Source organism: Triturus cristatus, chromosome 1_1, assembly GCF_964204655.1.
Source record: "Triturus cristatus chromosome 1_1, aTriCri1.1, whole genome shotgun sequence".
NCBI classification, from domain to species: domain Eukaryota; kingdom Metazoa; phylum Chordata; class Amphibia; order Caudata; family Salamandridae; genus Triturus; species Triturus cristatus.
In genome coordinates, this window is record NC_140579.1 from 53645966 (window position 1) to 53892200 (window position 246235).

At 46.4% G+C, this 246235-nt stretch overlaps 4 protein-coding genes across 9 annotated transcripts; 2 read left to right on the forward strand and 2 right to left on the reverse strand.

The window, feature by feature from the left end:
• Positions 1-43366: 43366 nt before the first annotated feature.
• On the forward strand, positions 43367-229978 carry LOC146869362 (keratin, type I cytoskeletal 14-like). Of its 6 annotated transcripts, none has more exons than XM_085652762.1 (6): positions 43367-43805; positions 46218-46480; positions 221697-222077; positions 223257-223477; positions 225353-225387; positions 226593-229978. In XM_085652762.1, exons 4-6 carry the CDS (start codon positions 223374-223376, stop codon positions 226712-226714), a joined length of 261 nt encoding a protein of 86 aa, XP_085508888.1. In that variant the 5' UTR covers positions 43367-43805; positions 46218-46480; positions 221697-222077; positions 223257-223373; the 3' UTR covers positions 226715-229978. The 6 variants fall into 6 exon arrangements, with proteins under 6 accessions (XP_085508888.1, XP_085508791.1, XP_085508698.1 ...); XM_085652665.1 differs by having other exon boundaries at positions 221697-222059; XM_085652572.1 differs by having other exon boundaries at positions 221697-221845; positions 223261-223477.
• On the forward strand, positions 48162-79790 carry LOC146869363 (uncharacterized). The gene is made up of 5 exons (XM_085652355.1): positions 48162-48180; positions 48273-48345; positions 74579-74638; positions 74895-75103; positions 75193-79790. Exons 2-5 carry the CDS (start codon positions 48341-48343, stop codon positions 75648-75650), a joined length of 732 nt encoding a protein of 243 aa, XP_085508481.1. The 5' UTR covers positions 48162-48180; positions 48273-48340; the 3' UTR covers positions 75651-79790.
• LOC146869364 (leukotriene B4 receptor 1-like) lies at positions 86737-104698 on the reverse strand. Its single transcript, XM_085653761.1, has 2 exons — positions 104598-104698; positions 86737-91151 (listed from the first exon to the last, which is right to left on the reverse strand). Exon 2 carries the CDS (start codon positions 91124-91126, stop codon positions 90044-90046), a length of 1083 nt encoding a protein of 360 aa, XP_085509887.1. The 5' UTR covers positions 91127-91151; positions 104598-104698; the 3' UTR covers positions 86737-90043.
• LOC146869365 (E3 ubiquitin-protein ligase TRIM39-like) lies at positions 152510-202049 on the reverse strand. The gene is made up of 6 exons (XM_085652096.1): positions 201573-202049; positions 195553-195648; positions 187060-187290; positions 176505-176527; positions 162952-163004; positions 152510-153605 (listed from the first exon to the last, which is right to left on the reverse strand). The coding sequence occupies exons 1-6, from the start codon at positions 201984-201986 to the stop codon at positions 153091-153093; spliced, it is 1332 nt and encodes a 443-aa protein (XP_085508222.1). The 5' UTR covers positions 201987-202049; the 3' UTR covers positions 152510-153090.
• Positions 229979-246235: the final 16257 nt, after the last annotated feature.

Genomic DNA, 246235 nt, shown 5'->3' on the forward strand with positions numbered 1-246235 from the left:
CTGTGCTACTTTAGCATGAGTGGAAACAGCCACTAGATAAAACATCCGATCTCTGTCCCGCAGACACATTATTTGCTAAGTTTAACTTTACATTTTTATTGGCGCCTGAAAACCTCTGAACACACAAGGAAATGTTCTTTCCAAGAGGCATCTTAATCCTCTGCGAAACTTTAGCTTGAGTGGAAAAGGCCACTGGATAAAACTCCGATCTGTCTCCTGCTGGAACATTAATTTACAAAGTTAACTTTGCATTTTTATTCTTGCCTCAAAATCTCAGGACACACAAGAACGTGTTCTTTACAGCAGGCATCTTAATCCTCTGCGAAACTTTAGCTTGAGTGGAAACATCCACTGGATAAAACTTTGATCTCTCTTCAGCAGGAATATTAATCGCCAACGTTACCTTTACATTTTTATTATTGCCTGAAAACCTACAGACACACAAGGACATGTTCTTTGCACTAGGCATCTGAATCCTCTGTGATCCTTTAGCATCAGTGGAAACAACCACGAGATAAAACTTCCATTTCCGTCCTTCAGGAAACTTAATCGCCAATGTTACCTTTACATTTTTACTGTTGCCTGAAAGCCTCTGAACAGACAAGAGTATGTTCTTTGCAGCAGGCATCTTAATCGTCTGCGCTACTTCAGCATGAGTGGAAACAGCCACTAGATAAAACTTCCATCTCTCTCCAACAGGAACATTAATCGCCAAAGTTACCTTTACATTTTTATTGTTGCCTGAAAACCTCTGAACACACAAGGACATGTTCTTTGCAGCAGGCATGCATCTTAATCCTCTGCGCTACTTTGTCATCACTGGAAACAGCCACTAAATTTAACTCCTATCTCTCTCTAGCAGGAACATTAATCGCCAAAGTTCCCTTTACATTTTTATTGTCGCCTGAAAACGTATGAACACACAAGGACATGTTCTTTGCAGAAGGCATCTTAATCCTCTGCGCTACTTTACCGTGAGTGTAAACAGCCACTAGCTAAAACTTCCATCTCTCTCCAGCAGGAACATTAATCGCCAAAGTTACCTTTACATTTTTATGGTTGTCTAAAAACTTACAGTCAGACAAGGACATGTTCTTTGCAGCAGGCACCTTAATCCTCTGCTCTACTTTAACATGAGTTGAAACAGCTACTAGATAAAACTCCCATCACTCTCCAGCAGGAACATTAATCGCCAAAGTTACCTTTACATTTTTATTGTTGCCAGAAACCCTCTGAACACACAAGGACATGTTCTTTGCAGCAGGCATCTTAATCCTCTGCGCTACTTTAGCATGAGTGGAAACAGCCACTAAATTAAACTCCTATCTCTCTCTAGCAGGAACATTGATCGCCAAAGTTCCCTTTACATTTTTATTGTCGCCTGAAAACGTATGAACACACAAGGACATGTTCTTTGGAGCAGGCATCTTAATCCTCTGCACTACCTTAGCATCAGTGGAAACAGCCACTAGATAAAACTCCCATCTCTCTCCTGCAGGAACTTTAATCGCCAAAGTTACCTTTACATTTTTATTTTTGCCTGGAATCCTCTGAACACTCAAGGACTTGTTCTTTGCAGCAGGCATCTTAATCTACTGCGCTACTTTAGCATCAATGGAAACAGCCACTGGATGAAACTCCCATCTCTCTCCAGCATAAACATTAATCGCTAAAGTAACATTAAACATTTTTATTGTTGCTTCAAAACCTCTGAACACACAGAAATATGTTCCTTGCTGCAGGCATCTTAATCCTCTGCGCTACTTTAGCATGAGTGGAAACAGCCACTAGATAAAACTTCCATCTCTCTCCGGCAGGACCATTAATCGCCAAAATTGCCTTCACATATTTATTGTTGCACAAAACTCCCATCTCTCTCCAGCATAAACATTAATCTCTAAAGTTACCGTCACATTTTTATTGTTGCCTGATAACCTCTGAATTCACAAAGACATGTTTCTTTGCAGCAGGCATCTTAATCCTCTGCGCTACTTTAATATGAGAGGAAACAGCCCCTAGATAAAATTCCCAAGTCTCTCCAGCAGGAACATTAATCGCTAAAGTTACCTTTACATTTTTATTGTTGCCTAAAAACTTAGACACGCAAGGACATGTTCTTTGCAGCAGGCCCCTTAATTCTCTGCGCTACTTTAACATGAGTAGAAACAGCCACTAGATAAAACTCCCATCACTCTCTAGCAGGAACATTAATCGCCAAAGTTATCTTTACATTTTTATTGTTGCCTGAAAACCTCTGAACACACAAGGACATGTTCTTTGCAGCAGCCATCTTAATCCTCTGCGCTACTTTAGCATGAGTGGAAACAGCCACTAGATAATAATTCCATCTCTTTCACTCAGGAACTTTCATCGCCAAAGTTACCTTTACATTTTTATTGTTACCTGAAAACCTCTGAACGCACAAGGACATGTTCTTTGCAGCAGGTATCTTAATCCTCTGTGCTACTTTAGAATGAATCGAAACAGCCACTAGATAAAACGTCCGATCTCTCTCCCACTGAAACATTAATTGCTGAGGTTACCTTTACATTTTTAGTGTCGCCTGAAAACAGCCCGATACACAAGGACATCTTCTTTGAAGTAGGCATCTGAATCCGCTGTGATCCTTTAGCATCAGTGGAAACAGCCACTAGATAAAACTTCAATTTCCGTCCTTTGGACACCAATCTCACCATGAATTCCCAGGCCATTGCTGTCACCTCTTCATGCTTCCACATCCTCCGCATGTTACGTAAAATCTCAACTGGGCACCAGACCTACCGTAATGTAGGCCCTAATTACAAGCAGATTGGACTATGGCATTGTACCCTACACCAGCATCCCAACCCATCTTTTTCACAGACCTCAAACCATCCAACACGCCAGACTCGTCCTCCACCTCCCACACCAATCCCACACCACACCCTCCTCAGATATCCCCACTGGCTCCCCATCCAAAAGCACTACCAGTTCAAACTTCTCACACATGCATTCAAGTCACTACACAACAGGGGACCCGCATTCCTCAATCACCAGCTTCACTTCCATCAACCCACCAGACACCTTCGCTCAGCATTACTCTCACACACACACAGCATCCACAGAAGCAGGACAGGAGGTCAATCATTCTCCTACCAATCCTCCAAATCCTGAAACAACCTCCCCCAGCACATCAGAACCCCCTCCTCACTGATTGAATTCTGCAAGAAGCTGAAGACCTGGCTTTTCAATTAGTCTTCTAGCAGGACCATCTAGAATACCTGTAATTATGCCCAGCCTCACCAGTTGCCTACTCTTACCTACCCACAGCCTGGATTCCCTCACAGGTGACAAGCAGTGCTCTACAAATCCACCTCACATTACATTTACATGACATCATGCCCATAGAGCATACCAAAGCAAACTGTGTTCATATACATCTCATAAAGACCAGACCCTGGTTCATAAGCATAATCAGGACAAATTATATATTTTACAAGCATACATTTGAACAAATCTTTGACACCCAAATGTAGTATGTACATAAGCAAGGATGATGGTAGCCTGTTGTTATATCATGGCCTATGGCCGCCGTTGCAAATTACCTTGTCTCAGTTCCTTTTCTGGCAGATATCATGGTGCCTTGAACTTGGCTGACCCTCCAGGGAGTAGACTCCAAAGGGAGCTAGAATTTGTTACCAGGGTTTCTGTCTTTTATGAGAACAAGTTCTCCCGCTTGCAGTTTTCTATTTCAAGCTGTTCCTCATTTACTGGCTCTTGCATTTTTAGTTTGTTGATGCTGGAGCGACACCTCCTTTTTGGGGGTCATCGCCACCCAGTCCTGATGTTGGGGAAGCTTCCGAAATCTGCACTAGCTCGATGCCACGGTGTTGGACTAGGCCCTCTCTGCAGGGTCACACCTTTTTGCTTTAACCCCTCCTGTTTTCTGAAACCATTTTTGTTGGCTTTAGGACTCAGTGCACTTTACCACTGCTAATCACTGCCAAAGTGTTTGCGCTCGCCCCCTAAAACATGGTACAATTGGCGTACACAGGATTGGTACATAATACCATGGGTACTCAGGGCCTGTAAATTAAATGCTACTAGTGGGCAGCAGCACACATTGTGCTGTCCACTACAAGTAGCCTTTTAAAACATGTCTCAGGCCTGTGTCCTTTTTTGAACCACCAATTCAACCTGACAAAATAAATCTTGTGAATAATAAATGGGTTGCGGTCGCACTCCCTCTTTTGAACTGAGATACTTGAGGTGTAACTTTACACCTTTCTTGGGTGCTGATGAGTATCACCTCCTGATCCGTGAGCTGTGATGATACAACTTTTGCAAAGCGACCGCAACCCATTTATTATTCAAATCATTCTGTTCCTGATCAAATCGGTCTGCACCCCACTGGATTAAAAAATGTCATATGAAGAGATTGCTAATTTAACTGGAAATAGAGCTGACACATTTGGTTTTTCGTTGGTGGAAACAAACAGAATGTATTCTTTAATCCAAGAACCTGAATGCATTACCTCAAGCACCGCATCAGTTCAGTCTAACAGTAGGCAACTATTATTCTGAGCGAAACGAGAAATAAACCAACGACTCCATGCCAGCACGCTAATACGATACCACAAAGTACAACGGATACCAAGGGGTTTACGACCATTAAAGTCCACGCTATGCAAAAACAACGCACGATTCACCGAACGTTGGTACGCCATTTTAAATAAGTGCTCACTCAATCTAATTCTTCTAATTGTGGGGGAATTGTCTAAATTATTGGAAGAACTCAATAAAGAGGTGACACAACTCAAACAATAATTAAGTGAAAAAATGACTAGCGATAAATGGACAAAAACACTAGAGGACATAAATTCTCAGTTGGACAAATACACGAAAGAAATTAATGAAAGAAAATTACGAACATTCAAGAGAGATACTGTGGACTACAAGTTGGGAGAAGTTTACAGTTGGGCTGAGGTTTATGCTTCTCGGAGACAACAAAGGCCATTCACCAATAAATCTACAGAGGGAGAGACATCCTCATCAGACGGGTCACAACAGAGAGGAGTACCACCCAGAAACACCAATACGCAGTTCAATAAAGAAAGCAGACCAACCACCTCAAGCGCAGCAAATGCACAATCCATACCTTTTTTAGGAAGAGATCAGAAAATACTTGCCGAACCAGGAGGGCAAAGCACAAATGAAAAAGATATAGAGAAATCCACCAGGAGTCAGACAACTTAGTAACTAATATTTCCAAGAGGGTTATCTCCTTTACAAATTCAAACCCTACAAAAAGGCATGTCTTTCGTCCCCACTTATAATTCAAACGAATTGGAAACTCAAGTTTGTTTGTTTAAATTCATGAGAACACTACGGTTGAAACATTTTTTCAGAAACATCATTGAATCCAAACAAAGTGTAGAGAAAGGAACCTTACTTGACCTTAAACCCAAAAGCACGTTCATGGCACCCTTACGCCACAAAGTTTTGGATTCATTTGAAATAGCCGTAGAAAGAGAGTTACACGACCTATTCAAAGTAAAGGAATGGAGGCGATCAAATTCGACCGCAAAGGAGTGTAACACTATCGCACAACCAGCTTCTAACGAAGATATCATCTGCTGCAAGGTGGACAAAGGTGGCGCTTTAGTCATTTTAGACACAGAATTTTACCTTCGAAATGTGGAAGCACACGTGACGCACAACAACATTTCTATGAAACTCATTTCAAATCCAACTAGAGAATTTAGTAAAGTGTTGACCACTATTATTGACACAGCATTGAACATGGGAACCATAAATCAACAGGATAAAAGATTTCTGACAAAAGACAACCCAAGTACACCTTATCTATACATGATTCCCAAAATTCACAAATGCTTGGAGAACCCACCATTCAGACCCATTGTAAGAACCAGGAATTCTATACACGAACCTTTAGGAAAATAAATTGATCGACATTTACAACCTTGTGTTCAGAACAGGTCAACATATTTGCGAGACACCACTGATTTTCTAATTAAGATCAATAATATTAAGATCGAAGAAGACATTCAACCAATATTGTGCATGATAGATGTGAAGTCGTTGTACACCTCTATCCCTCATGATTTCATGGTTACAGGCAATGGAATCTTTTCTCATTGAAAGTGATAAGGAAGAAGATCTTAAACTATTCCTGTGGGAACTAATGCATTTTACGCTGTATCACAGCTATTTTACATGGAATGAAGGTTACTACACCCAACTATCAAGGCCGTCCATGGGAAACTGCGCAGCTCCTGCGTATGTGAATCTTTTTATGCATCCGTTTGAGCTTCACCATATCTTATCTCAGAAGACTTGGCAGGATAATTTGATTACCTTTTATAGGTACATAGACAACATCTTTTTAATTTGGAAAGGACTACAATCTGATCTAGTACAAGCCATAACCCATATGAATACCATTGATGAAAGAATCCAATTTACACACAACGTCAGCACAGAAAGAATCTCATTCTTGGATGCTGACATCATGCTACAGGATAAGAAATTGATTACCTCTGTGATTACCAAGCCTACAGGTCACAAGCATTTTTTGCATTTTTCCACTTTCCATCAAAAGTCTCTCAATAAACATCTTCCGTATTCGCAATTGCTTCGGGTAAAACACATCTCTTCTTCTGAGGAAATATACAGTAACAACATGTGAGAATTGGCCTGGCATATGCTGGTCACTAGTTATAGTGGCCACCTTGCACCAGTCCAATTCGACTCTTATGGTAGATAGGTTTAAGACAACCTTTTAAAGAAAGCTATCCTAATGGTAGCTGTGGAGAGCAGCCTTCAGGCTAAGTCTCTGAGGAATGTAAAGCAGCTTGTTTTACCTTATAATCTCTTGAATTACCAAATGAAAGGACACCACACAGGTATATATATCAAATATATATGTATTTATTTCTAGACACACTCTACTAATCTCTTTATGAGATTAGAAACCAGGAACACATTCAAATATCAACGTTTCACAATAAGTTAAGCACAAATATGGCTGGGGCCCTAGGGGCGTACCAGACTATATACTAAAAAAGAGGTTTAGGAAAGTCAACTTGCAGAATGACAAGGACTAGGGCCTGTAGAATCGCTGGGGCTTCACTACTGCAGTGAAAGCAGGTAAGTAAACGACCCACGGGAGACGCATGCAGTGTGTGAACACAGCCGCAGGTTCCCTATTGATTACAATGGAGCAAGTCGCGGTTTGGTTTTTAAAGTTTTAGGGTACTTCGAGGAGGTCTACAAGCAAACCACTTACAAGGTAAGTACTTCGAGGGCCAACACACACTAGGGCACCCAGGGAAGCCGGGTGCATAGGTGTCTTTTGGTGTCGGGTCGCGTCGCTGTTTTCTATGGAGACCAAAGAAGACTGGCTGCTTGCGGCGACTGAAGAAGTGTCCGGTGGAATCCAAGGCTGGATTCTAGATGCAGATGACCTGAAAATTGAAGGGACAGTGTTCACAGTCACTTGCCAATGACCCGGGCCAGGAAGATGGATGCCCACGGATGTCGGGTGATTTCATGTGATCAAGGGTGTTTTGACTCGTCGCTCACGAGGTCCAGGAGAGATCGGCGATGACCAGCAGCTGGATTCGTAGTGTACCACGACGTCTGCAGCTGATGGCGTTGTCGGCAACCGGATTGGAGCCAACAAGCCTTAGCAACAGCAAGTCTCATGTAGAGTGAAGTAAGTCGATGGTGCAGACCAGCAAGGTCTGAGGGACTCACCCAGTGAGGGTGAGGGAGGGCAGGCCTGGAGCAACCAGGGGAGCCCTTTGAGTTGATAAGAAAGTCTTCGGGGTACCCACAAGGCAACGGGCAAGGGATCGCGAAGACGCCTCTTGAGGAAATGCTTCACAGGAGCCCACGGTCACTCGGGACGGGGTAGGCCTCTGATTTTCCCTGCAAAACCTGCTGGAAGCTTGAGCCACAAGTGGTCCACAGCACAAGTTCGTAGAGCGTCGTGAAGGGGTTGCACTCGACAATAGTGCACGGTACCCGGGTATTGCTGTTCCTCGTCACTCGTGGGGTCCACTTGCCACAGCTCTGCTGGGGACTCACAATGGCCGTCGAGAAGTCAGGAAATCTACTTCCGGGGCTGCAGGGACTTTGGACTCGAGCGGGAAAGTTTGCGACCGTTGATTCAAGTTTTTGGTGCCTGCCAAGCAGGGGGAGTCACTCCTTGACTCTAAGGGAGATTCTTCTGCCTTCCAAAGGTAGTGGAACGTCAAAGGGCCAGGATTCTTCTTTGCAGAACGTCGTCCAGGGTTATCTACTTTGCAATGGCAAGGTTGGCTATCTTATACTGAAGATAGGGGAGGGACCAGCTCTATGACCATTCCTCTGGGAGGGTCAGGGTAGGGCAGAGCTTTCCAAAGTATGTGTCGCGACACGGTACTGTGTCGCCTGACATGTGTGGGTGTGTCGCGCGACGGTGCTCTCTAATCAAGCATGTACGTCTGTCGACGTACATTCTCGTGCATCAGGACGTCTGCGCATGTCAGTGACGCAGTACAGTACGCGGAGGCAGTAGAGGAGCATGTGCGTGCGGCGGATTCCTTTGTCGCGCGTTGATTATTGATCGTTTAATGCGCAGTGAGTATTTTATTAGAATTTTATTAGGTACAGGTCCCCTTTTGACCCTATGCCCACTGTGTTTAGCTGGGCAAGCGCCTTAGGCTCCGATATCGCTGGGTGATGTTTTATTGGTAAAGTCTGTACATATAAAGGGGAGCTTATTAGCGCAGGTGGAAAGTTTTTTTTTTTTTTTGCATATTTATATAGCGCGAACTAGACCCGATGGTATTGGAGCGCTTTACATAGCACCGTATTTACATTCAGGCACAGGGAGATGAATGCCGCTGCCCGCGTCCCACGCAGGGGGACATCAGCAGGGCAGCCTTCTAGTGGCCGCCCGTCGGAACATCCCCCCCCCCCCCTGCTCCGCCTCTCTAGCGAGGCCGCGCCTCGGGGAGGGGAGGCCCCAATGGGTTTGTCCTGGGGAGGCGTGCCACGAGGGTGGGCGAGGCTAGACCCCCCTTTTAGGCGCCTCACCCCCCTCAGATCTTCCTCTGCTTCCTGAGCCGCTCCTCCTGGCCACGCGAATTTGCCCTCGTCGTGTCTTCGGACGCGGTTTGGACTCATCGTCTCCGACCTTGCCGCGCGCCGGGCCCTTCGTGAATTTTGAGACTGCGAGCAGCGGTGAGTCTTGCACAACCCCTCCCACCCCGGCCCTGTTCCTGGGCAGTACCAGGTTGACGGGGCCCTGTGGCTCGATGGCCACGGGTGGGGGGGGCGCGAGTGGGCTCCTGCGCGTCGGTGGAGCGCTGCGGTCGGGGTTTTGTGGCGGGAGGATGGAGCGGGGCAGGCTTGTAGGAGAGGCGCGGGGTCGTTCGTGTGGCGGGAAAGGGGGATGTTTGTGTGGTGGGGGCATCGCCCGCCGCGTGGGCTCGGACGATGTAATTGCCAGGAATCGCGCGCATGGTGGTGAGCGTCGGTGTCGGTGGCCCCTCTCTTGCCAGCCATGAGTTGGGGCATGTCCTCCGTTTCCAATGGCTGCAACCGCAGGGCTGTTGCGGCGTGAGCTGGTGGGTTTTTGAGCCCGGAGCCTCCCCGTGTCTTTGTTTCCGGTTGCTTCGGAGTGTTGTAGCTCTGGGTGGGTTTTTCCCCCGTGTGTGAGCACAGTGGGGCATGCCTGCCGGGGGTCCCGCCACGGAGCGAGGGCAGCATTGGTGCGCGGTGAGCCCCTTTGGCTCGTGCGTGGGAAGGCACTACCCCCCACCCCGGTCTCTGGTGCCACATTGACCGTTGGTGGTGCTGTGTGCTCCAGTTCCTTCGGATCGATTTCCCGCCAGATAGAGCTTGTAGGCATGGTGGGCAGGTCATGTGCGGGGACCGGGGCTGGGGTCCTCAATCGCAATCTGGTCGGCGTGTTTGTAGTCTCGGGGCCGCGTCCGCATTGTGGGTTTCGGAGCAAATCACTTAATCTCCCCGTGCCAGCATATGTTTGTAAATACGGTGCTGCGCGCTCCAATACCTTCGGGTCGAGTTCCCGCTAGATGAAGCATATAGGCATAGAGAGGAAATCGTATGCAAGGACCAAGGCTCAGGTCCTCAATCGCAATCTGGTTGGTGTTTGCGAGTCTCGGGGCCGCGTCCGCATTATGTGTTTCGGGGCAATCCACTTAATCACCCCGTGCCTAAATATGGTTGTAAATACGGTGCTGCGCGCCCCAATGCCTTCGGGCGGGTTCCCGATAGATGGAGCATTTGGGCATGAAGAGGTGTTTTCGGGTCTCGGTGCCGCGGCCGCATGCTGTGATTCGGGGCAAGTCACTTGATCTTCCCGCACCTAAATATGTATGTGGATGTGGTGCTACGCGCTCCGGGATCTTCCGGTCCAGTTCCCGCTACATGGGGAGTGGAGGCATAAAGAGCAGAACGTGTGGGGGGGCCGAGGCTCAGGTCCTCAATCTCAATCCGGGTGCGGGCTTTTGGAGTCTCGGGACCGCGTCCGCGACGATAGGCCGCCCGCTTGTTCTACTCGTGGGGAGCGATTGGGGTCTGACGGCCAGATTTCCGGCCGTGGTGCGGGAGACCAGGGTTCGAGCCTCGGGGTCGACTCGGCGTCATGTGATTCGGGGCGAGTCACTTAGTCTCCCCGTGCCTGGGTGTGATCGGTGCTCGGGTGGAGCGCTCTTAGTGCCCGCGCTGGATGCCCACTGCAGGCGGGGGGTTTGGGTCGCGACCGGGTGGCGTCGTGCATCCCTGGGCACACCCGCGATCGTGCAGCGCACCCCCCCCCCTGCATCCTCGCTCCTACGAACTGCAGCGTCCTCCCCACCCCCCCCCCCCACATGCACCACAGTTAGAACGGTTGCCCCACGGTGCGCGAGAGGTGGCAGTCACTGGGCACCGTGATGTTATGTGGCTTGATTGTACCAGGATAACCAACGGAGGGAAGCGGTCTCGTGGGTCGAGACCGCGCTGTATAAATGTGCTGAACATTTGTGGTCTGGCTGATCCCGCGCTGGAGCCTTCGGACGCACGGACATGCCACCCTGAATGCACCTGATCTCGTCCGATCTTTGAAGCTAAGCAGGGCGGGCCTGGTCAGCTCTTGGATGGGAGACCGCCTGGGAATACCAGGTGTGGTGGGCATTTCCAATACCTGCGATTCGAGTCACGATATATCAGTATGCAGCATTATATTTAAAAGCCAAGTTCGCATATTTAGTTTAACATGCTGTCCTGCTGCCTGCACGCATTGTCTTTGACGTGATAACATACGTTTTAGTTTTATCGTTGGATTCAGACCGTCGGGGATCTAAGGTTGCACCATCTGTAAGTGTAATGTTTTGGGCTTATGTTGCTTACCTTTACTTGAGCTGGGGCATGTTCAGTGTATCTCAATCTATTCTTGCAGTTCCCGGTGCCGGGGCAGCAATTCTGCAACTCTAACAGCACTTTTGCTTGCGCCCAACCCAGCCCTGCTTTTATTTACTGGGTTACACCCAGACACTTCTGTTTCTGGGGATGGGGTATGTGTGTGCACCCAAACCACACTAAATTGTGGTACATCTTGGGGCATGCTAAAATGCACCCAGACGTTAATTACTTTTGCTGGTGTTGGGCCTTTACACTTCAGTCCGAACCATCCTTGCATTGACATATTACGGGGCATATTTCTTGCACCCTAATGTTGTTTGGTATTGAGATTTGTTTCTTGCTTAAATCGGTGCACTGGTTTGTGTGCAGTCATTTAGATGTCCGTAACAAGAGATTGCCAGAGGAATTCATGCCTTCATGGACACTGGGCACCAGTCCGCATGTAGGAGAGTAGGTTTTGCACTTATGTATACACTGGTTCTGGCCATAGTCTGATCAGGGCCCCAGTCTCTCGGTTCTCTCTAAACGACTTGGTGGGCATATTAGATGCACTAATGATTTGCTCGCTGCTCCCACAGCCTGCCCCTTAAGGACAACAGCCTCGGTAGGAGGCTGTAGTTTTATTTCTGTCTTTATCTTGCAGGAATCAGCATGGAGCCATGGGCGGATCGGTGTCCGTAAAGAGGTCTTGGAAGACGGTGTCCTCGCGTAGGAGGTTTTTAAATTGTTCTTTGTTTTACAGGCTGTGATCGGCACGGCAAGAGAGGCGCTAGTAATGCGCAACGGAACGGTATCCAGGCTCGAAATGGACGCCTGCACCTGCTATGTGTGTTTTTCGGCGGATTACATTCGGAGTCTCCGCTGGTAGGCAGCTTGATCCACGTTGGGTCTGCGTTCGTCCCAACGGCCTACTGGGGGCATCAGCGCGTTACTTGCGGGAAGCTTCGTTCACTGGCTGCACCCGATAGCAAGCGGAGTGTAAGTATTCCCGCCGCAGTATGGGGAAGATGCTGCACGTATTTGTTGGGCATTGTATTGCAGCGGGGCGCAGGGACGGCAGATAGTTATTTTAGTACATGGGCATGTTACGTTTGGTCTGCTTTAGTTGTGGTAGCGGTCGGTGGGCGAATTACTGACCTTGTTTCCCGTTTTTTCAGACAGCGTCACGATTTATTTTCCGTTTTCTTTTATACTATTCTAGACGACCCGCTCACTAGTGCTGAATTTCTTTCACTACCATTCATTATGGTTTGCGGCCTTGGGTTTGGAATCCGATGTTTCATATACAGACTTTCATCCTTCAGCTTTTGATGCTAGGAATGCCACTGAACGGATTTGTTTTGTTAAAACGGGCGGGTAGTGAAAAGGACGTGCGCGTTGGGGGGGCTGTCTTGAGTGACTAGGCGGTGATGTGCAGCGCCTGCATCCAGCGGCCCCCGGTGGGGTCAAGGCATGTTCTTTGGCGTCTAGGTACACAGGTGGGCAGAGATGCTGACGAGGCCTGAAGGGGTGGGTGTGTGCTTTACTATTGTCTGCCTCCCAATGCATATGCGTACTAACAGCACAGCTGCTTTTAACAAAAATCTAAACTCACGCAGACACCATCATGCAACCCTCTATACCTAATTAAGTCCTGTTAAAGGACTACGTTATTGCTTGCTTACTGCGTTTTGGAAGTGGCGCTTTTGTACACAGGATGTTGAGGGATATGCAGGCTTTGTTTGTTTTCAGTTCTCATGAGCCTTCGATAGCTCAGTGGATAGAGCGGAGGACTGTAGTGGGGGAGCTGACACCCTTAAGAACCAGGAAAGGAAAGAAAAAAAAAAAAAAAAAAAATCTGAAGTCGGTGTAGAGCACCCACCACTTTATGTGAGGGGCAGGATAAAAATGCAAGTCATGTAGCTACCAATTTTGCATCATGAAGACGTAAAACATTTCTAGTAAATGTGTTGTGGCTAGAAGTTGGGAACATAAAGTCGTTTCCGGAAAATGTCATAGCAGTCCGTTATTATAGTTGTAGTCACCTGCCGCATCATTTGGACGATCAGAAAGAAATGGGCTGTTTATGAACTTTCTGCCCTTTGTAAGGAGCGGTGTAGTTGGGAAATAGTATTAATGTATTATGTGCACCTCATGAATAGTCAAGTTGCCATAAGGAATGCTAAGGTATTGAGTGCAGCTTGTCATACAGCTCATCTAGGTACATTGAAATGTTAGTGTATCGCTTGGGGGGGGTTGGATCCCAGATACGTGTAGACGCCTGCATTGCTGAAGAGAGTATTTCCACGTGGGGGTTACCGCGTAGGAAAAAAGAGGATTTCACCTGGTTTGTCACAAGAATTTTTCTCTAGGGTTCATGGTTCCTCCAGTAGTTAGACGGGCTCTATGCTAAGCGCTCCCACTTTCAATACTGATTTCATTTGTGCAACGTGTACAGCAAAGGGTGCCAGAAGTGTGCTAAATTGTAGAGTCGGGCCTGGTGGCCTAGGGGATTATAATGGCCTGGGTTTGGCCACAGTTCTGATCCCTATGGGTCTTTCCAGCCTGGTATCATTCGGAGATGGATAAAATGAGTACCATTGAGTTGGAGAGCAATAACCATCTGTTATTCAGCACCAAGAGTACTTGGCCCCCCCTTTTTTGCTAATACATGTTACAATTTATTGGTAATAACTGTGCGTGAAGGGTACATATTACACAGGCATAAATTTTTATGGTTGATCAAGCGTTTGATCAAACACCAGCCATCAGCACACTGAGCCGGGCACCAAAGCCAAGGGTTAGGCCTGCAGGAGTATCAGCTGAAGGCAACATATAGAAACAGGTCCAGATATACACTGGGGGGGCAAGCCCCTGCAGCCAAAAGCAGGCCGGGTTGTCTCAATAAGACCTATCCCCCGCGCTTTAGCCAGGGCGGTTGTGGGTATCGTTTTCAGGTGATAAACTTTAATTATAGGTAAATTGAAAAGTAGGAATGAACCGAAATATTTCAATAATATTTATCTTGGTTTGAGTTTATATGAACCATCGAACAACAAGGCTAGAACTGACTTCATCACCTATTCACTGTAACTTAATTTGCAAATATATTCATTAAGCCTGCATTACCTGGTTAGTTACGATAGATCCCAAGAATGCTAGGTCATTATTGGCAGTAGAAAGGCTAAAACAAGGAGATGTTGATGAGATATTGGTCAATTTGCAGTAAACAATAGGATAGTAATACAATGTGAAGGGAAGCAAAAGTAGGGAGTCAATGGCCGAAAAGGCAAATACGGCAGAGTTAGCAGTTTTTATCGATCTTTCATTCAATTGTCTTGGCATGCTGTAGGAAGGTGAGATTGTCCCAACGAATGATTTGCCAATAATGCTGTCACCAGCTAAGGTTGTGGCATTAACAATTCAGAGACGGTGACATGCCGCGGCCGGGGACAGTGAGCATATGTTTTCCGTGTGCTGGGTGAGAGTACAAAGACAGAGGCTGTTGCCCACAAACTGTCTGTTGTTCATATTCATAATATTTATCGTAGTTTGATTTTATATGAACGATTGAAGAACAAGGCTGGAATAAGACTCCACCATCCAATCAATGTAACTTATTTTGCAAGAATATGCAATTGAACTTGTATTATCTGGTTAGTTAAGGTAGATCCCGAGAATGCCAGGTCATTATTGGCAGTAGGGAGGCCAAAACCGGGAGATGTTGCTGAGATATTGATCTTTGGAAGTAAACAATAGGATAATAATGAAATGTGTTAGGAAACAAACATAGGGAGCGTTGGCCGAAAAGGTGAATACGGCAGAGTTAGCAGTTTTATCTATTTTATTGCGGGCTGTAGGAAGGTGAGATTGTCTCAACGAATCACTTGCCATGAATACTGTCACTAGCCAAGGGTGGCATTATCTATTGTGGAGAAGTGTAGCTCACTGGTTAGAGGAGGCATACCCTGAAGCAGAGGTCAGACCCGGGACCAGGGTTCGATTCCCGATGCGGCAGGGTCTGGAGCCCAATTGTCTACGGACTCGATAATTCTCGCTTCGGTGCCTACTCTAAGCACGAGTTCACACTGTGCAGCTCTGGGCAACAAGCTTGCTTAATCTCCACAACGGCCCCCCGCGGCGGGATGCCTGGCTTTCACCTTGGGGATGCCCAGTACGGGTTATCTCACAGGGAAAAACCAGGACGGGTTCCCAATGCAAGCGCCGAGATGCCCAAGGATAATTTGAGTGCTATATAAGACCGCACATACATACATATTCAGAGTCAGTGTCATGAAGCAGCCTGGGACAGTGAGCATATATTGCCCGTGTGCTGGGTGAGCGTACAAAGACAGAAGCTGTTGCCCCCCTACTGTCTGATGTTCAGTTTGTAAGCACCCATCCCATCATTAGATACCTGTGATGTCAGCTTGTGTTGATAAACGTAGGGAAGGCAGTAACTCACACGTTACCTTCATCTTGCTTTCTTGTGCTGTAGCTGTTGGAAACACACTTCTAAGCGACAAAGGACCCTAATTAGATCGTCACACAATACGTTAGGATGAACTGCAGTTGCATCGCAAAGAAGTTAGCAACAGCTGTCACGTATAAGCTGAACAGCAGTGGGGCCAAGAGACATCCTTGCGCCAATTTGCTTTTGGTGGAAATCCCCGTTGTTAGTCTGCGCTGGTGTTCTGAGTAAAGTTGCAAATTATTGATGTTATTTGCGGGTAACAGAACAGGTTCCATAATATAGCCCACTAAAGCCAGCTCGCAGGGGCAGGGCACCCATAACAGCGAAGGGAGGAAGGGGGGGCTCTGGCAGCGACGGGAGCCTCCCCAGAGCTGTGGCGGAGTTACAGGGCGATCTGGAGGCAGAAGGGTACAGTAAGGGTACCTCTGCGACAGGCGGTACAGTAAGGGTACCCCTGTCCGGCACAGTAAGGGTGCCCGAGCCAAGGTCCGAGAGCCGAAGGACGTTCTGGGAAAACCGCGACGGCGCCGTTAGTCCTTCGGGCGGTTGGGGGGCCTGACAAACCGGGGGTGTGCCATAACACGCTCCGCCCCCGTTAAAAGGGGGCGGGAGTATTAGACAGATCACGTGATCCAAAGGAGGATCTGAAAATATGTGCCGCACTGCAGGGCATCAACCCACCGTGCGTGCTGGCTCGCAAGGCGGGCGGAGCAGCGAGTGGCTGCTTGCCCTAGATCACCCGTAAGATAACCCACTTATCGTCATACTTATGTTGTATGAAATAAACCTGCAGCAGTTCTTCACCCACAACGAAAGTGTCAGTGTAATCTTTGGGTGACGTCTGTGCATGCGTGTTGAGTGGAGCGGATGACGGTGTGGTCACTAGTGATTTGCCCAGAATCACAGGATGTGGACGCGGCCCCGAGGCTCGAACCCTGGTTTCCAGCACCAGAGACGGCAGCTCTGGCCGACGGACCACATCCTCTCCCAGTGCATCCCAAGCATGTGTGGGGCCGCGAATAGTGTTTATTTCTGTGATAGAACTACCCGCGCGTGCAGCTTTGAAGCTTTGTGTGGGATGGGCGTCGTCACTTTCGACTGCAACATGCAGAGTAGCTCTTGGGGGTGATACCAATAGTGCGCATAAGTAATAAAGATAACGATCAGGGGCTCCAAACCCTCCTCGCCTGTATGGAAGCGTGAGTGACTGCCAGCGGAGCCGGGGTTATTTGCCCACCCAGGCAAGGGTTATATCAGAGAGGATTGGAGCGTTTTGAAAAAGCTTTAGTCCATGCACCAAGGGACAGTGGCATATAAACATTGTACCAGACAATGGCCCTCCTCTGGAGTGGGCGTTCTCTGTCTAACTTAGAATACTGGCGATAGTGGATGTTCTCTCTTAAAAATCACATTATCTCACAGTACATGTCTTGGAACAATGGCAGATCCCAGACACTCCACCGATCCTAGATGGAAAGTCGGGAAATTCTGAGAATTGCTTTGTCTCATATAGTGCTAAGTGGGACAGTGATATGACTTTCAGATGATGGACTCCTGCAACTTTCTTGAATGGGGACCCAAATTGTGTCCCCTGAGCAGATGCACGCAAGTCCTGCACTGGAAACTCTTGCGGCCTTCAGATCCAATTGCAGATGTTCTCCAACAGATTCGCACATGTTGGCCTTCCTTTCACTTCTGACCCTGGAGCAGTGCTGACCGTACATAAGACTTTTAATGGCCGGAGTCATCAGTGAATGTGTCCTACCCGTGCATAAGATTTTGGATGACAGGAATCATGAGTGAATGACTGATTTTGCTTTATCAGACACCGGTTTGATATGGATTAGCGCTAACCTGTTAAACCCACTGCTTGAATGTATGTATGGAGACTGAAATGGTAGTAGGGCCCCAGCCCCTCTGGGTGGGGGGCTGTGCTCTTTGTTTGTTAAGGATGAATGATCACTATCTCTCCCCCGAGAGATGAAGGCACTTAGGCTGATACATGAGGCTGCGAGACGGGCGAAAGGGGGGGCTTTAGAGAAGATAGAGCAGTGGCCTGGGAAAACCACAGCTGGGGGCCCAGTAAGGAGAGCGCACGACGGGCGGAAGATGGGGACATGAAAGGGAGTGCATAGAGCATGAGTAGCATTGCAAATGGCAGGGAATGGAGGAGATCAGGAGAGTGAAAGGAAACACATGGAAGGAGATGGTCCACAGATTGGAGACGAAGGGGATGAATTAGAGAGCGGCGAAGAGTGCAAATGAAGGGAGAGGAAGATATGGGGAGACGGGGTACATAGGAAGAGCAGCGACGAGAAGGCATAGAAGGGTTGGAGATTACAAGAGGAGTTTGCAGGGAGAGAAGACAAGCAAATAGAGGAGACGTGGAAGCTATAGGAGCAACTAGAAAAGGCTTTCACCAGCGAGCAACAGAATGACATTTTTTACAGGTCGTCCGGCACCTGACTTTCGCGATACAGAGGTCTACGTGCAGCCTAGAGACTTCAAGCACAAGTGCGCACGGCAGCAGGGGGAGGGGAGAGAGGAGCGAGCCTGCGTGATTCACTTGCGGGAGCAAGGGGCTGGTGCCGCGATAATTGATGACATATGGCGCCAGCCGCTCACTCCCGCAAGTGAATCGCCAGACGTGCACGCGTTGCCATTGGAAGCAATGCAACGCGTGAACGTTTTTGACGGGAAAGCTGTGCCCATTGCTAAAGGTCTCTTTCCTATGGGCGAGACCTAAAAATAACCGATCTTTATTTGAACCAAACAAGACCAAAATGACAATAATCCAACATACAGAAATCAAGATATCTCTTTTAAAAGGTTCAAAACAGTTCAGCCCATAGGAAACTATGGATGCGTCACTTTCCGTAAAAAGTACTTGGGATGCATCAAAGGCGAAAACGGGCACAGGGGAGGTGAGGACCCAAAAAAGCAAGCAATCCATTGGTTCCTTGTTCACAGGGAAGGTCATACGTCGGTTCCTTCCTCCCAGGAGAAGTGATGTGTCAGTTCCTTACTGTGAGAGGAGGTGATGCGTTGATTTCGTACTGCGAGGGGAGGTGATGCATCGCTTCTCAGGACACGCAACCTCAGTTCCTTACTGAAGCCAAGCATCTATGTAGATTTGGCGCACAGGTGTTGTGCGTGGAAAATCCAGATATGCTGGATCGATATCCCTTCCTGTACATAAACCTTTAAAAAAAATCAATTTTGTCACTTTTTCATGTGTGCTGCATGAAGCATCACACATGAAAGTGACAGAATGGCATTTTAGGATTGTTTATGTGCAGGAAGGGACACCTGTGAGAAAGTGCCATCTTTCTTGCATTGTATGCCCCCACTTTTTGCTGAATTGCTGAATGTACTTTGACTGAGTGTGCCCTGGACTCCTGCCAATCAGGTGCCCAGGGCCTATGTTCCCTCCCTAAACAAAAACCTCAAAACCAAATTGGCAAACCCTGGCCACATGTCAGCCCCTGGTAAGTGGTACCCTAGGTAACCAGGGCCTTGTGACCAGGGAAGGCCTCTAAGGGCTGCAGCACTCATTGTGCCACCCTTAGAGGCCCTGTACCCTAACACCCACACACTGCCCTGGCAGGCTGAGTGTCTGGGTACAAGACAAAACAGAGAGTCGACATGGCACACATCCCTGTTTGCCATGCCCACAACCTACACTGCCCTGGCATACATCAGCCACCCCTCTAGCTGGGTGCCCTATGCCAGTCGTGTGGGCACAGAGGCAGGAGCCCTGTGCCCCTACAGTACCCAGGTCCATTCCTGGGCTCTGTAAGTGCAGTGCTGCCATTTAAGAGTACATGGTGCTGGGAGCTTGTCAAACACGAACTCCACAGCGCCATAATAGCAGCACTGAAGCCTGAGACGTTTGGTATCAAACTGCTCAGCACATTAAATCCACACTGATGCCAGTGTGGGATTTAATGTACCAAGCAACACAGAGGCCATCTTAGAGAGGCCCCCTGAAACCTAACCCACAATCCACGTCTGTTCTGAGGCTGCCTAGGCTGCCACACAGCAGACATGCTGCTGGACCCTTGGGTAGGAGAGCCCCTGCTCTCCTGGGCCTGCAACAATGTACATCCTGGGCGAGGTGCTAAATCTCCTCCCCCAGGATGGGCAGGGGGAAGCTTCAAAGGCATGCCGCCTCTGTGAGCTTCCCCAGGCCACTGCAACCCCCCACTCTGGCAGGCAGCTTGGCCGGAAACCCCAAATAAGGACAGGGGATGTGCTAGACTGCCAACCGCACCCCTCAGGTGGGGGAGGTGAGGTGAAGCACATCCCCGGGCTCTCGCCATCTTGAAGATGGGAAGCCCTACCCAATCAGGACTAGGCTACTGCACCCCTCCCACAGGAGAGAGGCAGGATATGGGTGTACCCCCCCCAGGACAGGGACCCATTGGTCCCTGCCCTTCACCTACCTGTAACGCCCCTAAATCTAGAATTTAGGGGCACCTTAAACCTTCCTTCCCCAGATTCCAGATTCCAAAATCCGAAGAAGAGCTAAAAGAAAGAAGACCTGCCCTGCAGCTGCTAAGAAGAGGAAGACACAACCTGCTTTGGCCCCAGCCCTTCCGGCCTGTCGACCCTCGAACCTGCTCCTGCTCCAACCCGGCATCTCTTGTGGCCAGCAACCTCACAAACCCCGGAGGACCTGGCTACCTTTTGACTCTAAGCCCCTGGGACTCCCATGAGTAGAGGCTCTACTCAAAATCTACTTCTAATCCCTGGCAGCATCCCGGAACCGCGAACCCAGCACACTCTGCACCAGTCAAGCCTGGCCGGTGCCGGAGTGAACAAAGACCACGAGGACGACCCCACGGCGACTGTGACCCCAAGTCCGGCCCCCAAGGACCTCCCTCGACACTCCTGAAGAAGCCTGCAGCCTCAGAACAAGGTGCCCCCCCAACCGCAATCAACAGAGTGTAAGATTTCCCGACACCAAAAGGCACCTCTGCACCCGGCGCCCCGCGGCCCCCTGTGCCCAATCCCGGGGTACCTACCTATCCTCCAACTACCCAACTTTCCTCTCAAAGTGGTGGTGGAACCTGAAGAATCCTCGTCCCTGAGCTTGCAGTCTTTTTCTAAACCGGAGATTTCCCATTGAAATCAATTGAGCGCCCGAAGGCTCAAAAGCACCCTGCACCCAGCCGCCCGAGTGGCCCTGGCAGTGCAACCTCTACACCTACCTACTTCCCCACTTGCCTTGAGTAAGTGACCAGGAGCCCAGCTCCCACAGCCGCGTGGCTTGCTAGTCAGCAGCCACCAACCAAGGCCCCCCTATCCCTCATAGGATAACATTGGGCCTAACTCTCTCTGCACCCGGCCGCCCTAGTGCCGCTGAGGGTGAACCAACTGTACCTACCTGACCCTGGGGGACCCCTGAGTCTATGCCCAGAACCTCAACTCTGCCAGTCGAGTACTTACCTTTAAACCGATAACTCTATTTTCTTCATAGGGTAACATTGACTGGCTTTTTCCTGAATTTTCTTCTAAGTGTGGACTTTTCAAATCTTAAAATATTCACCAAAAATCATCCGAGTAACGAAAACGAAAATACTCACCTGCTATTAGGTGAGCTCCCAGTGCTGGTTCTTGGTACCCAGCACTGACTCTGAAAAATACTCACAACCATACTTACCAGTAACCCAATTTTCTTCCATAGGAAACCATTGACTGTTTTTCTGTGAAATTTCTTCTGTCGATTTCTGCAAACTTTAAATATTCTTTAAAAATCGTATCAATTGTGAAAACTTAATTACTTACCTGTTTTGGATAAAGGTCCCAGTACTGAGTCTAGGCACCCAGCACTGTATTACAAAAGTAACGAGAACAAACTATACCTGCAACTTGAATTTTCTTCCGTAGGGAATCATTGACTGTTTTCTATGAAATATTTTCAAAGTGTCAACTTTTAAAATAGCAAAATATTGTCTAAAAATCATCACAGTAATTAAGTCGACTTTTATCACTTGATTCTAAGTACTGACCCAGGACTGAATCTAGGATCCAGTCCTGGAATTTCAAAAGTAATCCTAAAAGTAATCTGTTGCAAATAACTTGAAACTTCCATTGAACTCAATACATTATTGTGTTTAAAATTGTGTTGCCTATTGCAACCACTTGTAACTGTTTACAAAAGTCAATTGCATATTGCAAAAGTATTTATATAAAGCATCTCATTCTGAGAAAGTATATTTTAAATCCAAGTGTTGGTTCTAAAATAAAACAAGCATATATTTTTTATATATAAACCATTGGCCTAGAGTTCAGTTACTGAGTGTGTGAGACCATTTGCTGACTGAGTGTGTACAACAAATGCTTTACACTGTCCTCTGATACTGCCTTATTGCTCGACCAAGCTACCACTTTAGAGAGTAAGGTTATATCTAACTTTAGCCTCTGCCAAACCTCTGGGGTCTGTGGACTCTGTACACCCTGTACCTATTTGGGAACAGTATATACAGAGCCACTTTCTCACATCTTTGAGGCGGTGTGCCTTTGAATTGTGTGCTTTTCGGGGGCTGAAATGTTTGTGACTTGGGTCATATGTGCTCTTGGACAGATTTTGTGGCCTTGTGCATTGTTCGTCTGCTGCGTGTATTGGACGGCATGGGTTGTGGGTGCACGTGGATATGCCAGAGTGTGACCTGCTCCTTTACTGATGTGATCCGCACTGGGCCACCTCCATGTCGAATCGTGCACCATGTCATGTATTTTGGCTGCTGCCATGCTATCGGCCATGCGGTGTCATTTGCATAGTCAGTGTGGCTCACACAGCCGCTGCTTTTCTGGATTCATCACATGCGCGTGGCTCAGTTGTGTCATTGGTGATTTGGAGGGGACCCATATGTGCACATGGTGGAAGGGGGCCTATTTGGTGTTTGTATGTGTGCTGCAGTGTTGCAACTGTATCAGGGACATGTTCCACAGTCATTATGCATGTGCAGTGTGCTACACATGATTGTGCATGTGTGCCATTGTGCCCATCTCCCCCAGTCCCTGGTGGATACTCACCCTGTTGCTGTTTGGTCGGGTCATTTGCTGTGTCCATGCCCCCAACTCCTGCAACCGTCTCCACACTGATGACTGTGGCCACCATTTGGTCCAGCTCATCCAGCTCCTCCTGTGGCACAGGACTCCCACCTCCAGTCGCCGTTGCTGCCTTCCTGTTGGTGGCGAGCTTCTCCTTGGTTTGGCTGTGCACTTCATGCTAGCACGTCTTGACCTCCCCGACACTTCATTGACGTTGGTGACGATGGACTGCCATATTTCCGTTTGTGTTGCCAGTGCCGCAGTGGAGGTGACGAACATTTGTTGATGGTGTTCTATCACCTCCGTTAAGATGATCCGGTCTTCCTGAGGACTGAACCCCGTCTTCCTCTTCTCCTTGCCCTTCCCCGAACACGAGGTTCCTGGCTGTTCCTCCGTGGGGCTTGTGGAGTTCAGCGTGCCCTCTGCACTCGGTCCAGGTGCATCCATTCATGGTTCTACGCAGTTTGAATTGGTTTTGGTGTTTATTTTCTTTTGCTTTTATAGTGCATTTTTCCGCATGACGCGTGGGAATTGCAGGCCTGTCGCTGGTTTTTGCTGATTTTGGTATCGTGCTTTGGGGCATCGCAGATTTTTTCGCGTTCGTGTTTCACATTTTTGCGGCGTGGAGTTGATTTGGTGACTATCGCATGGTACCGCCGTGTTGTGAATACTTGGTTAACATGACGTAAATTTCCCAGCGATGGACTGCGATGTTGAAGGTTGCGTTAAGTAACTTTTGCGATGGTTACCACACGTTCTTGAGACTATCCCCCATAGATTGAACAGTGAAGCAGAGGCAGGCTGCAAAATATCTCGCTGGGAGATTTAATGGGGCAAGCCATGAAAGCGAATTAGATGTCGAGCTCTTTCACCTGACACTGTCTAAAATGTGAATTGCTTCCTACGGTGGAAGACAAGCGATTAGGAGACAACGGCAGAGTAGGCATCTGTGCGAGCTTTTTTTGGTGAAATGACAAAGTTGCATCCTTGATGCTTGCCTGGGCATTCAGGAGTCCTTTCTGCTATCTCTCATGCCACTGTGGCTCATTTGCGTTTGTTTCTCGCCACCTTTCTCCTTGGCAATTTGTGACCGTGATATTTGCCACTCCTATCAGCCAAGCGATCTGACCACTGCTATGTAGAGTGGTTAGTTTAAAAGGCAGCATTTTGTTTTACAAAAGAACTGTCGATTTCACGCGCTAGGTGCGCACTCCATTTCGGAAGCAGTAATTCACCTTAGCAGGCGAGCACAGATTGCTGCCCGCAGAGCGGGCCTGCCATTTAATGGAGGCACGGGGTGAGTGGTTGATTACAACTAGATTTTGACCTATGCTTTCTAAGAAAAACCAGGCACTAAATGAGGGACGAACTCGAATCTGTGCATGGGTGCTTTGGTTTTGCTTGGAGATAAAAAGAGCTTGCTAACAATTTTTTTTGTTAAATATCGCAGATGGAGTCCAGTGGCGTAATGAAACTTGAGGGGGCCCCCTGCAAGATACGCAGAGCCCTCATGCAGTGGTGGCTGGTGACATTTGAAAGTGGTGGGCGTAAAATTTGTTTTTTAATGCATGACGTCGAGTGAGAGCGAAACGAGCGAGCCCGAACAACCTAAGGCGGGTCCAGAGGGTTTCTTCCCCTAAGAAAATTTTGAAAAAAGAGTGGGGAAATGGTGCACTTTCAAGGAAATTTGAGAAAGCAAGAAGGTTAATAAAGCAATTGTGAAAGTGCAGTTATTACATTAATAAAGAGATATCATACAATAACATATTCAGTATAACAACAGCGCTTCATAACAGACTTCGAAATACAATGCTGAGTACCTCACAGATTTTTTTTATTTAACAAACAGCCAACTAAACAGGTCACAAACTAGCAGCATTCAAGAAGAAATTTTAGGATTAACGTATTGCCTGCCTGGTGATGATAGTGATATGATATTCTACCTGGCAAATCCCATGCCATGTGGGGGGGGGGGGTGGAATAAGAGAAGATATGCATATTGTGGACTCATTTAGTTCACCATTCAAAAGACCACAGCAGGAGTCACACATCCAGACCAGAAATATAAAAGTGTACAAAACTGATGCAACGACTTGAACATCTAAGCATTGAAAGCATTGTTGTGGACTTTTGGAGTCTGGGTATTGTAATGATTGTGACAGCAGGACATGCACAGGTTAACGTACCATCGGTCTTCACCTTTACTTCACTTTGAAATACATAACGCCTTAGCAGTCGCCTTAGCCTACACTACAACTACAGTGTACACACTACACACAGCAGTATAAAACGGAATTGCATGAGAGAAGGGCTATGGAGAGATAAGGGGCAATGTTGGAGTGTCAGTGTGGTAGTGGGGGGGGGGAATCTGTGGAGAAGGGTTTTTTGGGGGCGGACCATGGGAAGGGACGGTGCCAACAAACAATATTGCCCCAGGTGCCATCAGAGCTAAAGCAGGCACTCTCTCTCTGATCTTGTCTCGTCACTCGTGCCCAATGCCCAGTTGATTCATACCAGAAAAATCTAAACTCCCTTCAGAAAGCACCAAGCCGACTTGAAATTTTACTGTAACTTTACAGGTAGAAAAATGTGTATCTAACATTTTCCATTGACCTAATGTTACAATTGGATTCCATAACTTCTGCTTTGCTTGCTTCACATGTGGATTTGTGAAAGCTGCAGTTAAAATCAAGAAGCATTTGCAATGCAATAGGTCTTGCATTTGCGAGAGTTAGAGCTATTGGCGTTGTAAATTACAATGTCTTTTACCTATGTGTTTTGGCATCGAGCGTGATGGGTGCATGTAAGGTTGTGACTAAGTCAGTTACCTATAAAATAATTTACTTCTAAACAACCAGTTAGGGTGAAGCAGCCAGTGTTAAAGGCCATAAGTCACTGTGTCTGCAAGAACAGTTAACCGTGTGTTAGATGTTAATGGTAGACTGATAGATGATAGGCTTGGTTTGGGGAGATAATCATACCTGCGACTGCAGCGTAAGTGCCTTATTTGTGTTAATAGACTTAGTGAAAAACCAGTGTTGAGAGCAACAGAAATTACACAAATTCACGTATGCGCACTGGGATTACCTGACAGCAATTTCATTATTGGTAAATCCAATCAACAAGTACTGTATTTCCCAATAAATGCAAATATGAAAAAATGGAGTTTAAAATAGGTGGAGGACAAAAAGCAATGAGGGTTGACAGTTCAAGGATGCTAGTGGAGAGTCGAGGAGGTCATGAGAGATATGAAGACAAAAACATGGAAGGAAAATAGTTGAATAGAGGATGGAGGGGATATTTAACAAATACATTGGATGCTGGATGGGAAGTAGAAATGGGATTCAGAGTGGGCAAAAAAGCAGATGTGTGGATGTAGGATCAAAGACAAAGGGGCATATTACCAAGGGCCTTATCGCCGCTTTAGCGGCATATTTTTGCCGCCAAAGCGTCGATTTTTTTATAATCGCCCTATCAGCAAGCTGTCGCTAACGGCAGTTAGCGACAGCTTTCTGACGAAAGCGACCGGTTTGGGTGCCGCTTTGCATGTCAGCAATATTTATTGCTAATGACATGCAAAGTAGGCGTTCCCGACCAACAGACCTGAGAAACAGCCGCTAACAGGCCTATCGCCTATTAGTAAGGAGGCCCTGGCCCCGGTTAGCGACATAAAAAGTCGCGCTAACCGGGGTCATCGCCGGTTTTTTAACACCTGCTAATTTCATGACTTAGCAATACTACCCAACATGGGGGGGTGGATTATGCGGATACGACCACAGGGTCGTATCAGCAAGGTTTTCCCCCTTCCCCATGCAACATCGCTGGTTTTGTCGCGATGTTGGCCCTTCCCTCCCACTATCGCTGGAATATATATCACCATAGCGGTAATTGTGGCTAATACAGCGTTAGCGTGGCAATATATTCCAGTGATAGCTGGTGATGAAAATGTTCGCGCTGAGCTCTGCGATATTTTTCGCAGTTTCTTGCTAATATGGCCCAAAACATTTTGAGAATATTCAAGGAGGACTGGTTTTTAGATTAAACAAAAGGCATGCATATAGTCAAACGTTGAGGGTGGCTGGAGAAGAAAGTAGGTGGAATTCAAAGATGAAAGAGTGTAGGGTGGTTGGCATGTAGAAGCATGAACAATGGTCAAGATCTTACATGGCTGTTAATTTATTCTTAATAAAGGGAGCATAAAAACAAAAAGGTCCACAATGTGCCTTGCCTTTAAAATGTGCCTTTCCAGTTTTGGTCATGTTTGGATGAGACATTACCAGTAGAGGTTTGCCTCAGCTTCACCTCATCCATTTATTTAACTAAGCTATATGAAACAGTGAAGGGCAGTTGCCTGCCATGTACACAGGTCTTGTCTAGTGTCCTGGTCCTGGCTTTGCCACATGTCGTAGTTGGTTTCATAGCTGTAAAGAAAGCAGACAGCAGGAAGCTTTGGATGCAAACCTCACATGTGCTGCACATGGAGCACCATGGAGGAGGAGTCCACTCCCAAAGACCATTGTGTGACATGTAGCTCTTTATGCCAAATGCTATTGGACTGCAAGATTTGTTACCTTCCCACACATAGTACACTAATTTTATCACTCTTGGGAGGATGGAGGTCTAAGTCTGTCCTGAAGGTATTCAGACCATAGCCTGTGGGTTTAATGCAGTGTTCTGCTGATACTTTAACCCACTAAGTTACCCTACAAGAAAAGCAAGGGACACCTGGAGTTCTGGTGACACCTAATTCAAAATGGAGCCAATGTGTCTGTAGCGTTAAAGAAGCATGTCCCTGGAAGGAATTCATTAAGTGTTACATGACACCACCTAAAACACAAGCACAAGTATCAGCACTAGAAAGAATGCGCCATTGCAGGGATTTTCAGCTCCAGTGTGAAATGTTTTACGGAGCACTGCCTCCCAAATCACTTCAGTCCAGGAGCGATTTTTAACACAGTGAGTGGTTTGGCAGATGGGAGGAGGAGGTTTGCCATGGCAGAGATTGAGGGTGAAAGGCAATGCAAAATGGGACAGGAGGAATACCTGTGAGGCTGTGACTCCCGAATTTTCACGTCTGAAGTCCAGGCAATTTCTTTTTGAAATGCACAGGCGTTGCACACTGAGCATATGTGCCTAGGTGAGAGTTTAGGAACGGCCCGAGTGTAGCAGCAGCATGTATTTAAAACACTCTGGTCCTTCACAGATTTTTTTAAAATTTACAATCTCCACAAAACTATGAGACTTTAATTGTGAACCTTCGATGCGCCTTACAGTTCCATATTCGAGCTCCAAAGCCCCATACAGTGCGGAGGCCCTTTCTGAATCAGGCCCAGAGTTCTAATACGGACTTCACCCTGCCACCCTTTCTGCACCCAGAATGTCATGTTACTGCCAGGGCTGCCTATTTAGGAACTAGGGACCCAGGTTTAATTAATTCTTACTTGAATTGTCTGCATTTCTGGTCATATCAGTTTATTTCACATGTGTCTATAAAAAATACATGTGACCTTGTGTAATGTAACTGGTGCTCATAAAGCGTTCTATTACTTCGGGTCGAGTTTGTGGTATATAAAAACTGCAAAAAGAGGTTGAAAACAAAGCCTTAACATAATGAATGACAAATAGATACTCATTTAGTGGCCGATTTGTGCAAAGCAAAACCAGAAAATATTGATAAATCACAGCTACCCCACTTAAATGGTGTGATCTTAGGCAAATATTTTATTTTACCAAAACTCAGTTTTCTTCATTATCACGTATGCATGCACTTTTAAATACAGGAGTTCAGAATATCAGTTGTACAAAAGGTGTGGCTAAAAAAGCCAAAATATTATGAAAGCTTTACTGACAGGTAGCTATACATAAAATAACTTGCTACTTAAATGTTTTTATTTTTTAAATGATAGTGGCAAGTGCACAGTAGTACATTATGAAAGCCTATTAGTTAATACACTGCCGAGGTCTGTGTGTAACCAGAGAGCCACTGAATTACATCTTAGTGCTGTGGAGAATAGTGACTTGTGTATTTCTAGTGCCACAAGGTCAGTCTGAGACAGAGAGAACAGACATTATGTAATTCACTTTTTTAAACTTGCAGTACACACAGTAGAAGATATACTGCTACAAAATGCTTAAAAGGTTAGGATAAAATGGTGTTTCCAAAATATATATTTTAATAATACTGAGACTGTACATAATTATTTTTTTTTACATTACTATCCCTTGAACACAATGCCAATTTAAAATACTCACTGCACAACTCACTTGTTAACTCTTGGCACTACCACTCAAAAAGAATGTATTTTGCCATTACAAACATTTGATCCATTAAAGCCAGTACACGTACTAACTCCCAAGCATCCTTTACATTTGCATATTAACTAGTAGGCCCCATTTACATTTCTTTCAGGCAGAAGGCACACTGTCTGCCAGGCTTTGGGGTTACAGCACAGGAGACGCGCTCAATGACACTTCAGTTAAAGCACTTAATTCAAACTAGTTGAATGAATCGTCCCCACTGCTGCTACTCGAGAGGGAAGAGAGGTTAAAGGAGAGAGCGACAGGCCAAGGGCAGTGGGGAAAGGAAGAGAGGAAGGGGTTTATCAAATCAGGAGAGTTTATATCGCGCACATATCACTCAGCGTGAGTCTCATGGCACTTGCAGACTGCTCAAGTGGACAAAGACCAGGCTAATTGACATAGAGCCAGGTTTTCAGCTCTTTACGAAATTTACCATGTTCTTTTATGGTACGCAGATGGAAAGGCAGTTTGTTCCAGAATGACGGTGCCAGAAAAGAAAAGGTGCAACCTCCTTGTCTGACGGTGTTGATTCTTAGCGGAGTTAGCAATGACGCATCACTAGAACGCAACCTTCTAGACGGGTAGTACCATTGCAACTTTTTACGCCAGTATTTTGGACCAATTCCATAAATGGACTTATGTGTAAGACATAATACTTTAAAGCGGATTCGTTTTTTGATCGGGAGCCAATGGAGGGTATTCAGACAGGCGGCCGAAGGAGATCTAGATGGGCGGTCCAGAACCAGTCTTGCAGCAGTGTTCTGTAGAACCTGGAGTTTGTCGGCGAGGTCTTCATTTATAGATAGCAATAGCGCGTTACCATAGTCCATTCTGTTTGTTATCAGTCCTTGTGTCAGGGGTTTGCGCGCCTCCATAGGGAGCCATCTAAAAACCTTTCTGAGACTGCGCATGACACCAAAATAGGTACCTATAATGTGCTTAACATGGCTGAGCAAGGATAGGCAATCATCCATATGAAACCCCAAATTTTGGACTGTATTCTTTGGAATAGAACAGAGTCCAAGCTCAGAAGGCCACCAGTCCTGTGACCAATGGTTGCTGGCCTTTCCAAAAAGCATAATCTCTAACTTGGCCCCATTTAGCTGAAGGTGGTTTGATCTCATCCATTCGTCAACACAGATAAGACAGTCCTTAAAATGCTTTTTTGTATCACTTGGGTCGGGACCAAAAGTGACCAGAATCTGCGTGTCATCCGCATAGGATATGACATCAAACCCGTGTGATCTGATCACCTCAGCTAAAGGGGTCATATAAAGGTTAAAAAGAGTGGGACTTAAAATGGAGCCCTGAGGAACTCCCATTTTTACTGGTTTTGCACAGGAAACGAAGTGTCCCAGCTGGACAGTAGTGGAGCGTTTGGATAGGTAGCTGTTGAACCACTTCAGAGCATTTCTCCTGACACCAACCTCCCATAATCTTTGCTCAAGAATCTTATGGGAGATGGTGTCAAAAGCAGCAGACAGGTCGAGCAGGACCAGAATAGCAGATTGGTGTTTGTCTGATGTTGTCAGTAACTTCGACCAATGCCGTTTCTGTACTATGTGCTGCTTGAAAACCGGATTGAGAGGGGTCTAGGAGTTCATACCTCTCCAGATGGCCTACCAGTTGCTGATTTATGATGGATTCCAATATTTTTCCAAAGTATGGAAGCAATGAAATTGGACGATAGTTCAGAAGCACCTTAAGGTCAGCTGTTAGTTTCTTTAGAATCGGTCTAACACTAGCTACCTTCCAAACAGAAGGGAAAACCGCGTCAGCCAGAGATTGATTAAAAAGTGCAATCAGACTGTCAAGGACAGTGGGCGCCATTATGGAGAAATATTTAGAGGGGAAAGTGTCGGCCGGAGAGACGGATTTTATTTTCTGCATGGCTGAGGTGACGGATTTTTGGTCACATTCGATAAATTTATCTAAGAGACCCAACGGGTTTGATAAAAAACAGGGTCGTTCTATTAGGTGACTATCATTGGGTATAGGGGGAAAAGTCTTATGAATAGTCATAATTTTTTCCTCGAAACAATTTGACAATAAGTCGGCCCAGTCTTGGGATATGGGTATAGTTGGTAGATTTGTAGAAGTGGTGAAATCTATTAAAATATGAAAGAGTTCTCTTGAAGAGTTCTCTGCCCTAGTTATCCGGTTCAGCAGATAGGATTTTTTTTCCTGTTTTATTTTATTCATATACAAATGATGCAGTTTTTTATAGCCTTCCTCATTTGCAGGGCTTCTGTTTTTCCGCCATAGTCTTTCGGCCCTTCTGCACAAGCTTTTAGTAGTTTTTAATTGATCAGTAAACCAAGGGGACGATTCTGGTCTTAGGGTTGGCCTTTTTCAAAGGGGCAATTTTATCAAGAGTAGTCAGAATATCTTTATTCAAATTTAACGCCCTTTGATTAGTGCTAATTTCTAAAACTTTTTGATCTGAGCAAAAAAGTTCTTGAAAAAGATGGGGGGGGGGTGACCTTACGCCAGGATCTGAGCAGAACAGTTTCATTTTCCGGATTATTTTTCCCTATTAAGGCCGAGGAGATAGCAAATTTCAGTAAGAAGTGATCAGTCCATATCAGTGCTTCTAGGGGTTCCATAACAATGTCAGGAATATTTGTGAACAGGAGGTCTAGCGTGTGCCCAGCCTGGTGAGTGGAACCATCGACCAGCTGTGCAAGACCTAGCGAATTCATATTAGTAATTAGTTTATCCGTATCAGAGTTTAGTAGCGCCTCTGCATGGTGGTTAAAATCGCCAATCAGAAGGAAGTTATCCGAGGGTAATACGGGAGGTGCAATGAATTCTAATAATTGATTAGAAAAGTTACCTTTAACACCGGGGGGGTCGATAAACCAAAGCCGCTCTCCAAATACCATTTGAAAGGCCAGTAATCTTGACAGCGCACATTTCCATTTGGGCATTCATTATATTATCCAGGATTGTAATCGCTAAGGTGTCTTTGTGAGCAATTAATATACCACCCCCTCTTTTTCCTTTCCTGTCAACTCGAATAATTTTATATTTTGACGGAAAGGCGACATATATATCTGGGCCGGCATCTGCGTGAAGCCAGGTTTCAGTAATGAAACATATGTCTGGGTTATTTAAATCTAATATATCCCATACCTCAGTTGAGTGTTTGGGAATGGAGCGGGCATTTAAGTAAATCGCTCTAAGGGGCGTGTTTTGTTTGCTGAGCTTATGAGGAAATTTTGGGGTCTTGCGACCAAAGGGTGCAGAAGAACGCCATATGTCCTGGACCTTAGACGGATCTGTTTCCCATGTACCTGTGTAACTGCCTGCATAGGAATGTAAATCTTGTATTTCTTGGCTCGTATATTGAATAAGACCCATATCTCTGACAGCGCGCTAGGACTCACCCGTCACTAGTAGTCATGTTGCCAAGGAGCGACAGGCCAAGGGCAGTGGGGTAAAGGAAGAGAGGAAGGGGTTTAGGGAGGGAAAGTGAAGCAGACACTCCGACACCCAAAGAGGACTAACAGCCCTCACCCGTCACTAGTAGTCATGTTGCCAAGGAGCGACAGGCCAAGGGCAGTGGGTAAAGGAAGAGGAAGGGGTTTAGGGAGGGAAAGTGAAGCAGACACTCCGACACCCAAGGAGGACTAACAGCCCTCACCCGTCACTAGTAGTCATGTTACCAGGTGTCGGTGTCTCATCAGAACAGTCCACGGTGCTTCCTTTCAATGAAGCCCAGCTGCAAGTCCTGAAATCGCCTCCGAATTACAGCTCTAAACAAAATACACGAGGCAGAGAAGCATGCGCCGTGTAACTGTTACGAGCACATGACCGCTCTGACGTCAGGCCATTTTCCAAATGCTGCAACCCCTCCCTTTCCAAGACGCCACGCTGTGACGACTTAGCCTGACGTCTATCGATGCTTTTGATTTAATTTAAAATAGGTTGGTAATTGCTTTTATAATTACCATCCACATCCATAAAGCGCATCATAGCTGCCAAGGTTTCAGATTGCTATGTGTGACATTTTCATAATTTCAGCGGAATTATGAGTGACATTTCAACAACTATGAGTGACACTTTCCCATGTGAAAAGTCAAGCAATTAGGACAAGTGAAACATATTAATTAAACCAATTTGAGCAATGAGGAACGATGAGTCACTATGAGTTATATGAGGAATGGTGAAAGAGGAACAATGTTATATGAGGAACGATGAGTCACTATGAGTTATATGAGGAATGATGAAAGAGGAACTATGTTATATGAGGAACGATGAGTTACTATGAGTTATATGAGGAATGATGAAAGAGGAGCGATGTTATATGAGGAACGATGAGTCACTATGAGTTATATGAGGAATGGTGAAAGAGGAACTATGTTATATGAGGAACGATGAGTCACTATGAGTTATATGAGGAATGATGAAAGAGGAGCGATGTTATATGAGGAACGATGAGTCACTATGAGTTATATGAGGAATGATGAAAGAGGAACGATGTTATATGAGGAACGATGAGTTACTATGAGTTATATGAGGAATGATGAAAGAGGAACGATGTTATATGAGGAACGATGAGTCTCTATGAGTTATATGAGGAATGATGAAAGAGGAGCGATGTTATATGAGGAACGATGAGTCACTATGAGTTATAACGATGAGTTATATGAACAACTGCTGGCATTAGCATTACTATTAGCTGAAGAACAGGTATCTTGTTGTGGGGTAGAGGGGGATCTCCCAATGGCTAGACTCTACGGTCTATTGTATTGAAGTGTTGGAATTCACATAGAAATAATGCCTCCTGCATCTATAACCAGAGATGTATGGTCCCCTTAGGTGCCATAAGTGCATATCTCCTTCCAGGGGAGGACCCCCATCAGATACTGGTTGCCTGCACGGAAATGATCTGTGATGCTGTTCGTGACATACTGCTGATATACTGTACTTAGCTGTGATGCTGTCTGTAACATATTTTCGATTTACTGTTTTCGTCATGTGAGTATAGTTGCTACTTTTGTGTAAAAATACTTCCTGCCAGGATTCTATATCCAATGAAGTATACAAGTCTTGCAGGGAATCAAGTCCTCGCATAAATGTTTCCACTTAGTAGAGCAGAGATTGCTCTATAGAACAAGGCCATTATCTATGAATATCCGACAACTACTGTTACTGTGTAACTTGCTGTCAAAATATTCAATTTAAAAAAGAACGTTGTCCATTATCTATCTATCTATGCTTTAATTCAATATTACCTTAGCTTTGACAAACTTTGTGAATTTCTTCCGTAATCTATCTCGCTACCGAAGAAGGGGTCTTTTCTGTAGGGGAGAGTTTAACACTGAGCTGCCATAGTTAAGCAGTGGTGGGAGGAGGCTGGGACATCTTTCCATCAGTGTGCATGCAGTGAGTTTGTGTCCGCACCTTTATGGATAAGTGCATTAAATTGTAAGACTCAATACCATGGGTGGCTAGTCTGTACCCCCACAGGGACTGTCTGTGCCTCAGAGACGTTTAATGCAGGTTAGGGCTGTGTTTGGCTTTTACATTGGGGTACCCTCTGCTTCTGTTTGATAAGCTATGCCTAAAATGGGTAGTCTGGCCTAAGAGGGTTTGTCTGGCCCAAGAGGGATAGTCAAGCCTGAGAGGGGGGTGGGGGGGGTCTAGTAGTCTAGTCTAGACAGGTAATCTGACATTAGAGCTGTCCTCAGAGGAATATTCTGCCTCAAAGAGAGGAGAGGATGTAGCCTTACGGCTAGAGCAGTTGACCTCGAAGCTGGGGAACCGGGTTCGAGGCCCCGGCAATGGTGCACAACATCCTGTGATTCTGGGCAAATCACTTAATCTCCCCGTGCCTAACAAAAAACAAATTGAAACTGGTGCTCATTCAAAGCTCTCTGATACCAGATTCCTCGGGTCTAGTTCGCGCTATATAAAACTGCACACAAAATAAAAAATAAAAAACAAGTTTTGTGACCTAAGAGGTGAACTCTGGCCTATGAGGGGTACTCTGGATGAAGACAGGTGGCCTAACCTAAGCTGGGTAGCCTGGCCTTAGGGACGGAGCCTCGCCGCAGCAGTGTGTTGCTCTCAGGGGTCGTGCCTGTGTGTAAGTGGGATGTATTTCATCGGACGTCCTCGAAGGCCTGACAGAAGCACCCCCATTGTACTTGGGGTTGGTGAAGATTAGAGAAGAGATCAGGGGTAGGAGCGCGACACCGGTGCAAAGCAAGGAGGGCGCTTCCAACGGAGCAGAGAGCAGTAAACAGCGACCGCTCTGCTGCGCTCACCTCCAGTCCTCCTGGTGCGTGTCCTATATTGGAAGCATCCTGCGGACAACATTTCATAGAATTGCACTGGTTGGGGGGTTACTGGAGAGCAAACATGCACACTTTAAACCAGAGAGTGGGAGGCTTTAATCCCCCCAAAATACACTGATACTAGAAATATTTGCGCACAGACATTTTTTCAAAAGGCCACGTGGGGGGGGGGATCGTATGTGAGAGCGAAGTCACGAGCGTTCTGTGTTTCTTGCTAATGCACCTTTGTTTCTCTCCTTTGTTATTGCTCTGTCTCAAAGTACATTTCTCCACTTTGCATAACAATTTTCTACAAGTGATACAAGTTCCACGCTGTGCTGTGTGACTCCTACATCAGTGTCAGTCATTGCCAGGCGCAGCCAAGACAACCGCTTACCCCTTTTGGTAATGAATGGAAATAGACTCTGTCCAGCTGCTACTGCTCCCGCTACGTTGGGCTTTCCCTCCTCTGCCATTCCGCCACATCGCCCCTGGTTGCCTGAAGCTGTGTGTCTCCCCTGCAGCCGCTGAACGACATCGCGCGGACGTCGCAGGGGGAGACTACAGCTCCCAGAGGGCTTAGCGTGTCACCAGCTGCAAGCAATCTGCGCGCCCGGAGGCGCTTAACTGAAGGCTCACTCCTCGGTGGAGCGGGTCTCTGTCCAGCTGCTACTGCTCCCGCTACGTTGGGCTTTCCCTCCTCTGCCATTCCGCCACATCGCCCCTGGTTGCCTGAAGCTGTGTGTCTCCCCTGCAGCCGCTGAACGACATCGCGCGGACGTCGCAGGGGGAGACTACAGCTCCCAGAGGGCTTAGCGTGTCACCAGCTGCAAGCAATCTGCGCGCCCGGAGGCGCTTAACTGAAGGCTCACTCCTCGGTGGAGCGGGTCTCTGTCCAGCTGCTACTGCGCCCGCTACGTTGGGCTTTCCCTCCTCTGCCATTCCGCCACATCGCCCCTGGTTGCCTGAAGCTGTGTGTCTCCCCTGCAGCCGCTGAACGACATCGCGCGGACGTCGCAGGGGGAGACTACAGCTCCCAGAGGGCTTAGCGTGTCACCAGCTGCAAGCAATCTGCGCGCCCGGAGGCGCTTAACTGAAGGCTCACTCCTCGGTGGAGCGGGTCTCTGTCCAGCTGCTACTGCTCCCGCTACGTTGGGCTTTCCCTCCTCTGCCATTCCGCCACATCGCCCCTGGTTGCCTGAAGCTGTGTGTCTCCCCTGCAGCCGCTGAACGACATCGCGCGGACGTCGCAGGGGGAGACTACAGCTCCCAGAGGGCTTAGCGTGTCACCAGCTGCAAGCAATCTGCGCGCCCGGAGGCGCTTAACTGAAGGCTCACTCCTCGGTGGAGCGGGTCTCTGTCCAGCTGCTACTGCTCCCGCTACGTTGGGCTTTCCCTCCTCTGCCATTCCGCCACATCGCCCCTGGTTGCCTGAAGCTGTGTGTCTCCCCTGCAGCCGCTGAACGACATCGCGCGGACGTCGCAGGGGGAGACTACAGCTCCCAGAGGGCTTAGCGTGTCACCAGCTGCAAGCAATCTGCGCGCCCGGAGGCGCTTAACTGAAGGCTCACTCCTCGGTGGAGCGGGTCTCTGTCCAGCTGCTACTGCTCCCGCTACGTTGGGCTTTCCCTCCTCTGCCATTCCGCCACATCGCCCCTGGTTGCCTGAAGCTGTGTGTCTCCCCTGCAGCCGCTGAACGACATCGCGCGGACGTCGCAGGGGGAGACTACAGCTCCCAGAGGGCTTAGCGTGTCACCAGCTGCAAGCAATCTGCGCGCCCGGAGGCGCTTAACTGAAGGCTCACTCCTCCGCGTCGCGGGACGCGCGCGGGTGTCGCCGGGCTGAGCCCGGGCAGAGGGCGGGCCGTCTGTGGCCGTCAGGGGCCAAAGGAGGCCGGGCCGGGCCACCCCCCTAACTCTGGGCCTGAAATTACCAGCGAACAGACCCTTCGTGGAGATCGTTACCAACTGGGGTTGCAACTCTGAAGGTAATTGGGAGCACTGCTACGTGCATTTTTGCTTATAAGGATTGTGACGATATCGTCAGCAGTATTTGTGTGTACTACTGCTTAAATTAGTTGTTTCTGTTCCTTGGTCCGCCTAGTTTGCCTTTATGGCTAAAAATATTAACAAAGCTGTGGCCAAGGGGGGCGCGGGGACTTTGGACGCCTTTTTGAAGAAAGCTGAAACTGTGGTTGCCAGAGAAATTGCAAGTGTCGAGAGGAGGCTTTCCCTGGAACCAGGACTATCGTCTAACCATGGATCGCAATTGAATGCCCCTATTAATGACATTGATGTGAGCTTGCCTAGCTGTCCATCTATTGTAGAGTCTGCACTAGAAGTGAGAGACATTGTTGTTCCTTCTGTACTAGATTGTACTGACGATCTTCATCTCTCTCCTCGAACTACTCGCTCTGGTCAATCTCGAGTATCAATGTCTGCCACTACTAACTTAAAAATTGGTAAAAGAAAAGCGACCAAGGGTCCAAATGGAACGCGTCAAAAAGTAAAACAATCTAGGACTGTAAAGTCTGCTATTGAGTTAGCTCCACAGGATTCCACATTGGCCCCTTTGGCACAGGGGAATAAGTCGATTGGGGCAGGTGCCAATGTTGCTCAGGTTCCTGTTGTTTCTGCTGGTTTTAATTTGATTGATTTTTTAAAGCTTATGGATGAGCAATTGAAGGTTTCTTTGACTCCGGTTTTGAATAGACTTGATAAAATTGAGAATAGACTTACTTCGATTGAGCGCCATATAGCTGGTCAGGAAACAATCTTAAACACTCGTAATCCACTGGAGAAACCCACCCTAGCAGGAGTTATTTCCAGAGTATCCGACCTAGCTGATTCCATGATATTTACCACTGTAGGTGTTACTAACCAACCTGCAGTGGCTGCTGCACCACCTGTTGAACCACCTGGGGGTGTTAACGTGAGCTCTCGGGATGTCCCTAGGAGAGTAAGCTCGCCCCCCTCACAGGGAATCAAAGAATATCCTTTGCATTTGCCACCAGAGGCTTGTCCATATACTGTCATTCTGGCAAATGTCCCTCCATCTACTGATGGGAAGGAAGAAAATTGGTCTTCTTTGAGGAACAAAGCCCTACATTTTTTAGCTGAAAAGACAGTTTTGGGGAGCCACCTTTTTAAGTGTTTTAAAATGGTAAGAAGGGTTCCCTGGGTGGGGAAGTTAAATAAGACACTTAAGGGCGACTGTGTAGTCGTGAGTTTTAGCTCTCCGGATTTGGTAGCTAACATCTTTAGGCAGGCAGGAACGTCTAGATTACACGATGATTATGTGAACATCCTCCCATTGGGGTTCTTCTATCCACCTCACTTACAGAGACGGGGCGGGAATAGTGGCTACAATGCCCAACCTGTCCCTGCGATTAGACCACTGGCCTTGAGTAACAGATATGAGGTCCTTAGTTCTCTGGACACAAATGACTGACTTCATGTAGCGCACAGCCAGACTTTGGATATTGAAGTCAGTGGAGTGTGTATGGAAAACGATGGAAGTGTGATGCCTGCAAATGATAATACCGGTTCTTATGGTTTGGGTGTTAGTTCCGTTACCCGATTGACTGATCGGGATAAGGGTATTAATCGGCTAAAAATTAAGTTCACTCCAGATAACAAGGTTAACGCTTTCGCTGGCACACTTAATTATCCGCCTGTAAGGGCTCTGGCTAGGGAGGTGGTTATGGACTCCTCCCACCAACCTTTGGCTATGGGTAATAGTGTGGCCAATGTATTAGCAAATAGGGTTACTGCTTTGTCATGGAATATAGCGGGGTTGAGAACAAAAAGAGAGGATACAGTTTGGAAGTCATTTCTCTCTTCCTACCATATAATTGCTTTACAAGAGACGTGGGAAGCCAGAGATCCCTTTTACCTGGATGGGTTCCAGTCTTTTATTAAATACGCTGCCCCTTCTTCCTCGGGGAGACCCAGTGGTGGTCTCTTGTTATTATTTAGTCTTAAGCTATTGTATAGCACAGAACTTGTTAAGACTAGTTCACCCAATATATTGGCGGTTAAGGTTGTAGGTGTCAACCTCCCATCAATGTTAGTTGTGAACTTTTATAATTCATTTACGAGGACGGACGAATTGGAGCATTTAAAGGCTTTATTTACCTTTTTAGAGGATTTCGATGCAAATAATGTTACCCCTTATTATTTGTTATTGTTTGGCGATTTTAATATTCATTTAAGACAATCCAATTGTTTTGGAAATTTTGAGCAGGCTTATTGCCCGCAGGAGGAAGCCCTTTTTGATTTTTCAAAAGGTGGGATGTTTCTAGACAGTATTGTATCTGCTTTTAATTTATTTATGCCATTGCAGAATTTAGTATCTCCTGTGCCTACATTCACTGGTCAGGGTAACAACAGTATTATTGATCATATATTAATTTCCTGTACTATGAAGGGACTGATAGGACCTTTTTGTGTCACGGCTAATGTTCTTAGTGACCACAACCCACTATCTTTGGATTTAAATATTAATGATATCTTTAGGCCTATTCATATGTCTACAATTTCTAATTCAAACATAGTCCCCACTAAACAGGGAACTCGTTTGAGATGGGAGGTTATTACTCCTAGTGATTTTCTTGAGAAATTGTATCACAGTAATCTGGAGGATTTTAATATTTGCCTAGCGATAGAATCTAAACCAGGGGATATTCTTGGTGCCTTTGAGCGAATAACCAGCCAGGTTATGGACAATTTAACTCTCGTTGGGAAACCAAGACCTAAGAAGCATAAAAACTGGTTTGATCAGGCATGTAGTAGTGCGCACTCTACTCTCTTACTGGCCTTAAAAGATGGCGCTAAAGATACCAGTAGGATTGTGGAGGCAAGAAGATCCTTCAAGAAAGCACTAAAGGCAAGGAAATCTTGCCTGAAAAAATTGGCGTGGGAAGAATTGTCAGACGCTAGTGTCTTAAAAAGTAGTTCCCAATTTTGGAAAGTAATTAACAGCCCACTTTTTAATGAAATGGAAAATATTAATAATGATTGTCTTATTGCCCCAGATAAATGGGTGTCTCATTTCAGTGGGCTTTATTCTGAGATTCCTGACCAGAATCCTGTAAATTTTGGGGATACAAATCTGTCATCGAAAATTAATTTTACTGAGACTGAAGTTCAGGACGCCATTGAATCAATGGCAAAGGGCAAAGCACCCGGCCCCGATGGTGTCCCGGCGGATTTGTACAAGGCAGATTCCATTTACTGGGCGAAACTTCTAACCTTAGTTTTTAATGCGGCAGCAAAGGAGGGTGTCCCCCGTTCTTGGGGTAAGGCCGTGATAGTACCAATATTTAAAAAAGGTGCAAGAGAGGATCCGGCATGTTATCGGCCTATTTCTCTTCTTGACTCCGCAATAAAAATAATGGGTAAAGTTGTCCTAGCACGGTTAACATCATGGCTGGAGGATAACTCCATTATTTCGGACCTACAGTATGGTTTCAGAAAGGGAATGAGCACGGTTGGCCAATGCCTTAATTTGCATCTCATCATTGGGAAGTATACGATTGCGAAGCAGGGGGTCTTACATTTAGCATTCATGGACCTATCGACTGCTTTTGATTTGGTTAACCGCCAAAAACTATGGGCTTCCCTGGCAACTATGGGTCTTGACCCTGTGCTGATTTCCTTTTTGGCACTTATACATGAAGATACTACTGCGGCGGTCCGTTATAATAAGGACGGGAATCTAACTGATGCCTGGCAGGTGAAGCGTGGGGTGAGACAGGGGTGCATTCTTGCCCCCCTGCTTTTCTCACTCTATATTAATAACCTGGGGGATGTTTTGTCTTCATCTTGTAAAGACATCCCAAGAGTAGGTACTAAGTTGATTCCCGCGTTGTTGTATGCGGATGACACGGTCTTATTGGCTAGAACTGCAAGAGGCCTTCAAGCCCTTTTAAATGGTTTTAACGATTTTATGGTCTCTTTGGACTTAGTAATAAATTTTAAGAAATCCCATTCTATGACAATAGGAGATGGAGCTGCAAAAAAGGTTAAATTCTTCTGCAATAAGCAGGTGCTAACAAAAGTCCAGACCTTTCCATATTTGGGGGTCACTTTTGATGACCGAGGATCATGGGTCGCGCAACGCGCGCTGAAACAGAATATCCTCGCCAGGGCAACTGGAGCGTTGTTGGGTTTTGCAAAACGGCTGGGATGCAAGCCCTTGCCCGCGATTCTGAAAATATACAACGCTAAGTGTGTGCCTATGGCCCTGTACGGTAGTGAGGTCTGGGGCTATGCATCCGCAGTGGAGATTCAACTAATTGAGAATGCCTTTTTCCGGAAACTTTTGTCATTGCCTGTTTCTACTTCAATTTTTAATATCCATGAAGATTTGGGGGCCGAGTATCTAGTGGACCAGATTGCCGTTGCCCCTTTAATGGGTTGGCTAAGGGTTTGGGCGCAGCACCCACCAACCCTAAACCAGCTCATTATACAAGATTGTCTGGTCCTTGACAAAGCCATGTGCATTCCCTGGCTACGATATATTAAATCTGAGATGGAGACTCTTGGCTGCCTAGAATTATTTGAGAGACCATGTGAGCTGTCCAAATTGAAAATAAAAGACTTAAAGTCTCAGTTCATGTGCAGGGCAAAGTTGCAGAGAGAAGGCGTGGAAGTGTGTAAACCGTCTGTTAGGAGATTTGTCATGTTAAGTATGGGCAATGAGATTCAGCCATACTTGACTTATATAAATAACCCTTTTCATTTGTTTTTACTGATTAGGTTTAAACATGACATGTTACCCTGGCTCCTAGCACACCCGAAGGGCTTTTTTAAAGAGGGCACTTTGGGCCCTTGTCCATGTGATAACGCCTCCGAACAAAATACGCTGCATATGATTTTTTGCTGCAAATTTTACACTCGGTTACGTAAGAAATTTATTTGCCCAATTTTTAAGAACTGTCACTTTGACCAAGTAAGGCCCGCCTTGGTATTTCTGCAAATGCTGGGCTCTCCTTTTGTCTGTTTTGGAGTTGCCAGTTATCTTTCAGGGGCTATTAGAAGTAGAAATCGAACGTAGTTTAATATATTTTAGCTCTATTCTTTTTATAACGTTTGAGAGTCCGAGACCAGGCCTTTTTTATCTTCTTTCTTTTGAAATCATGAAATAGTCTTTTAAATTTTGGCCTGTTTTATATCTTTTAACGTTCACTTTCGCCAATTATCTGTTTAAACATATTTTTATGTATATTTGTGTATTTTGCACTGTTTGAATTTTCTTTGTTAATTATCCTTATTTGTAACTATTTGCAAATGAAATTTTCTGTATGCTTTGATGGTTTTAATTATTAACCGAATAAAGCTATTGTTGACTGACTGACTATGCAAACTTTAAACACAAAAGCACTCCACCATTTTCCCCAAACTATGGTAGCTCTATGTTGGATGACCCTGTCTAACGTTTGGAAGCAAACATACGCAGATGCCTGACGGAGGCTGCTATGTGGATAGGTAGACTGAAATAAGCAGAAACCGCAAACAAGCATTTGCAATGCGATAGGTCTCGCTTTACTGAAAGTTTGAGCTATTAGCGTTGTATTATGATTTGCATCACCAATAGGTCAAACTTTCAGTAATGTGATACCTATTGGATTGCAAATACTTGTTTAATCTTGATCTTACCTATAGGATCCCATGACGTTCTTCAGGAGGCCAGTTGCCTGTAGTAAAGGGCCTTAATGTTCCCCCTCCTCCTGATAACGGCATGGTAATCTGGTATTGTTTAATTATTTTCCGGTACACGCTGAAGTATTTTCAATGCAGGGAGTTGACTTCAGAAAAAGACCTAAATGTTCCCCCTTTTTACAAACAACGATGTGGATAATTCTATGCCTCCTGCTGACTCAATTAGGAGCTCTCCGGCTCAACGCCCGATCACTGTGCTGAGGGGGCCCCCTGGAGCTTGGGGGCCCCGCACCAACGCCCCTGTGCAGTCCACTTCCTCGCTGTCACCTGCCCCATTCCTCCTCCCCCAGGCTCGTGCAGCCCCTCTCTGCTTGATGCGCGTGTCCCCTCCCTTCTTCTCCTGCGTCCTCTGCATCCTCCTCCCACCGCCTCCCGGGTGCTCTCCGCTCATCCGTCACCGTGTCTGCTCTCCGTGCCTTTTCTCTCGCTTCCGAGATGGTGGACATTTTTATCTTGATGTTTTTCGCCATCATCGGGCTGGTGCTGCTGTCTTACATCATCTACATGCTGTGACCGGCGATGAGTGGCTCGGGGCCCTGGGCACACAGGGCCACGAAGGGCTCCTTGGTGAGTGCAGCCACTGGGGCTGGCTCGCTGGCTTCCTGGTCAGGAGGAGGCAGCCGCGCAGCGATCTTTTGTTTTATTCTCCGTATTTGGAGCGACGCCGGTTAGGCCTTATGTTTACTACTGTATGTTTTGTGTGACGTCACTAGCTCGGATGGGCTACATAGAGTCGGGGTTGGCGCAGATCTGTTCGGGATGTGAAAGGAGATATATGTTTGGGGCGTGAGAGGAGCTGGGTGATGGATCCGCTACATGGGTGTGGCGAATGCGGGCGCATATTGTGTTTCGAGGAATCGCAGGCGTGACTCGCGCGGGACTTCAAGTGAATGCCCACACCTGGGTGTTGCAGCTGATGATATCCTGGTGGTGGAGGTGAGTATTATGGGACGCGATGGACTCGTGGGTGTTGTTTAGGTGTCGGATGGAATGAATGGCTGCGTGGGTCAGGCCTAGCAATGAATGGCTGTATGTGGTGGGTGCGCATGCTGGGCGTGCCTGGTTTTATTTGCCTAGCTGATAAAAGCCCTGGGTGTGCTAATGAATCTTGTTGGGGGTCACACACGCAGGGACTAGAGGTGCCTGTTTGTATTTGTGGTTGATATACCGCTGGGCATTAAGGGAGGCGGGTCCTGCCGGCGCTCAGACCTGCAGCATTAATGGCTGATATTGAAACGGGTTTGTACGGGGGGAGCAGTGCACATTTTGGGATGACTTGACTGCTCGGAATAAGCTGTAATACATGCCTGGAAGTGGGTGTGAATGGCTGCAGCTGGCGATGAAGGCCGGGAACAGGGATTTGAATGCTGCCAGCCTATGAGGGAAGTGAATAGCTGTATTTGTGGGTAATTCAGGCCTACAAAACATGTCAATTACAGTCGCTGGGAGTGAAGCATGCCTGGCAGGGTTGGGAATGGCTGACTTTGGGGACGGTAAAAGACTAGGAAGGACGTACATAGTTCTTTTGTGGGGGGATGCGCGCCAGGATTAGATGCTGTATTTAATAGCTGTATTTGCTAGCGCTGTAGACTAGGTCTGGGCAGGATGTGAATGGTTATATTTAGGCTGAAGTTTATCTAGGATATGGTGGACATCTGCATTTTGAGATGTAGGGTTTAAAACTAGAACAATTATTGGACCTTCAAACCCCATGTGATATGGTACAACATATTTTATGTAAAGAAGTATTGAGTCCTAAATAGAATTTGTAAAAAATATTGCCTCATTGGAATTCGTGAAATAGCATTATACTACAGTTGGAGCCGTAGACGAGGGCTTATAACCAAAGAGAGGGCCTTTATCAACAGGTGGAGCCCAAGGCAAAAAGGATATAGAGCTATCATAACATTTCTCACACTGTGGGCAGAAAGATCTAAATTAACAAGCATTGGCAAGTCTTGACTCTAACATTTTGACTCTAACATACCTTGCTCTTGGATTTGCCAGTGCTTTTTCCTTGAGCACGTGTGAACACATGCATGAAGACACGTGCACGTATGACTGTTTTTATAGCAATGGGATTTCTAAAGAATGGCAGCCGTTTTTAAATTTCCTGAACAGTCTAGTTAGAGCCTTGGTTAGTCCTGTGAGTGTGAAGTGGCCAAAAAAGATGTGAGTGACCCAACAGTACTTTGAAGCTGCCAAGCCCTTGTAAATAAAAAGAAAACAAAAACAATTTTAAAAAAAAAACAAGCATGAGGAGTGGGAAGCATCAGGAAACAGAGGAGAGGGTAAGCAAATGAAAGTGTGTGGCAGAAGAAAAAACAGCGAAAGTGCAAGGAAAAAATACATACCATGGGCAGTGCAGCAGGTAGCATCAGAGACCAAAAGAAGAGTCCTCTCAAGTATGCAGGGGAAGGATACAAATCACCCAATCAGAACATTGTGAGAGACATAAATGCTCGTGGGTGGGACAAACCCAAGAATAGGGAAGACACCCATCAAATTAGGAGTAAGAAAATATGATTTACAACAAAAAGATCCAATTATGACCAAGTGCCTGACCAAAACATCCCTCTATGTAAATGTAATGAATTGGAAACAAGAGGTTTGTCAACAAACAGCTAAAGCTGTCAGTAGCCGAGACCTAAAAAGGGAGAAACAATAAGACCAACATTGGCATGTTGGAGCAGAAGATCTATACCAGTCATTATCACACTATAGCACTCAACTGGTTTTCATGGAGCTCCGAACATTCCACTGTTCTAATAGAAAATCTACATCCAAGGTGGCAATATTTTTGTAGATGGTATTTTGGACACAATATTTCTGTGAGACAATGTATTTGCTAATTCTAACAAAGAACCATTTAGCTGAGCCTCCCTGGTCAGGTCGTTTTGGCCATAATTTTCGTTTGTCTAAAGCAAAAAGATCTCATGGGAGGAAGGTCCATCGTTTTTTTCATGTGTTTCTGTACAGTTCTGTCCTTGAGCGCTATCGTTTGGAGAAGAGCAGTACGTGAAGGATGTGCCATTTCTGGACCCCAGTGACTGTTACAGATCAGACCCTGATACTGAGCCTTCCAGCAGAGTGCAACACCCTTTAAGACAATGGAGGGAGCCGCAGAAGGAGAAGCGGGGAGAGCCAAGGCCATTGTGAAATGTTAACACCCTGGAAGTGACATAGGATAGAAGTCTGATGAAAGCATCCCATTATTGAGAAGCAACTGCTGAATTACTGAGGTAAGGAGAATCCAGTGCCCAACATACCTCTTAAAGATTACAATTATCTCCTAAGCTGATCAATGCTCAATACTGACTAGTCCCTCCTACTATTTCTGTTGTCAAAAAAGGATAAAACAGAAGGTATTTGATCTAGTCATAAAACAACTTGTATCTTTGCTGTGCATGGGCTGCATCACTTTTACTGCCTACTGTGTGTACAGTCGCATATGCCTCCAGTCATGTGGGTTGTTAATAGGAAATACCTGAGGGATAACCGCTAAGCAAGATGGCATATACTTTGTAAAACTTTCTTAATAGTACAGTGAAAAAAAACCGGTGTTTAAAACGAAGGGGACAATTTACGAGAATGTCACACAGTGCAACACAGCAAAGTCCCCTTGCTGTGTTCCACTGAGTGACAGGGGAGGGCAGGAATGCAGAGTATTTAAGGCAATACAGCACATTCCTGTCTTTTCCGCTGTGTTGGCGCCCTTTTGACAGCCTCGTACCAATGCCGGCACCCTTGCACCATGGTGCAAGGGGGCCGGCGTTTCATACAGGATTGTGTTTGTGAAGGAAGGGGCACCTTCCTGCACAAAAACAGTCCAGAGGCATATTCCTCTTTCTGTGTGTGCTGCAGAATGCAGCACACGTAGAAAGGGGAGGTATTTCTCCTTGTTACGCCACACCTGAGAAGGCGTATCTTTTTGGCACAGTCCCAGGTCTGGTAAATCTGGCAATGCATCAAAAACCATGGGAATTGCGTGGGAAAACCCACGCAACACCTGTGGAACGCCTTCACAGGACAGAGTAAGGCAACGCCGTGATTTGCGCTGCGTTGGCTTACTCTAGATTTCTGGAGCCACTCAGGGCCACGCAAAGTGGCCCTGCGAGGGCTTCTTGGAATCAATATACTTTTAGAAGCTGTGTCTCGGCTCCGCCCGTCATTTCTATAGGTGTTCGTCATTTTGTGTCACTGATTATGCTAAACGCTGTGTTCTGAGTGTAACAGAGGCTTTTTAGTCCCTTCTGGTTACCACCCTGTCCTCTTTTGTCCCCGCCCACCTGAACTGGATCGTTTACTGGCGACGTGACACGGTGGGTTTTATTATTACTGTCAGCACTTTTTGTTTTACCATTACTTGCGTGTAGGCTGTGCGTTTATTCTTGTTTACTTTAACACTGAGCGCAGCGCCCGCTTAAAGGACACCGTGCTCGGTTTCTTTATTTTTTTTTAACTTTAACACTGAGCGCGGCGGCCGTGTTAAGGACACCGCGCTCAGTGTTAAAGTTAAAAAAAAAATAAAAAAAAAGCAGCCAAGCGCGTTGTACTTCAAGCGGCACCACGCTCAGTTTTAAACTGCTCGGTGGGTGTTCATCTCCGACATCGTTTTTTTTTCATTGTACTTTGCGTATTTGAAACAAGGTCATTAAATTTGAGTAAAGCATGCCCATCGGCCGAGGCCACGCTCAGTAAGGACACATTGTTATTATTGAGTTTCGTTCCTTCACAGTTGTTTATTTCTTCAGCTTTCCGCGCACTCTCCACATCATAATTCACAGCCTTATACACGAAGCACCCTTTAAACATGGCGCACGTTTCGGGTATTCATTTTTAGTCCCTTTTCCATTTCCAGGGCGTTTTAACCTGGCGTACCTGTTCTGTTAACTCGGTTTTCCTAGGAGTGAGTTCGGCACGGCAGTCTTGGTGTGTTGCGGTAGGAAGAATGCCAGTACTTTGGATCAAGAGTTAATATAGTTACTTTGCGCACGTCTATGCTAATATTGAGACTCTACTAATTCTTTCCAGCAACCTTTGAGACCATTTCACCGGGTGACAGTGCGGTCACCGATCAAGTTTCACTGGCATTCGGTCATATGAGGTAATTACTTGACGCTTTCAAGCTTACACGTTTTATGGACGTAAGTTAGCAGAGTTTACCTGTGCCCTCTACCATTTCTTAACGACAGGTTAAGGAAGAATTTCAGTGTTACTGCACGCAGCAATTTAAATTTGGGGTTCAACTCCACGCTTTTGAACATTGTTCACGGGTAAGGGATACTGATCAGCTGCTGTTGACATTCTTAGCCCGTGTGGCTTTAACAAGCTCAAACACGAGGTTCAGATACATTATGATACTTTTTGTCTTTAGATCACTCCAGAGGAAGTGCTGTGGTCGCTATAAGTCGTTCTATATTGTTGCAGAGCCATTCTGTACGTGTTGGTCTTTCTTGAGCAATGGTAGTGACGGTTTTTACTTTTTCTGAGATACTGTTGTATTATGAAAAAGACTTCTACCCTGTCTGCATGGATCGCCGTCTCATCACGTCCCTCCGCTGGGCATGAGTCTTCAGCTTTCCACCTCTTGGCTTCTTCTGCTTCAGTCTTCTACCCTGTCTGCATGGATCGCCGTCTCATCACGTCCCTTCACTGAGCATGAGTTTTCAGCTTTTCACCTCTTGGCTTCTTCTGCTTCAGTCTCCTCTACCCTGTCTGCATGGATCGCCGTCTCATCACCTCCCTTCACTGGGCATGAGTTTTCAGCTTTTCACCTCTTGGCTTCTTCGGCTTCAGTCTACTCTACCCTGTCTGCATGGATCGCCGTCTCATCACGTCCCTTCGCTGCGCATGAGTTTTCAGCTTTTCACCTCTCGGCTTCTTCTGCTTCAGTCTTCTCTACCCTGTCTGCATGGATCGCCGTCTCATCACGTCCCTTCGCTGGGCATGAGTTTTCAGCTTTTCACCTCTTGGCTTCTTCTGCTTCAGTCTTCTCTACCCTGTCTGCATGGGTCGCCGTCTCATCACGTCCCTTCACTGGGCATGAGTTTTCAGCTTTTCACCTCTTGGCTTCTTCTGCTTCAGTCTTCTCTACCCTGTCTGCATGGATCGCCGTCTCATCACGTCCCTTCACTGCGCATGAGTTTTCAGCTTTTCACCTCTTGGCTTCTTCTGCTTCAGTCTTCTCTACCCTGTCTGCATGGATCGCCGTCTCATCACGTCCCTTCACTGAGCATGAGTTTTCAGCTTTTCACCTCTTGGCTTCTTCTGCTTCAGTCTTCTTTACCCTGTCTGCATGGATCGCCGTCTCATCACGTCCCATCACTGAGCATGAGTTTTCAGCTTTTCACCTCTTGGCTTCTTCTGCTTCAGTCTTCTCTACCCTGTCTGCATGGATCGCCGTCTCATCACGTCCCTTCGCTGGGCATGAGTTTTCAGCTTTTCACCTCTTGGCTTCTTCTGCTTCAGTCTTCTTTACCCTGTCTGCATGGATCGCCGTCTCATCACGTCCCTTCGCTGGGCATGAGTTTTCAGCTTTCCACCTCTTGGCTTCTTCTGCTTCAGTCTTCTCCACCCTGTCTGCATGGATCGCCGTCTCATCACGTCCCTTCGCTGGGCATGAGTTTTCAGCTTTTCACCTCTTGGCTGCTTTTGCTTCAGTCTTCTACCCTGTCTGCATGGATCGCCGTCTCATCACGTCCCTACGCTGAGCATGAGTTTTCAGCTTTTCACCTCTTGGCTTCTTCTGCTTCAGTCTTCTCTACCCTGTCTGCATGGATCGCCGTCTCATCACGTCCCTTCACTGGGCATGAGTTTTCAGCTTTTCACCTCTTGGCTTCTTCTGCTTCAGTCTGCTCTACCCTGTCTGCATGGATCGCCGTCTCATCACGTCCATTCGCTGCGCATGAGTTTTCAGCTTTTCACCTCTTGGCTTCTCCTGCTTCAGTCTTCTCTACCCTGTCTGCATGGATCGCCGTCTCATCACGTCCCTTCACTGGGCATGAGTTTTCAGCTTTTCACTTCTTGACTTCTTCTGCTTCAGTCTTCTCTACCCTGTCTGCATGGATTGCCGTCTCATCACGTCCCTTCACTGGGCATGAGTTTTCAGCTTTTCACCTCTTGGCTTCTTCTGCTTCAGTCTTCTCTACCCTGTCTGCATGGATCGCCGTCTCATCACGTCCCTTCGCTGCGCATGAGTTTTCAGCTTTCCACCTCTTGGCTTCTTCTGCTTCAGTCTTCTACTCTGTCTGCATGGATCGCCATCTCAGCACGTCCCTTCACTGAGCATGAGTTTTCAGCTTTTCGCCTCTAGGCTTCTTCTGCTTCAGTCTTCTCTACCCTGTCTGCATGGATCGCCGTCTCATCACGTCCCTTCACTGGGCATGAGTTTTCACCTTTTCACCTCTTGGCTTCTTCGGCTTCAGTCTTCTCTACCCTGTCTGCATGGATCGCCGTCTCATCACGTCCCTTCGCTGCGCATGAGTTTTCAGCTTTTCACCTCTTGGCTTCTTCTGCTTCAGTCTTCTCTACCCTGTCTGCATGGATCGCCGTCTCATCACGTCCCTTCACTGGGCATGAGTTTTCAGCTTTTCACTTCTTGACTTCTTCTGCTTCAGTCTTCTCTACCCTGTCTGCATGGATTGCCGTCTCATCACGTCCCTTCACTGGGCATGAGTTTTCAGCTTTTCACCTCTTGGCTTCTTCTGCTTCAGTCTTCTCTACCCTGTCTGCATGGATCGCCGTCTCATCACGTCCCTTCGCTGCGCATGAGTTTTCAGCTTTCCACCTCTTGGCTTCTTCTGCTTCAGTCTTCTACTCTGTCTGCATGGATCGCCATCTCAGCACGTCCCTTCACTGAGCATGAGTTTTCAGCTTTTCGCCTCTTGGCTTCTTCTGCTTTAGTCTTCTCTACCCTGTCTGCATGGATCGCCGTCTCATCACGTCCCTTCGCTGGGCATGAGTTTTCATCTTTTCACCTTTTGGCTTCTTCTGCTTCAGTCTTCTCTACCCTGTCTGCATGGATCGCCGTCTCATCACGTCCCATCACTGAGCATGAGTTTTCAGCTTTTCACCTCTTGGCTTCTTCTGCTTCAGTCTTCTCTACCCTGTCTGCATGGATCGCCGTCTCATCACGTCCCTTCACTGAGCATGAGTTTTCAGCTTTTCACCTCTTGACTTCTTCTGCTTCAGTCTTCTCTACCCTGTCTGCATGGATCGCCGTCTTTTCACGTCTTTTCACTGAGCATGAGTTTTCAGCTTTTCACCTCTTGGCTTCTTCTACTTCATTCTTCTCTACCCTGTCTGCATGGATCGCCGTCTCATCACGTCCCTTCGCTGGGCATGAGTTTTCAGCTTTTCACCTCTTGGCTTCTTCTGCTTCAGTCTTCTACCCTGTCTGCATGGATCGCCGTCTCATCACTTCCCTTCGCTGAGCATGAGTTTTCAGCTTTTCACCTCTTGGCTTCTTCTGCTTCAGTCTTCTACTCTGTCTGCATGGATCGCCGTCTCGTCACGTCCCTTCACTGAGCATGAGTTTTCAGCTTTTCACCTCTTGGCTTCTTCTGCTTCAGTCTTCTCTACCCTGTCTGCATGGATCGCCGTCTCATCACGTCCCTTCACTGGGCATGAGTTTTCAGCTTTTCACCTCTTGGCTTCTTCTGCTTCAGTCTTCTCTACCCTGTCTGCATGGATCGCCGTCTCATCGCGTCCCTTCACTGCGCATGAGTGTTCAGCTTTTCACCTCTTGGCTTCTTCTGCTTCAGTCTTCTCTACCGTGTCTGCATGGATCGCCGTCTCATCACGTCCCTTCACTGGGCATGAGTTTTCAGCTTTTCACCTCTGGGCTTCTTCTGCTTCAGTCTTCTCTACCCTGTCTGCATGGATCGCCGTCTCATCACGTCCCTTCGCCGGGCATGAGTTTTCAGCTTTTTACCTCTTGGCTTCTTCTGCTTCAGTCTTCTCTACCCTGTCTGCATGGATCGCCGTCTCATCACGTCCCTTCACTGCGCATGAGTTTTCAGCTTTTCACCTCTTGGCTTCTTCTGCTTCAGTCTTCTCTACCCTGTCTGCATGGATCGCCGTCTCATCACGTCCCTTCACTGCGCATGAGTTTTCAGCTTTTCACCTCTTGGCTTCTTCTGCTTCAGTCTTCTCTACCCTGTCTGCATGGATCGCCGTCTCATCACGTCCCTTCACTGGGCATGAGTTTTCAGCTTTTCACCTCTTGGCTTCTTTTGCTTCAGACTTCTACCCTGTCTGCATGGATCGCCGTCTCGTCACATCCCTTCACTGAGCATGAGTTTTCAGCTTTTCACCTCCTTGGCTTCTTCTACTTCATTCTTCTCTACCCTGTCTGCATGGATCGCCGTCTCATCACGTCCCTTCGCTGCGCATGAGTTTTCAGCTTTTCACCTCTTGGCTTCTTTTGCTTCAGTCTTCTTTACCCTTCACTTTTGCACATCCTGATATCCATTGGCAGTACTACTGCCATGTCTATGTGTTCGCTTGGGTGCTACAGGCGACACCCCTGTATGTTTGATTGTTCCATCATTTCACTGAAGGTAATTGAATAACAGCACAAATATATAATGGCATGGTGCAGTGCATTGCTGACATGGAAAAAAAGCATTTGCAATGTAATAGGTCTGACATTTGCAAGATTTTAAGCTGTTGGCATTGTAAATGACAATGCCTTTTATTTATGTTCGAAATAACTGCAATAATCAAAGGCATTGTCATTTACAATACCAATAGGACAAAGTTTCGAAAATGCGAGACCTATTGCATTGCAAATCCTTGTTATTGCTTGTTGTGTCCCTGTGGACATAACATGAGGCCAGCCAACTGACCCTTGGAGTCTACTTTTTTGTCCAGGTTGCAAGAGGGAGCAAATTCAGGCCTGCAGGGCTCCTCCAAAGTCACAGACAGTAGGCCCAGGCATCTTCTAATCTTCTGTTGATTTAGAAAGTGTTCTGACACGAGTGTCTTGGAGCATCACATTTATAGTTGGCACTAGTTAGTAGGTGGGGTGACTCTCAGGCACTCTCTAACAAATGAAGTAAAAGTTCTCAGGCCCTAGTCTACCCAGCAGTTCCTGTTGCCTTACTGCAAACTGTCATAAAATGCAGTGGGTCAAGGCAATTCTAATATGGCCTAAGTGTTTAGCCACACTAAACTTGGTCTCTGAACTGGGGGTATGTAGCGGAGTGTAGTTTAAAAATTATCAGTGTCCTCACACATTTAACTCTAAAATCTAGTTTGAAACGGGCTCAGGACCCACAACAAAAAATGAGACCGATATCTGGTAAGAGAAAGCAGGGCCATTCAGTAGCTAGACATGGGGACACACAATAATTGTGATCTGGTCCTGTTTGATTCCTTTCAAGAGCACAAACGTTTTAAATGTACCTCAGACAGGCCTTTCAGGCAGGAGTTTATATTGTTGTGCCAACAGGAGAGGCAGCAGCCCCCACCCTGGACTCCAGAAATAATCCCTGCACATTTAGGTTGACCTGTCAATCTAAGTGTTCTGTTGTGTGACTCCTGGAAGGAATTTTACACCTTATCAAAAGCTACCCGCAGACTAAGTAGCTGCTGGAAAGTGTAGTGAGGTTATGGATTCACTGCGTACATTGCTAAGTTATCATAAGTTACTATAAGCTTGGCTGCCATGTTGCCGCTTTTTGCACACATTTCTACATCCATTTGTTTTGCACAACTCCTCTGCTTGTGCTCGCTCACATGAGAACCGTCTACCTTTCACTTCTCTTGCTGTACTCTGAGGCTCTATCTGCACCGCGTGTTCAAGGTCAAAAAACAATGTGCTCCGTTAATCTACTGTTGGTCAGTCCCACGCATTTTAGACACAACACTGGCACAGCTGCACTACTGAAAATCGAGTGCTTTTAATATGGCATGACATGCATGTTAGGCACTTGGAGAAAATCATTCCAACGAAGAAGAGCTGTGCTTGTCCGGAGATGTAACCTTTACATCTAAACACTGAGGTATGGGGTCCCCCTGACAAAGCCCAGAGGTCTTCTATAATTATTAGAAACTAGTTCCTAGTAAGGGGAGGGTGGCAAGGCACAGTAGGCCTTTTTTACCACTAGCTTTATATAATGCTATCCCTGTTCATATTTTATGCAATTGTAACAATGCTCACTATATTGAGTTTATGCATATTGCTGCTCGTTTTGGCTCGTGTACTGCATTATAGAGCACGTTAGCTAAAGTAAACATTTTAAACTATACTGTGTCTCTGATTACTCATGTTGTGGACAAGTATGGGTGAGTTGGCGAAAGAGTGTTCTTGCTCCCGCGATGACTGAGAGAGTCTGAGTTACATGTTCTAGGATGTCTAATCATTGGTAGCTTCGCTGTAGTACGGAGAACAAACGAGACACGATAGCTAGTTGGATAGGGGTTCCGGGCACTAAGGTGGGTTGTTGGTACACCACTATACATCGAGGTCCTGGTTTCCTGCGTGTGGTTCTGTATATGTGCAGAATCCCTGCAACAAAAGCTAATACAAATTATGCTCATTGAGCATCTGGCGGGATAATGGTAAATTTCAATAGTTACTTTTCCTTCATTTGATTAAAACGTGGCTTTACCATTGAATTGGACTTTCAATAAATATTAAAAATACAGGTTTCATTATTTTCCTGGCTGGCCCTAAACTTGGGATAGCAATATTTATATTTTACTCTGTGCTCTATGTTTCTATTGTAGGACAGACAGGCCTCCCACAGTAAAAATAGCTTCTGTGGCCTTGCCACTGTAAGGACATGTTCCACTTTTAAATACCACGTGGGCTATGGCTATAAAACCTACAAAGGGGGTGATTTAGAAATATTTTTGCCTGTCGAAAAGGGTTATTTTGATAGCTTGCACTGCAGAGTCTACACTGCAGCAGCCAGGCTACAATGGTAGGTCTGAAGGCATGTTTTGTATGGATGGCATAACAGGTGCTGCAGTCTACATGTGCTGTTTAACTTCCAGGCGCTGTGTACTTTTCTACACCATACACCGGGGACTTATAGGCAAGATACATGTCTTAATTAGGAATAAGCAAATTTAACCATGTTTAAAGGAGGAGCACAGGCACTTTGTTCCTGTTTAGCAGAAAATAGGGTCCAGAAAAAGGCAACAAATCTGGGGTGACCTCACAGAAAAGGCAGGTTTCCTACAGTCCCACTCCACCATGGGTACAACAAAACCCAGGGACCTGCAAAAATAGCATAGCACCTTTTCTGATGGGTAATTATAATTGCAGATTCCTCACCAAAGAATACTCTCCAATCCCCCGACAGGACCTCAAACATTTCTTCATAGCTGTGCTCCCACACACCACTAGGTGGCGCCATGCAGCTACACACTGACTCCTCACTGCCCCAGCAGAGTCGTACGTAAGGGCCACCTCTGTGCACTGATGTCAGTTACTTTCTTTCTGCTCCTTCCGATGTGGATCCAGAGCTCTGCTCCCAACTTTCAGTTTTTTTCCAATAACTACTAAACAGTTCATGCCTGTGCTTGAGAACCATGTCCCCACCCAAAATGACAGAGTTCAAGCCATGCCATAACTAAAGGAAGCAGATGTTGGTCACAGACCTGCACAAGGTGTGTCTTTGGTGTGTGTTAAGTGCATCCTCATGCACTCAAAGGCAATCCGTAACCAGGATTCAAAGCTTTGTCGCTGAACACAAGAAGAAGCCATTCACATGGGTCTCACTCCCACGTAAGCTCAACAGCATGGACGCAGTGCTGGCCCTGAGTCTGTTCTCATGACCCCTCAACTTCATGCTGAAAGTCCTTTGGTTAGTCCAAGCACACTATAAGAAAGTGAAGCGAGACTCAACTCTATCCTACCACTCAAGACTCCAGAGCCAAGGCACAAGGATACCGCAATGTCGGTTGCACCTCTTCAAGGTCTTTGGCCACAGAACCGATTCCTCAGCTGATCTCGATGTACCACGAGTTTCCCAGGTCATCATGAACCCATAGCAGATAGGTATTCAATAAAGACTTGCTGAAACTTTTTGGTGTACTTCCATCTCTCTCTGATGCACCTAACAGCCGGGGCCAGCTACATCTGTGTCTTTGCTTTTCTTTAACAATGCTTTTACTGATAGTTTGATGGCTACTTAGTTGAAGCCTTATTCTTGCCCACATGTGAATAGGCAGGTGGCCGGACATCATAGACACGGTACCTAGTGACCCAGATTTCCTCGCCAAGTATCCCACTCCAGAGAGCCCTTATTATGCATCTCAAACAGTAATGTGAATCGCAACTCATTTCCAACCACTCCTCCAAACAGAGAATTGAGGCTTTGCAAAGGGCATGTTTTCTTCTGCCAGCCTACCATTATGATCTTGACAGGATTCACGGGTGACATGGAATGGCGAAATATGTTATCTGCTCGGTCTGGATCCCATGGATTGCCTAGGAAGGGCAGTAGGTACTAGTGTTGTACTTCATCAACATGCGTGGATGCATTCCATAGGATTCTCCAGTGACATACATGCCTCCCTTATAGATATGTCCTTTGATGGGTCTCGCCTTTTCGGTGAAAAGCGCTTCAAGGACAGTAGAGCTGTGGCATGCTCTTAGGTGCGTTTGACGCATGCTAAACAGGGACCGTATCAGTTCAGAAAGTTTATACGCTATTCCAGAGTACTGGTGAATAGACAAAACATCCTTCACAAACAGAGTAGTAAGCACTCCACTCCACTCAGCAGCAAGCCAGCAAAGGTATCGGTCCTACAATTCCTGTTCCCTTGCTACAATGGTCACTAAACCACTTTAGTTTGCCCTTGGTGGGTAAAGTCAAACCGCTGGGGGACAGAATTAGAATTTTTCCCCCCCGAATCCATCGCATCAGACTAATTGGTATTAGAAATAGTTTGAAATGACTATGTGCTACTTTTTCTTTCTGCCATGCCCCCTAACACCAGAGCTCATTTCCTACAAGTTCTTGTCCATCCTGTTACAAGAGAAGCAGCATTTACACCATAAAGATTCTATTGAGAGGGTTCCTGACGTGAAAAGAGGAGGGAGTTGTTACATTCCCTATTTCCTAATTTTGAAGAAGCATGGCTGCCCGAGTGTATTTTAGACCACTGGCCTTTGAATGCCTTCCTGGAGTAGGACGCATTTAAAATGTGCATGCTGGCTCAGATCCTGTCTGTCTACAACTAAATGATGTCCTTGGACACGTATTTTTAGAAACCTGTCCTGTGGTCCCATGGACACTATCTGTGGTACAAGATTAACCAGGAGTGTTTTCAGTTTGCTGTGCTCAGTTTTGGCCACAGCAGCATCCCTCGGGTTTTCACAAAAGTGATGGCAATTGTCCGGGCCCAACTTTGGAGGTCAGGAACACCAGTATTCCAGTAATTCATTTAATGGCTGTTGAAGGCAGGTTCAGCACAGTTAATTGTGGGCCATCTCTGGACTACGGTGAACCTCTGGACATTGTTGGGGTTCACTAGCAACAAGCTGAAATCCCATCTGGCTTTTTTTGCAGAGGCTTCCATTCATTGGAGCAGTCTTGTATACAGTGGAGTTCAGGGATTTCTCTCCATCGCAACACGTGTAGGACATTCGGTTTGGATCTATGATCAAAGAGAGGGCAGCTCTGAATGGAAATTCAAGTTGCAATGGGATGAGCATCAAGGCAGTCTGACCGATTCCATCTGAGTTTCAGAGGAGACGATTTGAGATCTGTAGTGGTAGCTGCTCAATCGCAATTGGTCCAGTGGCAGGCCCCTCTCTCTTCCACACCCAGAGCTGATGGTGGTGACCGACATGCCCCTGCTGGACTGGGGAGGTCACCCAAGAAACGTGGGGATCAGGAGACTCTGGTTTCCGGTGGTGAGTCGGCTCCATATCCATCTGCTAGAGCTGTAGACTGTTCATCTGGCTTTGTAGGCCTGCCTGCCATCCATCAAGGAGAGACTGATACATGTTCTCAAAGATAACACCACTGCCATATGCTACTGCAACAAGCAGGGCAGACAGCGGTCCTGAGTTCTGTGTCAGGAGGCTCTGTGTCTCTGACGGTGAATTTCAGGGCGGACGTGCTGAGGAGACAGTGTATGGCGGATTACGAGTAGCAGCTACATCCCTAGGTGGAGCAGAGCATTTTTCAACAGCGAGTAGAACCCTGACAATTTTCTTTTGCCAAGGTTGATTATGTGCAGTGTTTAACTTTTAACACATTTGAGTTTCTCAAGAATCTCATTAGGAGATCCTTTTAGGCTGAAATGGAACACAGGGTGTCTGTATGTTTTCCAGCCTCTGCCTCTCCTGCCGAGAGTTCTGAAAAAGATCAGGAATGCCCGAGTACTGGTCATATGAGTTGCTTCAGATTGGGCTTGGAGAGTGTAGTACCTGGGACATCTGGGCTTGAGCATCTGCCCTCCGATCACGTTAACCCATCATGAGGACCTCCTGTCTCAGTATCATGGCAGGGTCCTCAATCTAAATCTGCACAATCTACACCTACGTGAGTGGAGATTGAGCGACAGCAACTGGCACCGGGACAAACTTATGGCGTGGTGTTGCATTCACAAGACTAAACAAGCATTTGCAATGCAAAAGGTCTCACATTTACGCGCGTTTGAGCTATTGGCATTGTAAATGACAATGCATTTTATTTATGTTTTGGTTTTTAAAACATAAATAAAAGGCATTGTCATTTATAATGCTAATAGCTTAAACTCGCGTAAATGCGAGACCTATTGCATTGCAAATGCGTGTTTAAAGATACAGTCCTGGCTGTACATAGAGACTATTGAGTGTAATTATTTTTGTCACACCATATCAGAGTTCCAAATACTTTACAATCCCCAGAGTACAAGTCCTGACTACAGCACACAGAACATAACCTGGATTGAAATAGTACCCAAGCCTCAGACCACGAGTGGTGACAGTACTACCCGAAGATGCTGTCCAGTAAGGACTAACTACGCTACAAACCAGAGATAAGGCTTCACACTTGACGCCTGCCAAGCTACAATGGCGTCTTTCCAAGAATGTTGTCTATGTGCTAGATGAGAACATGCTCAGCTCAGCTGGTGTGGTTTTCTGTTTTACCAATATAAAATCAAATATCACGCACAAAATGCCTAGTCCTACCTTGCCCAGTTTAAGAAGAGTGAATTGGCAGTTTGTTGCCTTTTGCCTGTGCCCAGAACCCATTTTGTCCTAAACATTCAAGCGCGCACTGGGGCTTGATGAACTAGGATGCAGTCTGCATGTGAGATATACATTGGAGGAGTATGAATGAGACTCCATTGCTTACAGTGAGTGAGTGATACGAATGAGGTCTCGAGGAAAATTCAAGTGGCATGCGCAGGATTAATGTGTCCGATCACCCCCGGGGTGACCAATTATCTACTGGATGAAAAGGGTTAATCTGTTGTAATGATGAAGGAATGCCAGAATAATCTTAATAGAATAAAGGTTTATTGGCAGAAACAGGTGAGCGCCAGGCAGTACAACCTTCAGCTCAGAACTCCAGTAGCAACTGACTCCCTGGTTGGAATGTAAGATATAAACAATGCACATTCCACCCCACGCTCCAGGTAAAAGACATAAAGGAAGTACACATACATACCAGCGAACACCACACATCCCCCTCCCTTGAAAAGGAAAACATCAAAACAAAAAACAGCAACCAAAATCAAAAATAGCAATCCACAAAACCTAAACCCCATTCTAACCAAGGTACAACTACTCCCTAACATACTCACTCAGAACCTCGCCTGCGTTCCAGCCTCGCACCCGGCAGGTCGAAAAATGCCGCTGTTGGTCTCCAAGGTAACCGGTAACTTGCTTACTTTGCTCCTTGATCTTGATTCCTTTCGAAATTCACTCCGCATACATCACCGACATCACCAAAGATCCCGCGACAACGCGATCCTCGCCTCCTGTGTGTAATTCAGTTACACAAAGTGCTGCACACGAATAATTCCGGCAATTAAATTTGTGCCTCTTAAATCGTTCCACGCTGTCCAAGTTCACAGCCTTTTCTTTATCCCAGCTCGTCGCCAATTGTAATGATGAAGGAATGCCAGAATAATCTTAATAGAATAAAGGTTTATTGGCAGAAACAGGTGAGCGCCAGGCAGTACAACCTTCAGCTCAGGACTCCAGTAGCAACTGACTCCCTGGCTGGAATGTAAGATATAAACAATGCACATTCCACCCCACGCTCCAGGTAAAAGACATAAAGGAAGTACACATACATACCAGCGAACACCACATCTGTCACTAACAAAAGCCTCGAGAATCTGGTCAAACCTGAGCAGAGCTCCTGCAGCGGCCCGTACGCTCCTCTCTCCTGAGATGGCTTTACTCGTGTGGGACACAAATATTGTCCAGTGTATGATATAACCAAACATAACATAATCAGAAGCATTGCCCCATGGCAGGGTAGACTCATTCTACTGTTGTTCTCCAGGGATGGGGAGCTGAAAGTCTGGAAATAAACAGAGCAGGAGAGATTGAGAAACGCACTTTTATTCTCAAACACGTGAGAGGCTCAGAAGGCTCGGCCTGTGATAGGGCGGTTTCCGGATGTAATGCTGCAAACACCGTTGTTATACTTGTAATAGCGCGCACCCGCCCGCCCGCCAATAACTTGGTCTCGTAGCGCTTTAACTGGCAGATGTATCACAGCGAGTCAACAAGATAAACACTGCTTGCTGCCTCTCTGGAATACAATGTTTCAGGTACGTTTTAATAGCCACTTCTAAGAAACTTACTGGTTTGCTATGCTTGAATTCCTGAGACTGGAGCCCTGAATCTGAGCTGCCTGCTACAGTCCGTCCCACACCAAGCTGCGGCGCACTGTGCAGCCAGAGCCCCCCGCACTGCCTCGCGAGGCATCTGCGCGCGCCTGAGAGAAGTGGGCAGGGTATGTGGGCTGGTCCCGAGTAAATGGTTTGTCCGGCGTCGTGTGTCACGCGAAGAGAGTTCAAGAATGGCAAACTTTACATCAACTTTAACCTGGTCATCAAACCAAGGTGATAACCTACTTAAGTCAATCACCTGATAAGTTGCATGGGACTAAAAGGTAGCTACGTGGTTGTACTGTAACTGGCGGGTGCTGCGATTTGTTGAAAAAGTAAATAAATAGATGTTTTTCTATTTCTTTACTTTTGCAGCAGTCGCGGCACCTGCGCTTTACTTTTAAGCATGTTAAAATAAAGCGCGGGTGCCGCGATTGTAGCAAAATTAAAGTAATAGATTTTTTTTCTATTTGTTTATTTTTTCAACAATCGCAGCACCTGTAAATAAATGAATAAAAGAAGAATTACACAATTAGAAAAACACAAGTGCTGTGCTATAGCACGGTACATAGCGGCCTGTGAAGCGGGAGCAGCCTTGCTAAAGCAGAATGAGCACAAAAGAGTGCTTACCCACTAATAAAGGAGACAGTGTAACGCCGCAAGTGAAAAATCCAGTCCGGATGGGCAAGCCCAAAAGGAGACAGGGCGGTAACAAAGAAGCCTCGTTTTCAATGGCGAGCGTTTAGCATAAACGATGACACCAGCCAATAGGAATGATGGGCGGGTCTTCAAGTCCCCTTCTGAAAATCTACCCTATTACAAAAAGCCTCGCAGAGCGAGCAGAGCATGCGCACTGCAACGCAGGTCTGCGAGACCTAAAAAGGAAACAAGCATTTACAATGCAATGGTCTCGGCATTGGTAAAGTTAGAGCTATTGGCGTTGCTCATGACATTATTTTTGTTTATGTTTTTGTTTTTAAAACATTTAACCCCTTCGGTGCTCATGACGGAATGGTTCCGTCATGACCCACGGTTGAGCTGTGCTCATGACGGAACCATTCCGTCATGACCACGCCCGCGCAAGATTCCGTCAGCACAGCGGCGGAATCTGCGCAGCATCGAAGGGGTTAAAGAAACGGCATTGTTATTTACAATGTCAATAGCTTAATCACTCTCAAATGCGAGACCTATTGCATTTGCACCCACACACAGAGCCACCTACACACACACTGATTAAGCTATTGACATTGTAAATAACAATGCCGTTTCTTTACATGTTTTAAAAATAAAAACATAAACAAAAATGTCATGAGCAATGCCAATAGCTCTAACTTTAACAATGCCGAGACCGTTGCATTGTAAATGCTTGTTCAGATAACCCCTCGATTTAATTAGCTGACTGTGTTTATACCCCTTCACTTCTGAAAGCTCTCAGTTGTCCCCTTTTTCACCCGCCAGCTGCTATGCTATCCTCTCCGTCTTTTTCGCACAGAAGAACGGGAAAGCCAGAGCAAATTGGGATTTTTAAAGAGCTTCCCTTTCTTCCCGCGGCATAGCTTCCTGGCTGGCAAGACGTCTCAGTCAGTTGAACGCTCCTTGCTGACATCTGGTGTGAGCTGAAGGTCACACACTGGGAAGGACTGTTCAGCATTTCATTCTTCTGAGGTTTATAACTAAATTGCTATTAAATCACTTAACATTAATATAGCTCTGAAATGGTAAAAATCGGTGGCTTTTAAAAGTTTTTTATTACACATGCAGGTAATTCAGTGATATCTGCATTGTGAAGGTGTAAGTGTATTTTTTACCTTTATGGGTGTTATTTCACTTATTTAAGTATATTTCACCATTTTAAAAAGGAAATACATTATCTTGAGTGATTTTCAAATGCATGCAAGGAACTCGTAAATTCATAAGTTTATAATGTTTCCACTGTATGTGTAAAACAAGGCGTTGACTTGAAGAAAGGCGAAGGCGTCGCTTGTCAATTGTTCATTATAGACAGTGGGCGTGGATTAGTCTCTGGCTGTCACTAGATGTGAGTGTCATTCTCATGTTAATCACTAGAGGGGGGTCGCAGTTGATAAGGCTGTCGTCGAGTTCGCACCTTGAGGTGTCGTAGATAAGTGAAAATACATCCATGTGTGACGCCGAACCTCTTGAGCAGGGCCACTGAGCAGCTACTTGGTGGAAGGAGGAGAGACCTGGAGGGAGGATGTGGTCTGAAACTAGACTGCCGACTTTGATGCTGGAAACCAGGGTTCGAGCCTCGGGGTCGCGTCCACATCCTGTGATTCTGGGCAAATCACTTCATCTCCCCGTGCATGAATATGTAATGTAAATACGGTGCACTGCTCATGTACAGCGCTCCAATACCTTCGGGTCGAACTCGCGCTATATAAAAGATGCCAAAAAAAAAAACCTTACTTTAGGCAACCCCCCCATAGGTGGTAGGCGCTATACTGATATCAATAACACAAAGCGCTCCGTCTCAGCACACACCGGAGGATCTGCTAGGCGCTATGCAGACGAGACCTCGCTATACCTATGTGTATAACAGAAGGCGCTCCGTCTCAGCACACACCGGATGATCTAGTAGGCGCTATACAGACGAGGAGGCGCTGTACCTATGTAATTAGATATCACACATACGCCATGCTTTGGTGGTGGCAGTGCCACGTCAGGAGAGAGGGCCCGAGTGCTGGCTCACTGCCACCGAAGCCGGTCCGCGGTACTCACACCCTTCCCCCATGGTGTCCCGTTTCCTTCCACACTCCTGTGCACACCACATGCATGGAAAGGCTGCTGTCCTGCTCGCCGGTCTCTGGTTTTAGGGACCCTGGTGCTGCTGTGCGCGTTGTAACCAGAGGGGGATAGAGTGAGTCAATCATCTCAATCACTTCATCTCCCCGTGCATGAATATGTAATGTAAATACGGTGCACTGCTCATGTACAGCGCTCCAATACCTTCGGGTCGAACTCGCGCTATATAAAAGATGCAAAAAAAAAAAAACTTACTTTAGGCACCCCCCCCCATAGGTGGTAGGCGCTATACTGATATGAATAACACAAAGCGCTCCGTCTCAGCACACACCGGAGGATCTGCTAGGCGCTATGCAGACGAGACCTCGCTATACCTATGTGTATAACAGAAGGCGCTCCGTCTCAGCACACACCGGATGATCTACTAGGCGCTATGCAGACGAGGAGGCGCTGTACCTATGTAATTAGATATCACACATACGCCATGCATTGGTGGTGGCAGTGCCACGTCAGGAGAGAGGGCCCGAGTGCTGGCTCACTGCCACCGAAGCCGGTCCGCGGTACTCACACCCTTCCCCCATGGTGTGCCGTTTCCTTCCACACTCCTGTGCACACCACGTGCATGGAAAGGCTGCTGTCCTGCTCGCTGGTTTTAGGGACCCTGGTGCTGCTGTAAATGTAAATGTAAATCTATTGTAAATGCTTGTTTTTTTTCTAAAGGTTTTCTAAAGGAGACAAGCACACCACTGCCTTTCTCCGAGGCGAAGCAGAAATGCCTCGGAGAAAGGCAGCGGCGTGTTCTCCTCTTGCCATTGGCTGGAGGAGACAATCAGAAAAGTTGAAAAAAACACGCCCCCGAATCCGAAAAGGACGAGGCCTGTTCGGAGTGACGAAGCTCTTCTCCAATGGCTGGCCAGCATTCAAGAGGCCAGCCAATGGAGAAGAGGGGAGAAGAGGGGTGGGTGCAAGCCCCTCTTCTCCAAAACATTAAATCTCCGACTTCCGGTTCTGCCTTCGGCAGACCGGACGGTCCTCGACCTAAAAAGGTGAGTGAGCCTGTTGAGCTTCTCTCATGCATCACCAGTGATGCCTCTCGGATTTAGTGTGCATCACTAGTGATGCATGAAAAAGTAACTCTATTATTAAATGATTTAAAACTAAATGGAGATATACATTTTGTTTAGGATGTTATTAAGCACCTGTTCCATGCTTTGTTTTCCATTTTCCACAATTTTGAGCATTTTATGGCACTTTGAAGCACTGGTGATGAGTTGGGAAATTGATTATTTTTGTGATGAGGGATTATTCAAAAGTGCTGAAAATACATTTGGGAACTATTCAGAACACTGCAATCACACCTATATAGTTTTAAAATGATTTTGAAGTATTACAATTTTGAACCTCCATAAGGGAGGCAAGCTGAAATTTTATCCCACTCGGAGTTCCATGACCTCGTACACAAAAGTGACCTTGTCCCCCTGAAATTGAAAATGCTAATTTTCATCTTTATTTGTAAAGCTATTCATTCTGTTTCATTCAGTGTGTGTTTATAATGCTCTAAGGCCACTTTAACACTCATTTATTTTCATTTCAATCCATTTTTGACCGTTTTAGAACACTTTGATGAACCAATGATGTATTTGGACTTTGTCATTTTTCGCTTCAGGGGTCTTCAAAAGTGTTAGAAATTCATTTTGGAGGTACACAGAACAGTGCAAATGCAGTTATATAGCATTCTGGACACTGCCATTACACCTATATAGTTTTTAAATGATTTTGATGTATTACATTTTTGACCTCCATAAGGGGGGAAAGCTGAAATTTTACCCCGCTCGGAGTTCCATGACTTCCGTGACCTTGTCCCCCTGAAATTTAAAATAACAATTTTCAATGTTTTTGTTAAACTATTCATTCTATATCACTCATTATATGTTTAGCATGCTATTGGGCAACTGTAGCACTTTGTTTTTTTCATTTTAACCCAATTTTTACCTTTTTTGGACACTATGATGCACCAATGATGTATTTGGACTTAGTCATTTTTCGCTTTCATGGAAACTTCAAAAGTGTTAGAAATTCATTTTGGAAATACACAGAACAGTGCAAATGCACTTATATACCATTCAGAAAGCTGCAATTACACCTATATAGTTTTTAAATGATTTTGATGTATTAACATTTTCGACCTCCATGGGGAAGGCCCTTAACCCCTTCGCTGCCAGGCCTTTTCCCCCTCGTGTGCCACGCCCTTTTTTTGGCTATTTGGGGTAGTGCGCGCTGAGGCCCCTGTAACTTTTTGACCACATAAGGTATCCATGCCAAATTTGCGTCCTTTTCTTCCAACATCATGGGGATTCTGAAGGTACTCAGGGTTTGTGGATTCCCCTGGAGGGCTCATAGAAATGAGCCAAAATACAGCAAAATGTAGTTTTTTTGGGGGGGAATGGGAAAATGGGCTGCAAATGAAAGCATCTGGGGTTTTCCCTGCAAATGTTATCAAAAAAGGGTTTGTGGGGCTGAAACCACCATTTTCCCAGCTTTTAGGGGATACCAGACTTTTGTCAGAAACCCAACATTTTTTACACAGTTTTGGCATTTTTCTGGGACATAGCCTATTTTTGCTATTTTTTGTGCTTTCACCCTCCTTCCAGTTAATGGTAGAAATGGGTACAAAAGCAATAATGGATCCTGGAAAGCTATACATTTTAGAGAAGTAGATAAAATTCTGAATTCAGCAAGGGGTCATTTATGTAGATCCATCAAGGTTTCTTTATAGAAACTAACAGTTAAATATAGGATAAATTGAAAATTTGTTGAAAAAAAGCGCCTTTTGTGTCAACGTTTTCACCTGTAACTTCTTCTAATTTTGACAGCCCTTTGAAAGCAATATACCGTTACATCCGTTGGACATTACTGGATGTGGGGATATATAGGACTTGTAGGTTCACCAAGAACCCGACGAACCCAGAGCCAAAAACTGAGCAGCAACTTGCAATGGTTTTTTATTATGTACCGGGTATATAGTAATTATTCTGTAAAAATGTGTACATGGAAAAATCGGTATGAGACACCTATGTATTTCTGAAATGGGAACAAAATATAGAGTTTAGAAACAGTAGATATTTGCACATTTCCGAAATTGGGATACTCATACTAGCATGAGAATTATCAGTCATTTTTTAGAATGACTTCTTTTTTACACAATGTCTTTCATTTGGAAGGCAGAAATGCATCGAAAGTCAATAGGTAATAACAGTTCCTTTACAAATCTGAATTACCCTAAGTCTCCCGATAAAAATGGTACCTCACTTGTAGGGGTAGGCATAGTGCCCACGACAGGAAATAGCTCAAAACCCAACGTGAACACACCACATTTTCACAATGCAAAATTACCCTTTTTTTAGCAAAGTGCCCAGCTGTAGTTTTTTAACCCTAGCTCTGCTGGCACCTAGGGAAACCTCGCAAACCTATACATTTTTGAAAACTAGACACCCAGGGGAATCCAGGATGGGGTGACTTGACTGCTTCCCACCAGGTTCTGTTACCCAGAATCCCTTGCAAACCTAAAAAATTGCCCAAAAAACGTATTTTCCCCACATTTCTCTGGTGGAAAGTTCTGGAATCTGCGTGGATCCACAAATTTCCACCCACCCCGCGTTCCCCAAAGTCTTCCGAGAAAAATGGTACCTCACTTGTGTGGGTTGGCCTAGTGCCCGCGACAGGAAACGGCGCAAAACGTAACATAGACACACCTCAATTTCACAGCGAAAAATTACCCATTTTTGGCAATGTGCCTAGCTGTAGTTTTTGAACCATAGCTCTGCCGTCACCTAGGGAAACCTAGCAAACCTATACATTTCTGAAAACTAGACACGCAGGGGAATCCAGGATGGGGTGACTTGACTGCCTCCCACCAGGTTCTGTTACCCAGAATCCCTTGCAAACCTAAAAAATTACCAAAAAAAACACCTTTTCCCCACATTTCTCTGGTGGAAAGTTCTGGACTCTGCGTGGATCCACAAATTTCCACCCACCCCACGTTCCCCAAAGTCTTCTGAGAAAAATGGTAGCTCACTTGTGTGGGTCAGCCTAGTGCCCGCAACAGGAAACGGCGCAAATCATAAGGTGGACACACCTCAATTTCGCTGTGAAAAATGACCCTTTTTTGGCAAAGTGCCTAGCTGTAGTTTTTGGACCATAGCTCTGCCGGCACCTAGGGAAACCTAGCAAACCTATACATTTCTGAAAACTAGACACCCAGGGGAATCCAGGATGGGGTGACTTGACTGCCTCCCACCAGGTTCTGTTACCCAGAATCCCTTGCAAACCTAAAAAATTACCAAAAAAAACACCTTTTCCCCACATTTCTCTGGTGGAAAGTTCTGGACTCTGCGTGGATCCACAAATTTCCACCCACCCCACGTTCCCCAAAGTCTTCTGAGAAAAATGGTAGCTCACTTGTGTGGGTCAGCCTAGTGCCCGCAACAGGAAACGGCGCAAATCATAAGGTGGACACACCTCAATTTCGCTGTGAAAAATGACCCTTTTTTGGCAAAGTGCCTAGCTGTAGTTTTTGGACCATAGCTCTGCCGGCACCTAGGGAAACCTAGCAAACCTATACATTTCTGAAAACTAGACACCCAGGGGAATCCAGGATGGGGTGACTTGACTGCCTCCCACCAGGTTCTGTTACCCAGAATCCCTTGCAAACCTAAAAAATTGCCAAAAAAAACACATTTTCTCCACATTTCTCTGGTGAAAAGTTCTGGAATCTGCGTGGATCCACAAATTTCCACCCACCCCACGTTCCCCAAAGTCTTCTGAGAAAAATGGTAGCTCACTTGTGTGGGTCAGCCTAGTGCCCGCAACAGGAAACGGCGCAAATCATAAGGTGGACACACCTCAATTTCGCTGTGAAAAATGACCCTTTTTTGGCAAAGTGCCTAGCTGTAGTTTTTGGACCATAGCTCTGCCGGCACCTAGGGAAACCTAGCAAACCTATACATTTCTGAAAACTAGACACCCAGGGGAATCCAGGATGGGGTGACTTGACTGCCTCCCACCAGGTTCTGTTACCCAGAATCCCTTGCAAACCTAAAAAATTGCCAAAAAAACCACATTTTCTCCACATTTCTCTGGTGAAAAGTTCTGGAATCTGCGTGGATCCACAAATTTCCACCCACCCCGCGTTCCCCAAAGTCTTCCGAGAAAAATGGTACCTCACTTGTGTGGGCCGGCCTAGTGCCCGCGACAGGAAACAGTGCAAAACGCAACGTGGACACACCTCAATTTCGCTGTGAAAAATGACCCTTTTTTGGCAAAGTGCCTAGCTGTAGTTTTTTAACCATAGCTCTGCCGGCACCCAGGCAAACCTAGCAAACCTATACATTTTTGAAAACTAGACAACCAGGGGAATCCAGGATGGGGTGACTTGTGTGGCCCCCCAATGTTTCCTTACCCAGAATGCCCTGCAAACCTCAAATTTAGCTGAAAAAATCACCTTTTTCACACATTTTTGTGTGGGAAAGTTGTGGCATCACTGGGCTGACACAAATTTCCTACCACCCAGCGTTCCCCCAATAAAAACGGTGCCTCACTCGTGTGCGAGGCCCAAGTACCCGCGACAGGCAAGGGCCCAAAACGTATTGAGGCGACATGAAAATTGCCTACCTCAAAACGACCTGGTTTTGCAAGGGGGGGGTCACCTGGGTTTTTGGCCCGGTGCTCGGCGGCCACCTAGGGGAACCTACCAAACCCATACATTTCTGAAAACTAGACACCCGGGGGATTCCAGGGAGGTATGGCTTGCGTGGATCCCCTAACGTTTCCTTACCCAGAATGCCCCGCAAACCTCAAATTTAGTTGAAAAATTCACCTTTTTCACACATTTTTGTGTGGGAAAGTTGTGGCATCACCGGGCTGACACAAATTTCCTACCACCCAGCGTTCCCCCGGGTCTCCTGATAAAAACGGTGCCTCTGGGTAACAGAACCTGGTGAGAGCCAGTGAAGTCACCCCATCCAGGATTCCCCTCGGTGTCTAGTTTAAAAAAATGTACAGGTTTGCTAGGTTTGCCTACGTGCCAACTGCGCTAGGGGGGAATCTGGGAAGGGGGTTTCATCCTGATATGCCCCTAAAGGGGCAGAAAGACTGTGGCTATTTTTTGTGGGGGCATTGGTATGACCATTTTGGGCAGCCCCCACCCCGCGCATAAAATAAGCCTGCGTACTCGCTGGTGCCTACTGGGTTTTCTGCCCCCCCAGGGGGCAGATCAGGGGCCACTGCCACCATCTGCCCTCCCGGGGGGGGGCAGAAAGACTGGAATTTCTCTGGGGGTGGGGTATTGTCATGCCCATTTTGGGGAGCCCCTACCACTACACTAATAAAACAAAAAAATCCATGGTTTCTAGTGGGCATTCTGCGCCCCCAGGGGGGGCCAGATTGGGGGCTACAGCTCCCATCTGCCTCCTGGGGGGCAGAAAGACTGTCATTTTTGTGGGGGGGAGGGTAGGGGCATTGGCGTGCCCGTTTCGGGCAGCCCACATCCTAAAAACAATTGCGCAAAAAAAATCCCTGGTGTTTAGTGGGCTTTCTGCCCCCCCCCCGAAGGGGCAGATTAGGGGCCAATGCCCCATCTGCCCCCCGGGGGCAGAAAGACTGTAATAATTGTGGGGTGGGGGCAGGGCCTGCCCGTTTTGGGCAGCCCCCACCCCTATTTTTATTTTTTGTAAAATTCCCTGGTGTCTAGTGGTCTTTTTGCCCCCCCCCGGGGGGGCAGATTGGGAGCCAATGCCCCATCTGCCCCCCAGGGGGGGGCAGAAAGGCTGTAATGGTGGCGGGTGGGTGGGGGCATTGGCATGCCCGTTTCGGGCAGCCCCCAGCCTAAAACAAACTGAAAACAAATCCCTGGTGTATAGTGGGCTTTCTGCCCCCCCGAAGGGGCAGATTAGGGGCCAATGCCCCATCTGCCACCCGGGGGGGGGGGGGGGGCAGAAAGACTGTAATAATTGGGGGGTGGGGTGGGGGCATGGGCCTTCCAGTTTTGGGCAGCCCCACCCCTATTTTTTTTTGTTTTTTAATTCCCTGGTGTCTAGTGGGCTTTTTGCCCCCCGGGGGGGGGGGCAGATTTGGGGGTAAGCAAAGGCCCTTGCCCAAGGGGCAGCTCCCCCATTCCTGGTGTCTAGTGGGTGGATCCCTGCTTGGGGATCGCCCTACCCCTCCACTGGGGAGGGGTACCATTGGAAAGGGGAGATTCTCCCCTTTCCAACGATACCTCTCCCGTCTTTCTACGTGCTCAGGGGGCTGAGATAGCCCCCTGAGCACGTAGAAAGTGAAACTGAAATGAGCCTCTTGGCTCATTTCAGTTTCACTTTCACTGTAATGACGTCGGTGCGACGTGCGCGCCGATCGTCATTACAGTGAAAGGGGGGGGGGCCTCGGGAGCTGGGGAAGCTCTTTCCCAGCTCCCGAGGCTATTTTGAATGAAAGGGAATCCCTCTGGTGCCCGCACCAGAGGGATTCCCCAGGGAATGCCTCATGACGAGCTGGACTCGTCATGGGCACAGCGCGACTGTGCTCCATGACGAGTCCAGCTCGTCATGGGCACACAAGGGGTTAAGTTGAACTTTTACCCAGCTCAGAGTTCCACGACCTCGGACACAACTGTGACCTTGTCCCCCCGAACTTATTTTTTAAACTAGTCATTCTGTTTCATTCATTGTGTGTTTATAATGTATTTAGGCCACTGTAATACTCAATTATTTTCATTTTAATCCATTGTTGAGCATTTTTTAACACTTTGATGCATCAATGATGTTTTGGGACTTAGCCATTCTTTGCCTCAGGTGTGGAAAATAAAAATCTATGAGGCCTATATGTCCCCATGTGCCCCCCAACGCCTATGTGCGCATGCATGTAACCTATGCATTTCCCCTCCATGGCCTTTCCTGTCATGTTACTTATGCTATAACGTGGCCTGCCATCATCCAGTCTCCCATGAGAGAAACGACAAATCTGTATTGAGGCCTACACGTTTTTCATCATGTTTTCCTGCATTTTCATGAAGCCCATGTTTATGGCTCAGCCAGAGCCGAAAAGAGGTTTCATGCCTCAGAACGCTCTGAAAGCTGCAGCTACGTCTCCTTGGCCTTGCACACTTGGGCCTCAGCCAAAGGGGCCCCGACCGAGGTGCCGAGACAGTATTGAGCACGGTTATCTGCTTACTCTTACTGAAACCACATTCTTGCCTGGTGAAGGAGGAATGAACGCGACCCATCTGCAAGGAGGGAGCCCAGCCTTACTGTCTCTCTTTGTGAGATTGCAAAGCTCACGTCAGTAAAAAGCCCATAGCCCCCATGTAAGGCCTCTGCAGTAAATGAAGTAAATGAAGAAATATATGCCACATCGGCTCTTGGTGATGAGCAACCTATGTCACAAATCAGTCCCTGCTCCAGACATCGGATATCAGATAATACAAGATGTGCTGGTCGTCCTGACACTGAAGGCCTCACTTCCAGACTTCCAGGTTGCATAGCAACCCACGTCAGTTACATGTCATGCTCGAGTTGAGCACAAGTAAGGCAAAGTTCCAGTACAATTCCAGCAGATCACGCAACCCCCTCCAGGTATCCACCCACACTATGACAAACTACCCATTATCATCAAGTGGACGCCCACATGGACGCCCACCTTCACACCCTCTTACACGCCCACATGCTCTTATCTCACTCTCTTTTGCTCTTTTCGTTTCCGATGTATATATACTGTACTCTGTGAATAATGTTTTGAGAATATTGAGAATACTTTTGAGTCCCTTTCCAGATCCTTTTTGGTGATGGTAATATTCTCCCTTTGACTCGAGTTATTGGAATAAAGCCATTTATGAACCTGATACCACAGACTCAGCCTCTTGCTTTATGCATGATCTTATTTATAATTTAAAATTCTGAGAGCGTAATATTTTATTTACCACACAGGTACACTTCAAAAGTGTTAGAAATTCATTTTGGAGGTACACAGGACACTGTAAGTGCACCTGTATAGCATTCCAGACACTGCAATTGTACCTATATACTTTTGAAATGATTTTGTATTAAATATTTTTTTGACCTCTTGGAGCACATGGAGCAGCACCATAGCCTTCTGTAGAAGAAGTGACTCTGTTCCCTGAACACCTAAAAATATGACGAATATCACTAAAACAGGTGGCTGGATGCTAGAATTGGGTCTCAGACATTGCTGGTATATCACCTGAGGTATTATGTGGGTTCCTGATGTCCACAAGGACCCACAAACTGTCACGAGAGTTGATTCCAAAAATTAGCAAAAATTGTCAAGATTTGCTAATTTTCCAAATAGCTCAGAATGGATATCACGGTCACTTTGTGAGTACCCAGGACCTAAATAAACTTGTTAGAAAGCTCAGATCTGATGTTTTCATGTGATATATGTACCTTTGGTATTATCTGAAGTTTTTCTTCAGCTTCCAGCCAAGGGAAAAACCTGATATCGTACTGGGTGGAAGTGACTTTGCCCCCTTTACCCCCAAAACTTCAAAAAGTCATCCCTGGAGGCCAGAAATGGGTCTTAGACACTCCTGGTATGTCATCTGAGGTATACTATGGGGTCCTTGGGTCTAGAACTAGAAATGTGATGTGACTCTGAGCTCTATGGCCTATAATGGTTTGACACAAAACAACTCGAAATGTCAGAAATAGGAGTCAGACATGTATCTTGAGGCTGGAAATTAGCCCTAGCCACTCTTGCTATATCACCTGAGACATATTATGGGGTCCTGGTGGCCACAGGGACCCACAAACAGTCATGAGGGTTGATACTGAAAATTAGCTAAACTCGCTAATAGTGAGCACTCCTATCGAGTTTTGCTAATTTATCAAATAGCTCAGACTGGATATCAGAGACACCGTTTGAGTGCACAAGACATAAATACACTTGTTGGAAAGGTCAGATCTGATGCTTTCAATTGATCTATCTACCTTTGGGTATTATCTGAAGTTTTTTTTTAGCTTCCAGCCAAGGGAAAAACCTGATATCGTACCCGATTTTGAGCACCTTGGGCTGGGTGAAAGAAGTGACTTTGCCCCCTTAAACCCAAAAACTTCAAAAAGTCATCCCTGGATGCCAGAAATGGGTCTTAGACACTCCTGGTATGTCATCTGAGTTATACTATGGGGTCCTTGGGTCCAGACTAGAAATGTGATGTTACTCTGAGCTCTATGGCCTATAATGGAAAAATTGAGTTTGACACCAAACACCTTGAAATGTCACAAATAGGAGTCAGACATGTACCTTGAGGCTGGAAATGAGCCCTAGCCACTCTTGCTATATCACCTGAGATATATTATGGGGTCCTGGTGGCTACAGGGACCCACAAACAGTCATGATGGTTGATACTGAAAATTAGCAAAAATTGACAAAAAATGTTTTTTTGGACAAAATGTGCTAATTTTCCAAATAGCTCAGAATGGATATCAGTGTCACTTTGTGAGTACCCAGGACCTAAATATACTTGTTAGAAAGCTCAGATCTAATATTTTGAAGGGGTTTGTGGACCTTTTTTCACTTCCAGCCATGGGGAAAAACCTGGAATCTTACGGAAGTGGTAATAGAATAGGTCATTGTTTTCCATCTCACTGATTTTTAGAAAACAGTTACTTTACTCATAATCCTTATGCTTTTAATGCAACTATTTATTGTATTTAGACATTTATTTTGAACATTTGCTAACCATTCTTACTATCTGTATTTGTTTGCAGATGCTTGAAACAAGATAATACTATACATTGCAGACAACCACTTGATAAGAGACGGCAAAGGTGTGCTACGTAGAATGTGCTGCTTTGTTTTTCGTATACAATCATCTCTGTCATAAATTATTACCACCTTGTAGATCGTATGTGTTTTGCATGGTCTAATTTACAGATACATTTTGTAAGCTACTGTTTCAGTATTAGGCTATTGACAGTTATAGATTTTATGCACTTTGCATATATGCAAAATTAAAAATATTCACTTTCTATAACACAGAACCATTTACTAATGCTTAACTTTGTCTTTTTTATGTACTTAAAGGGCACAGCACAATGGGCCTTCTACATCCAAAGTACCTGGCGAAAAAAATCACAATGTATTCATACATTTTGAAAAAGAATTTCGTGTGACACTGAATGGGAATCCACCAGGTAAAAAAGACCGAATTGCACTGGTTGGTGATCACGAGCGGCTTGCATATGATAAGTGGAGACTGAAACAGCAACTTCTAAGAAAGGAGGAAACCATGAGTAAGTAAACATTTAGATATGCTGAAATATATTGAAAAGTTAAAATTTTAGAAACTGATATCAATTTATTTTGTTTCTTTCAATCCCAGAACAGTTCCCGCGAAGGCAACCAAGAGAAAAATGTGTACTAAAGTTTTATAATAAAATGCAATGGAGAAAGAATGTACCAGAAGTTGCAGAGCTAATCCAGAATTGGAAACCAGTGACAGAAAGCACATCACCAATGGGTGATAAACAAATTAACTCATGTCTGAGTCACCAACGGTGGAGTGGAGTTTCTGTTGTTGATGAAGAAGGAAGAAGGAAGGCCGTTGCATCACGCATATTTCAAAAAGGAGAGGTGGTCCGCGATTTTCATGGGGAGCTAATATCTGCAACAGAAGGAATACAGAAGATAAATGAGCTGCCTAAAAAAAAAAATGAACTGCTTATTTTTTTTTACCAATTATCGGAAGGAACGGTATTGCATGGATGCCACAAACAGTCCATGCTCATGTCACCCCTTACTGGAAACTCCTGGAAAGCTAGTGCGGACATCAAAAAATAAATTTAACGTCAAACCAGTTCTTGAGACTTTTGAAAGAGATGAAAAGCTGAGATACGTTATTTTATTTGTTGCGTTGCAAACTATTCAGATCAGTTGTGATCTTACTTATGACTATGTTCTATCAACGAAAGCCCACAGAGGCCAGGTGCCACCCTGCATTGATTAAGGACAATTCACAGAAGACTTAGGGGCTCATTACAATGGTGGGAGGATCGCTACCGCTGGGCCGGCAGGGATTGGGTTTGGGGGATCGTTGTGGGCCAACCTGGGGGGGTGTTGCTACACTGGGGGATACCCATGGCACCCCCCTGCATTTCCATGCACCAAGTGGCCCATGCACCAAGTGGCAGGCAACGCATGGTGACTGCCAAGTGGTGCAGGGAAATAGGGTGCAAGCACCTTTCACATTGCGGAAGGTGCTGCAGCCAGCAGCACCACCCACAATGTTAAAGGCCAACGATGCGCCTGCCAGTATGGAGGGTGCATACTAATTGCAGTGGTGGGACCGCCACATGTCTGGCAGCCGGCCCCAATCACCACTATAGTGGCAGGCGGACCAAGTCCACCCATCATCGTAATGAGCCCCACAGTTTTTAGCGTTTTAAGGATGGTTGACTACATCAAAAATATTGTGGATATTCTATTCTCTGTACTTGAAGCCGTTGCGTGCGACGGACGGCTGGGAGCCGTCTGACGTCATGGTGGGCATGTGCGTCAGACAGCACCTGGCCGTCCTAGCACCCACCCTGCAAACAGTCATTAGGGTTGGTACTGAAAATTAGCAAAACTCGCTAAAAGTGAGCACTTCTAGCGAGTTTGGCTAATTTGTCAAATAGCTCAGGCTGGATATCAGAGACACTGTTTGAGTGCACAAGATATAAATACACTTCTTAGAAAGGTCAGGTCTGATCCTTTCATGTGATCTATCTACCTTTGGTATTATCTGAAGTTTTTTGTTCAGCTTCCAGCCAAGGGAAAAATCTGATATCGTACCCGATTTTGAGCACCTTGGGCTGGGTGGAAGAAGTGACTTTGCCCCCTTAAAACCCCAAAACTTCAAAAATTCACCCCTGGAGGCCCTCTGGTTACTCCATTGAAATGGATAGGATACAATATATTGTAGAATGTGTCCTATAATTCTCGCAGCGTATAAGGTAAAGAATTAATTTGAATTGCAGATTGTAGCTAAGGTATGTACACTTTATTTTACCAATTCTGATGCCATCCAGATCCCAGCCACTAGATCCACCAACAGTCCCTCAGCTCATTCAAATCATCTTGAGGAAATCAATGCCACTGGTGGAGGGCAGTATAGAGGAGGACTACCAGCAATGGGAAAACTGGATTGGCCAGTCGCTGGAGTCTTGTGCTTCTCTAATAAAAGAGGTCTAACCAAAACACCCAGCCTAGCAACACACCATGGTACAATAATCTCCTGCTTACACTAAAGAAGCAATGCAAGAGACTAGAAAGGGACTGGAGAAAGGAGTACGATCTAGTACTAAAAGATAAATATAAAACCGCCATCCGATCCTACCACAAAGAGCTAAAAACAGTGCAAGTAGATTTCCTTAAGGAAAAAAATCACTCAATTTATGAATTCCCCTAAGGAACTCTTTAGAATAGTTAAAACCCTGACATCACCCCGGGATGCTAATGGATCCATAAAGCCCACCAAAGATCGACGCAATGAAATAGCCTCCTTCTTTCACAAGAAAGTGTTAGATATCTATAGTCTCTTCCAGAAGCCCCCTCAGCCAATGCAAGAGGAGGTATACATAGCCTGTGAACCGGCATCAGCCCAAAGTCTCTCACAATTCCCTCCACTAGAGGATGAGGCTATCCTCAAACTAATGAAGTCTACGAAATCAGGCTCCCAGCTCGACTCAGCACCCCTGCACGCCCTGCTCAATGTGACTGAGACAATACTCCCTATCCTAAGGAGGATCCTTAATAAATCTCTCGAGTCTGGCTGGGTACCACAATCTTGGAAGCATGCTGCGATAAGACCTATCCTCAAAAAGCCCCATCTGGATCCTGAAACTTTCAGCAATTTGCGACATATCTCGCTTCTTCCCTTCTTAGCAAAATGTTGGAAAAGCATGTAAACCATATTTTAGTTAACTTCCTTGAAGAGAATAAATTGCTCCATCCAACACAGATGGATTTCCATGGCACGGAGACAGCTCTTCTCGCAGTCATTGTGGAATTAAAAGCCTTATTAGATAACAGAGAAGCTGCAGCCATCGTCCTTCTGGATCTCAGTACAGCCTTTGATATCGTCAATCATGCCATACTGAAAGATAGATTGAGGGAGATCGGTATCAGGGACAAAGCTTTGAATTGGCTCGGCTCTTACCTGGACGACCGATCCTTCCAAGTTATGGAAAAGGACTGCCTCTCAGACCCCCAGCCCATAAAATTCGGAGTGCCACAGGGCTCTTCCCTTAGCCCCACCTGATTTAATATTTATGTAAGACAACTAGCCTCTATAACGCAGGAGTTCGGCATTTCATGTGTCATATGCCGACGACACGCAGCTGATCGGCTCTATGCCAAGCACTCCCAACCAAGACAATCTTCAATTGGGTCCATGTTTGACCAAATTATACCACTGGATGTCAAACAATGACCTTAAATTCAACGGAGGAAAGACCGAACACATGATTCTGGGGAATATGCCCATCCCAGGCCACTGAATAACTGGCCTTCATGCTTGAGAAATCCACCTACTCCCAGACCGGTCGTCAAATACCTAGTGATCTGTTTGGATAGTTCCCTTGCAATGAATCAAGAGGCTATTAAACTGGCTGGCACTTGTTTCGGGCTTTTAAGAATGCTCAGAAAGATACTGGATCTTATCCCAGAGCAGCTAAGGAAAACAGTCCTACAGGCCCTCGTAGTCTCTCGACTGGACTATGGGAATTCTCTTTACCTAGGATCTCCTAAGTATGTGATTAAAATGCTGCTGATGGTGCAGAACGCAGCCCCGAGGTTCCTGCCTAATCTTCCTAGGCACACCCCGGTAAGAGAGTCCCTTACACAGATCCAGTGGCTACCAATCAATGTTAGGGTAAAGTTTAAATCCCTATGCATTGCTCACAAGGTCTTGAATAATAAATGCCCGGACAAACTCAAAACCCAAAACAGCAGAATGTGCCCTATAATTCTTGAAGCGTATAAGGTAAAGACTTAATTTCAATTGTAGATTGTAGCTGAGATATGTACGCATTATGGTACCAAATCTTATGCATGTGGCCCACACAGAAAGTACATAAAATGGAAGTTGAATCCATACGAGGCGAGTTTCGATTTCCGGCCATCTGGTCACCCAATTCCCAAAGAATATTGTTCATAATTCAGTGTGCTTTTATGCTATTTAGCTAATAATGCATGGAAATGTTTCTTAACATGTGCATAATGTGATACTAAAGAGAAAATAATGAAAATGTATTGGTAAACCGTATTTTGGTAGACGTTAAAAATCCCTATTGAAATACACATGCATCACCAATGCTGCTTTTGCTTATGCCTAAAACGAAAATGTGTTACAAAAAAGTGAAAATAACACATAGAGTTGTTTTTTCTTTTGTTTATGAAGCCTAATGTGAAGGCAAGTCAAACCTATGTGTTACTTTGAAAAAATCTCATTCCTAAAATTTACGGCTTTACCTTGGTTTTTTATATAGCTAAAAAACAATTGCGAAAGTTGCTCATAAAACAGTGAGTGTAAATGCTATTTTTTTTTTCCCAGCTTTAGGTTCAGTTTAATATGAGTCTTAAATTGATGTATTACTTGCCCTAGTAAACATTCCCCAAAGTCGATTTTTTTTAATTTTTCCCAAGCTCAATAATAAGAGCATGCATCACCATTGATGCAAAAGGGTCAAGTCTGAATATTCAAACAGCAATAAAAAAGTGAGGGAAACAGATATTTGAAAAACTCCTTTTATTTATGTGGCCTTATGTCCAAAGGCTTCCAACAAGAGCATTTTTTTTTAAAATCGGGCAATTTAAAAAAAAATCTGCAAACTTTTTTTTCCCCTAAAAAAAGTGAGAAATAGTGAGTTTTAGTGTAAAAAAGTGATCGTACAATATTTTTTCACCAAATAAAGGTATATTGACTCAGAATACACTTAGGCTTCGTGTCAATGTGTTTTTGTTTGGGGGAGGGGCCCAGGGGAAAAAACACCTTTGGGGAGTATGCATCACTGGTGATGCTCGCTAGAAAATATGGTACCCTAATATTTTTTTCTGAAAAAAGGGGGGTGCATATGAAAGAGGGCGTGAAAATACATAGTTTAAGCACCTCTTTTTTTTCGGCTTGAGAAAAGGTCACGCCTCACTCCAGTGACAGGGTAAAAAGGACCTGTTCACTACTACTGATCACTACACAGTATGCTGCCACCACCGCCCTCGTGCTGCTTAAAACCTACAAAGGCTGTAGCCTTCTACCACTATAAGGATAGCTGGGTGCCCCTCCTGGTCCAACAAGACAGCATACCGTGAGACAGACCTGTGTCAAGGCGCCCCCGCATGATATGTGTTCACCTATGAGAAAAAAATCAGCATTAGGGTCCAGTGCTTTAAATGGACCGGTACTGAGTAGCTTGCTGATAGGGCCTCACAAACTTAGCCATGATATCCACCTTCCATAGGATATCATGGCTAAGTCAGTCCTGAAGCAGGTGTAAGGAAAGTAGCGATAACAGGGGTTATCGCTACTTTTCCTGACGCTATGCTTCATAGCGTGGGGCTTGATGAGAGGAGAAATGTCGCTTAGCGACATTTCTCTTGTCATGTTAGATCAGCAAAAGCGGCGATAATTTTTTATCGCCACGTTGTAAATATGCCCCATAGTGAGGTATCCCTGCCTCCCTAGCTAAGGCCAGTCTGGGATGGAGGGAGTGGACTGGACCTCAGGCAGATAAAGCCTCAGGGTTTGGTTATTGATCAGCACTTTGCTTAGTGTATCTGGACAGGTCAATGATTATCAGTATCCTATATAAATGTAGTATTGCTGCATTAGCAAGGGATCAGCCAATTGGTAAATAAGCAAGTCACAGATCAGGGCTTCCAGCATTCCTTTGGGGAGAGCTTAACCCATCCACTTTGTGCCTCTTGGTGTTCAACAGGGATGTTTCGTACCTGCAGCAATTGACTCCAGTCCTATTTCTACCACCATCAGCAAACCACACAAAACACAAAGACAGATTTCTCTTATAGTGACAAACTTTACTGGCATTCACATCATTTGGAGGAGGCCATGAAAGTGCTGTCGCCAAATCGGGCTGTGATGGCAGTCATGACAGTGAAATTTAGAAAAATAATTTCATAATATTATGGTGCATTATTTTCGGGCAGATGTGGTCTTGAAGAATACTTGAAGTATTTCCTCTACTGTTCTGTTTCCTATAAAGTGGGAGGTTTCTCAGCAAATAATCCCTGCGGTGGAAGTAAAGTGCTGACACCTGATCAGTAAGCTTCTTCCTCATCATAGTCCAAACACGTTGAGTCTAGACCTGGGAGGTAGGCACCAACTTTTGTCCTCTAGCCCAAACCTGTGAATAACCTTCCTTCATTTACTCTACATTCTAAGCAAATAGGGCAGACCCTTCTCTCAAACAGCATCATTTGAATATTCCAATAGGATGACACTAGAGCACAGCTGCCAGTGAGGGTTTTAGCATATCACAATGAATATGTATAAAGTACAATTGAATGGAATTAATTTCCGTGGAGATTTTTTTCATGTTTGTTGGTCATTATAAACCCCCCTCTGGATTTTAATGTTTAACGGTGCAATGATCCCAGCTGTACAACAGAATGGATGAAAGGCAAGAAGGGAGGTGAGGAAAATCTGGAATTATGATTACCGGTAAATACACAGCATGTTACCACCTCCTCCCTTTTCCTCATCACAGGTTTAAACATTGAGGAAAAGGCAAACCGCCGCCTGTTTCCCAAACACATCCTATTAAAGAAGAAGCCATAACCAGGTATTCTACGATCCCCAAGTTTAATTAACATCAAAGTTCCTTCCATTTCTAAGTAAGACACCAACCATCAATCCGAATGTGACCCTCCAATGTGCAGCATGTGCAGTTTGGGGGCTACTATGTTAGCAGCATTGCACGTGAGCTCCCAATAGCAAAGCCTTTGAAGCTGCCTTCCTTTTCAATCAACAATCCAGGTTCAGAGCAGAATCTTGATTCTGATTCCTCATCAGAAGTGTACATTAATACAGCACCTCAGGGCGTAGTCGATGCCTTCCACCCCCAGCGAGTCAACCCAAACAGAACAGATTCACCATCCTGGAATTCAACCATTTGTCACATCTGGAAGCCCCTCAGCTGTTCAGGGAAAGAATGGGGACTTGCCTTGGTAAGATCTGAATTCTCATGTTTAGCTTTATAGAATATTCTGATTGAATCTTTGGAACAGAAGGTGATCACATTAGACAAGCAACCTTGACTTGGAACAATGTAAGGATTAGTGCCAAAGCAAATAGGCAGCTGTCCCTGCCTCCCTGCTGATATTAGAGCTATCAGTAATAATAACTTCCTTAAAGAGAGAGATACAACTTCACTTCTCCTCATGACTCCCAATGTGTTGATGCATCAACAGCATCGGAAACGAGGCACCAAAGATGGATCCAAGTAGCCTGCACTAGTGATCTGCTGCAAAGTCTTCGGAAAAATGCAAAGACTACCTGAGACGGTAAGTAAGACATCATGGTCAACTTCAGAAAAACAAATCTTGCAAAAATTAAATACATTTAAATAGTCCAAGGTCCTGCCAGAGATGACTACAATCAACCAGTCAGGAGGATGGGAAAACCAACTTGTTTGATGAGCACAAATCTTTGAGATGTCGATTAGATATATTTTGGATAACAGCTGCAGGTGACTCGCTGCCCAGAAAGTAATCTCCTGGGATATATTTACAGGTTCATTGACACATTAAGTTCAGACCTGAACAGAGCAGCCCTGCACCGGACGGAAGAACTTCAGAAAAGCATCATATACAGCCTAAAGTTACCAGCAGTATGAAAGCCTTCTGGATCCTAAGGGTGAACACCGCCTTAGATTAATACTGAGTACAAGGCTGCTCTGCGTCCCTTGTGATGTGTCTGTGATGGGACCCACAGGAGTCTGACATGAGAGGATGAACTCTATGGACATGTGATCTAGAAGAAACCAGGAATGCCCCGATGTTCAAGGATGTTAGGATTAGAAGCTTATACTGCATGAAAATGGTGTTCCACTCAGGGAGGTTGGTAGACCAAATGCTTTCAATCCTGCATCCAGCTCTGGACCTGCAAACAATCCCTGGGATGGACTCCTGCTCTCCTGGAGAAGCCAGGTGAACTGCTACCGAAGTCTACAATCCCTGGGATGGACTCCTGCTCTCCTAGAGAAGCCAGGTGGACTGCTACCGAAGTCTACAATCCCTGGGATGGACTCCTGCTCTCCTGGAGAAGCCAGGTGGACTGCTACCGAAGTCTACAATCCCTGGGATGGACTCCTGCTCTCCTGGAGAAGCCAGGTGGACTGCTACCGAAGTCTACAATCCCTGGGATGGACTCCTGCTCTCCTGGAGAAGCCAGGTGGACTGCTACCGAAGTCTACAATCCCTGGGCTGGACTCCTGCTCTCCTGGAGAAGCCAGGTGGACTGCTACCGAAGTCTACAATCCCTGGGATGGACTCCTGCTCTCCTGGAGAAGCCAGGTGAACTGCTACCGAAGTCTACAATCCCTGGGATGGACTCCTGCTCTCCTGGAGAAGCCAGGTGGACTGCTACCGAAGTCTACAATCCCTGGGCTGGACTCCTGCTCTCTTGGAGAAGCCAGGTGGACTGCTACCGAAGTCTACAATCCCTGGGATGGACTCCTGCTCTCCTGGAGAAGCCAGGTGGACTGCTACCGAAGTCTACAATCCCTGGGATGGACTCCTGCTCTCCTGGAGAAGCCAGGTGGACTGCTACCGAAGTCTACAATCCCTGGGATGGACTCCTGCTCTCCTGGAGAAGCCAGGTGGACTGCTACCGAAGTCTACAATCCCTGGGATGGACTCCTGCTCTCCTGGAGAAGCCAGGTGAACTGCTACCGAAGTCTACAATCCCTGGGATGGACTCCTGCTCTCCTGGAGAAGCCAGGTGGACTGCTACCGAAGTCTACAATCCCTGGGAAGGACTCCTGCTCTCCTGGAGAAGCCAGGTGAACTGCTACCGAAGTCTACAATCCCTGGGAAGGACTCCTGCTCTCCTGGAGAAGCCAGGTGGACTGCTACCGAAGTCTACAATCCCTGGGATGGACTCCTGCTCTCCTGGAGAAGCCAGGTGGACTGCTACCGAAGTCTACAATCCCTGGGATGGACTCCTGCTCTCCTGGAGAAGCCAGGTGGACTGCTACCAAAGTCTACTAACCTATCAATGATTCAGAAACACTAGAACACAACATGTGCAGACAATCCCTGCTATAACAGGTGCTGCTCACAAAGGAACGATGTGTGACTTACAAAAATGTATTAGAAGATAGTAGGACGGACATACAGACCACACCACAAAAGTATCAAGCGATGAACAGCAAAATAAACCCACCTGACACAGGAAGTCATCCAAGACAAGTAAAGCTGCATTTCTTTTATACATTTCATATTCTTTTCTGGTGCACTGGGTCTAAAAAGAGATTAGTGCGCTTCTCATAAAAACAAGGAATGATAGTACACAGTTCCTCTGGATTCTTGCCATGATGGGGAGTCGATAGAGGTAGCCCAGTGATGTGGTCACATTTGATAGGAGTGGTGAAAGGCCTGTCTGGTGAATTCAGTGCCACATTGAGTGCCGCAAATGATCTTTGGAGAGCTCCTCCCAGGATGGAATTTCTAAAGGCTCATGTAGCTGTAACCAGGGCATGGGCAGCTGTGCTCATTTGTTTTTAGATTTTGCGGATGGAAGTGTGTTCATTTTGTTTATGTAGGCAGTGAGTTTGAGGAACCAAACATTCTGATCTTCCATCGCAAACTTGACAAACTGTTGACGAGCGACAATTCATACGAACGGTCAATAGTCACAAACATGAGAAAAACTCCTTGGGACTAATCGAAAGAATGACCTGTTGAAAAGCAGTTATACTGAACTAAAAATACACTGACCTCCTTTGAGGTACAGTCTTTGTTGGATGGAGTTCCCTACAGGGTCATGTAATAAAAAAGAATGGAGTAAGACTGCTGACCTTCTTATCAGTCTTCTCAATTTTGCAGACTGGATACCCACTTGACACATGATAAGATACCCGAGGAAATGGGTGTAGGCCCACAGCAAGAGTACTTTGCACTTGGTAAGAAATGTGGGCAAAGTAGTTTGAATGGTGCAAAGTATAGAAAGTTAGTCCTAGAAATATGTACAAAAATGTGCTATGGCTATGAACTGTGGGCACAAGACAGATATATTTCAGTATATCAACCGCCACTTGTGATGAATCTATGAGAGGGCAGGGTAGTCGTGGGTCGCAGCGGGGACAACTGTACTGAGATTTGGCACAGCTTGAGAAAGATGCTCCAAGACTGTGAGCTTTCCCTCAACATTGGTGAACACTGATATAGGAAAGATGTATCCATCCATTTTCTGCTCTCCAAGGTATAATTCACCACTTAATGCAAACGAGGATAAAAATGGAAGAGAAAGGAGTAGATTTTTCTGAACTGGAAGCCGGTGTAATAGAGGCAGATGACTGGAAATGGAAACATGCAGACGAAGCCCCAATGCCAAGCAGGCATCAACATGCTCTAGAATCAGGAGATGCTCGATGGTATAGCTGGGCAGACACAGATACAGAGAGTTATCCAATTCTTGCCTTCATGATTGACTTAATCACCGTTTTGCGATGATCAAAAGGCAGCAGTCAATTGAGTTTGATACAGAGGTGGAAAGACAGGAAGCTGCTAACTTGGTACCATGGCTTGAGAGCGACAGGGAGGTGATAAAGGGTACCTCAGATTTCAGACCATCAAAGCTGGAACAGTAACGGACCCCCAGCTCAGGAGGCCACCAGGCAGAAACCGAACTTAGCAACATCTGACGCATTGTACAGTAGCCGAGACATTGATTGGATGGCCATCGTTACACTACTTCATTGAAGATCCAAAGCATCTGAATAAGGAGATCAAAGGTGGGAGGCAGAGGATGGATAGTGCGGGGCTCAAGGAAAAGGCTTGCAGAACCCTACATGTGGAAGGCTTGAAAGCTGACTGAGGAACAAAGATACTGCCGGCTCAGGATCATCTAGAAATGATTTGCACCGAGGAAGCACAATGTCTCTAAAGCCCAGTATGCGCAGGCATTGACTCAGCCAATGATCTGAATCACTATCAAAGGCTGCACTCAAGTGTTCTAGAATAAAAACAGCTCTGGTACCCTGATCCCAGATAGATGGAAGATCTTCTGAAACAGCCAACAGGCAGCTTCTGTGCTGCGGGAAGACGTTTGGAGATAAAACAAAGGAATGAGAAGATATATATTTGGTTAGTACCTGGTATCTGCTTTGAGATGTTTTTAGCAAGAGAAAAACAAAGGGAGATATGTACAAGGAAGTGGCCTCTTTGGCTTAACGCCGCGCTCCGCCACTTCTGAAACTCAAGGCTGCACCATATTTGAAAGAATGTGGCGCAGCCTTGTGTTTCCCCCTGCGATGGCGCTAAGTTTAGCAACTTGTTTATGTGTAGGAAGGTGTTGTGAGAAAGTGGCTCTGTATATACTGTTCCCAAATAGGTACAGGGTGTACAGAGTCCACAGTCCCCAGAGGTTTGGCAGAGGCTAAAGTTAGATATAACTTTACTCTCTAAAGTGGTAGCTTGGTCGAGCAGTAAGGCAGTGTCAGAGGACAGTGTAAAGCATTTGTTGCACACACTCAGTCAACAAATGGTCTCACACACTCAATAACTGAACTCTAGGCCAATGATTTATATAAAAAATATATGGTTGTTTTATTTTAGAACCGACAATAGGTATCAAAATATACTTTCTCAGAATGAGATGCTTTAGTTAAATACTTTTGCAATATGCAATTGACTTTTGTAGGTAATAGTTACAGGTTGTTGCAATAGGCAACACAATTTCAACCACAATAATACATTGAGCTCAATGGGAACTTTAAGTTATATGCAATTAATTACTTTCAGGATTACTTTTCTAACTCCAGGACTGGATCCTAGATTCAGTTAAGTTACTGTTGTGATTTTTAAACAATATTTTGCTATTTTAAAAGATGACAGAAACTTTTTCTGATCAAATTACCAATGTTATCCTATGGAAGGAAATTCACTTAGCAGGTAAGTGGGTTTTGGTTTCTAGGTCACTGTTGGATCCTGGATCCAGCACTAGTGTACCACCTGTAAGCAGTTGAGAAACAGCGTTTAAGTTATACAGGTGATTTTTAAGGAATATTTATACGTTTGTAAAATCGACAGAAGAAATTTCATAGAAAAATAGTCAATGGTTCCCTATGGAAGAAAATTCAAGTTACGGGTAAAGTATGTTCTCATTACTTTTGTAATCCAGGGCTGGGCTCCTAGGCTCAGTACTGGGACCTCTATCTAAAACAGGTACGTAATTACGTTTTCACAGTTGGTACGATTTTTAAAGAATATTTGTAGTTTGCAAAAATCGACAGAAGAAATTTCAGAAGAAACCAGTCAATGTTACCCTATGGAAGAAAAAAATAGTTATTGGCTTTTGTTTAAGTACTCGACTGGTAGAGTTAAGGTTCTGGGCACAGACTCAGGGGTCTCCCAGGGTCAGGTTGGTACAGTTGTTACACCCTCAGCGGCATTGGGGCGGCCGGGTGCAGAGTGAGTTAGGCTCAATGTTATCCTATGGAGGCAGCGGGGCCTTGGTTGGTGGCTGCTGACTAGCAGGCCACGCGGCTGTGGGAGCTGGGCTCCTGGTCACTTGCTCAGGGCAAATGGGGAAGTAGGTAGGAGTAGAAGTTGCACTGCTAAGGCCACTCGGGCGGCTGGGTGCAGGGTGCTTTTGAGCCTTCGGGCGCTCAATGGATTTCAATGGGAAAGCTCAAGGATGAACAAAGGCTGCAAGCTCGGGGACGGAGATTCTTCGGGTGCCACCACCACTTTGAGAAGTAAGTTGGGTAGTTGGAGGATAGGTAGGTACCCAGGAGTCTGGCACAGGGGGCCGCAGGGCGCCGGGTGCAGGGGTGCCTTTTGATGTCCGGAGATCTTACCCTCTGTGATCGCGGTGAGGGGGTCCCTGGTTCGGAGGCTGCATGCGTCATCAGGAGCGTTGAGGTGGGTCCTTGGGTGCCAGATTCGGGGTCAGAGTCGCCGGGGGGACGTCCTCTGGGTCTTTGTCCATTCTGGCATAGGCCAGGCTTGGCGGGTGCAGAGTGTGCAGGGTTCGCGGATCCGGGCTGATGCCAGGGGTTAGAAACTTGCTTTGAGCAGAGCCACTGCTCATGGGAGTCCCAGATGCTCACAAGTCACAAGGTAGCCAGGTCCTCCAGGGTTTGTGAGGTTGCTGGCCACAGGAGGTGCCGGGATTGAGCAGGAGCAGGTTCGAGGGTCAACAGGCCGGTAGGGCTGGGGCCAAAGCAGTTGGTGTCTTCCTCTTCTTAGCAGCTGCAAGGCAGGTCTTCTTGTTCTTCTTTGCTTTTTCGGAATCTGGAGAGGGAAGGTTCAGGGTGCCCCTAAATACTAGATTTAGGGGCGTTACAGGTAGGTAAAGGGCAGGGACCAATGGGTCCCTGCCCTGGGGTGGGTACACCCCCTATCCTGCCACTCTCCTGTGGGAGGGGGGCAGTAGCCTAGTCCTGATTGGGCAGAGCTTCCCATCTGCAAGATGGCGGGAGCCCGGAGATGTGCTTCACCTCTCCTCCCCCACTTGAGGGGTGGGGTTGGCAGAGGCTGGCACATACCCTGTTCTTACTTGTGGTTTCCGGCCAGTCTTCCCGCCAGAGTGGGGGTCGGAACCGGTGGGGGCCAGTTGCTGGGTACAGCGAATGGCCTGGAGAAGCTCACAAAGGCGGCATGCCTTTGAAGCTTCCCCCTGCCCATCCTGGGGGAGGAGACCTAGCACCTCGCCCAGGATGTGCATTGTTGCAGGCCCAGGAGAGCGGGGAGCTCTCCACCCAGGGGTCCAGCAACAAATCTGCTGTGTGGCAGCCTAGGCAGCCTCTCAGACAAGACGTGGATTGTAGGTTAGGTTTCAGGAGGCATCTCTAAGATGCCCTCGGTAGTGCTTTGTACATTAAATCTCACACTGGCATCAGTGCGGGTTTAATGTGCTGAGCAGTTTGATACCAAACTACTCAGTCTTCAGTGTTGCCATTATGGTGCTGTGGAGTTTGTGTTTGACGAGCTCTCAGCACCATATACTCTTAAATGGCAGCACTGCACTTACAGCGCCCAGGAATGGACCTGGGTACTGTAGGGGCACAGGGCTCATGCTCCTGTGCCCGCACCACTGGCAAAGGGCACCCAGCTAGAGGGGTGGCTGATGTATGCCAGGGCAGTGTAGGTTGTGGGCATGGCACACAGGGATGTGGGCCATGTCGACTCTTGGTTTTGTCTTGTACCCAGACACTCAGCCTGCAAGGGCAGTGTGTTTGTGTTAGGGTACAGGGCCTCTAAGGGTGGCACAATAAGTGCTGCAGCCCTTAGAGGCCTTCCCTGGTCACAAGGCCCTGGGTACCTAGGGTACCATTTACCAGGGGCTGACATGTGGCCAGGGTTTGCCAATTTGGGTTTTAGGGATAGGAACATAAGCCCTGGGCCCCTGATTGGCAGGAGTCCAGGGCACACTCAGTCAAAGTACATTCAGCAATTCAGCAAAACGTGGGGGCATATCATGCAAGAAAGATGGCACTTTCTCACAGGTGTCCCTTCCTGCACATAAACAATCCTAAAATGCCCTTCTGTCACTTTCATGAGAACACCCACTCCAGAGGAGGGCCATTGTCTGGTACAATGTTTATATGCCACTGTCCCTTGGTGCATGGCATGGCAATGACAACTTAAAAGGCTTAACCATTCTGTGCAGGATTTCGCTATCAATATCTCAGAAGAGACTGCCCTTCCTGAGACAGACCATAGGTATATTCTGGCATTTCCCTCCCACTTTCTTAGGCGATAGTGTCAATTAATGTCTATTTTTCCAGCCACAAATATGTAATCAAGGATTTCCCTGTCATTGCTTTAGGTACCATACTAAGTTAAATCCCTCTTTGAAAAAGGCCTATGAGCCGGAGATTTCCACTTCACTCTTTCTCAGACATATACTCTGCTATTGACTTTTGCATGCGGGTGACATTTTCTTTTGTGCTTTTTATCCCTGTCTGAGATGAAAATGTTGTGTGATGGTTCCCATTAGTGTTGGCTCTTCAAGCTGGAGGAAGTTTGGTAGATGGGGAGATGTCTAGTACGTTGTCTCTATTAAACTCCTGCACCTCAACTCCCGTGCTGGCATCATTGACAAAGTCCTTTTCCAGGTCCCTTTGGGATTTGGTTCTCCGGTGCAGCTCCCCAACTGTGCCCTCAAGCAACTTGACAATGAAGTTCATACCAAACACCCTGATGAAGTTGCTGGCCACAAAGGCATAAAGCACTGGGTTAATGCTGAAGCTGATGAAGGCCAGGGTGGTGGCTAAAGCTCGACTTGCCTTCCAGGCATGCTTAAGCTTCTCTGCCATGTTCCCTGTGGCCACTCGGGAGGCCACCTGAATAACACTGACCACATGGTAAGGCAGCCAAAGCAACGTGAAGGTCAACACGATGGCCAGGATTAGTTTTTCAGTACGGACCCGCCGCCGGAACTTTGTGGCCTTCAGTTTCCGTAAGATGAGAGCATAGCTCGTACAAATAATCGCTAGAGGGACTAAAAATGCTACCACAGTCTCTAAGGAGTAGTGGAAGATGGTGTGGCGGCTAGAGGGATGGCAAGGCTCACAGATCAGCATCTTGGTGTTTGCTTCTTCCACTACTTCGCGGTAAGCAAAGGCTGGGATTGACAGCAGCATGGATGCTACCCAAATACCCAGCAGAGCTTTCCTGGCCACATGCTTCTGGCGGATTGACTGCACCGTCCAGGGTCGAGAGATGGCCAACAAGCGATCAAGGCTCATCAAGGTGATGATGAAAATGCTGGCAAACATATTGACGCAGGCGAGGTAATAAACAATCTTGCATGTGACCCGGGAGAAAACCCACGTCCTCATGATGAGAAATGTGATGAAGAACGGTGTCAGGCTCAACACAGTGCCATCGGCCACGGCCAGGTTGAGGATAAGAATACAAGTGACAGACTTCTCCTTGCCCCTCATCTTCCCAAGGATGCTCCAGATGATGAAGACATTACCAGGTACTCCAATGAGAGCAGCGAGCAGCAGTACGACAGTGCCTGAGATACTGGAGACAGACGAGGTGACCAAGGTCTCATTATCAAAGCTTTTCACACAGTGGTTCATGACTGTGCCTGGTCGTGTCTTCTTCCTGCAGTAGAAAGGGAGAGGATAAGAAGGCATCAGAGAAGCTAAGGCATGAGTTGAAGAAATTCAGAATGTAAGGTTTGAGTGAGAAAAGGGTTCACAGGATAAGCTGAGGAAATGTGCGATCAGAGAGAAGGGAGCCTGCCAGGGAGCGAAGATGCAATAAGATGGTCTCAAAAAACATAAATGATTATGGTGTGGCAAACGCTACTTCAGAGACGGACTAGCATGATAAGCTGAGCAATTCAGGATCAAGAGGGTGACCCTGTAGGGGAGAGACTGATCAACATGCTGATCAAGAATGAAATCAGGATAAAACAAAGGGAGACTGCAGGAGACAGACAGTGACAGGGTAAGCTGAATCGAAAGCACACTTCAGATGAAGTGATTTTGCATAAAACGAACAGAAAAACATCATAACCTTCGACACTCTCCCATTGGGTCACTAACATCAATCCCCGATGCACCAACATCAGTTTCAAGCACACTGCTGAAGACACCAAACCGTGCATCAGCCCACAGGTCGATACACCACTCTCTGAAGCAAAAACAACATACCCCAAGCCCTTGGTACTGCCAAGAAGTGTCCTCTGATAAAATAGTTCACTGATCATAAGAGCACTGGTGCAAGAAACAGACACACAAAGAGACCTCGTCCCTCTCAAAGCAGCATGCACAACTTGAAAATGTGAAATCACCCAAGCCAAATTAGACTTCCATCGTCATACAATCCCAAGACCGCAATCAAACTGTTCATGCCAGCCTGCATGCATATACAGCTAGCTCCTGCCAGTCCACACCGTCTACAGGAATACAATGCCATCAACAAATACTTCATTGAAACAACATCAACCTCACCAACAATAAAACTGGCAACCAGTCATCACCAGGTCTTACCAAAGAGGCAGGTATTTAAGCTGCTGACAATAGACAACCTTGTGTATGTAAACTCCCTTCAAGGTATCATGTATCAACATCTCTTCTTCCATCATGAAACTTCTCTCATCAAAACCACTGGAACTTGGCCTGAATTCACAATATACATATTCCCAGCTAATTTGTCAATACACTACAAGCGAGCCAATAAGTGCTCAAACACTGACCTCCTTATTCTGGAAAAGAAGCCGGAAAGAGCCATAGCAATACAACAAACACACATCAACCAGCATCAAGGCTTCATACCCAATTGGCTGGGCTCTTTCTTCCGAGCAGCAAGAAATAGAAACTATCCTAGCAATTGTTAATGCCTCAAAATCGCTAAAAAAGCAAATCTTTTCCACTTCTCACACCAGATCTACCATCAACATTCATTTTGTTTTCTGCAGACAAATAGTTGTTACCTCCTGGCCAGTCATTGTCCAATTGTCCCAGTCCCTACTTCATGAAGTTCATAAGGGCACAATATCTACCTATACTACCAAAATGAAAATGAACTGCCCTGTAATGGGAGAATCAGGAAGGGCTCTCCTGCCGCTAGCAAACCCGGAAGACTCGGACCACGCAAATCTTTGCAATATTTGAAGAAGAAGGTAGAGGCTTTACTTTTACGCAAGGCTGCCAGGAATGTACTGTCAAGGGAAGGGAAAATCATTGAAAAATCTAATAGGATAAAATCGCTATGTTTCCGGGAGGAGACCGGCAGAGCAGAAGGGCCAATAACCGTAGTCTCTCACAGTGGGACCGCTCATCCTGGGAGAGGAGGACATGACATGGAAGGAAAGTTGAATGGTCCAAAATAGAGGAAAAGAAGATCAGGGTGTGGGGAAAGGTAATCAAGGGTGACAACACCGATTCAAGGCTTATGATGAAAGACACTCTGGGCATCTCAGGAACCAGTCCGGGCACTGCCACATTGTGTCTGACAACTCCTAGCGGTACGGCTATAGTCTCTACGGCAGTGTCCGCGCTTCCCTCTTACACCTTTATTGCACATTCTCAGTAGGTTGTTATATTTTTGCAAGTCGGTGAACAGGCTGCTATATTTTTATGATCCTGAAACATAATCCATATGACATATCAGCAATGCTGAAGCGATGTGAGCAGGAGGGGAAGGAGCGCCTCGATGGTGACAAAGCAGCAGTGTCAATATGTTAGGAAGGTCTATGCATCCCTCAGCAAAGGTGATGTTTTATTTTGAATTAAACACCTGAAGTCTAACACCTCGTTAAATAAGATGACCTTGGCAACAGAGAATAATGCTATAAAGCTGTGTGGGGTCATGGCCTCCACGTGTGCTGGTCCTCGTGTTTGGAAACCGTGTCACAAACCTGTTCAAGGTCTCATCCAGCCATACATCTGTTCTCAATTTAATTCTGTAATAAATCTAAAGAGGAATCTTACAGCTCACTGCGTGTGTGATCACATGGGTTTATATCTAAAGCAGTGAAGAAGTCGGAACGGGTGGCCCCACGAATAGGGGATGCCTTGCTCACGGAGATGGTTAGTGATGGGCTTGAACTCCCTGCGCTTGACCAGGGTGGAAGCCGATAAGTCCTGGAAGAGTGCTTGTTGATGGCCCCGAAATTGCACGGGATTAAGGTCGCGGGCCTTCCAAAGGATTTGCTCCTTAAGTTGGAAATCGTGGACACACACCAGTATGTCCGGTGGGGGAGCTTTAGCACCTCTCGGCAAGCCAACACGGTGGATGCGGTCCAGCTGTATTTCCTGTTCGCCGCCATCGCCCAGGATCTGTCGAAAAAGCTGGCTGACATACTCACGGAGGTTATCCCCTTCCCCTTTATTTATTCATATATACATTTATAGAGCGCTTGGTTACACCATCGGTGTGTCCCCGCGCTTAGAGAGGTCTCCGGGAGATGCGGCTGTTACCTGCAAGCAAGGCTGCTCTATGAGGTTTTAGACCAAGTCTATCCATGCTGTGGTTGTACATGGCACGGGCCGGATTCTTATATTGTTATGTCGGGAACGATTTTCCAAGTCCTCAACGTGAGCTTGTAAATCAAGGTTTTGCTCCGTGAGGCAAATGACATCCTGCTGGAGCTGGTGTAGATCGTCCTCCTGCCCCAAATCGTGCTCCTCCAGGGTAGCGACTCGTTCCCCAATGGCATCCATGTCGCGCCGCACCTCACGCAGGTCGGAGGAGAGCTGGGAGCAGAACTTCAGAATATCCTCTTTAATGGGCAAGAATAAGTCGATCATAAAAGCTTTGGTCACCGGCTGATCACTATCCTCGGGCTGCGGCGAGTGGGGGCTCGATTGGAAGGCGGATGGACCCGCCGATTTCTGCAGGAGAACCTTCAGGGGCTTATCACACCTGTTCCTGGCGGAAGACATGTTGGCCAGGGCGAGTGCCCACGTAGAGGTACTGGGGGCATAGCAAAAGGCGAAAACAACCCTCCAAATAGCAAGGCCGAAGCCCACCCCCAGCAAAATCCAGACCCAGTACAAAGGGAAACCAACAAGCTACCAATGCACCGGACCAACTGGCCCACTAGACAATCCTCAGAGAGATGAGTCAAAGTCCAATGCGCAGCAGGGAGATATACCCAGAATGAGAAAGAGGCCTGCACGCCGGCACCATTCCCGGGACTCTCCCAGCCACAACCCCGCAACGTGCGCAGGGAACAGCCAAGGCAGGCCCCCACCGAGGCGCCAAAAGCCCCTGCTGCTCCTGATGCTCCAGGCCCCTACTACCAGCTGAAACCCATGAGGGAGCGACCAGTCCAGCAGAGCCTTCAAAGCAGTAGGGGGGGGGGGAGGGGCAGGGAGACTCCACATCCAAGGAACACCCCACAGCACGCAGAGGGGCCCCCTCCGTTCGCCTGCCGGGTCACCCACCACAACACCGGCTGCCGATATACGGCCCGAGCACCACCACTGTGGGGGCAGATGCCTCTCCGCACCGCCGGCCAATCCTCTCTGCACACGCGCTGAGAGTGGGACCACTCAAAGCAGCAGGCCCCAGCAAACTTTTCCGGCGGACCCCCAGCCCTCACTCACAGCAGGCAGCCGCAACCCGCCGACTCGCAGGCCGAAGGTAGGTCTCTTAAGGGCAACAGCGCAGGCCTCCCATGTCCTAAACCCCCGCCAGGCCCAGGGAATGACCGCACGGGGGGTGCCCACAACTGCAGCCGCCGCTCCAGTACAGCCAAACAGGGGAGAGGTAAGGGCCGACCTAATCAGCAAATCCAAATCAGGGCCCTCAGAGAGGCCCCTCGCTCCCTCTGCTAATCGCGCAGCACTCCGTCCGCTGGCCCGCGGACCGAAAATCGCCGCTCAGCAGCCGCTGCCCCTGCACTCCTCATCGCTGTAGCGCTGGGCCACACTCACCCCTGCCTCGCCGTTATGCCCCCTCCGCGCACCGGGAAATCAAGCGCCACCGCTTCTCACCAAGGGCCGCCGAAGCAGGGTGGCGCAGGCCGGATCTTCCAGGCAGGCAAATGGCGGCCGCGGGGCAGGCCCCACCGCTGATGTTGTGCCGTCGCCGGGCCGTGGAGGCTGTCGACCCCGAGCCTGCACAGGCACCTACTCCGCTGTGCCGACAGGCGCCCCCGAAGCTGCCGATGCACACAGGGTGGAGGATTGCTGAGGCGGCCCCGATCCACCAAGGCTGCCGGGCCGCAGCAAGGCCGGGGCCAGACCGCCTCGAGGAACTAGAAAAACGCTTCTGTACACCAAAAGAAGCGCACCAACGATGGCAGGATGGGCAGCGAACACAGCAGGGCACATCGTCCAGCTCCGATGGGCACCAGGAGGGACGATATCCAAAGCTAAAATCGGGCGGCGCCGGAGAGGCAGGGAAACACGTCTCACTCCGCCGCCATCTTGGCCACGCCCCCCAACAGACAGAGATTTAGAGACGCAAAGCTGCAGAAGAGTTTCAGACTCCGACGCAGAAATAAAGGAGAGGGCAGAAGTGATACATAGATGCAGTGAAGGAGAGGGCACTTTGATGGAGAACAGAACGTAGGCAGACGTAGGCAGATTAGATGTAGGTTTAGTTCCATTCTGATTTTTGCTTTGACTCATTGACTTTGCCTAGACTTATTTGCTCTATTCTTTATTTCCCTTCATGGGAGATTCTGCAATTATTAATTATTGATTGGCTTATGCTAACTCACTCTTGCTTCTGGAACTTTTCAGGAGTTCTGACTGGCATCTTTTGAGCCCCATTGTCTTAGAATAGGGATTATTTCCTTTAAACATTATACATCTTGCTTCCAAAAGCTCCTCCCCGGTTGCACCTATTACCGAAGATGTGGAGAAAGCTTTTGACCGCATTCATTTTCTTTTTATGATGCGTGCTCTTAAATGGCATGGCTTTGGTCCTGGTATTTTATCTCTTATTAGTTTGTTGTATTCCTCCCCCACTTCGGTTTTCGTTAACGGTTTTCAATCCCCTTATTTTACTCTATAATGAGGCACTCGCCAAGGTTGCCCTCTGTCTCCTTTGCTTTTTATTTTGTCTCTCGAACCTTTTCTTCACTCCCTTAGGAACTCCCCTGCTTTTTGGGGCTTTACTCATAAGTCAAGTTCACTGCCTATGCAGACAATATTTTGTTATATATGTCTGATCCTTCTACTTCTTTACCCGTTTTTATTGACCTCCTGTCTTCTTATGCTGCCTTGTCTGGCTACAAGCTAAATTTCTCCAAGTCTGAAATTCTTCCCTTAAATAAATATTGTCTTAGCAGTATGTTTGAAGGGGCAAACTTCAAATGCAACACTAATTATATCACTTGTTTAGGGATAAAATATTCTTCTTCAATTGCTAAAACAGTTCAACTCAACTTGGATGATATTTTATTAAAGATTTCTGGCATGACTGAGAGATGGTCTCCTTTATTTCTGTCCTGGTGGGGTAGGCTGGGCACTTCTAAGATGATGATGCTTCCAATCATTAACTTATACCTTACTATGTTACCAGTACGACTTCCTTTAAAAAAGATAAAAAATCTTAACAGTTTCTTGAGCAAATTTCTTTGGAATAACCGGAAAGCTCGCATTTCTTTGTCTGCTTTGTCTGCTCCCAAAGATAGGGAAGGGGTCAACTTTCCCAATTTCCGTCAATATCACTCTTCCTTTTTAATTCGTCAAGTTCTGCTCTATCTCTCTTCTTCAGATGATCCTCCTATCTCTGTTTGGTATAAATTGGAGGAATTCGTTATTCATCCACTTCCTTTTTCTTCGTTAGCCAGCTGTACTCGCCCTCCTCGCTCTTTCAAATCCCCTACCATTCCTCATCTTATATAGACCCTCTATCCGATTTTTTCTAAATCGCGTTCACCACTCCAGTTATTCCTGGATTCCTCTATTTGACATAATAGATCCATTACAATTTCTAACCGAACTATCTTCTGGAAAGATTGGATTGTCAAAGGGATTATACAGGTTAAACACCTAATGCATAACCAGCAGCTTTTATCTTTCCAGGAGACTCAGTCTAAATAGGATTTACCTGTTTTCTTCCCTCCCTAAGTTTGACTCTTTGAGAATGATTTTAGCTCAACAGCTTTCTCTTTTCTCTGAGACTTCCTCCTCTTCTTCTGACCCCCCTCCTTTGCTGGCATTACCTACCTCCCTTTCTGTTCGGGCCTCTCACATATACAAATTTCTCTAGGTTTCTCTCCCCATTCGTCCCAAAACCAAAATTGAACTTTTATGGAAAACGGATTTACAACATACTCTTTCTATACACACATGGAATTCCATTTGGGCTCGGATACATCATACCTCATGCAACGCCAGTACCACTCAAACTCCCTATTATTTTTATCAGAGATCATTTTTAACCCCAGTAGCCGTTTCCAAATTCAGTCCTGACTTATCTCCTAACTGTTGGTCCTGTAAGAACACTCCTGGCACATATACCCATTCCCTTTTTCTCTGCCCCGATATTTCTATTTTTTGGACAAAAGTATGCACGTCAATTTCCTCCATTTGTTCCACTAATTTTCCCTTTGATATCCATTCCATTTTTTGGGCAGTAATTCCATACGTTGGTTGGGCATTCGTAAACTAGGCTCTTTGGTAGATTTGTGCATTGCTATAGCTTTTCAGGTTATAACTTCTAAGTGGAAGGATGCCTCCAAGGTCTCCTTCTCTGCCTGGTGTAATCTTTTATGTCATCGTCACCGGCTCGATAGAGCTGCTGTGACCACCTCGCAGCAACTTATTCGAAAGGAATCCTTCTGGCCTCCTCTCACTAATGACATTTCTTCCTCTGCATTGCGTGCCAAAGACCGTAGCTATGTTTTTCAGCCGCCATGAGTGCTGCGTTTATTCCTTTTTTATAATGTTCATGCTTTATAGATATATTTTGCTATTTGCGATTCTATATTTTCTGTCATCGGTAAGTTGTACTAGATTATATGTTAAGGTTGCAGATACCTTTTAGCTTTTATATTCTCGCTTCCTTTTCCTTTCTCCTCTTTTCTTCTTTCCTCCTCCTTTTCCTTTTCTCTCCCCTTCTTTGATCTTTAAAATTCAAAAGCAAAAATGCTATTTTATTATGGTACTCTTTGTTTGTATTTCATTTTTAACATTGGTATTTGACCCTGACAATGTATGATGTATTAGGTTTTTCATCCTTTGTTTTCTATTGATTTGCTTTGCTATCCTCTGGATTTGTATTTTGTTTTGCTCTTTACTGTAATTGTGTACCTTGCTTTTTTACCTGTTTAATAAAGCTTTCTAAGCTAAACAATAGAAATGTTTTCTGCGGCTTCTGCAGGCAACACAATAATATTTAAAATGTTCAATGTACATAGACCATAAAAGTAAACGGTTTGGATCATTAAAAAAAAAGTGCATTCGAACCAGAAATAACCGGGCGGGACTCCTGTGCGTTTAACAGGAGGGTTGTTGGAGGGAAATAGGTTGAACACGGCTTCTAAAAGTAAACGGTAGGGCACTGCGGCCCTAAATCTTGCTAAAAGAGCCACAGAGCAGCACATGTTGCATGCTGGCTGGTAACCGCTCACATACATGTGGCATGATGGTGTAAAGTGTGAGCAGTGAGTACACATTGAAGTGTAAAAGTTCTGCGCCCTGGACTCCCAGGAACAGCTACAGGAGACAGCGGTGGAGCAGAGACCCAGGCACTTCCCACCCCCTCTTTGCACCACTAAAGGCTCACATTTGAGATGAGGGAGGGGTAAGTAGCAATTTTAAATGAAAGGAGAGTCGACAAAGCGTGAGGACAGCAGTGGTTAATTTGTAAAAAATAAGTGCTGGGGCTCTCGTCAGGAGGCAGCTGGCACCAACCCATTTATCCTCCTAGCGCTGCCTAAAATAGAACCAACTAGTGGCCATGAAAGTGGGGAGAGGATGTGCTGTAATGGCCAGGGCTGCCGTCTTCGGAGCTGGGTGAAACAGTTTTGAGTCTCTTCTACGGCTCAACATCCTGTGATTCTGGGCAAATCACTTGATCTCCCCGAGCCCAATGTATCTTTGCTAATAAATGAATGTGACCTTAACTGATGCTTAGAAAAGCGCCAGTGTTGATGATGAAGTGCCGGTGCTGAGCACTGGAAGACACCAGCTCAAATTAAGAACTGGAGGAAAGGACAGGTGGCACTGGGTGTGCAAGGGGGGGGGGTACAGAAGTGTAAAGCAAGATGGTAGAGAACATGTGTGGTTATTCAAGAAATACAGGGGAGCAGCTGAAGACTGTGGCATGGGGAGGAACAGGATGTGAGGGAGGAAAGGGGCCTGAGAAATTATGCAAGACGGGATTGGGGGGCAAGAGTCGGGGCGCGCTAGAGTGGGGATGTAAGGGGTGCATTCAATGCAACAGAGCAGGGGCATTCCACAGGGTACAGGAATAGAGGGGACGAGACAAGGAACGTGTCAGGGGTGGGGTGTAGAAATTAGAGAAGGGTTAGGGCATGGCAATCGCGGTGAAGGTTATACAGAAATAAGGAGAGTGATGCAGGCATGTCCAGGCGGGTGTAGGGATGAATGGGGAAGGGACATGCCCAGGTGGAGAGTATGTAGAAAGGAAAAGAGGTGAGCAAGGCACATGCCCCAGCTTGGAATAAGTACACATTACACGAGATAAGTAAAATTAAATGGTCCTACAACCTGTGAAAGTAAAGAATCAGAGAGCGGACCCATTCATTTTGTGGGAAAAAAAAAACAAATTGTTGAAGAAAAAAGCAAAACATCGGGCATTGCAATAAGATATATGTAAACAAAAGCACATAAAGCAATCTGTAACACGCTGACGGTGAAAGTAAACGGTATGCAGCATTAACACAGAAGAAGTAGTACAAAGCATCAACGTGGATGGGGATAAGTAATTGGTCCACAGGAAACTGATACGATAGGCATGGAAGGGAGAATGGCTTACATCCAATAGTAACAGAGGAAAGCAAACTGGCATGCGCATGGACCAATCAGAAGTGAAGGCGGGGTGTAAATCTCTTTTAAGATATATTAAATACAATAAATTTCACAAGCACAGTGCAAGCGCTATGAAGGTGATACCTAAAAAACGAACAACAACCGTAGGCGGGGACAATGGAGTAGCATTTTTTAGTGCAGCTTAGTGAACAGTGGGGCTGTGGGAGATCAGGCTGCAACACGCTGTGGCATACGTCACATCACATGCCAGACGTGGGGAAGAGTTGATGCTGAAAAGCATTTCACGACATATAAAGTCAGAGAAGTCATGTGAAGGGGTCTGGCTACACAAACTAGGCTCTATTTATTCCCACAGCCTGCACACCTGACACGATTCAAGCACCAATCCAAGCTCGTCATCGAACAGAACTGATGCCTATGAGCCCTGGCACACATACCTGCCAAGCACCATTGCTCAGACCTGTGAGAGGCCAAGCCCCATTACCCATGTCTTACCAAGCCTTGCGCAGAGCAATCGCCATTTCCCACCTCCACCCCCCAAAGAAGACATTATGTTCTGGGGGTCCTTTGGCCTGCTCAGGAGAGTACAGCTAGTGCCAATCGGCAAAGTCACACTTTAATCCCGTCTCTGAAAAGAACTCTTCCTAGCTTTACCGAGTGGGTGTTACCCCAGGAGGTGGCCTGTCCTGCCTGGGGGGGGGGGGGGGGGGGGAGGGGGGAGGGGCAGTAAAAGGGTGTGTGCAGAGCTCTCTCATTTTCCAAGTCCAGAGTGAGCAGCACGCCCTGGACAGGTTTTTTATGTGAATTCTGGGACTTGTAGTCCTGGTTTTATACTTGCCTCAACAAGATTACAAATCACAGGGAGTGCATAAGGAAACCAGGACTGGATGAACTGCTCAGGCATGGAACTAGGAAATGTGAGAGCCCTGCTGGGTGGAAGCCCCCAGGGCATCCTTGTGGACAGAGCTCTCCATCAGTAATGGGACAGAGAGACGTCATCGCTCAAACTCCATCCCCAGTGGCCCAAGAACCCCGAAGTACCACATTAAATGCTTGTCTCCCGCCATTAAATCCCCAGTGATGGGTCTTCCGTATGTGGAGGTGTTAAATAACACACGAGGTAAGTGAAGTTGGAAGCGTTGTTTATTCTTGTTCAAAGCACCCACGACCGGAGCCATCCAACCGTGAAGAATCCAACGTCCGGAATGACGTTAGTAAGGAATCTTCACAAGTGGATGACAACGATCCAGAATGCAGGCAAAGAGAATACATGAGTCGCGTGAACCCACGCGACTCTAAAAGACATAGCATGAATATAGTAAAACATCTCTATAACACCTTCCCCTCTTTGAGGAACAATAAAAATAAATAAATGAATAAAAATGCATAACACTATTCCAAAACATAGTCTGTCAATCTACACGAAATTCTTCTGAAACGTGATGATCTTTTTGCCGTTGCCACCGAAAATTCACCAGCCCCCATGGCACTGGGCTGAATCTCAGGAGACAATGGCAAATGTTCAGAGATAGCAGATTGAATCAGTTGACTCCCAGATGGTTCCAAAACACAACTTGAAGAAGGTATAGACAATGAATCACTGTCAGTAACAACAGGTTGAGCAATTTGTGTACCAGATGATACTGAAATACCAACAGAAGTAGGTTTCTCATAGGTCAAATCAAACCAGTCACAATGTTCAGAATCTGACTCTGAACAGGTATGTTGTCTAATAACATCAGCTTGAAGGGGAGATACCTTAACCAGAGCTCTCTTGTTCCACCATCCTTTGTTGTCAAGGAGAGCGGAACCTCTACTAACATGAATGACTAATGTAGGCGAAGAGAACTTAGATTGCCCCTTTGGAATCCTTTTGGGATTTTTGATGAGTACCCAATCCCCCCTTTCCAAGGGTTGATCTACAGAGTGTTTGCCAGAATCAAAACGTGCTTTCATAGCATTTTGCTTTACTTTAACATGCTCTTGTATGAAAGCAGGCTTAAGTGAAACACTATCATCTTTGTGAAGCCAAGTGGGATTGAGATGAGTATGCACTCTCCTTTTCCTAAGCAACGTAAAAGGCGCAATGCCAGTGGTGGAATGTGGTGTGGTGTTATATGCCCAGACCTTATCATGTACAAAAGACAAAGGATCTAATCTAGAAGATATTGCAGTCTGAATGCCCTCCTTAATTATCCGATTGCACCTCTCCACCAAACCATTCGAAGAAGGCGAGTATAAAGCAACCTTAAAGTGAGCAATGTCATGAATCTTGAGAAAAGAACACATCTTTTGTGACACAAAGTGTGTACCATTATCAGTGACGATGGTTTTAGGAAAACCTTCAACATCAAACACTGTTTGCAAAAATTTCATAGCATTATCAGTTGACGCTGCATTGCAAAAAGAATAGTATAACCATTTAGTATAGTAGTCAATCAAGACAATGAGAAACTTGTTTTCATTAGGTAAAATATCATAAGGTCCAGAAAAGTCTAAACCAACTTTGTCCCATGGGCCTACCGGAAGAGGAACAGGATGCAACGGAGTGGAAAGAGTCTTCCAATGTTTGTCAGAAAGAAGACATTGAGTGCAATTGTCAATCATTCTCTTGACATGTGCATCCATGGAAGGCCACCAATAAAATTGTTTGATGCGTTGACATGTCTTGACAATACCAAGATGTCCTTGATGGGCCGAACGAATTATTGAATTTCGCAAAGATTCAGGTGGAACAAACAAATCATGACGCATAATCATATTGTTGACTAAAGAAAGTTCTTCGGAAACATTCGCAAAAGCTCTTAAATCTGGAGATAGATTTCTGCGCTCAGGCCATTTGTTTACAATAAAACTCTTAACCTTGGAAAGTGTGACATCATCATTATAAGCTGAATTCCACTCAGACTCAGATATGGGTGGACATTCCGCAATAGCATCAATTGCAGCGACAACACATTCAACATCGTCATCAACAACTGAATTTTCCTTCAAAGACATTCTTGAAAGACAATCCGCTCTGAAATTTTTTCCCCCAGAAATGTGTTTTATAACAAAGTGAAATTCATGAAGTTTTGAAAGAAGTCGAACAAGCCTAGCAGAGGCTCTGTTCGAGGTGCTGCTTGAAAGCATGTGCATGAGCGGTTTGTGATCCGTGTAAATTTCAAACTCACGACCCCAAATATATGGTTTAAATTTCTGTATGGCCCAAACACAGGCTAAAGCCTCTCTTTCGATAGTACTGTATCTAGTCTCAGCTGGCAAAAGAGTTCTAGAGGCAAAGGCAACAGTGTGTTCAAGACCATCTACCCATTGTCCTAAGACAGCCCCCAAGCCAGTAAGACTAGCATCTACAGTAATAAAACATTTTGAACCGTCAGAAAAAGGATGAAGAGCTGGTGAGTCCTCAATGAGTTTCTTGACATGCTCAAAAACTAATTGTAGGTCATGTGACCAAACAAACTTCACGCCCTTTCTCAAAAGATTCCTTAAAGGTTCAACAATTTGAGGAGCCATCCAACCGTGAAGAATCCAACGTCCGGAATGACGTTAGTAAGGAATCTTCACAAGTGGATGACAACGATCCAGAATGCAGGCAAAGAGAATACATGAGTCGCGTGAACCCACGCGACTCTAAAAGACATAGCATGAATATAGTAAAACATCTCTATAACAGGAGGGTCGGAGTCTTATAGGACAGTCTGAAAGCGCTGAAGGGGCAGGTTTGTTAGGGGGTGGGCTGTTTTTTTTGGAGGGGTGGGATATTTGTGCATACTTTCTGGTTTGCTAGGCCGGTTTTTACTTTTAATTTTCCTGAAATTGCCAAAAACAGTGATTGCATCAAACACATACAGTCTCCCATATCTTGCAAAACGCGTATACAGTATTTATTTACAGGTTCAAAAGTTCCCGGAGTTGCGGACGTGGAGTGCTTTTTTAGCCACCCGATTCGCCAGGGTGCTAGTTTGATTTTGGCGTCCGAGCTTATGTTTTGTCCTGGTCTATCTAACCCTGGGTGCCAGTTGTTAAACAGGCCCTGAAGGACCGGGGCGCGCCGTGGACAGGAAGTGTGTGGTATCCTCGTCAGCAGTGCTCCACTGAGGACTGAATATGCTGCACTTACCGCGCGAAAATGTATTCTTTGATCGGGCTCAGCTGTCAGTCATAAGCGCCGTCCCGTCGACGTTCACCGATTAGTGCTTGTTCCTTAATTCTAGCTCCTCGGGTCTCTGTCCAGCGCTCCCAAGGCGCATTTCTTGCTCTTTAATGCGAACTCCTCGCTTATCCCGGATGCCTCTCCTACCCCAGCCCTGGCTTTTCGGCTGGAGCAGCCCCTCGCCTCTCACTCCTTGGGTCTCTGTGACACGCTGTCGCTTCTTGGCGCTAGCCCTTTAGTCTCATTCATTGGTTCCCAGAGGCCAGCTCTCAATCCTTGCTGTAAGCGCGCAGATCTCGGTCCTCTGCCTTCCAGGCGCTGCTCTCGCTCATTGACGCCTCTCCCCACAGGGTCCTGGCTCTAACCATTCACGCTTCTCTTCCCCTCTAGCGCTCACCTCCCCTCCTCGGCGCTATGTAAGGCTGCCCGGGGGGGGGGGTTGCGCAGCGGCCCGCCCCCTTGAGGGCGGCCGCCTTAGTGCCACAGGAAGGCACAGGGTGGGAGGTCGTGTCCCTGGGCTTGACCTAGGGAGACCCCAGTCAGGTAGCTGCTTCCGGCGGGGAGGAGCCAAGGGGGGGGGTACATATTCGGTCCCCGCCCTCTCCTCGCCCTCTTGTCCGCTCGTTTGCCTTGCCGGTCGTCCGAGTCCCTCGCCGCCGTCTGCGTTGGGGACAGCGAGGTTAGTGTGAATTGTATCGCGCCAAGCGCCTGGATGACGTCTCCGGCGCTGCGCTGTGGCACCGGGTTGCACGAGTGGATGTGGCAATTCAGCTTGGCCTGCCGACTTCGGTGCGGGGACCAGTGTTAGCACATCGGTGAGTCTGTTGCGACTAGTGTAGCACCCCCTACAAATGAATTTGTCTCGCGCTGCTCGGGTCATAATGCGAATGGGGGTAGCTCAGTTGGTAGAGCCCTTCGATTGCGTGTGGAAGGCCCCGGCAGGGCCAGATTTAAGGCATCGCAGCGAGTCCTGGCTTCTTGGGGGCTCCGAGTTTGTAAGTTAGTATTCCTTTTGAAGCACCGGATGCTGCGTTTCTTTCTTTCCGCGGCAATGAGCAAGCCTCACATAATTGTCAAGATTACTGGTGTGATTAATTATCTTCCTGGAGAGCGAGCAGGATTTTGGATAGTTGGGGGGTTTGACTTCTGTGAAGTTCGTGCAGAGGGTTAATACGCCTACTGCAAAGAACGTGTGCCAAGTATATAACAGAGTGCGTATGATGTAAATAGGTCAGCTGGTTACTATTTGCAAAGGAGGCCTCCTTTTGTTACTCGCAATTTATATTAGTCCTAATACTCAACAGTGAGCTACACACGTTCGTATAGAACTGCAGATACACCGCAAAGCGTACATTATTTGAACATTGATTAAGGTTGCAAATGGGTGCGCCCATTTTAAAAAGGTGACCCTCCCCCCCCCCCCACGCCAAGATGCGGCGATGGCGCAGGATTGTCAAGGGCTCTGAGCGCTGGAGGGGGAGTGTGAGTGCAGGCCCATTGAGCGCGGGTGCTACATCGGTGCAGGTTCGAGTGCTTTTGTTGTAGGCCCCTTGCTTAGTTAGCAGTGGCACCATTGGGAATAACCCGCGCTGCCCTGACGCCGTTGCTAGCAGCGGCTGTGTCTGCGCAAACATGCCTGTGAGTAACCGCGTGAGCCGGGATCTTACTGAGATGGCGCCAGAAGGGCTCCTGGGCCTTGCACTTTTATGGAAGTGACGGGGGTCAAGTTTGAGAGTGGAAGAAGCGTTCGGAGGACTATAGGAGAGAAGGGGCAGGACTGCGGCAGTCCATGAGTAGGCCTCTATCCGCCCTGTGTTCTTTAGTTCATCTCTGGGTTGTCATTATCCTTAACGATCCGCACCGGGCTGTCCAGCAGACTGCTTTTCTTGCTGGTCTGTTTTAGATCCGGGTAGTGTGCACGGCTGTTGCAAGCTCATGTGATGGACTCCGATGTCCATCGTAGGTAGTGTTTATGAACGAGAGCGTTCACTAGTCTTGTAGAAGTGTGCCATATTGACATCGTCCCTATAACTTAAGGTGGAATATGCATGTGTCCTACATATTCGGGGGCTCTACAAATTGGTTTGCACACGGCAGGCGGAGAATGACACAGGGCCGCCCTTATAATTGTAATTGTTTGGAACGCGATAGCGTGTGGATGTTGTCACAATCCTTATGTGAATCTCCTGAAATTAGTTATTTAGGCATATTGTTTTGAGGTGGGGCGGCCTGTTGCGCACGTGGAGCGTGGTCTCTGGGTGGCGGGCCGTGAGCAGCGCTGGCGGTCCCACACATCCGGGTGCCAGGGCCCTCCCGCGCGGGGGTGGTAGTGGATAACGACCTGAGCGCGGGTTACCACCCGGGGGGGGGGCGGCCCCCGAGGCAGGGCTCTGCTGGGTTAGCGTGGGGCTCCACTCGCACTCCACTTTTGGTTCGTATTCAGACAATCCATGCCTACCACTTACGCTGGGGTGAGTCGCATTGTATGGGGCCGGCTAGTAGTGGAGGACTTTTTGTTCCTCAGCCTATACAAGGCTAGAGTTGTAAATGCTCAAAAAACCCATAAGAAAAAGAAGACCTCTGATGTAATATACAAGATTATTCCGTATCGAAGCCCCTTTTTTGTACAGGAGGGTGTGGTGCCCCCGAAATGTGCCCTCTCGAATGATGTCTCGTCTGCACTGGAGTATGGTTAATAGTATAATTCCCTGTGTTATTAAGGTTATTGGTCCAAAGTGAAACCATATTGCTAAGCCGGAGGTTAGGAGAAGGGCTGCATTGGCTCCTGTGAGGGGTCAAGGGCTTGGGTCTACTATATGATAGGCGTGTGCTTGGTGTGCCATTAGACGTTTTCTTGTAAATAGAGGCTTAATAGAAGGACGAAGACGTAAGCCTGGATTATGGCCACTGCAATTTCTAGGAGTGTTAGCAAGAACAGGACAATTATTGTAATACAGAGATGGCTGGCATTAGGAGCATCGGGGCCAAAACGGCTGTGGAGATTAAGTGAATAAGCAATTGGCCTGCTGTTAGGTAGGGCGGTGCACCGGGGCCCAGCGCACCAAGTGCTTGTCTTGGGGGGTGCCGGGTTTGGAAGTTTAGTTCGCTTCTTGAAGCACCGGATGCTCCGTTCACCCCCGCGGCGATTCCAGGCCTCACATAAATATCAGGACAAGGCGTGTGATTCTTTCTTCCTGGAGAGCGAGCAGGATTTGTATAGTTGAGGTTTTGACTTCGGTGAAGTTCGTGCAGAGGGTTAATTTGCCTGCTGCATAGAACGTGTGCCAAGTAGATTACAGAGTGCGTATGATGTAAATAGGTCAGCAGGTCACTGTTTTCAAAAGAGGCATCCTTTGGTTATTTGCAAAGCATACATTATTAGAACATTGATTATTGTGGCAAAACAGGTAATTGGGCCAGAACGCGACTCTGAGCATGTGATTTTCTGCACTAAACATCCTTTAACTATATTGCCTACCAGTAGGGATGACATGAGACTCATACACCTTGAGTCCTTTGGCTTAGGTAACATTTGTGATACACCGATTCACACGCATATGAATTATTGGCTCTGCGTAATGTGTGTGCGATGCAAAGTGTTCGGACACTCTACAAGGGTAGGAGTGTCGCTATATACTAATTCAATGCAGCTGAGTGTGGTTAGGGAGACTTGGTCACTGTTAAAGGGGGCTAGTGAGAGAATGCGTGGTGAAGGTGGTGTTGGGGGTGCCAACAAACATGGTTGCACAAGGCGCCACCAACACCTAGGCCGGCCCCGGGTTTTACCCCCGGCACCTCCAGTTCTATCCGGTTGAGGGGGGGACCTCGCCTGGCTTGGGCGCCCCTCCTGTCCGCGTGCCTTGCAGTCCAGGTGCCGGGGCTCGCCATGAGCGCATTTCATCCATATATCCAGCAGCATTGTGTGCGTGGATGCGGGCACCAGTTATGGATAATTTTAATCAGTCTAAGCAGCCTGGGCTGTGGAAACGTGCTAGCGCTGGACGCGGGTTTCTGAGCAGCGGCCCGTGCACAGGCACACATTCATTTACAAATTAAAAACTGGTGAATAGCGAAAACCGTCCAGGAGCTTGGCTTTTGCCTGGTCTCAGCGCGGTTTCTCCTGCGGTCGGGACAATGCAGTGATAAAGTGTAGTTTGGTAGACTGTTGTAATGGAGATGCAACTTCTAAGTGACTGATTAGGATTTACAGTCTCATCATTCCGGAACAATTACATGCACATCGGAGCTACAGTTGTTGCTTAAGTTACGGAGGCAACTATCCAAAAAAAAAAAAAAAAAAAAAAAACTGGGGCCGCACTTGCCACTCCCGGGCCCAATAGAGGGGCTTGTTGTAGGTAGTGCCCGTGTGTAGTAAATATAGGGATGAGATGACGTGCGCAGGATGTCAGGTCGCTGGAGTCAGGTTTAACGTTTCAACACCTTTGCGTTCACATACTTCTAATGAAATGTATTTCTCAATGTGCATAGATTCACGCCATGAATGGTGATCAGTCAGGTTCGCAGTAAATGTTGTAAATAGACCTGGTGAAGCAATGATCTGCCTGACCTTGCCTGGGTCACCAGTAATGACTACGGCTCTCACTGTTGGTAATGCACATCCTTCTCGGGATGGGCTCGGGGCCCGTAGGTATCCCATGCGCCTTCTGATTCTAATATTATTTACACTGCAAGGGCTTGGGAGTGTAAAACTTTAGTAAGTTTGGCTAGTAGTGTTGGTGACCCGGCCTTACCATGCCTGATCGGAGGCATTTTTCAAGAGGATATGCCTGTTAGCCACAATGATGTCACATTATCCTATGCACCATAGAGGCTTAGTCTAGCCATTATTGATGTGAGATGGGAGGTTGATTGGGAGTATTCCTGCCTCAGCGGTTCTGGGGGGGGCCTGGTTGCAATGCTTTGTTGCAATGGCAAATTAGGCCGAGTGGACTTGGAACGCATAGTGTTGAGTGAGTGTTAGTGTCACCTGGTCGTTCTTGGCCTCCTGAGGGTAGGAAGACCTAGCGGCAAGGAACAGCTAGGGTTGTTGTCGTGTGCTTCAGTGATCCAAAAAAAAAAAAAAAAAAAAAAAAAGGGGGCCCTGGCTCACACGGTAGTGGGCAAAGATCACTCACGCCACAGGTGCTGAGGCCTGGCGTTGGGCTCCCAGGTTACTTCAGAGGGGCTAGGCCTTCAGATGCTGAAAGGATGTCCGTTGTTATTTACTCGATTGTTGATCGGTGGGTTATTTCCTGGGTCTTTCAGGGGTGTAGAGCATTAGGCGCTTGTCTTTCCATCGGGTCGGTTTGATGCGGGATGGTGGTTTTGGGGCAGGTCACAGGCTGCCTCCTCTCGCTGTGTTTGTATTTCTAGGTGTGGTCAGGTCAAGTGACGGAGGAGAGCAATCATCGCGTGGTACAGCTGCGCATGAAGGAAGGCCAGGCAAGATTGTAGCGTAGGCAGATAGTGGTACTGATCGGGGACTGGTGTGGGTCTCAATGGCAGTCCGCCATGCAAGGGGACCATGTACCTAGGGCACGTACATCAGGCAGTGACATGTGAACTGGGACCATGTGTACTAGAATATGCAGGAGTGGTTCCCACCACGGTCGGTCAGATGGGAAGTTGTCATCTTGATTCTCACAGGATACCCTCACTCCACCACGCCTATTGTAAGCTGAGGATGCCTGTTGACGCTGTTAGACCTGCTATTAGTTAGTACACTCACTGCTGTGCCTTGGCCCGGTTTGTCTCGCATCAGGGCCAGTTTGGGGGTACCGGCGAGTTGCTTGCTCCTCGGCTGAAGCGGGCGCTGCTAGAACAGGGCAAGATTGATGAGGCCAGGCAGCATGACAAAGGTCTTTTCGGCACGGGCAGAATGGTGCAGGCTGCGAAGCAGTGCCATTACAGAACATGGATTTGTCAACTTTCAGCTAGGAAATGATTAGCAGCAGAAAGTTATTAAACCAGGGTGAGCATTTGGTTTTGGTTTCGTGCTCAACAGGAGCAAGGGAATTGCATTCTGTCCCATCAGGGTACGGGGACCGTCTATAGCACCAGATACTGTAATGCTGCCATCTTCGCCCTGGGCTGGGGGGTCAATGTCTTCCAACTTTACAGCCAGACTCTGAACAGGCAAAGGCATACTTGCTTGGTGCAATGGGCACTCAGCAGTAGAGTTAGATGGGTCATCATACCCCGGTATGACGCAGTGATGAAACACAGGTTGTGGCCTCACACGACCAGGCACTCGAGGGCAGCGGTGGCGGGGTTGTGCCAGGCCAAGAGGGTGCGGGTGGCCTGAGTAGGGCTGCTGGCTTGGAGGGAGCACTACTCTGATCGCCACAAGGGCACGTTTGTTTCTTAGAAGGCTGAATTGTTACTTTTATGGCATGGTGCCAGTTGCTTTAGTTATGCGCATGTTTCTTGGCAGTGTCAGAAACCTTCAGAACGCAATGCTGGTGGTCAGCCTGTTGTCAGGTTTTTTCAGAGGTATTTTAGCTCAGGCATGGCCAAGCATGGGTTATAGGCCGGTGGTCTGCCCTGGGATTCGTGTTAACAGGCAGGTGAAGCAGCAGAACTTGGAGGGGCTTGGGTTTGACCTCTGGGTACTAGGGCGGAGCCTGGTGCTCACTTAGTAGCACGCCCTTGAGTTTGACGAAACAGGTACCTTTGCGAGCATCAGTACCGGGTAACTTCGCCCGCCCTTCAGCACTGGCTGGCAGCTATGCAGGTTGTGGAAGTGGCTTTCCAACAGGGGCCTATGGTCCATATGATTAAGGAAAGCACCGGGGGAACACTTTAAGCTATAAATCTGCAGGTGACCAATTGGCTTTGCCAGTATTCAAATAGAGAAGCATTTTACACGTTGTTCTCCTCTGTGGGCACTCTGACCTGTCTCTCCCTGGTATACTAGCAGAATTTTGGGAGGGCAAGGCTTTACTTTTGGTGGTGACTGATGGAATACGATGGGCGTACTCCAACGGAGTGAAAGAGGAAGGAAGGCAGGCTTGTCAACCCTTACCTCCGCCCGCATGGGCACTGCCAGGCAGGAGTGGCTTGGCAAAGGGATTGTTATTTAGCCAGGCAAAGGCAACTTTGGACCATCGCCTATTTAGGTTTAAGGTCATTTCAGTCAAATCCACGGGGGAGTTTAGAAAGGTTGGGGGAACCTGTCCTGATGGTGCACGCTGGCCGCCGGCCCGGTTGGGCGTAGACTTGTTTTTGACTGGACCTGGGAGAAGCCCGGTATCAGTATGCTGTAGGTATGATGGCCTACCAGGAGCCATGCGCAGTTGCGCAGAGCAAAGAGGTCTTGGCTTCATCAGGCATGGTCTTATACACGCCAAGTCCACAGGGTGCCTGGAGGGAGATGAAGTGCACCTTTGTAGTTTTGGTATGGATGTTTTCCGACTGGACCCAGGGGAAGCTTTGGCTGCAGCAGTTTGTAAGTACATAGGTCTACCTTGGTGGGGGGCCCTGGTAGTGACGGTGGCCACTCCCAAGGCTGTGGAGGAGTTACAGGGCGATCCAGGGTCTGCACATACCAAGGGGTATAGCATGCAGCAGCACCGTGTGGTGCGAAGCCAGGATACCCAGGGATCTTTTAGCGTGTCCACTGGAAGACCTACGGCGCCCCGCTAACCGACAGGCGGTTGTGGGTCTGAGCAACCGGGGGCTGCCATGTATGCTCCACCCACCCATCACGGGGGGGCGTGGTGAAGCATGTGGACTGGAGGTCCACGGATGGGAGGGGGGGGACCCTCCCAACATTTGGTAGACACCAATTGGCGTTGCCATGGTGACTCTAGGCTTATCAGACGGGCAGGCGGCATGGGGCTGGCCTGCCCTGGGATCGCCCGTAAGATAACCCACCGTGTTTGCATATTTATTATGCTAATAAACCTGCAGCAATATTTCTCCACTTACATTCAGTGTCATGTGTTTTATTATGGTTATGTACTGATGTGTGCTATGATAACGGTTGCCGATATTGGCACTATGTAAGGCTGCCCGGGGGGGGGGTTGCGCAGCGGCCCGCCCCCTTGAGGGCGGCCGCCTTAGTGCCACAGGAAGGCACAGGGTGGGAGGTCGTGTCCCTGGGCTTGACCTAGGGAGACCCCAGTCAGGTAGCTGCTTCCGGCGGGGAGGAGCCAAGGGGGGGGTACATATTCGGTCCCCGCCCTCTCCTCGCCCTCTTGTCCGCTCGTTTGCCTTGCCCGCCCATCCGCTTACCCGGCATCTGGAGGGACAAGAAAGGGGGGGGAGGTTTTTTCTAACAATTTTCACTTTGTGTTGCAGGAGGAGTTACAGGGCGATCCAGGGTCTGCACATACCAAGGGGTATAGCATGCAGCAGCACCGTGTGGTGCGAAGCCAGGATACCCAGGGATCTTTTAGCGTGTCCACTGGAAGACCTACGGCGCCCCGCTAACCGACAGGCGGTTGTGGGTCTGAGCAACCGGGGGCTGCCATGTATGCTCCGCCCACCCATCACGGGGGGGCGTGGTGAAGCATGTGGACTGGAGGTCCACGGATGGGAGGGGGGGGACCCTCCCAACATTTGGTAGACACCAATTGGCGTTGCCATGGTGACTCTAGGCTTATCAGACGGGCAGGCGGCATGGGGCTGGCCTGCCCTGGGATCGCCCGTAAGATAACCCACCGTGTTAGCATATTTATTATGCTAATAAACCTGCAGCAATATTTCTCCACTTACATTCAGTGTCATGTGTTTTATTATGGTTATGTACTGATGTGTGCTATGATAACGGTTGCCGATATTGGCACTAATGATCAGGCCTTCGTCCTTCTCTGCTTCTGTGGTTTTCTCAGGCCTCCTGCCGTCCATTACGGGCGTTCACGCATTATTGATTGAGTGTACATTCTGTTCCTAAGGCTCGGAGGCCCCTTATCTGCCCCTAGCTGCGGTCTTGGGAGCTGGGTGTGGGGGTCAGAGGGGAGGTAGCACAGCAGGAGTGTGTGTGCTGTGGGGGCGGGCAGGACCGACTGACTGCCTTCCGTGTCACTCACTCTTTGCGCTCTCCCAGTCAGGACTTGCACCAGGCACTGGCACACCTCAGCATCGCCTGCAGCGGCTTGGATCCGAGATTCCAGGCGCTCTGAGGGCCGGCCGGGTGTTCTCTCTGCCCTTGAGATCTGCCTGTCTCCCTCGGAGGACCCAACCACTCTAAACACTGTATGTCTCTCCTTAGAGACTGTCGCTCCCAATACCGCCTATCTCGCTGAAAAGATGATCACTCTAAGGCAGTCTGTCTCACTGCCACGCTAGAGAGAGCTTCACTCTGCACACTGTCAGCAGAAGCACTAACTTTCTCTCCGTAGGTCTGACTCTTTCCATTTAATATTAGACGTTTCACCTTCATTTCCTGCTCTTTTTCATCTGCCCCTCGCCCTTCAGCTTCCTTCTGCTGTCGCACCCTGGCTCTCTTACTAGCAGTCTCGTGCCTCTGTAGTTGTACAGTAACTGTCTCCCGTGTTGTTTTTCTGCTGCTCTCTTCCTGGGCGCATTGACAGCGCCTCGACGGCTGTCTTTCTCTATGGTTGCTTTGTGTCGGCAGATTGCCTGTCATTGTGAGGTCTTTTGGGGGGCCCTGGGGCAGTATCTACTGTCGTTGGTCGCTTGTGTCCCAGGGCCCTAGTACCGCAGCCGCTGCGCTTCAATTGGACAGTCGAGACTCCGCTTGGACACTTACTGGGTGGCTTGGTCGAGAGCTCCTCATCGGGAGTGTCCCCTTGATCAGTGCTTAATTTGTAAAATATTAAGTGCCAGGGCTCTGACCAGGAGGCCACTGCTGCTTGTACCACCCATCTCCCTTGTCATCGCTGCCAAAACCACTACTATCCATCTCTCTCGCATGTAAATGTGTCAGTTCAGATTATTCCAGGTCCCCAAAGCTTAAGCAATGGCTGGGGAGGCAGGTATTAACAATTTTAATGTATATTGTATGCTTAAACTACCATTGTTCTGCACCTCTCTAAATTAGATGAGCAGCGCCACCATGTGGTGGACTGTTCTAAATATGGTGTTGACAATTTGGTGCCGGTGCCGAGCACAGGAAACCAATTAAGTGCCGGTGCTTAGCACCGGAAAAACCCGGCTCAAATTAAGTACTGCCCTTGATAATCCCCTTTCCTACAGTGAGTGCCCGAGTGCCCCTGCGTGCGCTGCCGGGCTGGATGGCGCCCTGGCGGCACTACCGGAGGTACCGGGTCTTGGGCTGTTTCCTGGGCCTCTTCTCCTTTCCTTTCTTCTTCTCCCCTTTCCTTTTCCTTGCCGTGGCCCTCGCTCGGGGCGCTTATCATCCTCAACAACCCCGCCAGCGACGATGTCCCCCTCTACATCCACTCACACTTTATCTACACCCTTGCTGCCCGACCCCTCCCCTGCTTTTCCCAGCGTGCCTTTTCCTTTTCGGTTCTTTCTTTTTTACTCTTTCCTTCTCTTCTCCTCCCCTTCTTTGTAAGCCTATTGTTTTCGTCTCTTTCTCTACCTTTCTTTCTCTTCTATCATTTCCTTTTCCCGCTTCAATCTTTTGGTTTGTTCCGCTTTCCCTCTCCCCTCTCTGTCACCTCCTTAGTGCCAATATCGGCAACAGTAGTCAGTTATCATGCAGCAAAATACATCAATAAACCACACAACACCTTGTTAGTGGAGAAAATTGCTGCAGGTTTATTTGCATAACAAATATGCCAACATGGTGGGTTATCTTACGGGCGATCCCAGGGCAGGCCAACCCTTATGCCGCCTGCCCGCCTGATGAGCCAAATTACACCGTGGCCGTCGCCAATCGGTGTTTACCAATTATTGGGAGGGGCCACCCCTCCCATCAGTGGACCACCAGTCCACTCCCTTACTCACACCCCCCAAAAGGTGGGCGGAGCGTTCCAGGCAGCCCCCGGTTGCTCAGACCCACAACCGCCCGTAGATCTAACCGGGCGCTGTAGTTCTTCCAGGGGACAACGCTAAGACATCCCTGGGTATCCTTGGCTTAGCACCCTTGTTGTGCTGCTGCATATAGTACCCTTCTGTACCTTGCAGACTCTGGATCGCCCTGTAACTCCTCCACAGCTCTGGGGGTGGCCACCGTCACAACCAGGGCCCCCCACCAAGGTAGGCATCTTACCTATATCCGGCTGATTCCTTGGACTCTCCCAGGACCAGCCAAAACAAGTCCAAGCCCATACTGGACCGTAGGACAGCTGGTGTCTCCATCCTTTCTCAACTCCCTGTGGATTTCAGACTGATACCACCACAACCCCTCTCTTCAGGGATGGATGCATAACTTACACCAGTGGAAAGTTAATTCTGGCAGCAGGCCTCTCCTACCCTGGAAAGTCAAATCCCTGCCTCCCAGCATTCGACCCCAGTGATGAGAGGGGAGACACACCCACCCCTGCCAGGGCCGCTATTTATACAGAAGCTGTTCCAGTGCCTGCACAATTACACCACCCCTCGCCAGGGGGGCTTGCGGCCAGTTATCCCTTGAAATGCCTTGGGATTCCCATCGCCCCTCCTGTTAGCGTGTTCTGCTGAGCCTGCAACTCTGAGGGGGACCCAGTATCCGTGGTACCCACCTCGCCTAGTGCTTCATGTATATGCGCCCAGGATGACCTAAACAATTAGCTTGGTGTTGGTTCAATGTTAACACTGCCTGGCTGAAGAGCAATACCTCTGACAAGAAGTGCTAATGTCGGAGTATGTCCATCACATTGCGCCAGTCACCACCCCAGGTGACGCCTTGCCCTCCAAAACTTCTGTTAGACACCAGGGAGCAGACAGGACAGTGTGGACCGAGGGGGGACCAAATCTATAGATACCTGCTCTTTCTCGAAACTGGGAATGCCAAGTGTCCTCCCATACTTTGTAGCCTATTTGTGCTTGACCCAAAAATTGGCCCATAGCCTACTCGTTGGATGACATCTTCCACAACCTGCATTGCTGCCAGCCAAGGCTAAAGGGCAGGAGAAATTACACGTTATCGTTACTCAAACAATGGTACCTGTATCGTCGAACCAAGAAGGACGGGATACTAAGTGGACCTACCAGGATCTGAACCTGTAACCAGAGGTCGGACCCAAGCCTCTCTAAGTTCTGCCGCTCCACATGCCTGTGAACATGTATCCCAGGGCAGACTTCAGGCATCTAACCCATGCTTGGCCATGCCTGAGCTAAAAACACATCTGAAAGGCATGACAACAGGCTAACCACCAACATTGCATTCTGAATGTCCGCTGACAACTGGCAAGGAAAATTCGCACAAGTGAAGCAACTGGTACCATGCCATCAAATTATCAATTTAAAACTTCCATGACTGCAAAATGTGCACTTGTGGTTGTCCGTATTAGTGCTCCCTCCCATCCATATCAGCCCTAACCAGGCAACCCGCACCCTCTTGGCACTGGCACACTCCCGCCCCAGCTGACAGAAAGTGCCTGTTCGTGTGTAGCCCCTAAACTTACGTTTATCCCTGACGGTATACCAGGGTATGATGACACTCAGCTAACTCTACTGCTGAGTGCACGTTGCACCATCACAGGTATGTCTTTGCCTATTCCGTGTCTGGCTGCAAAGTTTGATGACATTGCCAGCCCCAATCCCGGGCGAAATAGAAGCTTTCCAGCTGCTGGTGCTATTGATGGTACACATGGCCTGTTGAAACTGAATGTAATTCCCTTACTACTCTTGTGCACAAACCCACAACCATTGGCTCTCCATGGTTCAATACCTTCCTGCTAATAATGGTTTCCTTGAAGAATGTTGACAAATCTTATGTTCTGCAATGGCGGGACTGCAAGATCTAATGAGTTCCTTGAAGGACACCTAGTTCACACCCACAAAATTACCACTTTTGTGCATGAGCAAGCGCAACCTGTCAAAGTATCCAAACGCAACCAAGAATTCTAACCTTACCCTGAACAGTAACCCTAACTGGCCCTGAAGCGAGACAAACCATGCTAGGGCAACTCAGCAGCCTCCCTCCGACTTTCATGCTGGTTATATGCTCAAAAGATTGGCAGCTGATAGCTCCGACCCCCGTGTGACCCCTGCTTGCCATCTTTGCCAGGGGGGGTGGACCTTCAGGAATACTTAGCATGCACCATTCTACCAGAGCCTGAAAGACCTTTGCCGTGCTGCAGTCGCCTAATGATTCTGGCCCCGCACTAGAGGCTCTCGCTTCGGCCTTGGGTCATAACAATTCGCCAGGGACCTTGCTTAGCAGAGTGTGCTGCAAGGTTCTGCCTCCGCAGCCATCGCATCCAGTTATGTAATCAACACTCATCATTCCACCTACAGCAAGCAGGACTAGGACTCCAAGAGTCACATCAGGAATCACAGCCACAACGCCGGGAACGGACGTGCTCACCCCAACCTACTGATTGTGGAAATATGGATTTTTCTGATCAGTTATGTCCCCTATCTTGGACCCCAACGGTTTCATGTATGAATCACAAGTACATGTATGTTCCCTCCAGTTCCAGTTATGAAGACGCAAACACATGTGCGTCCACCGTCAACATGTCCTCTTTCAGATCCGCCATGAATGGGCCGGATATTCCATTCCTAAGTATGAAAGGCCACCGGCTTTATATGGTTCACTTATGCCATTTTACAGTCCAGGCAAGTAGGCCCTGATTCTGTCATCAAGCTTTTCTTGCTTTCTGCCTCTGAAGCTCCAGTCTGAGCCTGCATCTGTGACCATGAACTTTGTCTCATTCCCTGCGCAGCTCACGAAGCCTGACATCAGCCTGTTGCCTGCCAAGAAACTGTATTTCACCTTCGAGGTTATCTGCTCCGCTCCCTGCCCGATGCATTCCTGTCTAGTAGTTTCGGTGGGCATTCTTCCAGCTACCGAGCAGAGGCCCGGTTTCTCTGTCTTTATGCAAGTGATTCATAGCCCTGTTGCTATGGAAGATTCCTACCCTCGCATCTAGTGTGGACACTTAGACGCTTGTGCACGCACTAACAGTCAGTATAGTCAGTATAGAATAAGATTCTACTCTAAGAGACCTCTCTTCTGGATAACATAGTTCTTTAAACATAGGATGTTAGATATGATTTGGGATTGGGTTGACTTGACCCTCCAGACTTCTGTCGCCACATGTAGAGCTAAATGTCAAGTCCCCTTCACCCCCTAGTCGCACGTCAATCATACGTCATGCTGCTGCGCGCGCATCTCTGCCAAGTATTTCTGCTGACATTGCGAAATTATTTCATAGGTCCACCCATATGTGACATCACAACCAATGACGTTTCCTTGTTACTCCCAATTACGCCTCCTTCAGCTACGCATGTGAAATGTTATCTTTGCTATCAATTGTTACGCCTCTTGCATTTGCTTCACTGTAATGCCTATTGTATAAAAGTGATTAATTATCAATAATGTATGTACTTCACTTCCTGAACCTTCGTGGTGATGGAACTTGGAGCAACCGATTCGAATCGTCCATTGGAATAAAGCCCATTCCGAACCTCTAATACCACGGATTCTGCCTCTTATTTATTGAGCTATTTTTATTATGTTTCTGTATCAAATTAAGTCCCGGTAATTAAATTATTTACCACATGAATGGCGCCCGAACAGGGACACTTTCTCATCTCACGCGCCGGCGGTGCGTTGCAGGCCCGGTCTCCTGCCACAGCTGGACGGACTGTGGAAATGTGGATTTTCCTGATCAGTTATGTCCCCTATCTTGGACCCCAACGGTTCTATATGCATGTTACAAGTACATGTATGTTCCCTCCAGTTCCAGTTTCTAAGACGCAAACATATGTGTGTCTACCGTCGACATGTTCTCTGTCAGATCCGCCATCAAAGGGCTGGATATTCGACTCCTAAGTATGAAAGGCCACCGACTTTATATGGCTAAGTTACTTCATTTTTACAGTTCAGGCAAGTAGGCCCGATTCTGTCCTCAAGCCTTTCCCTGCTCTCTGTCTCTGACAGTTTCAGCTTGAGCTCGCATCTGTATCCATGAACTTTGTCCTACTCCCTGTGCAGCTAACGGTGCCTGCCTCGGCCAGTTTTCGCATGTCTGCCAAGAAGTTGTATTTCACCTTCGAATTATCTATTTTGCTCTTCAGCCGATGCATTCCTGTCCAGTGATTTAGGTAAACATTTCCTTTAGCTCACAAGCAAAGGACTCAGCCTTTCCGTCCTCCTGCAAGTGATTCATAGCCCTGTTGCCATGGAAAGTCTTCTGCCCCTCGCATCTCATATAGACACTTAGACGCTTGTACACGCACACAGTCAGTATAGAATAGATTCTGTCCGAGAGTCTCTTCCTTGTGGATAACATAGTTCTTTAAACATAGGATGTTAGATATGATTTGGGATTAGGTTGACTTGACCCCCCAGACTTCTCGTCTCCACATGTAGAGCTAAATGTCAAGTCCCCTTCACCCCCTAGTTGCACGTCAATTACACGTCATGCTGCCGCGCGCGCATCTATGCCAAGTATTATCTTATAGATCCACCTATGTCTGATAATCCTAACCAATCATGTTTCTTTTATTCCTTGTTACGCCTAGTTTCGATTACGTACCTGTTTTGTCACTTTTCTTATCAAATGTTACGCCTTCTACATTCGTTTCATTGTAATGCATTTATTATAAAAATACATGTCTGTCAATAAAGTATTGTACTTCACTTCCTGAACCCTCGTGGTGACGGAACCTGAAGGCCGCGACTCGAGTCGGCCATTTTGAATGGAATAAAGCCCATTTAGAAACCTCTTATACCACGGATTCTGCCTCTTGTTATTTTGAGCTATTTACTTTATTTTAAGATTCCGTATGAAATTCAGTCCGGTATTTTTATTTACCACAACAACGCGTACCAGCAGGATTTCCTGTATCTCCCTCCGGTCAAGCGGGGGCGACTGAGGCTGCGATCAACACCCAGACGAGGCGGTGAGAAGTGCGAAGTATCCCGACCAGAGCCTAGCTGAGAGAGCAAGATCCGAGGTATACAGAGGCCCACCAGGTTTCCGAAGCTCAGAAGTGTCCGAAGTGTCCGAAGTTTTCGAGTCGAGTCCAGTCCGGTCCAGTTCAGTTCAGTTCCGTTCCGAGGCCTTCCGTTCCGAGCTACCCGGTGAGTACCATTACTGGGGAGGCGTTCTGACGTGCACATAGGTTGTGCCGGTCAAGACGGGTTTGGGTACACAAATCCGGTCTGCACTGTTTCAGCAGTGTATCTGTACTGTTTAGCAGTATATCTAGTATATCAAGTATATAAATTCAGAATAATCCAGATAATGCCGAGTATTATGTTTAGTGATTAAGTTTTCCTTAGATCGTCATCATCATTGTTTGCTCATCTAAATGTTAAATGTTAAATGTGTTAATACGTTCTGCATATTGTGGTATGAATGACTGTTCATTATCGTGTTTATTGTATTAAGTTTGTTCAAGATCAAGTATCAGATCAGTTCTCAATATGCCGCTCTTTTCGAAATTAAGACAGATCACAACTAGAAAAGGGGTACTCGAAGAAGCTGTTCCTATTCCTCCTAGGGACACTCCAGGGTACTTCATGTATCATAAACACGGCTTAGACGCTATATTATTTCTTGATTTATGGGTAGACTACACCAAGGAATTACCAGAAAGTCAGAGGTGGCCCGCAGCTGGGACCTGGGATGCAGAGTGCATCATGAAAGTAGAGGAAGAATTATGGAAAAGGAAAGTCAGACAGTCACAGAAAGACGCCGTTGAGTTATGGCGTAAAGAATCGTATAGACGTACAGAAAAAGCACGTAGACAGGAAGAGAAGAGTAAAGAGAATTCAAATAAAGTCCGAGAAAATCTATTAATTGAAGAAGGTACACGAGTGAAATCAGAACAAGTAGACAGACAAAGAAATGCCCTTATGAAGGGTATGTATCCCCTTCTGGCCGAGGGATTACCTAAGGCTACTCCGGGGATACCAAAAGACTTGCCACCCCCATTGTTTCCAATAAAAGTACATCCTAAAGGGCATCCTAGAACCGCAGAAGATGTTTTTCTTTCCTCATATTTATATGACGCAGCTCCCGAGTATGCTAACCCCGCCCCACATAGACCGTCGGCCGGGGAGGCTCAACGCCAAGATCCTGTATCTGTATCTCTACAACAACAAATCCTGACACAAGTTCCGGCAAGCACATCTGTTTCCACATCTGTTCCTACAGCTACTTCTATAGCTGTGCCCACACCTATAGTTGCTGTATCGCGTTCAACGAATCCTTTCACGCCCGATACCCCAGACGGGGCTACCGGAGGTGCTACCAACATTTTTTTCTACGCCACCCAGAATAAATAAACTTACCTTTCAAGAATCAGCACATCCACGTACCCCCAAACTCATAAATGCCCGCACGCTTAAGGAACTTCTTGTAGATTGTAGATATGACCCTGTGCCCGGCAAAGAGGACGAAATGATCATGGCATCATTACGTATCAGACGAGCCGCGGTGTATTTAGGGAAGTTACCAGGAATGACTATGCATCTAGATAATATATATCATTTTGTCCAAACAGGGCGAGATTCTGAATGTATTAACAGAGCTATGGAATACCAGAAAGTGGAAATACAGGGGGAACTGTTACGTTTCCTCATAAATTGTGTGATCAGAAATCAAGACCGACCGGGGGTAGACCCGGAAGCAATGCAAATTCTTACCAGATGGAGCCAGAATATATCAGAAGGGAGACATGATAAGCAAAACTGTATAATAGCCATGTGCCGAAAGATCCGTAAAGAAATAGAACGCCTACACGAAGAAAGATTAGCGGTAGACCAGTTCGAACAAAGCGAGGAGGAAGGATCAGGACTGCCCACAGGACAGTCAGACACCATAGCCTATGTAGGTAGAGGAAGATCTTGTAATAGTACTAGATGTTTTACTGACCCGATACGTCCGATATGTCCAGATAATAACAGGAATTTCCAAACACCTATAATAAATATAAGGTCCCCCGAGCATTCGTTCCAAGCCGCTGACAAATTACTGCGAGAACGAAGGGGTTATCATTTTCTCGATTCTATGGATGAACAAGAATTAGCCAGGTCAGCCGTTCATTGGGTTGACAGTCCCGGAAAGTATGATGATGATACCGTAGCCCACACATTTTTGAATCTCACCCCAGATGAACAGCGTTTAGCTGGGATTTATATGATTCAACAACTTCTTATACTATATAAAAGCCAACATTCAGATCCTGGTCCCTTACCTGATATATTGACTGAATTACTCACGAATAGATGGAGAGGTTCAGGTACTAAGCTAATTAAAGAAATACTAGAATCAAGAAAGCAGTACATTCTTTTTGTATGTCCAGAACATGTCTCACTGCCCATCAAGGAAAGACCGATGTATTACATGGACAGACAGAATCCCTTACGAGAAGTACACCCAATAAAGGGCGAGGACAATCAGTTTAAACGTGTATTTGTATATACGCCCATATCGAAAATAGAATTGTTAGAAATGAAGAAAGTGGTACCCAGTCATGACAAAGACCCAGCGGGTTTCCACCGAGAAATTAAAGACATGTTACTCATGGGAGAGTACACCTATCCCGACATTATGACAATATTAAAGGTATTAATGCCTGCTGGCATTTATGAAAAACTCAAGGAAAAAGAGTGGGAGGTGGGAGACCAAAAGATAGACTGGACAGCATTAGAAAATGAAGAAAAGGCCCGAGGTCCAGGTTCGGGGCTTGGGGACAAAACTAAAGCACTACCAAGTTTACTAGTACAGGTACTGCCACGTTTATTAACTACGAAAAAAGAAGACTGGGGTGCAATTTCAGCCTGTAAACAAAAGCAAGATGAAGACACTAGTGATTTCTATGCACGATTTGAAAAATGTTTTGGTATAAATAGTGGCATAAAAGCAAGTAGCGAATCATACCCACATCTGTTTGTGACAAAATTAGTTGAAAATTCCTTGCCCCAAGTGAAGAATAGAGTATTAAAATTCGAGAGTACCTGGCAAGGTAACACCCCATCACAAATGTTACAAATGTTACAGTATCATCACAATAGAATTAGAGAGGAACAAGATCATGAACAAAGACGCATGAAAGACACGAAAATGAAAATGCTAGTCTCCCAGACAGTTCCAGCTGAAGGACATAAAAAGGGTACGACACATTCCGGTGATTCAGCAGGACCTGTAAAAGGGACATGCAACTATTGTAAACAACTAGGTCATCATGTACACGATTGTCCAGTCCTGAAGCGTAATATCGCCACAGGTATTACAAAAGAAAGACCACGGCCACTTAGACAGGATCAGAATGAACAAGGAGCCCCGCAGCATGCACAGTCCATGCCAGCTCCACAACAGTCTATACAGTTTGTGCCAGCTGCACCAGCGCTGCCTGTTGCTGCCACACAAACCACGACACGACAGCTGTACCAGACCGCACAGTACGACTATCCTGATTATCAACGATATGCATGAACCAGCCTAGAGAGGGAAGTTGACTTACCCCTTATCGAGGTCCCTGTAGACCAAGAAGGACCTTATGTACATAGTGAATTATTAGGCCAAGATAGAAAATTTTTACTCGATACAGGGGCAAGTCGAACAACCATAAAACGTAGTGAAGTTCCAGGGGCACCCCTCTCAGGCTCACAGAATATTTCCCTTGGTTTTTCAGGAAAACCTATTGTTAATGAAGTATCACAGCCTCTTCCACTTACGATAGGACCCTTGACCAGAACTACAGATTTATTGCTTACTAAATCATGTCCAGAAAACTTGTTAGGTATAAAAACACTGAAAGCTCTAGGAGCTATAATATGTTGTTCTCCGGAAGGAGTAAGATTGTTTTTACGTGATTTCAAAGGTCACTATGTGTCTCGAGACATGGATCCCCGACTGCAGACTTTACCTACACATCTATGGGCACAAGGCCCTACTGATGTTGGTTGCATGAATATTACACCATATCGAGTTACACTAAAGGCAGGAGTGGTACTACCACGAATGCGACAATACAAGTTACCACCAGATGCTGTAGTGGCTTTACTACAAATCATTGACGAGCTCATTGCCCAAGGAGTGGTTGTAGAAACAGACTCCAATGTATGTAATTCACCGATAATTCCGATTCTTAAACGAACAGATCCGAAGGCCCCGCCAGTATATCGATTGGTTATTGATCTGCGCGAATTAAATAAGTGCATTGTGCCACAATTCCCTGTGGTCCCAGATATCTCGTCATTACTGACAGCTATTGATTCCGAAGCAACATTCTTTACTGTAATTGATCTCAAAAATGCCTTTTTCAGCGTCCCTATAGATCCGGAAAGCCAATACTTGTTCGGATTTAGTTTAAATGGACGTAGCTTTAAATTCTCACGCGCACCTCAAGGATTTACAGAAAGCCCCAGCATCTATAGCCAAGCACTGAAACGAGAACTCGACAGTATCCACATGCCAGTAAACACTGCCCTGCTTCAATATGTCGATGATCTGCTGATCACCGCTAGAAGCGAACCTGAATGTGAGAAAGCATCACTGACAGTTTTACAATTTCTAGCCGAAAAAGGGCACAAGGTGTCCCCTTCTAAGCTGCAATTCTGTGTCCAGCGAGTTGTTTATCTTGGACACTCGCTGTCCAAGGAGGGAAGGCAGCTTACACCCGACCGCATTCAGTTAATAGCTAACATGCCAATACCCAAGACACAAAAGGAGGTGCGGGCTTTTATAGGCCTCACTTCATATTGTAGGCAGTGGATCCCTCAGTATGCATTTCTAGCAAAACCACTCATTCAGTTGACAACACAGGAGGCAGCCACATCGACTGTTCTCCCTTGGACTCCGGAACATGCACAAGCTTTTGAAAGCTTAAAGAAAGCTTTATGTCAAGCACAGGTTTTAGCAACACCATGTTACAATAAACAGTTTACACTTTTTGTTACAGACCGCGAAGGTACTGCCTTGTCAGTACTCACACAGGAACAAGCAGGATCCCACAAACCATGTGCTTATTTTTCTAGTACATTAGATCCCGTAGCTCAGGCTTTGCCTGCATGCCTAAAATCGGTGGCAGCAACAGCTTTAGCAATAAGACAAAGCGATGCCAAAGTGTTAGGACATCCATTGACAGTTCAAGTACCACATGCAGTAGAGGTTCTTTTGAATCGAACGCAAACACAACATTTAACTATAGCGCGACTTACAGGGTATGAATTAACATTGTTCCAACCACATATAGAAATCAGACGTTGTAACACATTGAATCCTGCCACACTTTTACCCGTAATTGGAACAGATCCACTAGCGCATGACTGTATTGACGTTATTACAATCACGACGAAACCCAGACAAGACTTGACAGATGTCCCATTGTCAGACCCAGACCTGACGTTGTATGTAGATGGTTCATGTATGAGAACAAGTACAGGAGAGTTAGTGGCCGCTTACGCAGTCACAACAGACACTGAAATCATTGAAACAAATTGCATAAATACCTTGTCCGCTCAAGCAGCAGAGCTCGTCGCTCTGACGCAAGCCTGTATTCAAGCCACAAATAAAAGAGTCAACATATACACTGATTCACGTTATGCATTCGGAGTTGTACATGACTTCGGCGTGCTGTGGCGAGAGAGAGGTTATTTAACTTCTCACGGTGCCCACATTCAGCACGGACCCCTCATTCATGCCTTATTAGATGCAATACATCTACCCACTGCAATATCAATTATGAAATGTAAAGCTCATACGAAAGTTACTGATATCATTTCTCAAGGCAATGATCTAGCTGACAGAACAGCTAAACAGACTGCTCAAACTCAAACATCCGACATGACAAAGACAAAAGTCCCGACGCCAACACATTGTATGACGATTAAAGATCCCGCTCTTGACGTAATTGACATACAGACGCATGCTACACCAGACGAAATAAAGAAATGGACTGAATTAGGAGGGATCCAAACGGATCAAGGATGGATGACGAAGGAAAAATCTCTGTGGTTCCTTCCTGATTCAATGGTCCAAGTTATTATTAACACTATACATAGTCCAGCGCATCTAGGAGAAAAAGCTATGCTAGACAGCATCCAACACATTTGGTTCAATAAACATTTACGAGCAGCAGCCAAGCAAAAAGTTCGTACCTGTATGATCTGTTGTCAGTTTAACCCGGGAAAAAGCGTTCCCGTAGAACAGGGTGGATTTCAGCCTCCTGATCACCCTTTTGAAGTCCTCCAGATGGATTATATCCAGATGGAACGATGTCGAGGTTTCAAATATGTTCTCGTAGTTGTCTGTGCTCTTTCCCGTTGGACAGAGGCATACCCGGTTTCAGATTACACTGCCCCGACTACTGCCAAACAGTTAGTTCGAGAATTCTTCCCACGATACGGTTTACCACGTGCTGTCTACTCAGATAACGGCCAGCCGTTCTCATCCGAACTAATGAAACACGTTTCACTTTTGTTAGGCTATCAGTGGAAATTCCACTGTGTCCGACACCCCGAGGCAGCAGGTCTCGTAGAAAGACATAATCAGATCCTGAAAATCAGATTGTCCAAAATATGCAGAGAGAAAGGTGTCGACTGGGTAGTAGCCTTACCAGTTGCACTCTTTTACATGAGAATGGTAGCACACTCTCGAACAGGGCTATCCCCGTATGAGGTGATCTTTGGCAGACCACCAAATATGTGGGGGACGCCTATACCACGTAAAATAACTGATATTGACTGTAATATGCTGACAGATTATTTGGCTTCCTTGATGTCTGCACTACAATCTTGTCGTTCACAGGTAGCTGCAGCCTTTCCCGACAACACTGAGGTGAAACCCCATGATATAATTCCGGGGGACCTGGTCCTCGTGAGGAACTTTGATCGAAAGACTCAGCTGGATCCTAGGTGGAAGTCACCGCAACTGGTCTTGCTCACCACAAGGACAGCCGTGAAGATCGAAGGCAGAAAAGGCTGGGTACATTCAAGTCATATCAAGAAATTTCATGGACTACCATCGGACGTAAACACCACACCTCGTGTGTCTTCACCCATTGACTCAAAACTTCCTTTTGTTGAATCAAGTAGTCACGAACAATATAAACTAAAACTCAGATCTAACCGGTCGGGAAATTTGATTGTTTAAGTCCTCTCCAAGGTGAAGCGGTTGAATTCGTCTCTGACATGTATCCCTTAGATCTGAATAGAGAAAACACCCGAAAAATGTTGAAACGACATGCATACTGTAAATCACTGCGTAGTCATTGCACAGTGACGTTATTAATTTTGTTTTTCCTAAGTCTTTTAATAATTACTGCAAGTATATTGTTGCACATATATTATCCTATTTCTAGACATGTTTATAATGTTACTGCTGAACATTCTTTTAGTGAATTACCTCCGCATGAGTTGTCTTATAGATTTGCGCTGCGCAATAACACGTTTATTAGTATGTTACATCATTCCCATCAGGTTAGTAATGCTACAAATTGTTGGATATGTGGCCGACTCCCTCCCTATCAGAATTATAAAGGAATTCTACCTCTCTTTCCATACCCATTCACACACAACGGCTCCTGTGGAGCATGGTTTAGTTTAATTAATCCCCTAGATTCAAATTCTGTAGTTTATCAAGACAACTGGGTATGGGGAAATTTAAACTTAGTTTTACTTAAAGTCTGCTACCCTAACAAGGAGGGACTTCCCAAGAGAACAGGAACTGATCTAGAAAATGAAGTATATGGATTAGGTAATTTTACGCTTAATCTTATGATCCTAAATGTCGAATCCGAAGCTACTCCAATTTTGCCCGCCATGTCAGTATTTCCAGTAAAAGGTGAATTATGTGTAAGAAAGAATGGTTCCATACATATGGGCCATAGTAGATGCACCACTGTAATAGAATTCAGTGATCAAGGCAAGTCGACATTTAGAGCTTCCCGCCATTCCTATTTTATATGTGGTCAGACGGCATATGTACGTTTGCCTCTAGATTGGGATGGTACCTGCTACATTGGATTCCTTTTGCCACCTGTTTTCCTAGCTCCTCCCGATTATCACAGAAATACTCATTTAGTACACCATAGAGAAAGGAGAGATCTCCCAATTGTCGATTACACCGAAACAGCATGGGAAAAATACACAGATTTCAATAAAGGTCTCTTTCCCTATATAGGTTCCGTTACTAATAGTAAGCTGATACGTAGATTAACTAGAACCCTTGAAGCAGTAGTGAACGAAACTATTTCCGCCTTAGGAAATTTAACAGAAGAGCAGTCTGCTATGCGGATTGTTGTGCTTCAAAATCGTCTTGTCCTTGACGTCATCCTGGCCGATAGGGGCGGAGCTTGTAGGGTCATCGGATCAAGTTGTTGCATTTTCATACCAGAAAATTCGCCATCTGTATATAAAGCCATAACTCGCCTTCATAAGATTGTAAGCCAGATACACCAGAATCCAGGCACCTGGACTTGGTCCGGTTGGTTTTGGAGTGTATTATCTACCTTTGGATGGAAGGTCCTATCCTTCCTAGGTATTGGCTTTCTCATACTATTCAGTTGCTGTCTATGCCTACAATGTGAACCAGCGATTTGTGATTTGTGTGCCACATCGTGTATTCCATCACCAAGATTTCATTCGTCCCAGAAGAAAAAAGAAGAACAAATGATGCTATATGAACAGATCAATGGATTGATGAAGATTGATATCTCTTAACGGGCAAGTAGGGGACAAGGAGGGAATGTGGAAATATGGATTTTTCTGATCAGTTATGTCCCCTATCTTGGACCCCAACGGTTTCATGTATGAATCACAAGTACATGTATGTTCCCTCCAGTTCCAGTTATGAAGACGCAAACACATGTGCGTCCACCGTCAACATGTCCTCTTTCAGATCCGCCATGAATGGGCCGGATATTCCATTCCTAAGTATGAAAGGCCACCGGCTTTATATGGTTCACTTATGCCATTTTACAGTCCAGGCAAGTAGGCCCTGATTCTGTCATCAAGCTTTTCTTGCTTTCTGCCTCTGAAGCTCCAGTCTGAGCCTGCATCTGTGACCATGAACTTTGTCTCATTCCCTGCGCAGCTCACGAAGCCTGACATCAGCCTGTTGCCTGCCAAGAAACTGTATTTCACCTTCGAGGTTATCTGCTCCGCTCCCTGCCCGATGCATTCCTGTCTAGTAGTTTCGGTGGGCATTCTTCCAGCTACCGAGCAGAGGCCCGGTTTCTCTGTCTTTATGCAAGTGATTCATAGCCCTGTTGCTATGGAAGATTCCTACCCTCGCATCTAGTGTGGACACTTAGACGCTTGTGCACGCACTAACAGTCAGTATAGTCAGTATAGAATAAGATTCTACTCTAAGAGACCTCTCTTCTGGATAACATAGTTCTTTAAACATAGGATGTTAGATATGATTTGGGATTGGGTTGACTTGACCCTCCAGACTTCTGTCGCCACATGTAGAGCTAAATGTCAAGTCCCCTTCACCCCCTAGTCGCACGTCAATCATACGTCATGCTGCTGCGCGCGCATCTCTGCCAAGTATTTCTGCTGACATTGCGAAATTATTTCATAGGTCCACCCATATGTGACATCACAACCAATGACGTTTCCTTGTTACTCCCAATTACGCCTCCTTCAGCTACGCATGTGAAATGTTATCTTTGCTATCAATTGTTACGCCTCTTGCATTTGCTTCACTGTAATGCCTATTGTATAAAAGTGATTAATTATCAATAATGTATGTACTTCACTTCCTGAACCTTCGTGGTGATGGAACTTGGAGCAACCGATTCGAATCGTCCATTGGAATAAAGCCCATTCCGAACCTCTAATACCACGGATTCTGCCTCTTATTTATTGAGCTATTTTTATTATGTTTCTGTATCAAATTAAGTCCCGGTAATTAAATTATTTACCACATGATGCTCAGACCGCTTGCTTAATGCTCACAGTATGGCTGAGACAAGAGAGGCTGTTAATTTAAAGCCCTTTTAGATGATCGTTAGACAGACCCGACAGGGAGAATCATGTGAAAGTTTCCTGGCGCTAGCAGAGTACAGAGTTTGTAGCGAGATAGGCTAACCAGAGGTAGGGAAGAGCAGGATTTTTAGGGATTTTCAAAAGTTAAGTAGGGAGCCGCAGGTCTTGATCGACAGTGGAAGGGGGTTCCATAGCTTGAGGGCCAGGTAGGCAAATCTGCGTCCGCCCAGTTTTTTTTGTTTGAAGGTTGGGGCGGCCAGCAGATGGAGATGGGCCGACCGAAGATTGCGAGCCGGGAGGTGCTTCGTAATATGAGCTTTAATGAAGTCTGGGCTGTTGCCATGGAGGGCTTTGAAAGTCAGGCAGCCGGCCTTGAAGGCTGCCCTTTGTGCGATAGGTAGCCAATGCAGTTCGTGCAGCAGAGGCTTTGCGGATTGCCACTTCGGGGTTTTATAGATAAGTCTCGCTGCCTGATTCTGCACCATTTGGAGGCGGCGAAGCAACACTGTAGGTAAGCCGAGGTAGAGGGAATTGGAAAAGTCGAGGCGGGATAATACCAGCGAGATCACAACTTGTACCAACGCCGCATGTGACAACAGATGGGAAATTTTGCGGATTTTACGTAGCTGGAACATACTGGAAGAGATCACAGCGCCTACCTGAGATTTAAGGGAGAGGTCGGAGTCAATAAGCACTCCTAGGCTCTTAATCGAGCTAGCAGGCATAAGGGCAGAGCCCAGCTCACTTGGCCAGAACTGGGGGCCCCAGTGTGCTAAGCTCTTTCCTGGCAGAATAAGCTCAGTTTTCCCGGGGTTGAGTTTTAGTTGGTTCTGGTTCATCCACAGCTGCATGTGAAGCATTGCTGCTTGGAGTACAGCAGCGGAGTCAGGGGAATCCAGGGGAAAAATGATCTGCAGGTCATCCGCGTAGTTGAAGACGGTGATCTTCCACCTCTTTAGCGAGTGAATTAAAGGGCGGAGGTATAGGTTGAACAGTAAGGGGGAGAGGGAAGAGCCCTGTGGGACCCCACAAACTGTGGGTGCCCTGGGTGCAGTATAAGGGCCCAGGCGAACCGCCTGTCCTCTGCCCGTGAGGAAGGATTTAACCCAGTCAAGGGCGAGGCCATGAATGCCGGCCTGCTCGACACGGTGGAGAAGAATGTTGTGATCCACCGTGTCAAACGCTGCCGACAAATCCAGGAGCACGAGTGCCTGCGCGATTCCTCTGTCTGCATTCCCTCTCAAAACGTCCATCACCGCCAGAATGACGGACTCGGTGGAATGAGCCGGCCTAAAACCAGCTTGGTTAAATTCCAAATAGCTGGAGCTCTCAACAACTTTCGAGAGACAGGTGGTTACATGGGCCTCAAGGATCTTAGACAGATATGGCAAGAGTGAGATAGGACGGTAATTGGAGAGGGTAGCAGGGTCCGCTCCTGTTTTTTTTAGGAGGGGGACCAATATAGCCTCCTTGAAGGCATTGGGGACCGTGCCAGAATTAAGGGAGGCATTCAGAAAGGAGAGGATGCTATCTGGTAGGGAAAGACAGATTTCCCTAAAAACAGAGGGAGGGCAGCAGTCGTTGGGGGACCCCGACTTAATGCGGGTAGAGAGCTCGGAGAGGGTACTAAGGGTAAGGACCGAAAAATGGGTGAGGGACAAAGGGTTAGAGACGGGGACATCCGGCAACCCACTAAGCATAGGGGGCGGGATGGTGTTCTTGATGTCCACAATTTTCTCAATGAAAAAGGTATTTAATGCATTGCAGGTCTCTTGGGTGGGAAGCTGAGTAGGTAGAATTCTATCATCAGAGGTGAAGTCATTCATTATTTTGAAGATTTCTTTTGGTTTATTATGGGCCAAAAGGATCCTGTCAGAGACATGTGCGGCTTTGGCTTTAGATATCGCACCATTATACTCTTTACGGGCCGCTATATAGAGCAGTCTGTCAGGGTTCAAGTAATCACGTCTCCAATTACGTTCTAACTGGCGGAGCTTCAATTTCTGAATCTTGAGGTCACTTGAGAACCATCTTTGCGCGTTGCCATGCCTGGTGTGCGCAAATTTGGTGAGAGGGGCGTACCGATCACTGGCTATCTGTAGCCAATTGGTGATGTCGCCCTCCATCACCTCAATACTAGAGACAGAATAAAGAATAGGAGAGGTGCTAGTCAGAAAATCTATGAAACCTTGGCGATCATAGGAGCTCCATTTACGCGATATCCCACCTGCCAGAGTGGGAGCTTTGACCCTACCTTTAACTATGATGGTAATGTCGATCAGGTGGTGGTCCGACCAGATGCAGGGGGAGATGACTAGGTTGGTTAGGGCTACATCATGTGTCCAGATATGGTCGAGGGTATGACCTTTCGAGTGAGTGGAATCGGTGACATGTTGAGTCAGATTAAGACTGGAAAGGGCTTCAAATAATTCTGTGGCATGTGGTCCGGCTCGAACATCATTGAACCAATAGTTGAAGTTCCCAAATAGAGCAACTCTGGTATGGAGCATCAGCAAATTTGCCATTTGTTCGCTTGAGGAGATAGGGAACATGGGCATGGGATAAGGGGGACGATAAATGAGTATAAGCGAGAGGGCACCTGTCTCAGTTTCAAGATGAATAACCAAGTTGTCTACATCTGGCAAGACTAACGAGGCAGTGGCCATAAATTTAAATTGCTTCTGTATGATGGCTGCTACCCCACCCCCCGGGTGGCTAGACGGGCGATTAGCGTTAAGAATGTAATAGTCTAGGGGGAGAGCAGCAAGAATGTCTGGGAGGGAGTCAGCGGTGAGCCAAGTTTCCGTGACTAATAGCACATCAGGCCTTTCAGTGGTCAGTAAGATAAAAATGTCTAACTGATGTTTCACCATAGATCGTGTGTTAAGGTATATCACCCGGAGCGGGGTGTCGTTCCTCAGGGCAAGTGGCCGATGGTCGTGGGAGGAAGAGGGAACTACATGCTCCCTACTGCCAGAGGGACAGTGAGAGATGCCTGCCCCTAGGGCTTGTTTGACCTTGCCGGGGAAAGGTGGTATGACCGGGAATTGTAGCTGTCTCAGGGTTTTGCCTGAGTAGAAAAGCGGCAGGGCAGCGCTCATGGCCCCTGGTCCCGGCCTGTCACGGACGGGCGCAGAGGGGCTTGCCTTTGGCGCGCCTTCTCGTGGGAGATGTTGTATTTGGCCCTTGTGCCCCGCCTTCAGTCTCCACCCCTAGAAGGCCGATTGGCTGAGGCCTGAGGGGAGAGAGCAGGGGGACAACTGGATCTGCTCGTGGATCGCGGTTCGAGTATGGAGGTAGTTTTTCAGGTATTTTAAAATATAACACAATGTGGAAGCACACAACAATTTCCTCAATCTGTTAAAATACGCGCGCTTTCTTAATCAAAGCAGCACGGTGGCGACAGCAGCTCTAACAGCACATACAAAACGTACAATTCGTGAATCAGCCCAGGTGTATTTTGTCATGACCCCTACTAAGCCCTTAGAGATCACCATCAACAACCTGCAGTGGCCAGGTGGCCGGCACCCAGCGGGACCTTCAAATCCCATTTACTCTCCAACTCCTTGCCGCCTGGCGTCACTCCCTGCTGCAGGTGTCTTGTTGCCACCACAACTCGCCCCTCTTGACCCATAGGAAATTACATCGCTGAAAATGTGTGGTTACCTCTCATCGGGGGGTCGGTGGAACGTATAACATGTGTCCCGAATGTACAATATATGTGATGGTGTGCAGGCGTATAGGAATCAGAACCTAATAGTAACTGTGCATAGGACCTCGTATTCAAAACTGTGACCTATAGATTATGCATGGTGCTTTGCAGCACAGCTTGGCCCATCTGATCAACTTTACAAACCCTGGAAGCAAGCCTTTGCTGGTTACCCTCAGATCCTTGCCGTGCACGCCTTACACCAGGGAGCTCCCTTACTAACGGAGCATTTGTCCACACAGAACTGACATCTGCATCCCCCTTCCGGATGATGATATATGTGCTTAATGCTTGCCGGCTTTACTGCTAAGTGTCCCAGGTCATGCACTGCTATATCCAACCAGATTATCTACTTTCTCTGACCGCAAGTGAACGGATAATGTATTCACAAAACCCAATGTAAACTAAAATTGCACGCGGCACTTGTCAGGAGACACTCAACATCTGTCCTTGAAGCGCAGCAAACGTGGCAATCGAACTTAGAGAGCTGACACGCCTCTATTTCCCTTGAACTCCAAGTATGACAAATGAGGCAATCCAGCCCCCCCACCCCCCTCCTCCAAGGCTAGAAGGATGGCTTGGGCAGGAGGAAAGCTGACTGTAACCGTCAAACCGAATCCTACCACAGGGGAGCACACAGTTACTGCGAAAATGGGTGCCCTTACATTCAAGAGGAGCCAACAAAAGACCGTCATGATAGCCCTAGTGGTATCGGTTCCACTGCCTCACTCATAAAATTACCGGGCCCTCAAAGTAACGCCCCCTCCTGCATACTCCTGCAAAGCTTTTAGGTTGGCACTGGGCAACATGCCCACAATCAGTTAATGTCATTTTGGGTCGAACAAATGAATGTCCTGCCGTTACTTATGGAGTCTTGGAGCAGACCTAGAACCCGGTGCTCCTGGGCTTGCACGCTGTGTTTCAATCAGATAGACATACTGCAGGGTTCAAGTATGTAAAGAGAGTATCACTGCGGCTTTATGTGGCAGGGGAGAAATATGTATGGGTCCCTCCCCCTGGAGTATTGACTATCCAATAGTGAATCCAATATAATATAAGTCTCTGTTGTTCCATCACTGTCTTGTAAATACCTGAGACTACCCCTACGCGGAGTTACTCTCATGCGCACATGCTGCCCAGGTATAGCGCGTTCCACATGATCGCCAGGTGTGTCGCAGGTTGACCCATTCAGATGCTAAGGCAAGGGTGTACTGTGGGAACCCTCCCCTGAGGGCAGACCACTAGCATCTAAGTACTTAGTGCATGCAAATACCTGCTCCAGCCCCAAATTAAGGCCGAGCTGGCCGCCACACTAGCCAGCTCCCGCTAGGAGCCCCCCCAGTTGGCTTGGAGCCCCTCAAACCTAGACCTCCCTTACACCACTGCATTATCCACAGCGGGCTGACATATTCAACACTGGTAAGCCTGGGCAAACTCTGGCAGCCCTTTGCTGCTCCAAGTATATTTACATTTGCTGTGGTTCAACGCATGGTACGACACCCGCAACGCATGACCACCAGAATAGCATGTAGATCCGGGTGGCGGATATAATTACTTAAAGAACCAAAGGCTGGGTAAAGAGATTGACACTGAAATATCTGTCACGTGAGAGGCAAAGTACTGTTCGTGAATACCACATACTCCGTATAATTATATATTTGCCAAGCTTCCCTTCCCTAACCTTTCTTGATGTCAACCCAATCAAGTAACTAAGCGTGTTTTATTAGTTATTTATTTCTATAAGTAACTGCCTTTAGTCTTACTTTGCACTTTGGCGTGATAGCCAGTGCAAAGCTGCAGCATACCTTTAAGTCCCTAACTGGAATACAAACCGCTGCATTTTCATCGTTAGCCTGTATCCACTATGTGCTAGCTCTGCCTTTCATTTGGGCGGCTGGGTCACTGGATCTATGCATGCCTTCAGGACTAGCTAAGAATATTTATTTCAAATATTTATAGAGTTATATATAGCACGACTACGACCCGAGACGTCGGGTAACATAGCGCCTTACATGAGCACCCGTTCCGTTACCTGAGGTCCCATACATTTTGTAAGGCACGGGGAGGTTAAGTGATTAGCCCAGAATTCCAGGATGTTGAGCATTGTAGCCGAGACTACAAATTGTGTTCTAAATTTTAGTCCCAAACAATGTAAGTATTCTATCCTGTCATCCTTGGAGCATCACCATGACCTTCCATGACACAGACCCTCCCGGGTACCTACCAAGGCCCTAGTAGGCCAGCTGCAGTTGGATGTGCCACTATATGCCTGCACCCAACTCAGGCGGCCGCCTCCGTTTGCCGGAGCACACCAAGACCTCTGGGCCGAGGTACATTACACATGCTCCATGAAGGGTTGACATGGGCTGACCTTCCAAGGGCAAGGACGGAGGGGTGTGCTTTTCAAAGCATATAATGTACAGGGCCATGGCCTTACGGTTAAAGCGGCCTACCTCGAAGCTGGGGAACCGGGTTTGAGTCTCAGCAACGACGCTCAACATATCGTGATTCGGGTCAAATCCATTATCTCCCAGTGCCTTACAAATGAATGTGTTCTCTTGTGACGGAACTTGTGCTCAGGTAAAGCGCTTTGCTACCCGACGTCTCGGTTAGCTGCGCTGAAAAGAAAAAAAAAAACTTTACTAAGAACGAAAATAATTATTTATTCTTAGTTCAGCCCTGAAGGCAGGCAAAGATCCAGTGCCCAGTTACGCTGTGATTGAACACATCATACCAACACAGGTACTTCATTGTATACAATGTCATGCGGCGGAGGGTGCTTTTCCCCCCTGGGGTATCAAACTCTTGTGCTCCGGATGCGCCGGGAAGACCTCCGATGAACACCGTATCATCTCTTCCAGGGCCTCGTGGTGCAGTCAAGTTGCCCATACTGGTCAGTTTTCTCAGCGATATGGTGGTACCTCTGATTGGAAGGTTGGGAAGGGATAGTTTTCCTCGAAGAAACACAGGCTGAGGGTCCCGGCTCTGGCGCGTTTAACTCGGCATTCTGAAGGTTTGAGGTCAGGAGGGCACTCTTGTGCACTCAGCACATGCGGTAGTTGGTAGAGACTTATTCGGGGGCCCCCGTTCGAACAGCTTTGAATGTGAACAGTTCAGCTCTTCCGTGCCCATCTTGGGGAAAGTTACTGACAGTGCATGGGCATACTCGTCTAATTTCTAAATGTGTTTGCATACAATATCAGGGGATGGTGACATATTTCAACACAGTAACACAGCAACAGCTCACTAACATCACTGGAAATAATAAGTGACTCCACCACTTAGCAGATAGGAGGTTCTGTCTCAATCTAAAAGAATCATTTTAGTGATGTTGTAAGTGTGGAACACATGGCCCTAGCGGCGCAGGGTGAAGCTTTGCAGGTATGATACCGGGGTCGGTAAGCGGAGCGCTGTGGGTCGGTAGTGTGACCGTTGGTTAGTTTTGCGCTCTCACTGAAGAATGAAAGAAATTTACATCTGTGCACTTCACTTAACTGGCACACCGGTGCTTGCGACAGCCTGCCACGGGTTGGCGCTGTCTGTCTATTTTAGAAATGACCTCAACAGGCATGGTTTAATTCAATTTACATTAAAATCACTATTGCCTGCTGCCCAAGCCATTCTTTTAGCTTTGAGGGCCTTGGAATAGGCGGACTTGTCACGCTTGCACGGGTCAGGGTTAGTAGTGGTGGTGATAATAGGATGGGCAGCATGGCAGGAGCAAGGTATGGTGCAAATGAAGTGGCTGCCTGACGGGAGTCAAGGCATATAGTGGCACTAGTGTCAGGTTGTCTGTTGCACTGCCTTGCGGTAAGGTAGCGCAAGCATATGCGGATTCTAGTTTCACGCAATACTGGGCATCTATGTAGGGGAGCATTGTTTAATGGGTATCCCCTGGAAGGGTGGTAGGCGATATAGTTACCTTCCCCCTTCGCGTAGGCCTACATTACCCCCGGTTTTACTGCTTGTCTCGTATTGAAACTCACGACCGGGGCACCCTACTGTGACCTGCACGCTTGACTAAGTGACAGTCCACCTGTGCTAGACCGGACAGGGTGGTCCGTGGTGCATGGCACTTTCACTTAATTGTCAACACCGGCGCTTGTGACAGCTTGCCACTAGTCAGCGCTGTTTGTCGATTTAGAGATGACCAAAGCAGCAGGCAGTAATTAATTGAATATACACTATATTCCGTTGCGCTGCCCAAGCTTTTCCTTTAGCCTTGAGGCCCTGGATTAAGCTGAATCGCCACTCTTGCCCAAGTGTCAGGGTTAGTGGGTGATGTTACTTGGTTTTGCGGCTTGGCGGGAGCATTGTGCGGTGTAATTACGGATCGGTATGTCTCCCTCGCCTCCAGAGTTTGATTTTGCTAGCAATAAATGTCATTTCATATTCATTCAAAGGTCTCCCATAGTTGTACTTGGACTAGGAATATGCACCTGCCTGGAGCAGCTTTAAGTGAGACAGTGCAGTTCTTACATGCCCACTGTGAGGAAGGTTACTGACAGTGTAAGTTAAGGGCACGAAGGCTTGAGACTTCTTCTCCAAGTCACTTGGCATTCTGTCGATGATATCAAGCCAAGCCTAGGTCACATGACTGAAGATTATGCGAAGACAGGTAAAGATAGCACCTTAGTTGAGGTTCCCCCCTTATAGCAAGAGCCTTTGCACCCTCGGAGCTGTTACAGTTGAAATGCCCCTTTTCAGTCACTTGGCATCCTGTTAATGATTATCGAGTTTCAGACAGAAGGGACAGGTTGTCTTATCGGTTACGTCTCTACAAAGCCACAGATAAACGGCTTCCAAGGTTTCGTCTGGCTATGGCTGGGTTTCATACACACTTTACCTGTTTTGCAAGGGGGCATGGTTGATTTCCATTGATGGGTGGGGTTGCTTAGTGTAAGGGTCCCACTTGCGCTTGAGCTTGCTATTCTTGGAAGGCGCTGTGCAGGGGTAGATCCTTCTGCGTTGCCTCGGTGAGTGACTTGCGCAGGGGGTTGGGTCGGTGGTGCCTTTCCTTTGGAGTCGGGTTGTTCGGTGTAAACCTCGGTGTCCTGGGTGGCGTGCGCCGTGAGAAGTCTGTTTCGATTATTGCATTGGGCGAAGATTTCGCTGCTTGGCCAACAAGGTCCTTTGGCCACCAGGAGTTATGCATGTGGCCCTTATCAATGTCTTATGGATGTATGTTCTACTGATGACAAATGGTAAAATGGTTGTCGGTTTTGGCCGGGGCTCGGCAAGTATGGTTTCATCTTTCTCACCTGACACTTGTGCATTATCGGCCTAGAAGCCAAGTATACTTCACGGGGCTCTGCTCACACCAAAGTGGGCCAAGATCACAAAGCACAGGATGAGTGATTGGTGTCAGTCAGATAAGGCGAATCATGAGAAATATGCCAGAGGCAGCGTAGACGACATCTCAGACTAGATCAGTGATATTACCATGGTTCATCCTTGTCCCAATACAGACAAAAGTTGCGGACAGGCTCTGTTTTGCAAAGAATGGTTAATTTGTCTCCGCATGTGCCTCTTTCGCAGTACAACAAGGTCAATTTTGTCTCCAGCCCTGGGATTGTGCGCCGTTTTTCCGTTTACACAGGGCTCCCGCTTTCGGTACCTGGCTCACGGCCTGGTGACCTGCCTGGCCGTTGCGGAAGTTGATTAAGGGAATGGTCCCAATGGCGGGTAAGCTCACTACTCATCGTAGGGAGACAATTCATGCTTGTTCAACACATAAGGTGACAGTCCCACCAGCTCTGAATGGAGGTATGATCAATATGCTACGCAGGAAGCCGGAATCTTGGCTTCAGTTACCTCATGCAACTAACAAGCAATGGTACTGACGTGTTGTAGGCGTATTGTGGTTTTGTAGTAGTTACACAGCGGCAATGCCAGAAGCCACTAAATAACAGTCTGCCTTCCCTCCGGTTTCCTGCTCAATGGTGGGAAATTATAATTTTGACTTACTCAAAGGAAATTTCAACGCAGAGAGAGGCACTTACAAAATGATGACTGCATGGTGCAATTGGCTACGAGGGCCTCCATGGGGCACACCTGCGAGTACCATATAGAACCAGGTACCTTGTACACTAGGTGGGCAGTCCCCCGCAAGCCAAGTGCCTGCATCTGGCAGCTCCTGTAGGCATATCCGCCCGCGCTTCCACCAGGGCAGCAGGCAGGTGGTGGTAGTTATCAGCTAACCAGTGTGCTGTGGCGCGGAAAGGTTTGGTAAACTCTGCGTTAGTGCCACTTGGCAACAGGGTATTTTTGACCTTTTGGCGTCCCAAAATTCAGGAAAGGGCAAGTAATTGCACTCTCCTCTCCCCCTGGTTCCGCAGACTTGTCTGCCCCCCCCCCCCGGGTTAGCCTCCTGCAGACTAGAACCAGACATTAGAAGGGGCATCACATTGATAGTCGAGTGCTGGGGTAGATGTACCAGGTAAGACAGGGTCACCCTGGGGTTGTCCCCAAGTTCCGGGATCATAGTGGGTTGGAGCATTAAGTCTTCAGTCCTGGGGTAGCATCCAGCATCTCCTCAACCCAAGTAAGGCCAGCTAGGATAGATAAGTATCAGCGACTGGGTACATACACTGGCCAGCAGCATCATCGTGCCCTGTGGGCATGCACGCTTTACTAATACACCAAGCTGCAACAAGAAGGGTGCCAAGTGCATAACGAGTAAAGAGGTTTAAGAGGTGTGTCTCTGGCGTCACAGCTGGGTGGAGCCAGTCCCACGTAGAGGTATGCCCGGGGAATATGGTATGCTCCGTTAGATCCCATGACCTAGGCGCAGTACCTAAACTGGAGTTCGGAAGTGGCCACCGTCATGTGAGCGCGATATCTACTGCGCAGACTCGGATGGCCCTGAAGATCTCCAAGCGACCTCCGATGAGAAACGAAATGCTCCTTGTCAAGGATAGGAACGTGGAGGACTGCCAAGACCCAGACTAGTGTGAATGACTGAGGGGACAATGAACGACCTGTACAAGAAGGTTTACATGTTGTTACTTCGGAACTTTCACCTGTGAAAGAATACAATCGGGAAGATGTCATGCCCGGTCTCATGGGAAACAGGCAAACCTGGGAATATTGAAAAAAATTACAAAATTCAGAGGATTTAGCCAATGAGAACACTTTCTACTCCTAAATTGTTGCACATTGTCCTAAAAGTAAGGAGAAAATGAGTATATAAGGGGGGAATTTAGAAGAGAGTATTATTCCGTATCATTATTGCTGCTGGTGGCTGTTGGTGCGGAGAGTCGATTTGCTGGATTGTTGGTTTGTTGGCGCGATCACCCGGTCCCGTGGCTAAATTGTGGGGACTACATCGTGCTGAGGGAGATTTCCTGGACTTACCTGGGTTTCTCTTTGATTATAAAAGGACGATTCCATCTGAAGGGATTTTGATTTTTGCTGTGGGTAGACGGGTTCTTCTGGAAATGGTCGCCAATATTCAAATTTAGGTAAATATAAATGTTATGTCAATTTATGTTCAAGATCAAAGGTTGGAAATTGCGCAATAGAAATCGGATATGAACTGTAATCCTGAATATGCCACCACAGAGTGAATTACTTAGATAAACTAAACATTGATTAATAAGAAATGAGTTTGCGATTCTTTAATAAGGTATTGAAAGTTAACCGAAAGGTTCCGAAGCTTTAAATGTGTTTTAGCTGGTTCTAAATCACCATCAACCAGTCCAACTAATTGGTCCATCGACCAAGTGGTGGAGTGCCTTGATGTTAAAGTTAGGATTCTATTGGTGCAGATGTATATAATGTAAAGGAATTACTCCCGATAGGTAACAAGCACGTCCAGTGCTTCTTTTCCTCCTGTGCGCAGATTCGATTGAGACGTATGAGTGTTGGTGTTATGGGCCCCACCAATGAATGAATGTATGAATGAGTAATGTGGTGACGAGTCTGTGACATAAGGAGGATATGTACATTTGCCCTTTTCCGCTGGAGCAACCCAAAGAGGATAGAGGTTCCAGTTCAGATCACAGAGTCCAAGAACCCAGCAGGTAAAAGGAGGGCAAATTAAGGCTATTAAAAATCCAACATACTAAAAAGGGAGAAGGGGCCGAAAAAACATAGCATGTTCACTTAAGGATCACACCCGAAGACGAAAGAGGTACCAGTCCAGATAACGGATGGCAAACAGTCAGGAGGAGAAAGGGGGATATAAAACGAGAAAAGCAAGGAAGAAGGGAAAGAACACCCGGTAATAAGGCGTACGAGAAAACAGACAACAACGAACATAGTAGCCAAAATTCAATAAAAGTCACAATATATAGAATAGGAAGAGTATGTAGGATGCCCTCTATCGACCAGCAAAGTGAGCCAAAAGAGCCAGTAATACACATAGAAGCAGGAAAATTGGAGCAAGAGTCAAAGGAAGCAAAACAACCGGATACTCTACAGGAAAAGATCTGCAATGAACAAAGGAGTCAAGACAGACACATTGATAATGAAATCACGCACACCATAAATACTCAGGTAGAAAAAGAGGAAAGTGCGGGAAGTGCAATTTGCTCTGAAAATAACTTGTTGGAGAATACATCGAAATTAACGTTTGTGCCAGAATATTGCACAAAAGGAAGGCAAGATATATTAAATAGAGGGAACCTTTTAAGGTTGTTCAAAGAAATCCCAGAACTAAAAAGAATACCGTGACATGATCTTTTAGCCGTGGAATTTAAGCACTCCGCGGAAACCCCGGACATTGAAGAGACTTTGACTACCTGGTCCTCAAAGGAACTAGTGGACAGGATATATGCTACCAGAGTAATTTTCAAATTCTGGGGAATCGTACTGAGGCCTTACAAACACACTTAACCCTTCCTAACAAATCAGAAGTACGCACCTGCAAAAAAGAAAATAACATGCTTACACGGTGCCCGATCCACCACGCCACCGGGGCAAACAAATTCAAAAGAGGGCAAGGAAATAGCGAGGCAATCAAACCTTGAACAGTCTACAGATGGCAGTACAGACTGGTCCTGGGTGCCAAAAGTTCTTAGTAACACGCGTACCTAAAGAACAGTCAAACTCACTTACGATGGATAAAAGATGGGGGAAGATAGTTCAAGCTAATGAGCAGGATACAATAGAATCCCCGAGGCAGGATCACATGTTGAGGGATAGAAGGCAGAACAGGATAAAGATCTGTATGTGGAACGTCCACGGATTTAAAAATATGGGGCAGGACCATGAAAATCTGTCCTTCCTCGAACAACAAGACATAATATTATTTCAAGAAACGTGGAACATGAACCCAACAGCAATACCAGGTTACATAGGACATCACATTCTAGCAGAAAAATTTGCAAGATTTGGTCACTCAAGGGGAGGCTTATCAACATATATATTACAAAAACATGGTTGGCAAACAGAAGAGTTAGATGCCGGGGTAAACTTGCTGCAAGTTACAAAATTTACCGGAAAGCGAAATTCAAACAAACTAGACTGGCAATTAATACTAGTCAACGTATATGTTCACCCTGCAAAAAAAAAAATCAAAAGGAATAATTCACAACATTAATGAATCTGATCAGTCACTGCAAAAATCAGACGAATTCTGCCCATTGATTATTTCAGGAGATTTCAACAGTAACCTAATAAAACAGAATAACAGAAAGAGGCAGCAGGACTGGGGATACCAAATAATAACGCGAAAGTTAGAAAAGTACGGCCTGTCAATCCTGAATGGTAACATTATAGGGGACAGGCCAGCCGTAACAACGTACTCAAACGGAAAAAGCCGATCTACAATAGATTTGACCATCATTAGTAGCAATCTTGTCCCAAGAATAGACTCATTCCAAGTCTGCCCACGCATAGAAAGCGACCACTACCCACACATCACAAACCTAAATATAAACTTGACCTGGGCACAAAAAATAACCATGCTGGGATAATACGCAGAAAGGTTTAACCTGAGGAAATTGAGATGGCGAGGACTAAATATGACGACCATAATGGACTCTCTTAAAGAATACATGAGTCAACAGGCCCCTCGATAGAAGGAAATCAAATAAAAACCTGGGAAGACATGTGTCTCTTCCTTACCCGGAAATTTCAAGCTACCAAGAGAAACAGAAGAAGGATAGACATCAGAAAGGATCTATGGTTTAACCTTGTGCTGCGAGACGAAAGGAGAAGGATGGCAAAAGAGGCGCGAACCCATGACATAGCGGACAAAATGGGTAGGAATACAGATAAGGATAAACTAAACGATCTACAGAAGAATTATATGAAGATGCTGAGGGAAGAAAAGACAGAATATAAAGAAAAAATCTGGACAATACTATTGTGGGCAAGCACATTACCAAACAGTAAGGAATTCTGGGGCATCATAAATAACATGACAAAGGGAAAAAAATTACAACAAGAAGCGGGACTAGGAGAAAAAATCTGGATACAGCATATACATAATAGGTACAGCAATGCGAGGAATGATAAGCGCGCAACGGCAACAGACCCCTCAAAATCCCCAAAAGATCTAAGACCTGAAGGAGAAGAATATACCGGTCAAGCAGTAAGCTGCAACGATTCAAATGATCTGATCGACATAAAGCAATTGAGAGGAATAATAAAAAGATAAAAAATGGAGGGGCCGGCAGGCCCGAATGGACTGCCCAATGCACTATTTAAACATGCTCCGGTGTTTTGGGCTGACTACCTCGCGCCTCTTTTTAATCAGATGTGCAGACAGAACACCGTCCCCAAATCTTGGAAAGGGAACATTATTCCTCCCATATTTAAGCAGGGAGACCACAACAATCCAGAAAACTACAGATTGATATCATTGATGGATGTGGAGGCCAAACTATACGGATCATGCCTGCTTCTCCACCTGCAAGATTGGATGGATGAGGCACGCATAATCCCCATGTTCCAAACCGGCTTCAGACCAGGCACGGGCACTTTAACAAACCTGGCCACGTTGGCACTCCTAATCGAAAAAGCAAGAAAAAGGAAAACACGGTTGTTTGCATGCTTTGTCGACTTGAACGCCGCATTCGACAAAGTAAGCAGAAATCGCCTCTGGGAAAAACTAAGAGCATGGGGGCTACCGAGCAAACTACTGGATGCAATAATAGCCCTGCACAGTGACACTTGGGCAAGAGTGAAACTAGGCGATGGAAGTAGTACCACCACCAGTATTCACACCCAGCAAGGCCTAAAACAAGGCTGCGTCCTAGCCCGAGCTTATTCAATTTATTTATGGCAGATATCAGTAAACACATGCAAGCATCCGATTGCCATCCGCCAAACTTAGTGAAAGAGCCAATACCCTTCTTACAGTACGATGGCGATATAGTGGTGCTGAGCCAAAGCCCCATCGGGCTACAAAGAGCGATAAACAACCTAGCCACCTATCTGGATGAGACAGCTTGGAATTAAATAAAGACAAAACCAAGGTTGTACGCCTTGTGGACCCTAAAAAACCAAGTACAAATGGTTCGTAAATGGGACTATAATTGAAGAACAAGCGGCCTATAAATACCTCGGCTTAAAAATGGGGAGAGGCCCCACACACAAGGAACACAAAATGGACCTAAACGCAAAATCTCAATCGTTAATTTTTGCGCACAGATTATTGAACAAAAAACTGGGGTGCCCGAACCATGCACATCTTTTAAAAGTGATGGCTGCACAAATAGTACCGACATTGTCATATGCTCTAGTAGTTTGGTGTGGTAAAGAGGTGGAACTGCTAAACGAACTTCAGACAAAGGTTTATAAAGCTGTTTTTAATATACCAAGGTCCGCTGCCCCAGCTCAGATCCGGCTGGAATTCGGCCTTCAAAATCAGAAATTCCGGAGCATGAGCTGCTTCGTGAAACTGTCCCACAAATTCTGTGCATATGAACTGGGGACATTAAACAATCTATGCTGGAAAGAAATCAAAATCCAGATGGACCACACTCATGGGGAGCCTATCTGAGAAGATCATTGGCGGAACTTGATATACAAACGACATGGGACAGCCAGATGGACCGGGCAGTTTTTGGCAAATAGGATGGCAAAGAAGAAGTCCTTCTTAGAAGATAAAATAACGACCTCGAAAAGTAGGCATTGGTGGACTGTGATTAACTCCTACATATCAACAAAGCCTAAGGCCTATTTAGGTACTCATTTTAGTGTGGAGTTAAAAAAGCGTTTCACCAATTACCGTTTGGGCATGCATGACTCAAAAGATCTACAACCGTCCTGGAAAAGCAACCAACAAGCAGCACACTGTCGACTATGCGGTTTTTGTAATGAAACGTTAACTCATCTCTTGTGTGCCTGCCCCCCAGTTAAGGAAATAAGGAGGGGGCTTTTAAAACCGATTTTTAATGAATTGAACATTCGCACGTGCAGGCAAGCCGTGATACGTTGGTTGGAAGGTTCCTCTATAATCTTAGCGTGCCGGGGGTAAAATATCTGGAAAAAGTAAGGGAACTTCTAAGGCAAGCCAATTTAGAGGACATTGATAAAGTATGAACACGGACGGCAGGGGCTTCAAATATGGCTCTCCTTCTCTAGCCCAAGTAGCAAAAGGACTGCGATCCTATTTTACAAGATAATAGGAACAATACAGAACAAGCATTTACAATGCAATGGTCTCGGTATTGGTAATGTTAGAGCTATTGGCATTGCTCATGACATTATTTTTGTTTATGTTTTTGTTTTTAAAACATTTAAAGAAACGGCATTGTCATGAGCAATGCCAATAGCTCTAACTTTAACAATGCCGAGACCGTTGCATTGTAAATGCTTGTTAAATACAACTCAGAGATGGATTGGTAAAAAGAAAGTAGTGCAAATGTGCGATTGTGCATTTTTGTGTTGGAGAGGGTGGTGCCGTAAGGCTAACAATCTGTAAAGAGAACTTAAAAAAATATCAAAGGATAAGGATGAACACGAGATAACATACTAGAAACGGAAGTGGGGCGGATAGGTCGTGAAAACATGCATTAGACGGTTTAGGTTAAACCCGGGAATAAAGGCGATGATAATCGAGGCGTGCATCGGAAACGTGGTGAGGGGGCTCAAATAATACGTGTCTGAAGACAGATGGAAAATATGTGTCTTATTGAAAAGATGGAGGCATTGGTCTTATCCCTTAGAAATTTAAATTTAAAAAAAAGAGGCGCCGGGTATGGATGTTCTACGTATAATAGAGGGGTAGGGGAGAGGTATGGGCTGGATAGCGAGGTGGGGTGCGATGCCCAACAATTAAGACAAGTCAGCCACAGCGGTTAGTAGGTGGGAAAGAGGCACTAGGCCCGGAGAAGTGCCTTTTTGGACGTCTGTGCTGCTCTACTGGGTGCCAGAGAATGGAACTGTCCTAGGATTGGGTGAAAAATGTACCTCTCAGACTCACCTCCACTATCTTCTCACACTGTGTGCCTTTGCCGGCACCGGGCCCATCGAGGACGAACACCGCCAAAGGCTTCATGACAGAGCTTAGGATACAGCGAAGACTGGGAGGAATGCGGGACAGCGAGCCGAGGATACTGTACAAGATGCAGAGGCTGGTGAAAGGCGGCGCAGGACACACCCGAGGGAGGGGCGGTACACCCGGCCTCAGTGGAACCACGAAACCAGAACAGAAACCGGCAGGCAGGAGGGCTACTAACATAGAAGAAAGACTACCACGGATATCCTGATTCTAGTCTGACAATAGGTCGGAACTATGCAAAGTTAAAATAGGAAGTCTGATGCGAATATGTTATATTTCCGCTACTTGTTACTATGTGTCAACTCATATTTGTCAATACACAGTACATGCAAGTTAAATTCAAAATAAAAATCAATCACTTGAAGATGGCCGCCGCCTTTCAAATGTTCATTAAAGAACCTTTTACGGCCTCCTTCGAGTCAGCCATGTTGGGAAGTGGCGATTTTTAAGCCACTCCCATAGAGCAACGTGTTTTAAGGGAATTCTGGCATGTCGTCATTGCAAAGAGAGCAATAATTTTACTTTAGAAATCGAACGAGGGTTTCCTAATCAATATCATAAATTCATGTGAGACTTCCAGCTGTTTTTAAAGTGAGCACGTGGTATAAAAAGCTCTTACACTGGAGCTACAGCTCGATTTTACATCTTTAGTCAAATGATAATTGGAAAGGGAATCGTTCGCCAATGGAATTCGCTTTGATAAATATAAAACAAATCAAATATATTGCTTTCATCTTTGACACAGCCATAGCTCTTGCTCATGCATCAGCCTGAGCCACGTGGAACAAGTCTAACACAGGGCCCAACAGTAAACAAGCCGAGGGCACCGGAAGACACTACCGCCTTTCTCCGAGGCAAAACAGAAATGCCTCGGAGAAAGGCAACGGCGGTTTCGGATTCGGGAGCGTGTTCTCCTCTTGCCATTGGCTGGAGGAGATAATTAGACTTCTTGAAAAAAACACGCCCCCGAATCCGAAAAGGACGGGGCCTGTTCGGAGTGACGGACCTCTTCTCCAATGGCTGGCCAGCATTCAAGAGGCCAGCCAATGGAGAACAGGGGAGAAAAGGGGCGGGTTCAAGCCCCTCTTCTCCAAGTCATTAAATCTCGGATCGAGACTGCGCAAGCGCAGCCTTCGAGCCGAGACCTAAAAACGGCAGCTGACCAAACCTTACTGGAAAGTTAGGCATTTTATATGGACATTCTATCTTAAATAATTTAACCTTTGGATAATTTTGGTCACTTGAGCTCCTTGGAAAGTTGTGAATAATAGAACTTTCACAGATTGTTTAACCAGTTAGCCAACATTTTATGATCTTTATTAATGTTATTCAGATTTTAAAAGTTTGCCGAGCTCATTACTTATAAAATGATATTTAATGGAAGAAAAAGCTTAATACTTTTTTAAAGTGTAAATTGTAACGATTTTAAGTAATCATATACAATAAACTTTTGACTTGACTATCCAGTGGCTGTTTTCATTGATGCTAAAGTAGCGCAGTAGATTAAGATGCCTGCTGCAGAGAACATGTCCTTGTGTGTTCAGAGGTTTCCAGGCAACAATAAAAATGTAAAGGTAACTTTGGTGATTAAAGTTTGTGCAGGAGAGAGACATTAAAGTTGTATCTAGTGGCTGTTCCGACTCATGTTAAAGTGAGGCAGAGCATTAAGAGCCCTGGTGCAAAGAATATGTCCTTGTGTGTCTGTAGGTTTTCAGGCAATAATAAAAATGTAAAGGTAACTTTGGCAATTAATATTCCTGCTGAAGAGAGATCAGAGTTGTATCTAGTGGCTGTTTCCACTCATGGTAAAGTAGTGCAGAGGATTAAGATGCCTGCTGCAAAGAACATGTCCTTGTGTGTTCTGAGGTTTTCAGGCAAAAATAAAAATGTAAAGTTAACTTTGTAAATTAATGTTCCTGCAGGAGACAGATCGGAGTTTTATGCAGTGGCTGTTTCCACTCAAGCTAACGTTTCGCATAGGATTAAGTTGCCTGCTGCAAAGAACATTTCCTTGTGTGTTCAGAGGTTTTCAGGCGACAATAAAAATATAAAGTTCACCTTGGCAAATAATGTGTCTGCGGGAGAGAGATTGGAATTTTTTCTAGTGGGTGTTTCCACTCATACTAAAGTAGTACAGGATTAAGATGCCTGCTGCAAAGAACATTTCCTTGTGTGTTCAGAGGTATTCAGGCAACAATAAAAATGTAAAGTTAACTTTGGCGATTAAAGTTCCTGCGGGAAAGAGATGGAAGTTTTATCTAGTGGCTGTTTCCACTCATGCTGAAGTAGCGCAAAGGATTAGGATGCCTGCTGTAAAGAACATGCTCTTGTGTGTTCAGAGGTTTTCAGGCAACAATAAAAATGTAAAAGTAACTTTGGCGATTAAGGTTCCTGCAGGACAGAAATGGAAGTTTTATCGAGTGGCTGTTTCCACTCATGCTAAAGTAGCACAGCAGATTAAGATGCCTGTTGCAAAGAAACATGTCTTTGTGAATTAAGAGGTTTTCAGACTACAATAAAAATGTGACGGTAACTTTAGCGATTATTGTTTATCCTGGAGAGAGATGGGAGTTTTGTGCAACAATAAAAATGTAAAGGTAACTTTGGCTATCAATGTTCCAGCTGGAGAGAGATGGAAGTTTTATCTAGTGGCTGTTTTCACTGATGCTAAAGTAGCGCAGAGGATTAAGATGCCTGCTGCAAGGAACATGTTTCTGTGTGTTCAGAGGTTTTCAAGCAATAATAAAAATGTAAAGGTAACTTTGGCGATTAAGGTTCCTGCAGGACAAAAATTGAAGTTTTATCCAGTGGCTGTTTCCATTGATGCTAAAGTAGCACAGTAGATTAAGATGCCTGCTGCAAAGAACATGTCCTTGTGTGTTCAGAGGTATCCAGGCAACAATAAAAATGTAAAGGTAACTTTGGCGATTAATATTCCTGCTGAAGAGAGATCAGTTTTATCTAGTGGCTGTTTCCACTCATGCTAAAGTAGCGCAGAGGATTAAGATGCCTGCTGCAAAGAACATTTTCTTGTGTGTTCAGAGGTTTTCAGGCGACAATAAAAATTTAAATGTAACCTCGGCAAATAATGTTTCTGTGGGAGAGAGATCGGAACTTTTATCCAGTGGCTGTTTCCATTGATGCTAAAGTAGCGCAGTAGATTAAGATGCCTGCTGCAAAGAACATGTCCTCGTGTGTCTGTAGGTTTTCAGGCAATAATAAAAATGTAAAGGTAACTTTGGCGATTAATATTCCTGCTGAAGAGAGATCAGAGTTTTATCAAGTGGCTGTTTCGACTCAAGCTAAAGTTTCGCAGAGGATTAAGTTGCCTGCTGCAAAGAACATTTCCTTGTGTGTTCAGAGGTTTTCAGGCGACAATAAAAATGTAAAGTTAACCTTGGCAAATAATGTGTTTGCGGGAGAGATCAGAGTTTTATCTAGTGGCTGTTTCCACTCAAGCTAAAGTTTCGCAGAGGATTAAGTTGCCTGCTGCAAAGAACATGTCCTTGTGTGTTCAGATGTATTCAGGAAACAATAAAAATGCAAAAGTAACTTTGGCGATTAAGCTTCTTGCAGGACGGAAATTGAAGTTTTATCTAGTGGCTGTTTCCACTGATGCTAAAGGATCACAGAGGATTCAGATGCCTGCTGCAAAGAACATGTCCTTGTGTTTTCATACGTTTTCAGGCGACAGTAAAAATTATAAAGGGAACTTTTGCGATTAATGTTCCTGCTGGAGAGAGATGGGAGTTTAATTTAGTGGCTGTTTCCACTCATGCTAAAGTAGCGCAGAGGATTAAGATGCCTGCTGCAAAGAACATATCTTCGTGTGGTCAGAGTTTTCCAGGCAACAATAAAAATGTAAAGGTAACTTTGGCAATTAAGGTTCCTGCTGGAGAGAGACATTAGAGTTTTATCTAGTGGCTGTTCAGACTCATGTTAAAGTGACATAGAGGATTAAGAGCCCTGCTGCAAAGAACATGTCCTAGTGTGTTCAGAGGTTTTCAGACAACAATAAAAATGTAAAGGTAACCTTGGCTATTAATGTTTCTGTGGGAGAGAGAGGGATGTTTTATCTTGTGGCTGTTTCCACTCATGCTAAAGTAGCACAGAGGATCAAGATGCCTGCTGCAAAGAACATGTCCTTGTGTGTTCTGAGGTTTTCAGGCAACAATAAAAATATAAAGTTAACTTTGGAAATGAATGCTCCTGCAGGAGACAGATCAGTTTTATCCAATGGCTGTTTCCACTTATGCTAAAGTTTCGCAGAGGATTAAGATGCCTGCTACAAAGAACATTTCCTTGTGAGTTCAGAGGTTTTCAGGCGACAATAAAAATGTAAATGTAACTTTGGCGATTAAGGTTCCTGCGGGAGAGAGAAGGAAGTTGTAGCTAGTGGCTGTATCCTTGAAGGAGTATGTGGGGATGTGTGGGGTCTAAAGTGGAACTAGATTTCACTTTACTAAAAAAGTGTTGGAAGAGTTTATGTGGTAATAGGGAGGGGGCGTTTGTGAGGCAAACGGTGGGTGAGTCCAGAGTCTTTCTCTTTGGGGTAGAATTTGGTGTATTTATTCTACTTTATGGGGAACAGTGAATTTCAGAGATTTAAAAAAAAGAAAGTTGCTAGATCATTGCAATGAGTGACTGTGTGCTCTGGGAAATTGCCGCCAATCGATATGGTTATGGATTTAACAGTTTGAAAACACAAACAGTAAACGTAAGAATTAAGGACAGGCCGGTAGTTTTGATATTTTACTATTATAAACATGTTAGATTGGTCCATGGGGCCATGCATATTACATTTACCCTTATTGCCCTTTCAATAGTTTGCAGACAAGCATTATTAATCTCATTACAATTGGTGATTTTTGTTGTAAAGATGCATATGCCACCCACATGCACCCCAGCACACTAACCACATGCATCCCACCAACACACACCTTATAACAACACACCACACCATACCACTGCCCCATGTCACTGCACTAGACACCAAGTTTGCAGCACGGAGCACAGCAGCCACACTGCTCTACAACATACGTAAACATTTACAAGCTCCTAAAGGCGAGACCTGCTGGCTATGCCAATGCTTGTTTAATTCTGCAGAGACTTTATGATATGTTACATGCGGTTTGGTGCATGAGTCACACGGCAAACATTGTCTGCCCTTGTTTTAAAAATGTACATGGAAAAGAGATACATAGTTTCACGTGAGGCTTCTGGTTGTCATGGAAACAGGTCAGAGGGTCATTGTGAAGAAGGTCCTTTGGAATGTTGGGGTTTGAACCGTGGATGGCAGTTGGGGGGGGGCAGGGGGGGCTCACACCAGCCTCAGCTCCGTTCCTCCCCAGAGACCGAAGATGGGGAAGAGCCTCTGCGTGAAGGGCGCCTGCGGGAAGGAGTAGAGAAGCTCCATGGAGTCAGCATTGTACAGGGACAGCCGCCCCCCCTCGTAGTCCAGATACACCCCCAGCTTCAGGGGCTTCTCACAAGGGGACAGAGGGGTCTCAGGGCAGGTGAGAGCCTTGTACTGACCCTCACACCCCCTCACAGCCCAGACTCCCCCCTCAGGTGACCATGTGATGTCTCCCTTCCTGTTCACAGACTCTGCCGTGACCCCCACACGCCACCGCAGCCCCTCCTGCAGCAGCTGCACCTCCCAGTAATGTCTGCCGGAGGTGAACCCCTCGCTCCCCAGCACACAGGGGAAGCAGGAGGTGAATCTCTTGGGGGGGTCCGGCAAGGGCTGTGCTGTGCCCATCCGTCTCACACGTCGCCCCCCCTCAGACAGGAGGAGCCGAGGATGAGCCGTGTCAGGATCCAGAGTCACCATCACTGCAGAGAAGAGATTCACAATTAGAGATTTAACGACACAAAGAAAGGCTGTAATTACTGCTTCTGTTTTACATATGATTAATGTACACCACACCTGGAAGGAGCATGCAGCGCTAGAGAGCGTGCGGCACTAGACTGCTCACTACACTAAAGCGAGCGGCACTAGACTGCTCACTACACTAAAGCGTGCGGCACTAGACTGCTCACTACACTAAAGCGTGCGGCACTAGACTGCTCACTACACTAAAGCGCACGGCACTAGACTGATCACTACACTGAAGCGCTTAGGCACTAGACTGCTCACTACACTAAAGCGCACAGCACTAGACTGCTCACTACACTAAGGCGCACAGCACTAGACTGCTCACTACACTAAAGCGCACAGCACTAGACTGATCACTACACTAAAGCGTGCGGCACTAGAGTGCTCACTACCCTAAAGTGCGCGGCACTAGACTGCTCACTACACTAAAGCGTGTGGCACTAGACCGCTCACTGCACTAAAGTGAGCAGCACTAGATCGCTCACACACTAAAGCGCACGGCACTAGACTGCTCACTACAGTAAAGCGCATGGCACTAGACTGCTCACTACACTAAAGTGTGCGGCACTAGACTGCTCACTAAACTAAAGCACACAGCACTAGACTGATCACTACACTAAAGCGCACGGCACTAGACTGCTCACTACACTAAAGCGCACAGCTCTAGACTGATCACTACACTAAAGCGCGCGGCACTAGACCGCTCACTACACTAAAGAGTGCGGCCTAGAGTGCTCACTACACTAAAGCGCATATTCATCCAGAGCACACACTACACCGAACAGCACACTGCACTACACAGGACATTCTACTACACACTACACTGCACCACGCAGCATACTACATTGCTCTACCACACATGACGCACACTACAATAGCAAAGAGTAACAGTAACTTGATTAGATGGTACGGAGTGATAGCTACTCCAAGGTTTACTGTACTAGTCAGTACCCTGGATTATATTATACAGAGTGAGAGAGCTCCTAGAAGTCATGCAGTACTAGTCAGTACACTGCATGGTATACAGTACTGTACACTGCATTAGAGGGAACAGAGTGAGAGAGCTACTCTAAGTCATCCTGTACAAGTCAGCACTCTATAACAGATAGTAGAGAGTAACAGAGCTGCTACAAGGAAAACAGTACTAGTCAGTACCCTGGATTATACTGTACAGAGTGAGAGAACTCATGACCCTTCCTATGGCCGCAAACGTATTCTTGATGAAGGCCTGCCATGGTAGTTCGCTTGCATCCTGTAAGCTCAACACTTCGCTCAGCTCTTCCCTGTGTACAGCCAGTTCTGGGGCACTCCACAGACATCATCAGAATAAAAGTGGTCTAAGAGCGGCATCGTCTGCAATTGGACTAATCCCAAGGTCTATACGAAGCGGTGTAAGCGGGGAGCTTGGGGAAGACCCAACAATTGCATGGAAAAGGAATTCTCTCACAATTTTCTCTATCGAGCCAGATGGACGGTGACCCCATCAGCCCCATACAGGGCAGGACCCCTAGCTTGTGCCTTCCACCACCGGCCCAACAGATTTATGGATACACCTTCTGCATTCCTTTGTCAGTTCCCCCATTGTCTGGGCCAGCTTTAAGCTTGCTTTCTTGATTTGGGCACCCCAGTCCATTTTTTCGGTGAGCGTGATTCCAAGATATTCAAAGACAGTCACCCTCTCAAGGGGTTTCCCATCTAGGCAAGGATTTGACTGAACACTATTACCTGCATTAAATACCCTGCATTTGGTTTTCTGAAAATTGATCTCCAACCCCCTATTTTTGCAAAAAACATAAAAGCTGTCTAAGGCCCTCTGAATTCCCATAGGTGACTTTGAGAGCAGAAGGGGTTCTTCACGGTTCGCCAGCTTAGGGGCATCAATATCCTTCCCAGCAATCAAAGCCTCAACTAGGTCATTAATAAAAAGGCAAAAAAAGGGTCGGGACAAGACGCAGCCTTGGCGTGCACCTCTGTCTACAGGTATGGGGGCTGTAAGTTCACCATTTTTGCCGTTCCTAATTTGGGCAAAATTGCCTTCATGCAGTAATTTCAGCTGGTGGCAAAGGTAAGGTGGAGCCCTAAGTCCAATAAAATAGCCCACAGTTTGTCCCTCGACACCAAGTCAGATGCAGATAGGTCCACAAAAATGAGTTAAGGCTGCCACCCTCTATACACACTGACTTCCAATGTAATAGTTGTAACCTAAAAATGTGATCTATTGTGGACATCTTCGCTGTGAACGCGGCTGAAAGGTTCCCTACCCGAACTTTCTCACTGGGATTTGGACAAGGAAGTACAATGTGTCCATCGATTTCCCTCATCACCTGCAAGGCCCTCATCCAGTGAGCGGGCTCTGCCCCGTGCTATATTGGTCTATTCTGGAAATGTTTTGTTATGCCAGGCTGTGTATGACCTAGCCAGACCTAATGCTGAAAGAAGTTTTGAGGGTTTCTTCTTTTTTGCCAAACCAGATTTCGCACACGCTACTGATGGCGTCTTAGGGCTGCAGTATTTTTGCAAAATCCAGCTCGGCTGAAAGTTGTCTTTCAGGGTCAGAATTTAAGCTTAAATTCTGAAATCCAAGACCAGAAGCTACTGGATGATATCTTAGCAGGGGCCATCGGTGGTAAAAAATAAGCGTAACATGTTAGGGAGAGCGCTGGATAGAGGCTGGAGATGCCTCTTTATGGGAGCGTTGTATTTTTTTAATGTTTATTTGATCACTGGTGGGGAGAGAGAGGGAGGGAGAAGAGGAGTGGTCCAGACGTCCTCACGCAGGCTCATGGTTGAGCCTGATTGCCTAGGTTGTGGCGGTGGGTGAGGGGCGGGGAAAGGGTGGGGGAATGGGATCCTCAGACGGGTGATAAAAGAGGCTGGTTCAATAGTGTTTTTTGTCACATTTATCACACTTTTCACATCAGATGAAAAGAGTGAGGGATCGGTGTGGTGGGATTGCTTTAGAGCGATGTGGTGCCAGAATCTGGTTAATGTTATAAGCCGACGTGGGCAGAATTAGAATCGCAACTATCAACATCTGTGGTCTCAATGACATCAAGAAAAGGCAGAGGGTAGCGGTTGGGTTACAAGCGTTTATGGCAAATACTATTTGCCTCCAAGAGACACATATCGAAGGATCACAATTTCATGTATTAAAAACACTGGGGTATAGGGTGGTTAGTGCAACAACGCAGGGGGCCAGGGTTCGGGCGTTGCTATATTGGCTCAAGGAGGTGGGATCCAATGCACACGGTCATGCTCTGATAAGTTTGGCCGGGGGGGGGCGATTACTGAATTGCAATATAGTATGGGTAAGAAACTGACACTATGTACAGTATATGGATGTAATAGCGGCGATCCTGGTGTGCTTGATACTATCTCCAGTGAACTCACTCATTGGCCTCTTCCACTTATTCTGTGCGGGGACTATATTATTAACTTACTCAGTGATTGGTCTCTAAAGGCCGGATGGAGATATACGGGTAGGAAACCAGAAGCGTTTCAGGCATTAAGGAATCTATGCCAGACCCATGGTCTGATTGATTGCTGGCACCGGATAAAACGACCCAGGGTACACTTATCCTTCTAACGCGCATATGACTCATGCTAGACTGGACTACATGTTTCTTTCAAATACGCTGAGCTCGAAATGTCATATAGAAAAGCTACCGCGGGTACTGTCAGACCATAACCCGTTGGTCCTCGATTTAGAATTGGAATTATCCAGTCCAAACTTAAGATCATGGACATTTGAGAGATCAATGCTACTAAATGAGGAATATTGTACACACGTGAGACAATGGATCCCAATGTTCACGGAGGATAATATGGGGAGTACATCAATTGAAGTGGCGTGGGATGCTTTGAAAGCAGGTTTTAGGGGGAAACATTGAGGTATTCCTTAAATCTTAACAAATGCGCCAAGAAAACAATGAAGGCTCTTCAGGATAATTTAGGGGAGGAAGAGGATGGTTTGGTAAGGGCTGAAGGACGGGATCTGGAGGTAGAACGACGACGGGTGGCGATCGCTAAAGCCGCCATCACTGATATTCTGGTAGATAAAGCAATGAGTAAAGCAACAGCCCAAAAAGAAACATTTAATGAGTTTAGTGAGCAGATTGGTCACCATTTGGCAGTTCGTAACAGGCAGCAAATTTAACATCTAACACAATTCGAGAAATTAATGACCCTGTGCTAGGGCGATTACCAACCCAGATTTCATTAGGGCTGCATTTAGGAGGAATTATCAAACATTATATACGGCTGACAATGGGGTGGACCAGATTGATATCAAGGAACATCTCGATTCAGTTCCACTTTCAAAATGTTTAAAAGAATCCAGGAAAGTTTAGACAGCTCGCCTCAGTGGGATGAGATCTTACTAAACATGAACAGCTTGGCAAAAGGGAAGGCGGCTGGCACCGACGGCATTCCGACCGAATCCTATACTACTTTTTCCCGTCAGTTTAAAGGAATTATAAATTAATTATTTGTACATATTTTCAATTGTGGGTGGCCTCCGGGATCAAGGTCTTTGGCTAAAATTGTGGTTATCTTTTACAATTGGGCTCCTAACATTCTATTACCTTGATTAACGGCGACTCTAAAATCTATTCAAAGTTATTGGCCATCCGACTTGCGGCAATAATTCATAAGGTTATCTCGGGGCGCCAACATGGGTTTGTTCCCAGGAGATCTACAATTGACCATGTCCAGAGAGTTATCGCACTATTTGATATCACCAATGTTGCGGGAGTCCCAATGGCTCTTATCCAATTGGATGCAGAAAAAGCTTTTGATAGGGTCTCCTCCCAATATCTATGGACGGCCATGTCTAGAATTGGTATTAGGGATGGTTTTATTCAAGCGGTCAAAACATTATATGTCGAACCATCAGCGGTAGTAATGGTGAACGGTACACTCTGAATTATTTTTTATTTCCCGGGGGACTAGGCAGGGTTGCCCTTGCTCCCCTCTTTTCTTTGCAGTGTGTATTGAACCTTTAATCAGCAATATGGCCACAGAACTGGGTACCTAAGACCTTGGCCTACGCAGACGATATTGTCCTTGTTACATCAGATCCATAATTCTGCCATAAAGGTAATCGAAGATGCGGCTGAGCGCTTCCGGCATATCTCTTGATATGCTCTTGAATCAAGAGACGATGCAGGTTGTGCTTAATGATAAAGTCAAGATGATAGACAATCGGGTAGTCAAAAAGGCCACGTATTATTATAACCTCCAGATTGGATAATGTGGTCAAGAACAATATGGTGCCTCTAATGGAGAACACTAAGAAAGATCTCGCAAGGTTAAATAACCTACATTTTTCCGTAGGGGGTAGGTGTAATGTGATAAAAACGCTCTTTTTCATAAAATTTGTATACCTTTTTAGGGCCATCTGTTTAGAATTCACTCATCAATGGTTTATAGCAATAGAAAATATATTCTCTGGGTTTATAAGGGCATATCCGCGACCTCGCAGAGCCCTTAGGTTTCTCACCCTACCGAGGGACAGGGGGGGCTTGGCTCCCCCGAACCTGAAACTATACTATTGGGCCTCCACACTGATATATAGTCGCGAGCTGCTCATGACGAATGCAGGTTCCTTCTCCGTTTGAACTTATGTTGGGGGGAGAGACGGGAGGATGTTTTTGGTGACAATAATACGACAGTTATTACAAAAAAGTTTGCTTTAAAACTCTTTCTAGTGCCTTTAAAGTATGGAGTGCTATTCGTAGAACCCTGGGATTTGGTAGATTATCTTTTTATACACCTATATCTAATAATTGCAATCTTCCCGAGCTCTTTGGAGATTTGTAAATGGATAAATAGATTAGGGCTGGAATAGATCAGTTTGGCTGTTTTTACTCCCCCTGAAATTAAATAAGAATATACTCTTGATTGGTAGGATTTTTTTAAGTTTCTTCAGATTTGGGATTTTCTCTTACGAAAAGGAAGTGGACGGGCCAAGTTTGAGAGAGTGGAAACCATTGAAAGTATAGTTAAAGATAAAGTAAGTTCTATTGGGGAGATCTACGGTCTTATAAATGCGGCTAGGCCCGATGATTTGGACAAGTGTTCTCAAAGATGGCAGCTGAAATTGGGGGTTTCAGCCAAGATTTTTCTGTATGCGTATGAGATGTCACAATCTATATTAAAGTCCACTGGGCTACAAGCACAATTTTATAAGACCTGGTTTTTTTTATATCATACGCCCGACAGGATAACAGAATGGGGGGCTGAAAAGGGATCATTCAGTCCACGTTGTGCACTTTATAATGCTGATATCATTCACATCTTAGTGTCTTGTAACGTATCGCAAAAATGATTCAATGATATATCAGATTTTTTATAGGAGGTGTTAAAAACTGAAATAAAATTGTCAAAGGATGTAATATTGTTAGAGATTTCTGAAGCAAATCGAATGGGGAAGGTTCATGAATTGATTTTTATATCTATGGCGGTCTTAAGGATGTGTATTGATTCCGCCTGGCTGGACTCTAGGTCACCTGCTTTTCAACAATGGCTCGCCAGATTATTAGCAACGTGTAGGTGGAAATAGCTATATATAAACGGAAAGGGAGCCGCTTATGCCGAAAAGGCATGACAATATGGGACCTCCTGATTACTTGGATTCAAGGTCGAAGCGGGACATGATCGAGTATATGTATTTATTTTCCCCTGTAGGTTTTTCAGGCTGAATAATAGCGTTTATATTGTAAGAGGAAATCTGCACATTTCACTTTAGGAATGTTTTATGGGCGTCACACAAATTGCGCTTTAACAGGATTGTATCGGATTGATGGATCATTGGGAGTTTATATGTATTTTAAATATGAAATGATGTCATGTATTGCACTGCACTTGCACTTGATTAATTATGTTTGATGCAATTACGTCTTACCTGTCTGAGGTGGGGGCTGGGAGGTCCGGTGAGGGGGTGGATCGACAGGTATTTAAAATAAAATGAATAAAGATTATTTTGAAAAAAATAAAAATAAGGTATTCAGTAAGAGTCAGTACACTGCAGTAGATGATACACAGTAACAGAGCTACTCCAAGGTATACAGTACTACTCAGTACATTGTATTAGATGGTACAGAGTGACAGACCTACCCAAAGGTGTAATGTATTAGTCAGTACACTGAATCGGATGGCACAGAGTGACAGAGCTATTATAAGGTATACTGTACTAGTCCGTACACTCCATTGGATGGTATAAAGTGACAAGGCCACTCCAAGGTATACTGTACTAGTTACCAAACTATTAGGGATAAAGGACTAGTTAGCAAACTGCATTCAATGGCACAGCGTGACAAGGCTGCTCTAAGATATGCAGTACTCATCAGTGCACTGCATTAGATGGTACAGAGTAAGAGGGCTATTAGAAGGGATAAAGGACTAGTCAGTACACTGACAGAGCTAGTAGAAGGTGTACTGTACTAGTAAGTACACTGCATTAGATGGTACAGAGTGAAAAAGACACTCCAAGGTATAAGGTACTAGTCAGTACACTGCATTAGATGGTGTAGAGTGATAGAGCTATTCTAAGTTATTCTGTACTAGACAGTACACCGCCCTAGAAAGCACAGAGTAACAGAGTTACTCCAAGGTATACAGTAGTAGTCAGTACACTGCTTTAGATGGTACAGAGTGACAGAGCTACTCGAAGGTGCACTGTACTAGTCAATACACTGTATTGGATGTTACAGTGTGACAGAGCCGCTCCATGGCATACTGTACTTGTCAGTACTCTATATTAGATGGTACAAGGTAACAGAGCTAACAAAAGGTATAGAGTACTATTCAGTACACTGCATTAGATGGTACAGAGTTCCTTGATAAGAGTCAGTACACTGTATTGGATGTTGCAGTGTGACAGATCTACTCCAAGGTATACAGTACTAGTCGATACACTGCAGTGGATGGTACAGTGTGACAGAGCTACTAGAAGGTGTACTGTACTAGTGACTACTCTGTATTATAAGGTACAGAGTTTCAGAGCTACTTAAAGGTATACTGTACTCATGAGTATTAGAAGGTACTGAGTGACAGATCTATTAGAAGGTCTACTGTACTACTCAGTACACTGCATTATAAGGTACAGAGTGACAGAGCTACTCCAAGTTATACTGTACTAGCGAGTCATTGTAGGTGCATGCGCTAGGTCAGTGTAGGTGCATGCGCTAGGTCAGTGTAGGTGCATGCGCTGGGTCAGTGTAGATACATGCAGTAGGTCAGTGTAGGTGCATGCGCTAGGTTACTGTCGGTGTATTCGCTAGGTCAGTGTAGATGCATGTGCTAGGTCAGTGGAGGTGCATGCGCTGGGTCAGTGTAGGGTTATGAACTGGGTCAGTGTAGGTGCATGTGCTAGGTCTGTGTAGATGCTTGCGCTAGGTCAGTGTAGGTGCATGGGCTAGGTCAGTGTAGGTGCATGTGCCAGGTCAGTGTAGTTGCATGCGTTGGGTCCGTGTAGATGCTTGCGCTAGGTTAGTGTAAGTGCATGTGCTAGGTCAGTTTAGATGCATGCGTTGGGTCCGTGTAGATGCCTGCTCTAGGTCTCTGTTGGTGCTAAAACTCTGAGAAATAGAATGTTATGTGGCAAATACCAAATTCTGAGGTAATTTCCCATTCAATAGTCCCAGAATACTGCAGTAACTGAGTTGCTCGCAGTTGTCACGCCTAGCAGTATCATTAATGTGGGTTGTGAAATTACCACATCTGAATTTCCAATAAACTTAGCATGAATGTCCAAGGGGAAGAATGATTTAAACAAAGGAAATGCGTCAGCACGTATACAGAATGGAGATAAGTAGAAATCTGGAAAAGATAAAGTTTAGAGACAAATCAAGTAACTGTACCCTGACGTGAGTGCACGTTACCACTAAATGCCACACAATACCATACCAAACCATACCACCCCATACCATACTGCCATCCCATTCCATCCATTACCACCATACCACACCATCCCATAACACTATACCATATTATACAATGATCTCACTCTATACTACACCCACCATTCCATCATAACATTCCGTACCATACCAGCCCACACCATACCATCCAATCCCATCCCACCATAAAATTCCATAACATACCATACATACCATACCATTCCGTAGCACACCACACCATACCATACCATAGCATACCACACCACACCATACCATACCATAGCCCACCATACCACACCACACCATACCATAGCACACCACACCATACCATAGCACACCACACCATAGCACACCATTTCCATGAACAGTAATATTCAGAGCTAATTATCGCAATGGTATTTACCTTTATAACTCTTCACCACCACCTCTGGGCACTGAATCTTCACATTATTACACCTGTAATAACACACACATCATCTTTGTATTAAAGAACAATGACAGCTACAGGAACAAAGGATGAACATCACATGGGACCTGTAGTTGAATTAAGGTTCAGTATTAAGAGCAGCGCCTGTGGACTAGAGCTTAGTGTGAGTTACTGTTCATACACAACAGTCAAAGTTCTAACAATATCCAAAAGTAGCGTTAACATCTTATGACAGGATGTGGGTGTTCTATGGCAGATGGCTCAGTGAGACCAGTGTGCTTTATATGATGCTATGGAGTGCCTCGTTGTGAGTTTTCTAGGAGCTGCCGTTGGCTGAGTGAGAGGGGCGTGGTTTGAGTAACAGGTTACATCTGCTCCTGGTGGGGTCTCGTGTACATACTTAATAAAAACCTTCCTACCTGAGCTCTACGTGAATTCCTGACAGGACGCACAACACAACATTGTCACATCCAATCCCTGCCAGTGTAAACCTTGTCACCATTCTGTACAACTAAGATATTGAAAAGCCTTAGTGGGATATATAAGAAAGATTTGAACCCAGATGTTAGTAATGAAAAACTGATTGCAAAACAAAAACTCCCATGTCTTACGGAACAGCAGATTTTAGGCCGTAGGGGAAGGATCACAGAGGGAGAGATAAGGGAACAGGTTAGGAGGCTCAGTAAAGGGAAAGTAGCAGCAGGCCCAGACGGGATCACAGAGGGAGAGATAAGGGAATAGGTTTGGAGGCACCGTTAAGGGAAAGCAGCAAGCCCAGAAGGGATTCAAAGAGGGAGAGATAAGGGAACAAGTTAGGAGGAACCATAAAGTGAATGCAGCAGGCCCAGACGGGATCACAGAGGGAGAGATAAGGGAACAGGTTAGGGGCTCAGTAAAGGGAAGCAGCAGGCCCAGACGGGATCACAGAGTGAGAGATAAGGAACAGGTTCGGAGGCTCAGTAAAGGGAAAGCAGCAGGCCCAGGCGGGATCACAGAGGGAGAGATAAGGAACAGGTTCGGAATCTCAGTAAAGGGAAAGCAGCAGGCCCAGACGGGATCCCATCTTAGTTGAACTGTGATTACAAAATGATTACAGGAATCTTGGCTAAGAGGTTGTCAGATGTCCTTCCAAAGTTGATCCATTTCGATCAAAAGTGGTTTGTGCCTGGAAGGAAGTTGTATAAATTAACCCATTGACTTATCGGTGCGAATGATATGGCCGAGGCCTCTAATCTCCTGTTGACAATCGCAAGAATCAATGCTGCTAAAGCATTTGATAGGGTTAATTGGGTCTATCTTTGGGAGGTATTGCAGTATTATCGTTTCAGCAGCAATGTTACTGACGTTGTGCAAATGCTATATAAGGTGCCGGCAGCTAAGATTTTGGATGGCGAACTTCCAGCTTCATTTCAGATATCCAGGGGAACTAGGCAGGGGTGTCCTTTGTCACCAATTCTGTTCTGTCTATATATTGAGCCGTTTTCCCAGATGATTCGACAGGATTAGACCATTCTTCCCTTTGAAGCTGCAGGGTTACCAACCAGACTAGCACTGCATGCTGATGACAAAGTTCTGTATGCATCGAAACCAGAGCTCTCTGTTCCACAGCTTGAGATGCATGCCAGAGATTTTGGGAGTCTGTCAGAATATCTAATCAATAAGATGAAGACAGAGATTATGAAATCGGCTAAAGAGAAGGTAGGGCTTCAAACTAGAAACCAGATTAGGAATCCTGGGATCATCGTAATTTAGAGTTTGGAGGAAATACCGGATGTAAACTTAACTAAGGTATCCCATTGTAAATTTTGAAAAAATTGATGCTGATATGACAAATGATACATTCATTTATGTGAACAAGATCTCATCCTTATTAACAAATTCGCCTGTTGTGAATGCCACATCAACCCAACTCGCAAATACGTAGCCTGGCAAGCACTGAGACCGATGCCCAAGGTTACTGATTGACAGGCCACAGGTGGGGTGGCACGTAGCCGGCAGACAAATGCATGGACGGGAAACCCGAGATCAATCCCACAGATTAGTGAAGCGACACTACAATGGTGAAGGGAGATTGGCCCCAATAAAGCACGCATGGCTGGAGGGGGTACGCAAGCTCCAAAAACACCATAAAGTCAGATGCCACATGAGTTAGGAACATAGAGCAAATCAGAACACTGCACACGCAGTGATCACGTGCTCCCCGTGCCAGACATCTGGACACTTTAACCACTGGCCGCATTTTGTCCATGGAAGGTCGAGGCCCAACTGGATTATCCATAAAAATGTATTTAGGACTCTAGAGGCAGCAACTTACAATTCTCTCCCTACAAGGATCCCCAGAAACATTTCGTAGCCTATAATGAATTGTAAATAAGAATGATACAGATCCATTGTAAACTGAGACAGTACTCAGACCCTGTGCCTGTAACTGTTCTCCCGGCCGCTATGTTTAATTAAACAAACTGTTCCTGTTTTGCCAAGCGCCTCTTGTTTTTCAAAGGTATTTCATGTTCAAGCAACACCGTGATATAAATGCTCTCCTTACAAGATGGAGGGAAAATCTGCCCCTCGGTATCTATGGGAGGGTGAACACCATTAAGAAGCTGGTTCTTCCGAAGGTGATTGTCTTGTTTAACACTAAACCACTTCCTTTCCCCAAAAAGCTTTTGCAGAAATTGCAAGGGAGGGTCAGAAGCTTTATATGAGCATCCAAAGGAGCCAGGATCTCATGAAAGAAACTCCGGATGAGACTGGAGCAAGGGAGGGCTGGCTCTCCCGGATTTTCAAGCCAATTGTTATGCTTTCCAGTTCAAGAATTCCCGGCTCTTGGCTGGAGAGCTAGATAATTCTTACATGGGTCAATTGTATAGAGCTATGTTGAATCATTTAGGCCTGAAAACGTATTTTTTTTAAGTTTGGGGACCTGAAGTTTTTAAACAAGGTAGGTTAAAGGTACTCTTAACAGCCCTGAGGGTGAGGGAATCCTTTAGGAAAAGTCTTGTGATAGATTACTATGTGAACCTGGCACCAATTTGGGGCTCTCCTGGAACATCCGAGTGACTTAAGGATAAACTTAGTTACTGTAGGAGAGTAGGATCTGCACTTATGTTGCCCCCACTTTTTTTCTGATGTATACACTGGTTTCTGGCTATAGTCTGGCTGGGTCCCTGCTAATCAGGACCCCAGTCTCTCTGTTCTCTCTAAACGACTTGGTGTGCATATTAGGTGCACTAGTGATTGAATACTGTGGTACCTTATGAGCCCCTAGTATATGGTACCTTAGGTACCTAGGGCATAGGTACTTCACAGGCCTACCAGGGGATGCAGCATGTATTATGCCACCCCTGGGAAGCGTTCTCCATCTGACACCACAGGCCTGCTACTGCAGCCTGTGTGAGGTAGTGTTAGCACTCCTCACAGAGATATAGGTTTCTATATCTCACCATACACACACATATAAACCTATCAGCCACCCCATGGCAGGCCCTATCAATCCTGAGGGCAGGGTGCATGGCTTACTATGTGAGGGGGTGCCTCTGCCTGAGCAGGCCCCTCTGCAGCTGGCAGGGTCTATCCCTTGTGGCTGTTTGTGGATGCGGTTAAACCATATACTCTTAAGTGCATTATAACCTTGCGGTAAATGCTAACTTTGGAATGACTGCATCAAAACATGTTGTGTTTGGTGTCAAACAACTTGGAATCATATCCCCACACCAGTAACTGGTTTGGGAGTATGATCCCACCCTTCTAGAGGGGACGACATGTACCCACTGTGGAAACACGGTAGAAATCTGAAAGAGCCTTGGCATCACAAAATGGATGCCACCAGCACAGACACTGTGCTGCCATCCTGCTACTGACCGAAACTCACAGTGGAGAAGGTCCAACAATAGGCATCCTGTCACAGGGAGGCGTCACCACCTCCCAGACAGGATTTAGTGTATTGGGGCTGGGTGGGTGCACTTCTAGAGTGCTTTGAAGTCCTGCACTGGGTGAGCAGTAGGCTCCTCTGTGCATATGCCAGCTCAAACCGGTTCAGGGGCTACCTGTCCCTGCTCTGGCGTGAAACTGGACAAAGGGAAGTGGGTGTAACCACCCACTCCCCTAACCCTCCCAGAGGAGTGGTCATAGAGCTAGTCCCTCCCCTATCTTCACTATAAGATAGCAAACCTTGCCCATGCAAATCAGATATCCCTGGACGACGCTCTACAAAGAAGAATCCTGGCCCTTCGACGTTCCACTACCTGTGGAAGACAGAAGAATCTCCCTTGGAGTCAAGGAGTGACTCCCCTGCTTGGCAGGCACCAAAACTCTTAATCAATGGATGCACACTTTCCTGCTCCCGCCGGAGTTCAAAGTCCCTGCTGCCCCGGATGCAGATCTTCTGACTTCTCAATGGCCATTGTGAGTCCCCAGCAGAGCTGTGGTGAGTGGACCTCATGAGTGATGAGGAACAGCAATACCCGGGTACCGTGCACTATTGTCAAGTGCAACCCCTTCACAATGTTCTACAAACTTGTGCTTTGGACCATTTGTGGCCCAAGCCTCCAGCAGGTCTTGCAGCGAAAATCAGCGGCCTACCACGTCCCGAGTGACCGTGGGCTCCTGTGAAGCATTTCCTGACGATGCGTCTTTGCGATCCTTTGCCCGTTGGCTAGCGGGTCCCCCGAAGACTTTCTGACCAACTCAAAGGGCTCCCCTGGTTGCTGCAGGCCTGCCCTCACTTACCCTCGCTGGGTAAGTCCATCAGACCTTGCTGTTCTGCACCATTGACTTTCTTCAGTCTACACAAGACTTGCAGTTGCCAAGGATTGTTGGCTCCAATCCAGTTGCCGACACCGCCATCAGCTGCAGCTGTTGTGGGACACTCCGAATCCAGCTGTTGGTCATCGTCGATTCCTCCTGGACCTCGTGAGCGAAGAGTCAAAACACCTTCGATGACCTGAAATCACCCGACATCCGTGGTCAGCCATCTTCCTGGCCACCGGTCACTGGCAAGTGATCTTGAACACTGTCCCTTCAATTTTCAGGTCTTCAGCAACTTGAATCCACCCTTGGATTCCACCGGACACTTCTTCAGTCGACACAAGCAGCAAGTCTTCTTTGGCCTCCATAGAATACAGCGACGCGACCCGACACCAAAAGACACCTATGCACCCGGCTTCCCTGGGTGAGGTAACTCGTGCACTCCGGTGCCCTAGTGTGTGTTGGCCCTAGAAATACTTACCTTGTAAGTAGCTTGCTTGTAGACTTCCTCGAAGTACCCTAGAACTTTAAAAATCAAACCGCGACTTGCACTATTATAATCAATAGGGAACCCGTGACTGTGTTCACACACTGCACGCTTCTCCCGTGGGCCTGTTACTTACCTGCTAACACTGCAGCAGTGAAGCCCCAGCGATTCCCCAGGCCCTAGGTCTTGTCATTCTGCAAGTGGACATACTTATACCACTTTCTTAGTTTATGGTCTGGTACGCCCCTTGGGCTCCAGCCACATTTGTGCTTAATTTATTGAGAAACGTTGACATTTGAATGTGTACCTGGCTTCTAATCTCATAAAGAGATTAGTAGAGTGTGTCTAGAAATAAATACATCTATATTTGATATATATACCTGTGTGGTGTCTTTTCATTTGGTAATTCAATAGATTATAAGGTAAAACAAGCTGCTTCACATTCCTCTGAGACTTAGCCTGAAGGCTGCTCTCCACAGCTACCACTAGGATAGCTTTCTTTAAAAGGTTGTCTTAAACCTATCTACCATAAGAGTCGAATTGGACTGGTGCAAGGTGGCCACTATAACTAGTGACCAGCATATGCCAGGCCAACTTCTCACAGTTACCCTCACCAGTATAGCAATCTTTCCACCTGGGGTAACATGACAAGAGCTCTCTGAACTTTTGAAGCGGGGCTTTCAAAATTTAAATGCCTGCAGCATTGTTCTTGCGGGTCATCACAAACGTAGTCAGAGGTGAGCGGTTCGGTGCAGGAGTATATTCTCGAGTGGGTAAGGGCTAAGTAACAACCTAAAAAAGAGGTTTCCCAGAGGCAACACATGAGAAAATGGGAGTCCCATACCTGCGCTGAGAAAAGGATCTTCTGGCGCTGGCCAAAGAGCAATTATTGCGAGTATCTTTAAATCTGTTATACACTCTGATCAAAACAGTACCACTTAAAAAGAATCATTTGTTAATCTTGTCTAAGATCACATTGGAACCATCAAAATATAAGAAGTGCGGTGACACAGAGGCGGATGATATACGCATGTTCGTAGACTGCCCGTTATTGGCCTTCATCTAGGGGTAGGTAAGTCAGGTGTTCCGAGAAATTATTGGCTGCGAAGTTAAGGTAAACCCCTGCCTGATCCGATTTGGGATGGACTTGTGCCCTTACTGGGACGAGTTAAACTCGGATCAGACCTCGCTGATATTTTTTCTGATATCGCTAGCAAGAGAGGAAATCTGTAAGAAATTGATCACTACCAATCCGCCAAAGGTATCAGAATAGGTCAGATCTGTAGAGATGTCAGTAGAATGGATTTGGACCACATGTCGGCCTTAGTAGAGGAAAGATGGCGTCACTTTGTGATATGGCAAAGTAAATCCTAACGTCCTCTGTCTTGCTGAGAAATGGGCCGTTCTCCTTCCTACAAAAGGGGAAAACTATAAGAAATATTCAATAAACACATAGGCTGGACACTCCAGGTGGTGGTGTCTTGGCTCACAGCTTACTTAGCTGGATGGTGATACGAGGACAAAAAATGTAAACCATTCCTCTACAACCTGGATTAGCACACAACCTCTGTTACTGCAAACTCCATCATCGCTGCTCTAGAACTTTAGAGCACAAACCCCTCTAAAAATATATCCCTGAGTTTACAAGAGGGCTCAGTGAGGTAATTGCTGTTTGACCAGTAAGACACAACTGTGAATTTCAGCAAGACAAACTCATCCTTTCATCCTTGTCGGGTTGTTTCACTGCTCACCATCAAAGTGGAAAATATCTATTTCATGAACAGCAAAAATGAATAACCGAAAGCTGCAGAACTTTGGGAGGTCTCTGCCCACACACCCTCACTACAGAGGCAGACAGGCACACAATCACTGCCACTGTAATCACAGTCATCACTGCTCTAGAACCTTGGAGGGATTAGCACACAACCGCTAACACTGAAATCACCATCATCACTGCTCTAGAATCTTGGTAGGATTAGCACACAACCGCTAACACTGTAATCACAATCACTGCTCTAGAACCTTGAAGGGATTAGCACACAACCGCTAACACTGTAATCATCATCATCATCACTGCTCTAGAACCTTGATGGGATTAGCACACAACCGCTAACACTGTAATCATCATCATCACTGCTCTAGAACCTTGGTGGGATTAGCACACAACCGCTAACACTGTAATCATAATCATCACTGCTCTAGAACCTTGGTGGGATTAGCACACAACCGCTAACACTGAAATCACCATCATCACTGCTCTAGAATCTTGGTAGGATTAGCACACAACCGCTAACACTGTAATCACCATCATCACTGCTCTAGAATCTTGGTGGGATTAGCAAACAACCGCTAACACTGTAATCACCATCATCACTGCTCTAGATCCTTGGTGGGATTGGCACACAACCGCTAACACTGTAATCACAATCACTGCTCTAGAACCTTGAAGGGTTTGGCACACAACCGCTAACACTGTAATCACAGTCATCACCGCTCTAGAACCTTGGAGGGATTAGCACACAACCGCTAACACTGAAATCACCATCACCACCACTCTAGAAGCTTGGAGGGATCAGCACACAACCGCTAACACTGTAATCATCATCATCACTGCTCTAGAACCTAGGTGGAATTTGCACACAACCACTAACACTGTAATCACCATCATCACTGCTCTAGAACCTTGACGGGATTAGCACACAACCGCTAACACTGTAATCACCATCATCACTGCTCTAGAACCTTGGTGGGATTAGCACACAACCACTAACACTGTAATCATCATCATCACTGCTCTAGAACCTTGAAGGGATTAGCACACAACCGCTAACACTGTAATCATCATCATCACTGCTCTAGAACCTTGGTGGGATTAGCACACAATACCTACAACTTTAAACCCCTTCATTGTTGCTCTAGAATCTTGGACCAATAAACACACAATCCCTGACACTGTAAACCCCGTCTTCCCTATTCTAGAACTTTAAATGGGATTAGTGCACCATACTACCTCTGCAGAGAGGAGAAGTCATCTCACTATACGCTGTAATCTCGAGGCACTATTACTTCCTAAGATTCTTCTTTTCATCTTTGGATCTGGCATCCATAGGATATATCTGTTCATTTATCCTATGGGGGATCCATAGGATCAGCATTGCCATCATTCTATTAATGGTAGATAAAATTGGGGGGCGTGGCCAACAAGTTAGCCGGGAGGCAGCACTAAAAGAGAGCTCAGCCCAGACACAGGCATAATCCATCCTCCTGCCGCCCCCTTGACTCTGAAAATCTTGAAACTGATCTCCAGATAAGGCGGCGCCAGGAGGCATGGAAATAGCGACACCCAACGCGCTGATACACAACCCGTAGAGAGGCCTATGAGTCACTCCCTCTCTGTCGGCACCCAGGCGGCCTGCCGAAGCTGTGAGGCGGACCTGTGGAGCTGCCGCAAGGAGGTGAACGGAGTGTGGGCGGTAGAGCAAGACAGCCGATACCCCGATAGCGGTGGGAACGGCCTGCTGATAGCACCTGAAGCCTGGGATGGAGCCCCGGCGTGCCTCCGCTCTTGGTGACTGCCTCGCCACAGAGAGACGCCCCAACTTGGCAGCTGCATTGATTTACTCCCCTCCTCCTGAGACCGAGTGCGAGAGAGACTGCGACCACTGATCCCCGGGACATTGCAGGCACTCCTACATGCCGTGACGGAGGTGCGCCCTGGTTGATGAATGAAATAACTTTTGTATAGTGCAACGTCCACTCCAAGGAGTATCTTGGCACTGTATGCGGGGGGAGAAGGCACCTTCCAGAAGAGAAAAAAACTGGCATAGTCTCGGAGATAGAAGAATGGGGACGGATCCGTTGGTGGTCCTGGTGGACTCATGGTGCTTGAGGTGGAGCTGTTCTGTGGACTCTAGACATCCACCCCCTTGTGCTGTGCAGGGGTAAGGCTGGAGGATATAATAAATGCGGCTGTACACACAAGCGAGAGGCTGCCAGCAATTGTTTAATCGCCCAACCCCGGGATTGTAACACTTGAGGATCGTGCAGAGGAGCGTGAGGGTAAACGGACCGTCAGCCTTGGTAGCGTGTAGGTGAACTGGACTGGACGTGAACCCACACACCTGGTGGCCGGCCCCATTAACTGGTGAGTGGGCTGTGTGACTTGCAACCTGCCATTGGTCTTGGCATTCTCCTCCGGTAGAATTGTCGTGGTTAACTAGTTCTGAACTAGGAGCGTGGCCTCCACAGTCACATGACTGCCTGGCGCCATTCCTGCGCAGGCATCTGAACTCCAGACCGTGGATTTGAATCAGAGCTGTAGGTGATACTAGGAGGTGAGAACTCTGTATCCTCTGTGCTGCTGCACCCCACCCCTACTCCTGGAGTGCCTCACACAGCCTGCCTGTGGGGAATTGGACTGGCAACACTGGTGGCATCCATTCTAGACACACAACAGGGTTGAGGTGTGGGAAGCAACCTCAACTGCAGCGCTTCCGTCAGGAATCCTGGAGATATTGAGGGAGAGAAAGTTGCAGGCCCTCACGGAGTCATGGGTAAGGACAAACTGCGCAGCGGCACCAAGCAAAGATTGACCAGTTCAAGGCACAGAGAGCAGGTACCACCACATCGCAGTCTCTCGGGGGCCCAGATTCTGGCATCAATTGAATCCTCAGAACAAAGCCGAAGCCACGGCCATAGACGTGAACCTCCTCTGCACCGACCTGTGCACGGTAGAGGAGCGATTAGTGGAAATGGAGACACAGGTCAGGGAAGTGCAGGGGGAGATCTGCGCATTGAAGCTGACGGTGGCCGCCCAGGAGATCTGCTTGAGTTGATTGAAGGCCCGGATGGAATATGTGGACGGCCGGTCCCACAGATGTAACTTACGATTAGTGGGATTCCCCGGGGGCGCCGAGGGTAATGTTCCAGAGACCTTCATGGAAGACTGGATCAAGATGGCATGCCCACTATTGTTCGTGGTGGAAAGGGCCCAGAAGTCATTTGCCCCAACGCCCGAACCAGGAGCTCCACCCAGAACTATATTAGGGAAATCTCTCAACTACAGAGACCGGGATGAACTCCTATGAGGGGTTCGGAGCCATGGAGACCCGATATTTGAAAATAGCAGTATACGAATATTCCCAGACTACACAAGAGCTGTCCAATTGCAACGGCAGTCCTTTGGTAGTGTCAAACAAAAGCTAAGCCCCGCCAGACTGAAGGTGCTGCGGGATGGACGTTCTCATATTTTCATAACGCCAGAGAACACTCAGGACTGGCTGGAGGTCCATAGTTCTGAATGTCAGTCTTCGACATCCACGGGATGGGCTCAGGGTTCACTGTGGCACGGAGATGTCCCCTCGGCTCCTCCAAGGAGATAAAGCTGATGTAGACGCCGTTCCAGATCTGCCACAAGAGCGGTGGTGCAATCTGATGGTACACTGGACCTACCAAAACAATGATAGGAGCGAGAAGCAGCCAGTACCTTAGTAGAGGCAGTTACCTCTGCTGCTTCCTCAAACACAGAATCAGATCTTTTGGGGATTCCCGAACACCCGAGCGAGACTCTAATTAAAAATAGTTATTTGTTTGTAAAAAATTGTTTTATTTATTTAATATATATTTCTAGATATTTGTCACATCTATTGAACATTATGATATGTTTCTATTTTTTTTTCTTTCATATTTGTATATATATATTTTATTGTTTTTTTTATATATTTTGTGTTGTTGTTGATATTTTGTTTGTTTTTAATTTTGAACTGACTCCAGTGGGAATATTCATTTTTACCCTTCCCCTATCCAACACTTTCCCTTATTGAAGCACTAACTGGAGTGGGAATAGTCATTTTTACCCCTCCGCTATCCAATACTTTCCCTACTGTTGCACTAACTGGAGTGGGAATGGTAATTTGAACCCCTCTGCTATCTAACACTTTCCCTACTGTTGCCCTCACTGTAGATGGGAATAGTAATTTGTACCCCTCCGCTATCCAACACTTTCCCTACTGTTGCATTCACTGGAGTGGGAATAGTAATTTTTACCCCTCCGCTATCCAACACTTTCCCTACTGTTGCACTCATTGGATTGGGAATAGTAATTTTAATTATTCAGCTATCCATCATTTTCTCTACTGTTGTATTTTTTGTTTTGTGAAATGTACGTTTTAATTATTTTTTTATAGTTAAATGTTTGAATTAATTATAAAATGGTCATTTTTTTAATGTATGTATATATTTTATTTTTATATAATTTAAAACTGAAAATTAAATAAAGATAATAGTGATTAAATTATTTGAAAGTAAATATATGTATATGTATAAAATATTATGTTTGTGTGTTTATATATTTTTAATTTGTTTATTTCTTTATATTTAGTTAAAATGTATATTAAATGTAATTCATTTTGTTAAAAATTTTAATATTATAAATATTCAATATATTGTATTATTGTATTTTTAAAACAATATTTTTTTACATCTATATTTTTGACTTCGATATTTTTGTACTTACCTGTTAAGGTATTGAAGTCGATATATTTTTGGTTAATATATTTATTTCGATATATTGATCATCTATATTTTTAACATTGATATTCTGTCATTGATCCGTACCAATGCTCAGTCCTCATGGTTGCGTCCGGTATGAGGACTGACTACTCTTTTGGTATTATACTAACCGATCACCACCAGTCAGTCATAAAAGGCTTCTTGCTTATTTCCCACTCCACTAGGAAATTCACAAGACAAATATTCATACATTGGCCCTTTGCATTGTATTCCTCTACACATGAAATCACTTTCCTCGTTTCACCTGGGTGACCAGTTTCCTTTCTAAACTGGTGTATTTTTATATGTTGTTACTTGAACTTCCCTTTCTACTACTCAGGAGACTTCGCTCTCCTTACGATGTACTAATTTTTACTTTTCCTCACAGTACTATATTTTCCTCAGCATGGTCGCATATACATACAATTGTATATATTTTAAATAGATTCCAACAAGATCTTCTCTGTATCTCTCGGACTACTTTTGGACATTGTCCTTACTACAAGGCGCTCAGGTATTCTATATTCTTATTAAATCTCACTAATGTTTATTCTATCCTTGCATGCAAAATGGAAAACTAAATACACACATTTCTTCGTATCTTAGAGAGCACAAGGCATGCAAAATGTAGTTTTTCACTTGTATTATAATATATACTGGCATTCCCTATGGCCCCCTTACTTGGGTTCTCATCTTTCGGTCAACATCACCTATCATGGGTACCGCTTTTTATGGCTTTGGGTGAGCTGACGCTTCAATGCATTTTTACACAATATCCTCATTGCGTTGTGACCGGCATATATAATTTCATGTCACTATTTTCCAATGCCTCATCACTGCTATATGAGGTTGACTCGTAAGAATTTTACGTAAAAGATTTCATGAGTGATGATGTTCCATACCAATGTATGTATTTTTCCTGCAGCCTTGACAAAGCCCAATGGACGAAACACGTGTCGGCTGCTAGTGCTCGTATAGACCAGATATTGGCAGTTCCTGCTTGTATATAAACCGAACATTGTGGAAACTACAAATGGAATAAAATAACGTCACGAAAAAGAACAAAAACTTTGATGGTCTTCATATTAGGACTACTTTCTTTATTAAATGGACTTTCTATGTGTGCTCTAGTACTTATTATTTTGTAAATTTTTTGCCAAGGACATTGTCCTAAGCAGGTGCACACCCTAGGTGGCGGGGTGTCTGCCGTACCATGGTAGCTCCTCTACCCCACATGAAGATATATGTGTATGATCCAACATCCCTAACAATAGTGCTGAAAATTGGATCTGCAATTGTCGCGAGCGTAGCCACCATTTGTGTCTGTATAGTTAGGAAAGTATGACTTAGTTTTTGCCCAACTTTAAATTGAGGAAAACCTGGGGGACTTTTCTAGAATGGGCTTGCCTTTTCTGTATGTTCAGGGAACTTTTCTTAGGAATTCAGTTAAGCTTTAAAGATACAAATATGTTTTGTGAGGACAGCAACTCATTTCTGTGGCAATTACTTCAAGACTCAAAAGAGTTTGCTGAAAATTTGCAGAGATTTATGAAAATTTAAGAGAGCTTCCTGATGACCCAGGGAAGGTTTCTGAGGACTTAAAGATTTTTTTTGAGAATGCAAAGTGATTTTATGAGGATCTGAAAGTTTCCTAACACTTTGTGTGAGCTCATTAGTGGCATTTACACACTGCAGCAGTGAGACCTGCTCCTTACACACTGACAGGAGGATAATAAATCAGCCTTACCTGCTTAGGGTGCTTCTAACATCCTGCAAAACAAAGAGACAAACAAAGTGAATTCAGTTTCCATAGGAGATGTTAAAGATATGGCAGTATTTTTAGGAGTGAAACATTTAACTATGTATGGTTAGAAAACAGTGACTGGGGTCACATGACACAGCACATTCTGGGGTATCGCATGACTAAGCACAAAATGTGATGCTCTGAATGAGGTCACAAGATATAACAGAAACTGATATTTAGAATGGTAATGACATAGCAGAGTGCCATTCTGAATGGAGTCACAAAACACAGCACATTCTGATATTCTGAATGAGGTCACTTGGCACATTGTATGATGTTCTCAACAGGGTCACATGCATTGACATCATTTAGGGATTGCCAGGGGTCGCAGCTGTGACTCCTGGCTTGCCCCTTGTGACCCCTGGCACTGCTTGTGCGACCTCTGGCTTCAGAGGAAGCAAAATGAGGACCAAGAACACAGAGGAAGCTCGCCCTTATGGGAGCCGTGCTCCACCTTTGTTTTCAGCCAATTTTATATTACACTAATAGTGAATGATAGATTATTATTCACTGTTAGTGTAATAAAAAGTGGGGCACGAGGATCTAGAATGAGAACTTCTGTGGCAGATGTCTTAAATAAAAAAAAGCTTCTAAATGTATGTTGGGTACGTGCTTGTGAGAGTGTTTGTACGTGTGAGCATGAGTGTGTGTAAGTAAAAGTGAGTGTCAGTGACAGGTAGTGTGAGAGAGCCACTAAAAGGGAGTGAGAATAAGTGAGAATGAGTGGCAGTGAGCGTGAGTGAGTCAGAATGAGCGACAATTATAGTGAGTGCACCAGTGAAAAAGTATGAGTGAGTAAGACTTAGAGTGAGTGTGAATGAGAGAGAGAATGAGTGATACAGAGTGTGTGAGAATGATGGAGTTAGAGCAAGTGAGTATGAGTAAGTATGTCGGAGTAAGAGTACGAATGAGTGAGAGTGAGGTAGACTAGGTGAGAATGAATGATTGAATGTGGTTGAGTAAATGTGAGTGAGAATATGATGCAAGGCTTATAGAGGGACCTATGGAAAAATTCTACTGCTGGAATACTGGAGGCAATTGTAGGCATGGACAGGCCCCTGAGAAAACCACTGCTACTGGCACACTGGAGGCAGCTGTTGGCAGGCAGCTGTGAAAACCAATGCTACTGGCACACTGGAGAAATTGTTGGCATAGGGGGTAACTGTGGCAAAATACTGGCCTAGCTCATTAGAAATGCTTCTTGGCATGGAAAACCATGGCATACGGAAGCAATAATCACAAAATTCTAGCCCTGGTGTACTAGATGTAAATCCACCAATCAGCGGTTTCTCTATGGGGGCGTTGCCCCCCTGTATTTGCTGCCCCCCTGGACCCTAATATGCATTTAGATAGTTTATAGTTTCGGCCGTAGTGCTTATATTACAGCTACGGGCCGGCTGCACATTGCAAGCAGCAGACTTTCAATTTATGAGTAGGCGGGGCATCATTAAAGACAGCACCGGAAGAGTGTCTGGGTCTAAAGATGTGCACGTGCGCATGTCGGGTTGGACAGGTGTCTTCCTATGACCAACCCGACATGCACACGTAAGGCCTCTCCTACCTGCACAAGGTTAGTGAGCCAGGGATCACATCTGCAGCCTCCCCGGTCTCCTAAGGAGCACTGACTTTGCCTGCTCCAGCCAATCCCAACGCTGCTCTTATGCTGTGAAGCAGCTTCTGGATTGGCTCAAGAGGAGAAGAGTAGGCCTAGTCTTGGAGGCAGCAGGTTTGGCTTTACAGAAGGACATGGCCAATCACAGTATGCCTTTATTATGAAGCCACGCAGTGATGGGTCATTTTCTATCCCTTGTTGCCTTCCTTTCAGTCGCTCTACTATTCCTGCGTCATCATCATGCGCAGCTCAGGGAGTAGCAAAGACGAGGGCGAGAAGCGCTGCGAGTAAGTAACAGTTATGGTAAAAAAATATTTTACAAGATTAATCTTTTCTTAAGATGTTTTACAAGACAGAAATTAACCTGGTATACAGATATAAGAGAAATCTGAGAAGATGTTCAGAATATGGTAAAAAACATCATGAAAACGGACCATGAAATTGAAGGGTGTAGAGAGCTAAACAACAGAGGAGTGAAAAATAAAATCACAACGGGAAGCCAGATGAGTGAGGCACAAAAATATACATTTTCTGGTTCGTAAAATGTAAATTTCATCATTTAAGTGTAACCATGCAACCTCGGAGACGATCTTAGAAGGCCAAGCGGCACTAAAACGGTAATATAGTACGACTTCAGGATAGACTTCAGGACGATAAATGTTTAATAATAAGCAAGCGTCCTGTGGTTGTATGTTAGTTCATTACAGTACGACTTCAGGATGGTAAAATTTCAGAATAATAAGCAAGTGTCCCGTGGTCGTATGTTGGCTAATTTTTAAGGAAATTACTATCAAGAATTATGGGGTGAAAATCCAGAAACATTTAAAGCAGAGGTCTGCAACCAGTCGATGGCGAGCTAGAGGTGGCTCGCCGACAACCTGTCAGTACCTCACAGCCTGACCCCACCTGTGTGTCCTGCCATTGCAATTTTGTTTATTTTTAGGCCTTTTTGGTCTCTTATCCATTCTTGCCCGCTGTCGCACACACCAACTGCTCCAATTGACTATTAAGCTTCGCTAGGGAGTGCTGGGGCAAAACGAGTGACGTCAGTCCCGCATGTGCGGTGTTAGACTGCCCACCGTAAGTGACTGGTGTGCTTCCAGTCCATGTTGGCCGCTTCCCATTGGCTGTTATACAAGGTGGGATGTTCTTACACTGCCTCTACCAGCCCTTGTGTGCTGCGGCTCTGTCTGCAGCGCTTGAATAATGTCACAAAAACATGACCCACCACCTACGAGACCTTAACTGGCTCCCCGTTGAGTGGAGAATCACCTTCAAGCTCCTCACCCACACCTACAAATCCTTCTACAACATCGGACCGAAATACCTCAATGAGAGAGTATCCTTCCACGTACCCAAGAGGAACCTCCGCTCCACCGACCTCGCCCTTGCAGAAGTCCCCACATCTGCAGAAACAGAGCAGGCGGGAGAACCTTCTCCTACATCGCAGCCAAGACCTAGAACGAGCTCCCGGTGAACATCAGACGCTCCCCGACCCTGCACACGTTCAGGAAGGACCTCAAGACCTGGATATTCGACTGATCCGGAGCTGCTCCCCCACCAGTTCCTTGAGACCCTCACGGATGAGTAGCACACTCTGTAAACCTCCTGACTGATTGATTGATAGGTTCGCTAGTGCGGCGCCTGTGAATTTAAAGCTTTCTCTCGAAACAGAAGCTGGCGGACCCCCTCCTTGATGGACTGCAACCTGCGACCCGACACCCCGACCCCCCAGTGTCTTGAGACCCTTACGGGTGAGTAGTCGCACTTAACAAACAAACACCCAGTCCACCAAGCCATTCTCTGGAAATGATATAGCTTGACACGCTTGCAGCCCCTCATCGTTGAATTCAGGTAACTAAAAGTCTAATGTAAACATTAATACACTTAAAAAAGCCCTTTTGCGTGCATGTTTGTGCTGGTGAGTTTCCGTCAGTGCAGTGTGACGTTCTCTTCAGAGTCAAGTGACATCATGGCGGGGTTCCTTTTCAGCACCCTGCAGCAGGACCTTCTGGGTGCTATCCAAAATGAATAACCAGCAGCACCCGTTAACTAATAGCTTTTATATGAGATGGCACCTGCACGACCCTGGAATCCGCCCCAGATCAATAGAGGCAGGTTCACAATTCCGGAGTGTGACACAATTATGGGACATAATGTGGCCTAACGGCTAGAGCGCTCAACCTCGAAGCTGGGGGACCGGGAGACTCGACAGGGATGCTCACAATCCAGTGATTCTGGACAAATCAGTCAATCTCCCCGTGAAATGAATGTGTTCGTCTGTAACGCAACTGGTGCTCATGTAAAGACCTCCGATACCTTCGGGTCGAGTTTGCACTAAATAAAAATAAAAGAAAAATTATATTGTTATCTCAGGAAAGGCCACTTAAATACTTGTTCTTTTGGCAGTGCAGGTTGACTGGTGGGAAGCGGGTGGTGCATGTTCACGACTCTGTGACCGGAGATAACTGGAAACGTGAGCATACAGTGTTGTTTCGGGTGTTCCTATACCATCCCTCTCGCAAGATCCCGTACGTTTTTTTATTTCCCAAGAAATGTGTGCATTCGGGGAATGGGTCACCTCTAAATTCACGTTCAATGTGTCAGGCTCATAATTTGGAGATAATAGCAAATATACAGCACAATAAAAAAATAAGCAAGAAACTTGAGCGTGCCCACCCCTGTCGCCCAACCTTTCTTGATTTCCTCTCTACTTAAGTGACCCCCATTAGTGCCCATCCAGCTCCAGCAACATCGTATGGCGGCGCTTGAATGCCCTTGGAGCACAATGGGCGTTGCACGCCTGATAGCTCCCCTAGCACACTAAGCTGCTTCGAGTAACAGAACAGAAGTACAAGGAGGTAGAGGGTACAGAGTCTGAATGTACAACAGAGGGTCGTGAGTGAGTAAATATACTTTACATAGTTTACATAGCTCCCAGAGGCGCAACTAGAGTCAAAATCAGCAGAGTGTAGCTGCTGGGGCTCTAAGAAAGGGTGAAAGAACAACAAAGCCTTGTTAAGTGAATGGTCTTTTTAAACACCTGTGAAGTACTGAGTGCGGCCGCAGTAAGACCGACGGCAGAACACAACAGCTCCTCTCCCCCCACGTGAGCCAGGCAGGGGGCCTGGTGTTGCTCTGGCCCTTGGGCCATTCACACTTTGGCTCCCCATGTGCCGGACCAGCCCAGAAGCAGTGTTTTCCGCTGACACCTCCGCGATATTGTTGCTGCCACCACGAGGCTCTTGCCCCCACCTTCTGGAAGCTCTCTCGAGCTCTAGGGATTCCCTATCTAAGGCCAATTGCTCTTTTTTTATCCTGAACTTAGCTCTCTCACACTCAAGCAGTTGGCATTTCTTCTCATAAGAGGTGTCCCTTTTATGAGAAGCAGAGGACCCTACAGAAGTGCCAGAATGATTAGATTACAGGGAAGGAGACCCTTGATCTTCTGGGTAAACGTTTAACTCTTCCGGGGGAGGGGTAAAGAGAGGGCCACCGAGGCCTTCTCCCTCACCTTCAGGAACAGTTGGATTGTCCAGGTTAGAATCATTTTGATCCTCCTGGCCAGCATCAGAGTCTGGGTCATACTAGTGTTCACTACTTGGCCTTTCCTCTTCTGCTGCCCCACCCATCCTGCCTGCCTCATCAGACGCTGGGGTCTTTCTAAGGTCATCTAAAAGCAAAGCCTCTATGAGGCGTTGGTTGTTTGCACTTTCCCCTGTCTTCAATAGCTCTCAATTCTTGGAATGGGAGATGGTCATATCTAGTTGGTAGGGGCCTCCTGGCTTCTGCCCTTGAAGACAGAACTAGTGTGGTGTGGTGTGTGCACCTACCTACTCTAGTGGGGCCTACTAAACTCTCTTGAGCTGTAGAAAGGGTGTGCTAAGCATTTGACACACAACTCTAAGTTCAGTAGAACTTACTATATTCTAGACTTGATTCATATGTACCTATAGTACCTACAGTGGTTTTCAGTTAGTCACTCAAAGAGATTATCTGGTAGTGCAATAGCAAGCTTGAATCCAACCGCTGCACACCAATGTGAGAAGTTGGCCTGGTATATGCTGTCCACTAGTTATAGTGGGCAGCTTGCACCAGTCCAAACAACCCTTATTGATGATAGGTTTAAAGACAACCTTTATTGAAAGCTATCCTAGTGGTAGCTATGGAGAGCAGCCTTCAGGCTAAGTCTTGAAGCAGTGTAAAGCAGCTTGGTTTACCAGATTATAACCTCTTGAATGACCAAATGAAAGGAGAACCCCACAAGGTATATATGTAAAATATATTTATTTATTACTAAACACTCTCTACTAACCTCTATATGAGATTAGAGAGCAAGGCACACAATATTACAGTTCTAAAACTATAGTAAATAGCACAATAGATAATGGGCTCCGGGGGAGGGACCAAACCATATATTAAGAAAGTGGTATAAGAACAATGACTTGACTAGACACAGTGCCTAGAGCACTTAGAATCGCTGGGACCCCAAAGAACCACCGAAGGTAGTGACATAGGGGGCCCAGGGGGGACGTGTGCAGTGTGAGAACACAGTCGCGAGCGCCGTAGGATTCTATGAGGAAAGTCGCGGTTGGAATTTTAAATTTTAAGGACACTTAGGAGAGGTCTTTAAGCAAACCCCTTTGGACTTAGGGGATTCTAGGGCCAACACCCACGGGAGCACCGAAGTACTCGAGATACCTCACCCAGGGAAGCCGGGTGCATAGGTATCAAATGGAGTCGGGATCCGTTGATTTCAATGGTGATGTGCTACAAAGTGCAGCTGCCGGGAAGAGGAGAAGTGTCCGGTGTGATCCAAGCCTGGATCAGAGATGTGAAGAACCTGAAAGCAGAGGGGACAGAGTCTGGGTCACTAGCCAGTGACCAAGGGCATGATAGACGAATGCCCACTGATGTCGGGTACTTCAAGAGTGAAGAGGTGAAGCTTGACTCTGCAGCCACGGAGACCAGGAGATTTCGACGATGACCAGAGTCCAGAGGTGAGCTGTCCCACGAAGGATGTCGAGTGCTGGGGGGGTCAGTGTCCGGATTGAACACCAACAAGCCTTGGCAACTGCAGCCCACGAGGTCAGAGGAAAGATGCTTCGGTAAGGACAAGCAAGGTACAGGGGACTCCCCAAGCGATGTAGAGTCAGGGCACGTCTGGAGCAACCAGGTAAGCCCAATTAAACTTAGTGTTGCCTTCACAGGGACCCACCAGTCGACGGACCAGGGATCGTGAAGGGACCTCGAGAGGAATCACACAATACCAGCCCACGGGACACTCGGTGAGTCTAGGCCAGTAATCTTCGGTGGAAACACTGCTCGGGCGTGGACTACAAGTAGTCCAAAGCACAGCCTCAGGGATCGCCAAAACGCATATGCTGCTGCAAATGGTCGCGGTGCCCAGGGGTTCGGATTGCACGGTCTCCACGAGGGATACAGGCCTCAGACTTCCTGAGCACATAGATCGACCTCAGAGACCACGGGAACCCACCTCCTGTGTTGCAAAATTCTTCAGAGTCCTCAGGAGCTTTGGAGATGCAAATCGTACAGATGCGTCTTTGGTGCCTGCCAAGTAGGGGAGTAACTCCTTTCCTCCTAGGGAGATTCTTCGGTCATCCAACGTCGTGTAGATAGTTGAAGTTCTGGGATCCTGTAGGAGAGTTTCTTCCAGGTAAATCTAAAGTCCTGTAGTGAGGGGTTCCTACTTTATACCCAAGGAAGGGGCGGGATAAACTCTGGGGACCCACCTATGGGAGGGTCAGGAAAGAGGGGGGGCTACACCCATTTCCTTTGTCCAGTTTCGTGTCAGAGCAGGGGCTGGTAGCCCCTGCAACCAGTTTGAGCTGGACTATGCACAGGGACACCAAATGTGCCCCCAGTGCAGACTTCAAAGCAGCCCTAATACACTAAAGCCTGTCTGGGAGGTGGTCCCACCTGCCTGTGACAGGAAACCTATTGTCCAGGCCTCCCCTGCCGGAGTTTCGTCCAGCATCAGGAGAGCAGACTCTTGTCTGTGGCTGCAGCATCCATTTTGTGACGCCAGGGTTCTGTTAAGCTGGTACCGGGTATACCGGTGGTGCCATGTTTCTCCCTCTAGTAGGGTGGAATCATACCTCCCACACCAGTTACTGGTGTGGAAGTATGATTCTAAGGTGTTTGACTCCAAACATGACATGTTTCCATGCAGCCATTCCAAAGTAAGCATTTACCGTGAGGTTATAATGCACATAAGAGTATATGGTTTGGCTGCATCACAAACAACCCCGGAATAAAGATTCCGAAAGCTGCAGAGGGGCTCTGCTCATGCATGGGCACCCTCTCACATGAAACCAAGCACCCTGCCTTCAGGATTGTTAAGGCCTGCCATAGGGGTGACTGATAGGTTTACATGTGCAGTGATATGGGGAGATATAGGTAACCTATATCTCAGTAAGGGGTGCATACACCACCTTACACAGGCTGCTGTAGTAGACCTGTTGTGCCATTTTAAAAGGCTTCCCAGGGGTGGCATAATAAATGCTGCAGCCCCTGGTAGGCCTCTGGGGTACCTATGCCCTGGGTACATAGTATACCATATACTAGGGACTCACAAGGGTACCACAGAATCCAATCTGGAGTGTACCTAAAGTACATGTAATCAATTTAAAGGGGAAAGCAGATAGGCTGGGGCCCAGAATAGCAGGATCCCAGCCAAACTAAGTCGAAAACCAGTAAAACACCAGGAAAGAAATGGGGGCAACCATGCAGTCAGATCCCACCTTCCTACATGATCAATTTTGTTTTACTTTTAAAAGTCTTTTAATTTCCTATCTTTGCACCTTCTGTCATCTCTTTGTAGTTAGTGTACACACTTTGCTTTTTGATTTATGCTTGTGCTTCTTTGTTTTGCTCAAACAGAAGTATCGCAGAAGTAAAACGAGTGAAATGTCTACTGTGCGCACATCAAAGGCCTAACTGCCTTTGCTGTTGTTACTTGCGGGAACGAGCGTAAGTCTCTCTACTATCTATTGACATGCCTGCCAACCAATGTGTCTCCCCGAACTTAATGGGGGTGACTCACGTTCCGAGCTGCTTCCTTCTCGGGCTTAAATTGCTAAATTGCAGTTTGGTTTGCAATGCTTTGGCTCCATCAAGTGGCCAAGTGGTGCAACAACTATGAAAATCAGTGACAGTCGGTTTCAACCGGGTCAGCTAATTTTCATCCGGTAGGGTACTGTCGGGCACAGTCGGTTTTAACCAATTTCTGTTCAGCCTAATAATACATCTCTTCAAAGCTGCATGAGGAATACATAACGGCCACAGGTGCAATGTCCCTGGCCCATGGTAATAATATCTATAATACGTATCTCCAAAGCTACATGAGTAATACATGACGGCCACAGGTGCAATGCCCTCGGACCACAGTAAAAATATTAATAATACGTCTCTCTGAAGCTGCATGAGTAATACATGACGGCCATAGGTGCGATGCCCCCGGCCCATGGTAATAATAATACGTCTCTCCAAAGCTACATGAGTAATACATGACAGCCATAGGTGCAACGCCCCCTGGCCCATGGTAATAATATTAATAATACGTCTCTCCGAGGCTGCATGAGTAATACATGATGGCCACAGGTGCAATGCCCCTGGCCCATGGTAATAATATTAATAATACGTCTCTCCTACGCTGCATGAGTAATACATGACAGCCATGGAATGCAATGCCCAAGACCCATGGTAATGATATTAATAATACGTCTCTCCGAGGCTGCATGAGTAATATATGACGGCCATAGGTGCGATGTTTAAGGCCGTGGTAATAATATTAATAATATGTCTCTCCATAGCTGCAGGATCTATCACTCAAATATCAGCTTTAAATATATTTTGGAAATCCATTTTTCCTCTAAACATCAGTTTATGAGTTCTGAAACTAAATACATATTTATCTCAAATACACACTTTAGAATTTTAGTACACATATTAATTCAATCAAAAACATCGAATCTAGTCGGCTGGGCTACACAAGAGAGCTACTTGCAGGTATCTGGAGAGATACCCGTATCTCACAAGCTACTCGTTGGAGAAGCCTGGTCTATTGAAATTATAAGTCAGTAGAGTTACTGAAGTAAGGGGTGGTAGCAAGCAGGGCACCACTATTATCAGATAAACCAAACACGTAGGACCCTTTGAGGTTCATCAACAGGTCATGGGCTCTCCGTCACCCTCGGAGGGATGCTCTCCATCACCCTCAGAGGGATGCTCTATGTCACCCTCGGAGGGATGCTCTCTGTCGCCCTACAAGGGATGCTCTATGTCGCCCTCGGAGGGATGCTGTCCATCACCTTCAGAGGGATGCTCTCTGCCGCCCTACGAGGGATGGTCCCTGACAAGCTACGAGGGATGCTCTCTGCCACCATCGGAGGGATGCTCTCTTTTGCTCTCAGACAGATTCTCTCTGTCACCCTCAGAGGGATGCTCCCTGTCACCCTCAGAGGGATGCTCCCTGTCACCCTTGAAGGTCTGCGTCACCCTGGAAGGGATGCTCTCTGTCACCCTTTGAGGGATGCTCTCTGTCACCCTGGGAGGGATGCTCCCTGTTACCCTCGGAGGGATGCTCTCTTCACCCTCGGAGGGATGCTCTCTTTTGCCCTCAGATGCTCTGTGTCACCCTAAAAGGGATGCCCTCTGTCACCCTTGGAAGGATGCTCTCTGTTCCCCTGAGAGGGATGATCTCTGTCACCCTACGAGGGATGCTCTCTGTTGCCTTATGAGGGATGCTCTCTGTCACCCTCCGAGGAATGCTCTCTGTCACCCTCAGTCATACATTTCATAATGTACACAAATTATGAATATTTCACTTCCTTCTTTTGTTTTATTTCCCAAACAGCATCTCACCTTCAGGAGTTCCCACGCTGGTGACTCACACTTCTTTTCTATCTCTGTTATCACGGCATTGAGAGAGGTTATCTGATTGGACAGTTTGGTGATATTTGCATTTTCTACCATGGTAATTTTCTTCTCCATCTCCTTCAGTCTCCCGTGCAGTGTTTGCTCATTTTCGTTCAGGAGTTGCCGCAGTTTTTCAATCTCAGATTCAAGTTTTTTCTTCTCAGTTCTTAGCTTGTTCTGTCAGAAGCAAAGAAAAACTGGTTAGATATTATAAAGCTTCCTATAGGCTGTCCTGCAAGTGGGGGTCCAGGAGGAGAGTGGAGGGGTCGCTTATTGAGATTGTCATCACCTTGCACAAAAGGTTTGTCTGAGAGACCTTCAAAAAATGACATTTGAAAGCGAATTTAGATTTTTCACAGCCTGGTGGTCAGAAAATCTGTATTTTATTAAAGACACGGGGGCTAAGATTATGCAAATCTCCTTTATTGTCAGCTCACAGCAGCAACAATCGAAGAATATAGAACTTTAATAACATTCTAATAGGCTATAAAGTTCCCCTGCACGCAGTGTTCTCCCTATTTTGGCGCTGCGAACAAGATAGTTTCTAAGATCCATAACTTTCAAACAAAAAACTTAATCAGTGAAAACTTCTCATATACACAAAATATAAAAAATGAATTACCTTGACAGTAATGTTGAATTATCTCTAATTTTATTAAGAAAATTATTACAAATGTATTACAAATAATATTTTGTGTATATTCTTTCTTCTCTTTTATCATTTTCTTGTTGAGCACCTATGTCAGAATGAATGTGTAGATCTAGGGACGCCTTATAAATTCCATGAGATGACTCCACTGGACTGCTGCCGATGGGTGGGTCACCGCATGCGCAGCTCGACGGCCTCAGTGGGAGGTGTCCTACACAAGCCGGTCTTTTATTTATTTTTTTCTTCAAGAAGCTCCCGCTACTATGGCAGCAGGGTGGGGGTTCACACTTTTCAAAGAAAGCTGGCCCGCAGCAACAAGTGGCGTGCGGTCGGTCTTTGAAAGAAAAGACCGGTCCACAGAAAGGGCGTAATTCTCGGCCTTAAGGAGCCCCGGAAAACGTCGAAAAGTTGTGTTGGGTACGGAGGTAGTAGGAATTTCGACCCGACGCTGTAAGAGAGGGGAAGTTAAATATAAGAAAACAACCACCCTCCTTCCTAGGGTTAGGAAAAGACATTGGGACACATGGGAAGTTACATGTTGGACTTGGCCCCTTTTGCATGGTCATCCCTAAACTTTTTGCCTTCCTCCTGTATTTTTCCTGACCTGTTGTTGGCTGTTTTATGACTCTGGGCACCTTACCACTGCTGATCAGTGCTAAGGTGCATATGCTCTCCCTATGGTAAAGTGTATACATTGATTGGTGTCCATGATTGGCTTATTTGGTTTACTATCAGCCCCTAGTAAAGTGCACCAGGAGTGCCAGGGCTTGTAAATACAAATGCTGCTGGTGGGCTTGCAGCACTGGTTGTGCCACCCACAGAAGCGGCCTAGTAAAATGTGTCTAAGGTCTGCCACTGCAGAACCTGCGTGCAGTCTGGTACTGTCGCACTGACTGCGCAAGTGCACCCACTTGCCAGTCCCTAAACCTTCCCTTAACTACATATTAGTCACCCCTCCGGTAGGCCCAAGGGCAGGGTGCATTGTAGGCATAAGGTAGGACATGCCCTGATGTGTGTGGCATGTCTTAATAGTGAATTACAGCCATTTTCGTTTTTCACTATTGAAGGCTACCTGCTCTCCATAGGCCAGAATGGGCTGCTGGAATTACTACACGCTGTAATCCCAGCGGACTCAGAGAGCATGGTAAAAAGTTAAGTTTAGTATGCCTGAACTCAGAATAATAAAATACTTCTTTTAGTAAAGTTTATTTTAATATCCTGTGTTTGTAAATACTACTTTTAGAAAGTTAGTATTTACTTGTCTGGCCATTTCAGTCCGCCTCTGCGTTGTGTTTGTGTTCTGCCTAGTTACAGTGGGGAGCAGGGCTGGGGAATTCCAGGAGACAGGCTGGCTGCCAGGTGGTGGGTAGAGAGATTACACCAGGATGGGTGGGAGGAGTACACCTTGACTCTGAATAGACCTGTGCTCTGCCACCACAATGCCGGCTCCGCCCCCTGTGGAGCGACTGATGTCTCTGCCCTGCTGCTGAAAGGAAAGAGCAGAGTCACCACAACAAAGTGCTCCAAAACCGGACTGAGCCAGGCCCAGGCCCCCTGGCGACAAAGAACAAAAGAAACTTGGTATAAGAGAAGGAGCCCTGCTCCTAAGAAATCAGATCCTGTTTGCGCCAAGAAGAAACTCTGCCTGAAGAGGAGGACCTGGGAAGCTGCATGGAGGAGTACTGTCTCTAAGCCTGAGAGACTGGCCTGTGGTGGGTGCCTTGCTGCTGGAAGGAGAGGAAGAAAAGAATGAAGAAAATACTTTTATTCAACTTGTGCTTTTAAACAATCTCCAAGGGCTTGCTGGTGAACTTGCCCCCTGAACTGCGCCCCAGGAACAGAGGCGCTACCCTCCCCTGGAAGAAGGGGAAGCTGCTGTGGGTAGATCTGCAACGCTGACCCCTGAGAACCTGTGTGACCCATCTCGCTGAGCAACGCGACTCCTGAATCGATTGTGCTGCTGTGAGCACCGTAAAGGCCTGCCCCGTCTGGCCTGAGCAAAGTAAACAACTGCCCCCTCAAGCCGGAGCTCGCAACGTAAGGAAGAGACTGAGCCGGCTCCAAGCGCCGATCCTCTGCGACCCCTGGACGTGGAGAGCATTGTAAGGACCTGCGACGCACGGTTCATCCCCTGAGCGAAGCCGACAGCGCGACGCGCTGAAGAATCACCCCCGAGCTGCCCCTCCTGCTTCTGACCTCGTTGTGTGCCTGGGAACGTCCTGAAGCGCCCCACGAAGCATCGCCGCCCACTGACCACGAGGGATAACAACGCGACGTGGGACACCCCTCTCTGGACTCCTGAGGCCGCCACGAACATTTCCCCCAAAGAACAAAGGTATTGTGAGCCGCGTGCCTTGGTACGACCCGTACGTTGCTTTGTTCGGGCCGTACTGGCGATGTCGTCCCGCTACGCTGTTCACGCGTGAAGCGTGAGCTTTGGCACCCTTCGTATCAGCTGTGCGAGGAGACCCGTCGAAGGTACGGTCCGTACCGCATTGAATATATAGAACGTTGCTCATGCGGGAAGCGTGAGGTTTAGCAAGAGGCGTACCGGACGTGTACGACGCGTACCTACGAGGGTACGGTCCGTACGGCTCAAGTCCAGCGTACGCGTGCTCACGCGAGAAGCGTGAGAAATGGCAAGACATGTTCAAAACCTCGTATGAAACGTACCGAAAGCGCTACGAAGCGCACAGATACCCAAAGAAGCCTATTTTAAGTGGAAAATTGCCATTATAAGAACTGTGGACTGCCTAAAAAGTAATGCAAGTAACTGGAACCTTATTTAAGTGAAGATCTGTATTTTTGAAAGCCTGCTTAAAGAAATCTTTTATATAAAGAACTTTATTTTTACATAAATACAGCCTTGTGTCTCTGTGTGGTGGGTTGGTGGTTATTGTGTGGGACATCTTGAATGCTTAACCTAATGCCCTCTGGAATCTAGCCTGACTGATCGCGCTACGTTACCTAGAGGGTGAGCAGGGGTTATTTTTAAAGAGGTAATCCTACGCCCTGACTTAGAGGAAAGGGTCCCTGCTTGTCGCAAGTGCATACCTGCGCCAACCAGAGACCCCGGATTCTAACATTACAACATAAGCTGGTTGAACGTGTTAGCACCAGGGTAGGAGGGGGATATTATTCCTATTTTCTATAGGGGAGGGTGGGATATCTCAAGGTAAAATAACACAGTAAGGCGCCGATTATGATGCGACCTGTAAAAGATCCGACCTTAGGTCGGAGCCTTTAGGCCCACATCGTAATGGGACGGTCAGTTTACTTTCCGACCGCCTAATTAAGATGAGATATAAGATATAGGCGGTTAGAAAGTAAACCTGTAATCTCAAGGGCCAGTCTGACCGACATGGAAACCATGTCCAACGCATGTTTGGGGGCCATCTGGATGGAGGCCGAGGGGGCACCTATGGTGCTCCCCTGTTGATCCCTGCACCTGCACGGGGTGCAGTGTGCAGGGATGAACCGCACCTCCCATTTCACTATGGAAGCATGCATTACGGCCTGCTTACAGCCGGAATGCATGCTCCCATAGTGGAATATAGGCATGAGATAGAACAGTGTTCCGCCGCATCCTAATGAGGAAGTCGGGACCGCCGACATCAAAATCAGTCCTAAGTATTAGTATTATAAAGGCTGTACTTATCTTGTGAGCAGAAGCAACAACGAAAAGGGAGAACACTGCATGCGGTGGTTCTTTATAGATAATTAAAATGTTTTTGAAGTTCTATATTCTTCAATTGTTGCTGCTGTGAGCTGGCAATAAGGATTTGCATAATGTAAGCATATGGGTCATGCCACAAAATCTAACTCAATCAGTTTCAAAGCTTTAGAGCTTTAGTTGCAACTACCAATGATGACCAATTGCTGAAAACTCGACCCTGCGGTTGCAACTTTTATTTAGAGCATCTGTGTGCAACCGTCCTTGAAGCCCACACTGTCAAAGACAAGTGGCGTGATGGAGACCTGACAAACTGATTTACGCTATCAGTCCTTGGCTCAAATGAGGCTGCCCCACAGCTCCATACAATTAAAGCCTGTGCTATAGGAACGGGTACTCCGAGCACGCCACCACCAAGTACGTATAGTAGGGCAGAGAAATGTGCAGTCTGAAGAATATAGTTTTTGCCGTGGTGAACTCTTTGAGGCAAAAGTCACTGAACTGAAGTACACAGTAGTCAGTGTGGTAACCCAGAGTCTGTGCTTGATAAATACCTATGCTCATATGACATACAGGGGACTATAGTATCTAGAACTCTTACAGAGGGTAGAGGCTAACAGAGGTCCGCTGCGCTATTCTGGGGATCATACAGTGCAAACGTGTAATTGTACCTTTATTGAACTGGGTGGTATTTTTTTGTTGTGACCTTAAAATATTTTTTTCTTACTAAAAATAAGTACTGGGCTAGACATAACATTATTGTGTCTGTTGATTGACTGTTGGGTTCTGAGTGCTTGCCGCGCCCTCTACCTCCATCAGAAGCCTTTGACTAGTCGACCCAGCTATCCTGGGAGTCAAGTGCAGAAAGAGATGTCCGTGGTCTGTTTCATAGCCACTGTAGGACAGACCTCAGGACACCAGAGGCAAACACCCTCAACCAACAAGATCATCAGCCCCTCTCTGACCTGCGTCTCTCCTGCCCCTGATCATGGTCGGGCCGTGCTCGAACCCTGAGCCTCGTACGCAGGGCTAGGATCTGGTGCACAGTGTTGTAGAGCAATGAACGGGCACTCAGCTGTCAATACTACCAGGGGTTATAGCGGCAAGTGAGGTAACAACCACTACAGAATGAAGAGTGTACATTTGGAGAAACACTTCATGAAAACTTTGGGAGGGTTTATCAGATACCATGAAAGGTTTATGGCAATGACACCCTTGTTAACTTCATCACTACAGATACCCCCTGTTGAATAAGTAAATATCACAACCAATGGTAGTGTCAGAGTGGTAATAAATGTGCACCACTGCTGAAGGGGCTTCCACGTTACAGGCCTGCCCCTTCTCCCATCCTCATGCAGGGATAGGTGCACCAGTTATCCTGGGACATTCCAGTCAGCTGTGGCCTATCCCTGTAAGAAATATCTAATGAAGGCATAAAAACTGACACGTCAAACTAAGGCCGATTAATAAGACTGTTGCAGGAAAATCTTGTAATGGGGATTTAGAGAACAGAGAATGTCCAAGGTCAGAGGCTGAAGCTGAGCTGTGCCCATTTCATTTCTAAAATTAGAAATGCATATGTCCTGAAGAAGGGAAGGTAAATATACCGAAACGTGCTAAGTTTAGAGGGCATTTGGGTAGATGAACTATTTTAGGGTTAAAACTCATGTTCGCTTTATTACTTCGGTGAACTGTGTGGGATGTTCTCTGATTTGTTGATGTATATACGATACCATAGCATGATTATATTGATAAAACCTTTGTTTAGCAAGGGGCTTAAACCAGGATTGCTTAGCCTGATGGATGTATAGATCACTACCAATCCACGCTTACACAACCCACAGAGGTACACACTCATACAGAAGCACACATTAATTTGCAGACACACACAAACCTTGTACAAACTCACAGGTGGATATCTTCAGGCCATGCATGCACAGACTCACAGAGGCACACGTCTATGCATATATATACTCACACACAGATGCATATATATTCTCACAGATGTATAACTCCAGATCCATGTATACACACACCCAGAGGTACACACTCATACAGATGCACACATTAATATGCACACTCACACACAAACCTTGTAAAGACTCACAGGTGGATATCTTCAGGCCATGCATGCACAGACTCATAAAGGCACGCACCCATGTATATATATACTCACACACAAACCTTGTAAAGACTCACAGGTGGATATCTTCAGGCCATGCATGCACAGACTCACAGAGGCACGCACCTATGCATATATATACTCACACACAAACCTTGTACAAACTCACAGGTGGATATCTTCAGGCCATGCTTGTACAGACCCATAAAGGTACGCACCCATGCATATATATACTCACACACAAACCTTGTACACACTCACAGGTGGATATCTTCAGGCCATGCATGCACAAACTCATAAAGGCATGCACACATGCATACATATATTCACACACAAACCTTGTACAAACTCACAGGTGGATATCTTCAGGCCATGCATGCACAGAGTCATAAAGGCATGCACCCATGCATATATATACTCACACACAAACCTTGTACAAACTCACAGGTGGATATCTTCAGGCCATGCATGCACAGACTCATAAAGGCACACGCCCATGCATATATATACTCACACACAAACCTTGTACAAACTCACAGGTGGATATCTTCAGGCCATGCATGCACTGACTCATAAAGGCACGCACCCATGCATATATATACTCAAACACAAACCTTGTACACACTCACAGGTGGATATCTTCAGGCCATGCATGCACAAACTCATAAAGGCATGCACCCATGCATACATATATTCACACACAAACCTTGTACAAACTCACAGGTGGATATCTTCAGGCCATGCGTGCACAGAGTCATAAAGGCATGCACCCATGCATATATATACTCACACACAAACCTTGTACAAACTCACAGGTGGATATCTTCAGGCCATGCATGCACAGACTCACACACCCATGCATATATACTCACACACAGATGCTTATATATTCTCACAGATGTATAACTTCAGATCCATGTATACACTCACCCAGAGGTACACACTCATGCAGATGTACACATTAATGTGCACACTCACACACAAACCTTGTAAAGACTCACATATGGATATCTTGAAGCCATGCATGCAGAGACTCACAGAGGCACACATCCATGCATATATATACTCACACACAGATGCATATAAAGTCCCACAGATGTATAACTCCAGATCCATGCATACACACACCCAGAGGTACACACTCATACAGATGCACACATTAATGTGCACACACACACAAATCTTGTACAAATTCACAGGTGGATATCTTCAGTCCATGCATGCAGACTCACACATCCATACATATATATACTCACGCACAGATGCATATACAATCTCACAGTTGTGTAACTCAAGACTAATTCATATATCAGACCTTGCGATACTCAAACCCATAGAGAGGCATCCACATACGCAAGTACAAACCCACAGCCAATAAATACAGACTAAAGCATACACAACCCTCAACCACACATGCACATAGACACACACATGTATTTGCATACTCTGTGTCTCAAAACCTATATATGCATATACAGACACACACAAGCCCTAATCCAAGCCCAAAAAACAGACAGATATAGAGATGCTCAGCATGCATGCACTCCCACAGATAACTCCAGGGCCATCCATACTTGAACACATACTTAGACATGCACACCTAAGCGTGAACATGCAACCACAATATGCTCACACACACACACACCCATACACACACACACACGCACACACACACACACACTGCTACGTACTCACAGCCAGCTAATGCCACACCTGTGCACACATACTCTAACACACACTGTGTGAGTATGTAAGTACTACCTTAGGATCAGAAGAGTAATTCTTGATTTTATGTTTTTTTAGGATGAGCCCGTGCCCGGTTTCAGGCCCAAATTTCAAGTGCAATGACTCCCGTCTGTATATTTATTTGGTGGGGACCATGACCCAGTTTGTAGGGTGACTCATCAGCCTCTGTGTGCTTGAACTCTCTTAGAGGTCACAAAAAAGACATGGACATGGACATACAGAGACACAGCACCCACTGCAGCCACTCACCCTCATGGTTTTATATTGTTCCTCTTCCTTGAATGTAGATTCCAGAATATTTTTTTCCTCTTTCTTCAGAAGACGCCGCCACTCTTGAAGTCTTACCTGCAGAGATGAGAGCGCAAGAAATAAGTGTAGAGATATGGAGTGCAGTCTTTTTTTATTATTAACAAATTTTATTGACTTTAACGGCACATAGCGGGCGGTGCTCGAAGCATATATTTTGGATACAGTTTAGATGAGAGGCTACCAATTATATTCAAACAACAATACTGCGCCGAAGCCAATGTGAGCCCATGTGCACTTCTTCTGCTATGTACCATGACCATGAGACCGTGTGTGCCACACCCTGCATTACTGCACCGCTTCTGCTGTGTACCATGACCATGTGACAGCGTGTGCCACACCCTGCATTACTGCACCTCTTTCGTCTTCACCTGGTCTGCTTTGTCTAACGACCATGTATGGCCGTGTGCTACACCCTGTATTACTGCATCTCCGGGTCTGCACCTCTTCTGCTGTGTACCATGACCAAGAGACCGTGTGTGCAGCACCCTGCATTACTGCACCTCTTCTGCTGTCTATCATGACCATGAGACCGTGTGTGCTGCACCCTGCATTAGTGCACCTCTGCATCTGCACCTCTTCTGCCGTCTATCATGACCATAAGACTGTGTGTGCTGCACCCTGCATGACTGCACCTCTGCATCTGCACCTCTTCTGCCGTCAACCAGGACCATGAGACCGTGTGTGCTGAACCCTGCATTACTGCACGTCATCTGCTGTGTCTCATGACCATGAGACCGTTTCTGCCACAACCTGCATTACTGCAGCTCTTTGTCTGCAGCTGTGCTGCTGTGTACCATGACCATGAGACTGTGTGTGCTGAACCCTGCATTACTGCACCGCTTCTGCTGTGCACCACGACCACATGAGCTCCTAAGATAACCCTGCATTGCTGCACCGCTTCTGCTGTGCACCATAACCATAGGAGCTCCTAAGATAACCCTGCGTTACTGCACCGCTTCTGCTGTGCACCATAACCACATGAGCTCCTAAGATAACCCTGCGTTACTGCACCGCTTCTGCTGTGCACCATAACCACAGGAGCTCCTAAGATAACCCTGCGTTACTGCACCGCTTCTGCTGTGCACCATAACCACATGAGCTCCTAAGATAACCCTGCGTTACTGCACCACTTCTGCTGTGCACCATAACCACATGAGCTCCTAAGATAACCCTGCGTTACTGCACCACTTCTGCTGTGCACCATAACCACATGAGCTCCTAAGATAACCCTGCATTAGTGCACCGCTTCTGCTGTGCACCATAACCACAGGAGCTCCTAAGATAACCCTGCATTACCGCACCGCTTCTGCTGTGCACCATAACCACATAAGCTCCTAAGATAACCCTGCATTACTGCACCGCTTCTGCTGTGCACCATAACCACAGGAGCTCCTAAGATAACCCTGCATTAGTGCACTGCTTCTGCTGTGCACCATAACCACAGGAGCTCCTAAGATAACCCTGCATTTCCGCACCGCTTCTGCTGTGCACCATAACCACAGGAGCTCCTAAGATAACCCTGTGTTACTGCACCGCTTCTGCTGTGCACCATAACCACAGGAGCTCCTAAGATAACCCTGCATTACCGCACCGCTTCTGCTGTGCACCATAACCACATAAGCTCCTAAGATAACCCTGCATTACTGCACCGCTTCTGCTGTGCACCATAACCACAGGAGCTCCTAAGATAACCCTGCACTAGTGCACTGCTTCTGCTGTGCACCATAACCACAGGAGCTCCTAAGATAACCCTGTGTTACTGCACCGCTTCTGCTGTGCACCATCACCACAGGAGCTCCTAAGATTACCCTGCATTACCGCACTGCTTCTGCTGTGCACCATAACCACATTAGCTCCTAAGATAACCCTGCATTACTGCACCGCTTCTGCTGTGCACCATAACCACAGGAGCTCCTAAGATAACCCTGTGTTACTGCACTGCTTCTGCTGTGCACCATAACCACATGAGCTCCTAAGATAACCCTGCATTACTGCACCGCTTCTGCTGTGCACCATAGTCACAGGAGCTCCTAAAATAACCCTGTGTTACTGCACCGCTTCTGCTGTGCACCATAACCACATGAGCTCCTAAGATAACCCTGCATTACTGCACTGCTTCTGCTGTTCACCATGACCATAGGAGCTCCTAAGATAACCCTGCGTTACTGCACCGCTTCTGCTGTGCACCATGACCATAGGAGCTCCTAAGATAACCCTGCATTACTGCACCGCTTCTGCTGTGCACCATAACCATAGGAGGTCCTAAGATAACCCTGCATTACTGCACCGCTTCTGCTGTGTACCATAACCACATGAGCTCCTAAGATAACCCTGCAGTACTGCACCGCTTCTGCTGTGCACCATAACCACATGAGGTCGTAAGATAACCCTGCATTACTGCACCGCTTCTGCTGTGTACCATAACCACATGAGCTCCTAAGATAACCCTGCATTACTGCACCGCTTCTGCTGTGCACCATAACCACATGAGCTCCTAAGATAACCCTGCATTACTGCACCGCTTCTGCTGTGCACCATAACCACATGAGCTCCTAAGATAACCCTGCATTACTGCACCGCTTCTGCTGTGTACCATAACCACAGGAGCTCCTAAAATAACCCTGCGTTACTGCACCGCTTCTGCTGTGCACCATAACCACAGGAGCTCCTAAGATAACCCTGCATTACTGCACCGCTTCTGCTGTGCACCATAACCACATGAGCTCCTAAGATAACCGTGCATTACTGCATCGCTTCTGCTGTGCACCATAACCACATGAGCTCCTAAGATAACCCTGCATTAGTGCACTGCTTCTGCTGTGCACCATAACCACAGGAGCTCCTAAAATAACCCTGCGTTACTGCACCGCTTCTGCTGTGCACCATCACCACAGGAGCTCCTAAGATAACCCTGAATTACCGCACCGCTTCTGCTGTGCACCATAACCACAGGAGCTCCTAAGATAATCCTGCATTACTGCACCGCTTCTGCTGTGCACCATAACCACAGGAGCTCCTAAGATAACCCTGTGTTACTGCACTGCTTCTGCTGTGCACCATAACCACATGAGCTCCTAAGATAACCCTGCATTACTGCACCGCTTCTGCTGTGCACCATAGTCACAGGAGCTCCTAAAATAACCCTGTGTTACTGCACCGCTTCTGCTGTGCACCATAACCACATGAGCTCCTAAGATAACCCTGCATTACTGCACCGCTTCTGCTGTTCACCATGACCATAGGAGCTCCTAAGATAACCCTGCGTTACTGCACCGCTTCTGCTGTGCACCATGACCATAGGAGCTCCTAAGATAACCCTGTGTTACTGCACTGCTTCTGCTGTGCACCATAACCATAGGAGCTCCTAAGATAACCCTGCATTACTGCACCGCTTCTGCTGTGCACCATAACCACAGAAGCTCCTAAGATAACCCTGTGTTACTGCACCGCTTCTGCTGTGCACCATAACCACATGAGCTCCTAAGATAACCCTGCATTACTGCACCACTTCTGCTGTGCACCATAACCACATGAGCTCCTAAGATAACCCTGCATTACTGCACCGCTTCTGCTGTGTACCATAACCACAGGAGCTCCTAAGATAACCCTGCATTACTGCACCGCTTCTGCTGTGTACCATAACCACAGGAGCTCCTAAGATAACCCTGCATTACTGCACCTCTTCTGCTGTGCACCATAACCACATGAGCTCCTAAGATAACCCTGCATTACTGCACCGCTTCTGCTGTGCACCATGACCACATGAGCTCCTAACATAACCCTGCATTACTGCACCGCTTCTGCTGTGCACCATAACCACAGGAGCTCCTAAGATAACCCTGCATTACTGCACCGCTTCTGCCGTGCACCATAACCACATGAGCTCCTAAGATAAGCCTGCATTACTGCACCGCTTCTGCTGTGCACCATAACCACAGGAGCTCCTAAGATAACCCTGCATTGCTGCACCGCTTCTGCTGTGCACCATAACCACAGGAGCTCCTAAGATAAGCCTGCGTTACTGTACCGCTCCTGCTGTGCACCATAACCACAGGAGCTCCTAAGATAACCCTGCATTACTGCACCGCTTCTGCTGTGCACCATAGTCACAGGAGCTCCTAAAATAACCCTGTGTTACTGCACCGCTTCTGCTGTGCACCATAACCACATGAGCTCCTAAGATAACCCTGCATTACTGCACCGCTTCTGCTGTTCACCATGACCATAGGAGCTCCTAAGATAACCCTGCGTTACTGCACCGCTTCTGCTGTGCACCATGACCATAGGAGCTCCTAAGATAACCCTGTGTTACTGCACTGCTTCTGCTGTGCACCATAACCATAGGAGCTCCTAAGATAACCCTGCGTTACTGCACCGCTTCTGCTGTGCACCATAACCACATGAGCTTCTAAGATAACCGTGCATTACTGCACCGCTTCTGCTGTGCACCATAACCATAGGAGCTCCTAAGATAACCCTGCATTACTGCACCGCTTCTGCTGTGCACCATAACCACAGGAGCTCCTAAGATAACCCTGCGTTGCCACATTATGGGGCATATTTACAAGAAACATTCGGAGCGTGGTGTTAAGCCAAAATTGCTAACGCCACGCTTCAACAGTTTCAAAACGCAGGGGTGCGCCATATTTGCAAGAATGTGGCGCACTCCTGCATGTTCCCTAGTGATGGCACTAAATTTAGCTGCCTAGCGCCGCAAGGGTGCCTGCGTTGCAGGGAATGATTGTTCATTTGCACATAAACAATCACTAATGGCGATTTGTATGTTCTAAGTGTGCTTAAGAATGCAGCACATATAGAAGTTGGAATACGTCATTTTTTTATGATTGTTTATGAGCACGAAGGGACCCCTTGCTGCACATGAACAATCACTAATGGTGAATTGCTGTTTCTGTGTGTGCTGCAGAATGCAACACACACAGAAACAGCAAAAACGAAGAGAAATTAATAATTTCTCCTCGTTGCACCTGTTTAAGACCAGGTTTTCCCTGGTCTTATCTTTGGTGCTGCCCCATATTTACACCACCCTTGCAAATAAGAGGCAGCGTCAAAAAGCAATGGGGTTTATGTGATGGAACTCCCACAGAAACACCCATAACCCCTCCCTTCGCTGCCGCGGACTGCTGCGGTAAGGGGCATATTTACAAGGGGACGTTAAGCCACGTTAAGTGGCTTATGTCCAGCTTGCAAATATGGAGCAGGGCATTGCGCCACAAGAACATCATTAAAAGTGACGTTACTGTGATGCAATGCCCTTGTAAATATGCCCCAGAGTCTTCTAACACCGATAAAACACCCACATACATATGACTTCTGATTACATGCAGCTACTTATGTGGTGCGATCTTTCTAGTTTCTTACATGGGTCACACTTTGAAACTCACTTACAACTAACAAACTTACCTAATGCGTATGAGCAGCCTTCTCCAGGGACCCGCTGAGATCCACGGAGTGAACTGTGATCCCTGAATGATCACAGATGTCCCTTGGCCTCTTCTAGGAGGATCGACTAACCTGTGAACCCTAAAATCGTGAACTCTGAACTCTGACTCACATACCTTGCGCTCTTGGAAAACCATTTATGTTTGACCAGAAGGGTGCCTTTGATTCCTGAACATCCAGATAGTGTATCGTTTGAGAGACTCCAGTAATGTATTAACTTGTGAATCTTGAACACCCACACACATACCTTGTGCTCTTCTGCAGCTTCCTATATGGGTTTCACTGAATGACTGAACACTTGCACACATAGCTCTGCTCTCAGTCTGCCTTTCTGATGGGGCTCACAGAGGGACTTTGTGAACCCTGAATTTCCACAGACATACCCTGTGTTCTTCACTTGTCGTTCCAGAACACCCACACACACACCTTGTGCTCCTTAGCAGGTTGCTCAATGAGGCTCACACTGGGACTTTGGAATCCATGAATGCCCACGCACATACCTTGTACTCCTCTGCAGCCTCCTCTACAGGACTTTCTAAGTGAGTTCTATGGTCTTTGGACTCCCGGCACACCAAACATATCATCCTCTGATCTTCTGCACAGAACAGCCTCAGTTTCTCATCATGTTTCTCACACAGATTCTCCTCCAGGGGCTTCACGGGGGGCAGATGAAGCTGTTCTGCAATTTCCACCATATTCCCCAGTTTCCTGTTGGGTCGGAGGTTTCTCCTAGAAGATGTTGCCCTGCACTCAGGACAGGGGAAGTTTCCATCTCTTCCCTCCCAGCTCTGAGTGATGCAGGAGCGGCAGAAGTTGTGTCCACAATCGAGAGTCACCGGATCAGTAAAATACTCTAAACAGATGGAACAAGTGGCCTCTTCCTGGAGCTGCCTGAGCTGAGCTGCTGCCGCCATGATTCAGAAATGCAGGAAGTAAGTTAAATCTCATTTCTCTCTCTGTGTGAAGTGGGCGTGTCTGTGCGTCTGCCCCTCTCTGGCTGCGCTGGGACTTCCGGGTTCATGTTACAGTCACAGAGCAGAGAACAGACTCTTCTGCTGCTTGTGATTAACTCTGGGTTGACACCATTTACGCGTCATGTGGTTATATTTCGAGGATCTGTAAGTGCAGAACTGGAGCTTGTAGATGGGTTTCTGTAAAATCATCTGTGTTATCTTTTACAGGCCAATTCTGCAAGTTCGCTTTTAGAAATCTTTTAGGAATCTCATAAACGTTTCTAAAATACTTTCTAAAGTGTTTTCTTCCTATATTTGTATTTTAATTTTTGTTTCAAAGGCTGAAAAATATCAACTTTTGCTCGTTTCTCAATTTTTTTACTGGCCTTACCATAACAATGCTGGTCAGGCCGGTAAACTAGTAGTTTTGTGTGTAAGGGAAGAATATATTGCTGCCTGTTTTGTCTGTTATGTATGTTAAGGACGCTTACAATACTATTGCCTGCGCTATATTAGTTCTCACAGCCAGGTAAGCTTGCCCTGCTGATGCCCTGATGTACATATTCTGTGAGTGAGGGAAGCCTGCACTACTGCTACCATGATGTGCATGTTCGCTGCAACCATGATATACCTGTTCTGTCAGAGGGATGCTTGCACTGCTGTTCTATTGATATACCTGTTCTGTGAGAAGGAAGCTTGCACTGCTCCTGCCTTCTGTACCTGTTCAGTGAGTAAGGGAAGCTTGCACTGCTGTCACCCCAATGTACCTATTCTGTGAGTGAGGGAAGCTTACGCTGCTGCTACCATGATATACCTGTTTGCTGCCACCATGATATGCCTGTTTGCTGCTACCATGATATACCTGTTCTGTTAGAGGGATGTTTGCACTGCTGTTCTCATGATATACCTGTTCTGTGAGAAGGAAGCTTGCACTGCTCCTCCCTGCTGTACCTGTTCAGTGAGTAAGGGAAGCTTGCACTGCTGTCACCCCGATGTACCTATTCTGTGAGTGAGGGAAGCTTGCACTGCTGATGCCCTGATGTACATTTTCTGTGAGTGAGGGAAGCATGCACTGCTGATGCCCTGATGTACCTGTTCTGACACAGAGAAGCTTTTACTACTGCTCACGTGATATACATGTTCTGTGAGAGGCAAGCTTAGACTGCTGATGCCCTGATGTACCTGTTCTGTGACTGAGGGAAGCTTGCATTGCTGATGACGTGACCTACATGTTCTGTCAGTGAAGAAAGCGCGCACTGCTGATACCCTGATGTACCAATACTATGAGTGAGGGAAGCCTGCACTATTCATGCCGTGAGGTACTTGTTCTTTGAGAGGCAAGCTTAGACTGCTGATACCCTAATGCACCTGTTCTGCGTATGAGCAAAGCTTGCGATGTTTGATACCCTGATGTACCTGTTGTGCGTATGAGGAAAGCTTGCACTGCTGATACCCTGATGTACCTATAATATGAGTGAGGGAAGCCTGCACTGCTGATGCCCTGATGTACCTGTTGTGCGTATGAGGAAAGCTTGCACTGCTGATACCCTGATATACCTATAATATGAGTGAGGGAAGCCTACACTATTCATGCCATGAGGTACCTGTTCTTTGAGAGGCAAGCTTAGAGTGCTGATGCCCTGATGTATACAATTTGTTAATGATGGAAGCCTGCACTCATGATGTCCTGGTGTACCTGCTCTATGGGGGGAAGCTTGGACTACTGATGCCCTGATGTACCTGTTCTGTGAGAGAGAGAAGCTTCTACTGTGTCTACCATGATATACCTGTTCTGTTAGAGGGAAGCTTACTCTGGTGGGGCCCTGATGTACCTGGTCTTTGAGTGAGGAAAGCTTGCACTGATGATGGTGATATGTACCTGTTCCGTAAGTGAGGGAAGCTTGGTATGCTGATGACCGGATGCACCTGCTCTGTGAGTGAGGGAAGCTTGCACAGCTGATGTCCTGATGTACCTGTTCTGTGTGTGAGGAAACCTTGCACTGCCGATACCCTGATGTACTTATTCTATGAGTGAGGGAGGCCTGTCCTTATTTACCTGTTCTGTGAGAGACAATCTTTGGCGCCGATCCCCAGATGTCCCTGTTCTGTGAGTGAGTGAAGCTTACACCGCTGATGCCCAGATGTACCTGTTCTGTGAGTGAGTGGACCTTGCACTGCTGATGCCTTGATGTACCTGCTCTGTTTGTGAGGGATGCCTGCACTTCTGCAGCCCTGATGTACCTGCTCTGTGAGTCATGAAAGCTTGCTCTGTTGATGCTATGATGTACCTGTTCCATAAGAGGCAAGCTTAGACTGCTGATATTCTGATGTACCTATTCTGTGAGTGAGGGAAGCCTGCACTGCTGGTGCCCTGATGTACCTGCTCTGTGAGAAGCAAGCTCAGACTGCTGACACCCTGATGTACCTATTGTGTGAGTAAAGGATATCGTGTAGTTCCTATAGTACCCTTACAGGACCTGCGCGTTTGGAGAACATACACTGTGGGCTTGGTGGCAGACTGATTCTGTACACCCCACCGAAAATGTTAGTCTGTTTGCAAATGGCTAGCTCACAGTGCCACTAATGTCCCCTCTTATCGGGGAGAGAATAGTTTCTGGCAACCTCAGAACATGACAACCCTGATCCATCAGAATCGTGGAAACAATGTACTACTATTTGCTCAGTCACTCATGCCTACTGATTATGTCTCAGAGATACACAGAATAAACAGTCTGGGTGTTTGAATAAGGATTAATTGAACAGTTGTTATTCTTGTGTAGAATATATGAGTTGCAACAACCATTAGACAATAGCAGAGATATATGATTAGCAGTAAAGCGAATATAAATGTACCTAAGTGTACCTAGCCTGTGAGTAGGTATGTAGCCAAGAATCCCTCTAGGATTTAGTCGAACCCCATTACCTGAAGTATGAATGTAGGTGACCGTCTTGGTCTCAAGTTGGACACCCCGCAAGGGATGTTCAGACCACTGTCAGCTGGAGCATCTGCGTGCAGGAGCCTCAGCGTCTCTGGTCAGTGTGTCGGCTGGAAGTCTTGGTTCCCTCTGCCTAATACTAGCAAGAGGTGCTGTATTTATACAGAAAGTATATAGTGCTCTATTGTTCCTTGTCTCTTGTATTAGCCATTGTTGGCTCTGAGGATGACGTCCGGGATGAACCGTGTATGTAGATTTGGGGGGGAAAGTGGTGTAGCCCCAGCCTGGTTTCTAAGAACCCTCATGAATATTCATTCATACTATGTCTGTCTAAAGATCGCCATTGTTCAGGGAAAGCCTCCTTCTGCACCCAGGACAAAACTAAGTAAAAGGTTCATATACTAGATAGTAGCACATAAAAACCATCATGAATGGGCTCTGTAAAAATGTGCTTTAAAATCAGTTGGAAAACAGTCTAAAAACCAGTCTAAAAAGGTGGAAGTGAAAAAATGTTATTTACTGCGAAAATCAGTTGGAATTGTTGCTTTAAAAGTTATAGTCCTAACTGAGTTCGTTCACACAAGTTGAATTTCAACAAGCGTCAAAAGGCCATGCTTTTTAGCGAGAACGTGTCAATTTGTAGGAAATGTTCCAAATCTACTTAGGTTTAGAAAAAAAAGAAAATCCAAATTCTTTCCCCGCACACGACGAGACAATTTTAGATTAAATGTCCTGGCTGGGATACGCAACATCATCGTTGCTTGCCGCTGCAGGGGATGGTCCTTGTAACACCTCGCAGAGTACGTCAATGGAGCACAGATAATATTCACTATAGCCAATAGCTGGTGTAGTGACTGCCGGTGCTGTAGTCGATACCAGGGTGCTAGAAGTAGAGCTAATGCTCTACCCAGTTATAAGAGGCACCTGTGGGTTTTCGAGGAATGCATTGATCAGGATAGGAATACGCTGGGGACACTGCCGAACATGGGACCTTAATGGTTCCAGCCTGGTATTCAAGTCCGCAGGCGTGTTCGTCGCAAGTGTCAGACAGAGGTTCAACAAGCATTCATCACCGCAAAACAGGCATCAAAGTACAGGTAAGATGTAGTCCATCCAGACGGGTTGAATTGACAGGAACTAAGAGGCGCTCAGTTCCCGTAGGCGCGATGTGCCCAGATGCTGTACCAAGCGTTCACAGTAATTACGCTCCAGGAGCGCTTTCGCCATCTTGTTGGTGGTAATAGGGCCGTTCATTGCGTAGCAAATAGATGACAATCAGAATACCCGCTATTGATAGCAGGATCAGAGGTAGACCTCCAAAAATGCTTCCAAATACAGAATGTATGAAGTTTGGAATAACTCTGAGGATGGTCTGAAATGCGCTTAGAAATACTGACCCTATGGTCTTAAATAGGTGTACAATACCACTCGTATCAGACATATTGAAGATACGACCCACAATTTCTGCAAAATGAATGGGGCAGTTTGTACGTATAAGCGCCTGTATCTCAGTCGAGGTCCTTGCGATTTGAAGATCAAAGGTCTATCAAGCAGAGGTTAGAGGTACAGATTGCTGTAAAAGCATGGCATTCAGTCTGCTCAGAGTATCAAATTGTATAAAAGAAACATTCAACGAAGTCCATAATGGCGCCTGACTTACTGTACTTGTCGTGGGAAACAATGCTTGCATACACCAAGTAACCCTGGAATTAACGGTGACCAGATAGGCAATGCCCGGAAGCATACCGCAGCAACCTTGATCGCTCAGCATCAAGTAACTCCCATTTGAGAGTAGCTTGAATACTGGTGAAATCACGGCAGCTGGAGTCCCTTTCATGTTGCACGACATGTTTGCTACTGAACCATTACAAGCTCCGTGCAACGAAATGTCCTGGCACATGAGAGAACCGCTTAAAGCGTTCTTGCAGTTTGTACCACTTAGAAACACTTCTCGATCCCCACTCTGGCATCAAAATCTATATGGTGAGTCCCAGGATTCCTTAATGTATTCCCTACCCATTTTTTCATATTTTCTTGCCTGCCTTTGTTCAAGGCAATATTGAAACTGAAAAGTAGTGACGGGCCGAGTGATGTGGCCATGGAAAAGCCATTCCGTAGACGGAGATTCCGCTACTGTTTATGGTAGTCTGTCAGGTTTTTCGATACGCAGCATTGTATATTTTGCTCCTCTTTGTGTCATCTCAGCCTGTTTATCTGGTAGATTGTATTCAGAAAACAGAGACGTACTGTTAATAAAACGCCAAGGCACATTCCCTGCACGCTAAGATTGCAGAGTCCAGCTCAATAACATAAGAGACCGCAACTGAGATTGCTCGTGTTGTAATAAGGCTAGATCTTGTTCCAGTATGTCCATTGCAGAAGATACAATGTTGCCGAAGGAATATATTCTGGAGGACAAGGTTAACATGTTAACCCATTGTCAACCACTGCTAGAGATTTTTCTAAATTAATACGGTCTATTTCCCGTATTCTCTCTGTGGCCTCTTGTTGGGATATTTTCCAGATATCATTGTAGGCAGAATAAATGCCAGCATATATGAAACGTGTTGGACGTGGTTTCCTGGGGCCTAGTAAAAAGTCCCTAAGGTCCATGTCTTGTGTGAGTAGCTGTTAGAAATGGGATCTCTGGTTGGCTAAGGCTTGCGCCAAAGCCAGGCAGAGACCACCACTCTAGTCAGGGCAAGGAAGTTACACGCCAAAGATAACTCCTGCTCACCCTCTTGGTAGCTTGGCCCGACCAGTCAGGCTTATCCCGGAGGCAATGTGTAAAGCGTTTGCGCAACATGCACACAGCAACAACATACTAGGCATACCACAAAAGAAACTCAACACAAGTTTATATATAAAAATAGCCTTTCTATTATCATAAACACATTAGAATAGTAATCACACAATATACACTGTGCCAACTGGCACTGGGCAATATTTACAGGAGATTATATACACATGACAGGGCCACTCGGGCCACAGTCAGAACCATCACATAGTAAAGGTAGTAAATGTAGAACATATAATAAACGTAGAACACAACCAGTAATTACTGGCAAACACTGTACTCAGCATCATCCTGTAACACAAACCATATTATGCACAGTATCACATTAGGCGTGAAATATATCCTGCACCAACCTCATAAGCCTAAACATATTAGACCATAACCTCCTAAGCATAACTTACATTAGGGGTATAACTCACAGCAGGGAATGATCTCACTAGCATAAACCACAGTATTCAAATAGCCTCATACATAAACCATATTTAGAGGCATAACTCACAGTAGAGAATAAACTCAAACATAAACACAGTATTCAAATAGCCTCATACATAAACCATATTTAGAGGCATAACTCACAGTAGAGGATAAACTCAAACATAAACACAGTATTCAAATAGCCTCATACATAAACCATATTTAGAGGCATAACTCACAGTAGAGAATAAACTGAAACATAAACACAGTATGCAAAAACCCCATGATCATAAAACCACATTAGAGGCATAAATCACGGTGCAGAAAACACAGTATATGAATCACATTTCCTGCGCACCACATAAATCACATTAGGGCCTGGCGCCCTACAAACCTCACAGTCCCCCTGGCCAGCTGGCCCTCTCAAAGGGGCTCAAATGCCCTATGTCCAAAGTGTCACGGCGTGCTGCCAATGCAGCAGAATCCAAAGGGCGCCATTGTTGGTAAAGGAGTGCATCTCACCCCTATCTCCTTTAAAATACCCCCAAAGAACTAACACCGTAAACGTTGCAGCTGACGCTACTTGCCGTGCAGCTGGGATGCAAAGAAGGCCTGGGCACTCACTGTGTCCTCTGGACAATTGCGTAAAACGTTGCAGCTGCCCGCACTGGTGCGGCGCAGTGTGAATAGGCAAATAGGCCCTGGCACAACTGTGCCCTCGGGGCCCTCACTGGGGCTCTCCGAATACATGTCCCCATTGTTGCAGTTGCCCACTGCCACGCGGAGCAACATTGAAAATGGCCACATAGGGGGGAAAGCACGAGCCCCTCTGGGCTATTTAGCAATAATTATGCCCCTCGTTGGAGCCACACGGGCACTCAAACCAAACATGCCCAATGTTGGAGCGGCCCGCAATGGCAGATCCGCTCAGGAAAACAGGCATGGTGCCTTCACCGGCACCACACCGCTCATCTTCAGCCCCCACTGCACCTCTCCTCACTTCACCGGGCCCCCTCCTGGAACCCGGGACTTTGATGTGGAACCCGAAAGGCTCCAGCCCTCCTCCTGAGCACGTCCCATTGCGGGGTGGACTCCCGCCTGGGTCTTAGAACGCGACTCTTCGCTTCCAGCCTCACTGCTCTTCCGCTACTGTCCACCAGGCCCCACCCACAACCAGGTGGGCCGCAGATCGCGGTTTCTTTTCTCTTCTTGGTGGTAATGAAGGGTAGGCTCCCTCTTAAGCAGACACATGCGGGGTGGGCACCCGCCATTAAAATACACGCATAAGCGGGGTGGGCACCCGCAATTAGGATTGAATAAGCGGGGTGGGCACCCGCCGTTTCCAGCATCACGGGGGAATCCCTCACGCCAGGGTTCCCTCTAAAGGGACGGGCAGGGCCGCGATGTGCAGCCCACGCTCTCCCCTTCCCTGGGGAATAAATAAAATATAGTGCTCACGAGGCGCTCGTGGTCCAAGGAAAGTCCTTAAGGTCCTTTAGGAATCAAGGGGGCTATGCTGGGCCCAGGGAGGCAGCCTGGCAGGTCCTCCTGGGACCCAGCAGCAGCACGCCCCCACAGGTTCAGGAACAGGTAAAGAACAACTTCATGAAGTCACAGCCCCTACATTTATATCCCATAATCATTTGTCTGCAGCGCAGGGCTTGGGGAACCAGATGCAACTGGTTCAAGGGGGATTTGGAGCACTTTGTTTTAGAAGCTTCTCTTCCCCTTTGTCAGGTGGGGGCTCGTCATCAGACACAGCACAGGGGGGCGGAGCCAGCATTCACTAGGGCAGGCACCATCATATTCAGAGTCAGGGGATTACCCCTCCCACTACTCCCAGCTGTCCTATACAGCCCAGCGCTGACTCACCCTGCCCCTCCTGGAGCCGCACACACCTCCCAGCCCCTGTCACTAACAAGCCAGACATGCAATTCACATCAGGCAGGCAGACACATAGCACACAGAAATGCCAACTTCTAAAAGTGGCATTTCCCAACTGGTCACAATAAATCTGCGCACACCATTGCACAGCATTTATTCTCACAATTTCATACATACCAAATTTGACCACGCTGCTCCTCCCATTCAGGAATTACCACTGACACACACTGATCAGGGAATCCCCAATGCATTCCTATGGGAGGGCAGGCCAACCTTACCAAATGTACACAGAGAGCGCACGCACTTTAAACTGGGCCACAGTGCTAAAGTGCCCAGAGGCCTAAAACCACCAACACCATGTCAGACCTAAGGCAAAAAGTTTAGGGATGAACCTGCCAAAAGGGCCAAGTCCAACAGTAGTGATACATGCTGTTTCACTTCTGTGAGTGTTGAGGTTTCTAGACAATCAATGCACAACTTCCAAACACTGTAGGATGTCACTACCCCTGGATGTTCTTGTTGTACATAACGTGGATCTGGCCTATGGATAGTAAACCCTTCGTTTGTATCCAGAATCTTTTCTGACATCTGTTCATGTCTAAGGGCCAAACCAACCATTCTTTCCAAATTAGGTCTGTTTTATTGTACTGTAAAATGTCATCTATTGTTGCCCCTTCCTTTGAAGTTGAATTTTGCCACCCTCCCATCTGTGATGGTGTTGGAAATCGAGGTGTGTTCAGGTCCTTATTGTTGGCTAATCCAAGACAGGATGTCTGTAGAACAGTGTTGTTGAGAAATATCATCTGCTGTGGAATGAGGCATGCTCTAAATAGCACTCCTGTTCCCTGGACTTGCCAGTCCCTAGAACCCCAATCTGATTTTAAGTCTATTGTGTCCTTCCATAGGTCAAAACCCTGTTCATACATTTGGGCAATAAAGGAAGCAGAGTAAATCTGTTTGGTGTTTGTCAACTTAATTTTCAGTGCCGATGTTGGTGTAATCTTATAATAGTATGAGATCGGGTCACTGGTGTTAAATCCTGAAAAATATGGGAATTTCTGTGCAAACGTTTGCAAACTACCTTTAGGTGGAGTAGGGCAATGTTCCCACTGGTGGTACTCAAAAACATCTCTAGGTGATATAGATTTGTGTAAGAAATGATGACCATAATGTTGGTAACAGTACAACGTGTCATAGTCTGAATTACCTTCTAACATTTCAGTGTTTTTTTAATCAGACAACAAGTTATTTACAGTTTCAGAGTCCCAATCATCAGAAAATGTACTGGAGGTAATGATCTTACTGAAGGAAATTTTAAACACATGATTCCGTTTTAAAAGTTCAGTCGGATCGAATATTTTGAAATCAACCTTGTCCCAAACTATACCGTCTGGTATAGGAACCGCTGTGATGTTCACTGATGACAAGTCTCTGTGTTCATGATGAGACGATTGATGTGGATTTAAAATCAAATTAACATTTTGGGCTGTAGAGCTTTGTTGAAGCTATCGTCCATTAATAAGCATGCTAAAAGTTAAAACTAATCCTAGCCAGATAAGAAAGAATAGTACCCCAGTAATTACCCAGAGTTCTAACCAAGGTGATACCAGGTAAGTCTGTTTGAGAATGTTCAGGAAGTCTATAACTTGTTGCTTGCGTGTTTTTGGGGCTGGCATCGTTTCCGTTTCACTTGGATCCAAGAAAAACGTATCAAAGTTCTTGAAGTAGCCAGAAGCAGTTCGATCAATTGTAGGAATTGCATCAGGATTTGTTGAAATCAAAGATTGCTCTCGTCGAGGCATGTTGATGTAAACATCAGTATTTGGTCTTATTGCAACTTGAGTGTTGTTTTGAGTTAGATTTTGAAGTTGAACTTCTGGTTCAAGGGGAACGAGTTCCATAGCATTGTTGCATAGTCCTTCATTCCATTCAGGAGGCTTTTCGAACATGATGAGTCTTTCTGTTTGAATGTTTGAATTTCTTGGATTGTAGCTAGAGGAGGGCGTCTGCTACTGTGGAGTCCACATGGCCTACTGTTTAGTATTGGCCACATACTATGGTTTGATCAAGTTGATAGAGACAAATCTTTTCTCCTTTTTCTTGGCAAGGTGCGGCAGACGTACAGTTCTTGTTCCTTGTACTGCTAAGAATGGTACAGCTGTTCCGTATTATGGTCCTAATTCTTTTTTGTCCGCTATTTTCTCTCTGACCAGATCCCCAACATTTGGGATACAGACAGGTCTTGCCGTTACTGCCTTGACTTCCCCAGTGGCATTCTGTTTAGGTTGACATTGCTTTGTTGTGTCCTGGATTCATTTAGATCTTGTAAAGCAGCCAAACGATCATGGATGTCAAATGGTTTTTCATCCGCCACTGCGCCTTCACAATCAAGATCAGGTACCCACATTCTTGTCCAAACAGGATCTCATATGGAGTGACACCCCCAAGAGAACATCTTGGCTGGTTGTTAAGTGCTCTCTGAACCCCAAATAGGTGATCAACACAACTACCGCCCTTGCCTAATACCCTAGCTGTTAAAGATTGCTTTAAGTCCCGGTATTTCCTCTCCACAACCGAATTTCCCTCAGGATGCAACAAAGAGGAGTACCACAATGCTACGCCCATACCTTCCATGGCCTCTTCGTAAGCCCAAGAGCTAAACACAGGGCCACAGTCAGAATGTAACGTGCTAATTGTGTATGTACCAATAAAGACTCGCAAATCTTTGAACACACAGTTCGAGCGTCTGCCAAGCGCTGAGGCCAAACCCATAGGAATCTGGAGCATGAATCCACTGCAACCATGATATACTTGTAAGCCCCATCAGATTGTAAGGGGCCGCAGTGGTCCAGATAAACACAAGCAAGGGGTTTGTCTGATTTTAATAATGGTGTCTAGGCCGGGCGTGTTATGATGGAGCCTTTCATCTGTTGGTAGATGTCACATTTCAAGACATATTCTTTAGTTTGTTTAGTTAGACCTGGCCACCAGTAGCGCTGCTTCAACAAAGAAATAGTCGCTGTGACGCCTGTGTGCGCAGAACCAACACCCTTGTGTGCTGCTGAAATTAAACCTAGACTATGACCCATATTTGATATTACTCTATCGCCCACTCCAGGAATCTGAGCATATGGAATGATGTGTGCATCTAACTTGTAGGAGTACTTGAGTGGGAATTTCTACTGCTGTGCTGCCTTTGCGTGAAGCAATGATAGCCACCGTTATCTCACCGTCAATTCTTGTTTTAGAATGAGTGATTGCAGCTACAGAAGCCGTGTATACAGCCCCCTTTGCGGCTTCATCAGTCAATGAATTCCCCTCAACGTGAACGCCATGACGCTGATGACTCAGTGTATGTATCACGTGCGCCCTTGGTAGTTCGTTTTTCAACTCCACTACCTGTTCCAATAGCATTTTATGCTTAATTGTGCCACCTTTTGCATCTTTGAACCCATTCTGTTCCCAATGATGTAAGTATTCATTATATGACTGTACACAGTAAAAGGAATCACTCACGATTAGTGTGGGAATTCGTGATCTGTATTTACAAGTGCCAGTACTAGTGCTTTTAGTTCTGCCAACTGTGCCATGCAGTCTCCTAGAGATTGTGTTTTTGTGCAATTTGGAAGGGATTTTCCATCCCTCATGCACCCTTCAACGATAGCACAAGCTGCGATGTATTGTTGCTTACTTCCCCTGAGCAGATCCGTCAGTGTAAATAATATATTCATACTGATCTAGAGACAAGATTTCATTTGGTAGAGGATATTCTTGTTGGTATTGCAGGAATGCTTGTGTTTTTAGACTTGAATCAAATCTGTATTCAACATCCATTGCAGTAAGAGAATTAGCTCATTGTATCCATCTCGGATGTAAGGCTTTTGCATTCGAAATGCTTGCCTTAGCTTCTAAAGCCGGTACCGGAAGTACAACAATTATTCCCCTGAGCCAGGGCTCTTTCTCTTGCTACCGTGGTCTGAACTGCTTTCAGGATTTTTTCAGTTGATGTGAAACTCATTTCTGCGTTTGTGTACAGATGTGATTTGTATGCGATAGGTACCATTTTGCCTTCATTGAAGGTTAAGTTAGTGTACCATATTGACCCGCTATAACACGGATCACCAAGTTGTGTACGTTTACGCGTGTCTGTAAGTGTTTGGAAGCAATCATGTCTTCTTGTAGTGAACGCAGGATGTTTGAGTGTTCCTGTGTCCAATGTCTAGCTGAAAAGTCAGGTTTTATTAAGTCGTAGAAAGGTGTTACTCTCTCTGCGTAATCTAAAATGTTTGTTCTGCTGAAATTTAGGAATCCCAGTATTGACTGCAAATTTTCAATGTTTTTGGAGGTTGGAGCAGCACACGCTTTTCTAAAAAGCCAGCTGCCAGGCTTTTCCCTTCACTTGACAGCTCATATCCTAAAAACAAGACACTGAAATGGGCTGCTTTTTGAAGTTACATTTGTAGCCCTCAGAGGCAAATCCCATAATAATGGTGCTCACCCTGGTCAAGTGCCTCATTAGGTCATTGTCCGTCAGATAAATATCATCCACATAGGACAATGCTTCCTCGTCAAAATTTTGGAGTAACTCAGTTACTCTTGCTGAGAATACCCCGGGGCTGTTCTTATACCCCTGGGGGAGTCGACAAAATTGTAGGTCAGATGAAAATAACGTAATGTGTATAGGCTGGGATGCTGACAGACTCCGGTGTCGCTGATCTCCTTGCTGACGTTCAGACCCCTGGCAACTGTTTATTCGAAGGACTCACCAGCCTTGAAATTCACCAATCCGAGATGCCCCCATTTCTAACGGCCCTTATCTAACTTCGGGTTCTGTCGGCATCCCAACCTATACACATTACGTTATTTCCATCTGACCTCGGGGACTGATAGACAGCATTCGTATGATCTAACGTTTGGAAACATCCATTCATCGGTGTCCTATAGAGCTTGATGGGCTTTATCTTCATTTCATCGTACTTCTGACTTGCTTTAAGTCAACTTGATGTATTATTGAGAGATTGGCTTATTACCCCGTCTCCGTGCCAACAAAATTATATATATGTGCTTAGAAACATTGTCACTAAGGAGCCCCCGACATCACTGTGTGTATATATATATATATTTAAGAAATCTTGGATGGGAGTCTTGACCACCTGAGGATTTGTACCTTCTGCGCCCTGACGAAGGAACTGTTGGTCTTTAAGTCCACTCCGAAACGCGCGTCGGCGCTTTCTGTCTGCTGTTTTCATGTTGATGTTTTGAAAATATTGATCCTGTGATGTTTGTAAAAATGGTTTGCCAGATGTATTGTTCTTTTTTCTTTATTTAGGTATGATTGGTCTGCATGGTGTGTCTGTGAATCGTGAGGTTGTTATTTCTGTGATCATTTTGTATTATGTTCTGGTGGGGCTGTTCTTCTGATTTTATGTATAGAAATGATTGGATTTGTTATAACTGAATCTATATATATAATTTTTCCACCCAAAAAAATATTTTGATAAAATAAATTAAGATGAGAATATTGTCTGTGGGACAATGATGTCTTTTTCGGTTATCCTTGGATGTATTACCTATTAATTAATCAATAAATAGGGGGAGGTTTGTTCTTATTGTTTTGTGATTCCTCCTGCCCTCCTCTCCCTACATTTTGATATTCAGGGGCCCTCTTTTGTTTATGATTACTTGTTAGTAATGCACATAGGCAAGCTTCCACTAGATTTAAATGTACGAATTCTGGTGCAGATTAGTACTTACAAACACAATTATTACGGAGTTATGAGTTATTTGAGGGAATTGCTTCCGAGCAAGTCATCTTTTATACGAGTCCTTGCTCCATCAGAGGGACTCTCAATCATTTCACAATATATGATTATAAAGACGTCATCAATAGCTATGCACATCCGACGGCCCACAACTCATTATCAATAACTGTCTTTCACATAATTCTTCGTGCTATTGATCCCAGAGGCATTAACCACATTATCTTACACTGAAAGGGCTTTCTCTGCATGCCCTCCATCTAGGAACCCAAATTTATTGTCAAAAACAGGGATCGTCCAGCTCATGTTTCCGATCACTGACAGATTGTCAGTGTCTCGGTGCACACAAAATAGTTCCATTTCTTTAAGAAGATTACAGTCACTGGGATACCTTTGCTACTTAGAGCCTTATTTAGGGTTCGGTGGACAAAATACTCCATCACAAACGTGGTGAATCTGCCATCCACCGTATTACAAGTGTATTTTACCCTACGGCACCTGAAACATGGCGGACAGGATATTCGCCAAATTCTGAAAGAGTAGCCTGTCTGCCAAATTCCCAATGAGTCCCTTATTCCCCAAATCAATAACCTCAAATATATTATCAATAAGATTGTGCTTTATCATATCATGCCTAACACATTGGTTACTATTGGCATATCCCACATGGGGAACAACCTTTACAACAAAACTTTGACAACGCGTTCAGTTACATCGCGGATTTTACAACGAACGCGATGTAACCACGCGATGCCATTACAACGCAAGTCTTTATATCGACTTGCGCTAGATGGCGTGCTAACATTACAAATAGTGTAGTTTACTATCCCAACACCTTCCCTACTGTTAAGTGGACTGGAGTTGACCGATGACTGGAGTTCTCAGGACACCCCCGCGCCGCACGGCCACCAGCTGTAGCGTGTGCCTCCCGCCTGCCGCTGTCCTCAGCCTCGCTGAGCCTGCCTGCTGACCCCGCCTCCCGCCGTATTTTGCGTGGTCTCCTGTGACAACTCTGTTTCCTTTTTGTATCTTGCTTCTTTTGTTGTAATTTTGCTTCTTTGTCCCTATTATCTGTTAGTGCATGGCCCCCTGTGCTGTTTTCCCTGTATCTGCCCACCCGCCCCGCTCCCCGCTTCCCGCCGCCGTGAGAGCGGCCACGCCCCCTTTTCCTTCTGTGCCCTCCCTGCTCCCGCCTCCCAGCTGCTCCTCCCTCCCTCCCACTTGGCCATAAATGGCGACCGCGCGGCGCAGGTGAGTGTGACCTGTTCTCAGGACACCCCCGCGCCGCACGGCCACCAGCTGTAGCGTGTGCCTCCCGCCTGCCGCTGTCCTCAGCCTCGCTGAGCCTGCCTGCTGACCCCGCCCCCCGCCGTATTTTGCGTGGTCTCCTGTGACAACTCTGGTTCCTTTTTGTATCTTGCTTCTTTTGTTGTAATTTTGCTTCTTTGTCCCTATTATCTGTTAGTGTGTGGCCCCCTGTGCTGTTTTCCCTGTATCTGCCCACCCGCCCCGCTCCCCGCTTCCCGCCGCCGTGAGAGCGGCCACGCCCCCTTTTCCTTCTGTGCCCTCCCCGCTCCCGCCTCCCAGCTGCTCCTCCCTCCCTCCCACTTGGCCATAAATGGCGACCGCGCGGCGCAGGTGAGTGTGACCTGTTCTCAGGACACCCCCGCGCCGCACGGCCACCAGCTGTAGCGTGTGCCTCCCGCCTGCCGCTGTCCTCAGCCTCGCTGAGCCTGCCTGCTGACCCCGCCCCCGCCGTATTTTGCGTGGTCTCCTGTGACAACTCTGTTTCCTTTTTGTATCTTGCTTCTTTTGTTGTAATTTTGCTTCTTTGTCCCTATTATCTGTTAGTGTGTGGCCCCCTGTGCTGTTTTCCCTGTATCTGCCCACCCGCCCCGATCCCCGCTTCCCGCCGCCGTGAGAGCGGCCACGCCCCCTTTTCCTTCTGTGCCCTCCCCGCTCCCGCCTCTCAGCTGCTCCTCCCTCCCTCCCACTTTGCCATAAATGGCGACCGCGCGGACGCGCGGACGCGCCGATTGTGCGCCGAAGGCGCGCCAAAGGTGAGCCCGTCTGCACCCGTCCGCGCCTGTACCGCGCCCAGCGCCAGGACCCCTGGCCCCTGCAGACACCAGCCCACCCGCAGGTCCTACGACGCCACCGAAATCAACGCACTCAACACCGGCCGTATCCCTGGATGCTACCGAGCCACCCCGAGACGGACCCACGGACCCTTCAGCTGCCACTCCTGCAAGTTCTCCTGCATCCGGACCTGCACTACACCCGCACCAGCCAAGCCGAGCACCAGCAGCAACCACCTGAAGTGCATCCTGCTCAACACCCGCTCCGTCCACAGACACGCCGTGGAGCTCTGGAACCTCCTCGACACAACATCACCAGACGTCGCCTTCCTCACGAAAACCTGGATGAACGCCTCCTCAGCACCCGACATCGCCATCGCCATCCCAGACGGCTACAAGATCACAGGGAGGGACCGCGGCAATCAGACCAGAGGAGGCATCGCCATCATCCACAGGAACACCATCCGCATCACAACCAACTCCGACGACACCCTCACAACCGCCGAACACCTTCACTTCCAGATCCACACCAACCCCAAGACCACCCTCAGAGGCACCCTCATCTACAGACCCCCGGGACCACGCACACAATTTAGCGAAGACATCGCCGACTTCATCAGCCCGCACGCCCTCCCCTCTGCTGACTACATCCTCCTCGGGGACCTCAACTTCCACCTGGAGAACAACAACGACCGCAACACCACCACCCTGCTGGACAACCTCGCCACCCTCGGTCTCAAACAGCTGGTGATCACCCACGCCCACTATGCCGGACACACACTCGACCCCGTCTTCTCCTCCAGCAAAGACATCGCCTTCAGCCACGCCACCAGACTCCACTGGACGGACCACAGCTGCGTCCACTTCAGCTTCAGAAAGAACATGATCCACCACCACCATCTGCACGAAGAAGCTGGAACAAGATTACAGCCGACCAGCTCGCCGCATCCCTGAGCCAGGACCCCCCCGCCAGCTCAGCGAACCCCAGCCAGGCCGCCAACAACCTCACGAAGTGGATCAGCAACTGCGCAGATGACCTCGCCCCACTGAGGACCCCGCCCAGCAGACCCGGCAGTAAGAAAGCACCATGGTTCACCGACGAACTCAAGAGCTCCAAGAAGAACTGCCGAGCCCTCGAGAGAGCCTGGCGCAGAGACCCATCACCAGACAACATGACCACCCTCAAGCTCGCCACTCGAAAACACCACCAACTGATCCACACCACCAAGAAAACCGTATTCAAGGAACGACTGGACAACAACGCCCACAACAGCAAGGAACCCCTTCAACCTCGTCAAAGACCTCTCCAACCCCAGCGCCGGAAACAACGACATCACCCCATCACAAGACCTCTGCAACTCCCTCGCCTCCTACTTCTACAACAAGATCGCGGACATTCACAACAGCTTCAGCACACAGCCGACGCACCCCACGACAGCACCTGCACCCCTCACCACCACCCTCCGCGCCTGGACCCCGATCAACACCGAAGAAACCCTACGCTCAATGAACTCCATCCATTCCGGATCCCCAACCGACCCCTGCCCTCACCACGTATTCAACAAGGCCGACTCCGTCATCGCACCCCACCTGCGAGACATCATCAACACCTCCTTCGACACCGCTACCTTCCCGGAGAGTTGGAAGCACGCCGAACTCAACGCTCTACTGAAAAAACCATCAACGGACCCCACCGAACTCAAAAACTACCGCCCCATCTCACTCCTCCCGTTTCCGGCCAAAGTCATCGAGAAGACCGTCAACAAGCAGCTGGCCGCCTTCCTCGAGACGAATGGTTCCCTCGACCGCTCGCAGTCTGGCTTCCGGGCCAACCACAGCACCGAGACTGCCCTCATCGCAGCCACGGATGACATCCGAGCCCTGCTCGACAACGGGGAAACAGCAGCCCTCATCCTCCTGGACCTCTCCGCGGCATTCGACACTGTCTGCCACCGCACCCTAGTGCAGCGCCTCTGCAACGTCGGAATCCAAGAGAAGGCACTAGATTGGATCATCTCCTTCCTCGCCAGAAGGACACACAGAGTCCGCCTCCCCCCGTTCAGATCAGAAGCCACCGAAGTCATCTGCGGTGTTCCCCAAGGCTCCTCGCTCAGCCCCAGCCTCTTCAATGTCTACATGAGCCCCCTGGCGGCCATCGCACGCCAACACAACCTCAACATCATCTCCTATGCCGACGACACCCAGCTGATCCTCTCCCTCACCAACGACCCCGCCACCGCCAGAGCCAACCTACACGAAGGGATGAAAGACGTAGCTGAGTGGATGAGGAACAGCCGCCTGAAACTGAACTCAGACAAGACGGAAGTCCTCATCCTGGGATCGTCGCCCTCCACCTGGGACGAATCCTGGTGGCCCCCGGCCCTGGGCAGCGCACCCAAACCAACAGACCACGCACGCAACCTGGGCTTCATCCTGGACTCCTCCCTCTCCATGACCAGACAAGTCAACGCCGTCTCTTCGTCATGCTTCAACATTCTGCGCATGCTATGGAAGATCTTCCGGTGGATCCCCACCGAGACCAGGAAGACGGTCACCCAGGCCCTCGTCACCAGCCGAATGGACTACGGCAACTCCCTCTACTCCGGAACCACTGCCAAACTCCAGAAGAGACTCCAGCGGATCCAGAACGCCTCAGCAAGACTCATCCTGGACATCCCTCGACACAGCCACATCTCCGGACACCTGAGAGACATGCACTGGCTCCCGGTCAACAAGAGAATCACGTTCCGACTCCTCACCCACGCACACAAAGCCCTACACAACCAAGGCCCAAGATACCTCAACGACCGCCTCAACTTCTACACTCCCACACGCCAGCATCGATCCACCAACCACGCCCTCGCCGCCGTCCCCCGCATCCGCAGAGCTACCGCAGGAGGAAGGTCCTTCTCCTACCTGGCCGCCAGGACATGGAACTCCCTCCCCACCCACCTCCGCCTGACCCAAGACCATCTCGCCTTCAGGAAGCAGCTCAAGACCTGGCTGTTCGAGCAGTATCGGACCCCCCCTTCCCAAGCGCCTTGAGACCCTCCGGGTGAGTAGCGCGCTATATAAATGCATTGATTGATTGATTGATTGAATAGTAAATTACGCTTTTCTAATGTTAGCACGCCATCTAGCGCAAGTCGATGTAAAGACTTGCGTTGTAATGGCATCGCGTGGTTACATCGGTTCGTTGTAAAAACCGCGATGTAACTGCACGCGTTGTAAACACACGCGTTGTTACGTCATACATCCATCCCACATTGTTGGCTTCTCTGTGTACAGAGGGTTCTTTTATCTCTTTCTCAACGTCCTAGATCACATCCCCAAAATATGTAAATCGGGAATACAATTTGAATACTCAAGAACTACTCATATATAATTATTACAAATAGAAAAGACGGTGCCCTCTTTGCACTTTTGCTAATTTGAGTTGGATATTTCAGGGCTGATTCACAAAGGCATTTGTGAGTCAGTAAAGTAGTTGTCTTGTAGTTCTACTTCACGTACTCACAAAATGCTTTGTGATCCGGCTTTATGCTTTATTGCCGTCTTACTCATGGAAATAAAAAAGTAAGTCTCACCTACGTTGTAAGTTAGTCACACCTATGATCGGTGTATGTCAGCCCTATGTTGGGTGTGAGTCACACCTATGTTTGGATTAAGTCACACTTGCTCACAGAATTTGTTTTGTGAGTTGAGCTCTTAGTTTTTATTTAAATAAATAGCTCAAAACTCTTGTTGGAAACAAATTATTCATGCTGTTACTAAGAGTGACTCTTTGTGTTCTTTCTGTATAGGAGATGGGTGAAATTCGCACACATGCGGCCGGCAAGGTCAGCGTGGAGATGGACGCTGCTCCAGGGAATGACTTGACCAAGGTTCTTGCAGAGATGAGAGCGCAGTACGAGTTGATGGCCGACAAGAACCGTAGAGAAGCCGAGGGCAGGTTCCCCCCCCCCCATCTCTCCTTTGACATATAGAGTGAACAGCTGCAGAAGGAGGTGGTGGCCAACGTGGAGCAGGTGCAATCCGGGAAGTGCGAAATTACCGAAATAAGACGCAGCTTGCAGGGCTTGGAAATCGAACTGCAGTCACAACTCAGCATGGAATGTTAACGTTATAGTTCAGACCATATCCAATCAGAATAAAACAATTCTACAGTATGTTTAACTAAATGAGTTGAGTTTGTCGGTATGCTCCACGCTCGCAATAGCATTCATTTGCTTAGGTACATTTGGGTAACCACAAAAAAGCCACTGAAAAATTAACTACAGCACAAAATTAGGGAAAAGGTGTTGGAGAAGATGCAGGATTGTGGTAATATGGTTTATCCCTTGTAAATGAAAAATAAGAACTAATGCAGTTGAGTTATGATGAGGAGCAGACATGTTGGGTGGCAGCTAATCTGTTAGTAGCTATGTTGTGTGATGTGGTTAGATAGTTTTAACCTTCTGTGTCAACTGAATCCATCATAAACTATCATACCACTAATTCCAAATTTAGGAACTGGTTTACATGATCGCTTTTAAATGTGTTGACTATAATCTGTCAATTTTAAGACCTACTATGTACCATTTCGCCTTTTTGGTCTTAGAATTTATCCTCAAATGGCAACCACTTACATGCCCCTAATATACTACTCGCTCACCCCAGGTATTCGAAAATGCTGTTGCTTTTATCATGCAGGCGCGACCACAGTATCCTCATTTACAATTTGACTTTAGGGTGCGAGGAGGCTTTTTCCCTGTCTTTAACTATAATTCTGCAGACAAAGTTTATGTAAGTTAGCCACTTTTACAATTGCCTCAGGAGGCAACTTTCACACAAGCATCTACTTTTTTCTTGAAAAATAGATTTTGTGTGTTTTTCTGTCTCTGTTTTAATTTTGTTGAGGTTGGTGAACATTTGAAAAAAACTTTGCAAAACTAGTGAAGTCCACCTTCACCAATGTTAGCACGCCTAAATAAAATACTTATAATACAATTCAGCACATTTTAACTGGATTGCATATGTCAAGGCATCTAAAACTAGTTTGACTATATTCCTCGTTTGAATAACAATTTACAAATGAAATAGAGGTCTAAAAATGAAGTTCCATTGCACATGGCTAAAACTAATTCCTCGCAAGGCCAGATGATAAATTCTAGAATCTCTGTGCTCTAACAGTGTTTCTGTTTACTTTTACTATCAAAACAAACAAATCTTGTAAAGGTACAGTTAAGTATATCTTCTCGATCTACTCTATACCCCAAGGACAGACTCTAACTCTACCTTAGACTGTTTGATGTCACGTTAAGCCACCTTGTGTTCAGATCTGATCCCCTTTTTACCTAAATCTTCTTTTCCTAAACCATCAGAAAGCCGGCCTGGAAGCCTCCCTTTCCGAAACAGAGGCTCGCTACGGAGCCCAGCTCCTCCAAATCCAAAATATCATCAGCGGTTTGGAAGCACAGCTCGTAAACCTAAGAGGCGACATGGAGAACCAGAACATGGAGTACAAGAGGCTCCTGGATGTGAAGAACCGCCTGGAAAAGGAAATCGACATGTACCGACAGCTGCTGGAGGGTCAGGATGCCAAGTAAGTGGCATAAGATACCTTCACATCACAGCTTCACAGAGGGCATCAATAAAGCCCATTCTTCATCAGGCATGAAATAGGATCCGCATTGAGCGCCATTCTATTGTCCAATATAACGACTGGTTATGGCTGATGAATAGTGTACATCCCGAACCTCCGGTGGCTGCCCATACAATTTTAACTCTGATTCACTGTGATGCATAGCTCATCTGTACAATTTGTGAAGATAGCTTTCTCTAAACTGAAATTTACCCTAGCGCAGCTCATCAATTGCTCCCCTCCATCTCCTTGTGCACTTCTCCCAGTCCATTTTCTTTTCTACTTTTTCACTCAAGTGACGCTATCACAGAGTGTTCACCCTAAAATGGTTTTAGGCCCATGTCAAGATGGCCGCCTACTTGGGTGTCTGTGAAGGCATGCACAGCAGGCACTTAGGAATGGGTTTGTTTTATTTTAATACACTCATTCAGAGGTGACCACTGCAGATGTGGGCATCCACGGTGGCCATCTTCAAATGGGTTTGTTAAAATGTTACAAATGCATTAAAAGATGGCTGCCTTGGATGCACTTATATCCATCACAGACATCTACAAATTCATTTGTACTACTTTAACAAATCCTGTTCCAAGATGGCCCCCACAGATGTATTGCTTTCATGCTGTTGTCAAACATGGAAAAAGCTTTTTCGAAAGTCAATATGTTTCACTTTACCATCTCTTATTTGTTGTGATTCCCAAGAAATGCAATCACTTCGAAAACTTTATGCATCAATTCATATTTTCCCTCTGTCACAATTGTGTAGAGTGCACAACAGAGGCCCCACTTACCTCAACACATGCATCCACCTCCACCAATCATCCACGCACCTCCACACAGTCAGTCTCTCACTCGCACACATCCCCTGCATACAGAAGAACAGAGTGGGGGTTGCGCTTACTCACACACCACCCCAAAGACTTAGAACAACCTCCCCCACCAAATCAGGTCCTCAAATTCCACAAGAAGCTGAAGACTTGGCTCTTTGATTAACTCCAGGGAAGTCCACACCTACCTACCGGCAAGCACCTGGATACCCTCCCTGGTGATGGGCACTCTGTCAAAAACTACATTGCATAGCATAGCATGCTAACTGAAGATCTTGGGATCATGCTATTCTGGACTTATTAAAAAAATTAGGGTTTGATTTATACCAGGCGCAATGGCAGGTTTACTAATTCCGGTGTACCTAGATAATCTTGTGTCAGAAATTCATGCAAAATAAGTGACATTTAGTTTAATACTGAAAAGAAGCTATGATTTAGAGTCCCCACAGATGAAACTCATTGCACCAATTGGTACCTATCTAACCCCGGGCGGAGCTGGCGCAGTGCCACTGCGCGGAGTTCGAAAAAAACTCCGCTCCCCTCCACCCTCCCTAATTTAAATATTATAAAAAAGGCACTTACCTACTGTGGCTGCCTCCTCCTTGCCATGGTCTCTCTCTCCTTCCTCATCCTCGCCGTCCTCGTCCATGGCAACCCCTGCGTTGTACGTCTTGCGCGTGGACGTAACTTAAATAAATCCGAGTATTGATGCCAACAGAATCTGGACTGAACAGGGTGCTTGGTGGAGTATGATGAGGGCTTCAGTTCTTCTAGGAGTATGGGTGCATGCTGGCTTGTGTGTGTTTGTTACAAAACCATAATATGATGGAGAATATGAAGAGGGCCTTAATACATTTAAAAATAGCTGTACAATGTAAAACCAATGTTTATCTTCTATTGCATTCTTGGTAGGTCAGTAGACTCTATAGTTCATCCTATACAATCTATGGTTTTGAATTGTATAAATGTTTTTTTATCTGCCACATGGTTAACAAAGAGGTCTTTTTCACAGATCTGCTGCTTGGACATCTGCAGCTGTAAAAGGCGGTGAGTAGCCCTTCTTCTTATAGAACAGATCCACAAAACAGTAGCATAACAGATGACATTAAAGACAGCCCCAGAGGGCAATTAAAATTCCTACACATGCACCAAATAGGTTGATGAAAGGGCAAGCATTTATTTGAGTTGCCTGCCATGTGACTGTGTCCCTCCTGGAATTTAGGAGGAACGTGCAAATTAGGTGACGCCCAACGTAGTCAGCTCATCCCACCTTAGATAACGTGGGGGACGGTCTTATTAAGGAGAGAATGTATAGATTTTATTAAAAGTTTTAGCAAAGTGTAGGAAGGAGAACAAAACAGAAATCATAATTAAAGAATGCTCTGCATTACTCGAGCCAGACTGTGAATGTGTCCATGCTCATCTCTGCTTTGTGCTTTGGTACCAGTGGCCAACACCACAGTGTGATTGTACTCATTATTAACTAAAGGAGCTGGCACTAATGTCCTCAGAAGCTGTAGTGATGCAAACAGAAGTAGGATGGATCAAAGGCGGGACCTTCATGATTATGCAAATTACTTCCATCCAATAATAATAGCCAATTAGATGTTTAGAGTTAATGAGGTTCTTCCCACTGATTTTGAAATAAAAATGACTGATAGTAATTATAGGTCAGTTTTTCACAAGCTAATGCACCTGATTTCAACCCAGAGTTTTTAAAGACATATCGCAGTCCTGAATGGCAAATCTACCACTTGTTTTTCTATCTATTGCCCACCTCAATGCTTGCACGCCTCAATGCTTGCACACCTCAATGCTTGCACACCTCAATGCTTGCACACTTTTATCCTTAATTTAATCTAACTGGTCTCTTAACATCGGGCAGATTGTTCTATACATTGAAGGACATAAGAAACACTGGTGTGTCCATGCACATTAGAACTTACGTTTTCCTTCTAGTGGCCATGCCATTCTTATTAGCATGTAATTGACTTTTACGTTTTACCAAATATAGGCATGGGATTCAGATAAGCACACCACCTGGATCTGTTCTCTTTCAACAATTAGACAGCAAATATAATGAACTTGTAAAAAATGGGTGATTTTCATCACAATATTATTCCTATAAATGTATGTGATTATATGTTGCCCTTCTAAATTCCTATATGTTTCTTGCTACAAGGGTCAGATTTAATATAAATAGTAAATTCACAGGTGTTATCGGTAATATATGTTTTTTCTTTGTATCCTAGGAGGATCCAGCTCCTCTGCCGGCTCCAGCACAAAAACAAGCGCATCTACCACTCAGGTCCGAACCATCGTGACCGAGGAGGTTGATGGCAAGGTGGTGTCATCCTCAGAACGAAGATTCTGAACACAGTCAGCACAACTTCCAACCTGTGAGCCTGGACTGGAATCTGTATGCTACGGAAAATAGAAATCGTAACTACTAAGTGAGGAAAAGACTGTGAAGTTTGCTCTTTAACTTGACCAATTAAATGTAACTCAAAAGACCAACTTCAGGCCAGCCGCCATTTTATGGAACCAGTTGTCCTTGGGAACCTCTGTTGATCCCAACTCACAAAGATAAAAGGCCTTTTGATGTCTTCACGGCTCAGTTTAGTATTGAGTGATGTTTTACAGTCATGCTGTCATTGCTAGATTAGATAAAAATGTCTCATGAGGCTTTTTACTGCATAAACAATGTCCCCATCACATTGTCTGATTTGTATTAACACATTCCTGTACTGTATCCTGTTGCTAAGGTGGATACATGATGTACGCTCATCACCTCACTCTTCACTGACTATCAGAACACAGATATTTGCCTTAAAATAAGTGGAGTGATGGATATTGGAGCACGGGGCTGATTTGTATTAACACATTCCTGTACTGTATCCTGTTGCTAAGGTGGATACATGATGTACGCTCATCACCTCACTCTTCACTGACTATCAGAACACAGATATTTGCCTTAAAATAAGTGGAGTGATGGATATTGGAGCACGGGGCTGATTAAGAGCTAACGTGAGCTGATATAGGCCTTTGAATATGTTATTGTTGTGCAGTTATAGAGTGGGATACATTAGCAATGCTCTTTTGAAGGTCCGAGGGACGCAGCATACAGTCTCATTCAAGAGCTAACGTGAGCTGATATAGGCCTTTGAATATGTTATTGTTGTGCAGTTATAGAGTGCGCTACATCAGCCATGCTCTTTTGAAGGTCCGAGGGACGCAGCATACAGTCTCATTCAAGAGCTAACGTGAGCTGATATAGGCCTTTGAATATGTTATTGTTGTGCAGTTATAGAGTGGGCTACATCAGCCATGCTCTTTTGAAGGTCCGAGGGACGCAGCATACAGTCTCATTCAAGAGCTAACGTGAGCTGATATAGGCCTTTGAATATGTTATTGTTGTGCAGTTATAGAGTGGGCTACATTAGCAGTGCTCTTTTGAAGGTCCGAGGGACGCAGCATACAGTCTCATTCAAGAGCTAACGTGAGCTGATATAGGCCTTTGAATATGTTATTGTTGTGCAGTTATAGAGTGGGCTACATCAGCCATGCTCTTTTGAAGGTCCGAGGGACGCAGCATACAGTCTCATTCAAGAGCTAACGTGAGCTGATATAGGCCTTTGAATATGTTATTGTTGTGCAGTTATAGAGTGGGCTACATCAGCAATGCTCTTTTGAAGGTCCGAGGGACGCAGCATACAGTCTCATTCAAGAGCTAACGTGAGCTGATATAGGCCTTTGAATATGTTATTGTTGTGCAGTTATAGAGTGGGCTACATCAGCAATGCTCTTTTGAAGGTCCGAGGGATGCAGCATACAGTCTCATTCAAGAGCTAACGTGAGCTGATATAGGCCTTTGGATATGTTATTGTTGTGCAGTTATAGAGTGGGCTACATCAGCAATGCTCTTTTGAAGGTCCGAGGGATGCAGCATACAGTCTCATTCAAGAGCTAATGTGAGCTGATATAGGCCTTTGAATATGTTATTGTTGTGCAGTTATAGAGTGGGCTACATCAGCAATGCTCTTTTGAAGGTCCAGGGGACGCAGCATACAGTCTCATTCAAGAGCTAACGTGAGCTGATATAGGCCTTTGAATATGTTATTGTTGTGCAGTTATAGAGTGGGCTACATCAGCAATGCTCTTTTGAAGGTCCGAGGGACGCAGCATACAGTCTCATTCAAGAGCTAACGTGAGCTGATATAGGCCTTTGAAAATGTTATTGTTGTGCAGTTATAGAGTGGGCTACATTAGCAATGCTCTTTTGAAGGTCAGAGGGACTCAGCATACAGTCTCATTCAAGAGCTAACGTGAGCTGATATAGGCCTTTGAATATGTTATTGTTGTGCAGTTATAGAGTGGGCTACATCAGCACGGCTCTTTTGAAGGTCCGAGGGACGCAGCATACAGTCTCATTCAAGAGCTAACGTGAGCTCATATAGGCCTTTGAATATGTTATTGTTGTGCAGTTATAGAGTGGGCTACATTAGCAATGCTCTTTTGAAGGTCCGAGGGACGCAGCATACAGTCTCATTCAAGAGCTAACGTGAGCTGATATAGGCCTTTGAATATGTTATTGTTGTGCAGTTATAGAGTGGGCTACATTAGCAATGCTCTTTTGAAGGTCCGAGGGACGTAGCATACAGTCCCATTCAAGAGCTAACGTGAGCTGATATAGGCCTTTGAATATGTTATTGTTGTGCAGTTATAGAGTGGGCTTCAATAGCAATGCTCTTTTGAAGGTCCGAGGGATACAGCATACAGTCTCATTCAAGAGCTAACGTGAGCTGATATAGGCCTTTGAATATGTTATTGTTGTGCAGTTATAGAGTGGGCTACATTAGCAATGCTCTTTTGAAGGTCAGAGGGACGCAGCATACAGTCTCATTCAAGAGCTAACGTGAGCTGATATAGGCCTTTGAATATGTTATTGTTGTGCAGTTATAGAGTGGGCTACATCAGCAATGCTCTTTTGAAGGTCAGAGGGACACAGCATACAGTCTCATTCAAGAGCTAACGTGAGCTGATATAGGCCTTTGAATATGTTATTGTTGTGCAGTTATAGAGTGGGCTACATCAGCAATGCTCTTTTGAAGGTCCGGGGGACACAGCATACAGTCTCATTCAAGAGCTAACGTGAGCTGATATAGGCCTTTGAATATGTTATTGTGCAGTTATAGAGTGGGCTACATTAGCAATGCTCTTTTGAAGGTCAGAGGGACGCAGCATACAGTCTCATTCAAGAGCTAACGTGAGCTGATATAGGCCTTTGAATATGTTATTGTTGTGGAGTTATAGAGTGGGCTACATTAGCAGTGCTCTTTTGAATGTCCGCGGGACACAGCATACAGTCTCATTCAAGAGCTAACGTGAGCTGATATAGGCCTTTGAATGTGTTATTGTTGTGCAGTTATAGAGTGGTCTACATTAGCAATGTTCTTTTGAGGGTTCGCGGGACACAGCATACAGTCTCATTCAAAGGTTCTGTTCACAGTTTTCTCCTTACAATTTCAGATGTTTCTTAAATAAGGTTCTTTGAAGGTGCCACTGTAATTTTTATCAAAGGGCTTGTTTTCTTTCCTGTAAACCTGATTAATAAAGATTCCTTTCTGACTTCTGCAAATTCAAGGTTACTCTAGATTTAATGTCTGCTTCTCATCATTCTAAGTTGGTACACTCTGCACTTCCTTTATTATTATGAACACTGTTGAACCACCAAATTGTTTGGTTGTACACAGAACGTTTCAGTGAATCCCGTCACAACATATGCAGTTCTCAGTGATTGAGCCAAATATGCAGACTAGAGTTCTGAGAGAGAAACAACTACTAGTTCTAGTATCTGCCAATGTGTTGGCAGCCACGTGGATCCAACCAGAGAAAGTTGACAACTCGTGAGATAGGTTTTTGTTATATAGTTAAAGATGGAAACTGTCAATCCTCATCACTATAATTTGATATTTCTCTTGCACCAAACATGATATTATAAAACTTGACCTGACTATGGGCCAGCGCTGTGAATTTCATTTTCCGAACATCTTTATTGTGACATTATGGTCAGATAAGATTTATTGATGAAACAGTGGACAAGACCCTTAAGATAATAATGTGTTCTACACATAGTAGCCCATCGCAGAGAATGCAATCCTGACTTAATGCAAAAGAGAAAACCTCAACAATGGTTGGTAGGGATTGAACCAGTTCCTCATTTAGTGTGCATCATCAGGGGAAGCAGATTTATTAAAAACCCACTGGTGCAGGGTCACCCTTCGTCCATGGGTTCTAAACAAGTAAGGAAGAATTGACACTGGAGTGAAGTATAAACCAAAGATCTTTTATTAGCATTCATGAATGGGGCCTCATCTGACAAGCACCATAGAGATACTCAAGGAGGAATCAACATTGGAGTGAAGTACAAACCAAAGATCATTTATTAGCATTCATGAATGGGGCCTCATCTGACAAGCACCATAGAGATACTCAAGGAGGAAGCACACTGAATGATGGTTACATCGGTTTTTATAGCAAAAGATCACAAACAAGGGATGCCCAGGGGTAAATAGAGCTTTGGGAAGAACACACAAATGAAGTAACGGTAAGAATCGACAACTTTAGTGTCTTGCACAATTGTCACATCCTGAGGCTGTACAACAAGACAGGCTATATAAGTAAACTTTATTTAAGGCTTTGTCATTGTCTAGAAACCCCAAGCAGACGCCAGCTGTTCTTTTGCGCTGACGCTGCATGTATGCACAGCTTACAATACCCCAATCTAGATTCTTTACCAACGTTTATGCAGGTGCGGTGTCACGGAGAGAGCCGGGGCTGGAAATACGGCAGGGGTAAAAATGGATGATGCATAGCTCAATCAAACAAGCATGGGCAATGCCAATTGGTCTCTGCATATTAATGAGTTTAGTGGAGTAGTTGCTATTATTGATATATTAATATACTGTGTTTAGTATCAGATGAATAAGTTAGCAGGTTAGCAATGACTTTAGAAGTAGCAGAATAGTAATGCAACAGTTCTACTAGTAAAGCAGTTACAGCATGACCAATAGAGTAGTGATGGCTGTTAAGTTACCAGGAGAGCAGTGATAAAAGTTAGCAAAAGAGTATTAATAGTAGTGTTAGTAAAACAGAAGTGATAGTAGTGCACAAACATGCCTGCCAGGGGGGGCCTACAGGCCAGTGCACACACACGCAGGGCCGCAGAGGCCTGCAGGGCCAAATGGGTACTCACTGTTACAGGTCCACGCACCGTCATGATGGTTCAGGCAGCGGCAGTGCTCCTCTGTAATGCACCCGGTCATCTCGTCAATGCAGGCAAGCAGCGTTGGAGCAGCAGGCCGGTCCACCATGCCTACACTCCCTCAATAGTAGTGAATGGGATGCAGTTAGTCGGGTTCGTTCAGCACATCGTCTGGCTCCCTCCAGGGCGAGCAGTTAATGGTGCACGATGAAAGATGTGCCCACCTGGTTCATAATTACAACTGCGGGAGCGGGGATGGAAGACCACTGCGGCCTCCTGGGGCAAGTCGCCACGCAGAGCGGGAAGCTGGGTGGGCCACAGCGCGAAATCCCTTGTTAGGCCCCGGCTCCACAGCAGAGAGTCGCATCCGACACGGGCTTCAGTCAGGCAGGCCCGGGTCGTCTCTTCGCCGCCGCACCGCACTCCCAGCCAGCCGTCCCAGGTAGAGCTCCACGGCCGAACGCCTCAGCTAGGATATGTTCCTCGACCAAGTGCGGCTCAGGGAAGAAGTCACAGCGACGGCCCGAAGTCCCCGCGGGTGTGACCAGCAGGCAAGGTTGGGTTCAGTCGTGCGTGCCCCGGGGAAGTGCAATACCAGGCGCGGTTTGTGCTACGGGCGGCTCGGAGCAGGCTTGCGTTGTGTAGTAAAGCAGCGGATGGCAAGCAACATCGAGCAGAAAGCAACAATAAAAAAAAAGGTTCTGCCAACCAACTATTCAAAAATGAAAAAATGAAAGTGCAAGGAACCCGTACTTAGGCGGTGCTCTTCTGCCTACAGAGTAAAACTTTTGGCGTGCATGCACACGATGTAAAGCATCGCGCGTATGCGAGAGTCTGGACAGGTTAGGCAAAAGATAGTGCGGATACAGGCAACCAATCATATGAAAAAAAGGATTTACAAATGCAATAGGACTCGTATTTACGCAAGTCCTATTGCATTGTAAAAAAAAATGAGGGCAGGAACGGAAGTGGGTGGGGGGTGGTGGTGGCCAGAGAAGTCACAAACTGCAGGAGTGAACAGGGGGAGGCAGGGGAACAAAAGAGTTGCTGAAGTAAAGGGGCTGATAGCCATGGAAGGATAAACATGACGTCATGGCAGTAAGGAGGTGGGACTAATACGCTGGCAACCAATCAGAATGCAGCATTTCAGATTTGAGCCAATCAATAGCATGGGCAGAGCTTCCCCCACAATACTGTATACAGCATCTCTCGACGAGACAGCGCACGCGCTGCCTAGCCGAGACCTAAAAAGTAAGAAACATGAAGAAAAACATTGGATTGTTGGAGCAGAAGGCTTATACATGCCATTATAAAGCCAGCCATTATCAACCCTGACCTACTTCATGGTCTTCAAGGGAGCTCCAACATTCCAATGTGCTAATACAGCATTAGAGCCCGCCGTAGTGGGCTTTACTGGCTATTAAAAGCCCGCTCCAGCGTTGCGAGGGCCTTTCACAACATTTCAATGTTCTCATAAAAGTTATTGCAAGTCTTTCAAATGATGTGGGGCTATCTCTCCCTCCCTAAAGTTCTCGCCTTGTATGAGCTACAGCACATGAGAAATGTCAGATCCTGCCTGCTGGATGACAAAGCTGGAGAAAAGACAGCATAGGGTCACCTTGAGAATTCACAAATTAATTTACCAATCTAATCTATGATAAAGACAATTGTGACTAGGCAATAGCTGTGGTCACATTAAAGCAGGGTACCAAAAGGACTGGCCTTTGCTGATAGACATGTCATGGATAATCTCTGCCAAATATGTTTGTCCCTTATAGCCTGGTACAGGTCGAGCGGAGGGCAGGTGACGGGACTCTGAGTGACTGTCTTGCTCTCTTGAATGCACCCTGGAAATCCACAAGTGTGATTTCCAGGCTTTGTCTATAATCCCATAAAAGGGTGAACCAGGTTTGACAATTTCACGCTGCATTTGATAGTGTTGCAATAACCTACTCTCTGGTCCGAGTTACTTATCCATTTATTGAGGATTGTTTCACTGCTCTCACAAGCTTTATGTCCGGAATCTCCCTTTGGAGGGGGGTTGTCAGCACACAGACAGCTGTACCCCGCTTCCCTTCCATTTTGTGAATATCTGGTGGTCCGTTGACCCTCTAGAACCAAGTGCAGTCTGACTGTTGCCAGAAGGATGGGAATAATGGACTGCCAAAGTAACTGCGAGGCCTGCATGTGTACTGTCCCTTCACTTATAAGAACTTTTAAGTAGAAGCAAAAATAAACTGGCTCTGGATAGCCACTAGTGGGAGAGGTACTGCTGGGGCATGTCAGAACCAGACATCTCTTTACATTGGACTAAGCGCCTAAAGATGGCTACAGCTGTAAAACGTTAGCCTGACATGGATCAACACCCAGTTCTCCTTGGAGCCCTTTAAACATGCCTATTGCCACCAGGGACCACCTTAAGAAGCTCAACTGACTTCACGCGGTATTCTGGGAACCAGTGCGAGGATTACTGATCAATACTGCGGTGGAGGCTTGAAACCGGTGAACAGAAACGCATTCTGTATAGTTCCTTTACACGCCAGTACTAAGTAAGGACAGCAGAAGCTGCAACTAGCTGCAGATTTAGGAACTTAGAATTGATCATGAAACATGAAACCTCCACGTTTGTGATGGCTCCTTACAAATGTGATGTACTGGACACCTAAATAACTTGGACGGCAAACAAAATGACAGAATTGCAAGAGAATTCAGTCACTCAGTCAACAAAAGACCTTTTTTCTACTCTAAAACAGATGAATGTTGGCAGCAGCTTGGTTCTGTGGTTGCAAACACCCAGGTCTCCACAAATCAGAAACGCTGTATTGTTCATATAGTGTATGCAGTTAATGTTAAACGTATTGGCGATAGCCAACGCCTGCATCAGGCACATATAAAAGACATCAAAACAAATGACGGGGATTGCTCTCCGAGACTGATACCTGTATCTTGTGGATAAGATTTTCAAAGCCCCGACATACAAGGCTGTCCTTCTATGTTATCAGTTGACCGACTACAAGTGCAGGTGGGCTACATTATGAAGGTATTACCAGACTGGCAGAGCTAATCTTAGATTAAACCATGTATTTAATCCTAACCAGGGCCATGCTCCGTACTTAATTTGTGCACTTAATTACGTTACGCCTAAAGGTGAAGTTAGGTGGCCGGTGCCACCTTTTGTATTTAAACTGTGCTGGTATGTACTACTGTGTGTTACTTGTCCATACTGCGAATTCCCTCCCTCACAACTTACATCTACAATATCAGCCTCCATCAAGCAACGCTTACTCCCATCCAGTCAATGCAGGTATTGGACAGTAGCCCATGTTTAGTCCACACACAAGCTGCAAATGGCAAACAATTTACTTTCCGAGACACTTTCTTCTTGAAGATGGTGAAGGAAATGATAAAGATGCAAAAGTGAAACTTAGGGCCGCTTATCCATCACTCAGGAACAGGAAGAAACAAACCCTTTTCCGAGCATGTGACAGACATGGGCGAGTTTGCAAACCACATATTGTAAAAGAAGACACGAACAGGAGGGGGTGGGAAGGTGTTGGTGGTCGAAGAATTCACAGAGTACAGGAGGGAACGGGAGAGGCAGGGGAGCAAAGCTGTTTAGGAAGTAAAGGGGCTGATTGCCGAGGAAGGGAAAAAACGACGACATGCCCGTCAGGAGGCAGGATTACCAAGCCAAGCTCCAATCACAATGCTGAAAATTTGATGCAAGCCAATCACAAATAAGCCTGGAAAGTGGGCGGAGCTTCCCCCACTATACTGTGTAAAGCATCTCTCGACGAGACAGCGCATGCTCTGCCTAGCCGCTGGAAAGTGGGCGGAGCTACCCCCACTATACTGTATACAGTAGCTCTCGACGAGATGGCAGCGCATGCGCTGCCTAGCCGAGACCTAAAAATTTAAAGGTAATTTTGGCTATCAATGTTCCAGCTGGAGATAGATCGGACTTTTATCTAGTGGCTGTTTCCATTGATGCTAAAGTAGCGCAGAGGATTAAGATGCCTGCTGCAAAGGACACTTCCTTGTGTGTCTGTAAATCTTTAGACAACAATACAAATGTAAAAGTAACTTTGGCAATTAATGTTCCTGCAGGAGATAGATCGGAGTTTTATCCAGTGGCTGTTTCCACTCAAGCTAAAGTTTCGCAGAGGATTAAGATGCCTGCTGCAAAGAACACTTCCTTGTGTGTTCATAGGATTTCAGGCGACAATAAAATTTTTAAATTAACCGTGGCAAATAGAGTTTTTCTAGTGGCTGTTTCCACTCATGCTGAAGTAGTGCAGAGGATTAAGATGCCTGCTGCAAAGAACATGTCTTTGTGTGTTCATACGTTTTAAGGCAACAATAAAAATGTCAAGGTAACTTTGGCGATTAAGGTTCCTGCAGGACGGAATTGGAAGTTTTTGCTAGTGGATGTTTCCACTGATGCTAAAGGATCACAGAGGATTTAGATACCTACTGCAAAGAACATGTCCTTGAGTATCATGAGGTTTTCAGGCGACAATAAAAATGTAAAGGAGACCTCGGCAATTAATGTTTCTCTGGGAGAGAGATCGGAAGTTTTATCTAGTGGCTGTTTCCACTCATGCTGAAGTAGCGCAGAGGATTAAGATGCCTGCTGCAAAGAACAAGTCCTTGTGTGTCTGTAAATTTTTAGGCAACAGTAAAAATGTAAACGTAATTTAGGCGATTAATGTTCCTGCTGGAGAGAGATGGAAGTTTTATCTAGTGGCTGTTTCCACTCATGCTAAAGTAGCGCAGTAGATTAAGATGCCTGCTGCAAAGAACATGCTCTTGTGTGTTCAGAGGTTTTCAGGCAACAATAAAAATGTAAAAGTAACTTTGGCGATTAATGTTCCTGCTGGAGAGAGATGGGAGTTTTATCCAGTGGCTGTTTCCACTCATGTTAAAGTAGCGCAGAGGATTAAGGTGCCTGCTGCAAAGAACACGTCCTTGTGTGTTCAGAGGTTTTCAGGCAACAATAAAAATGTAAAGGTAACTTTGGCGATTAAGGTTCCTGCAGGACGGAAATGGAAGTTTTATCTAGTGGCTATTTCCACTGATGCTAAACGATCACAGAGGATTCAGCTGCTTACTGCAAAGAGCATGTCCTTGTGTATCGAGAGGTTTGCGGGCGACATTAAAAATGTAAAGGTAATTTTGGAGATTAATGTTCCTACAGGACGGAAATGGATGTTTTATCTAGTGGCTGTTTCCACTCATGCTGAAGTAGCGGAGAGGATTAAGATGCCTGCTGCAAAGAACATGTCCTTGTGTATTGAGAGGTCTTCAGGCGACAATAAAAATGTAAAGGGAAATTTGGCGATTGATGTTCCTGCTGGAGAGAGATGGGAGTTTAATTTAGTGGCTGTTTCCACTCATGCTGAAGTAGCGCAGAGGATTAAGATGCCTGCTGCAAAGAACATGCTCTTGTGTGTTCAGAGGTTTTCAGGCAACAGTAAAAATGTAAAGGTAACATTGGCGATTAAGGTTCCTGCAGGACGGAAATGGAAGTCTTATCTCGTGGCTCTTTCCACTGATGCTAAAGGATCACAGAGGATTCAGATGCCTACTGCAAAGAACATGTCCTTGTGTATGAAGAGGGTTTCAGGCGACAATAAAAATGTAAAGGTAACCTTGACAATTAATGTTTCTGTGGGAGAGAGATCGGAAGTTTTATCTACAGGCTGTTTCCACTCATGCTAAAGTAGCGCAGAGGATTAAGATGCCTGCTGCAAAGAACATGTCCTTGTGTGTTCAGAGGTTTTCAGGCAACAATAAAAATGTAAAGGTAAGTTTGGCGATTAATGTCCTGCTCCAGAGAGATGGAAGTTTTATTTAGTGGCTGTTTCCACTCCTGTTAAAGTAGCGCAGAGGATTAAGGTGCCTGCAGCAAAGAACATGTCCTTGTATGTCTGTAAGTTTTTAGGCAACAATAAAAATGTAGAGTTAACCTTGGCAAATAATGTGTCTGAGGGAGAGAGATGGGAGTTTTTTCTAGTGGTTGTTTCCACTCATGCTAAAGTAGCGCAGAGGATTAAGATGCCTGCTGCAAAGAAGATGTCCTTGTGTGTTCAGAGGTTTTCAGGCAACAATAAAAATGTAAAGTTAACTTTGGCGATTAAAGTTTCTTCGGGAAAGAGATGGAAGTTTTATCTAGTGGCTGTTTCCACTCATGCTAAAGTAGCGCAGAGGATTAACAAACCTGCTGCAAAGAACATGTCCTTGTGTATCGTGAGGCTTTCAGGCGACAATAAAAATGTAAAGTTAACCTCGGCTATTAATGTTTCTGTGGGAGAGAGATCGGAAGTTTTATCTAGTGGCTGTTTCCACTCATGCTAAAGTAGCGCAGAGGATTAAGATGCCTGCTGCAAAGAACATGTCCTTGTGTGTTCAGAGGTTTTCAGGCAACAATAAAAATGTAAAGGTAACATTGGCGATTAAAGTTTCTGCGGGAAAGAGATGGAAGTTTTATCTAGTGGCTGTTTCCACTCATGCTAAAGTAGCACAGAGGATTAACAAACCTGCTGCAAAGAACATGTCCTTGTGTATCGTGAGGCTTTCAGGCGACAATAAAAATGTAAAGTTAACCTCGGCTATTAATGTTTCTGTGGGAGAGAGATCGGAAGTTTTATCTAGTGGCTGTTTCCACTCATGCTAAAGTAGCGCAGAGGATTAAGATGCCTGCTGCAAAGGACATGTCCTTGTGTGTTCAGAGGTTTTCAGGCAACAATAAAAATGTAAAGGTAACTTTAGCGATTAATGTTCCTGCTGGAGAGAGATGGGAGTTTTATCTAGTGGCTGTTTCCACTCGTGTTAAAGTAGCACAGAGGATTAAGGTGGCTGCTGCAAAGAACCTTGTGTCTGTAAGTTTTTAGGCAACAATAAAAATGTAGAGTTAACCTTGGCAAATAATGTGTCTGAGGGAGAGAGATGGGAGTTTTTTTTAGTGGTTGTTTCCACTCATGCTGAAGTAGCAAGAGGATTAAGATGCCTGCTGCAAAGAACATGTCCTTGTGTGTTCAGAGGTTTTCAGGCAACTATTAAAATGTAAAGGTAACTTTGGCGATTAAAGTTCATGCGGGAAAGAGATGGAAGTTTTATCTAGTGGCTTTTTCCACTCATGCTGAAGTAGCACAGAGGATTACAATACCTGCTGCAAAGAACATGATCTTGTGTGTTCAGAGCTTTTCAGAAAACAATAAAAATGTAAAGGTAATCTCTGCAATTAATGTTTCTGTAGGACGGAAATGGAAGTTTTATGTAGTGGCTGTTTCCACTCATGATAAAGTAGCACAGAGGATTAAGATCCCTGCTGCAAAGAACAAGTCTGCGTGTTTTCAGAAGTTTCCAGGCAACAATACAAATGTAAAGGTAACTTTGGCAATTAAGGTTCCTGCTGGAGAGAGACATTAGAGTTTTATCTAGTGGGTATTCCGACTAATGTTAAAGTGACACAGAGGATTAAGAGCCCTGCTGCAAAGAACATGTCTTTGTGTGTCCAGAGGTTTTCAGGCAACAAATAAAATGTAAAAGTAACCTTGGCTATTAATGTTTCTGTGGGAGAGAGATAGGAAGTTTTATCTTGTGGCTGTTTCCACTCATGCTAAAGTAGCACAGAGGATTAAAATGCCTGCTGCAAAGAACATGTCCTTGTCTGTTCTGACGTTTTCAGGCAACAATAAAAATGTAAAGTTCACTTTGGAAATTAATGTTCCTGCAGGAGACAGATCGGAGTTTAATCCAATGGTTGTTTCCAGTTATGCTAAAGTTTCGCAGAGGATTAAGATGCCTGCTGCAAAGAGCATTTCCTTGTGTGTTCAGAGGTTTTCAGGCGACAATAAAAATGTAAATGTAACTTTGGCGATTAAGGTTCCTGCGGGAGAGAGAAGGAAGTTGTATCTAGTGGCTGTATCTTTGAAGGAGTATGTGGGGAGGTGTGGGGTCTACAGCGGAACTAGATTTCACTTTACTAAAAAGTGTTGAAAGACTTTATCTGGTAATGGTGCGTTTGTGAGGCAAACGGTGGGTGAGTCCAAAGTCTTTTTTTGGGGGGTAGAATTTGGTGTATTTATTGTACTTTATAGGGAGCAGTAAATTTCGAAGATTTTAAAAAAAAAAAATTGCTAGCTCATTGCAATGAGTGACTGTGTGTTCTGGGAAATTGCCGCCAATCGATGTGGTTAGGGATTTAACAATTTGGAAACACAAACAGTAAACGTAAGAGTTAACGACAGGCCGGTAGTTTCGTTGTTTTCAATCGATATTTTACTATTATAAGCATGTTAGATTGGTCCATGGGGCCATGTATTGAATATGCTACTTACCAGTATGCATCTGTTCTTGGCATGTAGGGCTGCTGACATTCATATCTGTGCATAGATCGCCGCCTAGTGTTGGGTCCGGATGTTTGCACGTTGTTGTCCTGGAAGAGTCTTCGAAGTATCCTGAGATAGGTGACTCCTCCCCTGGACCACAGTGCGCATGGGCATCCTCTCCATCCTCAGATTGTTTTTCGCCATTGTGGCAGTGATGGAGTAGATACAGAAAGTGATGACCATGCTTACAGTAATTCTGAGAGCTGCAGCTGCTACAGGCGCCGGGGAGGAGGGAGGGCGATATGAATGTCAGCAGCCCTACATGCCAAGAACAGATGCATACTGGTAAGTAGCATATTCAGTTCGAGGCATGTGGGCTGCTGAATTCATATCTGTGCATAGAATATATAGCAGTACCCTCTATTAGCGGCGGCTACCAGTGCCAGCTGCAGCGGTCTGAAAAAGAGTTTTGAGAACAGCCTGTCCTACAGCTGCCTGCTGTTTTGATTGCACATCTACACAATAGTGTTTGGTAAATGTGTGTGTAGTGGACCAGGTGGCTGCTCTACATATATCATGCAAAGGAATGTTTCCCAGGAAAGCCATGGAGGCCCCTAACTTACGTGTTGAGTGGGCTCGTGGGGGAATCGTTAATGTGTGTTTAGCCTTTTGATAGCAAATTTGAATACATTTAACGATCCATCTGGCTATACCTGCTTTGGAGATAGCGTTACCTTTGTGGTGTGGGGCAAAGGCAACGAAAAGTTGTTTTGTTTTCCTAAAGACTTTAGTCCTGTCGATATAGTACATGAGGGCTCTCTTTACATCCAGTGTATGGAGTGCTCTTTCTGCGACAGTTTGTGGGTTTTGAAAGAAAACAGGCAGTTCGATAGTTTGATTCATGTGGAACTGCGATATTACCTTGGGCATGAATTTGGGGTTGGTACGTAGTACGACCCTGTTGGCGTGAACCTGTATGAATGGCTCTTGAACGGTTAGTGCCTGGAGTTCACTAACTCTCCTTAAAGAAGTGATTGCTACTAGGAAAGCTACTTTCCAGGTGAGGAATTGAATCTCGCATGAGTGTAGAGGTTCGAAGGGTGGACCCATCAGGCGTGTGAGGACCAAGTTGAGGTTCCACATTGGAGCTGGTGGGTGGCTTGGAGGAATTACTCGTTTGAGTCCTTCCAAGAATGCTTTGATGGCCGGCACTCTGAATAAAGAGAGGTGCTGCCTGTTCTGGAGATAGGCTGATATTGCGGTCAAATGGACACGTATTGAGGTGTATGCCAGATTGCATCGGTATAGGTGTAAGAGGTAACAAATTATGTTTTGGATGGATGCGTCTAGCGGGTTAATGTCATTTTTATTGCAATAAATGACGAATCTTTTCCATTTGGCTGCATAGCAAGCTCTGGTAGTGGGTCTCCTGGCCTCCTTAATGATGTCCATACAGTCAGGTGGCAGGTTTAGGTAGCCAAACTCTAGGACTTCAGGAGCCAGATTGCCAGGTTCAGCTGTTGCGGATCTGGGTGCTGAATCTCTCCATGGTTCTGCGTCAAATGCGCGGGTTTGATCCGCAGTCTTTGATGCGGCACCACGGAAAGTTCGAGAAAGGTGGTGTACCATGGCTGGCGTGCCCACGTTGGAGCAACCAGGACGAGTGTTAGTGAGTGTTGTCTGAGTTTGCGAGCCACCAGCGGTATCAATGGTGCTGGGGGAAAAGCGTACGCAAATCTGCCGGACCAGTTCATCCATATCGCATTGCCCTGCGACTGCGGATGTGGGAACCTGGCGGCAAAGCTTTGGCATTTTGCGTTTTCGCTTGTGGCGAATAGGTCTATCTCTGGATGACCCCACTGCTGGAAGTATGGAGTACTGATGGGTGTAACTCCCACTCGTGCATTTGGTGGCTGTGTCTGCTGAGCAGATCCGCCATCTGGTTGTCCTTGCCGGGGAGGTGTTCCGCCATGAGGAACATGTTCCTCTGAATGGCCCACTTCCACATGCTCTGAGCCAGATGAGACAACTGTGGAGAGTGTGTTCCTCCCTGCTTCTGTATGTAGTACATGGCAGTCATGTTGTCCGTCCGGATCAACACGACTTTGTTGCACAAGTGTACTTTGAATGCTTTCATAGCCAGGAAGATCGCCATCAGTTGTAGAAGGTTGATGTGCATCTTCTTTTGTTGTATTGTCCATAGACCCTGCACTGTGTAATTGAGTACATGAGCTCCCCATCCCTGGAGAGACGCGTCCGCTGTCAGTATTATTTGTGGAACAGGCTCTTGGAACGGTCGGCCCTTGCAAAGGTTTTGTGGATTCCACCAATGCAGAGAGTTGTATGCCCGACCGCTCACCAACACTAGGTCTTTTAGTTGCCCGTGAGCCTGAGTCCATTGACGTGCTAAGCACTCCTGAAGCGGGCGCATATGTAGTCTCGCGTGTGGGACTATGAAAATGCAGGAGGCCATCATGCCTATCAACTGCATGAACACTCGCGCGGGAAGGGAGTGTTGGGGTTTGAACTTGGAAATCAGCATTTGCATGCTGTTGATCCTCACTAAATTTGGCTGAGCTGTGGCTGCCAGAGTGTTTATGGTCGCACCTAGGTACTGTTGTACGTGTGCGGGTTGGAGATGTGATTTTGGGTAATTTAGTGAGAACCCCAGACTGTGAAGAAGGTGAATGGTGCGGGACATGTGGCTGGCGCATTGCTGGGCTGACTTTGCCTGAACAAGCCAGTTGTCCAGGTAAGGGTAGACGTGAATGTGTTGCCTCCGTAGATGTGCAGCCACAGTAGCCAGGCACTTTGTGAAAACTCTGGGCGCTGTTGTCACACCGAAGGGAAGAACCTTGAATTGGTAGTGCTGCCCTTGAATAGTGAACCTGAGATATTTTCTGTGTGATGGGTGAATGGGTATGTGGAAATACGCATCTTTGAGGTCTAGCGTGGCTAGGAAGTCTCCCTGTTTGAGCAGTGGGAGGACTTGTTGTAGGGTGAGCATGTGGAAATGCTCTGAGAGAATGTAGCGGTTGAGGGGTCTCAAGTCTAGTATGGGTCTGAGTGACCCGTCCTTCTTTGGTATTAAAAAATACAGGGAGTACACCCCCATACCTTGCTCGTGGACGGGTACGACCTTTATTGCGCCTTTTTGCAGCATACTTAGCACTTCCTGCTGTAATAGCGCTAAGTGCTCTGAGGACATAGGACGGTGTTTTGGCGGTATTGTGGGTGGAGTTGAGGTTAATTCTAAGCAGTAACCGTGTTTGATAATATCTTTGACCCACCTGTCCGTGGTGATGGAGTTCCACGTGGACAGGAACCTTTGTAGCCTTCCCCCGACAGGTGTTATGTGGTCGGGAGGAAGGGAGAGGGCGTCACTGTTTGTTCTTGGGAGAGGACCTGGTATTGCCGTATCCGCGTCCTCTGCCCTTTGTGCTTGAGCCACGATATCCACCCCGGGTGTTTTTATCGTAGGTACTTTGTGTGTTGCCCTTGTTGTAGGTTTGCTGTGACCCCTGTCCTCTACCTGCTCCTCTATTTCCGGGGCGACGAAAGGAGCCACTCCGAGAGGTCTGCGTTTGGAGAGCCCCCATGGACTTTGCAGTGTCTGTGTCCTTTTTTATTTTCTCTAGGGTGGTGTCAACCTCTGGTCCGAATAAGTAGTCGGGGTTGACCGGCTGATTGAGGATGTTATTTTGAACCTCCGGTTTGAATCCGGAGATTCGCAACCAGGCGTGTCGTCGTAACATGACGCTAGTGTTTATTGCTCTGGCAGCTGTATCTGCGGCATCCAGTGCACACTTAATGGATGCGTTAGTGAGGAGTTGTCCCTCCCTGATGAGGATCTCTGCTCCCTCTTTGTATTGGTCAGGGAGATGTTGGAGTAAGGTTTCTAATGTGTCATAGTGTGCGCGATCGTAGCGAGCTAGGAGCGCCTGAGTATTGGCAATACGCCATATGTTAGCTGCCTGGGCTGCAACCTGTTTGCCGGAGGTCTCTAGCACCTTGGACTCTTTGTCCGGGGGAGGAGCATCCCCAGTTGTCTGCGAGTGCGCCCGTTTGCGAGCATTAGCGACTACGATGGAATCCAGAGGCAACTGGCCTCTAATGTAGGTAGGGTCCCCAGGCGCCGACCTATATTTCTTGTCGATCCTGGGGTTTATTACTCTTGCCCTGGTGGGTTCTTTGAAAATGTCCTTTGCTGGTTTGAGGACACCTTTCAACATGGGTAGAGTTTTGATATTCCTTTCTGAGGATGCGAAAGTATCCATTAGAAAATCGTCCTCGATTGTGTCAGAGTGGAGTTGCACACCATGATTGGCCGCAGCACGTTCAATAAGGGCGTTGAATGCGGCAGTGTCCTCTGTGGGAGACGTTTTCGCGCCATATAGCTGCGTGTCCTGTGTATCCATAGGTGCACCCGGGTCTACAGGGTCATCCCAAGCCTGGTCAGGGTCCTGTTGGCCTTCAGGGTCCATCTCTCCGGGGTAGGGAACGTGGTCACCCATGTAGTCCTCCAAAACGTCGGTTTCGGAGTGTGTTGGAGAGAAGGACTGTGGATCTTGGTAAGAGGTATGGAGAGGTTCGTAAAGAACTGGTTCCGAATCCACTGGCAGCTTTTTCTTTAGCGGGATCCGGTAGGAGTCCAAAGCTGGCTCGGAAGATATTCTCCGCTTGTGGAGCATAATTCTGCCGGTGTCGGCATCGATGATGTGGGATGGTGACGTCTCCGTAGGAGAGCGTTCGGCAGGCGTGATCCTAGTGTGGGTGACACGTGTTCTGATTTCGAACAGTTTGGGCGCCGTGGATGGCGGCAGGCCAAAAGTGATGTTGGCCGGTGCCGGAGAAGCTTTTTGAGCTTTTTTCGTCTCGGAGCCTGACGTGTCCTGGAGGGCTGCCTTTTCTTTGATGCGTTGCAAGGACGCTGCAACTTGCTGCACCTGTAACGCCGACGGTTCTTTGGCGCCGACCGGTTCTGTAGAGGCAGGCGTGGACTTCTTCGGCGCCACGGGGTCATCGAGTCGAGGAGAGGTAGTAGCTGTCGACGGCGTCGATGATTGTGCCTTTGGTGCTGCTTTCGAAGTGGTGTGAGACGCAGCAGCCATTTTGACCTTTGTGGCCGGAGCCGATTGTTTCGGTGCTGGGAGCCGAGGCGGTTTAGCGGTACCGATTGCCTTTTTCCGTGTGTCGGTGCCGACGTCGGCTGCTGCGAGCTCGGCACCGAAGTCCCGTTTGGTGCGGTCGGTGCCGACGGGTTTGGCTGGCGTCGAAGGTGTGGTGGGCTTCGATCCGACCAGTGTCACTTTCAGTTTCGGTTTCTGTTGAGCCGATACGACTTTCGGTTTCGATGAAGGGAAACCAGTCGTTTTGGGTAGTAATGGCTGCCGCTGAATGTCCGAGGCCGGGCCAGAGGGCGGGGCCGAAGAACTGCGGGATAGGTCTTGGGTAAGGCCCGAAGGCGATCCCTCGACCGGAGCCATAGACTGACGCACTGGGATATCCTCCGTCTGTACGGGTAGGCCTTGCTCGTCACCGGAGCTACTCTCTTCGGCCCCTAAGGCCTCATCGTAGTCTCCTACCTCGGTGTCGGCTTCTTCTCTGTGAAAGAGTCGTTCTTCGATGTCTTCCAATCTGGAGTCGTGTTCGGAAGCGGGGCTGGAGGGTAGGTTCTCCACGTCTTCCACATCTCCGTCCTCGGCGCTGAAGATGTTGGTCGGGGCCGGTGCCGCTTGCTGCGCTTCAAGTCTCGCTGCTCGTCGATTCCGGAGAGTCTTTTTGGATCGGAATCGGGCACAGGCCATACATGTGGATTCGTCGTGATCCGGTGAAAGGCATTTGTTGCACACCGGGTGGACGTCGACATGGGGATATTTCGCATTGCATACAGGACACCGCTTGAATGGTGTCCTCGATTCCATCGTCGATGTCGGGTCGATGGTCGGATATGATGCGAAAAAGTTGTTCTTGAAGTTAGTAAACTAACAAATAACTATCGATCGGGAACAGTACCGACGCGAACTAAAGGCCTTTTGGCCTGAAAAAAGTTTTTTCCTAACTTAAGTCAAGATAAGCACATCCGAACCCAATGGCGGAAAAAAACAATCTGAGGATGGAGAGGATGCCCATGCGCACTGTGGTCCAGGGGAGGAGTCACCTATCTCAGGATACTTCGAAGACTCTTCCAGGACAACAACGTGCAAACATCCGGACCCAACACTAGGCGGCGATCTATGCACAGATATGAATTCAGCAGCCCACATGCCTCGAACATTACATTTACCCTTATTGCCCT

What these genes read in the sequence shown, in the direction of transcription:
- LOC146869363 (XM_085652355.1), top strand. An exon ending in CTTGATAAGAGACGGCAAAG is followed by an intron (nt 74,639 to 74,894) that starts GTGTGCTACGTA and finishes ATGTACTTAAAG; the next exon opens with GGCACAGCACAATGGGCCTT. An exon ending in AAGAAAGGAGGAAACCATGA is followed by an intron (nt 75,104 to 75,192) that starts GTAAGTAAACAT and finishes TTTCAATCCCAG; the next exon opens with AACAGTTCCCGCGAAGGCAA.
- LOC146869364 (XM_085653761.1), bottom strand. Translation starts at nt 91,126, where the DNA reads ATGAACCACTGTGTGAAAAGCTTTGATAATGAGACCTTGGTCACCTCG.
- LOC146869365 (XM_085652096.1), bottom strand. Translation starts at nt 201,986, where the DNA reads ATGGCGGCAGCAGCTCAGCTCAGGCAGCTCCAGGAAGAGGCCACTTGT. An exon ending in CAGCGTGGGAACTCCTGAAG is followed by an intron (nt 176,528 to 187,059) that starts GTGAGATGCTGT and finishes TTTGTTTTGCAG; the next exon opens with GATGTTAGAAGCACCCTAAG. An exon ending in GTTAGAAGCACCCTAAGCAG is followed by an intron (nt 163,005 to 176,504) that starts GTAAGGCTGATT and finishes GTGTTATTACAG; the next exon opens with GTGTAATAATGTGAAGATTC.
- LOC146869362 (XM_085652481.1), top strand. An exon ending in CGTAGAGAAGCCGAGGGCAG is followed by an intron (nt 221,846 to 223,260) that starts GTTCCCCCCCCC and finishes ACCATCAGAAAG; the next exon opens with CCGGCCTGGAAGCCTCCCTT. An exon ending in CTGGAGGGTCAGGATGCCAA is followed by an intron (nt 223,478 to 225,352) that starts GTAAGTGGCATA and finishes TCTTTTTCACAG; the next exon opens with ATCTGCTGCTTGGACATCTG.